Source organism: Cydia strobilella, chromosome 3, assembly GCF_947568885.1.
Source record: "Cydia strobilella chromosome 3, ilCydStro3.1, whole genome shotgun sequence".
In the NCBI taxonomy this organism is placed as follows: domain Eukaryota; kingdom Metazoa; phylum Arthropoda; class Insecta; order Lepidoptera; family Tortricidae; genus Cydia; species Cydia strobilella.
Window position 1 is genome coordinate 2,170,168 of NC_086043.1, and position 288,358 is coordinate 2,458,525.

A 288,358-nucleotide genomic window follows, 5' to 3' on the forward strand; every position below is an offset into this window, starting at 1 on the left:
ACATCTATATCGTTACTATAATACTAGATCTACCAACCCCTAGCGTATTTCATATACAATTCTTACATGTCTCATTATATTTTTAATATGTGGCAGCACCTTAGTATAAACAGGGCAAAGTATGTTATCTTCATACAAACCAAAGATAGATATAACTCCGTAATAGATGGATACAGTCTAAGGAAAAAACGTGCCTCGAAAATTAAGAAAATTTGATTCTCGTTCAGAGGGCGCTACTAGCTTTGGCCAACTGTCGTATAGATGGCGTTGACAGTTTCGTTTGTTATTTAACAATTTTAACGCATATCAGTGAAAGAACATGGGTGAAAATCATAAAAATAATTAATGCAAATAAAAAAAATCATTTATCCATATTTAAATACATTTTATCGTATTATTATAAATCTTCATTTTTAGTTTTAAAGTGTGTCGACAGATGGCAGTGAATTCACTGGGGTTACAAAATTTACTATGACAGTACCGCTCTAGTATAAGTTACTCTATGATACAAACGCACTGCGCGCGACTTGTATGTGTGCGCAACTTGTATCTATGGTCGCCGCACGCACACTCAAACAAAATCTCGACCCGCGTTTCTCAGTGCGCAGGTCGCGGGAGAAGATAACATACTTTGCCCTGTTGATATTATGGCAACACTATCAGTAATAACAAAAGAATACTTACAAAAGATGGTAGTTTAATATAGCTTGGGTACGGGCAAATTTTGCGATTTTGAGGTTATTAAGTTTAAAATATTATAATGCCCATTTTGCTCCCTTTTGTGGGTGTTACATAATTATGATAATCAATATGGTATACTTATAGTATTTTTCAAACAGCATGGGTAATGGGTACTATGACAGATACCATCTCAATACAATTTTGCGTTTTAAGGTTATAAATGGTATGAAGATGACATCTGTCGCCGTACCCATGCTGATTGCTGTTTAAATAAAATTGCAAAATGTGTCGTTTTCAAGCAAAAGGTACATTGTCGCATGCAGGTTATTCGTATAAGGATATAAGCAATTTTCGCCCTTATAGTAAGCGACAATGTGGTACCTTTTGCTTGAAAACGTCACATATATCAAACCATTGGTTACCAAGCCGGTATTTTTTTTGCAATTTAACAATTAATATTATTACTGACAATATCCACTCTATTATGGCACTTGCACAATATGAAGAGCCTTCGTAATACAAAATTTATGACTAAATGATATGAAACAGTCACAACATCTCGTAATTATTTTGTAAGGTAAGGTAAATGTGGAAAAGACCGTCTAAATGCTCTTTCGTCGCTTTTAACTTACGTTTGTATTGTACCCATACCACAGAATAAATAATAGTACTAGGTACACAAGATTCACTCTCTAATAAAACGCGTCTATTACGACAGATATGACCGCTAGATGGCGCAAACGCGAGCAGGCGTCCGTTCCGTAGCGGTGCGCGGCAACTACTATGGCTAGACACCAAAATCGGTGTGGGCCGCATGTACTTGTAGCGACGCGACAAAATCGCGGAGTGAGCCACGCCTACTCATACCCCACTTACAGAAGGTCGGTAGAACAGGAGCGAAACTCTTCCTCTCTAACTGTGTCAGAGCGACGTATACAAATACGAGAGTTGATGCCCTATGGACGGTCTTCCCAACCAAATATTTTACATGCCGGTCTTTTCCACATTGACCGATTAATCTTAATAGATTCGAAAAAGAAAGCATGACAAAAATATATGCATCTTTAGTTTTACAATTACTTAGATATTTGAAAATTTCAAATTTGTCCATATATGTGACGCTTTCAACCAAAAGGTACCACATTGTCGGTTGTCGATAAGGTTGATTTCAAATTTGAGCCATATGGAAATAGCACCTTATTGACAACCGACAATAAGTACCCTTTTGGTTGAGAACGGCACATATTATTGAATTAGTGCTTTCCCTACTAAAGTAAAGGCCAAAGAAAGACGCAGTGATGTTATAGAAAGAGATAGTAATATAACATTATAATTTAATGAAAAACTGCTTTCCTACAAATGGAATTTTTTTTAAAGGTTGATTTGAAGATTTACAAATTGAGACTTCCATCAAAAAATATCACATTAAAAATAGGGAATATTACGCGAAACTCTGCCTAGGTGGCGCCAGCGCCACTACCACAATCTGAGGGTCTATCGCGAAACCAAAAAATCTAAATTTCATTATATGACATCTCTGTCACTCTTGCATATTCGAGCGATAAAAAGGTAGATAGCGAAATTTAGGATTCGCGTTTCCCGGTAGGTCCTCTGTAAACAAACCGCCTTGATGCATCAATATCATATTTTATTATCTCTGAAAACTTGTCAAAAACCTGTTAAAGTATAATTAACTCTATTGTTTACTAAAAAGGCTAGTGCTGCACTCTGGTGGCAGAACATTGCAGTAATATCCCCTATTAACATTTTATTTTACGACATATTTTTTTCCATTTTTATAAGTCAATCTCTCTTGCACCATACATATCTATATTTTTAATGTCTTTATTAGTAATCTTACACGGAATTGTGAAGGCGTTGCTAAGGCAGTATTTTAATATAAGCGAGAAAAATTGAAATTATTTGAAATGAACTTATTTTACAATAAAAAAGTAACTTTTACAATCTAACCTTTTGGACGCCAATGACCGATATATACGTACCGTAGGCTCAACGCCAAAGACCGATTAATCGGTCATAGACCACAGAGCAACAACCTACATGCATATGCATAAAGTTTAATTTCAGTTTTGACACTTCGGTGAAGTGGCGTCTGGATGACTGCTTTTGTGTTTGACACGGCGTCGAAAAGGTTAAATTATGATACAGGGATTTCAGTGTAATACTAGCAAAAAAATTAATAATAATAGTAATTTAAATACTTATTTTTTATTTCAGTAGCGTAACTAAAAAATACGGAGAAAAGTCACAATCCATTCATACTTTTTTAACAAGTTCATCTCATATAATTTCATTAATAACGAAATGCTTTCACAAAGATTATTATATTTCTCAAGCTTCATTCTTCAGATATAAAAACCAAGTAGTCCTTTAACCTACTAGGCAACTCATCGCATGTTTAAAGTAGGTAGCAAAAACTTTAACTCAAACAGGTCTATCCCTACTTTTCCTTGATGGGGCGCGCGGCTTGCCGCCATTGCTCATTCTTTATTCTTGCGAGGCAACGAACGCACGTAAAATCATAATTTTGTTTCAAAGTCGTTTAAAATGCCTATACGTAGTGCACTTAGTGCAGACATTATACGATTTATACGAGATGTAAGCTGTGGGATTATTCGTTTCGTATTCGTTGTGCAATATAAAATATATTTGTTATTAAAATTGTTCATCATCCTGGAGGTTAGTCGAGAACTAACACGAAGGAATAAATCATCCTGGGGGTTGGTCGTGAATCAACACGAAGGAATAAATCATCCTGGGGGTTGGTCGTGAATCAACACGAAGGAAAAAATTATCTTGGGGGTTGGTCGTGAACCAACACGATGGAAAGTTTGTTCGTACTTCGAACACCGATTGCGCCCGGGGCTTGGTCGTGAACCAACCAAAGGTTTAATTAAGATCGGACATCGCGCAACGAAACAAAGGGCCCTAAATAATCATATTGTGTTGTGTTAAAGAGACGAGGGAGGCTTTCTTTTTATTTGGTTTTAGATGGCCCAACAGAAGAAACTCAAGCAAAATTGCCGAGTGATAATAGATTCTTCAGATCCTGAAGAAAAATCAGATACTTACTTAAGTGTAACTAATTTAACTATTTTTGTAAAAAACTTACACTTTGTGATCAAATACCTTGCATTTACTTTGTACCGCGCGGGCCGTGAGTCCACGACTGGTAACTATAAACCTGGGGGGCGGCCTAGAGTCGTCACGAAGATAGAACTTGCTTGGGGTTGGCCGTGAGTCAACACGATAGCAATGCATAACACAATTTAATAAATCTATAGCGGTTCTCGATCAAAACCATGCACATTTTAAAACACCAAGTTCAAGTTTTTCTATGTGCAATAAAGAATTATCTTTTAAGTTCAAGTTCAAATATACTTTATTCATGTAGGCCTATTTATGTAATCTAAAACCTTACGGGTTTTATTTTGAAAAACATTCGAAGTCTACCCTCGAATTAAAAATATTTCTTTTAAATTTTTTTTTTACCAGCGCTCCGCGGTTCAGTTTTGATTTGTGCGTGTCAGAGACACGTCGGTCTAGCTGCCGAAATGTTCGGTACAAGACTACATTGCCTTTTAAAATAAATCCTTACATATAAAATATATTTGGATTTTTAATATCCAATTATATGTGTGACAGAATAAATTTTACTCACACCTAACCCATAGTACGGTACTTTTATCCGCCCAGAGGTTGAATTTGAATAAACACGAGACTACCTCGTAAATTTATAATTGAAACAATACAATAGTACCTATATTGTTTTTATATTACCCACATAAGTATAACTTGTCTCTAAAAGTGGGAATTGTTAAATAGGTGTACCTACATCACGTCACGTGATGTGAATCTGATCGAAATTCCTAAACTTAAGCTGGATAAAATCTCTTTTACCACAAATGAAATGTAATAAACTAAGTGGTAATACCCTGCACAATGTATATATTTTGGTGACCATTTTTGAATGTTTATATATGCATATAACCATACAAATTATCGGGATACGTACGCCAATATTGTTATGGGATACATGAAAATATAAATATATTTATAATACCGTGATCGCTTAAAGGCATAGGCGATGTCAGTATCTAAGTACCTTGTGTCTGTTTAAAAATATGATTTTACTTTTTTAAGTGATATTGAATAATTAAATAATTTGAATCATCCAATTGTAACAAAGACACCTAACTGAATTGAATTACAGGAAAATGGGTTTATTCATCATTATCTATCTAATAAACCCAATGAAACAATTTGTGAGTACTGAATATGAAAGAAAGAAAGAAAATAACTTTATTTTGCATGAAATATGGTACAAAAGGTGGTCAGACAATATTATACATAAGTAACACATATTTCACCAGCATCTGGCATGCAAAAAACTAAACTTACAACTGAAGCTAAGAAACAAACGCAAACACGTTTTACGCTTATTTCTTCATAAATACAAGTTCATGCCGAAGCCTGACAAAGTGACCATTAGAGTACCATCTAACTGAGTTAATGATAAAGCGGTTTCGGTACAATTTGGCTAAATACACACACGAATATATTTGTTCGCATCTCTCACAGATATTTAATATTTATTTTTATGGTCGTAAATAATGGGTAACTAGGTAAATACCTATTAACCTGTATCAAAACTACAAAACGATTACCTTCCGATTATCTTTTAAAGGATCACCCTCAGATTATGCACATAAAAATATAAATACATAATTAAGAAGCTAATAGAAACCGTAAAAAATTAATAAATGACGAATGCACCTATGGTTCAACTCTCATGTGTCGGTCGCGATACTCTTTCAGCCATCATCAATACGATGATACCATGCAATACGTTTTTGCCAAGTTTAAAATATATGTACCTTGATATTATAAGTTTAGTAACTGTAGTTGGTGGGGACCCACCACTTGCAATACCGTTATGTCATTAATATAGCACATTCATGACATAAGTCATGGATTAAAATATTAAGATGAATCCACTTAATATAATATTTGTTTTCTGAACTCTCAATACAACCATAGTAGCAATACAGCAAAGGCAATTTTTTATTATTATTCCGGCTTTAATGTTTACATTTTATAAATATACAACATTACGTCGCACAGTCTTTCGTTCCTTGCAGAGCGAATACTTGAATGGAGGGCATAAGTTTTTAGATTTGATGCTTAATATCTGAATTCCTGTTGATTGATATTCATTTCATTTCATTGATTGCGTGATTGATTGCTGTGCTGTCCCATTCGCGCTGCGAGAATAGAAGCCGCTACACCAATATTTGTGAAAATATGGTCAATCGCGCCTTGCGGTCAATAATAGTAATTTAAATAAAATAAAAAAGGTTCATATCATTTATATATTCTATTTAAAGGTACTCGTCACATGCAGCCATTTATAAATGTATACTAAATTAATTCCTAATGATGTTTGTTAAACGCTGATTTTACCTACTCAGGTTTAACTGGATATTATTATGCATTTTAATAGCTCGAATATATGTATATTAGGTACGTATATATAATTAAATGATAAATAAATATTCTGTTACCATTAATGGACCTTGGCCCATTCATTATATGTAATATGAGCGCAATAATAAACATTTGAGTGTGAGTAAATTACAATCTTATTTGAAAGATTACTTCGAAAGCTGAGTAGACTGCTAGTCTTATAAATTATTTTTGTTTAGAATACCTTTGGTGATGCCACACATATGACATGCTTTATGCTTAATAACTGAACAGAAAGCATAATTTATGCACGTTCATATATTTTTTAGATTTCAGGAACGTGGTGGATTTTTTAATTTGATAAAAATCAAAATATAATTCTTGTTGGGTAAATCAAAGGACTTAAAAACGACGTTAGACATGTTTCGAGCAAATACATGTTTTTTGTTAAGTTAAAGCTCGAAAACGCGCTAGGCCGCGTGAGTCTTTGTCCATTGCACGTCGTGTCACTATTCGTTGATCAGGAGCTGCTGTAAGCCGATTTGCGCGTGCACGCGCCTAATAACTGAATTTTCTCATTGTCGTCGTCTGCTCAGAGATCATCGTAAACAGGATGAGTCGTCGTGAGACAGACATCACACGGCCTACGCGTCATAAGCGTCAAGACGCGGGAAAAGACATCACAGCCACAGCGTATCCCACCCTGTATGGAGGTAACGCTGGGTTGTATCGTTAGCCTAAATTACGTCTTATCTTCGTAGATAATTACACTTAGACGAGCCTGAATCTTGTCATCAATAGTGTACTGTTCTGAGCCTTCAAAAATTCCGTATCGCGGACAAGAACTGCTAGTGAATTTTAATACATTTCACAAAAGGACATATGTCTTATGAGTTTACTCGTATTAAACTTTTTCAAATCGAATTAAACTTAATGCAAAGTTGACCACAAATTGTATGGAATCTTAGTCAATTAGGTTTTATGAAGAACAAATTAGATTTTGTTTAAATATCCTAATACGTAAAAGTATATATATATATATATATATATATATATATACAACCTGGCTATACCTAATATATGTATACCTTTTTGAACCTGCATTGCTAAACTTTCCCGTGCTTCTTAACAATACCTTATAACTCAATTGGAACAGTAAACTTGTGTATAACATACACATATGTACATGGTAGATAATAATTCCTACAAATATGTTTTCAGAAATAAATATGCTATGATAATATTGATAATGGGAAAGAATGCAGCAAAACTTTCAACTCTTAACATCTACCTGGTTTTTATATCTGAAGAATGAAGCTTGAGAAATATAATACATGATCAAACGAACTTCAAAGTGAAGTTCGATCAGTATTATATGAGTAAGCTTCATTCGAAGATATAACTACCCTCCCTCCCCTATACCCAGAAAGAAAGTTTTGCTTTAGAAAGTAAAGTCTCTAAAAATAATGAGCAATGGCGGCAAGCCGCGCGCCCCATCAAGGAAAAGTAGGGATAGACCTGTTTGAGTTAAAGTTTTTGCTACCTACTTTAAACATGCGATGAGTTGCCTAGTAGGTTAAAGGACTACTTGGTTTTTATATCTTCGAATGAAGCTTACTCATATAATACTGATCGAACTTCACTTTGAAGTTCGTTTGATCATGTATTGTCGGGGACATATTCATTTTATTTACAAAACTATGAAAATGCGCTTAAAATATGGGCCATTCCCAAACGAAATCATAGCAAATAGAGAAAAGTAGGTGACTCTAAAGCAAAACCAAGAAAACAAGAGGTGTTGACGCATCGTCTACAGGTATTTTAAATTTTTTTGGAGAAAATAATATGTGTATTGTTTAGTTATCTCTTCTATAATTGTGTCATATCAAGTAAAAGGTACCACATTGTCGCTTGTCATAGGGACTCTTGACAGGTTTTTCGTATATAAGCAATTTTCGTCCTTATGGTAAGCGACAATGTGGTACCTTTTGATTGAAAACGTCACAATTATTCCTTAATAATTTGTTTAGTTGGTTTTGCTTTAGTTTTAGATGTGTGCATAAGCGCATTGGAAATGGCGTATTCAAATAAACCTATTTCTTCTAAGTCACTATGGCTAATCATAGGAACTAACGGCGATATGAAACAATCGTTTAAATGGGTCATAGAGTAAAGCCACTTAAAATTAAAGCCTGTCCAGAATGCTACGCGGATTTAAATTGTACGAAAGGTTCGAATTCGGATTTCATACTAGTTTGATCCGGATCGCAAATCCTTATCTTCCCTAAGGCCTGATTTCCTCCTACGCTGAGGTCGGTCGCTGACGTCGGTCGGAAGAAAAATCTGCCACGGACGTCAGCGTCGCTGTGCGGGGGCCCATAGAACATTGTTGATTCAGGCGCTCGACCGACGTCAGCGACCGACGTCAGCGTAGGAGGAAATCAAGTCTAATCGACACATTTAGATGTGAGCCTAAAAATATTAGGAATAATTTTAACGGTTATACTTTCGTTAACCGTTTTGCACAGCATATAACTCAAAAATTCGTTCAGCCGGGCTAGCACATGATTGACGCGAGAGTATCTCGCCGCGACATAGACTACCCGTCCCCCGTTAATTCATACAGTTAGTAAAAGACGGGTAGTCTATCTCGCGGCGAGATACTGTCGCGCCAATAATGTGCTCGGCCTACAGGAATTCATATTTTGAGCTAAAAACAATAAAACTATGATAAATCCTTTATTCACCAATAAAATTTGTATTCGGAGCGAATAAACAATATAGAACTTAACTATAGATATACTTGACCCGCCGGGTGACGAAAATAGGCACCCCACCCATGGTTGGCACCTCTAACCTTATGTAAAGGCAGCAGAGACTTTTCTACAAAAGTAGGTACATTTCAGTGCCAATTAACGGGTAGTTTACTCTACCTACTCGTGATGTCACGAAAAAGTGAAACATGATTTGGGTTAAAATTTTAAATGTATTTTTGATTATAGAGTGTTGTGGAGTAGTTTTTATACTTTAAATGAAAAACATATTTTATTTTATTTTATGTGATGCATTGTAATTTATATCCAAATAAATATTAGTAAATACCAACATCAGGACTTTATATTATACAATATGCTCCTGAGCGGAATGAAAAATACACAAGTATTTGGCTAAATTTCACAATTCAATTAAATAATAATTAAAACATAAACATACTCGTTATTGTATTTTGACATGGGCAATACACCTAACATAAAATAAAACTTAGAAAAAAGAAAATAAATCACATTTAACAATATAAACATGTTTCAGATTAAGTAAGCGTCGAAGTAATTACTAATTAAATAATATCTCAACAACACTCGATAATCTATGCCTAATATATCCCTAATAATTCTAACGCTTTAAAAAACACCAAGCACCAAGCGAATTCGCTCGACCATGCTGCCAGCGACGTCTATGCATTAAACAAAAATCGAAGTGTTGTCAACCCTACCACAGAATAAGTAATAGTACTAATACTACCGTACAGAAAGGACACTTCCTAAAAACCCGAAGTTTGACAGCGATTCAGGGTCGAATCATGCTTTTTCCAATGTATGGCACTATCCCTTTCCACTATTTAGAGTTGTCAAAATGAAAGTCATTATCTTATCTGTGGTCGTGCACGCAAAGGGACGTCAAGTTGTGCCAACCCTAATAATTGCTCGGAGCAATACTGAGCCGAACGGAGCCGAGATTGCCCGAAAGGAGTGTCTTCCCACTGACCCTACCGTTGTTTCGCCGGCGTGTGCGGTCAACGACCCGAGGATAAACCTTACCGCAAAGACATTTAGTCAAGCTTAGAATAAATTTAAAAGTGGAAAAATTTACTGTCTCGGGTGAGACTTGAACTCACGACACTGGATCGCTAGCCCATCGCTCTGCCATCTGAGCTACCAAGACCTCATACAAGGACGGCAAATATTTCCACCATACGGGCCTTTAGGGAGGCACCCTAGCGACATCTACAGTAAGTGTTACACTTAGACATCGTACACAGACATTTCTGCTTGATACAAAATTAATTCAGACCGTTGTCATTGTAAAGTGACCATTGTCACTAAGACTGAAGGTCCACCGATGTGTTGCTGCATGGCCTGCATGTTTAGTCGATGATGGAGATCTGCGCGTACCCGACCAGGCCCTTCTCGTCCGGCGGCTCGGCGGGCGCGGCGGCGAGGCGGAACGTGGCCGTGCGCAGCGGCCCGGACTCGCCCGGGGACAGCCAGTTGTCCACTAACCTACAAATTTCAATTTAAGCATGTTATTATTTTCAGTTTAAGCATGTTATCATGGACTCGCCCAGGGACAACCAGTTGTCCACTAACATACAAATTTCAATTTAAGCATGTAATTCATTCACAAACTTACTCGATGAATATGCAGAGAACACACATTCATAAAATTTATCGTATTTTTGTGCTTAACGAGTGATTACGATTAGTAACGAAAAGCCTTTGCAAAAGGGGCATTTCAGAAAAAGGTCTAATTGGTCGGGGACATGACGTGTATGGAAACTATCTTAATAATCTGCAGGAATCTGCATTACGAGTATATACCATTGAATTTAGTTTATAATTCAAGCCATATGTGGCAGATTTTCATATAATTTCGTACGTGAATTAGAGGGAGCGGCACCTGCTTAATGGCGTGAAGCGGACTGAGTTTTAGCTTTTGATTCCGACCGGTTCCGGAGCAATACCATAGCCAGAATGCTTCCCCAGAGCGAACTCAAATCAGATATCATTCAACTCATGCTTATCATTCCGGTTTATAAATGGAGGTTCAAAATTCAAAATTGTTTATTGCATATCACATTACATATTATTAGGTGGGAGCTTATAAGTAGGTGGGTTAACATGTGACACCCTGCAAGGGCACAGCAATATACTTAGAACTAACATGCATTTAAATTAACATTGTTAATCATGTTTATCGTTTAAAAAGGTTCTTTGGTACTAGTTTCTAGGGAGCCTATAGTGAAGCTTTCGGCACTGGTGATTGGTTCACTTTTTTTGCAATAATCCTTCCCTGGAAACTTAAACCGGATATCATTGAACTTAAGTCAGGAACTTACCTTTGTAAGTGCGCCGCTACAGCGCCAGCATCTCTCTGCTCCACCAACCCGGCACCGACCAGCTCCGTAGCAATACCATCCGCAGAATCCTTCCCCGGAGCGAACTCGAACCGGATATCATTCAGCTCATTCCTATCATTTCTCATCCGGAGCACCAGGTTGATGAGGGGGGGCTCGGTGCTGGTGCCGAGGGAGCCGATGGTGAAGCTCCCGGCCGCGGCGCCGGGCTCGTCCTCGTCCTCGGAGGAGGACGAGTCGGCGCGCGCGAGCGTGTTCATGGGGCGGTCGCGGACGGCGTTCTCTTCGTCGTCGTCGTTTTCGTCGTCGCTTTCCCATACCCATTCCCCTGGAAATCGTATACCGTAAAACGGGGTGAGTAGGAGCAAAACTGACATTCAAACCTCGTTAACATTTTATTTTTACATATGCAAACTGAATGGTGTATATAATGTGTTCCGGACGTTTGTATTTTAGTTTATTTTGGGTAGTTCCATTTCATAATTTTGACGATAAACAGGAAATCCCACCTCACCCCGTAGTCCCTCGTAATTGGGGTGAGATGGGTTTCATACAACGGTGATTTGGAAGATTGTTGGATCAATTTTTTTTTATTATGAGTATTACTATAGCTCTATTTTAAATTTGAATACATTATTTTTGTAGCAGTAGTGATAGTAATTTAGTGATAATCTGATGATGTGAACAAAGTCAAAGTCAGTCTTCCGTGACCACAGCTAGTGCAACCTAGTTGAAACGTCGGAAAAAAGGTAAAATTATAAAATTTAATCGCGTTAGACCCGGTAATGACATTAATTAGATGTGAACAAAGATTCGTTGCATTCATTTTATTGGGATGTGAAAAGTTTAAGAAAAAATTGTGCTACCGAGTTTGATATCTGATGTCGAACCGATCTCACAATACGACCATTTCTCCTAAATCACATTACTTTGAAAGTTCGAGGTCGATTTTGGTTCCACACCACACGTTTCATGTAACAATCTGTATTACAAAAACAAAAATATAGTAATGATAAAGTCTACCTGTTTCCATCCGATGCAGTCGTCCCGAAGCGCCCGGTTGCCGACGCGAAGCCTTATGTGCTCTCGTCTCCATACTGGGCCCCGTCGACACCAGCGTCTGCACCAAATACTTCCTGTCTTTAGCCTTCTTAAAGAACGCATGCTTCAACAACTCCGTCGACGACGGCCGCTTCGTCGGATCCTTTTGTAAACACTCGGAAATCATTTTCCTAAACGTCTTCCCATAGGCTTTATACTGGTCCTTTTCTTCGGCTCCCGTGTCAAGAGTTGGCGGCTCGTTTTGAAGAGTTAACATTAAAACTTTCATAGGAGGATACTTATGGTACGGCGCTGTGCCGGTAGCCATTTCTATAGCGGTTATTCCAAATGACCATATGTCTGCTTTGAAGTCGTAGCCGTGGTTTTGCTCCATGACTTCTGGTGCCATCCAGCATGGGGTGCCTACGAAAGTGTGGCGGACTTTCTGTCGAGACAAATCCCGACCTGTAGCAAGCCAAGCTGATACTCCGAAGTCGGCTATCTGTACCGCACCATCGTCACCTAGAAGTATATTCCCCGCTTTGATGTCTCGGTGGATCTGTCCGTTCTGATGGAAATATTCAAGGCCACGTAGAACTTCTTTAAGAACGGTCGCTATTGTTGCTTCATCGAAAACCCCGTGGCGGCAATTCGTCGCTCGGACTTTATGCTTTATTATATCGAGGAGCGAACCGCCTTCTAAAAGCCGTAGAACTAACCAAAGCTCCTCACGAACGACAAATGATGTGTAATATGTTACTACATTCTCGTGGTTACACGAGGACATAGCTTGGATTTCTTTTAAAAGCTCATCCATGGAAGTATTCCATTTGTCGAGGTTAATCCGCTTGATGGCACATTTCTCGTTTCTAGGTTTACACAAGGCCGCATGAACCACAGCCGTCGCACCAACACCAATTACTTCTAACAACTCATAGTTTTCTTGGCTATTAGGCCAAGCGCTCGCCATTTTGAATACTAAAGAGTTTACGTATAATACAAGTTATGCTACAGGGATGATTCGATCGCCCATATCTATATGGTTGTCAAGTTTGCAGTTTTTTATGATGAACTGCTTAGTGGTGCTTGCTTCGAAACGATGTATTATTTGACAGTTTTCTCTTATTTCTCTCACTGTCTTGTCTTTCTGTATGATTTGACCATCATTTAAGTAGTCTACATTTGATGGATAGAGCTCGTCACCTAAAAAAAATTTGGATTATACAGCTGCTTTCAATGACTGAAGAGTTTGAATATTGTATCAATATGTACCAATTTTAGCTTTATTTTATCAATTGTTGGAAATAGGAAAGAGTATTAAACGCCTAGGAACCATTTTCTTGAACTAGAATTTGTTAAAAAAAGATTTATTTAGTTCAAACTTTTATTCCATTCTAGTTCGAAATAAGATTAGATTTTTTTCCTTTTAAAAGGAGTTTTGGACTTAGAGGGATATATTATATTTATACCTGGTAACAAATGTAGCTGGCCATCGCTAGCCTGAAGGATCACGGGGTAAAGCAGGGCATTCCCCTCTGAACTTCGTTTCGCCGCGAACCGTATGAGTTTTTCGCAGTCCGGGGCGAGACGTAGGCGGTTCAACTCGTAGCTCTGTGGTGGGAAGAGTACCAGTTCGTTCTTGTGGTACTTTGCTAGGATATCGTCAGGGCTGGCCCACTGGAAAATAAAGAATTCAATCAGTCATTTATGCATGCAATGACCTTCTAAGTTACAAGAGAAACTAGGCTTTTTAAGGTTCCGTAACAAAAAGGTACAAAAGGAATCCTTATGGTGCGACTCTGTGTCTGGTTAAATGTGTACCTGTCTCCTTCAAAAAACTTAAAATGAATATGAAAGAAAGTAAGTAAATATCTAGAGATTTAAAGAGCACGAGAGAACTGCATATAAAGAACGCTAAATGCAAACTGAATTAAACTCTAGAGTTGACATCCAAATATGTACCGCCAGATGTACCTCCTCCAGACGTAATGATTTCACGGAATTTCTGTTGTTTTTGGGAAGCAGCCCGTTATAATTCCCCTAATAACGTCACAAATCATGAAGATTTTAACGGAAGAATTATATCAATTATATGAGTCAAATGTTGATGTTGAGTGAATCGCCCACTGAGGACAAAATGAAAAGTAGGACGAGTTTTGTCCATATAATTTCCTGCATCGCTTTTCGCGGACACAATCTCTACGAGTCATACACTCGTTTTTTTTTATAAAAAGGGACCTTATTGTCGATGGCGCTTAGCCGCTTACGCCATTATAAAAGATGCTCCGATGCGGCATTGTATTTATAATGCCGCGCGACGCTGTGCGGCGTAACGCCATCGACGATAAGGTCCCTTTTCATAGAAAATGCCCCATTTAAACTTTCACGATTTCTACAAATTATTAATTATAAAACGGGACTTTATCGCGTATTTATCGCCGTGGTTTCGCAGTCTTCTCCGAGACCACGGGGACAACGCCTTTCTCGAAACGTCGGAGGTAAATATCAACACTTAAATACGATTAAGTCCCGTTATACAATTTAATAATCTACGAGCCATAGATAAAATCCGGCCCAGTGCGTGTCGGACCATGCATAGCGGAGGGACTGTCCATCCGTCTATCGTATGTCACAGCCATTTTACTCAAAAACTAAAAGCTAATTTAAATGGAATATGGTACATAGGTGTATTTTGTGAGCCGCTAGTTAAAGTTAAAATTACATAATTTACAAATAACCAATTTCAGTGCACATACAAATTGGTACCTGCACATGCACCACTTCGTTGCTCGACTCCAAATCCTCAGGGCGTTCGTCTAAACTAGTGACGAAGAAGGCAGTGTCGAACCTCTTCGCGAAGTGTACCGGAGTCAGCCAGTTGCTCCAGTAGTGTAGGGACCAGATGTCAGGGTAACAGCCGAGTGTCTTACAAAGGGTTAGGAGCTCCTCGGGGTTTTTGCTTATCTGGGAATGTTTAAAATATGGGAATGTTAAATTATTCATTTATAAAACACACACAAATTTTAAATGCATCCCATCCCTTACTAGTTTTTAAACATTATTTTGATGATTTACATGGTTGCACTTAAACTATCGTGAGACATATTTCAAAATATTTATCAGTACGGTTTTTACTCACTATTATTTTTAGTCGCTTTTGGCGACATGTTTCGGATTCCCAAAGAATAAGCGACTAAAAATAATAGTGAGTAAAAACCGTACTGATAAATATTTACATGGTTTCTTAATGATTTATACTGATAAACGTAGTTCCAGGTACTTAGGTACGAAATATAATTTAATATTTAGGCTTGATTTCCTCCTACGCTGACATCGGTCGCTGACGTCGGTCGAGCGTACTGTCGGAAGAAAAATCTGCCGCGGACATCAGCGTCGCTGTGCGGGGGCAGCAACGCTGACGTCCACGGCAGATTTTTCTTCTGACAGTACGCTCGACCGACGTCAGCGACCGACTTCAGCGTAGGCGGAAATCAGGCCTTAGCAATTGAAAGCCTTGCTAAGATTTGTGGAGCTGGGGTGGTAAGAGTAGCGCTTTCCCGAAAAATAGGCAATAGGCACAATGGTTGTTGGTTTGTGGAAAATGCCGAGTAAAACTAAAACTAAGGACATATCATTACATATCCTACCTTGCTCTGCCAATGCTTAACATCAAGACCTGGCAGGACACTAGCTGAGAGGCTGCTCCTGTCTTTCTGATGTTCTGTACTGGCCAGGAGAAGGCCTAGCTCTTCAAACGTCTCCCGGATTGCAGTTATCCGCAATGCAATGTGTCTACAACAATAAAAATATGTGTGTGTGAAGGAAAACATCGTGAGGAAACCGGAATAATCCCAACAAGGCCTAGTTTCCGCTCTGGGTTGAAAGGTCAGATGGCAGTCGCTCTCGTAAAAACTAGTGCCTACGCCCATTCTTGGGATTGGTTGCCAAGCGGACCCCAGGCTCCCAAGAGCCGTGGCAAAAAAAATGCCGGGACAACGTGAGGAAGATGATGAGTCTGGTTGCTGATCAGTACCTATAAATTCTAATTTCTTTGGTACAAAATTGAGGCTGAAAACATGACCAACATTAGAAGCCAGGGGTACACAGAACATTTTTTAAGGTTACTGAAAATGTTACAAAAAAATGTTAATGTTTGCTGTGACATCAAATTGATTGGACTCAATACAAGTATGCTTAATTGTGATGTTATGATCACCGGTGCATGGTACTTATGGCAATGGCCAAATTTTAAAGTTTAAATTTAAAAAGCATACTACACGTACACTACATAAGTGCACAAAATGCAACGTGGTAGAATATAGGCTTGAGTTGGTCATGAACTAAGAACTGTTAAGAATGAAATCCCGTGAAGGACCGAAAGGAACTAAATCTTTCTGCGCGCTCTTAATTGGTCTTTAGGTCCTTTAGTTCAGTGGGATTGGAGAGCGCATGACTGAGTGAAACGGTAAATGGATGGAACGAAATGGTTGACACTGTCCCTGGCACGAGTGTGAAAGAGATGAATGAACGACGTGACACTCCTAAGCCCGTAAAATATGTAGGAAAATCAAATATTTTTATCATATTTGATTTTTTTGTATTGTGTTAAGGTGTTTTAATGTTTAATATCAACAAATCGTATCGTACAAGTTAAATTGTATTCAGTTACAAAATATTGGAAAAAATCCAATGAAAAACCTATTCCTATTCATTCCCGGCTCTCAACAACCGAACTGAACTAAAGGAACTAAAAGACCGAACTAGTTCGTTTGACCGATTGACCAAGAGCGGAGCGCTCTCTGTAGTGACCGAGCAGGTACAAGCCTAGTAGAATATCATCCTTAAAAAAACATACAAAACTTACCTCATTAGTATATACTTGTATACACAAAGGCTGTAAATATGTAAGTAATTTGTTTAATCATACTCTCAGATTGCATTGTGATTTAGCCAATAGGAGGTTCGGTATATTTTCTTAGGCACAGAATACATACAGATAATTGCGAAACCAAATATACCTAGATAAAAAAGTAGTTATAAAGGATTAGCTGTTTTAACAGTCCTTGAATTGCATTAATACTTCATTATCATCTGTAAAGTCCTACACTTTACTTTAAAGCAATGTTTACATTACCTTTTGACAGGGTTATCACGTAATATCGGTGTGACGGGAGCCCCGGGGCCGTGGAACGCCTCAAAGTGCCTCTGGCCGAAGCCGAAACTCCTAAACAACTTCAACCACTCGTCACTCGCGTCCGAGATCTCAGTAACACCCCCGGGGAACACCACGCTGTTTGCGAACGATGCGCTCGCCGTACGTGTCTGGAACAGTATGTCGTAGTTTACACCCTCACGCGGAACCATCACAGCCTTCTTACTGAGCACTATTAACGTCGCAGCGTCACGCCAACTGGTTCTAATGACATTATTCATAATAAGCACCCAATACTGCGCCGAAAACTTGGTAAATAACCAGTCTACAAGGTCTCATTATCTGTTACGTAGCAGTTGGCTTTCGGTACTTACCTACACAAATAGTACGTCAGCCTAACTAAAATTCTTATCATTAGTTTGTTTCTAAGATGGCATAGCGTAGAGACCAATACAAAAATAGCATACAATTGACATTCACTCACATTTTTATAATTCCAGAAACTTTTTATTTGTTTTATTCCACTTGCAAGAATCCCGTACTGGGTCCCGTATATAAATTGAAATAGACATGGAGAATTAGTTTTTAACGTAACGTAATACGCGCTATATTACAATGGCATAAAATCGGCTGTATTGAGTAGACAATGACGTAAATGACGACTGATATTATTGCTTTTTAGTCAATACAGAGGCACAGGCATTTCACGGTACAGCCAAGTGAATAAAACATTTAAGGCTCTCCAGACTATGTGCGTGAATCGCGGCGCGACTTCGCGGAGAGAAAACGTTGACGTATGACTCCACACTCGCAAACTCACGGCGATTTCGCAGTTTGGATCGCGCCGCATGGCGGAAAAGCATCAGCTGACGGAGTTTAACTGCTAGTTATGTTTTGGAATACTTTTTAAAGTGAAACTATCGCCTAAAACTATTTTCCTTTCGCCCCAAATTTTTTGGTCTGCCCGGTCTGTCTATTAGTATGTCGCATTACATAATTACAGTATTAGTAAAATTCTACTTTATTTCTAGTACTAAGAGTTCATAGTCTTTTGTCATTATTAGATCTAATATTATGTACATAGACATAGTATAGTAGTTATAAACATGAAACCGAGCGACCAGGGGTAAGAGAAAGACATATTCATGTATTGGCAGGTTAATGTATGGCAGCATAATCCTTTTTCTCTTTCACTCTTATAAATTTCTGTATTTCGCCATCACCTCCTACCTATGCTGCCATAACCCGACCATGAAAAAAAAACCCGGTCGGTGATAAGGACAAAGCATGGCACTATTTTCTCTTTCCTCTTATAGGAATCGCAATAAGACTATCTCTATCAAAGAGTGTCAGGCCCTTGATTATGTAGGACGAAATGAGGACGAAAGTACACGTACGGATGCATAATTATGTAGATGTGCACGCACACATATGTAGTTAGTTAGATAGTGCTTTCAAATGAGTTTCCATAAAATGCTTCAAGAGGGCTTTCTTTTTAGCTATTATACGAATGGCCGGGATACACGGGGCTAGTTTTTCAAGCCAGGATAGCAAGCTAGTGCATCTATCTTCGTGTATTCAAAACTAACTTTATTCCGGGCCAGTAAACTAGTGCTTCGCCAGGATAGTTTTTAATAGCTTGCCTTCTATTTTTGAGCTAGTAGCGCCCTCCAGCACTGATTTCGCTGGACGGCTTGTGTACCTGATGTGTACCAGCTTCGTGTGGCGGAGTTATAAGCTAGTATCCGTTCAGCTAGTCGTATTTGTCATGCTACTTCAGTCAACCTCAGTACTTTTTGTACCGAGACTGACTGAAATAGCAAGACACGTTTACATTTCCGTAAAAATACGATGGAAAATAATTATGCACTACATCTGTACATGCATTTTGTTGTTTGGCGTTGATGACACTCATACCCTAAGATACACCCCACACTAGCGTCTCCCGAGCGTCGGCGTCTAGTCAACTCTATGGCTGCTGCTCGACGCAACTATGGATGGTAATGGTATAGACAGGATGCCAATCTAAAGTGACCGCTTTCAGCTCAGCTTTAAATAATAGTTCCTAATGGGACATGAGTATAACATGAACCATATAAGGCAACAAATAACCCGACCAAATTAAGTAGTAAATCACTTTATTGTACAAAACAAAAATTGTTAACATGAAATTCATATAAATTTAGGTACAAAGGCGAGCTTATCCCTATAAGGGATTTCTTCCAGCTAACCTTAGAGTAAATGAGTGGAAAATTCGAATTAGATAGATAGACAAACTTACAGAACGTACAATAATATTTAAAAAGGAAAACTACAATATACGAATACGAATAACTAAAATACATCAATAGCATTATGCAATAAAATAAATATGTACTAGCATACATAAATATATAGTACTAAATAAATATTAAATAATAAAAAAAAAATATATATATAATATATAAATAAAATATATATATTAGCACTCAACCAAATCACAGTTCGTGGGAAAGCCAAAGCTTTTTCTGATTAACTTTGAGTGATGCTACAGACCGGGACCGTTTGAGCGACAGGGGCAACTCGTTCCACAACATCACCGCGCGCACTGTGAATGAATAACCCTAATTACTGTTTTTTGATGGACACTTTTCATAAATAGAGATTTGACTCCTTTATATAGTCTCCATGGACGCAACGTTGGCGCAACTGCGCAACGACGCCATTTTCCATAGCGCTGACTAGACGCCGACGCTCAAAAGACGCTAGTGTGGGGTGCCCTAAATTGAATAATTTTTCTAAAATTTTCAGTTAAATGCGTACGAAGCGTTTTCCCTAGTGAGTTATGAAGTTTCTAGTATTATATTTCATTTCTGTATCGCAAGTGTGATGAAAAACATTGTGTGTAACTCGGGGTGCAATAATAATAATATCTATCTTTTATTTAACTATCTGGCTGAAGGAAGTGATCACCGCTTACGTTCTAGTGCTAATCTTACGCTTGCTATCCCTTCGAATAAGTCTCGAACGTACGCAAATTCATTCACAGTGCGCGCGGTGAAGTTGTGGAACGAGTTGCCCCTGTCGCTCAAACGGTCCCGGTCTGTAGCATCACTCAAAGTTAATCTGAAAAAGCTTTGGCTTTCCCACGAACTGTGATTTGGTTGAGTGCTAATATATATATATTATTTATATATTATACATATATATATATTTATTTAATATTTATTTAGTACTATATATTTAATGTATGCTAGTACATATTTATTTTATTGCATAATGCAATTGATGTATTTTAGTTATTCGTAGACGTTAATATTGTAGTTTTCCTTTTCAAATATTATTGTACGTTCTGTAAGTTTGTCTATCAATCTAATTCGAATTTTCCACTCATTTACTCTAAGGTTAGCTGGAAGAAATCCCTTATAGGGATAAGCTCGCCTTTGTACCTAAATTTATATGAATTTCATGTTATCAATTTTTGTTTTGTACAATAAAGTGATTTACAACTACTACTACTACTAATAATATATATTGCAAACTCGAGTCTATAAATCGGTCCGGCAAGCCGTCGCAATGTAACTATACTCTCGTTTGCAATATTTAACATATGCCCTATGTAGCACAATGTACTATTTTATTCTGTGCATCGTGTCGCGATAAAAGATTATTACACAACGTGATGCAAAATGCCTTTATCATGGCAGTGAATCGCCAGCACGTATGTAACCAGTATGTTAAGCTATGGACTCTATTTAGGTTCTCTCAGGGTTGTGGGTCTCGACGCTGCTATCACAATACACGTCTGGCAGTTTCCAAGATATCTCCTAGTAGATAAAATATATGAAGCTAAAGAAAGATTGGGCGCCAGCACGCATAAAGCGTGCAAAAGAAAAGAGGATTAATATGAGATAAAATAAACTATTGTTTGAGCTCAGTTACACATTTAATCACAATCCTTAAATAAATAGATGACGGGCAGTAGGCCTGATACAGAATTTACATACTTATGGTAATTATGCTAGGGTGAACTATGCTATAATGAGACGTTAAACGTTAGAAAGTCTATGAAGTCCTGTTTTCACGCTTAGCACTTTGCACTTGAAATCAAATCTAAGAGGCCACTATTATATGTTCCTTGCTAGGTTAATTTAAGTCTTGAGAGATCACTAAAAGAAATTAGAGTTGACCACACCTGAGACACGTGTTGCTACAGAGGCAGCAGAACTGCGGCTACATGCCGCTCCAGTGGCGCGCAGCAGACGGCAGGAGTCGCGATGATACGCAGCGAGACCGTCGTTGCGTATCCAGCCAGCCGTTCTAACCGGTACACCACAGCCGCGATGAACAGCATGGAGTCACAAGAACAATACTGCAAGGGCAGGCTGCGCCAGCACGTTCCAGAAGACAAAGCCAGGTGTGCAGGGGCGAAAGGAAGGACCCGGGGAAAGGACCGGCTTTCAAGCCGGACTCTTGATGAAATTGTTGGTATCAACCTCTAACATGTTGACCCGAAGCCAAGTTAAAATCATTCACAAGGAATTGAAAAGAAAGGACACCATTGCCACGTTGTATGCTCGCTACGGGTTATAAGCTGCAAAGTGTATTTGCATTTTAGAGCTGCTCGCTCGACCAGAATTGACTCTCCATCGTCGATGTCTCGCGCTTCACGCCATGCCGAATTGAAAAGTGACGGAGCATCGTACGCCTTCCACGTCCCCACGTATTTAAGTTGCCATATCAAGAGGACAAAAAAAAAACTCACACTCAGCCATCGAAATTATCTTTATAGTCGGTCAAACCAATCTGTCAGTCAGTGACAACTGGAAAAATCATTCATCCCTTTCCTTCGGACGCCAGTACTAGTGCAAGACAAAGACGGCATGATTTTCTCTGTCTATGTTTGAAATGAGACAGACTAAAACCAACAACAAACAATTGACAAACTATGAGTCTAAAATAATTTGAGAAAGACGATGGAATATATGGGAAAATAATCCGTGTGCGCTATTTTCAATTATACTCCCAGAACAAGACCTTAAATAATGTGTCGAAGCATCTGAGAACACGCCTTGCAGTAAATGTTGCCAGGTTTATGCAAAGGTGTTATCAGACCTCGACAGATGGCGTTAAACGCCTTCGACCCGACTATCGTTTTAATCTGCTCAACGCTATTCATAATCTCGCTGCTAGATGTCGCCAGGAGTGTCGAAACGAGATTGGTTCCAAGTTACGATTTTGAACCGTAACACGTATTGCAATCTCACTATCGATAATTGATTGTATAAAATGATAGTTCCTAGCAGAGACAAGTACATAACACAGACTGTAATGTTAACACTAAATCACGGTTTTAAATTTTAGGATCATAATCTTTCTAGCATTGTCCCGGCATTTTTCCAAGGCTCATGGGGAACTGAGATCTGCTCTACAACTAATCCCAATAATTGGCACTAGTTTTTACAAGAGCGACTGCCATCTGAGTCATCTGACCTTCCAACGTTCCAACTCAGAGGGAAAACTAGGCCTTACTGGGATTAGTCCGCTCATTGGTATGAGCCAGACTTGAACTAGTCATCCCGATATTTTTTTGTTTGGCGTTTGTCGATGTACAGTCCACGTACAGTCGAAGGCAAAAATATCGATCCAGACAAATGGCTCAGAAATATGTGGACACAACTTTATTGTCTAAGGTATAAATTAAATTAAATAAATTAAAATTAAATATATCTTTATTTCAGACCCACAAGTCCATATATGGTTAGTTACATTAACTTAAAAGCTATGTTAGTTACCTACACTAATTATTTTTAATTACATTTTTTTTTTATATACACCTAGGTCACTTGATATAGGTCAAAGTAGACCTAACCTGCTCCATCCAGTGCCACATTATGGGGCAGCTAAATCTGTTAGCAATCACCTTCAGAATGCTGTTTCGACTTTCCCTTACGCGACCCATTAGCGACGTGATTTTTTTACGCATAATTGCGTGAAAATCGTCCGTGTGCGCTTGGGCGAACATTCCAGATGCACTGCACCACTTTGGAAGTCTCAGCAGCATTCTGAAAGCGTTGTTGTATTGAATGCGAAGGGCGTTGTAGGCTCGTTTCGTGTACCGAACCCAAAGACCGCTAGAGTAAAAAGACTGGCTATATGCTTTGAATAGTGTTATTTTAACTTCCACGGAACATCTAGCGAATCTTCGAGCCAGCATATTACTCCTCACCGACAACGCCCTTCGCTCCCTCTCGATATCACTATCATCACACAGATCATTTGTTATAATGTGGCCCAAGTATTTGAAACGTTCCACCACTCTAAGTACAACTCCGCCAAGCGATACTGGAGGGATAAAATATGGCTTTATTTTACCCGCCTTAAAAACCATCACTTCACTCTTGGCGGCGTTGTATACGAGTCCATGTGCGGCGGCGTACTTCTCGCACAGGGCCACTAACTGTCTAAGAGCCCCGATAGACGGACTTAGCAGCACCATGTCATCTGCGTAGCTTATATTGTTAACACAAGTGTTTTCAATATAGCATCCTGCATGCATGCTGCTAAGTTCGTCCATCAGGTCGTTCATATACAAGTTGAACAGTTTCGGAGACGTGAGCCCCCCCTGCCTGACACCACATTCAAGCCTATACTCAACGGACAGTGACTTGGCCCACCTGACCTGGTTTGTTTGATTTTGGTACCAAAACTTTAGCAAGTCTGTACAGTCGTCCGGAATACCTGCCTCCTCCATTTTCTTCCAAAGCATGTTATAATCAACCCTGTCAAATGCCTTGGAGAGGTCGAGGAAGCATGCATAAATTGGTGTTTTCCTGTCCGTGTAGTACCCGACAGTATGCTTGAGGCACATAATGGCACTTTCCGTAGATAACCCAGTTCTGAACCCAAACTGGGTGTCATGGATGCTTAGGTACTTATCGAATGTCGAGTTCAGCATACTGTCGAGCACCTTCGCGGCAGTGGTGGCAAGGGAGATTGGCCGGTAGTTCCCCGTGTCCGACAGGTCACCAGTCTTGTTTTTAATGATGGGGACCACAGTTGTCTTCATAAGAGCTGCAGGTAAGTATGAATGGCCTATGCATAAATTGAGGAACATAGAGAGCACCCTCGGCAGATGACTGCCCGCATACTTAAAGTGTTCAATACTAAGGCCATCATGCCCAGGCGACTTTCCTCTTTGCATTCTTTTAATCACGTCTGCAACCATTTTAGATGTGAAAAATGTCTTCCTGGGCCTGTCAATGGCCCCAGCATCACCCACGTCAGTCGCAAATGACGATGTATCCCTCAGCACGGACTTTACCGTAAAATGCTGCCGGAATAGTTCCGCGATGTCTCCATGTTCACTCTTATCGCCAACACTCACAGGCAGCCCAGACGTCACATTCATACGTTTGGTTAGCTTCCAGAAGTCACTAAATTTACCGCCGCTATGAGCAAGAGCGAGCTTGTCCATGGCCAACTGATCCTGCCGGTCTTGGCACCACTTCAATTTAGCCTTGAACTTTTTTCTGCTGTTGTTCATTTGCTCATATAAGAGCGTACACATATTTTTGAAACTTTGGGAATGATATATTAATGCCCTTGACTGTACGATACGTTTGCATGTTTGACTATGAATACGAAATAGAAGAAACGAGCAGTTCTCGGGTAGCTATAGAACGGGTAGCGTTGAAATAACCGGGAAAATTTCGGGAAAATTTCAAATCGGCTCGTGAAACAATGTATTTTTCAATATACTTAATTAGGAAATTAAACAGGTAGGTTAAGGTTGCATGTCTAATGTGTTTGTTTATGGCATTGACACTGTCATCACTCATCAGTGGCATTGTGTGTGACGTATTTAATTTTTCTGAATAGAACTGGAAAAAAACCGAAAAGAACGAAATTTTGTAAAAATCCCTATTCTCGGGTGAGTTGAGCGCACAGCGAGAGCGATACGTCTAGTGATATGCAGTGGATAATCCTTTCAACCCCACTTTACCTGGTTTAGCAACCTCAGAACTACGTGTATACTCTGATTGTATGAATATGCCATGGCATGCATATGGTTGAATAAATAAATATTATAGGACAGTTTTACACAGATCGCGCGAGTTCCACAGCAAGCTCATTATATAAGGCTTGTGTTGTGGGTATTAGACGATATATATAATATATAGCTATATATAAATACTTATGTGGGTACATAGAAAACATCCATAAGTCCATAATTCAGACAGGAACAAATATTTGTGATAAACACATAAATAAGTCCCAATTTAAAACCGGGACCCTGCTTCGTAAGGAGGGTCACTTCCAATATTTAGTAATAACTAAATAACCTAAATTCCACGAAATTCGTTTAGCTCATGTTCAGCAGTAGGTACCTACTTATCTTTTGGTATCTTTCAGTATCTCGATACGATGTAGGTACCTAGGTACCTATTTATCGCGAGTGAACCTTAGCGCCTTTTGTATTCAACAGCGAAGCGTAACACTTCACCAGTGTATTACGTCCTTAAGGTTTAATTGGACTCTTTGTCCGCAAGCACAAAGGACAAGGGCTTGAATTGAGCAATAAATTTGACGTTCATCTGTTGGGGTCGCCCTTAAAACCGCTACCTTACAGGCCTGCGATTAATGCTTTTTAGGCCAAAACATACTTACGAGAAGTGTACGGTAATACAAAAAAAAAATACATTTATTTCAGTTATGGTCCATATTTTGTTAGTACATCTTAATTAAAAATTATAGCTATGGTTAACTTAAAAATGAACTTAAATAACTATCTGGCCACTGTCCCATTTCTCAAGCCACAACCACAACGGCCAGGAGACTGTGGCGGCTGTCGCGCATCCTGCGGTGCGTCGAATACAGCAGTTTCAGTACGGCTCCAGCCTCCTATTAGGAGGCAAGCGAGCAGATGAATCGCCTGATGGTAAGCAATAATCGTCGCCCATGGACACCCGCAACACCAGAGGGGTTATAAAGGCGTTGCCGGCCTTTAAGTTAGGCGTAAGTACGCTCTTTAAGGTGCAAATAATTGGGTAGGTAAAGTTTTTTGAAGATAGGCAAATAATATTTTCATCCGATAGTATTCGTCATAACGATCACGGAAATGCAGCTCTTTTATTTTTATTTCGTATTATTTATTAAATATATTTTTTTAAGTGACCGAGATGACGTTTGTGAAATTTAATAGCAGATCAGGCACTAATGCCTGTGCACGTGATTTAATTAGAGAGATAGAAAAAAAAACGATGTCAACTGTCAGTGTCACTTAGCTGTCATTGCCGAAAAATAACAGACATAACGGCCAACCCGAGGCGAGGAAAACTGGTGGAGCACCCGTAAAAGTAAAATTCCATCTGATCAGCTGACTTATTTTAACCTTCTCGACGCCGTGTCAAACACAAAAGCTGTCACGAATGCACGTAGGTCTATGTTGCTCTGTGGTCTGTGACGGATTAATCGGTCTTTAGCGTTGGACCTACGCTGCCGATATATCCGTCATTGGCGTCCAAAAGGTTAAATCAACGGGCTCGTTAACCACCACTGATGGGATACAACTTTACTACGTGGTACGGCTCACTGCGTAGTATGATCGATAGCCTAAATAAACAGTATAAAGCGGAGTCTGAGAGTATTATTCAAAACAGGAAGACAAAGGACAAGGGTTAGAATGGAGCAATTAAGTTGCGGGGTTCATCTGTCGGGGTCGCCATTAAAACCACCGTTGCTGAGAATGAAACAGGTGACACGAATGATGCATTAAAGGAGTGCCTTTACATTTTATTTTAAAGTTAGACAAGAAAAGTGCCAGTGTTATTTATACGTCATAATTTCATTTCATAGAAGTTTAACGTTTAAAATTTAGTTATTATTCTGAGTTTAAAATAACACCTGCACTGCATGTGCTGTCAAAATCTCTGCAGACTTTTCTTTGTTTGATTCTAGACACTTTCCCTACATTGTAGTAACATACCTAGCTCTTAGATTTGTCAAAAAGCTGATTGACTTTATTGAATTTTTGCAGATTACGCGCCGAGGAATATCAAAATCCAGCTCTATCATCCAAATGTTTTATACGGCGTGGAAGAGAAAATGGATATAATGGGAATTTCGAAATTTAGAAACGGAAGTAAAAGTAACGTAAAAAGTTAAAATTATTTATTAATATTTTTAACCAAGGAGAATTGTACAGTATGCAGATTATCGAAATTGTAATGTATGTTGTGATTTGTGATTATTTGGATGAATGTTTAATTTTAATTTTGTACAACTGTACTTTTTTGACTTTCATAGGTGCGTTATGTTAATGCCTAAATTGAAATAAAGAAAATTGAATCGACGACTTCCACATTAGGCTATGCCTGTATCGTAAAAGTCAGCTACATGCGTAAATTACCAAGTACTAAACAGCGGGTTAAAAAAGTCAGATAAATAGTGCATGCAAACTTACAACTACTTACTACCTAAAGGTTAGTAAGGCAAATCTACTGATGTGTCGGAGAGTTTTCAAAAATGCGAAATTTCCACTTGGAAACATTTCTGAATCCTGTTAATAACGCAGTAAATAGTAGAAGTCTTAGTAGGAAAGATTTAATTTATAAGGTACCTAAGTACCTATATTCGTAGGAAGTTCGCCATATTGTTTTTGTTCATACATTTTCTTCTACTATTAAACGAGCTTAAAATAAACATCCTTTCTTTCTAAATGAAAATTCACGTCCATACCTAAGATATGAAATTAAAAGGTAAAACAGTGTTCAAAGACAAGATCTCTAAACCTATTTTCGCATTGAATGTCTGAGCCCGTATCAGTCGGAAACAGCGGGAAATATTCAATTAAGGGGCATGGCACACTGCATCCGATTCGCGCGTCCCTCAGAAGTTTGAGCGAGACAACGCTATGCGCGTAATATAGCCGTCGGACCGACGTGAGAATCGGACGTAGTGTGCCATGCCCTTAATTTCTATCCGTCTACAGCGGTATTCTGGTATTAAAATTGGTTAAAGTTTTCATATGGTTATGATACGACTTAATAGCCGTGCTGCCAATGCCCATATAAATGAAAAAAAAAAAAAAAAAAACTTACAGATTTTAAAACTAGAATACCGCTTTGTTTATTCTCACTTCGCTTCGCGTTTACGCCTGCGATATTTCGTATAAAAATGTTTACGGAGAAAATTGCCCTTTCTATTACTGAAATGCGAAAAGGTAGACGGTGTCTAATTTTGGTGTCAACTTTCATTGACACAAAATTACGGAAATTTCTCAAAACAGCAAATTATTATTTTTCATTTTTTTCAAAATATTAATATGAAACCGTCGTGTATTCCATAGTACCAACTAGGGGCCAATTACAATTTGGAATTTAATTCGTAAAAAAAATTTAAAAGTAAGTAAAGTAAGTAACTTTTATCAAAAGTTTTTATACAGTGGCCCAAAACTATGTTGATAAAGATTTTTTACTGTGCATATAGCTGATAATTGTAACAAACGTTTGCATTTCTTATCAAAGCCAATTGAGAATATTTTGAGTACCTTGTATTGATTTGTATTTAAGTACCTTTTGAATACATTATAATAGTTTTTACGTTGCTGGATTCGTCAATCGTTTTTTGTTTTGAGTTCTTAGATCGACAAATCCAGCAACATAAAAACTAGTTTGATGTATTCAAAAGGTACTTAAAAATACAAAATACAGTACGTAGCTGCCCCCTTTTTTAAATATCTATCGTTAAATTTAAATAATCACAATTATTAAGCAGTGGCGCTAGTGAGCAAGTTGATGGGCTCTTAAAGAACTTCAACTATACTATAAAGACTGAAACAAAATAACCGACACAAAAGTTCATACTACTAAGGTAGAGGTTAGGTTGGGGTGCTAAATAGTGCTAATGGCAGCGCGCAACAAGTGCGGCGCAGCGGGGTGGGGGGATGTGGTAGGGGGAGGGGGGGCTTCTCATTGATCAGGCGCCTGTTGCTGCCCCTGGGGCTGGACAGTGATTGCATGCCACAGTAAGTCAACTGGATTTACCCTTCCTTCATTTTAGATGTCGGTAAAGTATACGAATAGGTTCTGTGGGATGCGTAGTTCCGCATTAATATAGCTCACCAATCCGCTTACTTGATGTATGTGTTAGCTTCAGGAAGGCCTGTCTCACTCCGCGATTTCGTCGCGTCGCTACAAGTACCTGCGGCCGCCTCAATTTTGAGGTTTTGCCATAGTAATTGCCGCACACCGCTATGGAACGGACGCCTGCACGCGCTTGCGCCGCCTTGTGCGAAGTAGTTGCGTCTTGTTAGGGAGTGAATCTTCTGTACCTAGTACTATTATATATTCTGTGCTTCAGGCGTAGAAAGCAATTAATATTTTTAGTTAATTTAATTATTTATGTTTTTATATTTTTATGTTTAGTTAAGTTTAGTTTGTAAGATATTCATTTTAAGTATATGTTCGGTTACTTTGTATGTAACTTTGGTAGGAAGAGCGGGATCTCCTGCCACAAGTATAATTTTACTTACTTGGAGATTTCAACCATAATTTGCTGTACACAATATTGTAACCAATAAACGCGTTTTCATTTTTTTTTTCATTTTTCATGTTTGTTAGAAATAAAAAAGTTTTTTTTTGTTGATACCTGAATAAATAACATTTTTATTTAATTAATTAGCTGATTAGCGAACTAGACTCCACACTCGCGTTCGCGGCTTCGTACCGGGGCCCTTTAGAGTTGGTCAAAGACACCTAGTCTTAGTAAGATGGCATATAGTTGAGAAATTGGGACCGGTTCCGCCGTGGCGAGGTGGCTTAGGGGTTCAAGGCGTTAGCCCGTATTGCTAAAGACGCCGGTTCGAATCCGGCCTTAACCACTGGAGGGCTTCGTCACTTTTTCTTTAATGTCATCTATTTCAGTTTATGAGTTACTGTCGCTATATCTACTGTGGCCAAAGTAATACAACCGGAATACCTTGTCACATATGTCGCCAGCGTCCGCTACTATTGCGGACTTCGTGCAATTTCTTTTGCATCAACAAAGCGGTCGTTTGTAAAGCAAATGTTTTGCTTTTGTGCTCACGCAAATAGAGCTATTTTCGTTGCTATTTATTGAGGCAAGGTTTGTAAATTGTTTACATATGTTGTCGATGACATCTCTATCATTTTCTCTATAGATCAAAACCATAACAAATTGTTAAATTGGAATCGTGCTCGGGAATTTCAAAGATTCCGCCGAATAACATGACATACCTAATCTACAATAAATACATCATGCCTTTTACAGCCTGAATGACTTCTACAATATATAATTTAATTGACATCCAAAAAATAATTTAATGTAACAATACTAATTAATATGATAAAGCTCACAATTGTAAAATTAATTGACATATTTGTACCTACACTACCCAAAACTGTAAAATAATATAATCTGTCTCATGTAATTAAATTTTTGACGTGTAATATGTAATAAATTTATTAATGAGTATGAGTATGAGTATGAGTATGAGTATGAGGACAATTTACAATTTACGTTATAGCCGTTCCAAAATTGAAGAGTTACCTTGTGACAAATTGTACAAGCTGCGTTTAGTCGCACCTGGGCAAGCGAGAAATGTGCACGTGCTCACCAAAATAGAAAGAGACAAGCTCATGTTTAACAACGAGTATGACAAAGATGAATGGAATGCGAAAATTAATCAAAAATAACAGATTACTTTGTAGGTATAGAAATAAATGAAGAGTACACGGAAAGAACATGCCTAGTCACTTTGACAACATTTTGAGTTATTGCGGTTTGAAAGGAACGATGTAGGTAATTAACCATATTATTTTCGGGTATAGGTGTTTTTAAAGTGAGACAAAAAAGAGTTATATTTATAATTGCAGTGGTAACAGAAGTTGTAACTAATAGTTCATTAAGGGCTCTACATTTTGAGATTAAAATCTCATTTTCCAAAAAAAGTGACTAGACATATTCTTTCCGTGTACTTACCCTTTAAATATGGAAGAATTATTTATTCTCCTTATTTATGAGTATAACTAATCTCATCATCATTCGCTTGCCCTTGTCCCATTCACTTGGAGTCGGCGCAGCATGTCTTTTTCTTCCATACCTCTCTGTCACCCGTCATCTCATCATTCACTTGAGTTCGTTTTATATCATCTCTCACACAGTCCATCCGCCTTTTCCTCGGTTTTCTTCTCCTCGTACCTCCCTCCACATTAATTCTTAATACCTTTCTCGTCACATGACTTTCATCCCTCCGCATCACATGCCCGTACCACGCTAGGCGATTTGTCCTTACTTTTTCTGTTATGGGTGAGAGCAGAGGCGTAGCTAGAGGATATGGCGCCCGGGGCAGACCAAATTTGCGCCCCCTGACGACTGGCCAAAGTTTCCCTGCTGCTGCCTTTTGCCCATTTTGGCGCCCCCTCTTGGACGGTGCCCGGGGCACTTGCCCCCCCAACCCCCATCCCTAGCTACGCCACTGGGTGAGAGTGTAACCAATCTATGAATAGTTATATAATATCATTGTTTACAAGCAGACTGTTTGGACATACGCAATACCTACATAGTGTCACTTAGAATTTGCCTTCCACATAAAATTTTATGCGCATTTCTTCACACGCTCGTGATTTCGGTTGACGCCTATTTCCTTCTCTTTACATTTATTCATATCACTTCGATGTCACGTCGCACTTTGAAGTCTCTATTTTGGGAATTTATTTATTCTATAGAAGTGAGAAAAGCTTGATAAAACGATGCCTGAATACTTGAATAGGTACGCGTTGTTATTGATTATACGTATATTCAGTGGCGGATTAGCCCTAAGGCCCAGTACGCTCGGACCTAGGGCGGCAAGATATTAGGGGCGGCAAATTGTGACAGAAAATTCGCTGATGGTAACAAGAAATAACTCAAAATGTAGTCAATATGAGGGGTGCTGAGGGGCGGTTACAGGGCCTGAGGCCTAGGGCGGCAAAGACTGCAATTCCGCCACAGCGTATATTATAATGGTTGTTAAATTATTTTGAATCGAAAATGGTTTTGATATTATTAATTTTTTTTATTTATTTATTTAAGAAACAAACATCTTTAAATCTAATACAACACTTTTATTAATATAAAATATAAACGTCACTGAAAAGGTCTCCCCTCAGCTTGATGTCAAGCATATGTCAAGTTACCTTTCAGCGGGCGCAGCATAGTTTCATTTTTATCGCCTGTCACTATGCCCGTCACTTTCGCACTTACATACTTGTCAGAACGTGACAGACATGGTGACAAGCGATAAAAATGCGACCATGCTACTGCCGCACTTGACGCTGGTCTTCCGTTGAGACCTTATTAATTAAGTATTATAATAAAACACCTACTTGCAATGCCATACTAACATTTGTAAGGTTTTATATTTATACTAGCTTTTACCCGCGACTTCGTCTGCGTGGACTTAGTAACCGCAGCTAGAGTAAGAATAGCGCCTGTAAAAATTCTCATAGCAATCTAAATTTGTGCATATTATGTACACAAATTAGCAGGCACTTCGTTAATTATCTCAATTCCACCCCGCTTTTTACTTTCTTAAGGAATGATTGTCGGGATAAAAACTATCCTATGTCCTTCTCAGGGACTCAACCTATCTCTATGCCAAATTTCATCTAAATCGGTTCAGCGGTTCAAGCGTGAAGAGGGAACACACAGACAGAAAGACAGACAGACAGACAGACTTTCGCATTTATAATATTATAGTATATAGTATGGATTATACACTATTAAAAAAGTTAAGCTCTATTATATTACCCTCAAATATCTTTATTATTACATTGAGACTTTGTACTGCCCGTTTAATACCCTAACCCTTTGTCGCATTACGATAGTTTATCTCCATGAATACAATCTCCGTCCTCTTCCTAACAGGTAGGTGCAAGAGTGACAGCTGTTTTATCCACAGCGATAAAAGCCATAAACGCGGCCATAATAACCTGGAACATCGAGATTCGGTAAGCGTAGTGTCAATTTAGATACGTTGGTTACATAGACTATCTTCTCTAGATTCTGCATTAGGACTAGCTTTTTCTCGCCATTTCGTCTACGTAGACTAAAATGACATTTCATGTGGTACTAAGAAATGTCATGTCTTACACATGAAACGTCATTTTAGTCTAAGGAATAAAAAAACAGACCTTAGATACGATAAAAGTTTTATCCCATCAAAAACATTACATGTAAAAAGATGCGTCTCGCAACGCAGTTTTTCAACTACAAAAAAGTTTTGAGATGTAATGCGAAACCAAGTTGATTATTTTAGTCAGTGCCAGGGGGTGTTAAAACCGTAACAATATTAGATACCTTTATTTTTTAATACATATAATGACTTGGCATGGCGCAATGCTAATATTGAGCCGTATTTTATTTACCCCATTCTGAATGGAAAGCATCACGATCACCGGTCATCTGTCATAGAAAAGTAAGCGCCGGAAGCTCCGGCCCGGACCCGGCTCGGTCTTACATTAATCATCCTTAACAGTTCTCTGCAATCTTTATTAGATGGTGGACTGATGGTTTTTTTATGTGATAGTCAGCAAACGAGCAGACGAGGATGGTGGTCCTCCTCTTGGGGGCCTGCCGGGCTAGCACATGATTGGCGCGAGAGTATCTCGCATCGACATAGGCTACCCGTCCCTCTTTAATTCATACAGTTAGTAAAAGACGAGTAGTCCGCTCGCGGCGAGATACTGTCGCGCCAATCATGTGCTCGGCCTCCGCTTCGCAGGGTAATAATATCAGCTGTGTTAGCTTAAATATCTTGTAGGTTCCTATCTAGTGGGTGTGATCGGTGGCTGATGACCTTTCAGAGCCCTTCAGGCTGTATAGTTATAGCTTCGGTAATGTCAGTGGCTAGGGGTGAATACTTTGTGATATTTGGACGTGTCAATTTTATAAAAGTTAATACATTCGAGCACCTAAAATTTCTCGGGTGGAATCAGAGGAATGGGTTACATTTCATATTTCGGAACAGCACCCCTGTTTTCTATGTCTGCCTGGGTGTTCAAGACTTGTTAGGGTTCCGTAGCCAAATGGCAAAAAACGGAACCCTTATGGATTCGTCATATCCATCTCTGTCTGTCTGTCTGTCTGTCCGTCCGTATGGCACAGCCACTTTTTTCTGAAACTATAAAAACTATACTGTTGAAACTTGGTAAGTAGATGTATTCTGTGAACCGCATTAAGATTTTCACACAAAAATATAAAAAAAACAATTTTTTTTTTTCAATAAACCCATACGTGTACGTGTGGGGCGTATCTATATGTGTTCGTATCGATAGGTCTTCAAAAATGATATTGAGGTTTCTAATATCATTTTTTTCTAAACTGAATAGGTAGTTTGCGCGAGAGACACTTCCAAAGTGGTAAAATGTGTCCCCCCCCTGTAACTTCTAAAATAAGAGAATGATAAAACTAAAAAATATATGATGTATATTACCATGCAAACTTCCACCGAAAATTGATTTCAGAAATCAGAAATATTTATTTGCTTAGATACAGTAATGGGATGCTACATATTTATAAATGTACCGTGTATCTTGCCTGCATGCAAGCGTGCATGCGTGCATTTGAACGAGATCTAGTAAGTAGTTTTTTTTAATACGTCAAATCGTAAACCGCAATTTACCTTTCATTTCATTACCTCGAATATAATAATAAAAATAATAAAAAGTACGGAACCCTCGGTGCGCGAGTCCGACTCGCACTTGGCCGGTTTTTTTATTTTTATATTTAACACTAATACCAAAAATTTAGTTTTAAGCCTTTTCATCCCTTTTCACACGTGAAAGATTATAACAAAACTGTGTACCTACGTAAGTTTTAATCGGGAACAAATAGTAGACTGTACCATGTGGCTACCATCAGTTTGGCACTGAACGCTATCGAGAAAGTAACTTACTTTCTATGCATCTCGCTTGTACTCGCATATTAGTGCGAGCGAGATGTATAGAAAGTAAATTACGTAGACATTTTAGTAGGAAAGTAGTGTATCTTGTCGCTTATATAAATCTTGTTTCTTAGTATAAATAAAACATTAGATTGAGTAAGTTTATTACCGTTAAATTGTACAAAGGCGCCAAGGGGCCAATATGCAATAAATATCGTTCAATGCTATTACGGTAAATCGCACCGTTCGCCCCGACTCGCGACTAGAGGGCAATTCTATTTTAACAATTTGTTATGGTTTTGATTTTATTTTGATATGATACGAACTTGAGTCAGGTCAAAACTAAGTGTAAGGCCTGAGTGGACGCTCGAGTTGGGCGTGCAGGGAGCGGAGCGTGCGACATGCATGTTAAACAAATGCAAACGTATAGGAGCGGCCTTAGTGCACGCTGCTCAAATCCTTGGAGGATATAACCATAGAGTAACTTATACTAGAGCGGTACTGTCATAGTAAATTTTGTAACCCCAGTAAATTCACTGCCATCTGTCGACACACTTTAAAACTAAAAATAAATATTTATAAAAATACGATAAAATGTATTTAAATATGGATAAATGATTTTTTTATTTGCATTAATTTTTTTTTATGATTTTGACCCATGTTCTTTCACTGGTATGCGTTAAAATTATAAATAACAAACGAAACAGTCAACGCCCTCTATACGAGTGTAGGCCAAAACTAGTGGCGCCATCTGATTGAGAATCAAATTGTCGTGATTTTCGAGGCACGTTTTTTTCTTAGACTGTATCCATCTATTACGGAGTTATATCTCTATCTTTGATATAACCAAACGGAGATGCCTTGTCTGTACTTTGCTGTACAAAAAAAATCCGCCAATTTTTGCGGGGGAGGGGAACTTCAAATGTATACGTAACGTCAAAATAGCCATGTCAGATAAACGTCAGTCCATACATTGTGTATAACCATAGAGTAACTTATACTAGAGCGGTACTGTCATAGTAAATTTTGTAACCCCAGTAAATTCACTGCCATCTGTCGACACACTTTTAAACTAAAAATAAATATTTATAAAAATACGATAAAATGTATTTAAATATGGATAAATGATTTTTTTATTTGCATTAATTATTTTTATATGATTTTGACCCATGTTCTTTCACTGGTATGCGTTAAAATTATAAATAACAAACGAAACAGTCAACGCCCTCTATACGAGTGTAGGCCAAAACTAGTGGCGCCATCTGATCGAGAATCAAATTTTCGTGATTTTCGAGGCACGTTTTTTCCTTAGACTGTATCCATCTATTACGGAGTTATATCTATCTTTGGTATAACCATTGGCCGACTGTTTTCGACAAAGGGGAACGCCTGCTAATGGCTACTCAGTTTGGTTATAGCCAAATATTATCCAAATATAACGAAAAAAAAATTTTTCGTCAACAAAAGAAAATTGGCCCTTGTCTTTTCCCCTGTTCTTAGAAATAATGCTCTGGCTATTTTATTTATTATCAAAGCTAATCTTCAAAATATGGCAACATTAGATACACGTCTAAATCGCAATACCCTCATCTTATTACCCTTACACCTTATTTCTCCCCGCTTTCTTGCTTCAGTCGGTTTATTTGACAAAGTATCACACCTGAAAAGGAACTTTCCATTTTAAACTAAACCTTATTTTAATTTAAATATGGTTGATATTTAAGTGTAAGGGTGGGGGTTTGAGAGGCAAAGTAGATTGCGGTAGGTATAATTGATTAGGTGCCAGTCGGGTAGACACAAAGATTAATCGTGCCACGACTAAAGTTGATTTGCCAGTAGGCGTACATTATGGCAATATGCATTCGATTGTAGACTTTCTTGCAAGGACTTAAGATTTAAGATGTGTGCCTATAAATGTAATTGTTTATGTTTACTTTGATGGAGTTCGCGGAAAGAAAATTGATATTATTTCGCAATGACACCTCGTTTTCTTCCTTGTAACAAAATGTTCGTTTAGATATTATAAAGATTATTTGTTTAATAGATAAATAAAATAAAATAAAAAGCTTTTATTTCAGGCATTTACCCATATTGCGTACAAAATTAAATACATACATACATACAGTTTAGGTAAGTAATTGTCAGTTTTCTTTTGTGAAACTGCTGCAAGAAATTAAAAAAACCGGCCAAGTGCGAGTCGGACTCGCGCACGAAGGGTTCCGTACCATTACGGAAAAAAAAACAAAAAAATCACGTTTGTTGTATGGGAGATGGGAGCCCCATTTAAATATTTATATTATTCTGTTTTAGTATTTGTTGTTATAGCGGCAACAGAAATACATCATCTGTGAAAATTTCAACTGTCTAGCTATCACGGTTCATGAGATACAGCCTGGTGACAGACGGACAAACAGACGGACAGCGGAGTCTTAGTAATAGGGTCCCTTTTTTACCCTTTGGGTACGGAACCCTATAAAAACCTTTTTTCAGGTTGTCTTTGCCTCACCTTCTTTAAACCATGTTAACCCTTTCGGAATGGAATTTCCAAAACAAAAACTTAGTGGACATGACTACGAGTGGGTAGTGGGTAAATTTGAAATATGTTTCTCATTTCAAGACCCCTCTTTGCTTTACCTGTCACTATTTAAGTATCCCTAAAGACAAAAACATCAGACTATGGCAGATGACTGAGCAGAAACCCATAGGACGTGAAATCCTTGAAAGGAAGTGGCGTTGGATCGGACACGTACTCCGTAGGCCGGACAGCTATCTGGCCAAGCAGGGTCTCCGCTGGAATTCGGCTGGCAGTAGACGGTCGGGGAGGCCGTGTACTACATGGAGGCGATCAGTTGAGAAAGAGGCTGGCTCAACTGGACTCGACTGGAAAGAGCTGGAAGTAGCCGCTTAAGATCGTGACAAATGGAGGATTCTTCTGCGAGCCCTATGTCCCTAATGAGGGATAACAGGAAAACATCATCATCATCATCAAAGACAAAAAGGTACCTGCAGTTTACCGAAAGGAATTACTGCCAACCGGTAAAGTTGTTTATGTATTTTTCCTAAAAACATATTATGTTACAAGAAGAAGTTAATAAAGTAAATTAAGGTAAACGTAGTTCTCTTAAATGCTATAAAAAACCTTTGTTTGGACGGGCCAAAGGAGTATAATATATTAGGTTACCTAATTCGATGAAAGTCGGCCGGGGCAAAATGGCCGAATTACTAAGGATCCGCCTGTGAAAACAGATTATAGAACAATGTTAAAAATGTTTGCTGCATGCGTAAATATCAACACGTCTTGGATAATGTTTGAGTTTTGGAAACGATGGTGATAATTCGCAAATTGTGCACAATCACGCCATCTTTTGGTGGTTAGTCGGCAGGACAGCCCTAGACACATCCGTCTTAACCCTTAAATGCATAATGATGTATATATGCATCGTATATTTGATGGTCCGTGGCTCAATATGCAGCTATCCAAAATCACATTTATTACTTTTATACAGCATGACACATCTATTTCAATTTATTAAAAAGTTATACAAAAAATCATGCATTTAAGGGTTAAGGTATGCTCGCGAGGTCTACAGCTCACAGAGCTACTAGTTTATCACACTCTTGTTTTGGCCCATTACGGCCCGGCCACGACATCGCACGGCGGCGGCAGCAACGAGCGGCGGCCATAGGCTGGAGCGAGACACAGCGATCGGACCTTTCGTTCCCACCTATGGCCGCCGTTCGCCGCTGTCGCCGCCGCGCGATGTCGCGGCCGGGCCGTAGGTGCCCAAAGATGTGCCGAATTTGCAATGTAAGGTGCCGAAGCATTGATTTGGCTAAACAAGAAATTAAATAAATCATTGCCTCGTTTGTGCTTAAGTCTAAGTTGTCGTAACTCTTACACTTGTTTTTCTCTCTCCGTACCTAAATATAAGCTGTACGAACGTAATTTGTTTTGACCCAAATTAACACGCTACTCCTTTTGTTTCGTACGTGAGAAACGACAGGATGTCTATTTTGTGTTTTAACGTTGCTTCGTTGTTTTTCGCATTTTGTGTCTTTTATCTTAAGTGATATAACATTAGCTACGACTTCGTTTGCGTAAAAGGATGATGATTAATAAAAACTACTCTATGTCCTTGCCCGGGCCTTAGAGGTAAACTATCTCTTTACCAAGATTCATCTAAATCGGCTTAGCGGTTTAAGCGTGAAGAGGTAACATACAGTTACACACAAGACAGTCATACAGTTACAGAGTTGCTTTCGCATTTGTAATATTAGTATAGTGGGAATTTGTTCACGTTGGAACAAAATCGAAGTTGTGTGCTATACAGCTTCACAGAAAATCGCAATCTCTGATCTGTGATAGTCTAATATTATCTGACCAGTGACCAGCTAGCATAGTTGCGTTCTCGCGCGCGATTCGAAACGAAAGTCGTGCTAGATGTATGCAGTCGCACGCAAAAACGCAACTCATGCTAGCAGATCGGCATCTCTACACGATGGGCCATCATACTGACCCACTAAGATGGGCCAGCGTGTAGAATGGGTAGTAGTGTCAGATGGCTTATGGCGTGGCGGGATGGCGATGGGATGGCCACGGTGTCGGTTTTTCGTCCGCACATCAAAGGTAGTGGGCCATCGATGGTGCGTACGCATCTGCACGTGGCCCATTCCATGCTCTCAACCATCGCATGGCCATCTCGCTGGTGCAGCGCTGGGCCATCGTGTAGAAAAGCTGAAACCATCGCATGGCCATCTCGCTGGTGCAGCGCTGGGCCATCGTGTAGAAAAGCTGAAACCATCGCATGGCCATCTCGCTGGTCCAGCGCTGGGCCATCGTGTAGAGGAGCCATAACAGCAACACACTTAATTAACTAATCAGTGCTGCACCTTATCTCGTTGCATTAAGGATTACGACCGGTCAGTTTACGATCGTATACATTTTTCTCCGTGAAAATGAGAAAATCACACCCTTTGGCAGTGAAATAATCATATTGTTACGCAACTATCCACCTTATTCTAACGAGATACAGTTTAAAATGCTAAAATATCTGCGTCTAAATATAAGTGAACGAATAAATCAACAGGAATTATAAGATGGCTTCTTTGCAAAGCTCTGTAATTGCCTTCTCGATGGTTTTTATATACTACAATACTTATATACTTTTGCTTTATAAAATAATAAGTTATCGAAATCCCTACTTATACTATAAAATGTAAAAAATGCAAAAGAACTTTGTCCGTCTGTCAGTATGTAATCTTAACCGCTGAACCGATTTAAATGATATTTGTCATGGAAATAATTTGAGTCCTGGGAAAGGACATTGAAACTCTGAAATCATCCCTTAATTAAGGGGATGTAAAGGGGGAGGATTTTACTATGGAAGTGGGATATAGTACCTACTTATTCTATGCAGATGGAGTTGCGGGTAGAAGCTAGTATTAATAAAATTCGTATTCGAATTTTGTCAACAATGTCTCAGATTTCACCTGGCGGGTTATCGAGAGCTCTGTAAAATAAAATTAACAATGTAGCGACGAACGTGCACAGAATAAAACTTATTCCTGCGAGCAGATTGCTGGCTGAAGAGAGTTATAACTGTATAAATTTTACATTACGTGCGCCTTTTGTCTAGACTATGTAGGCAAAAAGGTCCTGAACATACCGAACCGAACCAGAGGACGAGGTAGACCCCCCGCTACTTGGTGGACCAAAATACAAAAAGAGATGAACCAGGACAGCCTAACTACGCAGACAACCCAGAACAGAGCTCTCTGGCGCAAACCTACAAGGAGACTCGACCCCAGATGAGCTGGGAGGGTTGGCCAAAGAAGAAGGAGAGGAGACGTGCGCCTTTTGTAGTTGCTTTTTAGGGTCGGTCTATCCCTCTCACAGATCAAGAATGTACTAGATTGCCTGTTAAATATCAATACTGCGACCAAAATCGGAATGATGTCAAGTATAATTGGAAGTATTGAATTCAGAAATAATATCATCATCATCATATCAGCCTAAAGACGTCCACTGATGGACATAGGCCTCTTCCAGGGATCTCCACAACGACCGGTCTTGCGCCGCTCTCATCCATCGGCTCCACGCGACCTTAACCAGATCGTCGGACCATCTTGTTGTGGGTAGAAATAATGTGTTGCGTAAATCATTTGCTTTTGTAATAGTTTCCAAGATTTAACCACCTACTTTTTTATCTCCTGAATACAGCTTTTCGTAGTTTCCAGTCCGCTATTCTTGTACCTTATCTTTTGGTCCATTGTTCCCGTCTTCATTCCGTTTAAGATATGAGCAACCACGGAAATCCCTTAATTTCCCGCAAAGGACACTAATCAAGATGATGGAAATCAACAGGTTGGGAGATTAGAGGGACAAATCAATCTGCCTGTATATTCTCCATGCCATCGCGAGAACGTGGCCCGGTTTTCAGGGCGTCCGCTATCTGACGCGGCTGCACTAGTATGAGCAACGCTAACTGCCGCGTCCTGTGGCGGATTTTACCTACAAAAGCACCCGCGTGCGTGCGCCTGCTTCATGCACGGGTACCAGCTAGCGAAGTAGCCCTGAGGGGCCAAAAACGTACCAGTGCTAGTGATTAATTAAATATCGACTCAATATCAGCGATAACGATAGGAATTAGGCAGCAATTTCGAAGTCATGATAACAAATGTGACTGTGAATAAATATCCTTAAATCGTTTTTGTAACAAGTTACCCAATAAGTCCCATTTTTAGTTTAAGTAGTAATAAAATATTGTGTAACTGTTATACGCCATCATACTGCCCACGCTTGTCATGCCATTGTACCTTACCATACCGTTGCAACCGATTTCCGATAAACGACCAGACTATCGGTAAATACAGGATCTTTATCGCTAGTAAGCAGATTAACTGGGCTTCGGCTCTTTTTATGAAGAGATCCCCGAGTAAAAAGGAAAAACTGCTTCATTTATCTACCTAGCCACCAGTGGCGGGGCGTGAAACGTACGCGTTGGGTAAGCCGCATCCTTTTGGCTGGGGTCCCAATCAAAAACTAAGTAACCCGGCTTGCGTTTTCACGCGCGAGTCCTTATATCTATATATAGCATACACCTGCCGTAGCGCGAAGAGTACAGGGATGGAAAGTAGAAGAAGAAGTGGAAACCCTATCGGACCATCTTTATATTCGATTTGCTGTCTCTCCTCCCTCTGTAACGACGACACCGACACCGAACAGAGGGCACAGCCAATTTGTACGCTGGGCATGCACGAAAATGGATCGGGAATTTGCGCGGGAAGCAGCACTCGTGCAGCGCTGGGCGACCCCTACTGCAATGATAGAGCGGTCCTCGGTAGATGAATTGGCCGATCACTTACGCGACTCTCTGGTTAAGATCTGTGATGCCGCCATGCCTCGGATTCGGCGACAACCACCCAGGCAACACGTTTATTGGTGGTCACCAGAGATCGGAAATTTACGAACGGAGTGCAATATGGCTCGCAGAGCATACGTGCGTTATCGGAGGCGATATGGTTTAGACCCTGTAATGGAAGAACACCTGCGAAGCCTTTACAGGGAAAAACGGAAAAAACTGCAGACGGCAATCAGTCAATCAAAAGCTAGGGCGAGAGAAGAAATTCTGGCCAGCCTAAGTCGAGACCCCTGGGGGCGCCCCTACAAAACTGCACGCAAGAAACTTATAGCGCAAGGTCCCCCTACAACCGAGACTTTATCACGGGAGGCTGTAGAAAGGGTCATGGAAGCTCTATTCCCGGTCTCCCTGGGACATCATCCTCCTATAATGGCGCCCCCCTCCCTCGATTCAACATATAACGAGACAGATGTTCCGCCAATAAGAGACGAAGAATTGACGAAAGCTTTATATCGGCTTCATAAGAGACGTACAGCCCCAGGACCAGATGGGGTGCCCGGCCGACTACTATTTATTGCCGCAGAGTCATGGGTGGACTGGATCCAGGACTTTTTCAACAAATGTCTTCGTACTGGACAATTCCCGAAGCGATGGAAGACAGGCAGGGTCTGCTTGATCCCCAAGCAGGGTCGCCTTAGTGGTCAACCGTCTGGGTACAGACCCATAGTGCTGCTGGACGAGGTGGGTAAATTGCTTGAGAAAATCTTAGCTGATCGCCTCGTCCGACACCTGGAAGAAGTGGGCCCAAACCTCTCGGACAAACAATTTGGCTTCCGTGCGGGACGATCGACAATTGACGCAATAGACCACCTGAAAACGCTCTCAAGAGAGGCTACAGATGGCGGAAATGTAATGCTGGCAGTCTCCTTGGATGTCAAGAACGCTTTTAACAGCCTCCCATTAGAAACGCTTAAGGAGGCACTTCGTTTCTTTAAAGTACCCACCTATTTGCAGCGACTGTTGAACAACTATCTGGAAGATCGTTACGTAACGTGGGAAGACGGAAATTGTCAGCTTCATCGGCGACCGGTTGAACTGGGGGTCCCTCAGGGTTCTGTCCTGGGGCCCACGTTATGGAATGTAGGGTTCGACTGGCTATTACGGGGCCCAGTCCTGCCTGGAATGAATGTGCTGGCCAATGCAGATGACACTCTTATCACGTGTCGGGGTTCCTCCTATGAAGATGCAGCGAGGAAGGTGACCATTGGGACCTCACTTGTGGTTGAACGAATCCACCAGCTGGGTCTCCAGGTGTCCCTTCCAAAGACGGAAGTTCTGCTCTTCCACGGTCCGAGGAGAGGACCCCCTCGTATTGCGAGCATTAGAGTGAATGGGGAGGTTGTGGCAGTTAAGGCCCAAATGAAATACCTTGGCCTCCTTTTAGATGGCCGTTGGCAATTTAAGGCGCACTTTGCCAGTCTTGCCCCTAGGCTGATATCTACAGCTGCAGCCCTCGGCCGGCTGCTTCCCAACGTGGGCGAGCCAAACTCTACATGTAGACTCCTTTACTCTCGTGTTCTGCGGAGTATGGCCCTATATGGCGCTCCCATATGGGTTGACGCCCTCTCTGCCGAAAATAGGGCTCTACTCCGCGGACCACAGAGGACAATATCTTTGAGAGCAGTGCGTGGGTATCGTACGATATCGTTCACAGCGGCAACGGTCCTGGCGGCAGACCCTCCCTGGGACCTTCAGGCTCACATTCTTGCGGAGGTTCACCGCTACAGAGCTGGAAGAAGAGCGGCGGCAGAGTTCCCAGATGGAGAAGAAGTCCGAAATATCCGGGCATCAGCGCAAATGGAAACACTTCGCCGATGGAGGGCAGAGCTCGACGATGCAAAATATGGGCTGATAACGGTAGACGCAGTACTGCCGCATCTGGAACGTTGGGTGGAAAGGAGGCATGGTACGCTAACTTTCCATATGGTGCAGATACTTACTGACCATGGATGCTTTGGTAAGTACCTGCGCCGCATAGAGAGGGAGGAATCCCCCATGTGCCATGAGTGTGGCGCACCGGTAGACACGGCGCGTCATACTCTCGAAGAATGCCCTGCATGGGGGCCCCAGCGGTCCATCCTTCAAACGAAAGTAGGAGCAGACCTTTCGTTGGCGAGCATTGTTAAGGCCATGCTCGACAGCGAGGAGGCATGGAAGGCGATGGCCTCCTTCACTGACGAAATTATGTCGCAGAAGGAGGCAGCGGAGCGTGCGCGTGAGAACGACCCTAACGCGCATCCACTCCGCCGACGACGGGCTGGGGGCAGAGCCAGGCGCTATGCGCGCCTGCTGCCTCCACCGTAGCGGGCTGCGCAGGGCTCCGGGGGAGTCCCTGCGGTTTTTCTAGCTCACAGGACGGGTCACTCACCAAGTGGCACCCAAAAATGCTCACGGCCTGCGGGCCGCCCGCCGGGGCGCTTGCGGTCGAATGCTTTTAGCGACCCTGCGGCACCCCATCTAAGGCGGATTCGGCACTCGTTGGTGGTTTTAGACGGTAGTCCTCTGGTCAGTCCGTCATCCCTCCTGGTTCCCCCGGACCAGGTGGCATGCGTAAACGCATTTCCCCAACGTTAAAAAAAAAAAATATCTATATATAGCGCGATTTCCCATATGCTACTCGTATAACTATTATATACTAAATAGTTGAGTTTTCGTGTGACGGTTAAAGGACTGGAGTCGATGCCAATGTCGCCGCATCTCTTTTGAGAGGTACAAAGCTCTAAACTGTATTGGAAAGAGGGGTGGAAATTGATATGAAAAATAAGTCCTCTTCCTCTGTTTTTCCACGTACGCCTGAACGTTTAAAAACATCATAGCAATCCTTATTTACCTAACTGCGTTTACGGAATACCTAATTAATGAGTGCTAAGTACAATTTATAAAATTTACCTATGAAATTTCAATACACTTTAGAAATCCGAATGCGTTACTGTTACTAACAATGAACAATGTTTGTATGTATATTTGAACATTGTTAACGTTCGTTACTCGGTTCTGTGACTGATTTCTGCTATGGAACTGTGTAAATATAAATGCCAAGCCTGTATAAATATATTCTCATTGTAAAACCAACCTTAGTCGAACACAAATACAGCTCACATTTCAAAATAACAGAGGCTTTGGTGTCTATCAAAAATTAGTTCACATTTTAAAATAGCATGAATAAAATGTGTTTGATTTACAGTTTTTTTCTGAAGGAATGCGATTTGTCAGTTACGCATATGACTGTTTGTTAACCTACCCTAAGAACCATACTATAATTTACATGAATATATTTTTAATATTATAAATGCGAAAGTGTGTCTGTCTGTCTGTTACCTCCTCACGCTTAAACTGCTGAACCGATTTAGTTGAAATTTGGCATAGAGATAGTTTGAGTCCCGAGATAGTTTTTATCTCGGAAATCATCCGTAAAGAGGGTGAAAGGGGGGGGGGGGGAATTGAGATAATTAATGAATTGCCGTTAATTGATGTAAGCATTAAGCATATGCTCAAATTGCCAGGTTCATTGTTGTTCTAAAAGGTGTGCAGAAAATGATACGTGTCTGCACTAGAGCATTTTACGTTCGAAGTACGTTTTTTTTTTACGATAAGCAATTGAAATTTAAGTTTAAATGGATTTGGTATACAATTTCCATTCTGATATTTGACTCTCCATTCCATAAATAACGATACCTTTGTCTGAATTGTTAACTGAAAGTACCCTTAAGAAATACTATGAAATTTATACTTGGTCATATTAAAAAAAAACACATGCATTTTACTTCCTTGTATTCGAAATGAAAAGTAGAGTGTTTAACTCGGGTGAAAGGCATAATTTCTGCCTCGGACTATTCGTGAGTTCCTTTCATCCCTTGGTTAACAATCTACTATATCCAGGCGCTATACTTACTCTAGCTGCTGTTACTAATTCCACGCAGACGAAGTCGCGGGCAAAAACTAGTTCTTTACAAATGTGATGAATAAATACCCACTCACGACACAACCTATTATAATAAAGATTCAACAGACTTAGAATTGCGTATGAATTCAAATTAAAACTTTTATATAGCAAGCTCCGAACCTAAATCACATCGCGTCACACGCAAAGTATTCTGAATGTCGCGGTAAATTCACGACTTCCAGATAACTCCCATATTCAAACTTTGAGGGCAATTCGAACTTACATGTTAATTCCAAAATTATGTCATTTTGTTATCATCCGCCCGTGCGTTGCGCTCACGCCAATACAATACCCTCGTAAGGTTCACTGTCCTACTTACTCGTATAGTACTTACTCAATTCGATGAAATATAAATATTTTTCAATCGGAATAGAGTACATTGGTTTTTTTTTTCTTAAAATTCACTCAAACTAAAATCAATTTAAATTTCACTCATTTTAATATTTGCAATTGTTTCTTATATGGCTGGGCCTTAAGTAGGAGGATACATGCAAGGACCAGCATGAGTAAAATTCACACGTGATGTCAAAATGATAACATGTTGATATCGGAATGGGGAACACCCAAATATTCCGAAATATGTTTTTCCGAATTTTATAAGCACGATTTTTTATAAGTCCGAAATATCAAAATTACGATTTTTAAAAACACGATGGAAGTAATCACGAATGTGCTATTTCCGAAAATTTTAAATCAGATTGTCATTTGACCGAAAGCTTAAAGTTCCGATTTAACACTTTTCCGAAAATATCCGAATTCTTAAATTCCGAAAAACCATTGTCCGATCGGAAATAAAATAATTCGGAATTCAGAAATTCGGTCTTTTGCAAGGTCGAAAAAATGAAATCCGTGATATTCAAATGAAGACACGTTTGGTTTTAGTAATTCAGTATTCAGAAATTCGGTCTTTTGTAAGGTCGGAAAAATGAAATTCGTGATATTCAAATGAAGACTCGCGTTTTAGTAATTATTACGACCCGCCTGTCGTGCCGCATCACGTTCAATTCGGCATAAATAAATTCGGCAGAACTGCGACCATCAAGATAACGAACTGTTGCCAGAAAAGTGGGTTACGTTAGGTTGAAACTGCGACCTCCAAGTAAACGAACTGTTGCCAGAAGTGGGTTAGGTTAGAACAGCGACCCCCCAGGAAAACGAACTGTTGCCAGAAACGTGCAGGGTTAGGTTAGGTTAGAACGGCGACCCCCACTGAAAAGAATTGTTTTTAGAAAAGTAGGTTTAGGTTCGTTTAGAACTGCAACCCCACACAGAAGGGACCTGCTTACAGAAAATGGGTGTGACAAAATGATATGGATTTGAAGGCTACCTTTAGTAATAAGGTTTATTATGTTTAAAGCGCATGTTGGCTAGACGGTTTGCGCGTTGTCCGAGTGAGGTAAAGGTGACCCTGTTCAAAGCCTTTTGCCAATGTTTTTATACTTGTCAGCTTTGGAACAGGTACACCAGGCACTCCTTCAACGCGCTGAGGGTACAGTACAACAACGCCTTTCGTATTCTGTTGAAACTACCGCGTTTCTGCAGTGCGAAGGGCATGTTTGCGGACGCGAGAGTCCCTGACTTTTTCGCCATTCTGAGAGCCAGGTCGGCTGCCTTCCGGGCGAGACTGCTAGCCTCTAACAATGAAATTCTGTCACTGGTAGCTAAAGACTACAGTGACGAATTTAACAAACATTGGCGTAAACTGCACCGGTCCGAGAACGGCCATCTTTAGACCATAAGTTTGTAAATGTTTTATTTCATCGTTTTAGGTTGTAAGTTTTAGTATTTTGCACTGTATTTTTTGTTTTTTTTTTTTTTTTGTAAATTGTAAAAATTGGGTTTCTTGCCTGCCAAATAAATTTATTATTATTATTATTATTATTATTATTATAATTGTGTAGAAAAATGGTGTTTGTGAGCGTCCATCTATTATATTATGTAAAATAGAAAATGTTAAAAAGCATTTCTGCTTACTTTAACGACGTAGGTACCTTCATGTATTTAACAATAAATTCGGAATATCGTTATTCGGAAATTTAATAATTGAGATATTTAAAATAGGAATAACGTCAATTCGGAATAAAAAAATTCGGAATAATGGCAATTCGGAATTCGTGATGTCAAAAATCGTTAATGTTAAATTCACGTTAAATTCGGCGTTTTTCGCTGTCGGAATTGTTATAATCGGAATTATGTGGTTCGGAATTTAAAATTTCGGAATAATGGCAATTCGGAATTCGTGATGTCAAAAATCGTAATTGTTAAATTCGGTGTTTGTCACCATCGGAATTATGTGGTTCGGAATTTAAAAAATTCGGCTTTTCGGCTATATAAATCTTCGTGATTTCCATTATTCGTAATTACGACAGTCGGAATTTTGATAGGTCGAACATTTAAAAATCGGAATAATAAAATTCGGCATTCTGAAATTCGGCATAACATTTTTCGGAGTTATGTAGTGTACCCATCGGAATGTGGTCGAATTGGCTTCTCGCTATCCTGTGTGAAACGATAAAAATGTCATTAAAAAACGTTATATTATAGGGAACTTTAGCCGTAGACTTAGGTGGGCCATTTTATTTATACATTTTCGGAATTTGGGAAGTTTTGTCTTATTACAAATCAAAATCTCGAGCTCTTTCGATACTAGTAGAAGATAAAAGTGTGCCTAAATTTCCATACATTTTCCGTTCCTTCCATTCTGTTGCCGTCATACAAAGTTAAGGCGGTTCCCTGAGCCAGAAGGCGAAAAATCTTATATGATCCTGTTTTCCTAAAAGGCGTTGATATTCGTAGACGTGGAAAAAATATATGTAGTTCTTGACTATATTATCTTTAATAACATGGAAAATGTAGACGGAATGGAAATAAAAATCTTGGGGCTCTTTTTATCTCTCATTATTGCATCGCTGCTAGCAATATGCGAAAGAGAATAATAAAAAAAATGCGAAGTGCCCATGAAGTGTTCTCGGTATTTTTTTCTGCGCGTTTATTGCCAAACTTTCTTGACTTTCTTCCAGTTAGTTTGGTTTAGGCGGAGTATGTCACATTCTTAGGAGTTCCGAGTTAGGTCACACTTTCTGAGTATGTCACATTCTGAGTTTGTCACTTTCTGAGTTCGTCACTACCTAAACCGTTTCGATTTCTAATGACACTTCAAATAAACGCCAATAGCTAGCCTTACACGCACGGATTTGCCCGTCGGATCTGCCTGAAAGATGTGTCTGGCGAACACATCCGTCAATGTGTGGCGAGAAATAGACACAGATGGGCAGCGGACGGGCATCCGGCGGACAAATTTGTGTCTATTTCTCGCCGTACATTCACGGATGTGTCCGCCAGACACATATCTTTCAGGCAGATCCGACGGGCAAATCCGTGCGTGTATGGCTAGCTAATGAGTGACGTAAAGATTTAATGAAATTGAAAAGTCGTCAACAGTTAAGGACATTGAGTAATAATCACATGAACGGAAGCTTTCTACTCGTAAGTGGAAACTTGGATAAGAATTTTCTCGTGAAAGTTTACAGAAATTCTCGGATATTATGACAATGTTCTTTAAGTTCTGCAACTTGCCCATTGCTAATCGCTGCAAGGAACCCGAGGTACATTCTGTTTTAATAATTTGATATGGTTTTCATAAAACATTTTTTATTAGCCTGTGTGTCCCACTGCTGGGCAAAGGCCTTCCCTCTCCCTTACCAATCCTCTCTGTGCTGAGCAAGATCCCGCCAATCCCGCTGGACTGCATCCAAATCGTCTAGCCATCTCTTTCTCGGTCTGCCTCTGCCACGTTATACGCTCTCTGCTGGTTTTCATAATATTTCTATAAAAATTAAATTAAATAATAGTCTTAAACAGTGTTGATTTTGTATTTAAAAACGTATTTAGGAGAACCTTAGAAAATGCGCTGACTAGACAAGAACATATGTATTTGCAAGACAAAATCCTAATGATTAGAGCATGATTAGAGACTACGACGAATAAATTAATAGTTGAGTATGGAAGAGAATATACATATATATAACACTTCTCTTTTCTTAAGTACATAAATAAAAAAAAGGTTTTTCGAATTTCCCATGGCATTTACTAAGTATTATTAAGGTTTTATTTGGACTAGCAATTGCACGTCAGTCAGTCCTCTGTTAGTCCGTGACTGACGTCAAGAAAAATAATTAGGCGAGGGAATGTCGGCAATTTCCCGAAAGAATTTTGATTAGTTTTTACCGTCGGGAGGTGAAGGCTCGTTAAAGACAATGTAGTTTTGTCGGAAAAAACATTTCTTTCTAGACTAGTGGGTCTGTGAGCTGTAGACCTCGGCAATCCCTATGACTTCGCTATTTTGAATAATTTCTAAAAAAATAATCTACAAAAAACCCGCATGATTATCAAACCAACACCCGAAATTTCACGAGAGTCGGTCGAGAATGTGATGGTAGAGGAGAACAGCCGGACAACCGGACATATAAAAAGCATTCTTGCCCCGGCTAAAATCAAGATTTGCTTTCGATCAATTTCATGTTTGTGTCAGTTGTGATCTCAGTACATTACCAATGGTGTTAGAGGATCTGTCATTATGAGCCCTTAATCGAAAGCTTAAACTTTCACGCTGTAACTGCTGATTGGCGTGAAGCGTCCCTGCTATTTATGCGAGCTTCCTTTTTTGTGATATAGTAGGCAAATTACGAATCGCCTGATGGTAAGCAATCACCATTGCCAATGGACCTGCAACAGGAGAGGGATTTTTGAAGACTAAAGACACTTTACGAGCTAGTCTGGTGAACATTCAACTTTTCTATTTACCTACCTGTCTTTAAAACCTAATTATTGTTAATGTAAATTACGCATTTATTACTGCAGCAATTGTTCCAAACACATAATCTTTGTCTGGAAAGTTTTCTAAAAACGTAAGGTGGCGACGCTTTTCAAGCGGCAATAACAATATTAATAATCATACAGACCTTTTACCTTTTTACAGCCGACGCGTAGACATAAAAAAGGAATAACTTCCTAAAGAAAGGCTCTCCTTACACTCGCTGCAAAATGTACCTTAAAACAAACGTGTAAAGTTAAATATGGATCAAAATGTTATTGTCAAGAAAAATAGCGATAATATAACATGGAACATTATACTATGACGATCACTTTCACTTTTTAAAAGGTTTGTGCTGGGAGAAGCAAATAACATGTAGAATTGTAGATACATATTTAACTGGGTAGAAATAATGTTACGTTGTGTGTGTTAGAAAGTAAGTAATGGATATATAAAAATTTTATTGTACGAATCAAGAATGTGTAACGAGTGGCTATTTGAACTTGCCAACGTACCCACGTAAGTACAATCAAATACACGAATATTCAAGATACTCACGTGTTCAAAATTGTACTAATCACAGGTCCAGAAACCCTAGTGTAAATTTCATTCGATAACGTGACGAGCGTTTAGCGATTGCGTTATGTCTATTTTTGTATAGGATTTTGAACAGCGCCAAGCGGGACGTTTTCCAATCCCATACAAAAGCAAACGCGTAGGCTTGATTTCCTCCTACGCTGACGTCGGTCGAGCGCCTGAATTAAGGCGGTTCCCTGAGCCAGAAGGCGAAAAATCTCCTTATATGATCATGTTTTTCTAAGAGGCGTTGATATTCGTAGACGTGAAAAAAATATATGTAATTCTTGACTATATTATCTTTAACAACATAGCTTCCGATACACGAATTATGACACTTTGCTCGATACAATTAATTCCCAAAGTAACCTCTAACTCGGACTTTTAATCCTACTTTACTCGGTTATTTATTATGTGATACTTTAAACAAAAAAAGAAGAAAAAACAATCTTAACATAAATAGTAATTTCATAGCTTTAGAATTTCGATGTTGTAAGGTAACGTTTTTAAAATAAATAAAAACCGACAAAATTCGATCAAAATTGACACTTGGCGCGTATGTTCTTTCCCGTTCTTTCTTGCGAAATCTGACAAAGACAGCGGAAAACCGATGGAACGGCCTTAACACAATGTTCTATGGGCCCCCGCACAGCGACGCTGACGTCCGCGGCAGATTTTTCTTCCGACGGTACGCTCGACCAACGTCAGCGACCGTAGGAGGAAATCAGGCCGTACGTCACGTCACGCAATTTACACTTTAAGATTTAAGAAGCGACAATATCAATGACATTTATGCGGCTACATACCTACATGTCTTCGATATTGATGATTCGATATCTATTGACTGTCCCTAAAATATTCTTGCAGCTGAATAAAGAAGTTATATCCTGCAGGTATTTCAATTTTCTAACAATTTAGAATTACGTCTTCCATATGAATCAGAATACAAATGTTGTGTTTTCTAATATAGGTATATGTTTGTATTTCTACAATATAATAGTTTTAGTTAGTGAAAATCTGATATGAATATGTTTAACAAGTAATCTTGGAAGATTTCTTTGTTTTATCACCGTCCCTATGGTCACCTCCGGTGTACATCATCAGAATCATCTCTCATAAATGTGCAAAATTTGAACAAGTGGTGAAAATATGTTTTGCATATTTTAAAACCACACTACTATCTACAAAACTAGTTACCTACAGGATACATCACGGATAAAATAAAAGCATACTAAAAGCATGTAAAAAGGCAGTTGCTATGTCTAGCGCCAATTTTAATATGTCACACGAAATTAGGAGCTGCCAAGACTTTATTCCTGGATGTCTCAGACTCAAAAGAGCGTTTGTACGCATGAAATATTAGGCAACATGTATTTTTAATAAGAGTGGAGACGTGCACGGAAGCTTTTTAAAGAGCTTCTGATGTTCGTAGAGTTTGCTTTGCTCGCTATACTGCTTTTGTTAGTAAGTAAACGCATCGTCATACGTGTAATCCAGTGTAAGGGATTTTATTAGAATTACCACTAGGGTCCCGTTTTTACCCTTTGGGTACGGAACCCTAAAAATAGCCGAGGGATCTGACGACCAATATTTTTTTGACCAAGGCAAGGAAACAAAAGTTGTAGAAGTAACACAACACACAATTGCAAAATCAGTTTGAAATTAGAATTTGCCGTGAGAGTGGACACGATAAACAATTGAATGAGCAGAAAAAACTCTTCCCTCACTTATTACACTCGCAAAGATCTGTTGGCCCGTGGCCGTCTTTCTTCCCAACTTGGTACTTTGACAGTCACGGAATAGCAATTCAACTTTTTTGCAAAGGCCCGCGGCAAGGCGTCGTGGTTTGTTATCTGAATTTCCTTAAACATGCGTGTTGCATCTCTTTTCTGTATACGGGGAACGAAAGTGAGGCAACCACATTATACAAACTAGAACAAAGAAATGAATTTCCGTGGTAATATAACGGTGAGTATTAAAGTAGCCATATTTTAGGGGATTCGTTTGAAATTCCTAATAGGCTTTTTGAACATTTTTACGTAGTTGGTATATTATCTTTTGTAATTTTCATGACATTTGATTGAAACGTAAAAATTCAAAATAAGTCTTTCTTAGAACATCACACGTAGAACCTAGGATACATAAATCACTCAGAATTAAGCTTTACATTTAAAACCTGTAGAAATATGCAGTTCACATTTTACATTCATATTTTATCTCCAGAAAGCGGTATTATTTGAGTTGAGAGCTGAATAAATAATATCTACTTTGCACTCGTCGCTATTGTATTCTTTTGCGTGAATAAATATACTGTTTTAAGTGTCGTTTTAATAGCTATCGTTTCCTTTTACGGCTTAATTTTACGACGAAGATTAAAACACTGTAGAAAGCCGTTTGGAATCCAGTGATTCTGCGTTATAAAACAAGTATGCGTAAAATTAATACCTAATAGGTACTGTAAAGGTTTGTACCTTTACAGCCTTTTTTATCAGTAACTGGCAACAGCCACCTTTTGAATTTAGAATCGTATCGCCCTGTCAAATTGAATGGGGGTGCGTGATCGCCATTCCCGAGGCAGTCATTCTGCATAGATGATTTGTAAATTAGCTAATCTGTAAGAAAAGTATATAAGTATAGATCAAAGAAGTGCATTTAAATATCTACCACATCATCCTCCTCGTTAAGGGGCCCACTGACTATCAGTCCGCCGGACGATATCGGCCTGTCAGTTAGAACAAAAATTTGACAGCTCCGAACAACTGACAGGCCGATATCGTCCGGCGGACTGATAGTCTGTGGGCCCCTTTAGGCGTATCCCCTTTACAGTACCTACCTAATGGGCCCTTCAGCGTGATATGATTGCCTTTAATATCTTATTAGAAAAAAACAAACAAAAAAAAAAAAACAAAAAAAAAACAAACAAACAATAATATAAGTCGCTCAATTTCCGCCACGGTCTGAATATGTCAGAGAATAGCACACACCGTCGTAGTCTAGGGCCACTAGATACACGACGTGTTTATATAGACCAAATGTTTCTGTATAAACTCTTAAATGGCCTTACTGATTCTTCCACTCTTCTTGAAAAAATTGTCTTTAAATTGCCTCGTATTCCCACGCGCCACCCCCAAACATTCCATATCGATTTTTGTAGATCTAATTTCGCCAAAAATACTTTTTTTAGACGAGCCTGTCATGATTACAATGTTAATTTCATAAATCTAGATATCTTCTCATTGTCTTTCGGTAAATATAGTAGTGGTCTGCGGAGCTTACTTTTTCCATAGCAGTCTTTGCTTTAAAAAAAAAAAAAAAATTGTAATTGTTCTATAGTCTTATGTAACGTATGTATGTTTGTAAGCATGTTTGATACTTAGGTACTTTATTAGTTGTGTATCCAATTGTTACTTCTGTGTATCTTCCTATTTATAGGCAGTGCCGAACAAGCCCTGTTTCTACTTGTTATCAATATCAGTATGTTATAATTAATGGAACTATAGGTCTTATTGTATATCTGCAAGTTTAAACTTATCTGTATGTGACTGTTTCCTAAAAAAAATAATAATAATAAAAAAAAAAAAAAAAAATATCTTATACAATGCAACCAATGGCAGATACTGTGGCGTCATGTTATTAAAGATGATCAATCCAATCACGTCGATGCCTGGTTTACTTATGTAAAGGAGAAACGCATGAGGCGCTACGAGCCGGCCTCCAACCAGTCGTCGCAGTTGAATGCTCACCGCGATCCTGCGCCGCCCCTTTAAAGGCGGAGGTGGCACTCGTTGGGTTTTTAGACGGTAGTAGGATCCTCGTCCTTTAGTCCGTCATACCCGTCTCGCTCCCCTCGAGACGGGAAGCGTGAAGGCATTTTCCCAACGTAAAAAAAGGCCTCCAACCAGTGGCGTAGCTAGGCGTGGGCGAATGGGGCCTTCGCCCACGGCCTCGCACATTGGGGGGGCCTCGCTAAACCAACCTTTTTATTACCTTGGGAAAACACATTGAGAATGGCCTCGCAAATGTGGTTTTCGCCCACGGCTACATTGGGTCTAGCTACGCCACTGCCTCCAACCCTCGCCCGCCTGGGGGAGCATACACCAGACCTGCCGCGTGTGTGGGCGAGGGATGCTCTCTCGCGTAGGGCTATGTAGCCACGAACAGTGGCGTAGCGTGAACTAATCTAGCCGTGGGCGAAATCGCATCAGCGAGGCCCTTTTCTTTCACTGTGCCCGAAGGGGCCTCGCGCGAGACCCCTCTTGGGGCGCGAGGACGTGGGCGACGGTCCACTTCGCCCACGCCTAGCTACGCCACTGACCACGAACGCAAGTGTCGTTACCAGGATGCTGCTGTTTAAAACATCAGACAGATGAAAACGCATAGTAAACTAATGGGCTCTTGGAAACAAGTTTGTTGTATGATTACATTGCCAGGTTTATGCTTAACCCTTGAAGTGGCAGGAACCGCCTCGCGGACAATTAACGTCATTTAAAGCCCTTGCTAGACGGTCGCCGACAAGCCCCTCGGACCGCGTGGCCTTGGTCTGGACGGACCGTGTAGACAGTTGTTTCCAACAAAATTTCATACAAACATTACCAAGGTCAGACCAAGGTCAGACGGTCTGAAGGCTTGTCAGCGACCGTCTAGCACACGCTTAAATTTGAAATTTGTGTAATTAAAATAAAATCGAAATTCCTTCAACTCGAAACTGACGTATGCCACTTAAAAGGTTAACCTTACATCAGATAAAACTGCGTGCAAAAGTTGACCTAACTTACCATAAATAGTAAAGTAAACAATTTAGCAGTTATTAAAGAAACTCCTGTGCATAACCAGACCAGCAGAATGACAAATGGCTCCTTCTCGTAAACCTAATTAATTCAGGATTTGTTTACGCCACAGACATCTCCTATAGACTCTGCACTATGATTGAATGAATCTTTATTTCAGGCTACTAATGGCCCATAAAACTAACATACATATTACAAAAGTATACTGTAAAACGGGGTGGCTTTCAAATGCAGGGGCGACTTTTATTTTAGTTTTTAAGCCACTAAATATTTTTATGTGAGATTTTTAACAGTAGGTGTACATCAATATAATAGACATCTAACTAGTTACACGAACAGTTCAATAAATAATGAATAATGGTAATTCTATGGCTGTTTTAAAACTATTAAAGTAACCCCAAATTTTCCTAAAGCCATCCCGTTTTACGGTATCTTAAACCAAAAAACACATTATGGCTGCGATGAGTTACGCAACCACGCAGTGTCAGAGAGCCGGTCGGGGAACCGCATCATGAAACATATGTACAAACATCGTTGGACCTTATGCCCTTTGTAATAAGGTTTACGAACTGTCAGTTAACAGTGTGGGCGATGGTACCGTCCGGATTCAGACTACACCAGCATTACTGCTGCAGTATTGCAGCGCGACGCGACGTTTCTGAAAATCGGTTTTTGTTGTCGGCCGAATTTCATCTTCCCATACAAACGGAGTTTCGTTCTCATTTTAAAACTACGTATTGGATTTTAATGAAACTTTGTATATACAACGAGGTATATCTATGTCTGTAATTAGTTTATATAGCTCCAGTTCATAAAACAAACGACATAGAGCAAAAACAAGTTTTGTATGAAAAACTTAAATTCGCTGTATTTTTTAACTATGATATCTGAAGCTGCATAAACTAATTACAGACCTAGATATACCCTATCCTATTGTAAGTACAAAATTTCAGAGCAATCTAGCTAGTCGTTTTAAAATGAGAGCGTAACTACATTTGTATGGAGAACCGAGCTTGCCGGGGACCTGTAAGCAGATTCTTGTCCCTGGGTTGAGAGCATAACGTCTTGTAGAACTGTTTGAAGTCATCCTGGTGGTTGATTCTAGTTTAACAATTTGTTATGGTTTTGATACTAGCTTGGCCATCCTCTTGATGATTGGAGCGCAACACACACCGTTTCGCATGGAACAATCAGCGTGAGCGATATTCAAGTTCGTATCAAAATAAGATCAAAACCGTGACATGTTGTTAAGTTTGAGTCGGGCTTCAGTATGTCACGTTACTTACGTACCTATGAGTGCGTGGCACGCGCTCAGACACAATGGCCACGCGCTCACATAAAATAAACAATGGCTTTTGTTTAACAGATTACGGTCTTAGGCGTAAAAATCATTTGAGAAGATTAATATTATACCTATGTAGCTCTCGGTGTAAACTAGAGACCAAGTCCTTATAGCTTCTGCCCCTGACTTCGTTTGCGTAGAATGATGATTTCCGTAATAAAAACTATCCTATTTCCTTCTTCGGGACTCAAATTATATCCATACCATATTTTATCTAAAGCGGTTAAACGGTTTAATCATAACGAGGTAACAGGTAGAGACATATAACCTACTTTCGCGGGTATCCATAATAGTAGAAATATGCACCATCTATTGCGTTAGCGATCTGTGGTGTACGCCAAGCTCGGGCTTAAGGCGACTTTGTTTACACCTGTAATATTGTAAACGTTGTCGTAGAAAACCGACGCTGTTTACCTTAGATTAGATTAGAGTAGATTAGATTAGATTAGATTCATTTATTTTTCATTGAAAATGTACATTATATTTTACATGTCAAAATAAAATGCATTCACAAAAAGATTGTCACAACACAATATCAAGAATAATTAAAAAAATAATCAAAATAATAATAATCAAAAGCAGACGCGTTTAAAAAAAAATATTTGTGAATTTTTTAACCGACTTCAAGATTTCAAAGGAGGAGGTTCTCAATTCGGTTGTATGTTTTTTTTTCTTTATGTTTGTTACTCTATAACTCCGTCATTTCTGGACCGATTTTGAAAATTCTTTTTTTGATTGTAAGTATATACATACAGATTGGTCCCGTTTTTGACAAAAAGCAGTTCTGATGATGGGATCCATGAGGAATCGAGGGAACTCCTCAAATGTTAAAGGCATACATATAGTGATTTTAGTTTTTTCATTAACAAATAAAGCACTTACATTTAAAAAAGTGACATTTGATGAAGTGGAACTGCTGATGATGATCAGAACGGAACTCTTCAATGACGCATAGTTCACGTTTGGCGATTTGTCCTCTTCGTTATGTTTGTTAAGCAAGTAAGATTTTAAAGAAACATTTTTGTCAAGCTCGAGTTCTGATGATGGGATCCATGAGAAATCGAGGGAACTCCTCAAATGTGAAAGGCATACATATAGTGATTGTTGTATTTTTATCAACAAATCCAGCATTTCCATTTTAAAAAGTGACATTTGATGAAGTGGAACTGCTGATGATGATCAGAATGGAACTCTTTAATGACGCATAGTGTACGTTTGGCGATTTGTCCTCTTCTTTATGTTTGTTAAGCTACTTAAGTTTTTAAGACATATTTTTGTCAAGCTCGAGTTCTGATGATGAGACCCACGAGGAACCGAGGGAACTCCTCAAATGTGAAAGGAATACATATAGTGATTTTTGTATTTACATCAACAAATCCAGCATTTACATTCAAAAAAGTGACATTTGGTGAAGTGGAACTGCTGATGATGATCAGAATGGAACTCTTCAATGACACATAGTTCACGTTTGGCGATTTGTTCTCTTCCTTATGGATCCAGACCCAAACTTGGATCCGGACTCGGACCCGGACCCGGGTCTGGACATGGACCCCAACTCGGACCCGGACCCGGACCGAACTCTGACCCAAACTTGGACCCGGACAGCCGGACACGGACCCGGACTCGGATCCGGACGCAGACCCGGACCCGGAAATGCTACTAGAAAAGTGGGTTAGGCGGGTGGGTGGGTTTTGAACTGCGATTCTCACAGAACAGAACTCTATTAGAAAAGTAGGTTAGGTTAGGTTAGAGCTGTGACCCTTACAGAAAAGAAATGCTATCAGAAAAGTAGGTTAGGTTAGAACTGCGACCCTTACAAAAACGAAATGCTACTAGAAAAGTTTGTGGTTTTACCCCCTGTTCTACATAATTAGGCAAAATATGCTGTCTTTTTCATTTCATTGTCTGGAATCTAAGAGTGCACGATCAACAATAAGTGAGCTTTCATCGGCATCCCCCATTGAAGTCGGTTTTTTTTTCTTAAAAATTATTTAATACCACGTCAGTGGCAAACAAGCAGCCTGATGGTAAGCAGTCACCGTAGCCTAATATGGACGCCTGCGACACCAGTGATATTACATGCGCGTTGCCGACCCGAGACGATACGAGAAAATTACAAAAATAAAGTTTTTCAAAATATATGTATAGTGTCACATATGAGCTCATCGTAAGAATATCAATTTTTTTTAAATAATTTTAGGATGAACAGTTTAGAAGTTATTCAAGAAAATAGGCAAAAATAATACCATTCGCCCCCCCCCTTTATCTCTGAAACTACTGGGTCTAAAATTTTGAAAAAAAAAATACTTCAAATAGTTCTTTGACAGGAAAACCTATTAAAAATGTGCAGTCAAGCGTGAGTTGGACTTATTAGTTAGTTTTTGATTCGACCCCTTCACAAAAAAATACATAAAATACATTGTGTAAATTGTGTAATGTACGGAACCCTTGTGAAACACGAGTCCGACTCGCACTTGGCCCGGTTTTTGGAAGTCTTTGACGTTTTAATCTTCCACCCACACAAATCCATAACGCAAAATTCAAGGCAAAAGCAATATTTGCGTAATCATTACGACCCTAAATGCTAACCAAATTAATAACACTTACCTTTTAGACGCTATAAGTGCTCAATTACACGGACGAGGGTAATTTGGGGTAATTAGCGAACACGGCAGTTAGTGGGCGGGACAAACAGAAACACGTCGGGGTGTCCTGGAGGCCAATTCAAATGTACATTTTGACATCAAAATGATATCTAAGGCCGCGGATTGTACGCGTGCGACCGGTGGCGGCGCGGCGAGCGACCAATCAAGGCCGTTCATATAACAGATAACTAAATTTGGACTTTAGATGTTCGAGGTACCGAGGTAGTTCTTCTATAGACTACTAAAGACTCCGCTTATACGGTCACAACACGTAGGCGATTTCGCGACGAAAAGGCGCCATCGTAGTCCGATTTTAAAATCTGTTAAGGACCAGGCAGCCGATTTTTGTAATTTCAACCGCTCGATTTCGTCACTCGACCGGGAACAGTGGAAAAGGCCGACAAGCAGAGCCGACCCCAGATAATGGGATAAGGCTTAGGACAAGAAGAAGAAGAAGATTTCGTCACTCGAAAATCGGTGGAAAACGGCGAAATGCAAATTTTTGAAATACTACGAGCGATAGAAATTGGGAATTTAGTGGTATTGACCACTCCTTTTCAATTCTATAAGTAGAATTTAAATGCCTAATAGTGGAGATATTTATGCTACAAAAACTTGGTCACGGTATTGATGTACTTTGTAAAAAAAATACTTGGTCACTGTACTCACTGTACCTTGTAAAACATAGACATCATTGTGTTCAAATTTCAGGAACAGGTTTTATATATTTTCTCGGCAAAGTAACACATTCAACTCCAACCGTTTTCCAAGAAGACGTTTTCATTCCGGCCATTGAAATGCTTTGTAGGACGCAGTAACAAAACTTACAAAGGCCGATTCAGTTCGCCGTCATAATCTGTTCCGGGATAATCAGGCTTTCCCCGCTGTCCGAGAACGAGCAGTTATTTTAATTCTCTGTAGCTAAGAAAGAGCTTTGTCATGCGTTTTAAACTGCTTATAACTATAGAAAATGGAATTAAAATTAATTCTTACTCGTATAAAAAATACTATTAGTATTTTATTTCGTTAAGCTTGTTTTAGGGTTCCGTATTAGTCAACTAGAAATACTTATAGTTTCGCCATGTCCGTCCGTCTGAATCTATTAAATTAGGGGTTCTACAAGGTAGCGTCTTAGGACCAACTTTATTTCTGATATACATTAATGAGCTCCCAAAAGTTGTTAATGAATTATGTGTTTTGTTTGCAGACGACGCAACAATACTGTTTTCAGGTGATAAATCAAACACTAAGCAATTGGAACAAAATATTAATAACATCCTTCACAAAGTGATTGCCTTGAAACTCGAAATCTAAAAGTTAACCTAACCAAAACGTATTAGTTTCAACTATAAAACACCTTCTCTATGTTTGAAGGTTGCAGAAAGTGGGACTTTGATTGAAGAAGTAAATATTACATCGTTTCTTGGCATTACTACATATACACTTTTTTGAATTGGAAGGCACATAATATATTACTAAAATAAATAAGACAATTTCCAGTCAGTGTTATGCCCTGTCAATACTTTCAGGAACTTGCTCTCAGGATGTTGCCAAAAAGTCATATTATGGTAATGTGTTTCCGCTGCTAACATACGGTGTTATTTTCTGGGGGAACTCGGAAGATATTCACAGTACATTTATCCTCCAAAAACGATGTTTACGTACAATATGCCGCATGCATACTGAACAATCCTTACGTAATGTGTTTAGAGAAAAGCGGTTTCTTACTCTTATTTACTGGAATATACCTATAGCTTTGACGCCTATTTTAGGAAAAAATCCTCGCAGAGATATTCTCAGATTTCTGCAGATTCTCTACACAACTCCATGTTCTATAGAAGTACATTCAATACTGCAATACGTGTTTTTTAACGTTCTGCCAGTTGAAATAAAAATGTTAGAGGGGGGAATCGTTTTAAATTTAAGTAAAAAAACTGGTTGATGTAAAATGTATTTTACAAACCTCAATGAGTTTTTTCTGGAATCACGAGTTTGATAATTATAAGTTAGTAAGCTAGTATAGTTAGTAGTTTTAAGATCATATTATATGCTCGAAATGGGGAACTGTTGGTTCGATATCACCTGTATATGTCATCTTATGTACACAGTTAACAATGAAAAAAATACTTTACTTTACTGTACTCTTAGTAAAAAGACGTACAAAGCGCTGCGAACTGACAGAATGGTAACTACGGAACCCTACACTGAGCATGGCCCGACATGCTCTTGGCAGATTTTTATTTTATTTAATATTTGATTTTAACAACTAAATACTTAAGCCTGTATTATAAACACGTTATAGACTTATAAACACACGCTTATTATTTATATTGAGACTAAAAACTATTTATTATAAGTAACAGAAGTAACAGGACGGTGTGTGTGCTAACCTGAGATTTAGTTTTTTATCTTTAATATATCAGGATTCACCTACATCACCGGATTTGAGTAGAAATGACTCAACATGCTATAGTTTTTTGCAACATAATAAAATAGAGGTACTTACAGGAAAGTAGGTACACATTGTTCAGAAAATTTCTCATTTTATTTTCAACAACACTGACACATATATGCTATAAAGGTTTATTAAAAACCGGCCAAGTGCGCGTCGGACTCGCGCACGAAGGGTTCCGTACCATTACGGAAAAAAACAGCAAAAAAATCACGTTTGTTGTATGGGAGCCCCATTTAAATATTTATATTATTCTGTTTTTAGTATTTGTTGTTATAGCGGCAACAGAAATACATCATCTGAGGTGAAAATTTCAACTGTCTAGCTATCACGGTTCATGAGATACAGCCTGGTGACAGACAGACAGACAGACGGACAGACGGACAGCGGAGTCTTAATAATAGGGTCCCGTTTTTACCCTTTGTGTACGGAACCCTAAAAATGACATAGCAGATTTATATGAAATCGTGCACACAGAAAATCGATGAGCACATTGTACTTTTCATCCCATTAAAATCTAGTCTTTACTAAAAGCCAGTGGTCCATAAAATGGAGTTTTCCAACCGTTTGGCCAATTTCAATAACTGAATTATGCGTACCCAATAAATGTTCAGCTATTGTGTGGGCGCAATTGTCTATGTTGCATTGTTGTCGCGCATCGTGACGTTAAAGCGGGTTGTTTGTTCAATTGTTCTACTTTAGATATGGACTCACATACTTCACATTATAGACGGAGAGCTGGTGGAAATTTGGAGTAGGTCCTTGAGGCAAGCTGAAAATTTGCCTGATGCTTCTCCTATCTTACCCTACCTCAGCACTACAAGTCTGGCTGCAGGGTAGCGGGTCTAAACCAACCTATAAATTTTTAAAGAATTTTTTTTTTGGTGCCCAAAAAAGGTTCTTGAGGCAATCTGTAATTTCTACAAGTGAAAATTGAATATCTAAATAGTCATAAAAAAATTATGCCAGACGATTTGGCCGGGTCTTTAACCTTGCCAGACGCGTGCAAAATATTTTTTCAAAAAATTCAAAAAAGGTTCTTGAGGCAATCTGTAATTTTTACAGGTTAAAGTTAAGTATCTAAATAGTCATAAAAAAAATAAGCCAGACGATTTGGTCGGGGCCTTCTACCTGCCAGACGATCTAGAAAGTTACGTATGGCACTTACTCGCACGCAAAATTAAGTTTGTTATCCTGTATAAATGTATGCTAATACAAAGTTAATTTTGTAGTGCAGAAAATTAAAGATAGAAAAGTACAAATTTGGATGTACGATGTGATTGTGAGTATATATTTATGATAATTATGGGTATGAATAGGGTGTGGGCATAGTACATATGAAATTAGCGACAATATGTCCAGCTGTATCTCTATTGTAGATACATGGGTAGTTCATTAGTTATGACGAAGGCCTAGGCCGGGAAATATTTTTATTTTATTTTAATGTAAACATGGCGTGCATGGCTGTGTTCATGATTTTTTTTTCATCTTTCATATATCATATAATATAATTAAATAATAAATAATTTATTAAATAATTAATTAATTATTTTAGGGGTTTAATATAATTTTAGTCTAATTTAATTTTAATTTTAATCTTAACTGTAATATAATAATTTTATGTAATGTTATAATGTAATGTATTATGATCCTAAGTTGATTGAAATAAATGAATAAATGAAATAAAATTAATTACATCACACGTTTAGGGGGGGAGGGGGTCAAGAAAATGTGACATGTTGTGAGGGAGTCACAAACTTTGTGACGTCACTATAAGTTATTTAAATTATTTTATTCGCTGTACAGTTAAATAACAAGTTTTTGGAACGATAATCGTTTTTAATCGTTTAATTTTCTTGACATGCAATGAAATATCGTCCTCATGTGCGTCAAAACAGCCTTCAAAGTATCACGTTTCGGGCAGAGCAACTCGAGAGAACTGTAAAGCGAGGTTTAGACTAGCAAGAACTTGCATGCAATTTACGTTACATTGCCGACTACTAAGGTAAACTGCATTCAAAATGTTTATCAGATACCGCAATGTAATGAAAATTGCATGCAAGTTATTGCTAGTCTAAACCTCGCTTAAAGGAATTTCATACGAAATTGAGTATTTATTTTTATTTTAATGTAAACATGGCATCTGTGTTCATGCGAACGGGCTAAACAGCTGAAATTTGTTTTAGTCGGAGCGCAAAAATAATCAAATTTTCTTTCCCGCGTAAGCAACCCTTAATTTATATTTAAAATAAACGCAAAAAAAAACAAAATCTTTATAGGGCTGTATCTGCTAAAGCATGCGTCGTAGCGCAAAAATAATAAAATTTTCGTTCCCCTCTAGGTAACCCTTAATTTATATTTGAAAAAAAAAAACCAAAAAGACAAAAAAATCTTTATAGGGCTGTATCTACTAAACCATGCGTCGTAGCGCAAAAATAATAAAATTTTCGTTTCCCTCTAGGTAACCCTTAATTTATATTTAAAAAAAAAAAACAAAAAAAAAATCTTCATAGGGCTGTATCTCCTAAACCATGCGTCGCCAAAAATAATAAAATTTTCGTTCCCCTCTAGATATGATCCTTAATTTATATTTGAAAAAAAAAAAAACAAAAGAAATATCTTTATAGGGCTGTATCTCCTAAGCCGTGCGTCGTAGCGTAAAATAAATAAAATTTTCGTTCCCCTTTAAAAAACCCATGTGATAAATAAAAAACACAATAATAATAAAAAACAACAAAAAAACGTTATAGGGCTGTATCTGCTAAACCGTGCGTCGTAGCGCAAAAATAATCAAAATTTTCCTCCCCTTTAGGAAAGCTTTAGGAGTTAATATAAAAAATTACCAAAAAGAAAAGAAAACAACTTTATAGGGCTGTATCTCCAAAACCGTGCGTCGTAGCACAAAAACAATCAAATTTTCGTTCCCTTTCAAGGAACCCATAAGTGATATAAAAAACACAATGATAAAATATAAAAAAAAAACGTTATAGGGCTGTAACTGCTAAACCGTGCGTCGTAGCGCAAAAATTATGAAATTTAAAAACAACGAAAAATAAATATATATATATATGGCTCTAGCTTCTAAACCGTGCGTAGTAGCGCAAAAATAATAAAATTCTCGCCCCCTTTTACCCCACACACTGAATAACCTATGAGTACATGAAACAATCACCATCATCATCATATTTGTATTATTATTTGTATTATTCAAGCATTAATAATAAAATAACAAATTCACACATTATAATAATTACAACACATTACTATTCTGTATTTAAATTGTACATGTATTTATTAAAATTACAATACATTCTTATAAATTCGGTCATATTACATTTACTATATCCCTACTAATACTCAGTGTACATAATTATCATAAATATACAAATATTCATAATCACAATCACATCGTACATCCTAATTTGTACCTTTTACCTTTAATTTACTGCACTACAAAAATAACTTTGTATTAGCATACATTTATACAGGATAACAAACTTAATTTTGCGTGCGAGTAAGTGCCATACGTAACTTTCTAGATCGTCTGGCAGGTAGAAGGCCCCGACCAAATCGTCTGGCTTATTTTTTTTATAACTATTTAGATATGAAATAAAACTATGAAAACGGATTATATCGCGTATATTGAATTTATAATTCATCCCGACGTTTCGAACTCTTTACAGCGTTCGTGGTCAACGGGTGACGGGGGATGAATTATAAATTCAATATACGCGATATAATCCGTTTTCATAGTTTTATTTCATGAGTAACTATCGCGGTAACCGAAGACAATATTAACTATTTAGATACTTAACTTTAACCTGTAAAAATTACAGATTGCCTCAAGAACCTTTTTTGAATTTAAAAAAAAATATTTTGCACGCGTTTGGCAAGGTTAAAGACCCGGCCAAATCGTCTGGCATAATTTTTTTATGACTATTTAGATATTCAATTTTCACTTGTAGAAATTACAGATTGCCTCAAGAACCTTTTTTGGGCACCAAAAAAAATTTTCTTTAAAAATTTATAGGTTGGTTTAGACCCGCTACCCTGCAGCCAGACTTGTAGTGCTGAGGTAGGGTAAGATAGGAGAAGCATCAAGTAAATTTTCAGCTTGCCTCAAGGACCTACTCCAAATTTCCACCAGCTCTCGGACCATTACAGAACCTTGATTAAGCGAACTGTTAATAGGGTTGTTTTCACATGTTGAATTTTATAACTAAATCTAATATTGTCTTCGGTTACCGCGATAGTTACTCATGAAATAAAACTATGAAAACTTTGTAATTTTTCCTCAGTCACCCGTTGACCACGAACGCTGTAAAGGGTTCGAAACGTCGGGATGTATTATAAATTCAATATACGCGATATAATCCGTTTTCATAGTTTTATTTCATAACTAAATCTAGTTAAATAGATAGAAAATGAGCAATTTATCACAATAAATTGGAAACTTAAAAAATATATGGGAATAATAAATAAATACAAGAGTTCAGTTTAAAAAAAAATTACTTCCAAATAGGAAAAAAATAATGGTACCATTCGATTCCTTACATTTTATAAAAAAATATATTGTACAGCAACAATACACATAACGCAATATTTCACCGACAAAATCGCACTTTGCTTGTTTTCCACGGCATCTAAGCAACAGCGGCGTTATATGCTGACGTCACGATGTAATGCCAATTTGTTAGAAGCGTTTTGTCAGTAAAGTGCGGGTGCCAGAATTTCACCATCATTTGTGACTTTTGTATTGCTTTAAGACAATGGGTCCCATACAGACATTTGATCCTCAAGACGAACCTGATCGACTAATACATTAATAAAAAATTGTGGAATACCCTATTAAGGATGACTTACGCTAGACCGGGCCAGGCCCGGGCCGAGGCGTCCGACATGTAATTTTCTATGACGTCTGATCGGTGATCACGTGGTGCTTTCCATAGAAAACGAAGCGCTGGAAGCTCCGGCCCGGCCCCGACACGGTTTAGCGTGACTAGCGTGAGTCATCCTTTATCCGAACGATGATTTAGTTTATCCGAACCCTCAACTATCCGAACGTTGTAGCCGTTCAATTAAAAAAACGATTTCATAAAAAAGTGTGAAAACGCATTTGTGTGAAAATTGTGAAATAAAGTGTGAAATTTCGTTATCTAACCTCTCTGTCACTCTTGCATAGTCAAGCGATAAAGAGGCAGATAGCAAAATTTCGGATTCGTGTTTCCCGGTGGGTCCTCTGTAAACAAACCGCCTTGATGCATCAATGTCATATTTAATTATCTTATCTCTGAAAACTTGTCAAAAAACTGTTAAAGGCACAGTATGTATAAGGTACTCTATGGTTTACTGAAGGGGCTAGTGCTGCACTCTGGTGGCAGAACATTGCAGTAATACCCCTTATTAGTTCGGATAATCGAGGTTACCCTATTATTAGCTGCATTACTCACTCAAGTATTAATTAACTACACTATTGTTTCTTTTTTTGTAGTTATTCAGACTAATGAAGAATGTTAAATTATTACAGAGTACCTATCATACGATACGACAATGCCTTATTATTTATTATTTTTATTTAATAAAATACAGAGTATTCTTAGTATAATCATAGCCCCGCAAAACTTAATAAAGAGTTTGACTGTGGGGTCATCAGTCTCTAGTTACATATCTACTTAACTTATTTAACTTAATTATATAGTAGTGCAATTACTACAAAATATTGAGGTAGTGTATTTTTAACATAGATTTAAATTTAGACTTCTTATTTTCACATCTTATGGCTTCAGGCAAACTATTAAGTAAGTATGGAATTCTTTTCCTAAGGGTTCTTTGGTCAAACTCTGCCAAATAAGTATAACACGCAAGGAGTCGCAAGTTGATACTTGCGTCACCTTGCGTGTTATACCAAGTCCAGTTGATCCTATTTCTAATTTTAGTTGCATGTCCTAAAAAAATATCTTATAACTTATATATGCCAAAAACTAAATACGCAATTTGATATCCCTAGAATTGTGGCCCTCTTCAGAAAATTGAAGAGTTCTGGACAATGAGGTACTTTCCCGCAAATAAAGGGTATTGTAGTCCCCATTGTGAGCTAATTTCTATTTCTTTCATTACAATTATATTATTCATTCGGAAATTATATTATAAGTAATTGATTGTGTACATACATAGTATCCATTAGAGCTTTAAAAAGTTTTAGACAAAGCATGTTTCTTATTCTATATTGATCAAAAGAAAAACTAATCAACGCCTTAAGACATTCTCTATCTACCAATCTTAGTTCGATCGCAAGATTCGAAGTATTATATATATATATATACAAAGGTATATACGGGGTCCAGCTAAATATAACCGTTTAAAATTGCATATACTCGTAAAAGTATAGAACCAACCCTATATCTGTAAATTTGTCCCGAACCTAACATAGCTCTTGCTTCACAAGACTAGAAAAACCGGCCAAGTGCGAGTCGGACTCGCGCACCGAGGGCACCGGCAACAGAAATACATCATCTGTGAAAATTTCAACTGTCTAGCTATCATGGTTCATGAGATACAGCCTGGTGACAGACAGACAGACGGACAGAAGGACAGACGGACAGCGGAGTCATAGTAATAGGGGTACCGTTTTTACCCTTTGGGTACGGAACCCTAAAAAGACTTGGAAAAGTAGTAGTTCTCAAGAAACTCCAGCAAAGTTAAGACAGATACAAACAAAGGATCACATTGTCCCCCCTGTCGGTGAGTACCGTCGTCAATGATGACAATTTGTATACTTATTGCAACGAGATAAAGGCCACAAGCGATCATTTAAGAGCGTTTTCACATAGTCCAATTCGATATGATGTCAGGTGACATTTGGAGATAGCTGCTAGAAACTGCTCTATGATGCCAAGTCCTTTTATTTTTGCATTAGCTCTTTGTTTTGAATAACAAATAATAATAAATACTTTATAAACTGAAATAAATAACATACACTAAAGAAAAAGTGACTAAGTCCACTGGTGGCCGAAGCGGGAATCTGACCATTAGACCACCCGGCCACGGCGGTACCCGTCCAAAACTCTGGTGTATGTTATCTTTGAAAGGCTAGGCGCCTTTGACCAACTCAAAGGGCGAGCAGTGTGCAGCACCATCTCTCTCGCTATACCGTAATCCAGTAAAGAATCGTATGGGAGGTGCAAGCACACACTGTTCGCCTAGCCTTTCAAAAATAGCATACACCAGAGAATTTGGGACGGATACCGCCGTGGCCGGGTGGTCTAGTGGTCAGGGCGTTAGCCGCGTAAGCTGCAGACGCGGCTTCGATTCCCGTCTTGGCCACCGGTGGACTTGGTCACTTTTTCTTTAGTGTACGTTATATATATTTAGTAAATGTTATGTATAACTTATATATAGTAGTGTGACTACCAAAACCGGCCAAGTGCGAGTCGGACTCGCGCAAAAAGGGTTCCGTACCATTACGCAAAATTCGGCAAAAAAATCACGTTTATTGTATGGGAGCCCCACATAAATATTTATATTATTCTGTTTTTAGTATTGGTTGTTATAGCGGCAACAGAAATACATCATCTGTGAAAATTTCAACTGTCTAGCTATCATGGTTCATGAGACACAGCCTGGTGACAGAAGGATAGGCAGACAGACAGACTTTTACTTTTTGACGCTCAAACGCTCTAAGATTACCCCCAATGTAACATACGAAAAAACTTTTAAAAAGCCCTGGGAAGAACTAGTTCTCAACTCAAGAAACTCTAACAAAGTTCTAAAGACAGATACGAACAAAGGGTCACATTGTCCCCCTGTCGGTGTGTACCGTCCTCCATCCTGCTGACAAGTTGTATACCTTATTGCAACGAGATAAAGTCCACGAGCGATCAGTTAGGAGTGCTGCTTTTAGTACCATATTGTTAAGAGGGGAATAACGCAAAATTGTAGTATTTATATCGAGTTTTTACACTTTGTAGTCAAGGGCAAACGCTATGAAAAAAATTACATGGAAACTATATCTCCAACGACAGATTCTAACTAAAACCTTAAAAAAAAGTGTATATCGTTTTTCTGCTTGCCATAGCAGTATAATTTTAGTATCAAATCACTATTTTATCACTATCAAAGATAGATATAACTCCGTAATAGATGGATACAGTCTAAGGAAAAAACGTGCTTCGAAAATCAAGAAAATTTGATTCTCGTTCAGAGGGCGCTACTAGCTTTGGCCAACTGTCGTATAGATGGCGTTGACGGTTTCGTTTGTTATTTAACAATTTTAACGCATATCAGTGAAAGAACATGGGTCAAAATCATAAAAATAATTAATGCAAATAAAAAAATCATTTCTCCATATCTAAATACATTTTATCGTATTTTTAAAAATATTTATTTTTAGTTTTAAAGTGTGTCGACAGATGGCAGTGAATTTACTGGGGTTACAAAATTTACTATGACAGTACCGCTCTAGTACAAGTTACTCTATGATCACTATACAGCCGAAGAATCAAGCGAGCAAAATTTTAAAACCGAAGTAGAGTAGGTAACTAATTGAGATAAAAGGTAAAAGCCCGCGTGATGGCCATTCTTTCCGTCGCATATATCGCGCGCCACATCTTTTGTCCCCTTCTAATTTTCTGCCATAAGAGGGGTATTAAGACTGTTGATAGTACAGTCAGCGCAGCGTCGTAAACAAGTTAGTAAACTTGTACATTAATCAGGGTAATAACTCCTGATCTCGGCGGTAACGGCTTTGTCCTCATATCGTACCGTAAAATGGGGTGAGTAGGAGCAAAACTAACATTCAAACCTCGATAACATTTTATTTTTACATCATCATCATGTCAGCCGATAGACGTCCACTGCTGGACATAGGCCTCCCCCAAGGCTCGCCACTCCGACCGATCCTGTGCCGCTCGCATCCGCCTCTATTTTTACATATGCAAACTGAATGGTGTATATAATAATAAGTGTTCCGGACGTTTGTATTTTAGTTTTTATTTTATTTTCGGTAGTTCCATTTCATAACTTTGACGATAAACAGGAAATCCCACCTCACCCCGTAGTCGCTCGTAATTGGGGTGAGATGGGTTTTCATACAAAGGTGATTTTGGAAGACTGTTGGATCGTTTTTTTTTATTATGAGTATCACTATAGCTCCATTTTAAATTGGAATACATTATTTTTGTAGCAGTAGCCTTAAAATCCCATCTCACCCCCCTTTCATCCCTTCTCTCCCCATTCATAATCCAACTCTCTCCGCGAACCCTACTCACCCCATTTTACGGTATCGTGTATTTGGGGTCATACACATGTTATAGCAAACTCGTTCGCGTCTTTCCTGTAGACATCGCAAATGCATGACTAAGAGTTGTTACTGTTAAACACCCTGAATATAAAACGTATGTAGGTAGACAATAACATCAAGAAAAATAAGAAAACTTTTTATCTACCCCAGTAAACAAGACGTCGCATTTGCGTCCAAAATGTGATAGCAAAAACAACTTTCAAACTTCGCAAGCATAGATAAAATAGAAAACGTAAAGGATAAAGGGAAATGAGCTTGAAAAACTTGAATGGTAGGTATATATTCGATTTTGTTTTTTAGCTCCTGATATTTTCCATATAAAATAAATTCCTAAAATTAATAATACTTACATAAAAAAATTCAGATCGACCATTTAGATTTTGAAATTTTCAGAATTTCACAGGGGTTAACTCCGAGTTAGTTGCTAACCCTAGATGCAAGTGTCCCTAAATGGCGGGCTAAGAAGCTAGCGACATAAGGCTAGGTTCACAAGGCGTTATTTTTTTCCGTATACCGTATACAAGATTTTATCGAATACCGTAGTGACGGCAAAATTTGTATGGCAACGTTCAAAATCGTTTACACGGCGTCTATGCGGGAAAGCCACGATTTTGAAACTTGCCATACAAGTTTTGTTGTCACTACGGTATTCGAAAAATCCCGTATACCCATTATATACCGTATACCCATACGGTATATAACTTAATAGTATAGGGAATGGTTCCATAACTATAGTCTGTCAAACTACTTTGTCAGTAGAAAAAGGCGCGATATTAAAATTTGTAATTAAAAAAAAAATTATAAAAAAAAAAAAATTAAAAGACAACACTAAGTTTTTAACACTTGAATGTACCTGACTTGTAAAATTGTATTTTATGAATAAAGTATTGAATTGAGTTGAATTGAAAGCTAACCTCAAAGGCAAATAAGCACTTTTTTCCAATCTCGTTAGATGCTGTTTACAAAACTGATTATGCAATCGGACTCTACTGATCACAGACAAATCTACATAGACGTCGCGTGTATTATTATGTATATTATTTATTTACGTGTATTCCGCGTTATTTCATTATTTACGAAAATTTTCACGAGGGGTTAAACAATAACTTTGCTCTCTTGTAAAACAAATAACTATTTCCGATATGCAGCTAATGAATGAAGTTACTACAAGCTACATAGTTAAAATACTGAAAAGGGAGCATTAGCTAGGTACCTAGAAGATTTTTTGATGAAAACAAGTTCCTTTAAGATCTAAAGGTAAGTTGATAAAATCGAATGAATCGAATGACTCGAAAACTCCTGGAGTCTTAGCACGCTTAGTACGCTTATCACCATGCCTGTCACGTTCTAACAAGTATGTGAGTGCGAAAGTGACGGACTTAGTGATAGGGGAAACCATGCTGCGCGGGCAGGTTGACTGGCTTAAACAATTGCAAATGAGGTTTTATAAGGAATTACTTAATTACCTACTTGAGGTACATTACAAAGGGGACAAAAACTTTTTTAGTTTATATTAAATACTTTTACGGTTTAGACACTTGTTTCAGTCACTCGCAGTTAGTATGTTAGTATGTCTCACAACAGTTAAGTGTAGGTACCTACGTTCAAATTGGCCTATATTATTGTATATGTCTGTGCTTATTATGTAATCAGAATCCCAGTCCGACTGTACAGTATAATTAAGTTTTCTTTGTTGATATCGAACTCCCTGAAGTATTTTAATTTAGTATTCATCACTCCAGAAATATGGGACAATGGAAATTTAGATCGCACCGGAGCGGCATTTTTATTTGATTGGTTTTGAATTTCTCGCTATTAGTCAGAGGTGTTTGAATGATATTAAGTGACAGCTTATTAAACAAGAAATATAAATGAGCGAAAGAAAAACAAGGTTTTTCGCAAACTTTCGATCTTTTAAGGCGTGTAAGACACTATAAAGCGCATGAAAAAAGTACGTATTAGTTATGAAAAACTTGTTATTTTAGGGCGAGATAATGAAGTAGTTTGTTTTGTGGTGAACTCTACAAAAAACAAAAAAAAATATTTCAGCGGTTTTTAAAATTCATCCCTAGTGGGTGATAAAAGGGGATACAATGTGTTTTTACACAGCCGTAACTGCGGCAGCTAGAAAGTTGAAATTACTTATGCTTCATAGAAAAATACATATAGGTAAAGTGTATAAGTAATAAGCGATTTGGCAAAATTCAGCCTCTAAGCGGGTCTAAAATGGGCTGTAAGTCATTAGGGATAGCATTAAATATCAAATGACGACTTTAATTTTGTATCGCAAGAAATATTAATATAGCAATGGAAATTTTGGTCGCACTCGGCGCGGAATCATTATTTGATTGGTTAAGAATTTCTCGCTTTTAGTGAGAGGAGTGTTTAAATTGTTTACTTTCCGCGATTAAGTAACAGGCGTAACAGCTTATTAAACAAAAAGTTAATTTGAGAATAATAGAAATCCGGCTGTAGATATAGCTTTGGAATTGCCAGCTAATTCAGAATGTCGGTAGATTTTCGATTTAAATTTTTAATAATTTATGAACGCGAAACGAGTGTGAGAGGGAGCTGCGGGGGCATGTTTCGTTTCGTAAGTGTTGTGAATGAGGGCTATCGTTTTTTTGCTCACCAGTTGGCGCCTCTGTTGATGGTGGTCCAAAAGACTAAAGAACAGCTGTCAGTCATTGAAGTGACAAGTGACATTTCGAACTATGGAAAAGACCACCATCTACACTACCGCCCCTAGCGGCCAATTCATACGCGTTAGCCCTCATTGAGTAGCGGAGCAGTAGGTTCAGCCAGCAGACATTTTGAAAAACCGGAGCGTTAAGATCACAATATCGATTGTCAAAAGAATAATTAGCAATCTTGAGGCCGTCCTCCAGTAACTTCATCGATTCGAAACCTGATTCTCGACTTTCACTAATAGAAAAAATCATGAACATAGGTCTAAAACGCGCTTTAAACATTTGTAACAATTTTTGAACATCCAAACTCTTTGTTGTGGACGTATCGATTACGGTCAGAATTAAATTTGAAAAAGCTGGAAAAGTAAAAAGCATTAGTTCGCAAACAATGCGAACGCTAAACCTACGTAAAGTAAATTACTTAACATATGTCACATAAATGCGCAGAGTATACCCAGTCATTATAGCGACCTACTAGACACTTTCACTTCTTGCAATGTTCATGCCATCCTCATTTCAGAATCCTGGCTCAAACCTAGTCTTCCCTCCACTTCTTACGGCCTTCCCGGCTACGTGTTACTGCGGAATGACCGTACAGGCAAAGGTGGCGGTGGTGTTGCCATCTACCTCCGCAGTGACATTCCCTGTAAAATTATTTCGTCATCCCCGTCTCATTATTCAGGTTCCTTAGAACATCTGTTCTTGGAAGTAAATGTCGGGGGTACTAAGGCAGCTCTCGGAGTTGTCTATTGTCCCCCTACCATTGATTACTTTGATGCCCTAGATACTGTTTTCTCTTCACTCAGCACTGAGTATACACATCAAATAATTATGGGCGACTTTAACACCGACCTTTTGAAGGACAACCGTAGGACACGTAGATTAAACTTGGTTTTGGAGGCGGCTGATCTAAAAGTGCTTCCTCTCAAACCAACTCATCACAATGTTGACGCGTCAGACTCCTGGCTGGATTTTATCTGTACCTCATCTGTTGAACATGTCAAACAATGCGGTCAATTACTGGCTCCGGGTTTTTCACGTCACGATCTAATCTTTTTGGGCTACCAGATCAAGCCTCAGAAACCACCTTGCACTTTTTTAAAACTTCGCAGCTTTGCGAGGCTTGACATAGAAGCTTTACGGGAAAGTGCGCGTGGAGAAGATTGGTCGGCGGTGCTGTCGGCACAGTCAGTGGACGAGGCGGTACTGTCTTTAAATAATAGTATCCTTAAATTATACGATGCTCATGCGCCCGTTCGTTCAGTAAGACTGAAGCGCCCATCCGCACCTTGGATTACGAATGGGGTTCGCATGGCCATGACTAAGCGGGATAGGGCATTCCGAAAATATAAGCGGGATTGTTCTGAAGAAAATTGGCACCTGTTTAAGATTGCAAGGAATCGGTGTAATCAGATGGTGAGAGCAGCTAAACGCAAACATATTTTCAATAACATCGTTCCATCATCGCCTAAGGAAACTTGGAAATTTTTGAATTCAATCGGTATTGGTAAAAAACAGAGTCCGAGCATGTCCTTCTCCACTTTCTCTTTAAATGACCTGAACTCTCACTTTTCTAAATCGACCATTTTAGATCCTGTCACTAAATCTCATAGTCTCTCTCTCATTTCCGCCCTGCCCTGCCCCTCTAGTACAACTTTCTCATTTACGTTGCCCACTGATGATGAGGTTGCTAAGGTTATTAGGTCTATTAAGTCTAATGCTGTTGGCCACGACGAGGTTAGTAGACTTATGTTAATATGCATCTTGGAATGCATACTCCCAATTATAACCCATGTTATAAACTTCTCACTTTCAACTGGGATTTTTCCGTCGTTGTGGCGTAAAGCACATGTCATTCCTTTACCAAAAGTTTCTAACCCCAGTACACTAAAAGATTTCCGTCCCATCTCTATTCTCCCTTTTTTGTCAAAAGTCTTGGAAGCTATTGTACACAAACAATTATCTGCTCATATCTACTCCAACCTTGTTCTCACTCCATTTCAATCAGGTTTTCGTCCAGGCCACAGCACTACCACGGCATTGCTTAAGATCGTTGAGGATGTGAGACTAGCTATGGAATCAACGCAGCTGACGGTTTAGGTGTTGATTGACTTTTCAAACGCATTCAATGCAGTCAATCATGAACTCTTGTTAGCTGCATTGAACCACTTAAATATAACATCATCAACGGCTAAATGGTTCGCCTCATATCTTCAAGATCGACGTCAGATGGTTCGTGTGGACAGTTCCTCTTTTTCCGACTGGTGTGACCTCACTTCCGGTGTTCCGCAGGGCGGCATACTCTCTCCACTTCTTTTTTCCGTTTTTATTAACTTAATTGCGTCTCACTTAGCATGCTCTTTCCATCTTTACGCCGATGACCTGCAATTGTACACCCACAGTAGCATTAGTGATCTGGATTGTGCCATAGCGAAGATTAACGAGGACTTGAATCGCATCTCTGTTTGGTCGCGTTGCTTCGGCATTTCTGTTAATCCGTCCAAATGCCAGGCTATTGTACTGGGAAGCCCCCGTTTACTCTCCGTAGCTGACCTTACTCACTTGTCTCCTATCGTGTACGAAGATATACCTGTGCCGCTGGCATCGCAAGTGAGAAACCTGGGGTTGATTCTTGACAATGGCCTGACTTGGGAACCGCAGGTATCTGACGTATGTCGCCGGGTCACTAACACACTAAGAGCCCTATACAGACTTAAACATTTCCTTCCGACTGGCACTAAAGTTCTCCTTGTTCAAGCTCTTGTATTACCTATTGTAGACTATGCTGATGTGTGTTACACGAATATCACAGAAGTCTCTCTGAGCAAACTAGATCGGCTTCTTAATAACAGCATCAGATTTATTTTCGGACTCCGTAAATATGACCACATATCTGCATATCGCCGCCGACTTAACTGGCTCCCTATTCGAGAACGGAGGTCCTTGCGTATTCTGTGCACACTATATTCCAGAGCCCATCGATCGACGCCCTTAGGATGCTAGTAAGTGTTTGTGAGCGGTATGCGGAGGCCCAGGGTCTCAAGTACAATGTCTCTAAAAGTGAGCTGCTAGTCTTCAGAGGAAGAACCGTCCAATTAGACGACCTAATGTTACCTCCAGTGAGACTGAATGGCACTCCACTTAAAGTCGTAAGAGAATTTAAGTACTTGGGACACTGGGTAACCTCATCGCTAAAAGATGACGTAGATGTGGAAAGGGAGCGTAGGGCGCTGGCAGTAAGAAGTAATATGTTGATTCGTAGGTTCGCAAGATGTACTAGCAACGTTAAAATCACCCTGTTTAAGGCGTACTGTCAGTCATTTTACACTTGCAGCCTATGGATCAACTTTACTCAAAAAACTTACAGCGCCCTACGCGTCCAATATAATAATGCTTTTAGGATGCTGTTGGGGCTGCCGCGCTATTGCAGCGCTAGTGGTATGTTCGCGGAGGCGCGCACCGACGGCTTCCACGCCATCATGCGCAAGCGGGTGGCGTCGCTGGTGCGGCGCGTGCGCGGCAGCACTAACAGCATCCTAGCCACAGTCGCAGACAGGATAGATGGCGCTTTCTGGAAGTACTGGAGTAGCCTACATGTTTATAATAGTTAAAGTATAGATAGATTACATACATAGATATTGTCACTAACATAGGTTAAGAGTTAATAGAATAAGTTACTAATATATTATGGAAATTGAATTTCTGAAATAAATAATTATTTAATTTAATTTAATTTAATATTCTATTTTATTTGATCGGAAAGCGCCCGGCTATCTTAGTTCGAAATTTAATTTTATAACCGCCCGATCAGGTTGCACCCTTCGTGAGTCCCGTAGTCTCAAGCTTACTGATCCTTCTCATCGCACCGGTTTTGTCTCTAACTCAGACCCTTCACGCGATCCGGCTTTGGAATGATCTCCCACTCAACATCAGACAGGCTCCAACCAAGCTCTCGTTTAAGCGCATGTTACGAAAGCATTTTTTCGACAAGCTCACTGGTTAGTTGTCCATCGTAGGCATAGTATTATTTGCACTGGGTACATAAAATGAAGTAATATATATGTAAGTTTATTTAATTATAGTATGTATAGTATGTATATGTAAGTTTATTTTCGGTAGTGTGTATTATTTATCGCTATATTTTTTGTTTTAAGTTACCTATTCTGCTTTTTTTTTGTTCAATGCCTGCACCTATCACTGTTTCTGTTTAGCCTGGTGGTTGACTGGTAGAGAATGCCTTTAGGCATTAAGTCCGCCATTTGTACTTTATTTGTTATATTGTGCAATAAAGTTTAAAATAAATAATAAATAAATAAATAAAGTAGCACTTTTAGAGCAACTGTAAAATAGTTTTAGGTTAATGTTTTATAGTTTGTCAAAGGACTGTCTCATTTCAAACATAAACAGAGAGCATCATACTATCTTTGTCTTACACTTGTACTAGCACCCAAAAGAAAAGGATGAGTATAGTTTATTTTGTTCTCATTTACTGACAATTTAGTTTGATCAACTATAGTTTCTTTTAAATCAAATTTTGAAATTGGTAGTGGAACGCCTCCCTTATATCGCTCCCTTATATCGGGTATAAGGGAGGCGTTTGCATACCTTGCGAGATGAATAGTAGATTGTGTCACAAGGGAGCAAAATGACATATTTACGGCGAGGGCGTACAAACTTGACATGCTCACAGACAGCAGACCTAGGTCGACGGTGCTTGACATCAGCTATGTGTTCCTTCACCCGAGTGGAAATGCTCCGTTTCGTCTGCCCGACATATAATAGGCCACACTCACAGTCCAGCCTGTACACTCCTGCAGTCTGTAGAGGGGTATTGCATTTTACAGGCCTCAGGAATTGTGACATCTTCTTCATTGGCTTGAAATATAGGTCTGCTGTCTGTGAGCATGTCATGGATAAAGCCAATCACTCAATCAAGTTTGATAAGCCTCTGGTTCTTGCCAAGTAGAAGCGTTACATACCCAGAATGCTGCGCGAGGCCATTGAGATTAAGAAATATCCAAACTTTAATAGGGAAGATGGCTTTTCTCTACCACCAGCTTGGGATCCTGTAGTCCATCTGATAAAGGAGCAAGCGAGACATAGACTGTGAGACCTTAGTGTTGGATGATGCTGGACATTCTGATGTTTTGAAAAGATGTGTCCCGCCGAGTTTGTTGCCGGTCCCATATTGGGATACCCTCCTACAATTTAGGAGGGAATTAAATCTTCTCGGGTCCGTGGTGTAGGGTTGGAGCCGGCGTAGTTTTTATCGCGTATATATATATATCTTTACTTGAAAATAATTGTAGTGTATAACTAGCCTTATGAACCGATTTTGCATGTACAGCCAGCCTTAAAGTTTGTAGTCTATGATTGTTCATTATTTTAGAATGTGAGTATTTTTGCACTTTGTAATTTTTCCTCAGTCACCCGTTGACCACGAACGCTGTAAAGAGTTCGAAACGTCGGGATGTATTATAAATTCAATATACGCGATATAATCCGTTTTCATAGTTTTATTTCAAAAATTAAATTATTAAACGAATGTTTTTTTACGTTTCTTTGTAAATATTACGCTAATTAATTAATTAACTTAATTTAAATATGCTATTAATTAATTTAAAAACAATTACAACAAATTAATAAAGAAATTGTAATCGATTATATGCATACTAATTTCATATGTCTTTGTGTCAATATTTCATACTGGCAACAAAATGTCCTTGAACAGAAAAGTGCCACTTTGATCCCTCCTAGTAGGGAAGAAAAGTTCCCTTTTCGAATAGGTGATGTGAAAAGAAAATTTAATAACCTACAACTTTAAAAGGAACTCTTATACATCAACTTTTCTTTGAGAATATAGTATTAAATCTGCTTGCAACCCTTGCAACGTAACGTGCCTTCAGCGTCATGCGAAAGTTACATTGTTTTTTGAGAAAATAAGCCGTAGCCGTACCTAGTTATTTTTATACTTAAGTATGTAATAATAGATCTATTATAGCATGATATGAAAGAATTTATTTCAGGCAAATGCCCATATAATTTGTTAGTAATACAATTAAATTAATCAACATGCTCATTCAAACTAACATGATTAATATGATCATTTACTAAGCTAAGTAAATATCGTACGGTCGTGTCGTGCGGTACCGCGTTTAAATAAAGTAAATTATGTGTGTAAATGATAGCATATCGTTTCGTTTTCTGTAGGGCATTGGGTGACTAGCCAAGCTAACATTTTCATTTAACGCTATAATTTTAGCTTTGAATATTACCTAATGAACTATAGCTATTGAAAAAAGTTGTGATTGGTTGCATATATTTTTGATTGTTAGTTTCCAACTGGCGTGAAGTGGCGCAGAACAGGCCGCGTAGCCAATACCATCGAAACGCAACTGTCACTGTCGCACTAATATGGAAGAGTGATAGAGACACAAAGCGTTTCGTTGTCGAAGCGATAGCGATTGTCACCTCGGCTGGGCCGGCTGGGCAGAGTGGCGTTCTCATGTCAGGCCAAGAAGGATCTTGGGCAAAAAAGATTTTGGGTCACTGAGCCAGTGAAGTAAGTATATTTTTTTGTGAAATAAGAATTGAGAACTCTTTCAGCGTATGCTCCGTTCCTGCAACGTCTGATTAGAGAATACTATATCCATTGAACCGAGCTGTAAACATTTTCCTTCCTAGGACTAGTAGGACCGCAATGTAAGTACGGCTTTTCTTTGGTGTGAACGTAATAAACGTAGTAACCGCCATCTGATGAAATAAACCGGCCAAGTGCGAGTCGGACTCGCGAACGAAGGGTTCCGTACCATTACGAAAAAAAACAGCAAAAAAAACACGTTTGTTGTATGGGAGTCCCATTTAAATATTTATATTATTCTGTTTTTAGTATTTGTTGTTATAGCGGCCACAGAAATACATCATCTGTGAAAATTTCAACTGTCTAGCTATCACGGTTCATGAGATACAGCCTGGTGACAGACGGACAGCGGAGTCTTAGTAATAGGGTCCCGTTTTTACCCTTTGGGTACGGAACAATAAAAAAATGCATTTTCGGAATCAGTGAATTTTTCTGCATCGAATGGTCTGGGTCCTATGGCTCTATGATGATTAGAACAAACTGGACAGCGTAGCAAAACGAATGTAATATGAAAGACATGAACATTCAAATAGCAAAAGGTATAATACTCGTACGTCCTGTACTAGTTTTCGTTGCTAGAAATTGTAATACAAAGAAATAAGCCTGTAGAAGATTAACATACAAAACTAATGAATTTTTAATAGGCCACATGCAAATGAAAATTATAATCCGATCCTGTTATTACACTCCGAATACGCTTCCCTGTCACAAAAACCACTGACATAGGCGCAACGAAGAGTTTTCGACTTATAATTGTATCTAAGTACTTAAATTCCTCGCAAGTGGCAATCATCCCCTCAAAAACCTTATTAGCAAATGTAGGTCTGACCAACTTTAGCTACAACTCTGAACTCACTAACAACGCTGAGTTGAATATTAGGACTTTTTGCAGTTGTAGGGCCCCGGTGTGCGGTTCTGTGTATAGTCACGGAATAAGCAGGGACATAATGAAACGCAGAAGGTTCTATGGATATTGATATTTCGCTAGGAGTTTAATTTAAAAAAAGATTTCTTAATAAGTACTTTTAACGAAGATGGTTTGTCAATCAATCAATATTTTATTTCAGACCAGGTCCATAGTGTACCTGATTAGTGTACCTGTAGTGTACCCGATTTAGGAGTAAGATGATCACTTGTCGGTTTTAATAATAACACTGCAACTGTGCGACTGTATAACTATGATGGTCTGCGTCGGTCAGACAATACATGTGGCTCCTGTTGAAGCTCCTCTTTATGGAGCGAACCATATTTTCAACTTAAGTATAAGACGTGAATGACCATAACAGTTTTTTAATACAACGTAATGAAATGATAGGTTTACAAAACCCATTTCTGTTTCATCCATACTAATATTATAAATGCGAATCTCTGTCTGTCTGTCTTTCTGTCTGTGTGTTCCCTCTTCACGCTTAAACCGCTGAATCGATTTAGATGATATTTGGCATAGAGATAGGTTAAGTCCCTGAGAAGGACATAGGATAGTTTTTATCCCGAAAATCATCCCTTAAGAAAGTAAAAAGCGGGGTGTAATTGAGATAATTAATGAAGTGCCTGCTAATTTGTGTGCATAATATGCTCAAATTGAATGATTGCTATGAGAATTTTTCCAGGCGCTATACTTACTTTAGCTGCTGTTACTAAGTCCACGCAGACGAAGTCGCGGGCTAAAGCTAGTTTTATAATAAACCCCATTTAAGCCTACCTCTAACTTAAAGTAAATATAGCAAATAGTTTGAAATGCAGTGTGCAGCGGTATCAGGACAAAGCCTAGTCGGAGTTGGGCTTACTTTGCGCATGTCAGGCGAGGCGGCCAGCGCAGGTCCTCCCGGCGTGACAGCGCGGCAGTCCGCGATCCGTCGCGCGGCGGAATCCACCTCGCGATCGGTTGCAGCCGTTACCACACCACTCTTTGGTACGTAAATAACACAACAACATCTTAAAACACACCTACATACTATAATCTATGGTATAGTTGAGCTGTCAAAGTTTTTTTTTAAATTAAAAATGGCCGCAAAGCTTCCCGCCTTTTTGCGCCTGTTGCGCGGCTGTTGCATCGTGTTTATGCGTAGGTACTCGATGCACGGTACTTGGAATGACGTGCTGTTTTAACGAGGTTCTGTAAATGTTGGTTCAGCGTTCGAAATTTGAAACGGGTTTTTAACCCTTAAATGCATGATTTTTTGTATAACTTTTTAATAAATTGAAATAGATGTGTCATGTTGTATAGATTGAGGGAATAATATTTTGGATAGCTGCATATTGAGCCACGGACTATCAAATATACGATGCATATATACATCATTATGCATTTAAGGGTTAAAAGGTATTCCACTTGTTGGATTTTATCGATTTGTAAGTTTAATTACATATTATTTTGCGGATTTTTCAACTATATGCGTCTTATAATTTGATTTAAATTTAAAAGAAGGCAGAAAAAAGTTTAATATTATACATATATAATATTGTCTTCGGTTACCGCGATACACATATACATATATTTACAGTCGAAATTCCTACCTTTTAATGTATGCACTAAATAAGTAGGTAGTTTATTGATGTGCACAAAAATATTGTTAAACGCGTTTTAAGTATACTCTAAATAATTATTTTTACAGCCGACTATTATAAAAACCTTTTTCTACTCGTCGACTGTAATTGCTGAATTAAGATTTCCAACTCAAGTATAATATTTATTTTAAAGCAGACCGCTTTAATGAAAAATCGACCATAATGAAACTGACCAATCACAGCTCGCCGCGGTCAAGAGGATGAAACAAAACGATAGCTCAAATTAATTACTTATTTTAGGTTGTACAGTAGAAACAATTGCTTCATAAGTCAGAAACGCGCATGTGACACCCTTAACATAGCAACATCCATAGACTACGAAGACCGCTTAGCGTTGCTTGTTAGTCTCCATAGGCTACGGTGGCCAAAATCGAGAAAAAAACTGTCAAAAAAATTAATTTAGCAAGGAGCAGGCTGCTCATGAGTTACGAGAAGGTGTCATTGACCAACCCGTCGGGGGCGCCTACGAGTATGAAGGCATCGCGGGCCGCGGTAGCTCGCGTATCTTAGCTGTATACTTTTAGTTTGTTTACCTATATGGTTCTACTAGTTTTAAGTATTATTTTTGTTGATTTGTAGAAAAAGTATTGTATACAAAAGTGATATATAATCAAGCTTTTCAATTTCTTACCCAATTAAGGCCACTCAGCAAGCTTCGTGGTCTTAACTCAGTACTCGACTGAAAAGCTCTTCATTATGTCACGATTGTATAAAATACTATTATTAAACAATAAACCCCCATGTCCTTTTTAAATCGCACCGTCAACACCTTTCCCAATACGCGAGCTCATTACCTATGCGTGTCATTCATCGCTACACGTTCATTACACCGTGCAAATGTACTTCACAGAGTACACGACGTGTCTATACTGAACACGTAGCGGCTGATGTGAATGTGTAATGAGGCCGTTTGAGCTAACGATCGACATTCGACATTGCAATAACCAGCTTCCTGCGTACAACTCGAAGTCCTAATGTGCTATAAATAGGACATATCACATACCTGGTTAAATGACGAATTTAACAACATTTACCCTAGAATCCAAGTTTTTGGAAATCGCTATTTGGAAAATGGGAAACGTTTGAACAAAATAGCGTATTTTAAAGAAAATAATGCGAATTGTGTTGCGAATAAAGATAATACAGTTAATATTTTCTCGTAAATAAAAAGTCTGAAGGTAATTGGAAGGGAAAAAGATCAAGATAACACAATTTATTCGCTTTGTAATCTGATTAAACAGAACCATTTTCAAATGATATAAACGGTTGCGCTCCCGTTATTTTTGTCCTATAAAAATGACAACATAAAATAAGAATCACTCAAACAACATACTATGTTATTTCAATTTGATATTTTGTCAGTCAATAAAAAGCCCGTTTGTGCCAGCCATCGAGAATATGGCTCCAAGAAATGATCAAAGCTGCGGGCTTAGCACGGTAGCATTTTTATCGCCTGTCACCATGCCTGTCACGTTCTAACAAGTTTGTAAGTGCGAAAGTGACAGGCATAGTGACAGGTGATAAAAATGCTACCGTGCTAAGCCCGCTGAACAGCATTAATTTTATATATTTTCTAGATCTACTTTACGTGATCAAATAAGTTTGTATTTATTTTTTAACGTTAATAAATATTACATAATTTTGAATACGAAACATTATCATTAATGTTTCTTACTAAGATCATGGTGATCAAAATATTTTTTTTTCTGTGATGTCACATAAGCTATTTAGGTGCCTTATTTCGAATTTGTCAAGAAACAAAACATTGTTGTTTTGAGTTGTAAAAGATGACTTTGTGCTTTATTTTGAACGTTATCAACTGATGAGATGAAATGATGTTTCTATGTTTATTATCCTCGGTTTATAAAACACTAACTAACTAAGACACCAGCGCGCTGATTTTCCACCTTCATCACCGGGCATAACATTCTCCTGCCCGCTATGCTGTCGCGACTGCCGCTCTCGCATTGGACTTACTAGTCATTTACATAAGTGCCGCAATGTTAGGGACGCTGTTTTAAACCATCATTTAACTAATATTGAAGGCGAATGATGATGATGATGATGATAATACACTGGAAATTCGTGTACAAACGAAATGATTTCGAAAGACATTTCCTTATGGCCCTCGTGTGCTAAAAATAGTACAACTTGTACAGTCCCTTCACCCTTCCCCTTCACCCTAACCCCTACCCTTCCCTTTTACTAGATTTAGGCGACCACTTGAGCTAAACTTAGCGTGACTTATGTCTGCTTAGCTATACTTTTAAATTGGCTATCATCATCTGTATTCTTTTTACAGGTTTGTCACCTACTTACCGTAGTTTGTTTTACTTCTGTATTTTAACTATAATTGAACTTCTGCAAAAGAAATCATTTTAAAAACACAAAGTCCCCGGCAAGCTCGGTTCTCCATACAAACGTAGTTACGCTCTTTTGCTCGAAACGAAATTTTGCTCTGAAACTTTGTACTTACAATAGGATAAGGTATAATATATCTATGTCTGTAATTAGTTTATTTAGCTTCAGATACCATAGTTAAAAAAATACAGCGAATTTAAGTTTTTCATACAATGCTTGTTAATGCTCTATTTCGTTTGTCTTATAATCTGGAGCTATATAAACTAATTACAGACCTAGATATACCTCATGTCATTGTATGTGCAAAGTTTCATTACAATCGAACACGTGGTTTTAAAATGAGAACGAAACTCCGTTTGTATGGCAAGGTAAAATTCGGCTGATCTTGCCGGGGACTTTTAAGTCTCAAGTACTGAAAAAACCGGCCAAGTGCGAGTCGGACTCGTGCACCGAGGGTTCCGTACTTTTTAGTATTTGTTGTTATAGCGGCAACAGAAATACATCATCTGTGAAAATTTCAACTGTCTAGCTATCACGGTTCATGAGATACAGCCTGGTGACAGACGGACAGACGGAAAGCGGAGTCTTAGTAATAGTGTCCCGTTTTTACCCTTTGGGTACGGAACCCTAAAAATGGATGTCCCCGCCCCACGGGTACGCCGCCATTCATGATGCAAGAACAAAAGGGAATGATTTATATTCAGTGCCTATTCCCATCTGGGACAAATGGGAATACACCGTAAAAAATAAAATCTGATAGGAAATACTACTCAACAACCACTGAAATAGTAAAACACTAATTACCTCGCAATACGGTTCCGCTAATTGGAATTAAAACGGAATAATTTTACTACTAATTAATGAACTAAGAGGATGGTTCATGCCAATTAAATTGTAGTGCTGTTTTGTTTCAGGGTTTTAATTGATACTTGTGAAACAATTAGGTATTAATAAATGTTAGATTTATATGAATTCATTTACTTTTATAACAAGATTAATAAATTTTTGTCTTTTTTCTAATGATAAAAAACAAGGTATAAATATATCGACTAGTCTAAAAGTATATTTTTACAACCAAAAGACATTCGATCACAATAAGTACAAAACCAAGTTGTTTTTTGCTTGCAAAAATCACAAACGAATACCCCACGGACAATTTCACCTAATTCACATCCTCCCAAATTTCCACCAACATTAATGACCCAATTGGACTGCAAATTTAACGAAATTGTGCCGCGGAGATTGTGAATCCCGGAGCCCTATTCTGTTCTAATCTGATCTGATGTTGTTTTCATATTGTTTTGATACGACTTAGAGTCAGCGTGCGCCACTGCATCAATCAGCGCGAGCCGCTTAGGCTGATAGGTATAGTCTGTCCAGCCATTTCCGTCAGTAGAAAAAAGCGGCAAATAAAAAAAAATGTAGACGCCTTTTTCGAATGACAAAGTTGTTTGACTGACTATATATTTACGAAATACAATGAGGATGATTGGCCGGTTGAAGTATTTTACAGATGGCACCAGCATAGGTCTTATTTGTCAATGCTACGGCCTGGATGCCAGCCTCCCTTTAAGCCAAGTCTTATAGAACAAAACTAGCGACAGGTAAAACGTATGCTAGCGTCATCTATAAAAACCTTTGATTGTTGCCAACATCTCATAAGGTATCTCGTGCCGTGTAAGGTGCTCGTAAGATGCCCGATCACTAGTCTGAAGGTTGTATCAAAATAAGACAAAAACCTTATCAGAGTGTAAAAACAGAATAGGCCGCCTCGTCCCGAGGGGATGGGATTAAGTATATTTACAAGCATTATTTAACTTTATGTTCAGAGTTGTTTTGGGATGAACAATATGGTCAACCTTTACTTGCACTAAAAATTCACAACAAGATATGAAACTTATTACTATACCTATAGTTTTAGTTATTCGTTTTAAACAAAAAAAATCTTGCAAATTTATGTTATAATTTAATCAATAGTTTATGAATATTTTTACATGTGTGATTGATAAGTTAAGTCTCCATGTTACAATTTCCCTTTCGGGAAAGTTTACTGGAGTGTATATTTGAGTAAGTCCAAGAAGTCATTAGAACGCAAACATATATAACCATTAAAGCTCCCAACATGTTTTGCTACCACCCCTTTTCGTTCAAATAATCGTTATTTGAAATGTCAGTGTTTACCCTCGAGTAGTGAACGGGTACGTGATCATGATCAATCATAAATCAAAAACATTCAACCCGGTCAACGTTCAAGCCCGAAATGTCGGATACAAAAGTTTTCTACCCCAGATTTATCCTCGCAAACCGTTTTTTACCCCAGTTGACCTTTTTAAAGTATATTAATATTTCGTAATTATACGAATTTATTACTCATGTAACTCAAGCTCGCGTGTTCAAAATTACGTTGGAACAAGGGCCTTTTGAAAACTGTTGAATAGCGTGGTTCAGTTCACTAATTCAAGAGAGCTCGATAGGCATCCAATGAACGCTGGAACAAAGAATGTATGCTTGAGTGCGGGAGTTTTTCTGTGTTAAGTAACAATAGGCTAGTAATAAGTTGTTCAGGAGTGGAGTTATGACTGTTATGAGCCCGAGGTCAATATTTCCATACTTTCTCGGAAGGAATACATCTCGGGATTGCGAGAATCCGCGAACTTCTGGGTTGATACAAGCTTCTGTTTTTCGTTCATATTTTTCCTTGAATCTGAATACGTTGTTTCAAAGTTATAATGAAGATAGAATAGGATTTATGTACAGTCAATATCAATAGCGGATGAGACTTCGTGGAAAGTAAATTCTATAATTGCTTTAAAAAATTGATAAGTTTGTTTTAGTTAAACAATTAGAGGATACTTTCGGCGCATTGTTCTTATCCTCCTATGATTGCTGACTGTATATATAAATCATTTATTTTGAAGGCATATTACTCAATTTTTTTTTGAAATAGATTAACAATTTACCAATCAGGGAAAAAAAAAATTCTTTTTGCATACCCCTTACTCTGTCTAACCGAATATTTTTTTCGGTTCTGCATGGATTCAAAATATCCAAAACTTTTTGGTTAGATAAATATTCTGAATTTATGGACATTTGGACCTTTATTTTATCGAAAATCTACCCCCACCCTATTTGGTTAAACTTGCATAGAATAATATATGACATCTATTACAGTTTTTTTAATTTATATATAGTAGTGTGACTACTTTAAAAAAAAACACAAATCATTTAATAAATTAATTTGATTTGTTCCCAAACTTGTTGTATAAAAAATTATGAAATTCAAATGTTGAAAATCCATATCCAATGAAATTCAAATAATCTCACTCGCTACCTACGCTTGTAAGTTGAATAGGTTTTTGTTCACTGGTTTATATCAACAAGTTAATTTACATAAATATTTAATGTAGGTACCAAATATCATCTGAATTGTTTTTTACCGACTTCAAAAAAGAAGATTTTTTTATTATTAATTAGGTAGAGCGTTTGCGGTTGAACAGTTTGTATGTATGTATGTATGTAAACACTTTATTGTACATAAGACAGATTACAAACGCAATAAAAGAACATAAATATATACAATGTACAAAGGCGGACTTATCCCTAGAAGGGATCTCTTCCAGTCAACCTTTGAGCAATTGAGAATGAAACAATAAACAGATCAAGATAGACAAACGAACACTATGAACAGTTTGAATGGTAATTTTCATAGTATGTGACCTGTTTCCGTTGCTCTTAAGTGTACACATATTGCGTTCATCTTAAATCGCCACCAAATTTTCATTTCTAAAGTTGTCTACCACGCTTTCAACCCTCCATGAGGTCAATTCTAATTTAACAATTTGTTATGGTTTTGACCTGGTCTTGATACAACTATAACGATCGTCTTGGTGATTTGCTGATTTCACGCACGAATTTCACACATCTCTCCCACCATGGGGCTTTAAACGCAGGGCTCGATTCTACTCGCTACACCGGGCTACTTTTACTAATATGGGACCGACTTCGAAATCGCGAAAAACATGTTCGCTATTGCATAGAAAACATCGACCTCTGATCAGCCAAAATGTATAAAAAATGCAATATTTTTTTCGCGATTTCGGGGTTGGTTCTATAATAAAATTAGCTCAGTTTAGCGAATAGAAACGAACCCTCTGTATAAAATCAAAACCGTAACAAATCTTCAAATAAGAATCTGGCTCCAATTAGGATACATGTCGGTAATCCTTAGCCGTCCCATTTGCACTCTCAAATTGGACTGGAAATCTTTATGACCAGTGACCGTAATTTGACAGGTCATCTAAGAAGGCTGTCAAGTACTCCGCCTTAAGACACCTTACCCTTGTTAAAAATTCATGTAGGCTTTGGGTTTCACATCTGTTTTATCTAATATCAAATTTGGAGTTGAAACTCTAGGTCCATGGGGTCCCAGCGCGCATAAGTTGTTTGCAGAAATCGCGAAGCGTCTGGTTGACGTAACTGGTGACCGAAGAGCTGGCGGCTTTCTCGCACAACGTATCAGCATTGCGATACAGCGGGGAAATGCCGCCAGCATCCTTGGTACAATGCCTCAAGGGCCTATTTTAGATTTAAGCTAGTTATTAATTTCGTTTACGTAGTACCACTGTATATATCTTGTATATCAAATCAATATCGAAATTAGATTTACCACCCTTTTCATAAAACCTCTGTTCAATGTCGTCCCTTTCTTACAAACTCAATTGTAAAATGACGAAAAGGGATTAAAGATTATCAAGGGTTTGTTAGATATCGGGGCGGTCGAGGTGCTCAAAAATATCTGAACACGCACTCTAACGCCGTGACAATATAGGCGTGTTCAGATATTTGTGAGCACCTTGGCCGCTCCGATATATCTGATGGCGACTGTACCTATTTAAGATTCGGGTGCCGTTTGGCGTATTTTTACATTAATTGTAGTTAAATATGTGAATTGACAAATAAACAGATAAAACATTAAAGTCGGATTATGTAACCCAACAGTGGGTAACTTTGGCCCACATGAAAACCGCATGGGTCACATAAAACTTAAAAAAACCGGCCAAGTGCGAGTCGGACTCGCGCACTGAGGGTTCCATACTTTTTAGTATTTGTTGTTATAGCGGCAACAGAAATACATCATCTGTGAAAATTTCAACTGTCTAGCTATCACAGTATTCACATGTGATTCACAGTTCATGAGATACAGCCTGGTCAGACAGACGGACAGACGGACAGCGGAGTCTTAGTAATAGGGTCCTGTTATTACCCTTTGGGCACGGAACCCTAAAAACGTGGTTGGTTAGCTAAAAGCAACTAGATAACAATGTGGCATATTTCCAATGTGATAATATACCCTGCACTGAAGTAATCCCAAAAGACTAAGTTACCTTCCAGCCAGGGACAATGTAACCCACCTTTACGGTACTAAAAGTAGATAATAAAAAACCGGCCAAGTGCGAGTCGGACTCGCGCACTGAGGGTTCCATACTTTTTAGTATTTGTTGTTATAGCGGCAACAGAAATACATCATCTGTGAAAATTTCAACTGTCTAGCTATCCCGGTTCATGAGATACAGCCTGGTGGCAGACAGACAGACAGACAGATGGACAGACAAACAATGGAGTCTTAGTAATAGGGTCACGTTTTTACCCTTTGGGTACGGAAAAATCCCTTTCGTTGAGTAGCACGATGTTTATTTATGAATCTGACAAAATAATATATATTGACAAAATAATGTTTGTCCTAAAATAATATTGTCGGGAATTGTTGACACTAAACTAGACAAATATATGCTTAATTGATTGAAGCAGACAAATTAAACTCTTTGTTAAACTGGATTTTCATCAGCTTTTGATTAATTATTCCAAAATATTGCGAAGTATTTAATCAGAAAGAGAAATACAAAAACATTATGATGAAAAACATTTAAAATATAATTTTATATTTGCAAACAAATTTGAAAACATTCTGAAGTGAAGATTCTCCATTTTACGGGTTTTCAACGCCTGTCACATTTTGGGAACTTACCTTACCCTTGTTACGGTGAAGTAATTAATTAATATATGAATTATATTTTCTGAAATATTTGGTTCTTGGTGCCTCTACTTAATTCACCAACAAATTCAAAAATGTATTTTTCAATGTGTGCTTTATCTTTATCTATGGGGCTACTTTTCTCTCAATTAGACTGTAGGTACCTCCTAGTACCTTCAGCATCAACAACTACGCAGAAAAAAGGTACCATAAAAATGTGAAATCACAACCAACAATCAGAAAAAAAAACCGCTTCATTAGAATAATTTTGACATATATACCTTCTGTTTAGCCGGATACTAATTATTATGAGGCCTTCGTATTGTACTTTTTACAGGTACTTTCGCTGAAAATAATTCATAAAAATCAAAACCAGATTTTGCTTCGTCCTATCTTTGGTGCTAGCGATAAAACGCATCAATAAGCTTATCTAATCTTTGAATATCGACTAAGTGTATTGTAGACCAAGGACAATAGGGTATTTATTACACTGTATTTAATAGTACATTATGATACAAGTGTGCTAAGTTGGTCATTACACACGAGGCGATATTGTGCGCGCGAGCTGTAAGCGAGCGCGCAATAAGAAAGCCGATGTGTGTAATGACCAATGCACACGCGTTTCATACGACGTTTTTCAACACACTTGCGAGAAAAAAAAGAAACTCATATTAATCAAATTTTAATAGTTAAAACAGTTAGTATTGTTTCATCTATCATACTCGTACTGCCGGCCGGCCCTCGCTCGCCCCGGCCGCGGGCGGCGCGGCGGGCGGGCCGGCCGGGCGGCGGCGTGCCCGCCAGTCTGACCAATTAAAGAAGGCTCCCTTTCCATGCATATTATTAGCAATCAGTTACCTTCTTAGTTCAGTCGGATAATATAATGAAAAAGGACGAGTGGAATAATACACTGAAAGAGCACGCGTGTTTAATATCTAGGATTATGAGCCAAAAATCGGTGGAATAAAAACGTCGTTTTGAGCAAGTGTGTTGAAAAATAAATTATTTCACACTATGCATGAAACAAAGCACCAGATAATTTGAAGAAAAACATAGATTGCAGTTTTTAAACACAATTTCTATTTAATCCATCGGATTGAAGTATAAAAAGTAGGGTACTTGACCGTGACGTCATTGTGTAATGTTTCATATACATTATATATTAGCAAATCGTTTTGACAGTTCTAAAAAAGAAACTGATTTGACTAGTAGGAGAATACCCTATTCCACACTGTACTTTCCTGTTAAATATATTAAATATGTACTTTCCTGTACTTATTGTGTGGAATTAATGTGAAATAATGTAATCAAAAAGTTGAGGTAATCGATATGACTAGGGGTAGGCACCCTGCACCATCATCAGCACTGAACCTTGACTAAAATGTTCCTTAAAAACCTTACGTATTTGCTTGACAAACTTAATGAAAAAGACAAATTGCCAATCTTGAAATACGCGTCAATGAAGAGTACCGTTCTGGTCTTCATCGGCAGTTCCACTTCATCAAATCTAACTTTTTAATACTGCTTAATTTGTTGATGAAAATGCAAAAATCACTATAAATTTGTCTGTAAGATTTAAGGAGTACTCTCAATTCCTCATGGAGCCCATCATTAGAACTGGATTTTGGCAATAATGGGACCATATTAAACATATTAATAAAGGGTCACTCACGTATTATTATGTTTAATATGTCTGTGTCTCACGGAAGTTTTGTTATTAAATTAAAGATGGGACTAATCTGGAATTACATAAAACCTGTGTTTTGATATTTTTTAACCGATTACATTATGTTTGTTACCTTATGTTAATGCACTGAAAGGTTGTATATGTAACTATGTATATACAATAAGAATGACACTGATTTAAACTTTCACGATTTTTGTTTACGCGATTAAGTCCCGTCGTTGTAAATAATAATGAATAAGAATGACTACCCAAAACAAAATCTTGTTAACACAATATACACGTAAAACACAAAGCATACCATCAGGCCAGGAACAAAGGAATTACGTTAGACGTCATAATGTTGCCATAGTAATTTGTGCATATGCGATGACTTGCCCTTATCGGTCATCTATCATCCCGACACGTTATGCTCAACCCTTTGTAGGGTACAGATATTTATTCAGATGGGCCATATAATAATACTAGTGGTCCTTGTAGGCTATAGGGCCGCAATTTATAAAATATTAAACAATTTTATTAGATTCCCTATGTTATAACGACAACAAGTTACGACAACTATACACTTAAACTCTGTTTTTGAAGTAAAACTTCTTTAAGCGCGACTAGAGGGTAACTCAGATTTTCTGACGGAAGTAACGCTCAGCGTAATCGCGTGTAAAGCGCACATACTTTTTTTGTAAGCGTAACTTATTTTTCATGATTTCTTTGCATACATTTTGGCGCAGTCGTGTGTGCTGTGATGTCACAGAGTGCGCGCTTTTTGTATGGGGCGTTTCTACTCGGGGTACGCGCGCCACAGTTGTTTTCGCAATTATGTAAATTTCTGGGGGACGTTCAATAAATAGCAGGTTTTGTAGAAACATTTGTAGCATCATTAGGCATCTTCCAAAAAACTCATGCATCTAGCTAATTCTGCAACACGGTAGTATTATTTCAGATAAAAAAAAATGATACCTACTCGTATCGAACTATCTCATTCACTATCCACTCGCACCAATATGAGTATTAGTTACAAGGCGCTTTGCGAATGATATCATATCATAATAAGTTCAGAATTTGATCGTTTTGTAATGTTTGAATAGTCCTCTAGATTTTATTTCATTTCGGTGAACATGCTCAAAGCCTGGCTTTACGCCCTTTGTTCTGGAATTAAACTGTTATAAATTCATAAGTACGGTTTTAATTGCTTTCTCGGACGCTGAGTTTGTAAGTGTTTCATCTAATTTTCAATGCTCCTGTAATTCTCGCTTGCAGTAAAGTAAACTTTGGTTTCATTTAAAAATATATACACCTGCATTCAACGGCATTAAATATGCATTGGAGTAAAGAATTCTTTAGAAATGAATATTTTCATTGCTGGCTTAACACATTTTTAAAATTGCTGCATTGTTAAAATGCACGTTATGCTGGTTAAATATTATACCCTTCTAATATTATACATGCGAAAGTAACTCCGTCCGTCTGTCAGTTATCTCTTCACGCTTAAACCGCTGAACCGACTTTGATAGGTATTCGGTATTTAAAAAAATAGTTACAAGTGGTTAAGCACTAATAATTTAAGATTTTTAGTAACAAACAGCAGACATAACCTATTTAAACATCCTAAATACCTCCCAGTAAACTTGAATTAGAATCTGGAGCGTTCCCGAACGTTATTACTCTTTATATTGGTGGTAAATTGAATAAAAGCGAGTACTTTTGCCTTTTCCCCGTTCCGGTCCGATCCAGTTTTGTTTGCGGATGCCGAATTTATAGTATGTAGTTATGTAGAAATCTGTTTTTGTTGTAGTTATACAGGAAGCGCCTTATATCCAGGCTTCAGAGGGGAAGAAAGAGAAAAAGAAAGGTATACACATCCGGTTTATTTCAGGTTATGAATGTCTCTCCGATTCAAAATGATTTTGACAAGCATTATGTATTCAGATTATCGGCGCTTCCTCTTATTCAGAAAAAACCCGTCTTCTCACCTCATCCGAACATGAATCGGGTTTTTGTCATGTCTACATGCGTTCCCTTCCAGCAATTGCCGCAACCTTGCTTGACAATAATTTGTTTAGACTGGCTGTCGGTCTCCGCCTGGGTGCCGATATAGTTGTTCCCCACTGCTGTCCCTGCGGTACTGAAGTTGACGGGTTGGGCTAGCACGACCTCTCCCGCCGTAGGAGCGCCGGCCGTCTGTCCCGTCATGATACTCTTAACGTCATTCGTCGGGCATTTACCAGCGTGGGTGAGCCGGCCGCGTTAGAACCACCTGGCCTGGCGCGCGGCGACGGTAAGAGGCCCGATGGAATGCCCCTATCCCATGGCATATGGGACGGCCACTTATCTGGGATGCTACATGTGTAGATACACTAGCGCCGTCCTATCTAGCCGCCGCGTCTCAGAGCCGGCGGGAAGCGGCAGCGGCTGAAACCCTGAAGCGCCGCAAATATGTCTTACAAACAACCACATATTTGCGGCATTATTATGAATTTGTCAGTTGACATTTGGGAGTGACACAACTGTTCGTGAGGCAATTGATCCATTTTTAAAACATGTGTAAGGCAAAGCACCGGAATTCAGGCTATGAATTCAGATGATGAATTCCGTTGCGAATCAGGCTGTGTAAGGCCAGCCAGCCTAAGACTTGATTGTACAATAAAAAACATATGGCGGAGAACTTAACGCTTAATATTATTCTAAGCAATTGAATCATAGGGCCTAATAAAGTTGCATGAAGTATCAAAAGAAACTAAAGTCACTTAGGGACTATTATTTCTTTCAATCTATTCCTTTCAGAGCAATATAGATTACCTTAAACAAAATCACACAAGGAAACTTATGAAGCAGTTATTAAGTTATTCGCTAGTTTATGCTAAACTTGATTATCTCTAAAGATAAGTGTTATCCACGAACAGACCATTTATTCTTATCGGTTACCGAACTTATGCGATCGTTTATTTAGACATCAATCGTAGCAGGGGCCGAGCCAAGATGACACGCGTTGAAAGAAAACGTCAATCATAACTAAAATAGTGCATGGACAAGGGCCTGACACTCTTTCATAGAGAAAGATAGGCTTATTGCGATTCCTATAAGAGGAAAGAGAAAAAAATGCCAAGCTTTGTCCTTATCACCGACCGGGTGGCATCATAGGTAGGAGACGATGGCGAAATATCGAAATTTGTAAGTGAAAGAGAAAAAATCCTATGCTGCCCAAACTTTATATGAATATTCTTTCTCTTACCCCTGGTCGCTCGGTGGCGCGTCTATAACTACTTGTATATACTATGTCTGTCTTTGGTACACAGATGGTTCCAAGAAAGGCAATGATGTAGGATGTGGGATCTATGGTGAAAGACCTAAGCTCAGAGCTAGCGTCAGCATGGGCACACAGGCCTCAATCTTCCAGGCAGAAGTCTTCGCCATCAACAAATGTGCGGAGATCAACCTGGATAAAAACCTAAGACACCAACATATCTACATCAACTCACAGCCAGGCTGCTCTGCTGGTACTAGATTCACTTGACTCAAACTCAAAACTAGTCCAGAACTGTAAAAAAAACCTAAATGCACTGGCTAACTCCAACAAAGTCATACTTAGATGGGTACCAGGGCACTCCGACATTAACGGAAACGAAGAAGCGGACGAACTTGCTAGAAAGGGCGCAGACACACCCCTGGTCGGCCCAGAACCGTTCTGTGGAACCACAAAACGGGATGCATATTCTCTGCTCAGCAACTTAGAAAAAACGAGAGCAATCGATTGGTGGAAGTTCCGGAGTTAAATTGTTATGGAGTACGATTGAGTACCCAAAGGATGCCATTATAATTTTATTTATTTCATTGCGTAAATGTTGTATAGCAGATATTCAATATTACAGGGCGTTCTATTTTAGCTGGTGTCTAACAGACCCACGTTCGCTAGCAATCGAAATGCCAACTTCTGGAGGTATATATTGTTTCATTGCGAAGTTTTTGGCCCGGTGGTCCCTGTGGACACTGCGTCGTACTTACTTATTAAGGGCTACCTATACTGGCACGTAACTTATCTGGATACTTATCGATTGCGTTGTTTCGATATGCTGTTGCGAACCATGGGGAATTTCCAATTTCGAATAGTTTTTGTATAAATGATGTGTTTGCCCTTATCGGTAGTTTAAAATAATTAAATACCCTTAGTATTTAATTTTTTTAAACTTTATTGCACATAAAAAAGGTACAAATGGTGGACTTAATGCCTCATGGCATTCTCTACCAGTCAACCATAGGGCCAAACAGAAAAATGTCAAGGGTGCAGTGAGAACTGTTTGTTTCGGGGAGTTCATTTCTGTGACGAGCATATATATACTTCTGAGTCGTGGATATTTTTTTTACAGAATAAAATCATGAAACATCGGTTCGATCGCGACGTCATCCATATTAATAAAAGTAGTCAAAGTATAATCAATATAGGTACAAAACTGCTTCTTCAACCATTGAAATGTGCGTTTCACCAGGGCCTAAAATTAATTTCAAGCGTAACCAAATACCAAACTATAATAAAACCCTTTATTTACCTCGTGTGAGCCATTAACGGAATTACAAGTTTACGATAACAAAATACAGGTTTTGATAAATCATAACGAAATAACCCGAGGTGTTTACCTAACACGCAAATCGAGTTATGGTGTTATGACGCAGTTGTCATAGCAGCGGGTCGTTTGAAATCTGAAAGACGTTTAAGGGCATTTTGTGGGCAATCATCTTAAATACTAGTAGTTCTGTGATTATAAACTTAAACCCCATTCTATGATTACGGGTTCATGATCCCGAATAATAAATAGGTAACTGGTTATTCTATGAACTTTCGTTGGGCTCTGACACATTGTGATTGTAGGTAATAACTGGATAAAATAGAACGCGGGCCAGTAACAAATTCAATGCCGGACGAACACGTAAAGTGCGGTTAAGGGCGATGTGTAATGAACCTTCGTAGACGTCAGCTGCCGCTCTGTTGGTGGTTTGAGGATCAGCAGCCAGTGCAGCCACCCAAACTAATAACAAAAAAAGATAGACACGCACCGAGCGTGCACGTTGACTGACGGGAGTCTACAATGGACTATATTAACACCTGAATAAAGACTATAATAAAACGAGTTGCTCAAAAGACTTATTTTAGTAGGAAAACATAATGCGTTACGCCCTTCTACCTTCCAATGCTCGACAACGGCTCAAAAAGCCTCGCCGAAGTAACGGTAGTAAAGTATTTATTTCCGTAAATATTTTCTGTATCACTCGAAAATCCCTTTAGCGGAAACTGTGCCACAGATAACATAATACCTGTGCCATAATAACTATGAGATACACCACTCGTAAAAATTTGGTGGCATAAGTTATGCCGCATAACTTCATAAATTTGCCATGACAATGCTAATTCGCTGTAAAATTTGGATCGATACTTAGAAACCTATTCAAACTATAGTTTTTTTTAAACTATGAAGTACTTTGCCCGTGGTAAATAGTATTATGGCACGTTAATTTTTTCTTGCATAGAAAATTAATGGCGTATACAGTTTTTACTAAATAATTTTGACATCACTTTTACATATATATATATATATATATTTTTATTGCAAAGAATAAGTAGTTAAAATAGTGTCTTAGGTGGTAAGTGACAATTGGTTGCTTATTGACCGGGATATGGACCGTGATTACCTTTTGTATTGTTTTTGAACTCCCGATATCGGGAATATCGGGAGCTCAAAAACAATACAAGTCCGCGCGGTCCGGTCAATATAAGTCTAGTGAAAGTAGTGAAACTAACCGTAAATCATTCAAAACTCTTGTCACTTTACTAGTATCAGTACATCTTGCACATACTTTTTTGAGTTTCGTAGTCAACTAACTTATAGTTTTACTATATGTAAAAAAATTAATCCCACTACACGTATACGAGAGATAAATAAATACTTAAATAAAAAAATAAAATTAAAATAAAAAAAGCCTCTTTATTTCCTTAATTTTTTAAACATGCATCATTTCATATTTCAGTTTGGTTTATAATATTATTATTCGAAGTTATATATCTAAGTAGTACTTAACAAGTTTGATAAGTTATACGAGAGATATATACATTCAATCCTATAGAAGGTGTAAAGTTTAATATCCGCTTCTGTTAAAGAGTGGCGTATCTGTGCTTTCTTTAATTATTCTACGGATGCCTACTGCTTGATAAATTGGCGTCAATCCAGTGTTACTATCGCCAAAAACTTGTGTGTTTTAGATGTAATAGGGAACAAATCAAATTACTTTATGAAATAAGCCTAATTTTATTGTTTTAGATATAGATATGTCAACTAGCGAGTTAGGGTGAGGCTCATGAATAAGGGAAATAGTTTGTTGGTTTTTAGCCGGATGATTTGGTAAATAATATCTCTAAAAAACTAGTGTGTTTTAGATACTTACAGATATGTCAACTGGGAGTTATCACGTGTGTCAAATAGTTTCATGTTTTGTTCCGGATGATTTGATAAAGAATATAACGAACATACTCTCTCCAAAAACTTGTGTGTTTTAGATATAGATATGTCAACTAGGCTAGGGAGTTAGTTTGAGGTTCATGAAGGGAGTCAGTTTGATGTTTTGAGTCGGATGCAAAGATAGATATCTCCGTAATAGATAGATACAGTCTAAGGAAAAAATGTGCCTCGAAAATCAAGAAAATTTGATTCTCGATCAGATGGCGCCACTAACTTTGGCCTACTCTCAAATAGATGGCGTTGACGGTTTCGTTTGTTATTTAACAATTTTAACGCATATCAGTGAAAGAACATGGGTCAAAATCATATAAAAATAATTAATGTAAGTAGTAAAAAAAAAACATTTATCCATATATACATTATTTGATATTTTTAGTTTTAATCGTGTGTCGAAAGATGGCAGTAAATTTACTGTGGCTACCAAATTTACTATGACATTACCGCTCTATCCTATTATATCCTCTTTGGTCGGATGATTTGGTAAACAATATAACGAACACACTCTCCAAAAAACTTGTGTCTTTTAGATATACATAGATATGTCAACTAAGGAGTTAGTGTGGGAGGCTTATGAATAACGGGAATAGGGTTGTCAAACAAGTATTGTAAGTGGGTCATACCCATATTATTGTGTGGTTAACTCGGTCGCGTCTTCCTGTAGACGTGCTGTAGACAAAATACGTGGGGTGCCTTTTAAGTTGTGTTGTTTGTATAATCTATAGACAATTTAAAGCTCAAGTACTATTTATTGTTTTTCTAGGAACTCGCCGTGATATTTAATACACTTTTTCATTCGGTCGATCCAGTTGTGAAAACGGGTTAATGGTTTAAATCGTTCCGTAAGAACGGAGAAAATCGATTTGACACTGGGTTAATGGTTTAACCGCTTAACCCCGGGTTAGTGGGTTGGTGCAAGTGGCCCTAAGTAATATAAAGTTTAAATAAAACCTAAGGAAAACAATTGCCACTCGCAACAATTCAAACGTGTCTTCCCCAAAACGGAATGTTTAATCAAGGCTCTTTTCAGCATAACAACATTCATAAAACGTTTTAACTTGTGAGTTTCTTTCAAACATAACTCGATCCCAAAGGCGGCATTAAAACTTTAGAAATTAGTAAAGAGTCCCCGGCAAGCTGGGCCGAATTTCACCTTTCCATACAAACGGAGTTACGTGCTCATTTTAAAACTACGTCTTGGATTGTAATGAATCTTTACAAATACAATGACATGAGCTATATCTAGGTCTGTAATTATTTTATGTAGATCTAGTATATAAATCAAACGAAATAGAGCAAAAAAATTTTTTGTGTATATTTTATCTGAACCTACATAAACTAATTACAGATATACCTTATCCTATTGTAAACGTACAACGTTTCAGAGCAATATAGCTAGTCGTTTTGAAATTAGAGCGTAACTACGTTTGTATGGAAACCGAGCTTGCCGGGGACTTAATAATAACTAAAGGAGCCCACTGACTATCAGTCCGCCGGACGATATCGGCTTGTCGGTTGTTCGGAATTGTCAAATTTTTGTTCTAACTGACAGGCCGATATCGTCCGGCGGACTGATAGTCAGTGGGCCCCTTAATATATGAATGAAGACGAGCGAGATTCGCGGGCAAGTGATGTCAAAATTAGATCAACTAGCGTCCGATTCAGGGTGTAGTGTAATATTGATATTTATCAGTGAATTAAATTCATAAGTAGGTAACTCAATTATATAGGGCGTGGCCAACGTCAAGGGTCCAGTATCCTCTAACAAGTTTCTTAGTAACTATTCAGGTAAAAGCTTTTTCTAGAAAACTTCGTCTTCAAGCGCAATTTAATAGAAGACTGGTCTCCAGAGCACAGATATAAGTGTTTGCGCGTGGCCCAAGTTTTCTTCTGGCTCCTTGAAAATTTGATGAAGTTCTAACTAATTTATATGGCAATGCCATTTGACAAAGATGAAAAGTCTGGAAGAATCCATTTTTTATTATTCTACACATTGAGTGCCGGGTACTTCATCTTCAAGCGCAATTTAATAGAAGACTGGTCTCCAGAGCACAGATATAAGTGTTTGCGCGTGGCCCAAGTTTTCTTCTGGCTCCTTGAAAATTTGATGAAGTTCTAACTAATTTATATGGCAATGCCATTTGACAAAGATGAAAAGTCTGGAAGAATCCATTTTTTATTATTCTACACATTGAGTGCCGGGTACTTCATCTTCAAGCGCAATTTAATAGAAGACTGGTCTCCAGAGCACAGATATAAGTGTTTGCGCGTGGCCCAAGTTTTCTTCTGGCTCCTTGAAAATTTGATGAAGTTCTAGCTAATTTATATGGCAATGCCATTTGACAAAGATGAAAAGTCTGGAAGAATCCATTTTTTTTTATTCTACACATTGAGTGCCGGGTACCCGCTCGGCGGGTTTTCTGTTCGTAGTCGCTTTTCTCTATAAAAACCGGCCAAGTGCGAGACGGACTCGCGCACGAAGTGTTCCGTACCATTACGCAAAAAACGGCAAAAATATCACGTTTGTTGTATTTATTTTATTCTGTTTTTAGTATTTTTTGTTATAGCGGCAACAGAAGTATATCATCTGTGAAAATTTCGACTGTCTAGCTATCACGGTTCATGAGATACAGCCTGGTGACAGACAGACAGACAGACGGGCAGAGGAGTCTTAGTAATAGGGTCCCGTGTTTGCCCTTTTGGGTACGGAACCCTTAAAACGAAAAAATGCAGGGATCGGCTACGAGCGTAGCGCTACGAAAACAGTGGCAGTGAATGTTTTAATATCGTCTTCACACTGCCCGATATAATATTCACAATATGTATTGAATGCACCTTGCCATAAGAAAGAAAAAAAATACTACATAAATAAGTTTATGGCAAAATAGTTATTTGTTATACAAGGGTGCAAAGTTGTATTTTACCCGCGAGTGTAGAATTGAAACACGAGCAAGGGAAAGGATTCTATAGGTGAACCACGAGCGAAGCGAGTGGTTCTAAAATAGAATCCTGAGCGTAGCGAGTGTTTCAACACACGAGAAGTAAAATACATTTGCGCTCGTGTGTAACACAAAACTTTTCACCTCACTATAGCGAGGAAAGTGCAACATCCACAGGCGTTAGATCATCTTCATCACTGGAATCACTCATTTCTTTACGATATTATAACAGAAAACTCTGGAAGTTGTGTATTTTTACGCGAGTCGGTGAGAAAAGGTTTTAAGTAAAGAATTTGTTGACAATGTTAACATTTCTGATGTATGTAACGATGCGTTTTGAAAATGCATCGACTCAACTTGTGCGTTCAGAATTATATTTTCCCCTCACTAGCTCGGAAAGCCGTCTTTTATCCTTTAAAACAAGCGGGGAAAAACGCATTTTATCCACTAGTGGGGAAAGTAATTTGACCTTGGATGGAGCGTGTTTAAGTAGCTTGACAGATAACAACACGTAAAACGCTCATAATAATGGTTCGTTCGATATTAATTAACATTAAATAAATGGTTTGAGAATCTAATAAAAAAATACCAAATTTAGCTTTATTTAATAATTTTAAGTCATAAACCTTAAAATTTCATAAGAAACGTTAGACTTTTTATAATGATGTTAAATATAATTCTGAACGCACAAGTTGAGTCGATGCAATTTCAAAACGCATCGTTGACATTTCATACGTCAGAACAGAAATGTCAACATTGTCAACAAAATTTTTACTGTTCTTCTCACCGACTCACGTAAAAATCAGAATTTCTAGTGTTTTCTGTTATAATATCGTAAAAAAATTAGTGATTCCATGCCTGTGGATGTTGCACTTTCCTCGCTATAGTGAGGGGAAAAGTTTTGTGTTACACACGGGTGCAAAGGTATTTTACTTCTCGTGTGTTGAAACACTCGCTACGCTCAGGATTCTATTTTAGAACCACTCGCTTCGCTCGTGGTTCAACTATAGAATCCTTTCGCTTGCTCTTATTTCAATTCCACACTCGCGGGTAAAATACAACTTTGCACCCTTGTATAACAAATAACTATTAACATCATTATAAAAAAAAACGTTTCTTATGGAATTTTAAGGTTTATGACTTAAAGTCATTAAATAAAGCTAAATTTGGTATTTTTTATTATATTCTCAAACCATTTATTTAATGATAATCAATATCGAACGAACCATTATCATGAGCGTTTTACGTTTTGTTATCTGTCAAGCTACTTAAACACGCTCCATCCAAGGTCAAATTACTTTCCCCACTAGTGGATAAAACGCGTTTTTCCCCGCTTGTATTGAAGGATAAACGACAACTTTCCGAGGTAGTGAGGGGAAAAAATCATTTTTGGTACAAGCTTTTATCGCTGACTGTACTTTTCTTTCCACAGGCAACTAATACTCATCGAGACAATTCTAAAAACCCCAGGTTGAGTTGTTTTATCACAAAGTTCCTACGGCCTCCTCCTCCCTATCATCAGATCAGCTCGATGGTACCATAATATTGCATTGCCACCTGACTTACATATGTATACTTTTCAGCTTCATCGGATATGAGGAAGTGGTTGAAAAATAGTTTGCAAGATTAAAAGTTAGTTACATCGAACATGTCTCGTTTATAAAAGCTTGTAAAACAATGGCAAGCATCAACTCAAAATAAGGACTACTTAACTTCAACATACCTATATGTATAGGTATACTACTAGCAAAGATAGATATAACTCCGTAATAGATGGATACAGTTTAAGAAAAAAACGTGCCTCGAAAACCAAGAAAATTTGATTCTCGTTCAGAGGGCGCTACTAGCTTTGGCCTACTGTCGTATAGATGGCGTTGACGGTTTCGTTTGTTATTTAACAATTTTAACGCATATCAGTGAAAGAACATGGGTCAAAATCATAAAAATAATTAATGCAAATAAAAAAAATCATTTATCCATATTTAAATACATTTTATCGTATTTTTATAAATATTTATTTTTAGTTTTAAAGTGTGTCGACAGATGGCAGTGAATTTACTGGGGTTACAAAATTTACTATGACAGTACCGCTCTAGTAGAAGTTACTCTATGCTACTAGCTTAACCTTACGATATATAAATGCAATACTTATGTAATCAAATCGCTAACCACCAATATAATTACCTGTATGATACAATTGCTAAGGGCCACTTGCACCATTTACTAACCCGTGGTTAACCGGTTAAACCTGGAGTTAGGTTACCAGTACAACCCCGGGTTAGTGGGTGCAAGTGGCGCTAAAACGAATAGGTACATCCATTGTTCATCCCCAAAATGTCCGCCCAAGCTTGAAGCGTACACAATAACATAAAGGTCAATTGTTTCAGCTTTATATTTAGCTGCTATTTCTGTACCGTAGTTAGTTATTTTAAGACTTAGAGCCAGGTAAAAATCTTGAAAGATGCTAATAAAACATAACGGACTTCAAGTGATCCTATTTCAAAGGAAGAAACGTGTCGTTTTTTCGTGAAAAAGGCAGGCAGGTACTTTGTCAATGGTCAAAGCGGCCCCTTGTCAAGAAATCACCCTTACAAACGACAAAGTGTTCCTCATACCCTTGAGGTAGACAAAAAAATGTTCTTAAATTAATAAACATTGTACTAGCAAAGATAGATATAACTCCGTAATAGATGGATACAGTCTAAGGAAAAAACGTGCCTCGAAAATCACGAAAATTTGATTCTCGATCAGATGGCGCCACTAGTTTTGGCCTACTCTCGTATAGAGGGCGTTGACTGTTTCGTTTGTTATTTATAATTTTAACGCATACCAGTGAAAGAACATGGGTCAAAATCATATAAAAATAATTAATGCAAATATTTTTTTTTTATCCATATTTAGATACATTTTAACGTATTTTTATAAATCTTCATTTTTAGTTTTAAAGTATGTCGATAGATGGCAGTAAATTTACAGTGGTTACAAAATTTACTATGACAGTACCGCTCTATCTTATTATATCCTCATTGGTACTAGTGATCCAAGTGGTCGTGGGTTCAAGTCCCACCTAAGACTGTGAATTTTTCCACTTAATTTATTTCTAAGCTAAGAGTGCCCGGCAAGCTCGGTTCTCCATACAAGCGTAGTTACGCTCTCATTTTAAAAGGGGACGTAGAGATACATGATCGCTTCTCCATACAAGGGTCTAATCAAAGAAAGGGGCATAGCTATGGTTAACATACAATAAATTGTGTCAATATATTTTCCATTGCATTATACAGAGGAAAATGGGGACTACATTTGTATAGATAAGCGGTCATCCAATACCTCTACCATCTTAACACATTTAGAGTTCGCACTTAAACTATCGTGAGACATATTTCAAAATATTTATCAGTACGGTTTTTACTCACTATTATGTTTAGTCGCTTTTGGCGACATGTTTCGGATTCTTTGGGAATCCATCCTCAGGCACGACTTGATGTGCCGCCGAGAAATTACGCACTTACCGTAATTCTCATTAGTGAAAATTACCGTAAATTACCGAGAATTTACGGTAACTTACCCATGAAGTATATTAAATTAGGATTGAATTTTGCTTACAAGTTTTGTGGTTTTAAAATAATTAAATGGTTTTTACGTTATTATTATTAAGTGTATTAATGTTTTCTGACACGTGGTTGATTGGTATAATTTATAGACTTGTTTCTCCTTATCTTAGTCCCAACTCTATTTGGGCTTCAATGTACAGCGGAGCCAAAGCGCTTTATCCTGGGTTACCATAGGTTCTACTTTCATCTCCCTCTTGATGGTGAACTACCATGTGTTGGGAGGTCTTCGTCTTCCCAGAAATCTTGTGAGGATATTGAATTGTATTGTAGCACAGGCAGGTTTCCGTAACTCGACGACAGGCGCCTAGTTTTCGTAACGGGGGGTGGGAGCTAGTCCAGCCAACCAACCCAACCCCTCAACAGGAAAGGTGACCTGCTGGATCCTGGAAGAGCGACTTCGTGAGTCTTTCATTGATGCCATGCATGGCCTGTCGGTCTCCAGCCTGGTTGTGCTGTGTTTGTAAGTTCCAGTAGCAGTGAGCGTATCTTGCTAAAGGGCATTGGGAAAATCGATTCCGCACCGTCGTTAGCTCAGGATCCACTGTGTCCCTTGATCCATTGCAGGGTGAGCTTCATATTATGAGATACAGGTTTGCCATATGCAGGTCTCCATTAGTCGTTCGTGGCATTCATGTATGAGTTTTGATGTAATTATATGGCTTAGGGCCATTAGAGTGCTCTACTGGCGGATAGTATATGGGTGGAGGGATCCTACTACCCTTCCTTGCAGTGATGGTAGCCGCCGCATTGATGATCCTCATGCACTCAGCTTGGAAAACTGAGAACCCGAACCACTGTCTGTTTTGGACCCATCAGATCTGAAGATACTCAGTTCATAGGTGCTGAATAAGTCCTTCGTGATTCGTCGTCCTCATATGATTTTATTTTGTCCTTTGTACGTTATGTATTGAAGTCTTCGTAAACCTTTTCCAGGCATATTGTGTGCCGAGCTCCCAGGTTAGACCATATGTTGAGGTCGTTGAGGTTTCGCAACCTTACCGCTTGGGGGGGGGGGGAGGGGCGGCTCTAGCTGTATGTGTAGGTGAAGCGGTAGAAGGTTTAGCATGACCTTCATGACTGCAGTATTTACCTCGTGGTTTGTGGGAATGTAAGACGGATTTAATGGCCGGACCATCTAAGCCTTCTTTTAGTTTTTCAGTAATAGGGACCACTCTGAAAGATCCTATCACGTGCTCATTGCGCTATCGAGACGAGTAACAGGACATAAAAAAGACGAGCGCTATGAATGCAGGATCTTGATTCTTGAGGGCCATCAGGAACCAATTTAATCCGTTAGTACCCAAACAGTACAGAAACTGCAGTTTCCACGAGTTTTTTTTACCTGCGGTAACTAGTGGTGGGACATTGCGAACCCAGTAGATAAGCGCTTACCTGTTCACAATACAACAGCCTAACGTAAAATAAACATGAGATGTAATAAAATATCGTCAAACACACTTGTTGTAATGTAAGCCATTACAAATCAAACTAGTTACACATCAAGCTTGCTTACGTATGACTTATTGAAATATTAATGGTTTTTAGATTACATCACTGTATATAATAAGTTTTAATTTTTTTTTCATAAAGAATAAATTTATTCATTATGAGATGGATTTTATTCAACTAAGCTGAAATAATAGAGAACTCACTTTATTTTTCGTTAGGCAAGTACCTACTTTCATTAAAAACACTTTAAATCGCACATCGAATGAAACTTATTAAACATTAGCAAAATAATTTAATATTTATTGTGTATTTCATCTCTAACATCAATTTATTTCATTGAATAAAGTTAAAATTTCTCTTAGAAAAATTACCCGAGAACATTCGCGGGGAAGATTCCCCGTAATTTACGCGGTAATTTACGGTAATTTTGGTAATAAACTAGTTCCTTTTGACAGATTTTTTTGAAAATTTCAGTACAGATTGTATTACCAAAATAAAAATAAATTCTGTAAAAAAAAGTAAAAAAATTAAAATTTAGACAACTTTCTCCATAATTACCCGTACGGAGAACGTTACCGCGTAATTTACCCGACGATTCTCTTTGTTCTCGTAATTTACGGTAACGGCACATTCCGGGAGTGTCCGCGGCGGTTGTACCAGCGCGTGCGCAACGAGCGACGAGGCGGGCGGCGCGGGCAGTGCACGACGTACAACCGCCGCGGACACTCGTGCCTGAGGATGGATTCCCAAAGAATCCGAAACGTCGCCAAAAGCGACTAAACATAATAGTGAGTAAAAACCGTACTGATAAATATTTTGACAATAGAGTTATCACCATTGACGAGTCTAATTTGTCTAACGTGAATTAAATACAGTTAGCAATACCTACAGAGTGGCCAAAAATGTGCATTCCCGTCGCCATGTTTTGGGATTATACAGCAACTTTTACTATGGGACCAACCACGAAATCGCGAAAAAATTTACCCTCCCATAGAAAATGGACCAGCCAAAATGTATGAAACAGACAAATTTTATTTCGCGGTATTATATTTATTTTAATTTTAATTTTAATTTGTTTTCTAATCTAATTGTAATTTAAATTTATTTTATGTATTATTAAGTTTAATTTGTAATTTTTATCTATGGATTTTTTTGCCTGAAATAAACATATTGATTGATTGATTGATAATCCCAAAATCTCCCTGGCAACGGGAATGCACATATTTTTTGGCCACCGTGTATATAGTGAATATTAAAGTGATACTTTACTTGCCTCGTAAGATAAATCAACCTTAAGGTTTCAACCTCTCAAAGTATCTTTCTTCTCGTAGGTATTTTTGGGAGCGCACCTTATCACGGAACACGAAAAAATCTCACTCGCCTGCTCAAAGCCTAATTGGAGGAGATTACTCGAAAGGATAAGTACGTCTTTGTGTCGTCGCGTTTCACTAGTTCCGATAAATTGAATGAAAAGGAAATAACCGGATCTAGATTTGTTGATCTAACTATATTTATGACTAAATCCAATTTAGTCCATTTATTTCAGGTCATAAAGGCCCATATAGTTTGTTAGTACTTAATTAATTACACCATATACTCATGGACAAATTTAGAGGAATGCAAAAAAAAAGGTTTAATTACTGGATTACAACACCAACAACAACAACACAAAATTAGTAATATATTTTTTTTGCGTTCCTTGTTTGTCCATGAGTGTAATAGTTATACATTAATATTAATCAAAAGAAAAATAAAAACAATATACACTAAATATTGGAATTAGAAATTAAAACGTAAATTAAACATTTAATTAAAATTAAATAAAGAATGGTTAAGAGTCCCCGGCAAGCTCGGCCGAATTTCACCTTCCCATACAAACGGAGTTTCGTTCTCATTTTAAAACTACGTGTTGGATTGTAATGAAACTTTGCACATACAATGACATGAGGTATATCTAGGTCTGTAATTAGTTTATATAGCTCTAGTATATAAAACAAACGAAATAGAGCAAAAACAATTTTTGTATAAAAAACTTAAATTCGCTGTATTTGTTTTAACTATTGTATCTGAACCTACATTAACTAATTATAGACCTAGATATACCTTATTGTAAATACAAAGTTACAGAGCAAACTGCTAGTCATTTTAAAATGAGAGCGTTACTACGTTTGTATGGAGAACCGAGCTTGCCGGGGACTTAAATGCACGGATTTTGCACTGACAGAATGTTGAAATGCTATTCTGAATTCCTTTGGAACTACAGATAATATAATAAAGAAAGCCTGAAAGTAATCATTTGAGCTATTTCTAATAACAGAAAGCTAATTCCCTGTCTTGAGACCTGGGATTCTCAGAAATTGTCGCTAAATACATATTAAACTTTACTACAAAAGCTTCAAAGGAAAATACACTATACATGTATGAGTTTCGTACATTCATAGTGCCATTTTCCTGTGCAGAGGCGGCAATTATCTGGCCTATGTCTGTGACATAGAATACATCGTATAGACTGCGCATTGGGTACGATAGGACGATAGTCTGCGTAATGTGTCCATACGCAGATTAGATGTTGCCACAAATTAGGTAAAGTAGGTACTCGTGAAGTACTATGCCGAAATATTTATACATAGGTACTACTAATATGTAATCTCTTGAAAAATTCTAAAAAGTGCTTTCTTATTTTCAAACTTGTATATGGTCAGAATTAACTACGTCACATCCGGGACAACTTTATTAAACGAAGCCCAAGCATATTTCTGAAAGTTATTGTTATAAAAGTTATTAACGAAAAACAATTTCCATACACATTTGTAAATGCTCCAAAATCTTATAAGCTACGGTCAATATATGTCATCAAATTGTGTCAAATCCTATCCAAATATGTTAATATCCAGAGAGGAAAATGGACTACGTTTGTATGGAAAAGCGGTTTCGGGGCGGTCGTCCACTTCTTAATTCAAGTTTTCGTGGTTTTACTATTTCTTTTTTTATATTTGTTATAAGCACCTTTTGTAAAATTAATTGCTGTGAAACAATGGTGTACTTTGGCGAGGATAAGTTATAAAACGCTGGACATTCATTTTTGTGTAACGATTGACTAGAAAAAGTTGCAGTTTTGAATGATTCACGGTTAGTTTCACTAGACTTATATTGACCGGGATATAGACCGTGATTACCTTTCGTATTGTTTCTTGTATTGTAATATCGGGAGCTCAAAAACAATACAGAAGGTAGGTCTATATCCCGGTCAATATAAGTCTAGAGTTTTGAATGATTTACGGTTAGTTTCACTAGACTTATATTGACCGGGATATAGACCGTGATTACCTTCACCCGTTCACCCGTGAACATGATGCATGTAACTGTGTCGAAATATCGGGAGTTCATAAATAATACAACAGGTAATCACGGTCTATATCCCGGTCAATATAAGTCTAATATAAGTCTAGAAAAAGTTGGTTCACCATAATACTCCATCTAGTGAGTAAGAGATCTACGGCCTTGTAATGAGCTCATTTGCTGGAGTAACCGAGTCACAACGCGAGGCGTGTACCTAACGTCTTTTACCAAGCCACATTTGAAGGCGGTTCCATGAGCCAGAAGGCGAAAAATCTCCTTATATGATCCTGTTTTTCTAAGAGGCGTTGATATTCGTAGACGTGGAAAAAATATATGTAGTTCTTGACTATATTATCTTTATTATCATAGCTTCCGATACACGAATTATGACACTTCGCTCGATACAATTAATTCCCAAAGTAACCTCTAACTCGGACTTTTAATCCAAATTTACTAGGTTATTTATTATGTGATACTATACACAAAAAAAAAGAAGAAAAAACAATCTTAACTTAAATAGTAATTTCATAGCTTTCGAATTTCGATATTGTAAGGTAACGTTTTTAAAATAAATAAAAATCGACAAAATTCGATCAAAATTGACACTTGGCGCGCATGATCTTTCCCGTTCTTTCTTGCGAAATGTGACAGAGACAGCGGCAAACCAATGGAACGGATCGCTAGCTGGCGCGGTTGCATTGAGCGGGTGAGCGGGTTAAGGCTGAGAACGCACTGCGATTATTTTTTTGCGGTTTCAGAACCGCAAAAAGTGTAACGTACGGCATGCTTCATAAGCGCACGCACTTAAAAGACTGAAACCGCAAGAAATTAACTAAAACCGCAAGAAATTAATCGCAGTGCGTTCTAAGCTTTAAGAGTCCCCGGCAAGCTCCCGAGCTCGGACGAATTTCACCTTCCCATACAAACGGAGTTTCGTTCTCATTTTAAAACTACGTGATGGATTGTAATAAAACTTAGCACATACAATGACATGAGGTATATATAGGTCTGTAACTAGTTTATATAGTTCTAGTATATAAAACAAACGAAACAGAGCAAAAACAAGTTTTGTAGGAAAACTTAAATTCGCTGTACTTTTATTATTGTATCTGAAGCTACATAAACTAATTACAGACCTAGATATACCTTATCCTATTGTAAGTACAAAGTTTCAGAGCAATCTAGCTAGTCGTTTTATAATGAGAGCGTAACTACGAGCTGGCCGGGGACTTAAAGAAAAATAAACGAACTAAAAGCAATGAAAAGTACTTACACTTCCGAAAGCTATTATCATATTATTATTATTAAAAACATAAAGTTTCAGATTAAGTTGGTTTAAACAGCTTAGAATTCAAGTTTTAGGTATAGGACTTTTAAAAACTCCGTTTTACTAGATTTTCTATGCTTTAAACTTAAACTGTTTCTAGTAGGAAATTAAGACCTTTTTTCTTGTAGCAAGTCGAGTATTTTTTGAGCGTATAGGATGACTCACGTTACTGTCTGACTGTCCGTTTGTCTGTCTGTCACCAGGCTGTATCTCATGAACCGTGATAGCTAGACAGTTGAAATTTTCACAGATGATGTATTTCTGTTGCCGCTATTACAACAAATACTAAAAAGTACGGAACCCTCGGTGGGCAAGTCCGACTCGCACTTGGCCGGTTTTTTATAGAAAACTAAAGTGTCGGACGCCTTGGCCCGGACACGGACCGAGTAGTACAAATGTTGAGACGACGTAGACTCGAAGCAAGATTAAAAACCATAATCTCTAATATTGAGTTGAGTCTTGTAAATGAGGACCAGGAGTTTTCACCAACACTAGTTACAGGTGGTATAGTTTTGGACAAAGCTAGTAATACTGATTCAACTGATTGTTGTACAACAATACCCTTAATTCCCTTTTGTCCGCGAGTAATATTATTCCGCGTACTATTGAATTTTCGTGTTCCGTGGTGATATTTCTAATTTTAGGACATGGCATTACGTAGTGTCTCTTTGTGTAAATGAAATACATTAATTATTGTTGGTATAAATGTCCATTTATACATTTTTTTTCTTAGGCCTGTAATAGTGTCCAATTGCTGGGCAAAGGCAACAATTTTTGAAGGATATTAAAATTGTTATGTAATTACATATACTTAATATTTTTATATTCCACTGACTTGTCAAGTTCTAATTCTAATCCCTACATATACATATGTACTAATACATAGGTAATATTATAGTTAAATGCGTAATAATTATCTCTGTCTGTTACATTTTTACGCTTAAACCCCTAAACCGATTTAGATGAAATTTGGTATGGGGATAGTTCGAGACCCAAGGAAGGACATGACTAGGAAAGTTTTTATTAATCATCATCATCATCCCACGCAGACAAAGTTGCGGGGAGACTCTAGAATTGATTATAAATGCGAAAGACTCTCTGTTACCTCTTCAAATCTTCACGTTTAAACCCGCGGAACCAATTTATATGCAATTTAGTCGTTTTTTCACGGACACAATTTTATTCCGCGTAGACAAAATCGAAGACAAAAACTACTTAGTTTTTTTTTTCAAAGTTATTTAGTCATGCAGAAACTATTCGCTACTATTCGCACTATTCCGCAACAAACTGTCTACAGTTTGGCGAAACTTTTATATACCTAGACATAAGTATATTTTTAGGGTTCCGTACCCAAAGGGTATAAACGGGACCCTATTACTAAGACTCCGCTGTCCGTCTGTCTGTCACCAGGCTGTATCGCATGAACCGTGATAGCTAGACAGTTGAAAATTTCACAGAATATGTATTTCTGTTGCTGCTATAACGACAAATACTAAAAAGTACGGAACCCTTCGTGCGCGAGTCCGACTCGCACTTGGCCGGTTTTTTTTAAATTTAATATGTTTAATTCACTTTATTCGTGCTCGTTCAAATACATAGTGATATGTCTGTAATGTCTGTAATAACAATGTTCAGGTAATAATTTTATGATTGACATGCGTCCATTACTGTTATCTTACTTATCGTCGCGTCCTATCTCTGCTTTATTATATTACGTTGGCTGTAATATACCACGAAATGGACTAATGACGGTAATAGGAGAGACGTACGTTTCTTTTTTTTTTTAGTAGGTTAGTAAGCATTAAATATAAAATTTATAAATAAATATAATTTGGAGCGATCTCTCGAACAAATTTTATTTTGCCAACTATATTTTTATAGGGTGTTAAATTAATATTAAAATCAAATAAACGACTGTTTAAAATTTTGGATGGCAAGATGATATCACCAAAATTGCCAGGCCAAATTGTATACAAGTGGCCAAGGATCGAGATACCCGGTTTTGGAGGAGGCCTTCAGCTGTGACGGTGTTCTTGAATAATTTATTTAAAAAACAAAAAAATCATAACGAAAAAATTTAAAATTCAATAAATTAATATAAGTAAGTAATTGTTTTTTCTTTTTACAGGTAAGTTCACCGGGAAAATTGGGGGTTGTAAGTAACCTTATTGCACATTTTTTAAATGGTCCTTTGTCCAGGCTCGGCACATTTCCACGAAGTCTATATTTAAGAATCACACGAACCTAGCTGCCGCCATACAATCAAAATAACGGTCTCATTTTAAAATTACATTCCTTCTAAAATAAAACGAAATTTCACATGAGCATTCTAGTAACATGTAAAATGTTTAAAATGAGAGCGTAACCTTGATTGTATGTAAGCGGCTTTTTGGCTGCGGGTTCGTGTCTGTCGTTCAAAGCTGTCAAAAACAACCTATAAAAACCCTTAATATATTACGTATTTATCACTCCCAAAAAAAAAGTATGAAAGAAAAATATAGTACCAACGGTAGGTCTAGTTTTTAAACTGTATAAAACGTCAAAATATTTATCAGTACGGTTTTTACTCACTATTATTTTTAGTCGCTTTTGGCGACATGTTTCGGATTCTTTGGGAATCCATCCTCAGGCACGCGTGTCCGCGGCGGTTGTACGTCATGCACTGCCCGCGCCACGCGTGCCTGAGGATGGATTCCCAAAGAATCCGAAACATGTCGCCAAAAGCGACTAAAAATAATAGTGAGTAAAAACCGTACTGATAAATATTTTGAAATATGTCTCACGATAGTTTAAGTGCGATTATTGTATAAAACGTGTTGTTTGGTAGGTATACATACTGCAATACAATGGAATATAATGATAAAAGCACAAGAATCCATTATAAACCCATTTAAATATCTAATGAAAGGTGATAAAAATAAACGCAATAATCGTAGAATCTAAATCTGAATCTATCAATCATTTTGCGTTTTCAGTTTCAAACCTATTTAGACTACAATGGAAATGGATTAGTGTTTATAAATTTAAGTAATAGCTTTTTCTGTTATATTTTATTATCAGATTTATTCTTTTTTTTGTGTAAAGCATTACAAGATTTTATTTGGCCCTGAAATATGTTATAACAATAATATGCGTACATTATGCGATTACTTATAGGTACAAAAAGTGTCAGTACCAGCACAGATAATATAATACTAGGTACCAAAGACTAAATCATTTCAATACATTGTTTATTGGAAGTACCAATGAGTTTTTCGGATTTATAATTTCAAATGCCTGTTACTTTTCCGTAAAACATCGTTAGGAAACCGAGCTTATCCCAATAAGGCCAGGCCAGACGGCAGTCGCTTTCGTATAAACTAGGACCTACGCAAATTCTTGAGATTAGTTGTCACGCGGATTCCAGGCTCCCATGAGCCATGGCAAAAAGGGATAACATGAGGAAGATGATGACTAAGGTGGAGGACTACTTAGACAGTCGTGAACACAGGTTATTTGACCGAGCGAAAGCGAAGGTTTCCGTATCGGCTTCTTCTTCTTCTTCATTTCCTGTTACCCCCTGCTGGGGTGTAGGGCTCGAATCTTGTTCTTCTTGTTCTTGTTGTTGTTTGTTGTTGTTGTTGTTTGTTGTTGTTGTTGTTTCAGCTTAGGTACCTAAAAAATATTTCGTATGTCCGGATGTTCTCTAAATGTCGTATTTCTCAACCTATTCTCATGAAATTTGGCGAGGAGGTTCGATAATTACATAGATTTTTTGGCCGATTCAGGTTTTGAGTTTTACTCGTATTCAAAATGGCGGAGCCATGGGGATTTGCGAGATCTACAGCTAACAGAGCCACTAGTATTTAAAACAGTACAGTTTGAGTTTTTCAATCAACCACATTATCAATCAGTCGAGCAGCTACAATTTAATCCAGTTTTAAAACAAGAATTTGTACTTAAAATATCCACAGATTATCATCTGTGCATTCAGAGCGAATCAGAAAATGTCTTGTGGCCCATTTGAAATAATCCTTTTTGGCCGTGACTCGGCTCTTTCCTTTTGAATATTAAATGGGGTGATCGCGATGAAAAACATCTGACGATCTATATTTGGATATTATAATTTCAAGGATGTCTGATGGAGTGTGATTAATACAGGATGTCATCTTAAATGTTAATATATTTTTCCTTTTTTATTGTGGGACGTACCACATTATTACAATCTATAAATTGTATATACAGCTGTCAATCACAATGAAAAAATCAACGATGATCAATCAGATCAACTCTGGTCAACGTGGGACTCGAACCCACATCCTTGGATTGCCGGTCCAATGCGTTACCAATTGCGCCAGCTGACCATCCGTCAATCAACGCGAATTTAATCATTGCAACTGTGACGACGTCACTAGCGACATCTGCTTATTAAGGTTCACAACCTTCATTCATCGGTCATCGTTGATTTTTTCATTGTGATTGACAGCTGTATATACAATTTATAGACAGGATGTCATTTTCAATGTGAAATTTTGTACTCGTTTAAGGTGCAGTACGTTTTTGAAAAAACGCAGGTAGGGTTTTTTTAGATTACAATACGGTTGCTAAAAATGTAAGTAGCAATCTTGACGCATTTCTCTAGTATCTTCATCGATTCGAAACCTAATTTCTTGACTTTTACTTGATAGAAAAAAATCACGAACACAGGGTCTAAAACGCACCTTAAAATTTATAACAATTTTTGCATAAAAAGTAAAAATATGAAAATTGCTTATAAAAATGCTCAATTTTATTTTTGTGGTCGGCTTACGCTCAATGAGGGTGTGAGAAGATCCTGAACCCACGTGGCCTTAATATAAAGTACACCCGTACTAACATTTATTCCAAATTATACTCCCTTAGGAGAAGATTCATAGATAAAGTAAATTTATATATTGATCCCGAATATACGCTAACTTATTATCTTCAAAGATATAATGACAATTATCAATTATCTATATGAAAATATTACATATTGATAACTATTTAGGAACGAAATTCTTCTAGATAGTGGAAGTTTAAGAGGAAAGTGGACGACGTTTTTTCATACAAACAAGACCCTATTTTCCTATTTGAATATTGACATCATGGAAAATGTTTTTACTAATTTTAATGTACATTACCACAGCTATACGTGAGCTTGTTTGGATTTTTTAGATTTTTAGGGTTCCGTACCCAAAGGGTAAAACGAGACCCTATTACTAAGACTCCGCTGTCCGTCTGTCCGTTTCCCGTCTGTCTGTCACCAGGCTGTATCTCATGAACCGTGATAGTTAGACAGTTGAAAGTTGCACAGATGATGTATTTCTGTTGCCGCTATAACAACAAATACTAAAAAGTACGGAACCCTCGGTGCGAGAGTCCGACTCGCACTTGGCCGGTTTTTATTTACTCCAGGGAAAAATTGCGAAAACAAAATGTGTAAGTTAAACAACAGCCTCAATTTTAGTTTACAGTTTACCTTTTCCCCCATAAAACGAAACTTGGGCCAAACCAAATAGGCCTCTCGGCCCCTGTTCGCAAAACTTTGAAACGTGTTATGGTTCCTCTTTGGTTTACCAAATCGAAATTAAATCAAAACTTGTTGACGACCGGTCTGGCTTAGTGGGTAGTAACCCTGCCTATGAAGCCGATGGTCCCTGGTTCGAATCCCGGTAAGTGCATTTATTTGTGTGATGAACACAGATATTTGTGCCCGAGTCATGGCTGTTTTCTATTGTAAATAAATACAGACTGGAAAAAATTAATGGGCCCTGCAGGGAGTGCCTTAAAATCTTAAGTTAGCTCATTTTACTTAACTTAAAGGAAACATTATTTTATTTTTAAAAAGAAACAAAACTGCATTTAGTTTTTTTTTCAATTTCACATGTTAAAAATATTTTTGTGTTGAATATTCGATTTTATGGATATTTTTACGACAGACGAGTGTAAGACCTAATGTTTCTTGGAGAAATGTTTTCATTAACATTAACTGTATCAACTATCAGAATAAAATAGTGTTTATTTTTTGGAATTTTTAGTCGGTTCGGTTCGGGAATCGAACCGACTAAAAATTCCAAAAAAATAAACACTATTTTATTCTGCTAGTTGATACAGTTAATGTTAATGAAAACATTTCTAATGAAGACAAACGAATTAAAAAAAAAGTATTTGAATGCAGATTTCTTAAAAAAAAAGAAAGTTTCCTATCCTTTTTAAGTAAAATGAGCTAACTAAAGCTTTTAAGGCACTTTCCCTCCAGGGCCTAGCCCGGGGTCCAGGGCCTAGCCCGGGGTCCAGGGGCTAGGTCGATCTGTGTAAAATTGTCCCCAAATATTTATTTATATTTTATTTATTTATTTAAATATTTATTACTTGGAATTTTAGATGTTAGTCTCTTAACAGTCGTTTGAAGAAGTTGAACCGAGAATTATTAAAAATACTGAAATTAATATTAAAAAAATTAGGTTACCGGTAACCGACCGAGCCGGCCCGGTTGGACCGGTGTTTCAATGGTCGCAGGTTCGAGTCCTGCCGGAGGTCTAAATTTTTTTCATTTTTCCTTTAATTTAAAAATTTGAACTAAAGGTAACTTTACTTTCTGGAATCTGATCGGTGATTTAAGCCTCAGACCTCAAATGTACCTACAACCAAAAATTAAGTACATACAATGGAATGGAAGGCCTTTTTATTTTTTTTTACTTAAATAAAAGAGCATTAAAAATCAAAACAACTATTCTCTTATGTTAATTTAATAATTTTGAAGAGATTTACAATATATACTTAGTTATTTTCTCCCCTTTTCCCTATTTAGGTATAAATATTATCTAAAATAACATAATACCGAACCAGATAAAAGATAAGGGTAGAAATCTTAACTATTCAGAATACTGGCAGCCGAATTTATTTAGAATCTTGCTTACAAAAAATATCGGTGATATTTTCAAGTATTTCGGCAAAATAGGTTGCGTCGGAAGTCAGTTGAGTGACGTGTGGTTGAATAGGTGTCGAGATATTTGTAAGAGACCTTTTAATTATCAGTTTATTATTATAATAAATAAAATTACAATATTATAAAATTAAAACTAACGTATTAAACCTAAACTAAACACTTAGTATATAAAAACTTATTAATCACAAACTAGTCCCGTCAAAAATTTCCTTTTAAGTCCCGAACTGTTCCCTACCTGGCCCAAATGTTCCAAATATGCCAGCTGCGTTGCCACGCTGAATGGCTAAGGATATTTGTTGGACCAGGTAAGATCCAGCACGGGGGTCACAGCCTCTGTCCCTCAACCGACGCCCGATCTCCCTGACCAGCTTTTTGGCCTCGGCGCACCATGGCCCAGCCGTTTCGACAGCAAATGACCGTAATACATCATGTAGACGTGCCTAATGTGGATAAGTTTGCCTTTGTACACTTTTAATTTGAATTAAAGCTAGAAAACTTCAACAGTCTTGGGACATTAAACAACACTTGTTTTAGTCACTCGCGCGACATGTTTCGGAGAGCCTAGGTCTCCCTGTGAAATTAGTTAATGTTAGTATGTCTTACAACAGTTTGAATTCGGACATTAAACAAAATAATAAATCAATATGTATATAAATAAATAATAAATAAATAAGTATTATAGGACATTCTTACACAGATTGACTAAGTCCCACGGTAAGCCCAAGGAGGCTTGTGTTATGAGTACTCAGACAACGATATACATAATATATAAATATTTAAATACATAGAAAACACCCATGACTCAGGAACAAATATCTGTGCTCATCACACAAATAATTGCCCTTACCGGGATTCGAACCCAGGACCATCGGCTTCACAGGCAGGGTCACTACCCACTAGGCCAGACCGGTCGTCAATATAAGGACAATCTTACACGAATCCCGAAGCTCAGGCTTGTGTTGTTGGTGCGTGGGTATACGACGATAACTATAACATTTATATGTAAGTAAAGAAAATAGAAAACATCCATGACTAAGGAACAAAATAAATATTTATGATAAACACTCAAATCCGGGACCTCCTACCTTCTTAGTAGGCAGGGTCACTACCGAATAGTCTAGTAGACCGTAATACATCATGTAGACTTGCCTAATGTGGATAAGTTCGCCTTTGTACACATTTACTGTATTCTCTCTGTGTTATGTACTTGTTTTGTGCAATAAAGTGTTTACTACTACTACTACTACTATTACTACTACTACTATTACTACTACTACTACTAGCCTAGTTTAGTTTTATTTAAAATTTGTTAAAAATTTCAACAGTTTAGCAGGTTATTTGATAAAATAAGTTTGTAATTGGAATAGGTTCAATAATAACGTCAGACGGTGGCGGTTTTAAAATAAAACCAGTGGTTCAGAAACCCCTGCTCGCAGCCATATTTACAAGTAAATGTATCTTTGTTAATTGTACGAACACCACAGTTAAGTAACTATTGTGGAGCAACACTGTGCAACATGTTAACATTAAGTAACTTACGTGGTTACTTAATGCTGTACAGTGTTACTCCACGGTTCTGCAAAAGTTAACTGCGGTGTGGATGCACCTTAACGTTTCCTAACGTGGAATCTGTGGGAGACAGTCGCTGTACCAAATCTAAACTAGACGCCGGCAAATTTGCTCCAATTTGAAGCCGGATCTGAGTTGCGCACCTGGCTCGGTCCATGTAGCTCTGGGGTTATACAGTGTGACGTATACATGTGGCCAGAACTACCTTTAGGGTCATATTATTAAAGCCTGTAAACTAAGTCGATTCACGGGAAGTTGTTGAGGTGCTGAGCCAACAATTTGCTCCAATTTGAGACCAAATCTGAGTTGTGCATCTGGCTTGTTCCATGTTGCTGTCGTATAAAAATGGGACTAGAATTACCTTAAGGCACAGAATAACTAATAGTACTACCTTAAGGGCCAACACCAAAGAATTTTGACTGATGTCATAGAGTAACTTATACTAGAGCGGTACTGTCATAGTAAATTTTGTAACCCCAGTAAATTCACTGCCATCTGTCGACACACTAAAACTAAAAATAGATATTTTTAAAAATACGATAAAATGTATTTAGATATGGATTATTTTTATGATTTTGACCCATGTTCTTTCACTGATATGCGTTAAAATTGTTAAATAACAAACGAAACCGTCAACGCCATCTATACGACAGTTGGCCAAAGCTAGTAGCGACCTCTGAACGAGAATCAAAATCAAATTTTCTTGATTTTCGAGGCACGTTTTTTCCTTAGACTGTTGTACTGTTTAGGTTTTTAAAGGGTCGGCAACGCGCGTGTAATATCTCCGGTGTTGCAGGCGTTCATAGGCTACGGTAACTGCTTACCATCAGGCGGGCCGTATGCTTGATTGCCACCGACGTGGTATAAAAAAACAAAAAAACATGTGTGTGTCACCATCTATTACGGAGTTATATCTATCTTTGCTGATGTGCTTACCATTAAAGTTGTTCTGGGTGGATCCTTGGGTCTTAGCGAAGATCAAGGCCCCAGGATCCACCCAGAACAATATTGCAGCCTCTTTTGTGAGACTATTGGAGCGCAATAGAAATGTCATCCCTATCAACGTTGGGTCCTGTATGTAACACGAACAAATTTAATGAAACGAATGATTTAAACCATCTCTGTTTACCCTAAAGTTCTGTATAGTGCTATAATTAAAGGATTAATATATTCAGTAACCCAATAGCAGCCGAAAACTTAAAGGGCAAATGTTTGATCACACGACAGTATAGTGGAAATCGCTGTAAGTACAACAAAAGTTTTCAGAAGTTCATCCAAGTTAAATATTGTGCGGGTTAGACTCTGACTTGGTTGCTATCTTCCTTTCCTGTATTCTTAGACGCAAAAGGGGCCTAACGCAAAATTTTAGGTACCTATTATTAAATTTTTACACGTTTTATTTAAATATCCACACCGAAACTTGATTATAATTAGGATAAAAAAAAGTTAAAGATCGACAGAAAAAAAATCAAGAAAACGTTTAATTTACATTTATTTTCAGTTGTATGTCGTTACTCTGCATGCCATGGTATATTTTTAGGAGTATAATTTTAGTAAAAAATAGCTATAAGTAGTGAAAAAACCGGCCAAGTGCGAGTCGGACTCGCGCGCGAAAGGTTCCGTACCATTACGGAAAAAAACCGCAAAAAAAATCACGTTTGTTGTATGGGAGCCCCATTTAAATATTTATATTATTCTGTTTTTAGTATTTGTTGTTATAGCGGTAACAGAATACATCATCTGTGAAAATTTCAACTGTCTAGCTATGACGGTTCATGAGATACAGTCTGGTGACAGAGAGACAGACGGACAGACGGACAGACGGACGGACAGACGGACAGACGGACAGACGGACAGACGGACAGCGGAGTCTTAGTAATAGGGTCCCGTTTTTACCCTTTGGGTACGGAACCCTAATAAACGGAAGTATATTTTCAGAGTATTTGAGACCACAGGTAAAACCCGTAGGGTAGCCACCCTACCCCTACCTCTTTAAAGATAAAGATAGTTTATTATTTAAGTAGGCATATTACAATGCGTTATGAACGTCAAATAAAGCTACGCCGGCCTAACCCTACACCTCTTCCCCAAGAAGATTTAAGTCCCCCCTCAATTGGAGCGCAATTTCGTCGCAAGTTCGCAGTATTTATCGTTTTATTCCTTCTAATATCTCGGCTTTACGCTCCCTAATGGAAGTTTTCTAAGAAATCTATAGTAAATAATTTAGACTTTACATCAAGGTAATTATATAAATTACGCAAGATACAATATACGCAATAAAAAAGAGCAAATGGGCCTGGGCTGGCCATATATGTCGAACAACGGATAACCGGTGGACTAAACGTGTCACAGAATGGTCACCAATAGGAATAGCGAGAAAACAAAAAATACCAAATAAAAGATGGAGAGACGAGCTAGTGACCTTCAACAGATACTGGTGGAGAACAGCACAGGATAGGAAGGAATGGGAAAAACTGGGGGAGGCCTTTTCCGCTCAAGCGACATGCAAATAATATACCAATAATAATTGAAATTTATGTAATTGTAAAAAAAAGAAACATGAAATAAAGGCTATTACTATTACTACTATTACTAATTATATAAATTATCTAAGTATTTATATATTTTATATATATTCTTTTTTTATACCACGTCGGTGGCAATCAAGCATACGGCCCGCCTGATGGTAAGCAGTTACCGTAGCCTATGGACACCTGCAACACCAGAGATATTACACGCGCGTTGCCGACCCTTTAAAAACCTGTACTCCTTTTTTGAAGAACCCCATACTGTAGCCCCTCGGGAAAACCTCGGCAGGGAGCTCATTCCACAGCCGAAGCGTACGCGGGAGGAAATTCCTCTTAAACCGCACAGTACGCGACCATTTAGGTGCTAGGGTGTGAGGATGAACACCCTGCCGATGGTGAGCGGTGCGGTGATAGAAAGCGGCCGTTGGCATCATGTCAAACAGTTCTTCAGAGCACAGCCCATTGCACAAGCGGTAGAACACGCATAAGGAGGCGAAGTCTCTCCTTAGACTTAAAGGTTCAATACCGCTTGTGAGTTTGGGATCGTCGATGATTCGTACAGCGCGCGATTCGTGCATGACAATGAAAACTCATGGAAACGAATTTTGTCAGGTTTCCTAGGTGTGTATTTGTAAAGGAGCTAATTTGGCTGATATCTCGCATAATATTTATATAATTCGTTGTTTATTTGCTGGCTCGTCGCTAGTCTGTACTCCTATAGGTATATAAATTATTCCGTGAAATCTCTCAAACAACAAAAACGTATCTTAAAATTATTATCCTCGAATTTAAACTGTTGTGAGACATACTAACATTAAATCATAGGCTAGGCTCTCCGAAACATGTCGCGCGAGTGACTAAAACAAGTGAGTCTAAACCGTAAAATGATTTAATTATTATCCTTTTATTTATTTAAAGCCATATGTTCTTTCTTTATAACATCTTCCTCGTGTTGTCCCGGCATTTTGCCACGGCTTCTCGGAGCCTGGGGTCCACTTGGCAACTAATCCCAAGAATTGTCGTAGGCACGAGTTTTTATGAAAGTGACTGCCATCTGACCTTCCAACCCAGAGGGCAAACTAGGCCTTATTGGAATAAGTCCGGTTTCCTCACGACGTTTTCCTTCACCGGATAGCAACTGGTAAATATGAAATTATATTTGGTACATAAGTTCCGAAAAACTCATGAATCCGTGACCTGAGGATTGCAAGTCGCACGCTCTTACCGCTAGGCCACCAGCGCTTCTTTAATGTTTTTTTATTATTCACCATAAATAGCAGTAGGTATACTTTTAGGATCAGAATAAAATGTAATCTAAAATTAAAATTATCTACAAAACTAAAACTTAAATGTTAAAACCTTGAGCCTCTTAGTTGTAGTTATCCAGTGATTCCATTAGGTTCAGGCCAGTGGCCACCAAGTCAAAGGCTGAATGCAGTCAGTCATATATGACTGCTCATCCTTTAAGCCAACCAACGGAGAAGCGTTTGTTAAACTAGCAATTGTGAAGACTAGAATGTCTTGTTGTTCTATCATTCTATAGGTTTTCTATCATTCTTAGCGATTTTATGCTCACAAGAAACAAGATTGATAAACACCATAAAGAAAGTTTCATCAATATTCATGCTTTACAACTCGATAAATAAAATTAACAATTATGTAATATTGCAATAAATTTATAACATTGATTATATTAAATATATTAATAACGGGTCACTCACGTATTTATGTTTTTCGACTTAAAATACGTGAGTGAATCGTTATTAATATATTTAATATGTCTGTGTCTCACGGAATATTTGTTATTAAAACATTGATTATATTGAAATATACTCACAAAAAACTGAAGCTCCAGTTAAAGATTAAATTTTAACTTGAAAAATTTAAATAGCCTTGACTCTTATTTCGGCACGCCATTTTGCCATCTTGATCCTATCCTAGAGGGCTTAGGAGTAGATCAGTCACTCTGTCGAACGTGACACGCGGGCTTACACTATCTGTGTCATACAGAGATTTAGCAGCTAATTTGTCTTCGTACCTAGTGTGTAATAGCCAAGCTCATTTAGCCCAGGGGTTTGATACTTAGGTAAAAAAATAAAATAAAAAATAAACGTTTATTCAAAGATCTTACTTACAACTAAATACAAATTTTCTTCTGCCAAACCACACAGTGGTTTGTTGGCAGACGAGGCTCCTTTGCGTTTGTGTTAGCGGTTGATATGTAACTTAACTTTATCTTAAACCTAAACTTACCTACTTAACCCGTTTACTGCATGCGCAGCCTTATATGGTTGTTATGTTTCGTGCTAAAGCATGGTGAATGTAACGAGATAGGGAATGTAAACAAACACGGATTACCTAATGTTTGTTTACATTCCCTATAGATCTCGTTACATAAAAAAATGTGTTGAATTCATTAAAATTCAACACAATTTTTTCACTTCATAAATTACTTTAAATTTTGTTGAGTTACATTTTAGGTAAATCTGTAAACTTTAAACTCAGTGTCCCACTTGTCTCGGCCGTCACTAGGACATAGATTAGTCAGTGAAGCTGAAGTGTCACGGAGTGACGGGTTGGACTATTCTCTAGCTGTCGTGGAGTCAGCAAATAAACTGCTACTGAAAGTCGCTCATTGAAATAGGTACTGATACTTGTAGCCGCCGTGCAGGTCTCGACGACAAATAAAAAGACTTCGATTTGAAGTAAACTTATAATTAAGAGGTGCCGTGTGATGTTTTCTTCAGTCAGAGGTTCTTGTGGGACTGACAGAAGAGAACGTCCAATAAGGAAATGAGAGGGCGATAGGTAGGTCAGATCAGATGGATCAGAAGATAAGGGAGTAAGGGGTCTAGAATTTAGAGTAGCTTCAATCTGAATCAGGCAACAATTTAATTCTTCATACGTTAAGTGTGTAAGAGATAGAATGCGTTTTAGATGATATTTTGTTGATTTTACTGCGGCTTCCCAAAGTCCGCCGAAGTGCGGTGAGTATAAAAATTAGCTAAATCACTCTTGCGTCAGCCTCCATACCATTACCACCACCTCTACTCCCTTTAACCGTTTTCGTCAACTGTACCTTGTTGTAACGTAACCAGCACCTATTAATTATAAGTTTACTTCAAATCGAAGTCTTTTTATTTGTCGTCGAGACCTGCACGGCGGCTACAATACTCATGATACCTACTTAATTGTGACACGGACTCATTCAGATATTATTGAAGGATATGAAAAACACAATAATTCAACACTCAGTGTCTCACTTTTCCCGTCACTAGAACATAGATTAGTTAGTAGTGTCACGTCGGCGTGAGCGTAAGGGGTTGGACTATTCTCAAGCGCCTGCCGTGGAGTCAGCTAGTTTAAGTTAGGTTACAAACTAAGGTTAAATTATTTTACCTGTAAATAATTTGTTCAAGGTGAAATAAACATCCATGCAGTATGATATTTTCAAAATTGGATCGTAAGCTTAAAACATTAACTTGTGGAGAATCATCATATCAGCTGAAAGACGTCCACTGCTGGACATACGCCTCCCCCAGGGATCTCCACAACGATCGGTCTTGCGCCGCTATCATCCATCAGCTCCCCGCGACTTTAACCAGATTGTCGGAACTTGTTGTGGGTCTTTTCCTGCTGCGTTTTCCGGTTCGCGGTCGCCACTCAAGAACCTTTGTGTTCCATCGGCCATCGGTTCTGCGAGTAATGTGGCCCGCCCACTGCCACTTAAGTCTGGCAATTCTCTGAGCTATATCGACAGATCAGTTTATTGCCCATACATTTAGTAATCCATGAATTAAACCTCGTAATATTGTGCCTTCCAGTAATCTCCTTATTCCACGGCGTCAACAGTCAAGTGTCACTAACAGCTCGTGTTACAGGTGACAGAGCAATTTAACTCGCTAATTGGTTCCAATCTCATTACAAATACGCTTTCATGAACGTATGGTGCTCATTTCAGAGGTTATAAAAATGTTGTTTTGTTTTTATTATTAATGCGTGAGCATAAAATAGGAGTCGGATTTAGATTTAAGGGTCCCCGGCAAGCTCTGTTCTCCATACAAACGTAGTTACGCTCCCATTTTAAAACGAGTAGTTAGTTTGCTCTGAAACTTTGTACTTACAATAGGATAAGGTATATCTATGTCTGTAATTGGTTTATGTAGCTTCAGATACCATTGTTAAAAAAATACACAAAAACTTGTTCTTGCTCTATTTCGTTTGTTTTATAAACTGGAGCCATATAAACTAATTACAGACCTAGATATTTATACCTCATGTCATTGTATGTACAAAGTTTCATCACGTAGTTTTAGCTAAAATGAGAACAAAACTCCTTTTACTATACCTTTCTAGAATACTATACCTGATTAGAGATTCACACATCAACTTACTAAATACATACATACATACATATACGCACACAAACGCTCACACACACACACACACACACACACACACACACACACACACACACACACACACACACACACACACACACACACACACACACACACACACACACACACAATTACTGGCTCTTTTACTCCTTTATTCCTTTATTTATTATTGCATGTCTAACAACCTATTATTATTCACCTAGTTCTATAAACAAATGTTATATATGATTTTAATTGTATACCTATGTTATATTACTTAAACTAGTACCTACTTGAAATTTTCGTGGACCAAATCTGTTAATTAAGGACGAGCGGTGTTGCCCAACACAGGCAAATTTTGCTTACCGGGCACTATCCCCTACTTATAAACACCTGTATATATTACAAAAAAAAAAAAAAAAAAATGTATGGGAAGGTGAAATTCGGCCGAGTTTGCCGGTGACTGTGGTTTCGAACTGGTCCTACAACCTTCACGATTGTTTTGGTGATTGGTGTGCATCTGTCGTGTGACGTCATTTCATTTAGCACGCACCAATCAGCGTGAGCGTTCTTCAAGGTCGTATCTACCCAGGTAGCAAAGTGACGTTAGCGACGTCATAATGACGTAATTACGGCATCATTATGACGTCGCTGACGTCATAATGACGTATAAATGCTGTTAGGGTAAATAAGATCAAAAAGTAAATAAATGATTTAACCTGAATCGTGCTCCAGGTTTTCTGGTAGGGACCATTTGACTAAATATACAAGCCTTTGTCTACTAAATTATTTTTCTGACAGGAAAACTTATCTTATGTAGTATTTATTGCTCAGTAGCAATAAAGAGCCTTGTGTTAATATTGTACTGGAACTGGTTTTTGTACATTTATAAGACATTTAGGGCCACTGTATTAAACGGTTAACTCCGAGTTATTTGGCTAACCTTAGAACGCGCAAGTGGCCCTTAGAAACCAGAACAGTCTATAAATTGTAAATACAGATGTCAATTTAACTTAACTAACTTAGCGGTTTCACCCACGTATTTTTAGTCACTCGCGCGACATGTTTCGGAGAGCCCAGGAGTCGTAGCACGGTACGCTTATCACCATGCCTGTCACGTTCTAACAAGTATGTGAGTTGTGAGTGCGAAAGTGACGGACTTAGTGATAGGGGAAACCATGCTGCGCGGGTAGGTCTCCATTTTCAAGCACTAACAGTAGCGGTCACGACGGGTGGGCGTCACGTACTGCGGCGCGCCGCGTCGCACATGTTGTTCATCGCTACAAGTGTTGGGTGACCCAAACCCGCCATCGCGCCCGCCTACAACAACAGGCCAAGACCTCTCTCAACCGGTTATATCATCGTCCCGTTTCTTCTCCAGAGCCAAAATAAAGTCTTGTGCAATTTAATTATGACTTCATTCTTCTTCATTATATATAAGTATCTACTCAAAGGTAGTTAACCTTTCCTTCAAAGTTTGCCTTTGTACTTAGCTTTTCTTAATAGGGAATATTACTGCAATGTTCTGCCGTCAGAGTGCAGCACTAGTGTTATCCTAAACCATAGAGTAACTTAAATACATACTATGCTTTAAACAGTTTTTTGACAAGTCTTCACTATGACATTGATGCATCAAGGCGGTTTGTTTACAGGTGGCCTACCGCGAAACGCGAAAATCGAAACGGTCAGGCAACGTTTATTTCCATAAATGCCCCCACCGGGGATTGATCCTATGCCCCTCGCAGTGTAAGTAGATTGCTGAACACGGAAACCATTTAGAGAACGAGGTACCAACAAACTCAATTTGATACTGATTTTGGGGTTCCTTAGTCAATAGTAATAATCGTTTTTAATGTACAATCGGAACAATTAAATAAAGAGCAAAAAGAAAAACTATAACAACTCATTTTTACAATGATTTATGGTTTCTTAATAGTTCTTCATAAATACCCTTTTACATTTTGCTATTTAAGAAATTATGATTGGATTATATCAACTATTGTCCTAATCAGGTCCCTACTTTTTCGTTTTATGTAAAAAGTCAATTGATTATCTATATTTTTTTCAACTTGCCTATTGAAGTATACATTTATGCAATCTAGGGCAATTTTTCTGCCGCGTAGCGTAACACTTAGACCTAAAGAGAACGAACAATTTTAAACTTTTATCCCGAAAAAGCATAGGTACATTTACAACTTTCACAATGTCCTCAATTATATGCAAATTTGTACCAGAAAATGCAAATTTCTAATAACTTCATAATTTTTTCTTCCGGACTCTTCAATGAAATGAAAAATATTTGCTGACGGTGACGACGGGCTTAACGCCAGAAATGACGCAAAACCGCCAAGATTGGCGAAAAAGTATCAGGAGGGCTGACCCCGAATAGGGAGAAAAGCCAGGGGATTGATTGATTGGACTCTTCAATGAAATCTAGTTGATTTTTTTGCTGCATACTGCACATAAAGATAACCATACAAATTTTAAAATTTTATTTCAAATCACACATTTACAACTTTCACATTGTAAAGTAGACCCTTGAAACCACTGCTAAGATACTTTATGCAACCCATTATACCCATTTATTAAATAAAGTACATACCCCACGGAGATTAAACGATGTTAGCCCTTTATTCATTTAACCGGTGGAGATACGCCTAACTGAATTCATTAGCGCCTGATGAAGTTTCGACCCGCCGTAACTAAGAAGACTGTTGTGTAACTAGATAACCCGTTTTAGAATGGCTAGACCGATATGACACTGAGGAAATTGTGCTCAGAACTCAGTAGAAGATAAATTATAAAATATAATTATAGTGTCGGACAAAGCTACACTCAGGGACACTGGCGGTGAACCACTTCAGAATTTCTGTACCTCGATCCTTACGAGCGAGCTAAACTCCGCCTCCCATAGAGATAACTAATTACGATGCATTTAGGATTCTTTATCTTAGTAATAAAAAGGATAAAAACAGGTAATGAGACAAACAATAGGTAGTAAGGACAGTTTATTAGTTGTTTTTATTTAGGCTAAGCTTCGCCGACCGCACCAAAATATTAATTAGAATGCATTTTGGATTCCTTATCTTAGTTTGCAAATGCCGACCGTCACAAAGACAATGGACGGCAATAAACTTTACCTGAGCTAAGCTGTTTTTTCAACACCCACATTTTTAAGTGCCATGCTATTCGTCATCACTTTTATGATATCGCCTGACCGTCTGCAAGAGGTTTAAACGATTTTTGCCGTAAAGGTGGTTCACCGCGAATGTCCCCGATTGTACTAGGCGACGATATACAAACTTATATAGATAAATATATACGTGCTATTTGTAATTTAGCCCCCTACAAAACATGCAAACCATCGTTCAAAAAACTTAGGATTTTACCGCTACCATGCTTATACATTTTGGAAATCTGCATGTTTGTAAAGAGGCATATGTATTTATTTACTACAGCTGAAAGCGCCTCTACTAGAAATCAACGGGATCCTGGAAGGCTGGTTCATGACTGTGTTCCCAGGACAGCATTATACACTAATCACTGCTTTGTTATGTGCATGAAACTTTTTAACAAACTACCTAAAACTATAAGAGAACTACCTGTACATAGATTTAGAAATAAATTGATGAAGCTATTGACTGATAAAAGCTATTACAATGTAAAAAATTTCCTTTCTCAAGATATACAGCCAGATTTGTAGTAGTTTCTAGTTTTAAGATTTTTGCATGCTAGTACAACCTGTATAGTACAAATAGCAGAATAAGCAACCAATTGTCACTTACCACCTAAGACACTATTGTACCTACTTATTCTTTGCAAATAAATACTTACTTACTTACTTACTTACTTAGATACATAGTTACATAACGTCCATAAGTCAGGAACAAATATTCGTGATAAACATACAAATAAATGCCCTTACCGGGATTCGAACCCGGGACCACCTGCTTCGTGGGCAGGGTCACTTCACTGCCGACTAAGCTAAGTGTGTATGTGTGTGTAAATGTGTGCGTTAACTTCTGTCTAGTTATAATCACGTGCTCATAATATTTTTCACCTCAGCAGCTCGAACAAGCCTACTTTCGTCACTCCCTGGAGTGAGGAAAGTGCGACTTTCCTCACTCCAGGGAGTGAAACAATGTAGCTTTTTAATTTAGTGAAGGCCATGAACTTCATATTACGGTACGGTACGGTACGGTGCAGTGCGGTGCGGTGCGGTACGGTGCGGTGCGGTACGGTACGGTACGGTCCGGTACGATACGGTCCGGTCTCGTATCGTATCTTATCGTATCGTACATGTATGTTATAATACTTTTTTTTACTGTTTATTCTGTGTAATTCGAAATACATTTTAACCTTTAATATGTTCTCACTACTGAGGTGAAAAATTATGTGTGCAACACGAGAGGAAAGTTATTTTACATCTCGTGTTTTTGAGTCCCTCGCTACGCTCAAGATTCTACCTTAGAATCACTCGCTTCGCTCGTGATTCAATTGTAGGATCTTTCGCTTTCACGGGACTCAAAATAAACACTCGCAAGAAAAACCAACTTTCCTCTCTTGTTGCACAAATAACTATTGCTGACCGACGTGAATAGTATAAGATTTATAACGCGATTTTTTTACAAAATACATGCTGAAAACTGTACTCTTTCTAATTTTAAATACGAGTTTATAAGGTAATTTCAAAAATACGTTAGAAAATGTTTGCTATCTTCACTTTTGTTTATATTTTTGTTTCATTACTTTGGGTTTGTCAAAATTTAAGGAGCTACTTGATGCCACTTTATTTTAGCTAAACAATACACAATTTATTTATACCGTTTATACCTACTACGACGTTGAAGTTTCTACGTCAGACCGTAGACAAAATAAATTAAGGCCGTTCCCTGAGCCAGAAGGCGAAAAATCTCCTTATATGATCATATTCTTCTAAGAGACGTTGATATTCGTAGACGTGGAAAAAATATATGTAGTTCTTGATTATATTATGTTTAATTTATAAGCTTCTGATACACGAATTATGACACTTCGCTCGATACAATCAATTCTCAAAGTAACCTCTAACTAGGACTTTTAATGCAACTTTACTCGGTTATTTAAATATAAAAAAGAAGAAAAAACAATCTTAAGTTAAATAGTAATTTGACCGCTTTCGAATTTCGATATTGTAAGGCAACGTTTTTAAAATAAATAAAAATCGACAAAATTTCGATCAAAATTGACACTTGGCGCGCATGGTCTTTCCCGTTCTTTCTTGCGAAATGTGACAGTGATAGCGGCAAACCGATGGAACGGCCTTAAAATATTGGGACGTATTACTTAAAATATTGGGAAGAAATCATACATTTATTTTCTCGGCAAATTGTCTGTTGGAAATTAAGAAAAAAACAATATATAACGAAAATGAATTTTAAGGAAAGAAATACTTTCAAAAGCAATTTTCTATAAAAACGTCTGTCTATATTGATTTTTACTTTAATATCTTTTTAACATGCCTGTGGCAGGGCAGAGCGAAACTTAGGGCACTTTACGGACACTTGTTAAAAGGGGCCCACTGACTATCAGTCCGCCGGACGATATCGGCCTGTCAGTTGTTCGGAACTGTCAAATTTTTGTTCTAACTGACAGGCCGATATCGTCCGGCGGACTGATAGTCAGTGGACCCCTTAAAAGCCATTGAAATCGAAAATGTACGTTCGTCCTTTAGATAGGCTAGTTAATAAAGCTTTTGACATCGATAATAATTCTCCCATTAGCACGATATCGGTTTTTTTTTTAATATTATAGGACAATTTTATACAGATCGACCTAGTTCACAGTAAGCTTAAGGGTCCCCGGCATGCTCGGTTCTCCATACAAACGTAGTTACGCTCTCATTTTAAAACGAGTAGCTAGATTGCTCTGAAACTTTGTACTTACAATAGGATAAGGTATAGGTATCTATGTTTGTAATTAGTTTATGTAGCTTCTGATACCAAAGTAAAAAAATACAGCGAATTTAAGTTTTTATACAAATTTTGTTTTTGCTCTATTTCGTTTGTTTTATGAACTGGAGTTGTATAAACTAATTTCAGACCTAGATATACCTTATGTCATTGTATGTACAAAGTTTCGTTACAATCCAACACGTAGTTTTAAAATGAGAACGAAACTCCGTTTGTATGGGAAGGTGAAATTCGGCCGAGCTTGCCGGGGCTCTTAAGGCGCTTCGCGCAGTTTTTGGCCAAAAACTGTTACTTTTTAGAGCTTATAACTTCTAAATGAGTCAACCAAAAATTATGAAAAAAAAATATATGCATCTTCACTCTATGGACAACAATCGCAACATTTGCATTTCTTCCTGAAATTTGTAGTTTCACCGAAAAAAAAATAACACGACAGGCCGTTTTGCGGCTAACATTGCTTATAACTTCTAAACGGCTTAATCGATTAAAATTATTTTTAAACTAACAAAAATGTTTTAACAGGTTCTACAAATGCAACATAGCTTTTCTTAATCAAAAAATATTTTCTTAAGAAATCGAACGTTTTTCCACATTTCATGCGTATGCAGCCTGAAAATGGCGTGGCCGGCAGTCGTGTGCCAGCTTTGAGACGAGGAGGCTGTGTCGCTCGTCGCTCCGTGCCTTCCTTGCACTATGTTCGCTTATGCACAAGCAAAGTGCTATAATATCGGAGTTATTGTGGCCAAAGAATAAATAACTGCAGAGCGCTGATTTGGTTGCGACGCGCATTAGCGAGCGCAACACGGTATTTTGCGGTCTATTACAATGAATGTAATGATAATATCCGCATATATTATACTATATTATACGTATCTTTGAGAAAACTTCATTTGAAATAAATAAATAAATGTTTTCTAACCGACATATTATAATGTCATTCAAGTTTTACGTTTTGAATAATGTTCCATTCCATCTCGAAACAATAAATAATAGATCATAAGCTACCTATTACATTGTATGTATGAATAGTACCTGTTAAAAAACATTGTTTTTGTAATTTAAAAATAATTTTAATCGAATAAGAACTAGCAATCGTATTTTTATTTACGGAATTTACAGAAAAACTTACTATTAAGTTTATTGTAGGTTTAAAATTAATTTGTTTACGTTACATGTCCGTCTTTGGGTCACAAACTTACATATATACACCAAATTTCAACTTAATTGGTTCAGTCGTTTCCGAGAAAATAGGCTGTAACAGACGGACAGACAGACGCACGAGTGATCCTATAAGGGTTCCGTTTTTTCCTTTTGAGGTACGGAACCCTAATAATGATGATATTCCCACGTAATGATTGAGAAAACTTCGAATTTCGAAAAATAACACATTTGTAGTAGTATATGAAGCTAGTAGGTACTTTAATTTTATAAGTTAACTATTAATGGCATTATTTATATTTATTTATTACGGATAAAAAAAAACTGTATAAAATAAACGCACTGTACTCCTCAATTTAGTACATACCAAGCTTTAGCTATAAATCTTAATCCGTCGATTTGACTTAGGTATTTATTTGTAAGAAACAGATAAAACACAAATTAACTAATTGAGGCTTGTAAAGTATAATGCATAAGGGAATATATTTTTATTATAATTTACGACCTCTACACGCATGTACTACTCATACTCAAACAACAAAATATCTGCAAAAGATACACAAATGCGAGGTATAGCGCCAAATGCCGCGCGCCTCTGGGCTGTAGGTTATTCTTTGAACCTCGTTCCGCCGCAGTCGCCGCACCGAGACGAAATTCACGTACGATCGCAGTGAGCGGGGTGCGGGTACAGAGACGCTGAGACGCTCAAGGCCAAATCAGCGAGAATCGTCTTAATAAGGCTTGTGTTGTGGGTACTAAACTAAATGTTATCATATATATTTATATATAAATAAATATATATAAAAAATCCATCCATCCAGAAAACATCCATAACTAAAGTTTCAATAAAACTCGTATCTTGTTCTGTCATTCAAAAGAAAAATGTTGTAACTATATATGGGATGCATACAGACTTACTGCCTTTTAACTTTAAGTAGCAATGTCAGATACGAGATTTTTTTTTCAAAGGCCGATATCTTTCTTTGAAGGTATATTTATTATGGCGATTTCTAAGACGCAACACGAATGATTGAAATCGGTATCATATTTTACGTTATTGAATAAGCCTCAGAATTTTATGTACTTTTTATAATGTAACAGGGGACTGGCCTAACGGAAATGTTCCTCAATGAATGGACTAAAAGGTTCCTATTGAAATTGGAAATATACCGGGCTTTGGAGACTCGGGACGAATTCTAAAACGAATAGCTGGGGATTTGGGACCATCGCATTTGTGCGAGCACGGGTGTTCTAAACACCTGCCGACTTTACCGAGACAACGCTGAACCATTTTAACTTTTCGATAACATTAGGCACTTTCAGGCTCACGTGCGCGTTCCAGAGTTAGCCAACTAACTCGGAGTTATCCGCTTAAACTGAGGTGACAGTACAGTTTAACCCTGTATAAACAGTTAACTCGAGTTACTTGGCTAACCCTGGAGCGCGAATGTGGCCCCTATAATACAAAGAAAACAAAAGAAGGTGAAAACTAACTTAAAATTTAACCTTAAAGGCTTAACTAGTAGTTAGACACACTAAATTAGTATTTAGAGATTTTTTAAGGTGCTTCCACATCTCACTAATCGTGCGGCCTATCTGTGTAAAACTACTTAATTAGACGCATACATTATGTTAATACAGTAGGATCTCGCTAATCTGGACAGGCCAAACCGGCCGTTGATGGACTACAGAGGTTTCCGGTTATTAAAATCATTTAATTTGCAAATAAATGTGTCTTATGTAGTGTAGGTATTAACATTTAGGTAGTTACTATGATGAAACCAAAAAAAAAAGCTAAGAATTCTCTTCTGCTTTACGTTTTCGCGCTTTATTTCGAAGATATACCTAAGTGTATAGTGTTTGAACGTTTCGCGAATAGTGAGCTAGTAAATATGGATGATTTAAACTATATGAGCGACTGAGCGTATTCTAAAACTACTTATGTATGAGTATATACTGGTTGTTCTTACATTCCGCTTGCGCTCTGAAAGCAAATAGAATACCATCCCTTGTTTGTGATCCATTTATTTAAGCAAACACCAGCTCTGCATGATCTGCAGTTTGTTTATTGTGGAAATTGAAAAATGTTCCAGTTGTAGAATGTTGCCATTCAAAACAGAACGTGCTCTTTGAGACAACTGGATTTTATGAGGTTCAAAGCTTACGTTCGGAAATTCTAGCTTTGAAATACGCGACAAGTTTTGAATCTATGCTAGTCATTCGTTTGTTTTAATTTACATACCTGCTGGCGCAACAAGTTGCTGTTCAGTGAACACTTTTACATTAGGTACTGCTTATTTCGCCTTTCACATAGTCTGCCCTTTTCCATGTACTTTTATTAGTATATATAATAGCCGTAACACATCATCGCACCGCACCAAGGTCATAAAAAAAAATTGTTTATTGCATTCAAAAACTTTACAAATATTACAGTGGCTGGTATCTCCTTTTAAGTTATTTACAAAATTACCTGTGCTAGGAGGCACCGTTGTTCCATATCTAATTACAATTATTTAGTATTATACTATTCTTAAAACTATGTTTCTTTATTAATTGTGTGTGTGTGTCATTGTGCGACGCACCCATAAGTAAGAGCGAGAAAGAGATATCGCTTTCTTGCTCTTACTTATGGATGCGTCGCACAATGACCTTGGTGCGGTGCGACGGTGTGTTACGACCTTAAGAAAAATCCAGTACTTATAGTGTTTACAGACGGCCGCACCGGACCGCGACATTGGTGCGCACGTTCGATCGTGTGTAAGGTGATTCGCCGTACGTCCATTAAGGACGCAGACGCAGCTATAAGTAAGAGCGAAAAAGAGATATTTTAACCGCACCGAGGTCGCGGTCCGCTGCAGCTGTCTGTAAACACCATTAATATTAAGAAACATAAGAAGCATTCAAGCGAAACATGGGCAATATCAAAAAAATCGCCTGGCGTTCGTTGGGTGGACGACATTCGGAAGATTGCAGATGACTTTTAGATGAGATTAGCTTAGAACTAAGACAAGTGGCGTACTTGAAGAGAGACCCTATGCCTATGCTCAGCAGTGGGCGATAAAAGGCTAATATATGATGATCAAAAAGTACACAGGAGTAAAATAATAAATATAGGTATTAATTCGCTATTCGCACCACCAGTTTCGCAGGCAGGGTCACTAGCAGCTAGACTAGGCTTAAAATGTTCCTAAACAAACTATGTGAAAGGAAAACTTTATAAGCTAATCCTAGTTTGCTTCAAAAGTACATAGCGGCCCAAAACCAACTAAGTCAACGAGAAACCACACTTAACAATGTTTTTACACTACTTTCAGCCTTAACTCCTTAATATAAGGACCAAGTATATACATACAAATCAACCCCGAAATCGCGAAAAAAAATCTGTCGTCTCTTACTTTTCCGTGAATCAGTCAATGTTTTCCATAGAACAACTTTTTTATCGCGATTTCGGGGTTGGCCGCATAGTAAAAGTTGTTCAGATGACCTACATATTCACCCCTCAGTTTGGTCAGAGATAACAAAAGCAGCCTGTATTATTAATTTATTAGCAATGCCTGATGCCCGGGATCGTAAAATGTCCGGTTGCGATATCCCGGTTTGATAAAACACTTCGGCTGGCAACTTTATAAAAATACCTACCTATATTTTATGCCTGAGTGCAATAAATTTGGGTAAACGAGTACAGTCACTATCTAGTAGCGTATGAAACAACGCGCATAAAGTATCTGCCACCCTCGAATACTTTTCCAATAGGGGATATTACTGCAATGTTCTGCCACCAGAGTGCAGCACTAGCCTTTTTAGTAAACCATAGATTAACTTATACATACTGTACCTTCAACAGGATTTTGACACGTTTCAGAGATAATAAAATATGACATTGATGCATCAAGGCGGTTTGTTTACAGAGGACCTACAGGGAAACGCGAATTCGAAATTTCGCTATCTGCCTCTTTATCGCTCGATAAATTTCGATTCTTTATTTTTATTTTTTTATACCACGACGGTGGCAAACAAGCATACGCGCCTGATGGTAAGCAGTCACCGTAGCCTATTTATTTAATCGTATGGCTGATAATAACCGGGTCGCATATATAATAATTAATTGCTTATTACTAAGTAGGTACTACAATTTAACATCTAGCTTCTTCACCCATCGGGCTGCGTTCACATCAGGGCAGAGCAGATCCAGGGTAACTCCGGTATATTTCCTCTTGGGGCAGTCATAGATTATGTGTTTAATAGACTGCACTGGAGCTCCGCAATCACACGCCGGTGAGTTTCGCCAGCCACACTTAAACATGTAGTCTCCGCAAAGTCCATGTTCGGTTCTGAGCCTATTCAGATGGACGTAGCCTATGGACGCCTGCAACACCAGAGATATTACATGCGCGTTGCCGACCCTTTAAAAACCTGTACACTCCTTGTTTGAAGAACCTCATACTGTAGCCCCTCGGAAAAACCTCGGCAGGGAGCTCATTCCACAGCCGAAGCGTCCGCGGGAGGAAATTTTTCTTGTTGTGGAATTAAAAATGCTTTGCATAAAATGTCTTAGTTATCCGTACAATATATTGTTGTGTTACTTGTGTTACTCAAAAAACCACGATGACCGTCTCAGTAGATTGAGTTTTGAGGAAAGCAGGCAAATTGGCGTTTTATGGCGTATTATGGCGGAGCGTAGGGCGCTCGCAGTAAGAAGCAATATGTTGATTCGTAGGTTTGCAAGGTGTACTAAAGAAGCTAAGGTTACCCTTTTTAAGGCGTTTTCTCAATCATTTTACACCTGCAGCCTATGGATCAACTACACACAACGGGCTCTGAGCGCCCTACGCGTCCAATATAATAATAGCTTTAGGATGCTGTTGGGGCTGCCGCGCCATTGCAGTGCATCGGGGATGTTTTGCGAGAGACGTACAGATGGCTTTCATGCTATAATGCGCAAGCGCGTTGCATCCTTGGTGAGGCGCCTGCGTGGCAGCCCGAATAGCCTCCTTCAGACGGTGGCAGAGCGCCTAGACGGCCCTTTCCAGCTTCACTGGGATAAGCTGCACAGGGCGTCTAACTGAATCGTTAGTTTTATGATATTAGTGTTAATTTTAGTTTTTATTGATTTGAATTTTAATGTTTTCTTTTTTTTTCTAATTATATTGATGATTGTTGTTTGTGTAAATATAGTTGTAATTATGGATCATGTATCTGAAATAAATGAATTTATTTATTTATTTATTTATTATTTATCGTGCTGAACGCTAAAACTCATGAAATTCACGCAGCTTTTGGTGGGTAAAATAAAGTTCTTGTTCTAGAGCTTTATTCCGATTTTAGAATCTGTTCAGGTTTTGATATTGATAACAATACGATTGCTGATTTAAACTTTCACTATTATATTACTGCAAAGATAGATATAATTCCGTAATAGATGGATACAGTCTAAGGAAAAAACGTGCCTCGAAAATCAAGAAAATTTGATTCTCGTTCAGAGGGCGCTACTAGTTTTGGCCTACAGTCGTATAGATGGCGTTGACGGTTTCGTTTGTTATTTAACAATTTTAATGCATATCAGTGAAAGAACATGGGTCAAAATCATCAAAATAATTAATGCAAATAAAAAAAATCATTTATCTATATTTAAATACATTTTATCGTATTTTTACACATCTTCAATTTTAGTTTTAAAGTGTGTCGACAGATGGCAGTGAATTTACTGGGGTTACAAAATTTACTATGACAGTACCGCTCTAGTATAAGTTACTCTATGATTACTGTAAAAACTACCATGGAAATAATTAAAGCAGCAAAAGCAACTAAGTAGCACTTTTTGAATACAGTAATTAAACTGCTCGGTAAATTTTCAAAAAATAATTACGGGGTCATAATTAAGTGTAACTTAAAAAAAACTGCTTATTAATAATTACTCATACTCATACTCGTTTATTTATAAAGTAATTTTACACGTAAAGCAAGAAAAATATAATAGTAACACTAGGACTAATCAGAAAAATAATATTAAGAGGTACACATTATTAATTTATAGTTAAAATTACTTATTTAATTATTACAGTTAAAAATTACACGTATAAATTATATATCTGGTTTAATTTATCGCCCTTATTGGATTTATACACTGTAACTATAGTAATTTGGGGCATTTTCTATGAAAAGGGACCTTATTGTCGATGGCGCTTACGCCGCACAGGGTCGCGCGGCATTGTATTTATATCGGAGCATCGTTTATAATGGCGTAAGCGCCATCGACAATAAGGTACCCTTTTTATAGAAAATATCACATTTATAATTTACAGTATCAACCCAATACCAGTAATTTATCATCGTTACGTCTGAGATTTTCTATTAAACCACCTACTACTTATATTTTTAGTATTAGTAATACTTATTAATATTCATCAAGCGCTAGGGATTTGTCCGATATAGAAGGCTTTATATTTCCTGTGATTATTAATATACTTATATGGTATTTGACTGTACTTCAAATAAATTATTTTACACCATGCACAGCACTGCAAGAAACTGATTTGACTAGTTTTCCTTAAGAGGGGGCCAACGCAAAATCGTATTTTTATACTTAATTTTTACACGTTTTAAAAGGGAAAATGCCATAAAAAAATCTAACCACAATATTATTTGCTAGGGCAGATTCCAACTAAAACTTTAAAAGTTTTTTGGCTTAATAAATCCAGGAAATTAGAAAAGAACAAAATATATAAAGGCGCCGCGCGAAACATGCGGCAGAAGATACGAGTACGACCGTCGCGCGGGTTTATACCTTTTAATTATTCTGAAGATATAATTCTGTTTAAAGTTTTGCTCGTCAGATCCCTCAGCTGTATCACTAGCTGTTTTATACAAAAATAATACTGCTATCAATGCAGGTAACGATAGGTACCTATGTACCTAATTGAAAGTTATAATGAAAATAACCTACATGTTTTCGTGTTTTATTTGTATCATGCGCGCATTTCGCGCCTTATTTTTTGTTACCTTCTAGTTTTAAACTGAAATAAATGTCATATACGAAAGAAAAACATAAGTTAAAATATTTTCATTAAAATATGTAATTTAATTTGTGTCTCAGCAAGTACTCCTTTTAATTTCCCGGCTTTAAGATCACCTTTTTATTTTTCATTGTTAAACCCTATAGATACTGAATTTGCTTTCATCTTCAATTTATTACTATTAAGGGGTCCACTGACTATCAGTCCGCCGGACGATATCGGCCTGTCAGTTAGAACAAAAATTTGACAGTTCCGAACAACTGACAGGCCGATATCGTCCGGGGACTGATAGTCAGTGGGCCTCTTTAGACCTTTCTTTTCAGTTTATACAAATGTAATGACATTAAAATTGGTCCTTGAGTATACATAATTCATCTCCAGGACTGGAGATACGGACAAAATATTGCCACCATAATTTCTATAATATCTCTAATACCTTTGGGTATTTGTATTCATGAAAAAACCACCCGAGGGCACGTTATTAATAATATAGTCAATCCCCTGCGGCTGCGCCGTTCTACATTGTCTTTGATAGCTGGTACCATAGAAAAGCTTGCGATATCATACTTATAAAGGGCATAAAAATGTCAAAAATAAAAACTATAACATGAAATACAACAAAAGAGGGAAAACATTCACTTTGGTTCAGTGCATAATAGGCTTAAAACAAAAAAAAATCTCTAGACGACTTCGTCGTTTTGAAGATCAACTAATAATCCCATAATCAGACAGTTTTTAGGGTTCCGTACCCAAAGGGTAAAATAGGAACCCTATTACTAAGACTCCGCTGTCCGTCTGTCCGTCTGTCTGTCACCAGGCTGTATCTCATGAACCGTGATAGCTAGATAGATACAGTTGAAATTTTCACAGGTGATGTATTTCTGTTGCCGCTATAACAACAAATACGGAACCCTCGGTGCGTGAGTCCGACGTAGCCGGTTTTTTTTATTATTGAATCGTTTTTGGAAGTAATGTTGCATTTCCTTCTTAATCACTTTGGGACATCGAGTCAGTACTTAAGGGCGACGTTCTGAATAACCAGTATGCATTTTTATTTAGTACTTTTACATCCAAATTAAGGCCGTTTTACACGGAATATTCACGAAAAAATTACGTAATATAATCTCCTAAAAAGGTCGAACATTGGTCATAAAAACAAAGGACCCTTTCAAAACGTCAATATGGCGGATGAAAAATTATAAATTGCTTTGTTCTTTTAGCCAATAAAACCGTCGATATAGGGATTGAGGATGCGTGACGTATTTTTCAGCCGGGAATTAATTCAGCCGGGAAATAATGAGCGGGAATTAATTTCCCAGCAGGAAATTAAATCGACAGGTAGCGGATTAGGGCCGTGTCCATTACGGCCGGCCCAGAGGCCAATTTAATCTTACATTTTCGTATCTAAATGATATTATGATATTTGTTCCTGAGTCATGGGTGTTTTATATGTATTTAAGTATGTGTATATTATATAATATCGTTGTCTGAGTACCAACAACACAAGCCTTCTTGAGCTTACTGTGGGTCTTAGTTATTTTGTGTAAGAATAGAATGTCCTATAATATTTATATATTTATTTATGATGTCATTTTGTTATCAGTAGCCCGCGAGTCTCGCTCGCGCCAATACCGAATAAGTATGAGCAAATTCTAGTATATCAATTGGATGTCAAAAATTCAAAATGTACTTTCGAAATGGCCACCCAGTTTGGTCCAGAGGTTATTTAAAACTTGAGTCTGAAATAAACATTTATTTACATACAAGATATATACAGTGGTACTACGTAAACGAAATTAATACCAAGGATGCTGGCGGCATTTCCCCGCTGTATCGCAATGCTGATACGTTGTGCGAGAAAGCCGCCAGCTCTTCGGTCACCAGTTACGTCAACCAGACGCTTCGCGATTTCTGCAAACAACTTATGCGCGCTGGGACCCCATGGACCTAGAGTTTCAAAACTTGAGTCTTAAATGTTGGGCAGGAATAAGGGAATTTTTGTTTACATGAAAAGTTGATTAAAGGATGGCTTTAAATAAAGTGAGGGTTAAAATAAAGTTAATTATTATGCACATAAATGTGGATGTTGAGTGCAGTCATCATCCAAAGTAGCGTATCAGGCTATGCGTCAAAAGTATCTACCATTCTCTGATATTTTAACAAAAAGAGATATGTCTATATAATTACGAGTATGTACCTATTTAGAAAAATTGAATTGTTACAGGTACTTTTGAACGCAAACTGTCGAGATGTATGGATCAAAATTATTTTCGCTACATACATCGAATTTGAAAGAATAACCAAAATAGTGTGGTTTTAATCACTTTCATAAATATTTTGATCACTTAATTACAGCAGTTTACCCATGTTCATTTAAATAAAATATGTACTTAATAAAATGAACATTTGAGTCCATCCATACAGGCGATTTCACTAAATGTATATTAAGTGCGGTTTAGCTCACATAGTTTAAATATATTCGAGTACCATGTTCCGCTGGGTGACGCTCGCGCGTTGCAATTTCCGTGCCGTCCATCCGTGAAATGTCACTTGTAGCCATTTCCTCTATCAATCTTGGAAAAACAACAGGAAAAGCAAAATAGTTTCAGTATTCACTTTTGTTTTTAACAGAGGTATTGTATTAATAAAAAAAAATCTAAATATTGTTATCTTGTAACTTTTGATCATTTTAATATTTTTAATTGACCTATTTGTTTTTATAGTCTGATGATATTATATCCATTTTACCAGAACAAGTAAAAATACATGTTTAATTAATTTATGTTGTATGCTAACAATAATATACGTTATTTAAGTGAATGTGTATAATGTGTAGCGTAGCGCACATACGCAGTTTTATTCCACTTTATTATTGCAGTGTATACATGTAGCTTGGATAGCCATGTAAACAGAATGTGTAATAATTGTATTCATCTCTATTGAATGTAGGTAAATGTGTAGCGTAGCGCACATACGCTGTTTTATTCCACTTTATTATTGCAGTGTATACAGCTTAGATAGCCATGAAAACAGAATGTGTAATAATTGTATTCATCTCTATTGAATGTAGGTAATGTATAGCGTAGCGCACATACGCAGTTTTATTCCACTTTATTATTGCAGTGTATACAGCTTAGATAGCCATGAAAGCAGAATGTGTAATAATTGTATTCATCTCTATTGAATGTAGGTAATGTATAGCGTAGCGCACATACGCAGTTTTATTCCACTTTATTATTGCAGTGTATACAGCTCAGATAGCCATGTAAACAGAATGTGTAATAATTGTATTCATCTCTATTGAATGTAGGTAAATGTGTAGCGCACATAAAATGTTTTGCTGGCTGCCGCTCGCGCATTGCAATTTCCGTGCAGTCCACCAATGAAATGTCACTTGTAGCCATTTCCCCTATTAGCCTGGGAATTTGCCGTTAACCAGCTGACAGTTCACGTAGCTAACACGATAAGCGAACATAGCTAATTGATGTGAGAATTGTGTTAAAGCATATCGAAATTGCTTAAGTCCACATAAAGCGATCGATGGAATCGATTTGTGACAGAATATAATAAATTTCAAATACGTGTATGAAATGTTTAGTACTTTGGTATGTTTTTATATGCAATACGAAAAACTAGAACTATAAAATTAGGATACGAAGGATGGTCTAAAGATCAAATTTATGCTATAATTTTTTTAGATATTCAGAAATAATTTGATGCCAGTAAAAAGCAACGCTACCTAGTTTACCTTATTAGTAGTTTACCTAATTTGAATTTAGATATTATGAAAAAAAAAAAAGAAATTTTAATAAAATGTCTAAGTTTTAATATCTAAGTGCAAGTTATTCTCTCATGCGCGGATGAACTGTACCCATTTTCATTGATCATGATTACAATCGATTTAAATGATAATAACAATTCCAAAGAAGTCAATAATAAAGAATGAATATTGGGTGGGACCATAAGTATGTAGTAGTGGCCTAAAATGACTTTTGTTTATATAAGTACACAAACAACTTATACCTATTCCCTTCTTTTTCCGAAAAAATCACACACAAAAAAATATTTAAAAAATATAAAACGGCTTTAAATAGATCAGAAATGTCCTGTACAGCAGGTGATATAGTTCTCGTCGTTTTCACAATTAGTCTAAGCCCTTTCTAATTATACCAGACCTACAAATACCTATAGATAATTATATAAAATATTTCAGTGTTAAGAATATTTAGCCGCCTAATTGTATAATGATTAACATAAAATACCTTAGCTTACTGCTTTTCGGGCTGCAGAGAAAACCTTAAAAATAAAGAAAATCCGTTAGATATCAAATATATGTCTAAAACTGTACATTAACAAGTCTAGTGAATTCCAAAAATAGCAATTAATAGTTCTTTCAGAGTGATCTTAAAATCAATTAAGATATCAATATTAGAGCGTTTTCACATTGTTCGATCCGATAATGGATATCGGAAGGAAGTAAAAGATATATGAGTTCTGTATTTATTTCTGCATTTAATCAAATATTATTGCTAAAAACGATAAATAACGCAAAAAGGCGGACTTAATTCCATTGGCACTCTCCCGCAGTTTTTTATGTCATAGGCCCCTCCCGACATCCGACATCGGAAAAGCATTCCCGACAAGACTGTTAAAAGTTCCTGTCAGGAATTTGACCCGTATTTTGGGCTATGACAACGTACGGTTTCGTATCTCTGTTATAAAAATAGATTTTGTTATCAATCAATACCAAATTGTATGTGCATAAATAAACATGCCTATGCATATTTATTTATGATATAGATTGAACAGGTCACGAAGGGCACACTTAAAAAAGTATGGTTGATACTATTATCAACCATACTTTTTAAAGAGTGTGCCTCCCGTGACCCATATTTTAATGTTCCGTGCAAAACTTTGTTTTGTCAAACGGCACTTCGGACTTGCAAATCAGTTATTTATTTATCGAAGTTGTTCTAGTTATGGTAACAATCCAATTATTGTTACTTAAATTGTACTGAAGTCCACGTAGATATCATATTATTGAAGATATTGTATTCGTTTTCAAATAAAACTCCAGAAACATTACAAACAGACAGGCCATAACCATTTTTTACTTGACCTTTAAGCCAAGTCTTTATTATAGTTGATCAAACAAATCTTGTCAGTAGAAAAAGGCGCGAAATTCAAATTTTCTATGGAACGATATCCCTTCGCGCCTACGTTTTTAGAATTTGCCACCTTTTTCTACTGACAAGATTTGCTTGATCACAGAATCTTGAAAAATCGGACGTCAAAGCTTCGAAATATTTTTGCAGCGCGCGGTAATCCGTGGTTACGGCGTAGCGCTTTTACAAGTATAACACATTCGTAGCACGCGCGGCGTAGCACTCGGCCACTCGTAGCGGATTGCAGAGTGATGACGTAGTTCGTAGATATGTGAATCGCCAATTTTTACTTACACGTTGGAATTTTGAAGTAAGTTTTTGAGTTTACAGTGTAATCTAGTATGACAATTTATTATCGTTTTGGACTGATTTTGATTCAAGGAAAACTGTACAATTGTGCGTTGTGTGTTTCAAGGAGTGTATAGGTTTTTAAAGGGTCGGCAACGCGCATGTCTCTGGTGTTGCAGGCGTTCATAGGCTACGGTGACTGCTTACCATCAGGCATGCCGTATGCTTGTTTACCACCGACGTGGTATAAAAAAAACTATAACAAACCTGATCGGTTAAGCCATTTTTGAGTTTTTGCAAAAAGTTTATTTTGCTAGGCGGGTAACTACGGAAGCCAAGCTTACACTAAGCAATCTGAGCATGGCCCGACATCCTCTTGGCTGGTATTTTTTATTTTTGATCAGCAGGTAACTAAACTTGCTTATTCTAAACTTAAAATTTGAATTATGATGAATAAGTACGAACAAAACGACGTTTTCTTAAATCGTCTATTTTTTATCTCTTTGTTAACTTAAACAGCCTGTAGCTCCTAAAGTGTTGATCGTAGAGTAAAAATAAATATGACCTAATTTCTAGAATTTTTTTTGTAGAAACTTTTGTCCGAAGTAATTATAATGCTATTCGTACAGATATTCGAGATATGAGCAAAATCCGAAAAAGGTACCTTTAACCCCCCTACACCCTCAGCACACCCCCCACCCTCGAGGACTTTTAGTATGTTCATCTGGAAACCACAAGGCATAACTGTACCAATTTACAAAACTACACCACTTAACTATTTCTCCTGATTTTATAAATTTTCTTGAACTAAAGTTGACCAGCATTTTTATCACCTGTCAGCCTGTCACCATGCCTGTCACGACTGTCACGTTCTAACAAGTATGTAAGTGCGAAAGTGACAGGCATAGTGACAGGCGATTAAAATGGAACCATGCTGCCACCGCTGAAACCTCATGTCTGTGATATAATATTTTGTCAACACATCAATTTTATTAATAATGCTCTTTTTCTTTTTCAGGTAAGGGATTATACTGATACGTGGATAATTTGGTAAGGTTATTCTTTTTTGTCATGACGCTATGACTTCGCAAATTTTCAATTTAATCCCACTATTTACTTATTAAGTAAAGGAGAAGTCTTTTTTTTTCTAAGTAAAAAGTCATTTATTTACATACAAGATATTTATAAACAGTGGTACTACTAAACGAAATGAATAACTAGCTTAAATCTAAAATAGGCCCTTGAGGCATTGTACCAAGGATGCTGGCGGCATTTCCTCGCTGTATCGCAATGCTGATACGTTGTGCGAGGAAGCCGCCAGCTCTTCGGTCACCAGTTACGTCAACCAGACGCTTCGCGATTTCTGCAAACAACTTGTGCGCGCTGGGACCCCATGGACCTAGTTTCAACTCCAAATGGTACAGAATGGTACTCTCTACCGAGGCACTTATATTTATCACGTTTTATAATTTCGGCGCTTTCCGCCGCTCCGCCCGCTTTTACATTATTCCGTTGGAGGTGGGACGGTGAGACTTTTTGTTTAGTTTTAAATAATATTACATTATATCCAAGAGGACGTCGCTGCAGTTACAATAATTTCAATTAATTTCACAAGCTTTTCTTTTGTGACTATTATACTTGTGTGTGTAGTTTGAAATAATTGTCTAAGTTCGTAATAATTATCAATATTAAAACATTGTTTATAGGAATTGTATACTAAATTATGAGCCGATTAATATTCTGAAATATTCAATAAACACCTGTCGATTTTTTATAAATTACAGCAAGGATTCAGTGCAGTATTTTTATATATATTTAATGTACGTCTGTATCAAACAGGCGAATTTGAACGTCCACTGATATCAGAATGATACTTGTGCGTACAGTCATGTATTGGCGCATGCTTATAAAAAATAAAAATAAAACATATAACATGATTCAAATATTATTCTGATGTCACGTGTATAAACGTGTCACGTTCGGATTGGCCTGAAATTTAACCGGACTTCACAAACATCCCGCCAATCACGCCTGACCACATCCCAATTTAAATACAGACCATTTGTTCAAAGGTCGAAACTTGCTACATTTACTGTAACGACATGTTGTTTTGACAAGGCTACGGAAATGGATTTATGTTGCTTCATTAGAGAGGTAAATTGAACAGTGGAGCCATTGCTGGTCCTATTTAGTATAAACGTATGGTTGGGTAGATAATTGTCGGGTGAAATCAACGGGGTCCCTTTGTTTGACATAATTATTGAGTCAGAATGTAATGATTGTCAGATTATCATTAATCAATTCTGAAACCGTTAACTTTTCAGAATGTTCGTAAGGTTATCCTATAGATAGGTTAGGTTAGGTTTGTTTTATGGCAATCCTGAAAAGTTACGCGTTTCTGAGAAAAACCAAATTATGGCTAACGAAAATGTGGACAAACAATACATTATGACTTAAAACTGTATGGGAAACAATCGAGACCCGAAATCAACATATATAAGATGCATTGTGAGTAGTGTCATAACAAAATCAAAACTTTAACGAATAGTTTTATCAAAATCGGCATCAAGGCGCGCGTTTTTTTGAGACAAGATTTTTTGACGCGTTTATTTTTTATTTGAAGGTTGGCCTATTCGGACGATATTCCCATCCACAAACATATTCTTCTCTATTTTTTCCTAATCACAATACGACATCTTTTATGGCCTTGGGATCTCCACTATTTTTATACCTATTTTGTTGTTAAAAAAACTACCTACCCCACCCATAGGAAAAAGTCTCCGCTACTCATTGCGCTGTGTATGACAAGCTTAAGTTTAAGAAAATTGCTATTCATACCGTCGCTAGGATAATGGCTGAAATATGCGGGTTCCCGTGAGAATGCTCTATTTGCCCTCCTGCCGGCGCATAAATGAATAACTAAACATTTTTCAATTCAATTACGCCGATCGATTGTTTAAGAATGATGCAATAAATTAAACTACTGAACGGTTCATAAACTTATGCAAATAACCCTTGTGCAGATTCAGTCTAAGCTAACTTTGCAACGTGAGGGAGTGTCATTATAAAAATTGCCCGAAATGTCATTAAATTATCCGTTGGATAAAGGCTTGCTTATTCTTTAAAAAATAATTGCTGCAGCATAAGCTGCTTAGGCATCTTGGATAGGCAAGCCGGCGAAATCGGGTTTTTGCTCGCTTCACAAGTGGTAAATAGGTTTATAGGTATAATCGATATACCTATTTACCGAGTTTAAAAGGATTAGGTAATCTAGGTATAGGTACTAGCTATTATCCGCTTTAAGACGTCAAAGGATTTTTGTAATCACTACTAATACTAATAAGTAGTGATCCTTTGACGTCTTATAAATGCAAAAGTAATTCTGTCTATCTGTGCCGCGTGTCTCTTTGTTATCTATTCTCTATTTACCACTTAACCCACTAAACTGGTTTATTTTGCATTTGAGATAGAAAAAAGAAGAAAATAAATGATTAAATGTGCCATTTTCAACCAAAAAGGGTACTTATTGTCGCTTGTCAGTAAGGCGCTATTTCCATATAGCTTCAATTAGAAATCAACCTTATCAACAAGCGACAATGTGGTACCTTTTGGTTGAAAACGTCACAAATAATATGTAAGATGCCCTACATCACTGAGTTACGTTACGGAACAATCTGTTTAACTACATCTCTATACTAAATTTCATCTTAATCGGTTTAGCAGCTCAAGCATAAAGAGGTTACAGAGAGACATAGTTAAATACTTTCGCATTTATAATATTAGTATGGATTATTGCTAATTCATAAAAAGGGTTTTACATAAAAGTTGTTATAAATTCTTAAGACGCCGGTGTCGATTTTAGTCGCAAAAATGTAAAATTGATAGATTTAATCGGTGAAATTGTACACCTTTTGTTACCTAATTGAAATAACAAGTACGGGTTTCTATTAGCGCATCTTCTTATCTTACCTTTTATCAGATCAATTTGTTGAAAACAGATTCACTAAATTAGTAATGTTTGCTTTTCTGATGGACGTTTAGGTAAACGCGCGTAAAGCACTGATTTTGTCGCTCTTATTTGTAAATTTCGTAAAGTTTGGACTGCTAAACATGGTAATTTTGTATTACACATATCCTGTACTTGACGTTTATCAGACTACATTTTTATTATTATGACTTTGAAGTAGTGTAAATGAAAGTTAGACGAAATCAATTTTCTTCAGAAATTACTTCAAAACAAGTGACAATTTCTCTGAAAATCGACTTAATTTCAACGTAATTTTGATACTTAAACAATCTACAATATTTGTTGAAACTATTCTTATACATCAATTTGTATAATTTACCACCATAAGTTTTTGATGAATTTTTAAAAACTGCCCCTTCTTTTCATATATTACCGGTGACGCACGCTTGCGACTTCATTATTAAAAGGCAAGATGAGAAGACGTGCTAATAGAAACCAGTACTTGTTATTTAGATATTACGCAACAAAACGTGTATAATTTCAACGACTAAATCTATCAATTTAAAAATTTTGCTCCAAAATCGACTACGGCCTCTTAATACAATTTTGAAGTAAAAATTCTTTAGGCGCGACTAGAGGGTAACTCAGATTTTTTTCTGACGGAAGTAACGCTCAGTAGTGACACACGCACAATAGGACACACGTCAAAGTGCCAACATAGTGATAAACGTCATCGTCAAAGAAATTTTACTTCAATCGCGCGTAAAGATTACACGCACACACTTTTTCATAATTTTTTGTTGCTATTTTAGAATATTCCTGGATTCGATCAATGCGTAGTAGACAATTTTTAGCTGAGATAATTTTGCTTCGTCCCTAAGACTCCTTAGGGCATAGCAAGCCGAACTCACAGAGTTTTCTATTGCATGCAGTTCTTTTTTCCAGTTTAGGTTTTCCTCTATATTAACACCAAGAAATTTAACTGATTCAACTTGGTGGATAGCAGTTCCGTTAGTAAAATTATTGTAAAAGGTCGTAATATCAGTATAATGTTTTATCTTTGAATATTAATAATGTGTACAAACGCAAAGTTTCTGTGAAAACAAAAGGAAAGATACGAAAATCTGCGGCGAGGCACGACTCGCACGTCTCAACTTTCAAAGTAAATTGCTAATACATTATTCACTTTACGCCTTAGTCAAAGGGGTGAAAGTTGTATAAATGCGTATTGGAATTCATCAAACGATCAAAGTAAAAAGCTCTTTGAAATCAGCTGATATTGAGAATATTTGTCGCTTAACTTCAGACTCGGGTAAATCCATTCGACCCTCTCAGCAAATATCTACCCTATTACCTTTTCTTAATACCAAAATCGCATAATCCGACAGACGGATTAACCCGAGTTTATTGAAGTTAAGCGACTTATTTTAAAAGTTTGTATTTCACTTGCAATATTTGTTCGTGATATGTGCAAGGTATGGAATGATAATATTATTATCGCTATTTTTCGAACGTCGTCGTCGGAAATAAATAATTATTCTTGAAATTTAAATCAAACAATTAACGTTATTCCTTTCTTTTAAGATACTGTGTTACTTAAGAATATTTTTTTTGTCCATTCTTTCGATTGGCATCATAAAAATACGGGTGATTTTCTTTTCACATTTAAGTCGGTTCGATTGCGATTCCAAGACGAAGCAAGTAAAATTTAGAAAATCTTTGAATTCAGTATTATAAACTATTAAAAATAACATAAAGTCTTCTTTCAGCAAAATATCCTATCTACGATATTTAAGGTACTTTCCCTTCATGTCGCATAGTCTTGGGACGCCCGTATAACATGTATTCCAATTTATAAAGAAATTCCGCCCTAAAACAAGTTTTAAGTAAAAGATAATTTGCGGATAGGAAAATAAACATTAAAACTTTATTAATTGGGCTACACAAATTTATAACTCTGCCCTCAATTTAGATTTTAAATACTAAATAAACATAAGACTCTTCGAGATTGTTAAATTACAATTATTATTGTGTTTAATTTCAGTTATAGATAGGCCGCTTTTGTATTTTCAGTCTGAATAACTTTATTTATTTAAACTTTATTGAACGATATAAAATTGTACAAATGGCGGACTTAGTGCCTTAAGGCATTCTCTACCAGTCAACCAGTGGGTCAAACAGAAACTTGTATTAGTTAGTGCAGGAGGAACTTTGAAAAACCTCAAAAACGATAATTATGTTACTGGTTCTAGAGTAAAACCCACGAAAATAATAATGTATATATTCTCTCTTCTTTTTCTATCTATTTCTACTCGTCTCCCAAAAACTATTTTCCGTCTAAATTTTGCCAATATTTATTTTCACCGATCGACAGGAAACAAAATTCGATTTTACTCTCCATCGCTTCCATTTTCACCAACCCACCATTTCCTTCCAACGAAATTACTTCCTCAATACTAAAAGCAAAGATTTATGTATGTACATACAAAAACACCAATTTACAGAACACCATATATCACAGCATGTCTATTATTTGTACCACTTCAATACTTTGATATATGGAAAATGGACTCTATGGTGATAAGAATAGAGTTCAATTTTGTTGTATTTATTATAGTATCTTTTATCGAATTAGTGATCTGTCAGAGCAACAGGTTGTGTTTTATTTGTCCGTTCGAGCATCAATCGACTGCCTGCTGAGGGGCTTAGTCGTCTATAGGGCAAGGAAAGTTTAAATTTCCGATTTCACGTGTTGCTACTGAGACATAGGTAATTAATATCTATTGTATGTAGCATATGAAACCCTTCTTTTTACTAAAAGCTTGGTTTTTTTAAGTTTTTGATCCTAAGTATAAAGGGAATCGATCGGCATTAAACAATTTCTTTGTGTAATGTAATTCTCTGAAATCTGTAAATACTATTCATAGTTAATTTAAATGTAAGAGAAAGTCTCACAAGACTATATTCACGTAACAGCAAGGGACCAGAGGGGCTACCGCGAAAACCGAAATTCGCAAATTGCGGGGATCTTTCTCTTTTACTCTAATGAAGGCGTAATTAGAGTGACAAAGAAAAATGCCCGCACTTGCGAACTTCGATTTTCGCGGTTATACATATTTCCAAAACAATTTAGGAAGACACGATCATAACTATCGCGATATCTTATCTAGATTTATGTATGTATTGTGAACGCAACCTTGTTTCGTGCGTGATAAAGTACATATTTGGGAAATGGTGCAATGATTTTTGTGAGGTTATAGAATATTGGGAGAAGGTCACGTGCGATGTTGGGTTAATAATGTAGGTTTTGTGGGTACGCCTTAATGCGTAGTCTTAATTGGGGAAGGGGTAGCTCGTAAGTATGTAATGGTGGCGCAAATAACAATCGCAGGGAACTGTTTGATATGGTGTTACTTATTGTAAACATTAAGAATAAATACATGTAGGGCGCCTTCACCACTGGAGGGCTTCGTCAATGACATATATTACAGTTTATAATTCATATATATATAACTAGTAGTGTGACTACTTAAAAACACAAATCTAAATATTTAATAAAATAATTTGATTTGTTTCCAAACTTGTTCATAGATGGCAGCACAAGTCTATCTCGCTATAACATAATTCCGTAAGGAATTCGTTTAGGAGGTGCAAGTACGCACTGCTTGCCCTTAGATCTGGTCAAAGACGCCTAGTCTTACTAAGATGGCATATAGTCGAGAAATTGGGACGGGTACCGCCGTGGCGAGGTGGCCTAGGGGTTCATGGCGTCAGCCGCGATAGCTAAAGACGCCGGTTCGAATCCGGCCTTCACCACTGGAGGGCTTCGTCACTTTTTTCTTTAATATATGACATTTATTACAGTTTATAAATACATGTAAGCTGAATTGTAAGACGGGGTAGATAATCATTATCACTTTTAGACCTATTTATAAATGGGTAACTGAGGGCAGCTACCAGATCCCGTGCTGCTTCTCCAAAATGTGTTTAGGAGGCCTCCCTTTACTTTTTAATAACGAATTTGAACATTAACAGATTTTGAAAAATAAGCGGTTTTGACTTATTTACAATATTAGTGGTGGTAATTGCTATAACTGTTTCAAATTTTAGGTATCTATGTCAAACGGTCTCTGAGAGAAACGCATGTAACTGATTTGCAAGACCGAAGTGATCCCATAAGTGTTCCGTTTGTCAAAACAAAGTTTAAGACGGAACACTAAAATTCGCGAGAAAATCGTCCTTTTTTTTCTTCATGATTTAACTCTCTTGTTAGTGCTTAAAAAAGGAGACCTAGGAGTGACTACAAACACGTGAGTTAAACTGTAAAATTAGTTTAAAAATATTTTTTTATGCCAATGGATTCCATTTCTATCCAGGATCAAAAGCTTCTTCGAGACCAACCTAAGTTAGGGCACTAGAAAAGCCACAAATGAAAGAAAATGTTTTTCATACAGCAATATATATATATATATATGTAGGTATAGGCAAAGCTAACTGTTTACGATAAAAGTACATCGATGCTTATATAAATTTTATATTGTTGAAACCCTTCTCCGCGGTATCCGTTACATAGATCTTGAAGCCCTATAGGGCTTCAAGATCTATATTATGTAACGGATACAGCCAACCCCTTTAATGTTGAATTTATTTTACAGAACATCCTTTAACAATTATTATGCACAACGACAGGACCTAATCGCGTAATAGTACATTGTGATACAAGTGTGCTATGTTGGTCATTACACACGAGGCGATATTGTGCGCGCGAGCTGTAAGCGAGCGCGCAATAAGAAAGCCGATGTGTGTAATGACCAATGCACACTCGTTTCATACGACGTTTTTCAACACACTTGCGAGAAAAAAAAAAAGTTTCATATTTAGTCAAATTTTAATTGTTAAAACAGTTAGAAAGTCTGAAATCTGTCATACTGCCGGCCCCCCAGGCGCGGCAGGCGGTCGGGCGCGCCGGTGCCCGCCAGTCCGACCAATTAAAGAAGGCTCCGTTTCCATGCATATTATTAGCAATCAGTTACCTTCTTAACTCAGTCGGATAATATAATGAGGAAGCACGAGTGTATAAAATATACTGAAAGAGCACGCGTGTTTAATATCTAGGATTATGAGCCTAAAATCGGTGGAATAAAAACGTCGTTTTGAGCAAGTGTGTTGAAAAATAAGTTTTATATTAAGAGAAACAATACAAAGGATAATCACGGTCTATATCCCGGTCAATATAAGTTAAGTTTTATATTTACCTCCGACGTTTCGAGGACGGCGTTGTTGTGAATATAAAACTTATTTTACGCGATTAAGTCGCGTCGTTGTGAATAATAATGAGTAAAAATCGTGAAAGTTTAAATCAGTAGGTATCCTTTAACAATGTTCTAAGATATACCGTATATATATCATATATAAGTATATATATCAAATAACACAAAATGCTAGGAATTTCCGCGTTTTTTTCTCCTTACTTGTAGGCACTTGGTAGTACAATAAAGCATTTTGGCACGAACATTTTCTAAGTGACAACGGAGATTCCCTCGAGAAAAAAATGTAAATACGTAGGAATATCAAATAATGTACTACTAAACAGGAAATCATGGGTTTCTATATACAAAAAGAGATTTTCATGTTGGTATTTTATTTATATATATGCCGTTTGAAACGCATTCGACCTAGTATTTTTATTTGTGTATTCATATTCAATTATAATTGAAAACTATGTGGGGACATTATATACTAAATAAATTAAAACTAATAAAATAAAACATACCCACCTATGAAGTCCCCCGGGTCAGTCCTCTGCGGAAAGGTGCCCATAAGGCTGGCTACATTGTACTGGCGATGCCAGTTCTTTGGGCTAGAAATGTGCCAACCCTAGCACTCGTCATCTCAAGGAGTCTTTTTAGGCCCTGTAAGAGGTTATGGATGACGTGACTTCACAGCCCTCTAGGGTTCTCTACCGCAAACGCCGCAAATATGTATTTGATTGAGATGCCAGCATAACTGAGGTGCTTTATTTATTTTTATTAGCGGGTTCAGCCGCCCTGCCAGCCCCAGTGACGTAGCGGCTAAATGGGACGGCGCTAGGGTATCCAAACAAGTGGCATCCCAGATAAGTGGCCGTCTCATTTCCCAAATAAAGGTATTTTTGGTGATCAAGGTTAAGATGGATCTTTTATTAAATTACTCGTTTTAGGGAGATGTTCACTGGTTTTTAACAAATGTACTCGAGATACACTCAGCATACTGCAGGTACAGTAATGTTTATAAATATTTCGTTGAAATTCCTGGAGGTCCTCCCGCCATCCTAACATTCACGAATCTCACGATAAGTGTTAGACTTATAAAAATGTATGAAAAGGGATTCCATTTGAACATAATTATGACTATTGTTTCCAATGTTGACACTTACATGTACGCTAAAACACAATAACGTCATACCCACTATCCCTAGACGTATACAAAAATACAAAATACAAAATATCTTTATTCAGTAATCCCATAATTGTGCCATTAATAAACATGCCCCCTTATTAATAGAAATGATCTCATCGTGTTAGAAACAGCTTCCATTTCAGTGCGCACCATTAAGATTTAAAGACATCGTTAAAGTTAATCACATCATTATTACCAGCGCCTTAAGGGTCACAGTCGTATGTTGCTAAAATCCATTGGAAACGAGCTCGTATATTGTATTTATGTTTTATTTGAGAATAAACTTTACTTCCTTGGGACAGAGTCGTATTTATATCACATGATTTGGTAAGATAGGAGTTTTCGTGAGTTAGTTTTGTAAAGACAATTTGTATCGAGTATAGCATTATTTGATGTGTCAGCTAAGCCATTATCATTATGATAGTGGAAGTTTGTTTAGTCTGTTGATTTATTGGGTACGATGAGGATATAATAATCTCCTAATACGTATCGGAGGGATTTGAGATATGAAGAAAATAATTGGGTCGGCCGTGATTACATATGTTCATTTAGTTACTAAATAGGATGATAATATTTAGTAATAATTTCTGCCTGCCACTTCGTCTGCGTGTGTGTGTGGAATGATATTGATAAATATTAATAATTATTATTAATCGCACTTAAACTATCGTGAGACATATTTCAAAATATTTATCAGTACGGTTTTTACTCACTATTATTTTTAGTCGCTTTTGGCGACATGTTTCGGATTCTTTGGGAATCCATCCTCAGGCACGAAAAAATAATAATAATAATAGTGAGTAAAAACCGTACTGATAAATATTTTGAATAATTATTATTATCAAAATAACTATAACTATCCAATATCAAATTTTATCTAAATCGATTCAGCGGTTTATTTCAGGTTTATTTAATTGATTAACATTTTCCTATGCCTTTCCTCGGACCTTAAACTATCCCGTAGTCCATACCAAGTTTCATTTAAATAGATTCAGGGATCTAAGCTTGAGAGGTAAATTGATATTGTATGTGGAGACCGTTTAAGTTTACATGGGCTTCATGTTACGTTATAACAAATAGGATATAATATTATAGAGCGGTACTGTCAAATTAAATTTTGTAACCACAGTAAATTTTAAAATTTAAATACATTAAAAAAAAAAAGATTTATAAAAATGTATTTAAATATGGATAAATTATTTTTTTATTTGCATTAACTATTTTTATTATTTTGACCCATGTTCTTTCACTGATATGCGTTAAAATTGTTAAATAACAAACGAAACCGTCAACGCCCTCTATACGAGAGTAGGCCAAAGATAGTAGGACATCTGATCGAGAATAAAATTTTCGTGATTTTCGAGGCACGTTTTTTCCTTAGACTGTATCCATCTATTACAGTGTTATATCTTTGCGATAACTGATTGCCTGAATATTGCTCCAGCCAGTTTAATTTTCGTAACATCCAAAGTGTCCTTATCTAGAGGAACGTTATTAGTTTATTAGAGTCGCCTTTTTGACGCTTTAGGTTACGAAGATGAGAATAGGGTAGTTGACGATTTTTTTAAATATTATCAGTCGATCAGGTTTGTTTTGAGGATCAAATGTCTGTATAGGACCCATTACAGCAATACAATAGTCACAAATGATGGTCAAATTCTGGCATCGCCACTTTACTGGGTAAACGCTCTAAGAACATAAATGGCAACACATCGTGACATCACTGTGTCACTTTGCTTAGAAGCATAGATGTAGGTTTCATCATCATCATCATCATCATATCAGCCCTTTATCGCCCACTGCTGAGCATAGGCCTCTCTTCCAGTACGCCACTTGTCCCGGTCCTGAGCTAATCTCATCCAGAAGTGACCCGCAACCTTCCGGATGTCGTCCACCCAACGAGCTGATGGACGCCAGGGGCTTCTTTCATTCGAAAGCGGCCACCATTCCGTTAACATTTTAGTCCACCTGCCATCATGTAGGTTTAGAAGTCGTTTTGTTTAGAGTTTAGAAGCCGTTTCGGTGAAATATTGCATTTATGTATATTTTTGATATACGCTATTTCTTAAATAAAATGTAAGGAATCGAATGGTGCCGTTTTTTTTTCCTATTTGAAAGTTAAAAAAAAGTTTGTTTCGAAACTTTGAGGTCTTGTATTTTTTTATTATTCCCATATATTTTTAAAGTTTCCAATTTATTGTGATAAATTGCTCATTTTCTATCTATTTAACTAGATCTAGTTATAAAATTCAACATGTGTTAACTACCCTATTGTGTCCATAATAAGTATTTACTGTCCAACTATGTTTACCACTACATTTTTGCAAATAAATATATCTTTAACTCTTATCTCTATCTTTAACAAGTTTAACAGGTAGGTGGAGATCGATTCTTGGTATAACAATTTGTTATGGCTTTGAACTGGTTTTGATACGGCTTTGACAATCGTCTTAGGGATTGGCGCGCATCACACGCACGACTTTCACTTCATGTCACATGCACAAATCATCATGAGCATCTTCAAGGTCAAAATAAGATTAAAACCGTAAAAAATCCGATTCCGGCTTCTTCATTCCTTTCCTTTCGGATCACGATAACTGATTACCTGAATATTGCTTCAGCCAGTTTAATTTTCGTAACATTCAAAGTGTCCTTATCTGGAGAAAGATCACTTCACTTAGATTACAAAAGGGGAAAATTGTGTCAATAACAGGGAGCGAAAGTTCGATTATAATTTAACAGTTAGTTTCACTAGACTTATATTTACCGGGATATAGACCGTGATTACCTTTTGTATTGTTTTTTAAACTCAATTCAATATCGGGAGCTCAAAAACAATACAAAAGGTAATCACGGTCCATATCCCGGTCAATATAAGTCCCGATTCTAATTTGTAAATTATTTTGATACAACCTTGAAGATCACGCTGGTTGGTAGATGCAGATATGAAGTTAAAGTCCTGCATGAGATGCACGCCGATCATCACAAATTCATAACAAATTGTTAAATTAGATTCGACCTCCGATATACTGATTCTACGATTTGACAAAGTTTTGTTACGCGAGTTTGATATATTTAATACGCGCAAATCAATAATAAACCCTCCAGATAACATTAGTTTCTTTCGATTTAGACACAAATATGAATTAACAGTATCGAATGATTCACGGTTAGTTTCATTAGATTAGAATAGAATAGAATAGAATTGTTTTATTGCATATCACATTACAAACATGGATGGAATAGAACATAAAGGTATACATGTGACACCCTGCAAGGGCACAGCAATATAAGAGGGCTACAAGTAGGTAGGTGATTTGATTACAATTATTATTATTATTAATTATGATTTTACAATTTTTACAATTTCATTAAATTAAGAGTACACATACATTCACACATTATTACATTATTTCCTTACATAAACAAAGCACGGTAATATTTTCACCTATTGACTTGATCAAAATATTCATTAATAGTATAAAAACATCCACTAATCAAAAATATTTTCAGCCGTTTTTTAAATTTGCCTAGATTTTCCAGATCTTTTATAGAGTTTGGAAGGTGATTGTAGATTTTTATAGTCATATAATGGGGGCTACATGCGACAAGTTTTAATTTCGAAAAAGGCACTTTTAGTTGATTAGCATTACGATTATTTCTTTTAATTTGAGTTGTGTCTTTGAGTGAATATAAGTTTAAGTGTTTCTTAACGAATTTACATGATTCAAACATGTACATGTATGCAACGGTAATTGTTTCATGTTTGATAAAATAGGGTTTACACGACTCCATTTGATCTATATTTACTAGAATTCTGATGCATTTTTTTGTGGAATAAATATTTTTATTCAGATTTATTTATTTATTATATTTGTTCAGATTAGAATACCGGGAGCTCGAAAACAATACAAAAGGTAGAGTTTTAAATGATTCACGGTTAGTTTCACTACATTTATATTGACCGGGATATAGACCGTGATTACCTGGTAATTACGGTCTATATCCCGGTCAATATAAGTCTAGTGACAAATATACATTCTTAAATATTACTTCACCCAGTTCCATTTTGTTCATATTTAGTGTTCTTAATCTGTGAGACGTCCTTTCAGTGCCGGTTTGACACTTATTACAGAGCAGAGAGAACCCGAGAGACACTTGCATTGTGTTCATGACCGGAATGCCGAGTGTGCTAAAGGAGAATTTATATCAGATTAAATGTAACGGTTCAGGAAACTCGAGTTCGAGCGAGAAGTCTAATATTAGAATTTTAAAATTTTGATATTGACATCACTTGCAATTCATAGTAAGTACTCAATAATCGACCACTTGATTGCATAGACATAGTATAGTAGTTATAGACATGAAACTGAGCGACCAGGGGTAAGAGAAAGAGATATTCATGTATTGACAGGTTAATGTATGGCAGCATAATCCTTTTTCTCTTTCACTCTTATAAATTTCGGTATTTCGCCATCGCCTTCAGCCTATGCTACCATAACCCGACCATGAAAAAAAAACCCGGTAGGTGATAAGGACAAAGCATGGCACTATTTTCTCTTTCCTCTTATAGGAATCGCAATAAGACTCTTTCTCTATCAAAGAGTGTCAGGCCCTTGACTTGATTGTGATATCAATAAGATTTTAAAAGTACACATGACGTTCCTGTCTCACATTAAATTTCCCATTTTTGCGAATGTGATTGTTCACAAATTTTAAAACTAAATCGAAATAAAATAACATGACATGTTTTAAAGGCTACCGAGATAAACGGCACGTGCTAAGAATCATATGCCAAAAAGTGACGAAAAATCCAATTTATTGTACAATTCACCCTTGTACAATTTATTGTACGAGTCTCGACGACTTTATTAAATGGCAGTAAAATCTGAGTTCAATACGTACTTTCAGTGCATTTAACTCGTACCAATCAACGTCAGTATCGTAATCGTACAGAACAATGTCATAACCGTAGCAATATTGTTATTGAATTGGTCTCTAAATGTTTCTAAGTCTGTATATGGGTCATTTGAAACTTCCACACGTTAACACTGTCGTAGCGCCCATCACAATCATTGACGTCAATGAATTAGTAACTAGTACCCAAGCGGTTGAACTAGAATGTATAATTTGGAACTAGTTCGACAGGGCAGAGTTAATGTTGTCACTGTACGAGTATGTCGATTGAGTACAGTCCGTGCCCAGGGCTATAACCGCGAAAATCGAAGTTCGCAAATTGCGGACATATTTCTCTGTCACTCTAATTACGCCTACATTGGAGTAAAAGAGAAATATCCCCGCGATTTGCGAATTTTAGTTTTCCTTGTAGTTAATTTATATAAAATTCTTGGCTTACTTAATTTTCTTAGGTACTACCTACAAGTAAAATGCTTGACTGTACAGTCTGGATTTTTCGTTTAAAAAGGCATTATGTTAATGCGGGAAAATAAATTCCGAAAGCGTTGTCGGGACCATAACAAAGGAGGCTAATTTCTTAAAGTTACCTTTAAAATTTGGATTTTATTCAGAACTAGCTTTTCTTCGCGAGTGTCGGTGTACAGTATTTATAAGTATAATATAGGTGCAATTTCGCCATATCTCCTGAAAAATCTTCCCCCGAGTTACCAAAATGTACCCGTATGTAATTTTCACAACTCAGTTAAAAACTAATACATTTTTTGTGTCAAATTAGGAATACGTGTTTATGAATGAGGAGCTCTCCCAACTTATCAAATCTTATCAAATTAGATAAGAAAATCGACCACAAAATAAAACTAAACTTCCGTGAGACATAGACATATGCGGAGGGCTGCGGCCCGCAGTCTGCCCCGGTCCGTTGCCGTCAACGCAAGCTCCTGATGATAGTCCTCGGTACGGAGTGAAACATGTCGAGCGTTCTTCGACTTTAAATACGTGAGTGACCCGTTATTATTATATTTAATAAATATAGTAGTATTACTTCTTAATGCATATTTTCTGGTAAACAGATAATGGGACATCTAAAATATTACGTTAACAGTAACAATGGTATTTCGTACATCCAAACAAAAGTCACATTAAATTAGCTGCCATGTAACATACAACTGTACTACAATGTGAATAAGGTTCAAAGTTGTAGAAAAGCTCTTAGATCCGCAGAATTTTCAAGTGTAATTTATAGAAGGTATTGAACTGAGCTTTTACTCTGCCATTTGTTAAAAATCGTCGAGCGAACATAAGGACTTGTACGGTAAATTGGATTGTTCGTCTCTTTTCGGCGTGTGATTCTGAGCACGTGCCGACTCTTTCGGTTTATTGCCTTTGAAACATCTGTCAAGTTATCGCCTTTCGATTTCGGTTTAAGGTTTTTGAACAATCTTATTCGCAAAAATGGGAAATCGGAGCAAATTGTAAATGCATTCGAAGTTTAAAATTCTGATATTGATGTCGCAGTTGTATTGAAGAGTTAGAATTCCACATTCAGGACGGAATAAATACTAAATATCCCAAAAAAATGTATGTTTTTTTTTCCGTTGAGTTACGAAAATACTAGGGATGTAACGATACCGATACACTAAACGGCAGGCCGATATATCGGCATCGCCGATAGTTTGCAAAAACTCAAAAACGGCTAAACCGATCATGTTCGCTATAGTTTTCCTTGAAATTCTTTACTAAGCTTTACTTTAACGATTTTATTTATATTTTTTGCTTCACAAGTTAGAGGGGGAGATACAGTTTTTTTTCTTTCATAGCGATTATTTCCGAAAATATTTATATCAAAAATGGTACACCCCATACTGTAGGGTTAAAGCGAAAAAATCTCCACTTTCCTTGTAGGCAAAGATAGATATAACTCCGTAATAGATGGATACAGTCTAAGGAAAAAACGTGCCTCGAAAATCAAGAAAATTTGATTCTCGATCAGATGGCGCCACTACCTTTGGTCTACTCTCGAATAGATGGACTTGACGGTTTCGTTTCTTACTGAACAATTTTAACGCATACGCATAAGTGAAAGAGCATAGGTCAAATCATATAAAAATAATTAATGTAAATTAAAAAAAACATTTATCCATATATAAATACATTTTACGATATTTTTATACATCGAATTTAAACTGTTGTGAGACATACTAACATTAAACATCCGAAACATGTCGCGCGAGTGACTAAAACAAGTGAGTCTAAACCGTAAAATGATTTAATTTTCATACATCTTAATTTTTAGGTTTTATCGTGTGTCGATAGATGGCAGTGAATTTATTGTGGCTACAAAATTACTATGACAGTACCGCTCTATCCTATTATATCCTCTTTGGTGTAGGAGAGCTACCCTAATATTTTTTTAGTTTTTTAGGCCTCCGTACCCGAAGGTTAAAAATGGGACCCTATTACTAAGACTCCTCTGTCCGTGTGTCTGCCCGTCTGTCTGTCTGTCACCGGCTGTATCTCATGAACCGTAATAGCTAGACAGTTGAAATTTTCACAGATGTATTTCTGTTGCCGCTATAACAACATATACAAAAAAGTACGGAACCCTCGGTGCGCGAGTCCGACTCGCACTTGGCCGGTTTTTTTTTTACAACTTTGTCGGCGTAACTGATTTGTATATCAATGTCATATTTCAGCTTTCTAGCAGTAACGATTACGGAGCAAAGCCGCGGACGGACAGACAGACAGACGGACATGGCGAAGTTAACTACGGAACCCTTAAAATCGGCCCATAATTACAAAAAAAGTTATAGTTCGAATCGGTTTCCTGATGACATGAATAATGACCTACACGTGACATGTTTCGGGGTAAATGCACGCAATAGAGACATTTATCATGTTCAATCGATTTCAGTCGGATTGATGGAAAAGCAATTTTAATTTGTATAATTATGTATACTTATGATGGCTATAATCACAAATAATGGTTAAAGTGAATTGAATATAGGCCCATTTGTAGTATTTATAAATCGATTTTCTTTTGAACTTGATGTTAATAATTTATTTACTTTATTTTAAACTGTCCTAATTTGACTTGAAATTGGTAAACTGAAAAAAATTTCATATAAGAAAAAAATACCAGTCAAGTGCGAGTGGGACTCGCCCACCGAGGGTTCCGTACTTTTTAGTATTTGTTGTTATAGCGGCAACAGAAATACATCATCTGTAAAAATTGCAATCACGATTCATGAGATACAGGCTGGTGACAGACAGACAGACGGACAGCGGAGTCTTAGTAAAAGGGTCCCGTTTTTACACTTTGGGTACGGAACCCTAAAAAGTGACCAAGGCCTCCTGTGTCCAAGGCTGGAATTTGGTAATCGTAAAAAACACACCAAAAAAATTAAAGCTCATATTTCAGCCAAACGTTACTTATAACCATCATAAACAAAAAGCCAAGCTAAATAAAAACAACTTTGGCACTGGCAACAAAATTTGTCACATTCTGTATAGCCATCCAATCATGAACACGCCTTTTAAACCTCTTTGTGCTTGACGGGAAGCGAAAAAACTTTTCTTTTGAAATTTGAACTAATCAAAATATAATTGAAAACAGAAACTCCAAAGGATCGCGTTTGAGGTCAAATTGGAAAACACGCCGCATCTCAACGCCCATTAGATTAAGGGTTATTAGGGTAATAAAAATAAAGTATTTATGGTTCGGTTCATTACGGTTCATGAGATACAGCCTGGTGATAGACAGACAGACGGACAGACACACGGACAGAGGAGTCTTAGTAATAGGGTCCCGTTTTTACCCTTCGGGTACGGAGCCCTAAAAAGAACGATAAGTCAGTTCTATAGTTCACATATACCTACTTCTTACTGTAGTTGAGTTAAAAAGAGACAGGACGCTGCTCGACGCAGCTAGGTGTGACAATAAGTCAGTTCTATCATAGTTCACATATACCTACTTCTTACTGTAATTGAGTTTAAAAGAGACAGGACGCTGCTCAACGCAGCTAGCTGTGACAATAAGTCAGTTCTATCATAGTTCACATATACCTACTTCTTACTGTAATTGAGTTTAAAAGATACAGGACGCTGCTCGACGCAGCTAGCTTCGACAATAAGTCAGTTCTATCATAGTTCACATATACCTACTTATACTGTAGTTGAGTTAAAAAGAGACAAGACGCTGCTCGACGCAGCTAGGTGTGACAATAAGTCAGTTCTATCATAGTTCACATATACCTACTTCTTACTGTGATTGAGTTTAAAAGAGACAGGACGCTGCTCGACGCAGCTAGCTGTGACAATAAGTCAGTTCTATCATAGTTCACATATACCTACTTATACTGTAGTTGAGTTAAAAAGAGACAAGACGCTGCTCGACGCAGCTAGGTGTGACAATAAGTCAGTTCTATCATAGTTCACATATACCCACTTATTACTGTAGTTGAGTTAAAAAGAGACAGGACGCTGCTCGACGCAGCTAGGTGTGACAATAAGTCAGTTCTATCATAGTTCACATATACCTACTTATTACTGTAGTTGAGTTAAAAAGAGACAGGACGCTGCTCGACGCAGCTAGGTGTGACAATAAGTCAGTTCTATCATAGTTCACATATACCTACTTATTACTGTAGTTGAGTTAAAAAGAGAGAAGACGCTGCTCGACGCAGCTAGGTGTTTTGCCAGTACTGTTTTTGTAATTTTAGCAATACCCCGTTTACTGAATAACCCGAATACACCTAACGGTAAAAAAAGTCTCCGTATTTTCAGTGTTTCATGTTAAAAGCCAAAAAAACGCCTCAATTTGCACCGTCCCGATTGAGACCCTGAGCGCGGTTCTTCCATAAACACTACTTCAAAAAGGGTAAATGCACCTTTAACCTCCGTACACTTAGGCTTTTTTTTATATTGTGTTTTGATGCGCGGCTCCGACGTTTGTATCGTAAAACGAAAATGAATGAAGGTACGCACAAGGCCAAATTCGGGACGAATCGGAGGCCGATTCTGGTATTAATTTGATATGGTATAAATTAAAAAAAAAAAATTATTATACCACGTCGGTGGCAATCAAGCACACAGTCCGCCTGATGGTAAGTAGTTACCGTAGCCTATGGACGCCTGCAACACCAGAGATATTACACGGGCGTTGCTGACCCTTTAAAAACCTGTACACCTTTTTTGAAGAACCCCATACTGTAGCCCCTCGAGAGAATGTCGTTCGTATACTAAGGAAAAATTGACCAAGCCCTCAAGTATGTGAGATAGGGTAATTGGGGACCCACAATTTCTCTGCAAATCTGCCAATCCACTGATTTTCAAACATTTTACGTACCAAATCGATGCGCACTTGAACAGGGATATGAGGTAGTGCATCATCATGCTGGTACCAGGTCTCGACGTTTTGAGCCAGAAGCAAATAGGTATTCACAGTAAACATTAAAGACGATTGTAGTTAGTCGTAGTAATATTTGGTCACGTCAAATATATAAGTTATATATTTGACGTGACCAAGACGTGACACTCAACCATGGAGACTATATAAAGGAGCCAAATCTCTATGTATGAAAAGTGTCCATCAAAAAACAGTAATTAGGCGGCGCCACCATACACCGAAATACTACCAAAACCAACCTACTTAATTTGGTCGGTTTATTTGTTGCCTTATATGGTTCATGTTATACTTATGTCCCAGAGCCTAACTAGCGCCACCGGAGAGATTAGGAACTATTATTTAAAGCTGAAAGCGCTCACTTATGCAACAATTCTGCCATAAGTGATTGCGATCCTTTCTATACCATCCATATACTCAACTTTAAAGTTTAGGTTTAAGTTTGAGGTTTTATCAAGGAAAGTAATTTATGGGCCTCTTTACAAGCATAAAAAAGTTTTTTTATTACCTACTTACTTGTCATAATTACAGTGACAAATTCTAGATGTCATAGATGTTTATTATTACGAAATATATAAATAAAATGTATTATTTACAAATAGGTAGGCGCGTAGAATTAAACGCGGTTATGATTTAAAATGGATGAATAGAGAATTTAACGCCATCATAGTTGAAATGTGATAATTTGTGCGTTGTGGTGATTTGTTCATTATCTTCTTCTTCTTTTAAAATTATGGCTTCAGCCCAGTGGGACTATTTCGCCAGTATCAAGGTATTGAGAGGTTTACAAACGACAAAAATTGTACGGTTGTACAAGACAGTGTACGGTGATTTGTTAGCTCTTGTAAATCGATAGCTAGTCTTTACAAGAAGCACGTGGACTACCGGCCGTTGACTCCAAGATGGTGGTTAAACGCGCTTCAAAATTAATTCTCCATTCACTGCACACTACCACATTAGTTTACTGTATAATAAGCTATCGATATTACACTTTAAACAATATTAATAAGCAAAAAACAAAGTAATTAATCACGACGCTAACTATCAAGATGGCGCTCGAACCGGAAGTCCATTTGTTCATTATGTTTACGATAAGAAAATGACGTTTGAACAGCTTCACATGATGTTGCAAAATAATTTTAACCGATTGCAAATAGCATGTAAGTAACTAAAATTTTAAATTATTTTAATTTTAAAAACTGCTGCAAAGGTAATAAAAACCATGCCATTACGCTATAATCCATTAAGACGTTAGCCAGTTAAAAGCTTTGCTTCACGATCAGTGATCAGTCTACTTAAAAAAGCAAATAAAAAATATTTAATAAAAATAATTTGATTTGTTCCCGAGTTGTATTTGATATGGTTTTCATCTCTTATTCAATCAGGCGCACGCTGGTCGGTGATCTGAAATCAGCTCTCGTCTCATTAGGCATCTCGCTCGCACCTTTTGATGCGCGTGAGATGCCTGTCACCCGACTCAAGGTCTTATCTAAACAAGATTTAGTTGTGAAATAAGTCTTTATAAACGGATTATATCGCGTATATTGAATTTATAATACATATTTATAATATACGCGATATAATCCGTTTTCATAGTTAGTTTTATTTCACGAGTAACTATCGCGGTAACCGAAGACAATATTAAGATATAGTTGCTCAAACCAAATTGTCAGTAAATAGGAACAAAACAACCTATACTCATCCTTTTCTTTTGGTTGCTAGTACTAGTGTAAGACAAAGATAGTATGATTCTATCTGTCTATGTTTGAAATAAAATAATCCTTTGACAATCTATAAAAACCGGCCAAGTGCGAGTCAGACTCGCGCACCGAGGGTTCCGTACTTTTTAGTATTTGTTGTTATAGCGGCAACAGAAATACATCATCTGTGAAAATTTCAACTGCCTAGCTATCACGGTTCATGAGATACAGCCTGGTGACAGACAGACGGACAGACGGATAGAAGGACAGACGGACAGAAGGACAGACGGACAGACGGACAGCGGAGTCTTAGTAATAGGGTCCCGTTTTTACCCTTTGGGTACACGGAACCCTAAAAACCATATCAAATTCTTAAAGCACTATTGGCCCAGAAAGGGTTCTCGGCCGGCGTTTGACCGCCATTTTGTTTGTGCCTTTTAACCCTCCATGGCATTTTTATTCAATTGAGGATACATTTGATGTTAAAGATATTTGTTTGTGAACATGTTTTGCAGATGTTATTGGTGATGCTCAAAGGAAATATGTAGGTACCTAATAGGATGATGGATTGGACAGGTATGAAATAATATAATATCGAGAGTCCCATATTGGGATACCCTCCTACAATTTAGGAGGGAATTAAATCTTCTCGGGTCCGTGGTGTAGGGTTGGAGCCGGCGTAGTTTTTATCGCGTATATATATATATATATATATATATATATATATATATATATATATATATATAAGACACTCACTAAAACTCCAAATTAGTTTACAATAGATTATTTATTTTGAGTTTTCTATAATTAAAGCAATACAAATCTCTTATCCAACAACTTGCGTTTTTCTCTCTGTTTTAACTTAATCCCCTGTCAATGTCATTATTGTCCAAAACCGCGGCAAACCATCTGTCACTTGTCAGATATTTAAAAATAAAACTAAAAGACCGTTTGAGATATCCTCAACATCTAACATTCGGCCATCCTGACAATCTAGGAGTTTGTCCTCAAACTCACTCTAGGATTTAACTTTTAACAACCTTCTTGTCCAATGTACCACACGACTCTTATTACATTTCAATATTAACTTATTTTAACATTTTTACTTATCACAGATTAGTCTAGTCTCGTAAAGAATTTGTTTCATTAGCCTTATTTACATTACGTGACATGTCGACCTTTACCACACTAGTCTCTAATGCGACAAATATTCACCTGATGTGACATTTCACTCCGCACCACATTAGGCTCTATTTGCGGCCGTGGGAACCTACCCACTCAGTCCATAACATTTAAAATAATAGCCTGAAGTGACATTTCACTCCGTACCACATTAGTCTCTACTTGCGGTCGTGTGAACCTACCCACTCAGTCTTAAACATTAAGAATATTCACCCGATGTGACATTCCACTCCGTACCACATCAGTCTCTAATGCGGCCGTGTGAACCTACCCACTCGGTCTAGAAAATTATTAACATTCACCTGATGTGACATTCCACTACGCACCACATTAGTCTCTACTTGCGGCCGTGGGAACCTACCCACTCAGTCCATAACATTTAAAATAATAGCCTGATGTGACATTTCACTCCGTACCACATTAGTCTCTACTTGCGGCCGTGTGAACCTACCCACTCAGTCTTAAACATTAAGAATATTCACCCGATGTGACATTCCACTCCGTACCACATTAGCCTCCAATGCGGCCGTGCGAACCTACCCACTCGGTCTAGAACATTATTAACATTCACCTGATGTGACATTCCACTCCGTACCATATTAGTCTCTACTTGCGGCCGTGTGAACCTACCCACTCAGTCTATACCTAACATCAACAATTATAGCCTGATGTGACATTTCACTCCGTACCACATTAGTCTCTACTTGCGGCCGTGTGAACCTACCCACTCAGTCTTGAATATTAAGAATATTCACCCGATGAGACATTCCACTCCGTACCACATTAGCCTCCAATGCGGCCGTGTGAACCTACACACTCGGTCTAGAACATTATCAACATTCACCTGATGTGACATTCCACTCCGTACCATATTAGTCTCTACTTGTGGCCGTGTGAACCTACCCACTCAGTCTATACCTAACATCAAAAATTATAGCCTGATGTGACATTTCACTCCGTACCACATTAGTCTCTACTTGCGGCCGTGTGAACCTACCCACTCAGTCTTGAATATTCAAAATATTCACCCGATGTGACATTCCACTCCGTACCACATTAGCCTCCAATGCGGCCGTGTGAACCTACCCACTCGGTCTAGAACATTATTAACATTCACCTGATGTGGCATTCCACTCCGTACCATATTAGTCTCTACTTGCGGCCGTGTGAACCTACCCACTCAGTCTATACCTAACATCAACAATTATAGCCTGATGTGACATTTCACTCCGTACCACATTAGTCTCTACTTGCGGCCGTGTGAACCTACCCACTCAGTCTTGAATATTAAGAATATTCACCCGATGTGACATTCCACTCCGTACCACATTAGCCTCCAATGCGGCCGTGTGAACCTACACACTCGGTCTAGAACATTATCAACATTCACCTGATGTGACATTCCACTCCGTACCATGTTAGTCTCTACTTGTGGCCGTGTGAACCTACCCACTCAGTCTATACCTAACATCAAAAATTATAGCCTGATGTGACATTTCACTCCGTACCACATTAGTCTCTACTTGCGGCCGTGTGAACCTACCCACTCAGTCTTGAATATTGAAAATATTTACCCGATGTGACATTCCACTCCGTACCACATTAGCCTCCAATGCGGCCGTGTGAACCTACCCACTCGGTCTAGAACATTATTAACATTCACCTGATGTGGCATTCCACTCCGTACCATATTAGTCTCTACTTGCGGCCGTGTGAACCTACCCACTCAGTCTATACCTAACATTAAAAATTATAGCCTGATGTGACATTTCACTCCGTACCACATTAGTCTCTACTTGCGGCCGTGTGAACCTACCCACTCAGTCTTGAATATTAAGAATATTCACCCGATGTGACATTCCACTCCGTACCACATTAGCCTCCAATGCGGCCGTGTGAACCTACCCACTCGGTCTAAAACATTATTAATATTCACCTGATGTGACATTCCACTCCGTACCATATTAGTCTCTACTTGCGGCAGTGCGAACCTAGCCACTCAGTTTATAACATTAAAAATATGCACCTGAAGTGACATTTCACTCCGCACCACACTAGGGCCGGGTGAACCTGGTCACTCAGTCTAAACATTAACAATATTCACCTGAGGTGCCATTTCACTCCGCACCACACTAGGGCCGGGTGAACCTGGTCACTCAGTCTAAACATTAACTGATTAACAATATTCACCTGAGGTGACATTTCACTCCGCACCACACTAGGGCCGGATGAACCTGGTCACTCAGTCTAAAACATTAACAGTATTCACCTGAGAAGGCATTTTGCTCTGCACCACACCACTCACCAGTGTGGCTGGGTGAACCTGCTCATTTGTTTAGTATACTTATCCATATTTGCAACAAATAACAATCTCAGCGGCAAAAAGGCAACATTATAACCTTTAGTATTCATCTAAAGGCAGTAAGCATTATCATAATTAAATATATGTTCACATATATAAACATGACTTTCATAAACAATCATTTTCTTTGACTTTCATTTTTCCTTACTATTTACATCACGTTACTTAGGTGGAATAGCTTCTTTCTCACCCAAATAATTCTATTTTACTAATTATTCTCTTTTCGCTATCTGTTACTTTGTTTCAGATATCCTAATACCATAATATCGTACAATTCATAATATTTCATGTAAAAGTCAATCATATTTTAATGAATCTACCGAACCTGAATCATCAACATATCATATCAATCATCTCAATCTTGTACTATTGACATGCATGACTGTATACAATTATTAACCTAGACATTTTTTTTTCTGAGATGTCACAAGCGTTTAGTAGTGTTAAAGAAGAAACACCATACATGTATCATTAAATAACGGATTAACCATTAGATATTATATTATATTAGGATAAGCATTAGTTTAGGTAGACCACATAATGACGCCAGCAATGATGGGCAATGCTCTGGCCACAACAGTATATAGTGATCAGACCATCTGCAACATTGAACATAGGGCTGCACTGCACTCGAGCAAGCGTCATAATCAGTTATCAGTTCGACCTCATGATGAAAAGCCTTCGCCCAATAAGGTCAGCAAGCAGCACTTCAGAACCTCTACACCTCGTGCGCCTTCTAAATCGCATCAGGAGATTTGCGACGTAGCTAAGTTGGTCCTCAGCGACTCCACTGACCCCGATGACTGTGCACTGCTTAGGCCTGCAGACTCGCACCGCCACACAGGCGCACACACTCGCACCGCCGCTTAGACGTATAGCCTAGCACTTCCGCTCAAGTATGCAGACTCGCACCTCCGCTCAAGTGCGCAGACTCGCACCGCCGCTCAAGTGCGCAGACTCTTGCCAGTACATTCTGCAATCATAATTCAGGGCAATAACTATATTCGTCATGTTAAAGCATGTTTGGATTCAACATTTCAAATTTCGGTTAAACTATTCTTGAGTCACTAACATTTTTCTAATAATTTATCAAAATAATGTTTGATCAGAAGGATTAAATATGACCTTGCGGAGAAGACCTGTGCCCAGCACTGGGACATCATCTGTTATTAATGATGAAGGCTTCAATTACATCAACAATATCAACATGCACTAAGATGTACACTTACAAAACAAGTCAAATACTCTATTGAGGTTCTTGATTAGGTAACTCTATCCCTCATATTATAAAAAAATTTGGCAAATATTTCATTTTTGGTTCAAGCTTTTATCGCTGACTGTACTTTTCTTTTCACAGACAACTAATACTTAGACAATTCCAATAATCCCAAACACGGTTTGGTTTGCAAATTAGGTTGCCTTGTTTTATCACCGTGTTCCTATGGACACCTCCTGTTTCTATCATCAGATCAGCTGGATGGTACCATAATATTGCATTGTCACGCAACTTACTTATTCAAATTCAAATTATTTCGGAAACAATGTCCATAGTTGTTAGTAAAAAAAAAAAGTTTACTTAGAGCTAGTATTAGTAGGCACCTTAAATTAATATATACATAATAACACACTCAAGAACAATCATACATAACCTAGCGAGCAATGCAAAAGGTTCCAGTGCTTCTGGAAGCGCCCCTCACATCGCTCTGCAATGGTGTTCAGTATGCTGTTTGGGCTGCCCCGCAACCTCTTCACTAAGGATGCCACTCTTTTGCGCAAAATAGCTGCAAAGCTGTCCAACTTGTTGTGGCACTTAAGTGTGCCAATTTTTAGCTTCATCGGAAACCAGAAAGTGGGTCCAATTTAGCTTGCAAGATTTGACCCGTGCAAACATACATAGTTATATAGATACATTGCAAGTAAATAAAAAATAAAAAACTTGTAAAAATAAGTTTTATAAGCATTCAGTAATATCAATAAAACATGTGATCAAAATATTGATCTAAGGTGTAGGTCCAATACTGTAACCTGTGCTATAGTTTTTGTACCACGTGTTTACGAAGCGTTACACTATCAACCTTCATACTATTTCTGGCACATAACATTCTAAATTCCCTTTTCTTAGTTTTAATTTTGAGTTTAATACAAAATTTTGATCAGTAAATATCAACATTTTCTTACATAGTTTTCTAAGTCTATATTTTATATTGTGATGTGATCCAAATAGTAAATCCATTAAGAACATACATATGACCTCTTGTAACCAGTCCACCTCTAAATATCCTTGTTCCTGGTTCCTGCCTTTAACAACACCCTGTTGAGTGAGGCTCCATCTATCTCTCCCCTCACACTGGCACCAACATGCTCAAACCCGGACCAAGACCAGAGACCAGCCCTAAGCCACTGCGCAGCCCGTTCTTGACAACTAGTACCTGCTCCTCTACCTAACACTCCACTACTCCGGCCCCTCCTCCAATGTTCCTGTTCTTAATCAAGATTTTTTTAATATTGTCTTCGGTTACCGCGATAGTTAGATAAGATTTTTTTTTTTAATTCTAATGGATTGTAGTAGACCTTACCCAAATTACGGAATAATTGCTCGGTCTAATATCATATTATTATTTTTTACCTTTTAACCAACTATTTTATCTAACCCTCGACTTTTGATCAAAAACTCAACCTCTAAATTTACTCCCTTCTTAAATAACTATAAATCGCCCATTTACCATCCTCATATACTAATCTGTCTTATTTTATTTCTCTTGTATGCCAGCATCCTACACTTTTCATAACACCTCTATACACAACACTTAACCCAGTGATAACTCACACATATATCTCATACAGTTACACGATCCACGATTTCCACTGAAGTCTCACAAATTGGTCTCAACCTTAAGTGTCTGACACTGAAATGTGAGCCAATACTGACTTATGACAGTACTGTTGGAGAACTTCAAATAGCATACTATCTTGCATCTTTATTGCAAACCGAATAGTAAAGGCTTGGAACAAATTACCCTCTGAAGTTGTGAACTCTACAAGTGTGAATCAATTTAAAAATAGACTAGACAAACTATCAAAACTGTGAAATCATGCTAAGTGAACTATGATTTAGACGTACCAGCATTAGCTGCCTGTCTAAAACAAAATAATAATAATATCCTTCACCTGATTAGATAAGTATACCCTTAAGCCAACAGCCAACACACAAAGAACTTGTGTAGAGAATACTTAACTTTTGTCATAGTAGCAAATGCAGTATCCACTTGGTAACTTTTGACATAATAGTTAGCTGCAGTCATCTCTCACCTCTCATTTTCTTTTGCCAATGCTCTTTGCTTTCGCTGAAAAAAAAAAACCTTGTGCACAATTTGGTGAAGATTCCCATCAAGCAGCTGCAGTGATCATTGGGAAAGATTTTGACATTTTCATTCAATCTTATATGGCTGATTATATTTCATAAACCTTTTATATATGGCGATATAGCACATTGCAATAATTCATTATAATTCTTCAACAATTAGGCCTTTGTGGATATCCAAACACCCAAACTATCATCATCTGTGCATGTAGTTCTCAATCTCGTTACTTTTCATCTTAGAATAGTTAAAATATTTATCAACATGAAGCAATTACTCAACATTATATAAATAACCAAACTTTTATTATACACATTTCTTTTCATGTTTTAAGGTTAGCATAACCTTGTCACTAAGGTTGTCATTGTTGTTGAGTTGTTGACATGCGTATATGCCATCATAGCTAAGAATGTAGGCTGTAAAATGTTTGCATATGTGCAATACTCAATATTCAAGATTTTGCACTAAAGCATTCAGTTTGCTCAGTCAGTAGGTTTCGCTTTTATATCATTTGTTCTTTGACATTTAAGGCCCATTCTTCAACGTTCTTGCCACTTCTGATATAAGACACTCACTAAAACTCCAAATTAGTTTACAATAGATTATTTATTTTGAGTTTTCTATAATTAAAGCAATACAAATCTCTTATCCAACAACTTGCGTTTTTCTCTCTGTTTTAACTTAATCCCCTGTCAATGTCATTATTGTCCAAAACCGCGGCAAACCATCTGTCACTTGTCAGATATTTAAAAATAAAACTAAAAGACCGTTTGAGATATCCTCAACATCTAACATATATCTTTACTTGAAAATAATTGTAGTGTATAACTAGCCTTATGAACCGATTTTGCATGTACAACCAGCCTTAAAGTTTACAACCTGTTCAAAAATAGTCTTATGGTTTGAACATTGAGTTAAACATGTTACTGTTGGAAATGTTCCAATATTAGGTAGTTCAGTTTAGTTAGAACTAAACCTTTTAGATTAATCTAAAGCAAATAAGCATTTTCGTACAGTCACCAGCAATAATATGTTACTCTTCGAAGGCCGCATAAATATATGACACACTTTTATGGCTCTATAAATAAGATCTTGTCAGATATTTTTGCGGCCCTCATTTTGTAACTTATTATTGCAGGTGTACGATTCCTTACTCTCTTTAAATTATACTAATAAAATTTAACTGTGCAAAATATTCCGTGCATCATGTAGAAAACTACGGCTGCGCTTAAATTAAGGCGCCGTGAGTGTAGGTTTTTTTTCTCACTCTCAATGAGCGTGAGCGAGACGGCTGTGCGTGACTGAGATCGCGGATATAATTGTTTTAAATAGTTATTTTTAGTTTTTCCCATAATCTTTAGAAGCATATTTCATGGTATTAACTTTTGTGCAAAAAATATTACAAATTTTTAATGGTGCATTTTAGACCTATGTTCGTAATTTTTATCTATCGAAAATTGTTTAGTACGTAACCTTACCATTATCACGAGATCACGACTGCCTTATCTGTATCAAACTGTCATATTCACTGACGTCGGTGTAACTTACTTTCTATACATCTCGCTCGCACTAACATGCGAGTCCGAGCGAAATGCATAGAAAATAAGGCGGTTCCCTGAGCCAGAAGGCGAAAAATCTCCTTATATGATCCTGTTTTTCTAAGAGGCGTTGATATTCGTAGACGTGGAAAAAATATATGTAGTTCTTGACTATATTATCTTTAATATCATAGCTTCCGATACACGAATTATGACACTTCGCTCGATACAATTAATTCCCAAAGTAACCTCTAACTCGGACTTTTAATCCAACTTTACTCGGTTATTTATTATGTGATACTATAAACAAATAAAGAAGAAAAAACAATCTTAACTTAAATAGTAATTTCATAGCTTTCGAATTTCGATATAGCAGGGTAACGTTTTTAAAATAAATAAAAATCGACAAAATTCGATCAAAATTGACACTTGGCGCGCATGATCTTTCCCGTTCTTTCTTGCGAAATGTGACAGAGACAGCGGCAAACCGATGGAACGGCCATAAGTTACGCACACGCTAGCCAATAAGTCAGTGTCAAACTGGTGGTAGCCCTACAGGTTTCGAATCAATGAAGTTACTAGAGAACTAAGAGCCTCAATAACGCTATAATTATTATATATTTTTTTAAGACTGCGGTAATGTAAAAAACTGGCCAAGTGCGAGTCGGACTCGCGCACCGAGGGTTCCGTACTTTTTAGTATTTGTTGTTATAGCGGCAACAGAAATACATCATCTGTGAAAATTTCAACTGTCTAGCTATCACGGTTCATGAGATACAGCCTGGTGACAGACAGACGGACAGACGGACAGACGGACAGCGGAGTCTTAGTAATAGGGTCCCGTTTTTACCCTTTGGGTACGGAACCCTAAATAGCGCTACTATTTTTCAAAAACTGCTGGCTGAACTTACGGCACCTTAATATGACGCCGGGAAATATTAAATTTCCGCGCAGGCGGAAAACCACAGCGCGCCGGGAAATGCGGGAGCGAAATAAAATTAATTACACGCGTGTTTAAGGAGAGGAGACAGCAAGTTGCGATGCTGTGCTGTGACCTTTCCAAGGCATTCGATGTGGCCGACCACAGCATCATCGCCGCCAAGTTGCTACACTACGGCATACGTGGCAAAGCTCATAGCCTCCTCACAGATGCGTTGCGTAGCCGATCCCAAGTTGTGGTGGGAGATGGAGGATTAGCTAAGTCCGATCCGCTAACTACATCTATGGGAGTGGCCCAGGGATCGTCGGTTTCGAATATTCTGTTTTCCCTGCTACTGAATGATCTGCCCGAAGCAATGACAACAGCCGACATCCTAATGTATGCAGATGATGTTGCAGGTGTTATAACGGCGCCAAATGTGGATCACTTGGAGACCTGTCTCAACGACGCCGCGAACCAGTTATCTCGGTGGTTTAGCTTAAACGGCCTAGCGCTCAATTTAACCAAGACTCATTTTATCCATTTTCAAGTCGGTGGCCGCACACCGAGACCTCTAAAGGTTCGCGCTGGCGGCGTATGTTTGCAGCAGGTAAAGTCGACCACATTCTTGGGTTTCGAAATCGACCGAAAGCTGTCCTGGGCTTCCCATATAGATAAGCTATGTGGGAAGCTAGGGGGTGCATGCTTCGCACTGCACCGCCTCGCTCGAGTCGTGCCGAGACATGTGGTGCGGACGTGCTACTTTGCAACCATCCACTCGCAACTGCAGTACGGCACAGAGCTGTGGGGGCGCGCCGCGGACTGGCTGCGCGCGTTCCGACTCCAAAAAAGAGCCGTGCGCGCGGTGATGCAGCTGTCCCAAGATACCTCTGTAAGGCCCTACTTCAAGGAACTTGGTATACTAACCTTGCCGTCCCTAAGAATATTACAGATTGCCACGTACGCCTACAAAAATATGTGCCATTTTAAAAAACGCTCCGACTCAGCCCGCGTGCTTCGTCACCCGAACAGGCTGTTGCCGGTAAAGCGCCGACTAGCGAGATCGGAGAAGATAACTCACGTGATGTGCCCGACTGTATATAACAGGTTGCCAGTGTCAATCACCTCGGCTCCTTCTCTAGCTTGTTTTAAAAAGAAATTAAAAAAATGGCTTCTCGAGCACACATTTTACAGTTTCGACGAATTTTTAAAAGTTTAAATTATGAGTTATACCTAGTGTATAATTATTATAATTAATTATATTAATGATTATTGCCTATATTATTAATCAACTTTTATATTCAATATTTTTTGTAAATAACTGACATGTAATATTAATATTATACAATAAATGATTATGATTATGATTATGATTAAGTTTTTTTTTATGACTTAGTTCGAATATTTTGAAATTGTATAAACTTACGCTTACTTTTATTTTAGTTCTTTTTAGCAGGTATATGTATAATTTTATATACAGCATTTGCCAGAAAATCGTGTGCTATTTATGTATTTTCCTTTTAAAATATCTTACGCATAATCGTTTATGCTCGAGCTTTTCTGATAAAAAAAAATACTCAGCTATTTTGATAAGGTAAAGAAAATATATCATTCTATTATTATTTTTGTAATTACTGAAATTGATGCCTATTTGGTATGCTTTTAAACAAAACGACGAATGAATTATAAATAAATTATAAAGTCAAAACAAACAAAAAAACTGAGTAAACTAATCAACTAACTCCATCCATCAGCCTAAAACTAATAAAAACCTCGAAACTAAAACTAATTATAATGTTCTTCGGACAGGTACGCACACAGGCGCGATTACCTTCGTTCATCAAGACCACAGACCATGGATTGAAATAGATCCTCTCAACTAATCCTTGTTTGTATTGAAAAGGTAATCATGTCCGGACCCGGTGTGATGTAAGTCACAACAATAAAGAACGCCGTAAATCCTCCCAACTATCGTCCATAATCTCCCGAGTGGACTATGGTCCAAAACGGACTCTAATATCTTCGTTTAGGTTTGATTAATATTATTTGAATGGCTGAGGCAAAACATTTTTAGAAATAGCTAACAAAACTATAAAACCACATTGGCATCCATATTTAATTACGCTTTGAAATTTTGGACCATAATTTTATTGTAGTATTAAACTATAATTAGGACGTTTTACCACAGATTATATAACAGTTCATACGAACAGATACTTATCTCTCCAAGAAAACGTAAATACCTACCGTTTTGATACCTACACAAAAATACAAGAGTGACCTGAAGCGCGCACCGGCACAACGCTAGGGTTGCCGACGCTTCTTTCAAATACTTAGGTGTCTTAGGTAGATATCTAGCTATAAATGTGTCGTAAAAACATTACCTACATTTTTAAAACAAATTAATAGTACCTACGTAGCTTGTAACTATCGTAAAAATAATAACAGTAGGTATATTGAGAATGTCTACTTACTTTTCCTCATCCGTCGAAAGAGGAAAAAACTTTTTTTTTTGTTTTGTTGTTTCTGCATCCATCCACACTACAAGCTGTGTTATTTGTTCGTGACGAAGACATTTCTTTGGCATAACGCGCGGTTACGTGCGTGCGTGAGCGCGTGTGGCAACCAACTGGCTAGCTTGAGTCCCGCCGGCGGGAAGGGAGTCGTAGGTATAAATCCGAGCTCGTGCGGAGAGTTCCATAGGCCTGGTTTTACGGCACTTAATTTTCGGGTAGATAGTAGTGATATTTTTTGGTTATATGTATGATCCGTTCGATTGCACCTCTAAAAATGAACTTCGAAGTACGAGCACTTGCTGCGTCTCGATTAATATATGGTCTGTGATTATGACATGCCCGAGTTTCACAACAGCTTTCTATATAAAATAAAGAGGAACCGATCATACTAGAGATGCAACGGATAGTAGTTTGACCGGATACCGGATACCGGATCTTCGGCGAATATTTGGCCGGCGGAACTATACCTACATTTCGGTTTTTCAGGTGCGCATTGTGCAGGTTTTGACCTGTTTCGTAGTGAACGTTCGCGCGGACTCATTTCTGTGTGGAATGTTTAAATTGTTTTAAAATAATAAACGAATACGATTATGACCGTAAGTGTTTCTTAAATCCAATTTGTGTACTCCGAAATCAAGCAAAGTTACTATCCGGTAACCGGCCGGATAGTAGGTCACTATCCGGTATCCGGCCGGATGTTAAAAAAGGGCCGAATACGCCAGATTCAATATACGCTATATAATCCGTTTTCATAATTTTATTTCATGAGTAAATCGCGGTAACCGAAGAAAGACAATATTAACTTTCGATATAAATTAAAGCGGAACAACCGATTAAACTCTGGCATCATTAGTGTTGAAACTCGATCGCTATCGCTTTCGGTCGGGTTTTGGAGTGAAGCCCGAAGACGGAGCAATAATATATTCTGTGGCTCTAGTGAAAAAGGGTACAATGTCTCATGAAGCTTAGATGTAAAAGGGCATACGTGTTACGTGGAATTTACGCCCTTTTAGAAATGCGCTGCCCGAGACTTGTACCCTTTCTCAATAGGGCCACAGTAATATACCGTAACATACCGAAATATACCGACAGATACCTTATAGTATAGCCATAGAGTAACTTATACTAGAGCGGTACTGTCATAGTAAATTTTGTAACCCCAGTCAATTCACTGCCATCTGTCGACACACTTTAAAACTAAAAATAAATATTTATAAAAATACGATAAAATGTATTTAAATATGGATAAATGATTTTTTTATTTGCATTAATTATTTTTATATGATTTTGACCCATGTTCTTTCACTGGTATGCGTTAAAATTATAAATAACAAACGAAACAGTCAACGCCCTCTATACGAGTGTAGGCCAAAACTAGTGGCGCCATCTGATCGAGAATCAAATTTTCGTGATTTTCGAGGCACGTTTTTTCCTTAGACTATATCCATCTATTACGGAGTTCTATCTATCTTTGGTATAGCTAAGCACCACACACGCCAACGATACCAAAATATATGTCGCTCTTTGTCTAGCTATAGGTACATTGTGAGAGAGATGAAACATACCAAAATATATCGTACTATACCGAACTATAACCGGGGTTTGCATGAGTGTTTTCTATGTATCTAAGTATGTATTTATCTATAGAAGTATGTATATCGTTACCTAGTACAAGCCTAGTCGCCTCGTATGTATGTATGTAAACACTTTATTGTACATAAGACAGATTACAAACACAATAAAATAACATAAATATATACAATGTACAAAGGCGGACTTATCCCTATAAGGGATCTCTTCCAGTCAACCTTTGAGCAATTGAGAATGAAACAATAAACAGATCAAGATAGACAAACGAACACTATGAACAGAAAGTAAAGGCCTAGTTTAGGCCATAGTAAGCTTTTTTATACAATTGCGGTGTTTGACGATCCCTTTGTGAATTATTATTATGAAGTTTGACATATCTATAATAATTCAATGTTTTTAAGAATAAATAGGTAATAATAACTGCATCAATAAATTGCTCTGATATTTAGATTAAGGTAATATTTAAAACTTGACAATTTATAAGTGCTTGTTGCTAGGCCTATTTGAATAAAGAATATATTGACTTTGCTAAGTTTGGGGCTAGGTTGATCTGTGTAAATTTGTCTCCAAAAATATTTAAATATATTCATCCAGAATCGGCTTCCAAAATAATTTCACCAATTGTTGGTTTCTACTTTACTATAGGGTACACCCACTACTAAAAGAGATGCTGTTTATATTGTTTGACATCAGCGGCGTTAGCATGGTCGCGTTTTTATAGTCAGTCGTGTCGTGTCACTTTCGCACTATATACTTGTTAAAACGTGACAGGTGTGGTGACAAACGATACAAACGCGACCATGCTACCATTACATTAAAAATTCCGGTCCGGCGTATCGAGAACCACCTTTTTTAGGCAGGTTAAAATGAAGGTGCTACGAAACTAGCCACTATTCACTTGATAACTACGCCGTAGCAATGTTGTCTACGAGCGCTACGAAACACGCAACGTAGCATTTAGGGAGAACGCCATTCATTCTTTAGTTCTTTTATATTAAAGACAATGCTCAAAGACATTATTCATTATAATCTAACGTACACTGGTATCAGAATAATAACTAAATGATGTCATTCAGATATCGCGCATGTAGCTCGTACAGTCGAAGGCAAAAATATCGATCCAGACAAATGGCTCAAAAATATGTGAACACGTCTTTATTGTCTAATGTGTAAGAGCGTACACATATTTTTGAAACTAGGAATGTATATATATTTATACCCTTGACTGTACATGTGTTGTCGCGGGCAAGACGCACGATAACTAAATGACATCATTCTGATGTCATTGTACGTTCGAATAGGCCTGATAGTTTTATAGAAGTTGATTTGATTAATGTAGTTTATTTTTAAAAACTTAAATAAATTGAAATATTTTTGACTGAGGACTGAGTAATAACAGTTTTTCGTCAGTAAGCTTCATTCTGTTTAATTTATGAATTTAGATTAGTTAGTTATTTGTTTTTCCTATTTTGGTATACGTTAAAAAAATCATCTATTGTGACAGTAGATACGGATTTATACATTGAGCATGGCACCACACAGTTTTATTTTGCGTTAGTAATATGGATTTGTGGTTAGCAAAATTTGATATCATGTAATTAACTAATACTAATTCTAAGTTTTTAATTTGCAGAGCTGAATAGGTAACAACTATGGTTACTGTTACTAATTAAACCATTAATAATAAAGTGGGCAATTACCTGTTTTTATCACATTAATCTTAATCTTATCTCAGACTTAAAACATCAAGTCCTTGAGAATAAACAAGTGACTACTTGACTAGAGTAGTCAAGTAGTCACTTGTTTATTCTGCGAGAGAAAAATAAGGGTAACTCCGAGCTAATGGCCTATTTACACTGATTCGAGTGAGCACTTCTAAATAATAACAGGCACCTTCTGCGAACGATCGTAGCGAAAAAAGAAAAGTAGGTTTACACTAAACGTTTTTAATAGGGAATATTACGCGAAACTGCGTAGGGGGCGCCAGGGCTCCACTACCACAATCTGAGGGTCTATCGTGAAACAAGAAAATTTCTTTATCTAACATCTCTGTCACTTGCATATTCGAGCGATAAAGAGGCAGATAGCGAATTTTCGGATTCGCGTTTCCTGGTAGGTCCTCTGTAAGCGAACCGCCTTCATGCATCAACGTCATAGTGAAAACTTGTCACAAAACTGTTTAAGGCACAGTATTAGGCCAGGAAACGAATGCTCAAAAAAGTTATAGAGGGAAATGCTTGGAACACAATTCTTAACTTCGTAGCTTTGTTTGGACTAGTTATTAGGAGGTGAACATAATATCAAAAGTTCCCGCCCGTAACCCTGGTGTCGGAGGGGAGAGGGGGGTTTGAAGGTTCCACTTTTCGGCTATGTATAAGTTTGTTAAAAAATTTGTAAAATTTTTCCTATGTGTATAACTTACTCTATGGTTTTCGATAGGTGCTAGTGCTCCACTCGGCGGCAGAATTTTGCAGTAATACTCCCTATTGAAATAGACAGTCTGTCATTATGACGCTGTTACGTAGACAAGCGCGATCACCAGCGGTAGCAGCATGGTTCCATTTTTATCGCCTGTCACATTCTAACAAATTATGTAAGTGCGTAAGTGACAGGCATAGTGATAGGCGATAAAAATGGAACCATGCTGCTCTGATTCATACTGATAGTTAAACCAATGCTCACACTGTTCGTAATGTATTCGCTGCGAATGACCCTCGTATCTATTGTGTGTGTGATACAACTACGAGTATAACAGTTGTGTTTTACGGCGCCGCCGTCTCTAATTACTCGCGCCCGCAGGCTTAGAGCGATTACTGCTTTACTGCCTACTCTGACACTTAATACATTTAATGTACCACACATGATAAACAGAGGTCGTTGATTTTGAGATATTTTATGACGTATTGAAATAGACAGTCTGTCATTATGACGCTGTTACGTAGACAAGCACGATCACCAGCGGCTGTCACCATGCCTGTCACATTCTAACAAATTATGTAAGTGCGTAAGTGACAGGCGATAAAAATGGAACCATGCTGCTACCGCTGATTCATACTGATAATGAGGGCTATCGTTTTTTTGCTCACCAGTTGGCGCCTCTGTTGATGGTGGTCCAAAAGACTAAAGAACAGCTGTCAGTCATTGAAGTGACAAGTGACATTTGACATTTCGAACTATGGAAAAGACCACCATCTACATAGCGCCCCTAGCGGCGAATTCATACGCGTTAGCCCTCATTAAACCAATGCTCACACTGTTCGTAATGTATTCGCTGCGACTGACCTACGTATCTATTGTGTGTGTGATACAACTACGAGTATAACAGTTGTGTTTTACGGCGTCGTCGTCCCTAATTACTCGCGCCCGCAGGCTTAGAGCGATTACTGCTTTACTGCCTACTCTGACACTTAATACATTTAATGTACCACACATGATAAACAGAGGACGTAGATTTTTGGTATATTAATGACATAGATTTGTGCGACAGGAATATATAATAATACCTACTATACTGACACTAACTCAAATAACATAATTATAGGCTGATTATTAATCTTATTTTTATTTTTGTTTATCCGGAAGAATGCATGAAATTTATTATATAAATATATTTCTTATATAAGTAAGAAAAAAAAAGAAGTAGAAACATCTTATCTAGTAAATATTTTCCCCTTTTCCCCCACTTTTTTGTCCCATTTTGCAGTTTTTCATTGTTTCTATAAAAACGTTTGAAGTTACAAAAAAATAAGGCACCCGGTCTTGTATGTCGAATCTCTAACTTCTAGACTGATATTACCTATACTCGTACAAACAGCAACACTTAACTGTCCATCGTTGGACCTTATGCGTTTGTAATAAGATTTACGAACAGTCAGTTAACAGTGTGGGCGACGGTAGGTACCCAAACTAGGCGTGGATCACTCCGCGATTTCGTCGCGTCACTACAAGTACATGCGGCCCACACCAATTTTGGTGTCTAGCCATAGTAGTTGCCGCGCACCGCTACGGAACGGACGCCTTTTTTTTATACCACGTCGGTGGCAATCAAGCATACGGCCCGCCTGATGGTAAGCAGTTACCGTAGCCTATGGACGCCTGCAACACTGGAGATATTACACGCGCGTTGCCGACTCTAACACTCCTCTCCCTCGTTGAGCTCTGGCAACCTTACTTACCGGCAGAAACACAACACTATGAGTAGGGTCTAGTGTTATTTGGCTGCGGTTTTCTGTAAGGTGGAGGTACTTCCCCAGTTGGGCTCTGCTCTAGATCTGGAATGACATCCGCTGTCCTGTGCCCTACCACACAAAGCGAGATGTCATTCACAGTGCCCATACCTCTCTTTTGGACGTAGTTTAAGGACATATCCGGGTCCGGACGCAGTTTAAGGACATACCTGCTCGCGCTTGCGCTATCTAGCGGTCATATCTCTCGTAATAGACGTGTTTCGTTTAAGTGAACCTTCTGTACCTAGTTATATTATTTATTCTGTGTCCAAACACCAAATTATCTTAACAGTCACAAAACAACTTCCAACTTTCTTTAACAACTTTTGATCGTGTTTAACACTTCTCAGAGAGAAACACAATGACGAACTCTTTTGTTCGCGACATCTTTGAAACCGCCAAAAACAGACATTGTCTATGGACTCAAAGGGCGTAAACGCTACAAGCGCTAAAAGCGTTTTCACATCGTCCAATCCGATATCGGATAGAAGTAAAATGTATAACGCACCGGTTTCAGCCACGCACACTATATAGGTAGAAACATTATGCCTACGCATATAGCTACGCACAAAAACAAAATTTGTCAGTCCGATGGCGACATGGCTGAAATTATTAAATTGTAAAACGGGACTTAACATACATACATACACATACATACACTTACACATTTTACTTCTATCCGATATCCGATCGGACAATGTGAAAACGCTCTATTGGCGCTTACGCCTTTGCCTTTAAGCGTTTCCTGTGGTAACTCAAGCCTTTTCTGAAACTTTCCTCATTTTAATTTCGGCGTATTCTTCCCAGCGAATCTGTAATTTTATTTCAATGAACCGAATTTTCGTAACCTCTTATAACCGGACGTCAGTTTTAATTTAAACCGTATTGTTTGCGTTATAAGGTTGGTTTTTGAAATGAATCGTTACACATACGAAGTTGCAAAAGATAACTATTTTCTAATTTTAATTGAAACGCTCTGGTTGGTGTAACTACGCCAGTGGTTGTAAACCTTTTGTTGCCTTAGGACATTTTTAAGTGTTCATTAAATGTTCATTGAATTTTTAAAAGGAGTTTCGCCAAATTTTTTGGCTAGGCATTTTATCAAGGCAAACTAGCCAAACGCTTTTTTTGACCGTCGTGGTGTAAAATGGTGAATTAACCTTATTTTGTCACCCGTTAGTTAAGGTCTCCTGGGTCACTCTTTGAACCCTGGTTTAACGGCATTTTTGTGGTAGTTATAAGCCCTTCTCACAATGGCCCGACCAAGCACGAAAATATAACTTGGTACAAGAGTTCTTCTAAAAAATGTGTTACTATTATCGCCCGGCAGATAGAACAGAATAACAACAAGAAATAGTTGATTCACCAAAAATATACAGCTTGTCCGTAATAGGGTATTTGACTGAATTTAAAATAAATTATTTTACATCATTCATGAAATAAAGCACCAAAGGATTAATAGAGAAACGTCGACAGCAGTTATTTTTAGACACAATTTCTATTTTAAAACCCGTATAAAACTATAAATAGTAGTTAATTTAATTGTGACGTCACATGCTAGTGCATAAATTCCAGAGTAGCAAAATCGTTTTGACAGTTCGAAAAGAGACTAGTCGTCACTATTACACTAATGCTCTGTGGTTAGCGGACCACCGTTTGAGAACCACTGGGCCACGGCATAATTTAGAGAGTTAATTACGCTGCCCGCTTGCCCGTTGATAGCTGGTTAAAATTCAGCACATTCGGCAGCGTATGCAAATCGTAGCTTATTTAGCAACCGGAGAGAACACGCACTCGGGTGCCATTGTGGGGTAAAATCCGTCTCACGCGTCAATTCAATTCAATACTCTATTCATAAAATACAATTTTACAAGTCAAGTACATGCTAAATACTTAGTGTTAAGTCTTATTAATTATTTTGTTATTTGCATAGTTTAAGAGGCAAGGCTGAGAGAGCGAACCAGTTTTTTTTATATATATATTCTTCAATAATAATCCGCGCGCCAGGAAAGGGATTTTCCCCTCTGGATATTGACATTATGGAAAATATTTTTACACATGTATGGATGTATATTAATCATAGCTATGCCCGTACGTTTGACTTTTTCGATCTTTTGATTATGGTAAAAATTAGGAGCGGAAAACAGATTACATACAAATTTTTAAATACTAACATCTTCTTCTTCTCTTCTTCTTTTCCTTTTACCCCCTGCTGGGGTGTAGGGCTCGAATCTTGTTTTTCCATGACGGTCTTGGGCAGCTTGGGTAACCTCCTCCCACCCCATCCCCAATACACCCAGCTCTTGCTCCACAGAACGACGCCAAGTGGATTTAGGGCGACCATGTTTCCGCTTGCCGGGCATCTTCCAGGTCAGGGCAACTTTCGATAGGTGGGTGTCAGGTTTCCTGAGGATATGTCCAATCCAATGCCAACTTATAATAATTAAAAAATCGAAAAAAACGTAGGGGCATAGCTGTGGTTGATATGGAATAAATTGTGTCAAAATATTTTCAATAATGTTAATATCCAGAGAGGAAAATGAGGATTACGTTTGTATGAAAAGGTGATTTCGCACGGGTCCTCCACTTTTGTCTTAGTGACTACACACGAGCGCTTTTTCATATCGCGCGTTAAAAAAGCGCTTGAATCTGCCCGCACGCTAAATTCGATTTAAAGACCAAGGCTAAAAGTTGAAAATCCAACAACGCTTGATAAAAAGCGCTACCGCCATCGTGTGAATAAATACACCGTTCCATTTGTGTCATTCAAACGGTTTTTTAACGCGCGTTGAAAAAGCGTTCGTGAGAATGAGGCCGCGTTGCTCATACTATTTCTCTAACCCGCTCACCCGCTCCGTGCAGCTGCGCCACCTGGTGAACGCCCTTAGAAAGTTAATTACGCACTACGCTACCCGCTTTGCCGTTGATTGCTTGAGCCGTGGTTAAAAATTAAGCATATTCCGTGGTATGCAAATCGCAGCTTATTTCACCTGAAATAGTCACAGGGACATTTCACAGACAAAATTAAAAATTCTTGGTGTTGCAAGTGTTATCCAATAGAGTTCGTCTACTTCGTCTAATCTAACTTTGCATCGACTTCAATAGAACAAAGTAACAGTAGGGAATATCATCCATACTAATATTATAAATACGAAAGTGTGTCTGTCTGTTACCTCTTCAAGCTTAAACCGCTGAACCGATTTTGTTGAAATTTGGTATAGAGACAGTTTGAGTCCCGGGGAAGGACATAGGGTAGTTTTAATCCCAGAAATCATCCTTTATGGGGGTGAAATGGGGGGTGGAAGTTTGTATGGGGAATCGATAAAAAGCAGATTGGATAAAAAATAAGCTACCTAAATTACTAACTCCACGCAGATGAAGTCGCGGGCAAAAGTTAGTTGTAAATAAGCGTCATTGTATGCATTATTTTATGTACACAGATAGGTATCATAATAAACCGGCCAAGTGCGAGTCGGACTCGCGCACGAAGGGTTCCGTACCATTACGGAAAAAAAACAGCAAAAAAATCACGTTTGTTGTATGGGAGCCCCATTTAAATTTTTATATTATTCTGTTTTTAGTATTTGTTGTTATAGCGGCAACAGAAATACATCATCTGTGAAAATTTCAACTGTCTAGCTATCACGGTTCATGAGATACAGCCTGATGACAGACAGACAGACGGACAGACGGACGGACAGACGGACAGCAGAGTCTTAGCAATAGGGTCCCGTTTTTACCCGTTGGGTACGGAACCCTAAAAACTATGATATGTTCAAAAACCTCAAATTACGGCCATACCTGTTTTGTTGAAATTCTTCTGCGAAAATATTCTTTTTGAGGAATAATAACGTCAAAATTCAAACAAGTAGGGTTAACGTCCACATTCTCACCTGCCACACAGTTGACGGCCGTATTAAAGTGTTTTATGTTCCTCCAAAGTACAATGAAACTAAAAATAAAATAAACTTAACGTCTTGCAAGAATAATGGACTCTTCGTCAGACCTCTCGAGTTGTTTTACACAGGTGACGCCACATATTATAACTGTCATATTAATGGACTCTTCATCAGACCTCTCGAGTTGTTTTACACAGGTGACGCCACATATTATAACTGTCATATTAATGGACTCTTCATCAGACCTCTCGAGTTGTTTTACACAGGTGACGCCACATATTATAACTGTCATATTAATGGACTCTTCATCAGACCTCTCGAGTTGTTTTACACAGGTGACGCCACATATTATAACTGTCATATTAATGGACTCTTCATCAGACCTCTCGAGTTGTTTTACACAGGTGACGCCACATATTATAACTGTCATATTAATGGACTCTTCATCAGACCTCTCGAGTTGTTTTACACAGGTGACGCCACATATTATAACTGTCATATTAAAAGCGTTTTATTTTCTTTTTTCGACAGATTTTGATATTTTTTGTGCATAGATAGTTCCTTTTTCTGGACAATATAAATGAAAATTCACCATATGCATTAAAACATCTTCCCTTGAGTTATGAAAAAGTACTTGTGGTGTTTTTGTAACTCAACGTAAAATTACGTATATTATTTTTTGTTCCTCGTGTAATTAACAAAAATACAATATATATACAGTGGTACTTCTTCTTCTTCTTCAAGTGCCATCTCCGTCCAGGAGGTCGGCGACCATATGTCTATATGTCTCTCTATGTTCAGTCATGCGAATTAGTCTATCTATGCTCTTCACTTTTAACCAGTCTCTTATATTTCCAGTCCATGATGTGCGCCTTTTACCGCTACCACGCTTCCCTTCAATTTTTCCTTCAATTATTAATTTCAGTAAATTGTATTTATTGTTTCTATATATATATGTCCAAAATATGCTGCTTACAGTGGTACAGTGCTACAGTGGTACTTCTAAGTTGTCTTTTGTTCCTTATTGGGGATTTCGTATTTATTCCGCCCTCTATGCTTAACCTTAATTTAGCTTACAAAATTTTATCAAAAACTGACGAAATTATCTACCTCAAGCAAGGTTTAGATTAGCAAGAACTTGTATGCAATTTTAAGTTTTTTAAATTGCATTTTTTTAAATAATATTTTCATTATATTACGGTATCTGAACAAACTTTTGAATGCAGTTTACCTTAGTAATAATAGGCAATGTAACGTACATTTTATGCAAGTTCTTGCTAGTCTATGCCTCCCTTTATACTTATTTTATTTTTAAGGCGCGTATTGTTAACATTTGTTGTACCTTCAATCAATTAGATATAGGAGACTCTTAGTCAAATTAGTTTCTTTATTCGAACTGTCAAAATGATTTTGCTACTATAATTTATATGAAACACTGGCATGTGACGTCACAATCAAATTACCTACTCTTTATAGTTTTATACGGGTTTTAAAATAGAAATTGTGTCTAAAAATAACGGCTATATACGTTTCTCTATTAATCTTCTGGTGCTTTATTTCATGCATGGTGTAAAATAATTTATTTTAAAAACAATCAAATACCCTATTGGGGACAACGGGGACACAAATTCATGGTTTTCATTTCAACATTATATTAAACAAAGAAAGTAAAAGGATGCGACATGTTTTACATACACAATATACAAAACTTCAAAACAAATCGTTCAAAGCAGATTGCTTCCCGCAATTTCACCATTTATCAGTGACAAACTCCAGCGCAGTGTCGCGTTTAAAATGAAAAAAAAGTATCGAGATTCTGTCGAGAAAATAAGGAAAACGGGGCGCAGCCGGGTACAGGGAAATAAAAAGCATCTGCGACACGCGTAGCTTGTAGCACAAGCTGTACTGGGGGCCTAACCAAAATGTCCATCGTTCGCGCTGCGACAACGAAACGCTCATTATTATTCACAACGACGCGTAAAATAAGTTTTTTTATCTCCGACGAAACGCTTTCTGTCTCTCACTCTTACATATTAGTGAGATAGAGAAACAGATAGAGTTGCAATATAACATTTAACTTTCGCGTTTTGAACACATGTTAAATCACATTTAGAATCAACAAGACACAATGAGGGCTATCGTGTTTTTGCTCACCAGTTGGCGCCTCTGTTGATGGTGGTCGAAAAGACTAAAGAACAGCTGTCAGTCATTGAAGTGACAAGTGACATTTGACATTTCGAACTATAGAAAAGACCACTATCTACACTAGCGCCCCTAGCGGCGAATTCATACGCGTTAGCCCTCATTTGACAAGAAACATTACGGCTTACCACAGATACTTAGTTTATTTTCATCTCTATGGTGACTTACATTTATCTGTTAGGTAAGGGCTCGACAGACCTTGCAATAAATCGCACGCGATTTTCGATCCATTGCCGACTACTATTTAGGTGCAACAAATTCAATCGGTCTATATAATTCCTGGAAAACCGCGAGTTCTCAGTTCGGGGCGAACTAAGATGAGTTAGACTGTATCGTCTGTAACAGATACTTTTGAACGCAAACTGTAAAGATTTATCTGTATTTTACAAGTTATCCACCCTGGTTCACGCTGGGTCTCTATATATAGAACAGATGTGAATTGGCAAAACTAGCTCTTCGTCTAAATTTAATGTTATATGGCAGTCGCATCCGCAAAAACAGGTTCCTAAACTATTACAGGAAATATGTCCGTCTATTACGGATTTAACGGGCTACCCCACTTAGGTATAATCCTCAGAAACGGGATACAGCCAGAAGGATTATACACTAAAGAGGCGATAGAAAATTAGAAATGGGTATGGGAAATGGAGATTTTCACACAAAATTACCTGTTTTAATTTATACTGTCAAGTATTACACTGTAAATTACACTGTGACGGTTACCTGGAAGTGATTCCTTATAAGGATAAGTTCGTGATTACTACTAGTGTATAAGTAGTTTTTTTAATGTCCAAATGTTCTTATAACTTAAAAAACCTAACTATACATAATTATACTCTGTCAAACCCACTTTATCATCAGAAAAAGGCGCGAAATTCAAATTTTCTGCGGGCCCACATTTTTTAAAATTGTCGCCTTTGTTCTACTAACAAACTAGGTTTGGCAGAGTACATATGACAGAGTATAGGCACCTACCATAATTCCCTCAACATTACGTACCATACCAAACCTTAGATAGATTTATTTTCGCCATATACCTGTTTGGTAAACCCATGCCACAATTTTTTCAAGCCCCCAATGTTTTGCGTAGTAGACAATATTAGCGGTATACTCCAGTTTTCATATTTATGCCCACAAATAATACGGAAAGTAGATTTTTCCATATTTTTCGTCATTCGGCACGAACAATGCGATTGAGCAATTATTGATTTGACTAAATCCAAGAAGGGTAGTACTAGTAGGTATTTAAGTTACTATTTAATTTTTAGGATGAAACACGAGTCTCCTTCTTCTACCTAGCGTTATCCCGGGTTTTGCCAGGGTCCGCTTTCCTGCTAGCCTTTCTCGACTTTGCGCTATCCTGGACGTCCTCTCGTGTGAGCCCGTGCTAGGATGAAATACGAGTAAATAAGTATAATATAATATAGTGGGAAACGCAGCTTCGGTGCAAACTATATTTTAAAGATAAAGATAAAAGATATTTATTCGTGACGATCACAACACAAGTACGAACATGTACAGACAACAACAGCAAGAAAAGAAGAAATCATCAAGTGTGCATCACGAAATGGACCCAACTCAGCATTTTATTTCAGTGAATTCTGTCAGTCAGTTAAGGTGGGTTCCCACGGCCCGTTGTTTCATAGATCTGACCGCGCCTCAGATCGTGGGAACGGTCGCATCCAACGAGGCCTGTGGTCGCCTGTCCTCACCCACTCCCGACGGATAGTCGCACAGGCATCCACAGGCGTGCCTGACCTGTAATAACACGGGCCGTGGGAACCCACCTTAAAGGGGACAGGTGCAACTGCATTGCAGCCAACATGTTAAAAACAATGTTTTTAATTTTTTCTTCATGTTTTTCACAGTCCATGATTGATTTTATTTTTTATGATTATGTTAAATAGCAAGATAATAAATATATTAAAAAACCAAGTGCGAGTCGGACTCGCCCACCGAGGGTTCCGTACTTTTTAGTATTTGTTGTTGTAGCGGCAACAGAAATACATTATCTGTGAAAATTTCACGGTTCACGAGACACAGCCTGGTGTCAGACAGACGGACAGACGGACAGATGGACAGAAGGACAGAAGGACAGACGGACAGACGGACAGCGGAGTCTTAGTAACAGGGTCCCGTTTTTACCCTTTGTGTACGGAACCCTTAAAACAAATGATTTTAAAGCAAATAACGGTGTTTTCTTGAATATACGAGTATATCGCATTAGCTATACTAAAGTACAAATTCTTATTGCTAGTCTTACAGAATATTATTACTGGATAGGTATTTGATGTTTTTTTTAATTATTTACTGCTGATTGGTTTCGGGTTTTAAATCAACAATCAGCGTTTATTATTTCTTGTATTTGCTTTCAATTCAATTTCTATCAGGCATCCGATATTGATCTGTTCCTAAGCGCCAACACAACAAGCCCACAATCCCCAGTGGCCGGCCTCGGCCAGGAATTAACATGTTCCGCAAACTCCAAGTGTTTGCGAGGCGAAATGCCGGGGGCGACATTCTAATTTCACAAACTCAGCTGGATTCGATCTTATTTTGACCTCATTTGCATCTTGTTGATGCTAAACTTACAAGTTAACTTTGCACCAACTTGAACCGAATAAAGTGTCATATCACTAACATCTTATAAAACAAAGTCCGCGGCGTCTGTCCGTCTGTATGTTCGAGACAAACTTAAAAAAGCCGGCCAAGTGCGAGTCGGACTCGCGCACGAAGGGTACCGTACCGTTATGCAAAAAACGGCAAAAAAGTCACGTTTCTTGTATAGGAGCCCCACTTAAATATTTATTTCATTCTGTTTTTAGTATTTGTTTTTATAGCTGCAACATACACATGTACATCATCTGTGAAATTTTCAACTGTCTAGCTATCACGTTTCATGAGATACAGCCTGGTGACAGACGGACGGACAGCGGTCTTAGTAATAAGGGTCCCGTTTTAACCCTTTGGGTACGGATTTTCATGCGGCTAGAGTGATTCTTGAGGAAGGATTAAGTGTGTAATTTGTTATGTGTTTTCCCCGTGCAAAGCCGGGGTGGGTCGATAGTTATCATATAAATTTGAAATTAATGGTTACACATACTTTGTACACATGCCATGTCGAGTTGGCTTAATGTTAATGTTAGCTCACGTTTAAATGTAACGATTAGTGAATGTGCAGATATTCCATTTTATTTGAGGTTTTACTCTTAGTTAGAGTTGTGCCATTCCCGGTAACATTCCCCATTTTGTATGGGGAAATTTCTTTCTCGGTAACATTCCCCATACAAAATGGGTAATGTTACCGGGAACGGCACAACTCTTCTTAGTACATTGCTTATTAAGGTATTTTTTTTTAACAAATTATTAATATTTAAGTAGTATGAGGAGTCTTTTCAAAAGGGTTTATTTCTCTATGAAAAACCATACAAAAATAAGCTTTGTGTGTCTTTTCACAAGGCTTATTTTTGTATGGTTTTTCATAGAGAAATAAACCCTTTTGAAAAGACACTCCTGATTTCATCGCCCTATCTAGGTTCATGTATCATAGACATCATAGTAATTCCTATGAATATGAACTTATATAAATATGAAATCAAACTTGTATTGAATATGAATAATATCTATTTATTTATGGCGTTTTTAATAAACACTTGTCAATTCTAATAGGCCCTTGCTAGTCGTTTGTCCTTATCCGTTGTGTTTGTTAGAAAGGGACCATTAACAAAAAATTGCAAAATTAATATTTTTATACAAAATGAAACCTGAACTTGTAATAAAATAGGCATTCTCAGTCCACCTTAATTATATCATAGGGAGCACCTCTAAAACAATAAATAACTAGCAGGCTTCAGTTTCCATCAAACTTTTCGAACCGTTCACATTCTGATCAAATTTTCAGCGAATCAATTCCGGTCAACGGCCAGGAATTCAGTAAAATAATTTTATATTTCAGCTTTCGAATCGTGTATGAAATGTTGTTAACCAAAGAGGCTCCAATGCCTCCAATTATTTATTTATTTTACAAGGGTAATTATGTTATGTCTAACCGTACTTTGATGGTTTAATCAACAGTTCCATATATACTAAACTAAACTAAACTAAGTACATGTAATTCGACGAAATTTATGAACATACATCGGAATTTAGGGGCCAAATTTAATTAATTTATTAATTTAAACTTTATTGCACAATAAGAAAAAGTACAAATGGCGGACTTAATGCCTTAGCATTTTCTACCAGTCAACCATAGGGCAAAACAGAAATTCTCGAATGTGGGTGCATTGAGAAAAGTAATTCGGAAAACATAACAACATTATTTACAACTAGCTTTTTCCCGCGACTTCGTCTGCGTGGACTTAGTAACCGCAGCTAGAATAAGAATAGCGCCTGGAAAAATTCTCATAGCAATCTAAATTTAAGCATATTATGCACACAAATTAGCAGGCACTTCGTTAATTATCTCAATTCCACCCCGCTTTTTACTTTCTTAACGGATGATTTTCGGGATAAAAACTATCCTATGTCCTTCTCAGGGACTCAACCTATCTCTATGCCAAATTTCATCTAAATCGATTCAGCGGTTTAAGCGTGTAGAGGGAACACACAGACAGACAGACAGACAGACAAGACTTTCGCATTTATAATATTAGTATAGATTTAATGACAGCTAAAAGTACATATACTTGTGATTGCTCCAAGTTTGTGATAGATCACAAAACAAATACACACAACACAAAACAAACATTAAGCTAATTTTACAATTTAACTCACGTGTTGTCTGTCGTTAATCGCGCGACATGTTTCAGAGAGCCTATCGTGAACGCTACTCATGTATTGTTAGTGCTTGAATAAAGAATAGTAGATTCTTAACCAAGGGATGAAATGATGCCTTTCACCCGAGTTAAACACTCTACTTTTCATTTCGAATACGGGGAAAGTAAAATGCATGTATTTTCTTTAAAACATGACCAAGTATACATTTTTATAGTATTTCTTAAGAGTACTTTCAGTTAACATTATTTATGGAATGGACAGTCAAATATCAGAATGGAAATTGTATAACAAATCCGTTTAAACTTAAATTTCAATTGCTTATCGTAAAAAAAATACATTGTACAACGTATAATGCTCTAGTGCAGACTGTATCATTTTCTGCACACCTTTTAGAACAACAATGACCCTCTTTCAGAGCATGAGAAATGAAAACATATTAGGCTCTCCAATACATGTGACTGAAAACACGCGAGTTAAACCGTAAAATTAGCTTAATGTTAGTACAACTCACTTCAGTTTCAATCACAAAACTAGAACCCAGTTTAAACCCCTTTCGCCCGAGGGTCACTTGCGGGACAGTAGTGTTGGCCGAACGTTAATTGCAATTAACTATTGACCAGTACAAATTGAACCGTAAACCGTAACGGACGGTTATGTTACGGAGTTTGTACTGGTTAATGGTTAATTGCATTAACGTTTCGGCCAACACTGCGTGACACCAGCATAGTGACAGCCTCTCAATTTTCCGGGTTAAAAATAAAAATGACATTTTCCGGCCTATAAACTATCTCTATGCAAATATCGCGTCGCTTCACTGCTCTGATGCCGTTTGAAAAATAACGAAAAATAAACGACAGGCTTTTGTTTTTATTTATTATTAAAGGCCGAAACACACCGAATGCGAAATACATACAGTACGTTGGTGCAATGCTACAAATGTTATATCAGCTGGCATATCACCTGCGTTGTGTACGGGCGTGTGCAACCTCGTAGCTACGTAGGGAGTTGGGAATTTTGCTGCATATGAAATTAGTGTGAATAACAAAGTAATACAGTCATAAGGTATGTATGTTAGTTTTAAGGTATTTATCTATGGGCCAATAGTTGCCTGAAAATAAAGAATTTCATTAATTTCATTTTATAAGTAATATTTGGTAACTTACCTAGGTACTTATTGTTGCACAGTGTTGCTCCAGCTCCACAGATGCCGACAAAAATCCACTGCGGTGTGGATAATGACCTTGGTCATTGTCATTATCTGATAAATATACCTACTTTAACCTCCTATATTACACCTAGCAGAAGCACAGTAATAAATTAAGCACTCCAAGTGTCCTAAGTGATGAGTGGGGCTCCGTTCGACTTCACTGTCCGTTTCTCTGTCACCAGGCTGTACCTATCTCATAAACCGTGATAGCTAGACAGTTGAAATTTTCACCATGTATATCTGTTGCCGCTATAACAAGAAATACTAAAAACAAAAGAAAATAAATATTTAAGTGGGGCTGCCATACAACGAACGTGGTTTTTTTGCCGTTTTTTGCGTAATGGTACGGAACCCTTCGTGCGCGAGTCCGACTCGCACTTGGCCTGTTTTTAAAACCCACGTACAAAGGTACCTTATGGCGGCTGGCGCTTACGTCGTACCGTGGGACGTCACATATATATACCTATATGTTACGGTAAAAACCCGTTTTTAGTGAAAACGTGTTTTCTCTAGTTAAAAATAGTTTTCCGTATGGCCTCAGCAAATTATAATATCGGTGATAATCACACAAATAAATGCCGTTACCAGGATTCGAACCCGGGACTTCCTGCTTCGTAGGGTCACTACCAATTCCCACATCCCACTCCGTCAAAAAAAAAAGAAAAAAAAAACAAAAAGAAAAAAAAAACAAAAACAAAAAAAAAGGGTCACTACCAATTAGGCTAGGAGGTCGTTTCTTTAGATGACTTAAACTACGATTACACGTTGACATACGGTTTAATGCACCTCACATTATATTGCAACCATGGCCTTTAAAAATATACCTACAGAAGAGTAGCCGCGCGATAGTCGCACCACGTATATAAAGTATTCAAACACTTACGTATATCAGTATCACAAATCCGCACTGTCACAAACTGTCAAAAATAATCCCGAATGGCAACCACGGCTTTACGACTTAGTGAGACGATCATAGACAACTTTTATTTTTGTTGGAGCGTTCCCGGCGGCTCCCCGGATTTCCCGTGAGCGTGAGACCCTAATATTTTATTAGGATAACCTCGGACAAAGCAAGACGACCTATTTTTGGGCTTTCTGTTAAACCCACTACTTAATTCCATTTTCTCTGTTCCATCTTCAAAAATCTACGTCGTCAAAGTAAATGTATCGTTATTCGTTAGGTAACTCGTCAAATACTATTTTATCACAAGAATGAAAAGATTTGCCTGATAAATGACCATAGTGTCGTGTGTTACTGACTAAATACAGGTAAGTAACACTATCCATACTAATATTATAAATGGGAAAGTCTGTCTGTTTGTGTGTTACCTCTTCACGATTAAACCGCTGAACCGATTTAGTTGAAACTTGGTATAGAGATCGTTTGAGTCCCGGAGAAGGACATAGGATAATTTTTATCCCTAAAATTATCCCGTAAGAGGGTAATAATTGGGATGGAATACGAGATAATTAATGAAATGCCTGATAATTTGTGTAAACAATTAAGCATATGCTCAAATTGAATGATTGCTATTAGACTTTACTCTAGCTGCGGTTACTGAGTCCACAGACGAAGTCGCGGGCAAAAGCTAGTGGAATTATATAATGTTAGTCCATGTATAATATAAAAAGTAGGATTTACTGATTTTGTTAGCTACTCTAAAGCTGCTTAAAACGGAAGAATTAAAACTTTAACAGTATACTGATTGAAGAATAATTAGACATGCTTTTAATTATAATTACGTATATTTGCCTCCAACATAATTCGTGTATAGTAATAGCAAAATCAGTGATCCATTTTGTCTATACGTCGGACGTGTTGACATTGCCTATTACCTTGATAATTAATGGCACATTATGGCGTTTACCTGACATTAATTAGATCGTAGTTAATTGCTTATGATTTTGACAAATTGATATGACAAACAATGGATAATGTAGATGACATAGTGGCGTACAGGACAAGAATAATTTAATATTACTAACGAACATGCAATTGGACACTAATTACAGTTTAGCTAAAACAATTCAACGGTAGAATTTTTTTTTTGCAAATGAATTATTGTTGTTTTTGACTGAAAGACTGAACGTTTACATTTTAATAACATGAGTCGTAGGTTCGATAGTTTTTCGAAACTACGCGCAAACTTAGGTGCATTAGGGGATAACTTAAAAGTAGGGTAATGTTGAAATATTGCTAATATCCACTAAAACAGAAGCCCTTTCCAATGTAGCAACAGTAAGCAAGATAACATGATAAGCGTTGTAGTACTGTACTGTCTAATATAAGTGTTACTGTAGTAGCAGTAGATATTAGCCATTTCCAATATAATCTCGCTTTGCAAGTTACCCCAATGTACCTTTCCTAAATGCAATAACCGATAAGCCGGCTTCTTAGGTACGGTTGTCGATATGAAGGTTGGAAAGTTGGAGAGTTATAACTTGGGCCGATACTTATGCAATTTACTATATGTTACAAGTGTTATCTGTAATATTAGTAATTAGGTTAAATAAAATTACATTAGGAAGAAAAAGAGAACATACCTAGAGTCCCAAGCTTACTCTGCATGACATTTGCAATAACAAAGTGTGGTAAGGATGTACTACTTACTACCTACTAATAAAAAGTTTAGTAGGGTAGATCGAGGTAAATTGGATCACAGGGCAAATCTGATCAGGCCAAGAAATCTGTCGATGGTATTGAACATATTCCTTATGAGGGCGTCGTACGCTAAGAGAAGATTCGTACGGACGTTGCAATTTTAGTGCGGAATCGATGCAGTTTTTTAAATATCGACAGATTTTTCATCTTGATCCGATTCGCCTCGGTCTACCCTATGTATTCAAGTATTTACTCGGTGCTTAAACGATAAGTATGATTAAACGGAACTAACGAACCATATACTTTAACTGACAATAGCGAACGAGCGCTTTTACTGTAGTTCACTGAACGGCCGTCATATACTGCAGAGTGATTCCAAAGCTTTACTACATACAAGTCGAACTACGCAATATAGGATAATAATTAGTACCGTAAAATGGGGTGAGTAGGATTCGCGGGGAGAGTTGGGTTATGAATGGGGAGAGAAGGAGTGAAAGGGGTGTGAGATGGGTTTTTAAGGCTACTGCTTCAAAAAGAATGTATTCCAATATTTCCAATTTAAAATGGAGCTATAGTAATACTCATAGTAAAAAAAACGATCCAACAATCTTCCAAAATCACCTTTGTATAAAAATCCATCTCACCCCAATTACGAGGGAACACGGGGTGAGGTGGGATTTCCTGTTTATCGTCAAAGTTATGAAATGGAACTACCCAAAATAAAAATAAAACTAAAATAGGTACAAACGTCCGGAACACTTATAATATACACCATTCAGTTTTCATATCTAAAATAAAATGTTATCGAGGTTTGAATGTCAGTTTTCTTCCTACCCACCCCACAAAACTTCCGTGAGTCACATATATTAAATATGTTTATCTACATCAATATCATAATAACCTCCCTATATTATGTTCAGAAACGATAAACTAACGACCTATATTACCAAACCTATATCTGTGGGTGCATCGTAATTTCAACTTTACGTTATCGATAACCGATAGGTACCTTAATTACATTCAAAATTAGGCATTAAAATGGGGCATTTTCTACGAAAAGGGACCTTATTGTCGATGGTGCTTACGCCGCACAGCGTCGCGCGGCATTGCATTTGTATCGGAGCATCGTTTATAATGGCGTAAGCGCCATCGACAATAAGGTCCCTTTTAATACTCGTGAGATCCTTTTATGAAATGCCTTTCATTATGTACCAGTCGCATAAACTACTATAAAACGGGTCATTCACGTATTTTGAACGATAAGTATGATTAAACGGGACTAACGAATCATGCACTAATAACTTCATAGACATATTAGTATATACTTACATGTAGTTATAGACGCGCTACCAAGCGACCGGGGGTAAGAGAAAGAATATTCGTATAAAATTTGGGCAGCATAGGATTTTTTCTCTTTCACTTATAAATTTCGGTATTTCGCCATCGCCTCTTCTACCTATGATGCCACCCGGTCGGTAATAAGGACAAAGCATGGCACTATTTTCTCTTATAGGAATCGCAATAAGACTATCTTTCTCTATCAAAGAGTGTCAGGCCCTTGACTAACTTACAACGGCGAACGAGCGCTTTAATGGCGCGCTAGTTAGTTCACCGTCATTCTGAAGAGCGATTCACAAAGCTTCATTACAACTAGCTACGCTATCATATAGGATAATAATAAAATTAGTACGTTACGTTTTATTAACAAAACGTTTTAATATATTTAATATGTGTGTCTCAAAAAATAATTTGATTTGTAAATGGGAGCATCTCTCTCGTTATACCGTAATCTAGTAAAGGATTCGTGCAAGTGCAAGCACACACTGCTCGCCCTTAGAGTTAGTCAAAGGCGCCTAGCATTTCAAAGATAGCATACACCAGAGAATTTGGGACGGGTACCGCCGTGGCGGGGTGGTCTAGTAGTCAGGACGTTAGCCGCGTAAGCTAAAGACGCGGGTTCGATTCCCGCCTCGGCCACCGGTGGACTTAGATCCATTTCACTTTATAACACAATAGGAATAAAAATTAGTCAGACCTATTTTATAAAACTTAAGTGTCCTAAAGGAAAGCCATTACGTAGAATCGTAGATGAATAAACGTGACTACTTTTAAGCTTTATACAATGATATTTTAATTAGATAAGTTATAGTCATACATGAGGAGAACAAAAATACTTCCATATTTATTTATACGTCTACGAAGAAATCCGTTATATTTTTTTGCACTCCATTTATCTTTGTCATACTCGTTGTTAAACATGAGCTTGTCTCTATCTCTTTCGGTGAGCGGGAGCTCGTTAGTACGTGCACATTTCTCGCTTGCCCAGGTGCCACTAAACGCAACTATCTTTGTCATACTCGTTGTTAAATATGAGCTTGTCTCTATCTCTTTCGGTGAGCGGGAGCTCGTTAGTACGTGCACATTTGTCGCTTGCCCAGGTGCCACTAAACGCAACTATCTTTGTCATACTCGTTGTTAAATATGAGCTTGTCTCTATCTCTTTAGGTGAGCGGGAGCTCGTTAGTACGTGCACATTTGTCGCTTGCCCAGGTGCCAATAAACGCAACTATCTTTGTCATACTCGTTGTTAAATATGAGCTTGTCTCTATCTCTTTAGGTGAGCGGGAGCTCGTTAGTACGTGCACATTTCTCGCTTGCCCAGGTGCCACTAAACGCAACTATCTTTGTCATACTCGTTGTTAAACATGAGCTTGTCTCTTTCTCTTTAGGTTAGCGGGAGCTCGTTAGCGCGTGCACATTTCTCGCTTGCCCAGGTGCGACTAAACGCAACTTGTACAATTTGTCACAAGGTAAGCGCTTCAATTTAAGAACGCCTATAGCATATCTTGAGTTATAATAAATCGTTGGCTTTATAGCGGCCGCTAGCGGTCGCCTGAATATACCAAAACACATATTTATTAATAAAACACAATTATTATTTCTGAATTCAGCCCTTTCAAAGACACTTGACATCATTCCGATTCGGATCGCATATTTTGATATTTGACAAGCAATTTTGTACAATGGTTCTCGTAAGCTTTGCAGTCGCTTCAGCTGGCTGAACGACTGAAAATATACAAGCCTAAAGCCAAAAGACCTTCTGTCCCTACAATATATGTATGCAGCTATGACCTTTTGTTTCGTAATGTAGCTTTATACTAATAATGTCTGCAAACAATTGACTTAAGGGTCCCCGGCAAGCTCGGTTCTCCATACAAACGTAGTTACGCTCTCATTTTTAAACGAGTAGCTAGTTTTCTCTGAAACTTTGTACTTACAATAGGATAAGGTATGTCTATGTCTGTAATTAGTTTATGTAGCTTCAGAAACCATAGTTAAAAAAATACAGCGAATTGAAGTTTTTCATACAAAACTTGTTTTTGCTCTAAACTAATTACAGACTTAGATATACCTCATGTCATTGTATGTGGAAAGTTTCATTACAATCCAACACGTAGTTTTAAAATAAAAACGAAACTCCGTTTTTATGGGAAAGTGAAATTCGGCCGAGGTTGCCGGGGACTTAAACAATAAAGTGGGATTTATCTTTATTTCGTCTGGATTATTCAACAGGCTGTTGCGCAGTTAATGACTTTAATGTCTAAATTCGTTTTTCAATGTGTGGTGTGTGGTGTTTTATGAGTTCATGTCATAAGTAATAAATATTATAGGACATTATTTACACAGATTGACTAAGTCCCACGGTAAGCTCAAGAAGGCTTGTGTTGTGGGTAACACTTAAGTAACTCTTTTTGTCATGAATTTATGAGAATTCCTTCGCTATCCAGTCATGCTGTCCTTGGAATTAACGTTTTCTCATTATAAGACAGGCCCAAAGCTTCAAGCTGTTCGCAAGTTTGCTTTCAGGACTTGCTGAAATTGTATTATAATATCTACCTGTCCTATACTGGTACGGAATTACGATATAGCGAGAGAGACTGGTGCTGCCATCTATTTATTACTTACCTAGTTCAAAATGCGTTTTACTATTATGCCTTATTTCTATAGCCAAGATGAAATGGGAGTCTAATAGACAAGATTACAATAGTTTGAAAACGAAACGCTTTCTGGCTAGGCCCGCAGATGCGACGAGAGGGCACGTGATCATTTCCATCCATTACCTAAATATCGTCTGGCGTTTTCTATCTACGAATATACACTAAAACTAGTGCCTACGCCAATTCCAGGGATAAGTTGTCAAGCGGACCCCAGGCTCCCACGAGCCGTGGCAAAAAGCCGGGATAACGCAAGGAAGGTGATGATGTTTTTTATCAACGAATTTCACTTTGCTACCCACGCCTAACATCTGACGCTTTTTGAATAGCTGTTTCAATTAATTGTACATTTCCTCTTAAAACCAATTCATGCGCGTAATATTTGAATTGCAAATATGCTTGCGGCCAGCTCGACTATAAACCAATTAAACGAATTGCCCCGAATAAGTTGTTTCTAGTTAAAACAGCGTTATTTCACGTTTATTCCTCGTATTCCCTCGTTGGTAACGATACCGATACAATTAATCGACTCAACTCATTCGGAATCGTTCCGAATTCGATATTTATTCGACCTATTCGGTCGGTAGCTGTTGTTCCTAACGTAGAGTAGGGTACAAGCGTAGTAGTGAAGCGCATTATTTGATTAATATCTTTTGCCCGCGACTTCGTCTGCGCGAAGTTAGTAATTTGGTAGCTTATTTTTTATCTCTATTGTTTCCCATAATTGGGTTTTTCTCAGAAACGCGTAACTTTTCAGGATTGCCATAAAACAAACCTTTTTTTTTTGACCCAGGGGAAATCCGTTATGGATCCCACCCGGCCCGGGAGAAGCCGAGTGGGTATGTCCGACTCACACGGACTAAAACCCCTGGGGTGTTCCACCGCTCGCTTTTGGACGGGGTTTCGGGAACGCGGCTGCCAACTTCCGATACCCCGTCAGCGTTGCCTATTGGGGCCCATTCTGTGGTGGCTGCTCATGCAGCTTCCTCCGCTGAAGGCGCCTCGGAACACTGGAGGGCCCTCCAGCTCAGAACCTCTTCAGGCGGGTGATGGAACTCCCGATCCATCACCCGCAGGTTCCCGTTAAGGCGGCAGCAGTAGCGGCAGCACTCTGGCTGCGAAGGCTCTTCGCCGCCTTGCCATAAAACAAACCTAACCTAACCTAACCTATCTATAGGATAACCTTACGAAAATCCTGAAAAGTTAACGGTTTCAGAATTATGACTAATGATAATCTGATAATCATTACTTTATGACATTCAATAATTATGTCAAACAAAGGGATCCCTATTTTTTATCCAATCGGCTTTTTACCGATTCCCCGTACAAACTTCTACTCCCCCCTTTTCACCCCCTTAAAGGATGACTTCTGGGATAAAAACTACCCTATGTCATTCCCCGGGACTCAAACTATCTCTTATACCAAATTTCAACTAAATCGGTTCAGCGGTTTAAGCGTGAAGAGGTACAGACGGACAGACAGACAGACACACTTTCGCATTATAATATTATTATGGACTCGATCAGAATGCATAATTATACTGTAGCTGGACTTCTGTTCCTTGTAGTGGTGTTCCTAGGCTTCAAGAAACCCTGTGTAGGCAGGCTGAAAAGTGGCTTCGTTAGCCACCCCAGCCCCTTGAATTTCCCCCTAACATATCTTATACATTCGCCGTCAATAAATCATACCTTTTCCCAAATCAAATTGAAGTGACTCTATTTAGCTCTTAACGTAATTGTACGACCTAATTGACGTTTAAGGGTCAACGGCAAGCTCGGTTCTCCATACAAACGTAATACAATACAATACAAATCTTCTTTATTGCTCACCAATATAAAAAGGACATGACATACAAATTAAGCACTTAAACTATGGTAGGCAACAGGCGGTCTTATCGCTAAAGAGCGCTAAGCGCTAATAGTTCCGCTCTCATTTTAAAACGACTAGCTAGATTGCTCTGAAACTTTGTACTTACAATAGGATAAGGTATATATGCCTTTAATTACTTAATTAGTTTATGTAGCTTCAGATACCATAGTTAAAAAAATACAGCGCATTTAAGTTTTTCACACAAAACTTGTTTTTGCTCTATTTCGTTTGTTTTATAAACTGCTCCAGCATATAAACTAATTACAGACCTCGATATACCTCATGTCATTGTATGTGCAAAGTTTCATTACCATCCAACACGTAGTTTTAAAATGAGAGCGGAACTACGTTTGTGTGGAGAACCGAGCTTGCCAGAGACACTTAACATTAGAACAGAAATAAAATAAAATAATATAAAATAAATAAATAAAACAATGTCACAAAAAAAATTGTTTATGTAAGTTTACATAGTTAGGGCCAACCTAGGTATTGTCGAATGTCAAGAACAAGAAAAAACAAAAAACAAAACTATAAAAAAAAACTACGTTATAAAAATCAAACATAAAATAAAAATATATTAAATGTCAATGATCTTAATAGGTAACTAAAAAGATTAATGGCAATGTCAATTCATATCAAATTAAATTAAATGTCACAATAATAAAATAGGTATAAAATCAATAAAAAATTATAACATTATAACAATAAATTATTCTTCGCTAACTGCGCAGTTAACTGAATATAGCGACTTATTAGGCCAAGCCTGAAAAATTATCACACTATTGCCATAGACATAGTATATTATAGACATGAAACCGAGCGACCAGGGGTAAGACAAAGACATATTCATGTATTGACAGTTTCGTGTATGGCAGCATAATCCTTTTTCTCTTTCACTCTTATAAATTTTGGTATTTCGCCATCGCCTCCTTGCCATGATGCCATAACCCGAACATGAAAAAATGCCCGGTCGGTAATAAAGACAAAGCATGGCACTATTTTCTCTTTCCTCTTATAGAAATCGCAATAAGACTATCTTTCTCTATCAAAGAGTGTCAGTAGGCCGAGCACATGATTGACGCGACAGTATCTCGCCGCGAGATAGACTACCCGTCTTTTACTAACTGTATGAATTAAAGGGGGACGGGTAGTCTATGTCGCGGCGAGATACTCTCGCGCCAATCATGTGCTAGCCCGGCAGGCCCTACAATTGCAGTTTTTACGAATGAAGGTCATACTTTACTGGTTCTCTAAGCGAGTGCTCGTTTATCGATGATACAAGCGCCTGTGGATACCGCACAGCAATATATCGAGTGGTTACTAACCTCACATCTTACTTAACACCAACATTCGAAATAAGACATTCGCTCCCAAAAAATAAAGTCTAAATTCGAGCCGTACTTACATAAGAGCTTCCGAAAGTAAATGTTCAATATTGAGCCTGAATTCTTGCACGCAGGTTAGCACCTCCGACTCCGAGAGGCGTCGAATATGCTTGCATTTCGGATTGCCTGGCATCCGAGTTATTAGAGCTATGTCACTTGAATCCGAAGATTCTAGAACATTCGAGAACGTTTCCACGGACCGCATGTTGATAGAAGCGAGTGCAGATACGAAAGGAAAGTGTAATGGGTGAATTTGGGAGATGAGTTTGCGCCGTTTAGGAGGTATAGATGGATATTTTTCCGACTTTTCCGTTGAGCCGTAGCCGTATTTTGATGTGAGGATAAGCTGATGCTGGACTAGGATCTACATTCAATCTACTAAATGTAGATATTGGTTCCTACTTGCTTTTAAAAATTGAAATTCGATCTTCAGCAGCATTTGGATTTGATTTGTAATGTTTTATACTTAAGTAGTCCTATGCGTATGCGTGGTGAAAAGAAATTGTACCCTATTGCACTCGGTAGCAAAGTTTGTTCAACATTCGTGTCTTGAAACCCTCGTAACAAAAGGTGGAATCTTGGGCGTTACGAGGGTTTCAAGACACTGGCTACGTTCGTGGTGCAATTTTGAAATTTCGCTTGCCGGGTATCAAAATTAGCACGAGGGGTTGTAAGTGCGTTATTGGCATTTAATATGGAAGTTCGCTTTTTCTTGAAGGTTTGAAGGTCGTATCGAGACCGAGGTGAGTTGTGACAGAGGAAAGTTGTGACATTGTCAATTTTTTGGAATCTCTTAACTGTTAGCGAGCTTGCAACAGTGCGCGTTTGTTAGCTAGTAATTTGAACTAACAAACGCGCGCTATTGCGAGCTCGTTATTAGTTAATACATTCCAAAAATCGACGATGTCACAACTCTCCTCTGTCACAACTCACCTCGGTCTCCCCTACCGCTGGCGACAGCTCATTCACAGTTTAGTTGTGCGAGGCAGGAAGATGTAATCGAAACACTTGTTTCCGAAAAGAATTGGCTGCATATATCAATAAATTTTGTTTGTTAAAGTTGATTATTTTTCCCACTGAGCAAATTCCAATCAAGGGCATAGCCGTGCGGTGTCAACCGCAATTAATACCGAACAGTCTACCTCGAATATTCCGGAATTTGCTATATTGCGGTGGGCTGGCGACGAATATTCACCACGGACCACAATTTAATGTTTATCTTAGCTACCTAAACTATAGGGAGCGTGCATAAACTGTAGGGGGCAGCACAGGACAGGAGACGTCAGATTTTTGGCGCGAGGCGTAAATGTGTAGTTTATGCTTCCAAAGTAGCCCACAAGATGGCAGCACTTGCTTTGGCGTGAAGTGTCAATTTACATGTGATGTACATGTTTATGGTTCCGATTCAGGCCACAAGATGGCAGACCCTGCAACGCGCACGGTCCCTATACCCAAAAAACGATGGAAGGATTGTGTGAAAATGGATATGAGAAAGAAAGGAGTGTGCTGAGGTGACGAAAGATAGAGGAGAATGGTAGAGAAAAACATGTTGTACCGACCCCATAACGTGGGATAGAAAGAAGAAGAAGAGCTACCTAAACTATAAACTGAAATCATAGTCATATACGAAAGTAGAAGTGACTAAGGGCATCCGCTAACTGGTGCGGGTGCACGGAGCGGGCGCACGCGCGCGGGTTCCATTGTAGGTATTGTCAGCATCTTCTCAAATGAGGTTTTCGCCAAAGACCCTAATTTGTTAAACAAAAGCCTTTGTTCCTTTGCGTGCGCGTGCCCATTGTTGGTGAGCACGTGACCATTGTGTATCAGCGAGTGACATGCGCTCACCAACAAACCAACAAACAACACCACAGCTCCTTGTGTTAGTGTCCAGGCTTCGAAATGAAATAATAGAAATGGAATAAATTCCCGCTTTCCAATTTCATTTGTACCGCTCCCCTTGCAATCATGATATGTCTACATGCTGGGAGCCGGAGATGACTGACACCCGTCATAAACAGCCTTCCATGTTTACCTCAGTTACAAGTATGGGTTAGGTACGATATTATCATTTGTAATGTTATTACCGTAAAATGGGGTGAGTAGGGACAAAACTGACATTTAAACCTCGATAACATTTTATTTTTACATATGTAAACTGAATGGTGTATATAATAAGTGTTCCGAACGTTTGTATTTTTTTAGTTTTTATTTTATTTTGGGTAGTTCCATTACGATAAAACAGGAAATCTCACCTCACCCCGTAGTCCCTCGTAATTGGGGTGAGATGGGATTTCATACAAAGGGGATTTTATTCCACTTAAATGTTATTTCACTCTAACAATCAGTTTTATATAAAGACTAGCTGTGCCCGCGGCTTCGCCTGCGTGGAATTCGGTCTGTGTCAGTAAGCGGCTAATTCACCCCTAATTTATCTCCCTGTCCCCTGGAGACAGAGCTTAAAGTAAAGTTGACAGATGGATACGCTAGAGGACTAGTCCAGATAAAATATTTTACAATTAGGTACCACCAAAGATAGATATAACTCCGTAATAGATGGATACAGTCTAAGGAAAAAACGTGCCTCGAAAATCACGAAAATTTGATTCCCGATCAGATGCCGCTACTACCTTTTGCCTACTCTCGTATAGAGGGCGTTGACGGTTTCGTTTGTTATTATTTAACAATTTTAACGCATATCAGTGAAAGAACATGGGTCAAAATAATAAAAATAATTAATGCAAATAAAAAAGATCATTTATCCATATTTAAATACATTTTATCGTATTTTATCTTCATTTTTAGTTTTAAAGTGTGTCGATAGATGGCAGTGAATTTACTGTGGTTACAAAATTTACTATGACAGTACCGCTCTATAATATTATATCCTCTTTGCTACCACTAAATAAAATTACACTCCAAAATGAATATTTTTTTGCCCTTATTCAAATTTTTGACGTGATTTAAACGGCATAGAGTAATAGGTGTATATCGAACGATACAGTACCATTTTTGTATTTTTACGTCCTTGACTGTACCTATGCAAATCGGGTACACTACATAATTCCGAAATTTTTTATTCCGAATTTTAAAATGTCGAATTTTATCATTCCGATTTTTAAATGCTCGACCCATCAAAATTCCGACTGTCATAATTACGAATGATGAAAATCACGAAGATTTATATTTCCGAAAACCCAAAAAGCTGAATATTATAAATTCCGAACTACATAATTCCGACTATAACAATTCCGATGGTGGCAAACACCGAATTTAACATTTACGATTTTCAAAATCACGAATTCGGAATTGCCCTTATTCCGAATTAACGTGATTCCTATTTTAAATATCCCAATTTTTAAATTTCCACTTTTCTGGCAACAGTTCGTTTTCTTGGGGGTCGCAGTTCTAACCTAACCTAACCCACTTTTCTGGCAACAGTTCGTTTTCTTGGGGGTCGCAATTCTAACCTTACCTAACCCACTTCTGGCAATAGTTCGTTTTCTTGGGGGTCGCAGTTCTAACCTAACCCACTTCTAGCAAAAGTTCGGGTTCGCAGGTTCGCAGTTCTGTCTAATTTTTTTATGCCAAAAATATTTTATGCCGAATTTAACATGATGCGGCACGACAGGTACCCGTAATAATTACTAAAACGTGAGTCTTCATTTGAATATCACGGATTTCATTTTTCCGATCTTGTAAAAAACCGAATTTCTGAATACCGAATTATTTTATCTCCGATCGGACAATGATTTTTCGGAATTTAGGAATTCGGAAAAAAAAATATTTTCGAAAAAGTGTAAAATCGGAACTTTAAGCTTTCTGTCAAGTGACAATCGGATTTTAAGTTTTCGGAAATAGCACATTCGTGATTTTATTCCATCGTGTTTTTAAAAATCGTAATTTTGATATTTCGGACTTATAAATAATCGGGATTATGAAAGTTGTGGTTATAAAAATCGGAAAAACGTATTTCGGAATATTTGGGTGTTCCCATTAAAATCATGTCATCCAAATCGGTCCTCCAGTCAAATCAGTCTAAGCATGACGCCGGCGGCGGGCAGCATCTGCCCCTACGACTTGTTGATGGTCATAGCGAAGCAGACGCTCACGGGGACCTGTACGCGCTTGAAGCGGAACGGGAAGTTGCTCGGAATGAGGGGGATACGCGGGATGAACACGGCTTTTCCGGCGCCACACTCCGTCAGGATCTGCGCCTACATATGTATTACGTACGTACGTACGTATCACAATCGAACTCGCGCTGGCTTGCCGTTTCAGCCGAAAGCGAAGCGACCTGCCTGGCTAGAGCGCCACTGAGTCTCTCACCGTGGTTTTTCTTAGACTCCTGAGACCGTGCCCCTTGTGGCCGCAATGCATTGCGAGACATTCGCGAAAGATTCGATTTTTTTCGGAAAGGCATGGTATCGCGTTTAAGTCCCAAATCGTTTGACATTTACTGAAAAATGTTTTTTTTTAAAGTACCCACCTTCGTGACCATTATTAAGAGGAAAGGGCATGGCCGCTTCTCCATGCAAACGCAGTCTCCATTTTTTTGGTTAAAAACTACCCTATGTTCTTCCACGGGACTCAAACTATTTCTATACCAAATTTTATCTAAATCGGTTTAGCGGTTTAAGCGTAAAGAGAAATTAAAAAAGGTTTTTTCATATTTTTTGTGTTTTCATTCGGGAATGGTGTCATTTTGATATCATAAATGAATTCGGCATACCCGATTTATACAAAAACGATACCTAACTTGGCCTAGTAGCTAAAATGATATAGTTGTCAAGATAAAGTTTTTAACCCCTTTTTCACCACCATGGGGGATGAATTTTTAAAAACGCTGAAAAAGTAGTTTTCTTGCTTTTTAATATAATAACGTTTTGCAAAGTTTTAAGTTCCTAGCTTAAAATAAAATTTGCACCCCATACAAACTTTCATCCCCTTTTCAACCCCCTGAGGGGTTAAATTTCCAAAAACGTCAAAATTAGTTTTTTTTTATCGTCTATCATACCTTTCTAAGAAGTTTCAAAGCATTTGTAATGAATTCAAACTTTCAACCCCCTTTTAACCCTGTTAGGGGACGAATTCTTGAAAACGCTAAAATCACTTTTCCTGTATTATAATAATATGCCCATTATACAAAGTTTCAAGTAACGCATTAAAAAAAAATTGATCTTCATACAAACTTTCAACCTCTATTTCACCTCCTTAGGGGATGAATTTTCAAAAACGCTGAAATTAGTTTTCTTGTATTTCAATAATATATCTTCTTACGAAGTTTCAAATTGCTAGCTTAAAATAAATCTTGAACCCCATACAAACTTTCATCCCCTTTTTAACCCCCTTAGGGGTAAAATTTCTCAAATTTTTATAGCCTATAACCTGGCCGTGGATTTTTTCGACAGATTAGTAAAGTTTGCATCAAAATCCGTTCAGCCGTTTTCATTAGTTGCGCGGTCAAATAAACAGACAAACAGATAAACAGACAAACAGATAAACAGACAAAAATTCTAAAAACTGTTGGAATGTGTTCTGTTATCGATTCTAAGTATCCCCAGCCAATTTTTTTTCGAATATCTTCCATGTACAGACTTTCGACTCTCTTCCGCTTTATTATATGTATAGATTACTACAGCTCCATTTTAAATTGGAATACGTTATTTTTGTAGCAGTAGCCTTAAAATCCCATCTCACCCCCATTTCATCCCTTCTCTCCCCATTCATAACCCAACTTTCCCCGCAAACCCTACTCACCCCATTTTACGGTACTGTATCATTTTCCATTTTAAATGGGTATTAGTTTTGTACATTCAGTAAGGTTTCGAGAATGCTCATAGTTAGCTGAAAAGCCTACATTTTGTTTATTTTAAACACACAGAAAATCCGTGTACAGTCAACGTCAATACTACCGGATCAGACTACTCGGATCGTCAACAGTACCTATCTACTAGATTTCTCTAATAGATTAACTAAAAGTCCTATACGTAAGTCCCCGTCCGGTTCTCGCTCTGATAAACAGATAGCCAATGCCTAAAAACATGACTATTTGGGTTTTCACTTATCGTCCTTAGAATTTAGTTTTTGGAGCTTTTAATAGCTTCCCAAAAGGAGGCTACGACGGGTTGCAGAAAATTTCCAAAAAGTTGGTAAAGTTCTTCGATAATTCATTTTTTTTACAGGAAACAAAGTTAACTTCCATTTTGGAAAAAAAAAACAATTTCTATATAAAATTATGAGAATATACCTAAGTGTTTCCAATTCTCATATTCAATATCTTCGCAATTTCAGTAACTTTCCAATGGTACATCACATCAAATATAATTTACTTAAAAAAATAGAATGGCGATAGCTAATCAGCAGTAATCAGTGAACTTCCAAATCGCGGAAGAACTCCTCTTTTACGACCCGGGCACCCGTTAAATTCCACCTTTCACGACGTATTCCCGTTATTAGCTTTGAACACGTAGGTTACTGATCGGTCTTTGGGGTAATAAAGTGCGTTAATAGCTATCGATCACATTTGGGGCAATTTCTGTGAAAAGGGACCTTATTGTCGATGGCGCTTACGCCGCACAGCGTCGCGCGGCATTGTATTTATATCGGAGCATAGTTTATAATGGCGTAAGCGCCATCGACAATAAGGTCCCTTTTTATAGAAAATACCACGTTTTATGGTGCGGAAGCTCAAGGGATGACGGAAAAACGTTAATCTATTTGTTGACCACATAAAACACACTAAGAGGTCAACACTGGAAAAGAAAAACTGTTAGTTTTTACGAAGCTACTGTCATTTTTGTCCTTTCGGTTTCGTCGCGACATTTTTGACTGAAAAGCGACTGGTAAATATCAAATGATATTTTCTGCTTTAATTTAAAGACATCGGTACGAGCCGGGGTTCGAACACAAGATCTCGAGGAAGGTTCGAGCAGATTTTCGGATAATATATGTAATTTTTTTTTCATGTCAAAAATACCCCATGGTATCTGCATAAGGTACCCTTTGTTATAGTATCTAGCAAAAGCTGAAGCATGTTTGCTAAAAATCGGAACGTTATGTATATTATACGTATACCCATCGTAAGCAGTACTCATAACCATAGAGAAAAAAGTAAGCTTACTTTATTTATCTATGCCATAACACAATCTTTATTGAGCTGCTGCTGTGAGGATTAGGTCGACGCTCGAGTAAGTTACTCGGAGTAACTACACATTTAGCATCGCCGGCTCCCCTCCTATGTGTAAGATTGTTCTGTGCCACAATATTTAATTAATTTTCTCCTTGCAGGCAGGCGGGGCCGGCGCGCGTGAAGCGGCGGGGCGCGTCGGCCGTATGGCGCTGCTGTACCGCGCCACGCGCCTGCGCGACCGCGGCGACACGCACGTGTTCACCTTTGTGGTCACGCGCAGTGCCACCAGAGAACCAGACCGTGATGTGACGAGTAAAGACTTCGGGTGCGCGCATCAGAGATGGGCGGTCGCTTTCAATCGCTCCGCTGACGCTTCACTGGGTAAGAAGGGACAAAGCAGGGCCAAGTGGTGACAGGATGTGTTCACGTTCGTGGGCCCACGCAGAGCCACCAGAGATCCAGACCGTGACTTCATTAGTAATAGACTTCGGATGTGTGCATCAGAGATGGGCGGTCGCTTTCAATCGCTATTAGATAAGACTGCAGGATAATGTTGATACCAATGACGAAGCAAGGTTAAAAGTTAAGAGGTTTAGGGCGTGTTCACGTTCGTGATAACGCGCACAAGAAAGAAAGAGAAAGTTCTTACTAGATCTCGATTCCATAGTTTACATTTTGATAAGGTATGATGATGATGATTGGAGCCCTTACGTGTCCCACTGCTGGGCAAAGGCCTCCCCCCATTTTCTCCACAGACCTTATTCCAATTGTGTGTCTGGCCACTCCTTCAAAAAGGAGTCTAGTTCATCCCGCCATCGCCGGCGGGGTCTGCCAAGTCCCCGATTTGAGTTTTCGGGCTCCCACTCTGTGGCGATTTTGCCCCACAACTCATTCGGCAGACGTGACGCAGTCCCATTTTAGCTTGGCCGCCTTCCGAGCTACATCGACGATTTGGGTTTTGGAGCGCAGCGTGGTGTTCCGGACTCGATCCACCAATTTGACACCTAATATGCTACGCTCCATGGCTCGTTGGCAAACCTCGAGTTTGGACTTCAAAGACCAAGTATGTGCACCGTAGGTTAGAACTGGGAGTATGCACCATTAAAATTACTGTTAGGTCGTTTTCCTACGAATATTACCGTTCAGTTTATGGAAGGTAGAGGTAAGGAAATGAATCTTCATGTATCAAAAAGTGACCGTAAAAACAGTAAATAGGCGGCGCCACCATACACTGAAGTACCTAGACCATACACCTAGTATTTTATACAGATGTGCACCCGTGCGACCGTGAGGGACATAACATACGCAATGTGACAAAATTAAAAACACGTTTTAACATTCCTGACAACATACCAGAAACAACCTACGTAATTTGGTCGGGTTATTTGCTGCCCTTCCCCCATTTCATCTTTACATTATTATACCTCTGTCATAGAGTGTTCTATATGTTACAATACTCTTTGGTTTGCAGAGCCTACCTAGCGCCACCGGAGAGATTAGGAACTATTATTTAGAGCTGAAAGCTGGTCATTTTTGCAACAATTCTGCCATAAGAGATTGACATCCTTTCTATACCATCCATAGTTCAGTTGAAGCACCCATTTGACACTCAATTTATGGCACTTACATGAGATGACATTAAAGTGAAACGCCTATTAAAATTTACTGAGTTGTCGTAGTGTCCATATAACTTAGTAGTCTTAGTACCGGGTTGTTTCCGGGTGAATGGCATCTTATTGCATAAAGTGCTGTTAAATTAAATTGCTCGATACTTAAAGTGTCATTTTGTATGAGGTTTCCAAAATGTCCCGCTTGGCGCGCTGTTCAAATTCCCATACATAGTATTTGTTGTTATAGCGGCAACATATGTACATCATCTGTGAAAATTTCAACTTTCTAGCTATCACGGTTCATGAGATGCAGCCTGGTGAGAGACAGACAGACGGACAGTGGAGTCTTAGTAATAGGGTCCCGTTTTTACCCTTTGGGTACGGAACCCTAAAAAGCATGTAAAAATGCCTATAAAGATTTCTAAGTCGAACCAGTCTATACAGAGTTTGAATTGACAAAGTATGGTGTGTTACCGTAAACGTGAAACTATGGAAATATGTGACTTTTTTGTGACACGATTTATCACATCAAAGTCGATGCAGAGTTAGCTTAGTTGTGACACTTCCACGCTTTATCACGTCAAAAGTCGGTGCAGAGTTAGCTTAGTTGTGACACTCCACGCTTTATCACGTCAAAGTCGCTGCAGTTAGCTTAGACGGACTCTAAGCACTTGTTTTCATTTCAAGAATTTAACTGCTAATTTGCGCTAAGTTAGATTAAAAAAGTATAATGAGACTGATAAAAAGAAAATTCCTACTTATGATAAGGCAGTATGGCTTAGAGCTTTAGCCTGTCGTGATGGACGAAAAAAAAAGTGCAGAAATAACTACCAATCTCTTGAGGACCAAAGACAAACGTAGTTTAGGTACGTCAAAGAATTAGAAATTATAATGCAAACGCAAACCGTTCGCGGTCCGCTAACTTGGCAAACTCTATTCCCGGGAGGGAGTAATATTTGTCTAAAAAGCCATCCGAGCCACCAGACTACGAGTATTGCCTTCGTAATATGAATTAACGACTTCATTACGAACTTGATCAAACTTGGCTGGAAAGATAGTTGCTTTAAATGGTTGGCTGGTTTGCTTGTTATGAGCATTTTGCACCGCAGTTGACTTTCATTGAAGGGACAACTTACAAGATGATAAATAAATGGCAAACATTTAGAAGGCATCCAGATATTATAAAACACACCTGGAGGCCAATTCAAACTGGCATTTTGATTAATATCAATATATAATTCTATATGACGTCATTTGGTTATCATTCGCGAGTGCATTTATTTTGTAGGTAGGTACCTAAGTATACTCTGTCTAGCAATTTCCGTCAGTAGAAAAGAGCGGCAAATTTAAAAAATGTGGGGTTAGCGTCCCATGGAATTTTGCATTACCAATAATAGGTACCTAAAGTGAACCCACGAATCTATTAATCCATTTTGATTCATCTAAATACTTAGCACATCCTCGTCATATGTATTTTTCTTCAACAGGCGTATACCTGGTATGGCGCGGCGCATGCGAGGGCATGCGCGTCTACGTCGACTTCACCTTTACACTCCTCAGTCGCGACCACTTCACCGCGAATGAGAGCTTCTCGGGCAAGCAGGTCCGCTTCAGCTCCGGCTGCGCGGCGCAAGGCCGCGGCCGCTGCGTCACCCTCGCCGAACTTAACTCGAAATTCGCGGACGCTCGTGGCGAGTTCCAACTTGAACTCTGCATGTCGCGCGTCCGCACCTTCTACTCTTGCGAACTCAGGGCGCCGCGCATCGACACTCCGCCTATCGCCTTCGCTGGATTCGATTGGACCGTCGCCGTGAACGGTTGGAGCAAGGAACCTCTGACACTCAGACTAGTGCGACTCTCAGGAGAAGGACAGCAATGCCGCGTGAGATACGCGCTGGCTCTAGGCGAGGGCGAAAGAAGAGTACAATCAGGCGTTCTAGAAAGCGTCTGTGATGCTGAAGGAAGGACACCGCCTTGGACGCCGCGTCCTCCACCTCGCCCTGTACACAAAGGCCTGCGGTTGACTGTGGAGCTGATTCACGCCCGCGCTTTGGCTGATCTTTCAGTAGCGGCGGCAGGCCGAGCAGTAACATGCTATGACCGCGACAAGCAAGCATGGGCGCTCCGCTGCGACACGCACTCTGACACTGTGCGGCTTCACATGCTCTATCGAGACGTGCACAATGTCCCACGCAATCATTTGCGCTACGTGAGCTGGTCTGCGTGGTTGGTGCGCGCGAACCCAGCAGCTGGGGAGTCAGACGCTGAGGAACTCCCCGGGGCTCCCTTCTCTCACTACTACGCCCAGGACAGTGCCGACGAAGGCCTAATGATGGAGACGGCGCTCCGTGTTGAGGAGATCTCGCGTCCTGGGTGTCCTTTCTTGCACGCGGGCGGCGAGCTGCGCGTCCGGCTCGAGTGGGGCGAGACGTATCTACTGTTTCAGGCTACTTACCATATCTATGATGATCTTTGCCGTCTTCAGGCGCATCAGATGAGGTGAGTTACTGTTTACTGTTTGTTATATTTGTTCTTCTTTTCGTTACTGTTAATTTGTAGAACGATAAAGTGCTCAGTGAAATGTACAAGTCAAATTACCAGATGAATTGAATAATAAGTGAATACCTTTACGGAACATGGAGCTTAGATAAACATTAATCACAACAATTCAAATAAAAACTTTAATGATTATGTATGTAGTAGTGAATGTAAGATTGAGTTAAAAACTTCCTTACGCGTTTACTAAAAGCCCACTGTAGGTACCTTCTCTTTCTTCAACCTTTGAATTGAGAACTACTTAGCTCAAATTTCATTTTCTTTACCCACAGACGCGAAATCACTGCTCTTCAAGCGGAGAACTACTCTCTAGAGCGGCAGCTGTTCAGTTACCAGAAGAGCTTGGCGTATGCCCAGGCGCAGGCAGGCGCGGAGGGCGTGCCCCCGCCCGAAGGCGAGGGGCGCCGCTCCCCCGCCGAGCGCTCCCTCTCCACCGACACCGAGTACGCGTGAACACCGCTAGATGGCGTCGCTCTTTGTACCGAGTACGCGTTAACACCGCTAAATGGCGTCGCTCGTTGTCGCTTCTCCGCCTGCTCTGCTCTCTATCCTTTTCGACTGACTCTGACGTTTTTGAGCGATTTATCTATTTTTCTAGACGTTTTAAGGCGGGGTGCGTCCTCGTCCGCACCGCTTCTCGCCGGTCGCCTGCACTCTCGCCGCTCGATCTATCGATAGCCAATTATTATACTCGACTACTTTTCTATTTGTCTGTACATAAAATATATTTAGATATTATATATTATGTATATTTCTTAACTTGAAACTTGAATTCATATACTGCAACAGTCGATTAAGAGTAAAAGTCTATGAAAGTGTTGTTGTCATTTCATTTCTTATCCCTGTAAGCCCTGCTCACTTGGTGGTGTATCAATGCAGCAAACTTCCGTTTGCCTTCCGGCAAAAGTGCTGATTATAAGTAGCCATAATTGTATAAAATCAGGTAAATAGCAATTTGCACATTGCACCCACTCTGCACCACCAAGTCAGAGGTGCTAGCTTCATTTCTCCTAGTTATTAAATACTTAATCATGATGATCCTTCCGGCCGATTTCGGCTAGTTTGCTCAGCGCTCGTGCGCCCTAAGATGGCACATTGAGGGCACGTGAGGACACCAGCCACGTGTAGTGGTAGTGAATAGAAGCAAGCTGGCGTGTTTTCAGCTCGTCGCGTTTAGTATTAAACACTATATGCAAATTGCATAGAACTAATAAAAGGATCAAAACCTAACAACCGATCAACCACAACCAATCTACAGTCAGCGTCAATAGTATCGTATGAAATAACGCGCCATTAGTATCTGCAAAGATAGATATAAGTTACTCTATGGTATCTGCCACCCTGGAATACTTTTTCAATATCTCTACAGTTCCTGTTCAAATATAGGTATCTGCCACAGACTAATTAATTGCTCTTCATAGACATATCTCTTTTTGTCAAGTTATTAGAGAAGAGTAGATACTACTTTTGACGCATTGTCTGATCCGCTTCTTTTGATGCTGACCGAACCGATTCACGAGCATCTGGAATATCTGGGTGACGAGTGTATGGTGCCTATTATTGAATAATAGTATAATGGCAACAATAGAACCTACTTGTAAGAAATAGGCGACCGATGATACAAAATATTCTATCTGACCTTCCAAAAGTCTTTCAACCCAGAGGACCTACCACGAAAATCGAAATTTCGCGGTAGACCCTCAGAGAAAGAAGGAGTAAAAGGAACTATGCCTTATTAGGAGTACCTAGTCCAGTAGTGTTTAGCTACAATGTTTACATTCGATCGAACTTACTTAATAAAAAGCAGTTCAAGAGTAATTTTGCAAAAAAAGAACTGATACGTTAAAGCGCCTGACAAATGTTGAAGAGCAAATGTTTCTATCTATGTTATGCAAGAAGCCGAAGCCGTCGTGCTGCATATGTACTGTCCGCGCGCCAAATCCCTGCATTCGGAGGTCGAGGAAGTGGGAGGGTGTGCGCCGCGCCCGTACGTACAAAATGACACTACTCTGTCATTGTCAATTTGTCATGACGCCCAACATTCCTAACATTCCTCAGCCGTGCACGGAATTCGCGCGCGGACAGTATAATTATGGTTTGTATTAGCTTTATTATTGGTGTGGTGAATAAAAATACAAAATATAGTTTAGCAAGCCATTTCCGTCAGTAGAAAAAGGCGGCACATTAAAAAAATGTGGGCGCGAAGGGTTGTCTTTCCATAGAAAATTTGAATTCCGCGCTTTTTTTTTACTGACAAAGTGGGTTGCCAAAGTATAGTAGGATCACTGAGAAATTACTGAACAAAACATATATTATTGGGATAAGCCATAGCCCTTTGCCTTTTCTTTGGGGTTTGGGGTAGCTAAAGGACTAGCTCCAGGATAAAATACCAGTACAGTCCCACGAGAAATTTATGAGGGAGCCACTGAGCTCGCTGGGCGCACAGGAAACACATGATGAAATTTTTCTATAAAATTATTGTCCTTTTTCTTGAGCTTCGCTGGAACGTTAACATGAGCGTTTTTAAATATATTTCGAACAGACTCACCATGCTCCTCTCATTTCCGAACGAAACGCAACTGTCAAAGTCATGAAACGAAACGTCAATGTCAAACAAACGTCAAATGCACGTTTCTCAAAACGCGCTTCTGTAAGCAAATTATTTACGTCGCATTAACTTAAATTGAAACCGAAAACCGAAATGGCTCAAGGCAAGCTAAAAGTAAAAAGCAAGCTGCCAGCGGGTGCGAAAAACAAGAAAGCGAAAGGCAGAGCCGTGACCAAGCGTCCTAACGCTCCAGTTAAAAGCAAGGCGGCGGCTCTGGAGAGGAACAAAATGAAGGCGAATGTTACGAAGATGGTGAACGCCGTGGCCGAGAAACAGTTGCGGTCGTTGGCTACGGACACGCCGCAGCTGTCGGCGGCCCAGCAGCGGGCAGCTGCAGCACCCACGGCCCCGGTGCCTGCGAAGTAATAGCAAGTGATTTTACGTTATTATATCCTAGATACAAAAATGAGTAAAAATTACTGTTTAATTGCCTCGAATGGTACAATTTATTACTAAATTCCTACAAAACCAAGTGTAGATACACATTCAATCTATAATGTTAATTTAAAGGTTAATATGGGTGTGGTGTGTGGGGTTCCACATCAATCTATAATGTTAGTAAGGTCAATATGGGTGTTCCTGCGGGATAAGTAAACTGGCCTTCACATTGGGGCTGTTTAGACATTGACTAGTGTTTATTGTGAGCTCATTTGCTACTTGTACTGGCACATGTCTGAACCCGCACTAAACTATTCAATGTCTAAACAGGCCCACTTATGAAGGCTGGTTATACTTATCCCGCGGCCACACTTACCCATATTGACCTTATCTGGGTTATAAAACGAGAGCTTAGGGTTAAAGGACTCATGTGCACAGTTTCATAAGTTCTATGGTTACTGCGTAAAGGTAATTTAATAAGTGTTAAAATGATTGTTAATGACTACTTTTTGTATTAAATATGTTGGACCAACATTGTTGGTTAATATTGAGCTTAACTCAGTAGTAGACTTAGTCTACTACTGAGTTAAGCTCAATTAGACTAACCCGTAAACAGACTAAGACTACTTCGCGTTTAACTATTCTTGTACTAACAAAAACCGGCCAAGTGTTCCGTCCCATTACGCAAACAACAACAAAAAAATCACGTTTGTTGTATGGGAGCCCCACTTAAATATTTATTTTATTCTGTTTTTAATATTTGCTGTTATAGCGACAACAGAAATACATCATCTGTTATAATTTCAACTCTCTAGCTATCACGGTTCATGAGATTACAGCCTGGTGACAGACAGAGAGACAGACGGACAGAGGAGTCTTAGTAATAGGGTCACGTTTTTACCCTTTGGGTACGGAACCCTAAAAAGAACTTCAAGAAAAGAGTGTACTCCCATCTTAAAGGCCGCCAACACATTGCAAGTATTACAACCCCCTCTGGTGTTGCAGGGTCCATGGATGGTAATTGCTTACCATCAGGCAAATTGCCTGCTAGTCTGTTTCCTATATTTAAAAAAAAAACATGCCTTAACATCAGCCACCTTCTAAAGTTCAAGAAAAATAAATTTCTGGTATTTGGAAGCCGGGGATGTTAATGTATGAACTTTCAAACTTTGTATTAAAACAAAACCATTATGTGGTTAGATTGTAAATATGTTATACCTAAATTATGAGCAATGGCAAAGTAACATTAATATGTTCTTTAATTAAAGTTGCTAAATATTTAAAATTATTGTTTTTTTACAGAATTTCTAAAAAAAAGCTATTCTAAAGTGAAATATCTATGAGTCATAGGCTGTGACAAAAGTCATTAAAACATTGTTCAATTTACAAATCCAAGGATCATTTCAGAGACCATCAGTGGTCTGCGCATCACCACAGATTATATAATAGTTCTTATGAAGCATCACTGAGTAAGAACCACTCATTTAGGAAAAGCCATTCACTCATTTAGCTATTGCTTTCACTATCTTAGTTTGGTTGTGTTTACACAGACAGATACACTGTTACACTGTGTGTTGTAGATACACTGTGTAACTCAAGTGGTTGGTGAATGGTGATAAGTTTTTATGTTTTCCTATGGTATTGTCAATAAGGTTCGGTAAAGTGAAATTTATTACTAGATTAAGTTTAGAAGGTATTAGAAACTTTGTCAGGGTTTCACAACCTTTTTATGTTGTGTCCGATCATCCCCATTACCTAGCAACAAAAAAAGTTTTTTTCTGTGGTAAAAAAAGTTTTCTGGCTACTCTAGTTTTTTGAATTGTCAAGAACATTCATTGCTGCGTTTTTTTGTCCACTAACATACCTAACTAAAGCACTAACTAACTGGTTACTTGAAATGTCCTTGTGATGTGCCAAAGTCATGTGTAGTTACAATAAGATAGATATAATAAGATAGAGCGGTACTGTCATAGTAAATTTTGTAACAATAGAAAATTCACTGCCATCTATCGGTACACTTTATAACTAAAAATGAAGATTTATAAAAACACGATAAAATGTATTTAAATATAGATAAATGATTTTTTTATTTGCATTAATTATTTTTATATGATTTGACCCATGTCCTTTCACTGATATGCGTTAAAATTGTTAAATAACAAACGAAACCGTCAACGCCCTCTATACGAGAGTAGGCCAAAGGTAGTGGCGCCATCTGATCGAATATCAAATTTTCGTGATTTTCGTGGCATGTTTTTCCTTAAACTGTATCCATCTATTACGGAGTTATATCTATCTTTGGTAGTTAGATGGGACATTACGATGAGTCATAATGTGCATATTGTCAAAATAGCTTAAGTTTGCACAAAATGATAACCGAATTTGATTTTTGAAAGAACGGAATAGGTGTCAATTTAGATTATAGAGTATCATGAGGACTGGTAATATTGATACGAGTCAACACATGTCACAGCACTGGTAAAGAATACAGATTTGACCTTGTCTTTCAGATTGAGACTGTTCATTTGTATTTAGGAAGTACAGTCACGTCAGCATCAAAAGTAACGGATCAAACTACGGGGCAAAAATATCTACCATTCCCTTATAGCATAACAAAAAGATAGGAGTCCCTGTATGTAGAACAATTAGACTGTGACAGATACTTCAGAACGTGAACTGTAGAGGTATTAAGAGATTTAAGAGACGCTCCCAGGCAAGCTCGGCCAAATTGCACCTTCCCATACAAACGTAGTTCCGCTCTCATTTTAAAACTACGTGTTGGATTGTAATGAAACTGCACATACAATGACATGAGGTATATCTGGGTCTGTAATTAGTTTATATAGCTCCAGTTTATAAAGCAAACGAAATAGAGCAAAAACAAGTCTTATGAAAGTATGAAAAACTTTAATTCGCTAGGTATATTTTTTGCTACATAAACTAATTACAGACATAGATATACCTTATCTTATTAAATCACATTTAAAATCGGGTCTATCGCGAATTTATTTCACATCAGTTAGCCGCGACCACGACCAGTGAAACCTGTGTCGAAACGTCGCGTCGGTAAATAAAGGTAACAAAATAAATTCGCGATAGACCCGATTTTAAATGTGATTTAATGTGTTCAAAACGCGAGTTTTAAATAACCTTATCTTATTGTAAGTACAAAGTTTCAGAGCAATCTAGCTAGTCGTTTTAAAATGAGAGCTGAACTACGTTTGTATGGAGAACCGAGTTTGCCGGGCCTTATCTCTATTTAGAAAAGAATTCCAGAATGGCAGAATAGGTATATAAGTACCTACTTTTGGAGCGTTGTTTTATCCGCTACTGTTGATGAAGTCAGCATCAACAGTATTTAACTATGAAAATTGGCAAGTAATTTCATCTTACACTACAAGTGCAGGGAAAAATCAGAAAACTATAAATATGTAAAAAAAAGTTAGTACAGAACCCTCGGTGGGCGAGTCCGACTCGTACTTATCCGGTATTTTTTCTTTTGACCACTAATTAAAAAAGGCCCCAGAAAAAAACCATAAAGGGGACTCACCGCTCAAAAGGTTGGAAACCCCTGGGTGCCCACCTCCGACTTCAAAAATTGCAAATCGTGTAGTTATGGTATTTTCCATCTGAAATTTGCAAGAGCGACAGAGACGAAATAGGTCATCTATATGCGCTAGACAGGGAAGAATAACTACGTCCACAATTGTGGTCCAATGCATTGCGTTTCCAATAGAAGCTTGAAGTAGGTAAGTATTACAGCTTGATACGAGTTTCGATAGGCAACTTATTAGGTCGCTAAACATAGGTCTTCCTGCTTTGAGATAAGGTTGAAATTGGCGTCTTATTACACCGTAACATTTATCCAAGGTAATGTCACACGGTGAGTGAACGTCCTGTCACAGTGTACTGAATTAAACAGTAAGTTAAGACTAATGTTGAGTGAGTTGTCATGCCGCGGCGGACGCAAGCCCATTGTGTGCCATTAACACGCGCCAACACACAAAGGCCGACCGCTCGCACAAAAGAGACAATGGCTTTTGTTTAACAGATTGCCGTCTTAAGCGTAAAAATCATTTTAGAAGATGCAGACTATACCGGAAGACGCAGCGTGGGAAGGCCCTAGACTAGATGGACCAATGTAGTGGCGTAACTAGGGGGGGGGCAGAGGGGGCAAGTGCCCCGGGCGCCATCCAAGGGGGGGGGGGGGGGGGGCAAAAGGCAGCAGCAGGGAAACTTGTCTGTCGTCAGGGGGCGCAAATTTGGTGACTGCTCCGGGCGCCATATCCTCTAGCTGCGCCCCTGGACCAACGATCTGGTTAAAGTCTCGGGAAACGGTTGAAATGGTACATACTGTTATAAAACTACCTATGTTATACAGAAGCAGGCGATGCGATTTCTGCGAATAAGATTAATAATAATAAATGCACGGCGGGTAATGACACGCGGCGTTTTTATCGCGACTCCGAAACAAACTGGTCGGTGCGGTCTCTGGGAGCATTCGAATTATAAAAATGTGATTTCGTTTAGATACCGTACAGGTGTTCGGATATCAACTGAAGCTGCATTACTGTTGCCGCCGCTAAATCTGCCAATTTATTTGATAAATTGAGTGACGCGCATCGGAACGTGCCCGAGTCTGTGTTTCCGCATGAGTACAATCTGGGGCTCTTCAAGGCAAGAACAAGAAGTTATAGGTATCTCATAGGTATGCGTGCTCCACCGTAGACCGCATCATCACTTACCATCAGGTGGGATCGTGGTCAAACGCCTGCCTATTCATCATAAAAAAAAACCTTAAAACCACCCAATTTTTGTTCAAAACCAAACCTACATAACGTACTATGAGCCAAAGCGAATTCGGATATCTGGGTTATTTCCACTAGTTACCACCAAGTTGTTACCAAAACCGAGATGGTGGTAACTACTGGGATTTTTTCCCCAGTAGTTACCAGTGGTAAAAGGTGGGGAAAAAAATCCCAGCAGTTTTTTTATTAAAGTTGTTTAGAAACATTAAATAAATCGCAGTTCCATGTTTCTTAACTGCTAAGCCAGAAATGTCTTGTTTTCAACCAGAAGTCGGAATTATTCCACTAATGTTATAATATTCCACACACCACTGGTACAGTCGGCATCAGATATATCGGAGCGGTCGAAGTGCTCAAAATATCTGAACACGCACTCTAACGCCTTGACAATAGAGGCGTGTTCAGATATTTGTGAGCGCTTCGGCCGCTCCGATATATCTGATGGCGACTGTAAGTACATAGTGGGAATAAACCGGATATCTTCGTTACAGTGTCAAAATTATTTTAATGTGGCAGTTTCCAGACAAAAAATATCATCAATGGAAAAAAATAGAGAACGCCAAAAAGAAAATCGGTCCCTGGATAAATAATAATAAATAAACATAAATACCCTGAAACGACCATCAGAACCTATGAACACTTAAGAGTAGGTAGTCCTCATTTTCCTCTCTGGATATTGACATTATGGAAAATAAACTGTAATAGATGTCATATAATAGTGGTGAAGGCCGGATTCGAACCGGTCTCTTTAGCTATCGCGGCTAACGCCATGAACCCCTAGGCCTAGGTGGCGAGGTGGCCTTTATATTATAAATTTTGGGCTATAGTTAGTTAGTAGGGGTGTTTTACGGTACAGCTGAATATTTCGAGATCACAATCCGACACGTCCTAACGACTAAGTCCCTTTTTACACGGAGCGACACAAGTTTAGCGAATAGGCAGACAAGTTGGCTCGAGATGATAGAGGTTCTTGCGGCGACATGTCGCGACGTGTTTGCGAACCACGTCCTACAAGTCTAGCATGATTCACAGCGTTTATTCAGTTTGTCTACCCTGATAAACCAATTAGCGGTATATCAAATGAAAATGGAATGCAACCGGTTTACTGATGTTTCGGCGAAAATTAGTTGACAAACTTTCAGTCCCCAAACTATTTATCCCATATTTTTAGTTGGGCGAAATTTCATTTCGCAACTTTACATAATCCAACCTAACCCAACCAAGTACGTCATTTTCATTTCGCAACTATGGGGTTGGGAAATGAAATGGTTGCGAAGTAAGGTTACGCCAACGATTGGTTTGTCAAATGAAACTTTGGCGAAAAGTTGGTTGCCAAGTGAAATTCGACGAAATAAATTTCGCCAAAAAGGGAGTACACCAATGCAACCATGTAGGTAGAGGTACCTTAGCTTTATTTATTTGTGGCATCAACAGCAATACAGCAGCAGCAGCTGGTTATGAGCTTTGCAGCTTGAAATAAATGTTTTTATTTTTATTTAATACAAAACGTAATACATAGCATAGTGAACACAAAAAATAGCCAAAAACAGATGTCCACATAAGTACAACTAACTGGAAACAAGAGATTACAAAAAAAAGAAGGGAGTAAAAATGCACCGAGGGTTCCGTACTTTTTAGTATTTGTTGTTAAGTGTTTCCTGATCCAAAAGGTGTATTGTAAGTTGTATCACTCCTAACGTATTGGAACGGGGTATGATTATTTTATTTACAATTGAATTGTTATTATTATTTTTTGTTATTATTGTTATTCTAATGTTTAATGAAACCCAATTTTAATTGCACATATTTCTGACATATCTATTGTAAATAATAATATTAATAATGTAAATTACGCATCCATGACAATGTATGATTAATACTAATAAAAAATATGAATATGAATATCATGAATCTAGTATAACTGGATCGGTCATGAGGAGTGGGGGAAAATGACCGAACGGGATAGTCTTATGTATCTTTCAGTAGGAGTAGCAGAGAAAGCGCTGTTATTGTTTGTCCTTGTCATAGTTTCACTTTTCCACCGCTGCCACAACCGAGGTTGTGGCAAACAAATAAGTACGTGACATGTCATGTTTGTTCGTTGCTTGTTTAATTATCGTTGTTTGGTATGAAATTGTGCTTTCTCTTATGAAATATAGTGATGGTTAGCGTTTTGAATGCTTGAACTTTGATAAAATACTGGTGAATTGTTCTGTAATCGGCTGTAATAGCCGCTCTGAGCAAAAATATGAGATCATAACCTTTCACACGTAAGTACGGTATTTTACACCTTCCTCTTAACGCAATATGTGAGAATAACATCGTAAAATTACGTTACACTCAAAGCAATGTAGAATCAAACGATTTCAATAAAAATATCACAATTATTTACGCAAATTAACAAAACATTATTTGTAAAATTATCCGCCCAAATTACGTAGGTAGGTAGGAGTCTGAAGTCAGCCATTTTTAAACTTCTTCTTAATTTAGCTGCATAACAATCATGTTAGGGATACCAGATGAAAATATCATAATTTTATGGGTAATTTTGACCTCGAAGTTTTTTCGTGCTTCTAATTCCAAAAAATAAATAAACAAATGTTGTGAAGATTAAATGTGGTGTACATTAATTGGTGTGATTGCGATTTGTGATTTCTTTAAATTAAAACCCATAATACATTTTATTTTACGTTTAATTTACTAAACATGTTTAGTTTTGTACCACCTGCGCGAATTATAGGAGGTATTTCATTGTTCATACGCCTAAAAAGAACGGCCCATTGACATTTTATTTAACAATTTTTTAATACCGTCAAACAAGCTAACTTTGCCTCCAGGGTAATCGCCCCAACGTGATATCAAATATTGGGGTAATTTTTACCAATATGGTATCCCCACGTTTATGACGTCATCTATGTCTATCCCTTACGGGCGCACGCGTATAGCTGGTCTATGTAATGCTAGGTCTATGATGAATATGAATATAGCGGCAACAGAAATATACATCTGTGAAAATTTCAACTGTCACGGTTCATGAGATACAGCCTGGTGACAGACAGTGGAGTCCCGTTTTTAGCCTTTGGGTACGGAACCCTAAAAAGGGTAATGTACAGCTTTCAATAAATTGGCCCAATTTTTATTGATTAAGCTAATTACACGTCCAGAGTACATAAAATAAAATTACATTTCACTAAATGTAAACATAATCACTTCAATTGTTTAAACTTGTTGAAAATGCAACTCAAACATCCCTCGATGACACATGTCAAAATTGCCTATATGTATATTGTATCTGTGGAACCTTTTTTTCTTCTTCCACCATGACTTGATAAACTAAAAGTAGCTCTGTACGATTTAATTATTAATACAAATAAAAGAAAGTGTTGTGTATTAAATCATCTTTAATTTAATAGAAAAACCTGCGCCCCATATCATATTTCATCAAAACTTAAAAACAAATCAAAGCATACATGTACCTTAAAGCGAAAAAACGGATAAACAATCATGTCATGTCAATCGAAATTATGGGTCTCTATTGTTTGACATAATTATTGAAAGTCATAATGTACTTATTAATGATTGTCATATTATCAGTCATAATTTGGTTTTTCTCAGAAACGAGTAACTTTTCAGGATTGCCATAAAATAAAACAAACCTAACCAAACCTATCTATAAGATAACCCGAGTAAAATCCTGAAAAGTTAACGGTTTCGGAATTATGACTAATGATAATATGACAGTCATTACATTATGACTTTCAATAATTATGTCAAACAAAGGGACCCCGAAATTATAAATTAAAATAATTCAAATTTTTCTCGGCTGTAAGTACTGGTAGCATGCTAGGGAGCTCCGTGAAGGATGCAAGACTGGTTGGTCAGGTCCTGTGACGCATGTACACTCAACTAATGAATAAATATAATTAACTCCGTGTCCACCCGCGACTTTTTTTGCTAACGCGGTGTGCGAGAGAGACAATTTTACGTAACTAGCTAAGTCGCTACAAAACTTTTTCTCGCTCTAATTTCTTTGAATAGCAATGAAAACTACTAGTCATAGATATATAGTTGGTCAAACCAAATCGTCAGTAAATAAGAACAAAAAAAGTGTGTGCGTGTAATCTTTACGCGCGATTGATGTACTTATTAAAGCTTCTTTGACGATGACGTGTATCGCTATGTTGGCACTTTGACGTGTGTCCTATTGCGCGTGTGTCACTACTGAGCGTTACTTCCGTCAGAAAAAAAATCTGAGTTACCCTCTATCAAAGATAGATATAACTCCGTAATAGATAGATACAACATGGATCAAAATAGTATAAAAATAATCAATGCAAATATTGCGAATAAAAAAATAATTTATCCATATATAAATACATTTTTTGATATTTTTAGTTTTAATCGTGTGTCGATAGGTGGCAGTGAATTTACTGTGGCTACAAAATTTACTATGACAGTATCGCTCTATCATATTATATCCACTTTGCTATAAATAAAAGAAAACGACACAGACAAAACCGAAAATAACACTTTTATTAATACTTAATACGTATTGGACCAGAGTTGTTACTAGCGACCCGCCCCGGCTTCGCACGGGTTACACAAAACCTTAACCTTCCTCAAGAATCACTCTATTGATAGGTGAAAACCCGCATGAAAATCCGTTCAGTAGTTTTTGAGTTTGCGAGCATACATGGTATACATACACACAGAGAGACGCTGCGGGGGACTGTTTTATTGCTGGACACTTTTCATACATAGAGATTTGGCTCCTTTATATAGTCTCCATGGTGATACTGGGAGCCTTGCCAAGTTGACAGTTGACAATCATAACATCGACGGTATGCCAAACGAATAAATCGGGAAAAAGCATCGGGACGACAGTTGCTTCGAAAAGTCACGTGACTATTTCCATACATTATCTAACTTTCGATTGTCGTTTTCTGTCAACGATTCTCATCTTAACAAGGCTTCCTGGAGTAGTTTTACGGCTTAAACTTTGAATTCATTTCGCATGAATACTAAACAACTAAACAATTGAATGAGTTCCCGAACGTCACTTACGACTTATGCGTGACCCAGGCTCAGGCCATCTCTCCAACTATTTATAACCAGAGACCCCACCACAAACATAGAAAACCAAAGTGTCGTTATCTAGCTCTCTGTCGCTCTTGCATATTCGAGCGATAGAGACGAACGAACGAACGAAGTGGTCCGAACTAGTAGGCCCTTAGAACTTTAAACAATAGCTCGTTTGCGCCGGCTATGAAAATCTTTGCTTTGATTTGGCACGCACTTCACTTACTGAGAAACCAGGTACATAATTGCCTTGTACAGTTAGCTGCAGAAATGTCCTGTATGCTTTTTTAGGGTTCCGTACCCAAAGGGTAAAAACGGGACCCTATTACTAAGACTCCGCTGTCCGTCTGTCTGTCACCAAGCTGTTTCTCATGAACCGTGATAGCTAGACAGTTGAAATTTTCACAGATGATGGTATTTCTGTAGCCGCTATAACAACAAATACTAACTAACAAGTACGGCACCCTCGGTGGGCGATTCCGACTAGCACTTGTCCGGTTTTCTTATGATATAGGAGACACAAGCAGTCGAATCGCCTAATGGTAAGCTATTACCGCTGCCATGGTCACCTGCAACACCAAAGACGCTCTTTCTTTGAAGCTCGGTCATAGTGTATGTCTATTGTCTGTGTGTTTACGAATAAAAACTATTCTATTCTATAATTATGGGAATACTTAGAGTTTTTAAGGGTCTACCCGAGGTTTTCATAGATTTTTGACAAGTTTTGAATCGTATCTCCTACTTTTGCACAACACATAGAATTATAAGACAAATGGATTTCGGTTCTTAAATCTTTTATCTCCATTTTTGTCTACAGGAGTTTCAAGGAGATTAATATATACTTATTTATTTATGATTTTTTTAAACATTGTCTAAATAAACACTTTTTTCGTATCTCGATTCCTGTGAAAGGAATCTTCATATTTGGGTTCGTCTTTGACGTCTCTAAAAACTTGTCTAAGGTTTTAATTTTAAACTAATTAACACAAAAGTTATGGCCAGAAAACCAGTTTTTTAGCCTAAAATTATTCAACTCATGTCAAGTATCTCGAAAACAATGAACTTTGAAGTAAATATGGGATACTATATTGCTTAAAGCTGTTGCTGTTTATATGATAAGGTACAAAAAATATTAGATAACTAGTAAGGGATCCAGATCGAAGGTCATGGAGCATGGGATGGGATGGGAACAAATCAAGAAGAAAACTATCCTGAGTTACATAGACTCCATTTTTAGGGTTGCGTAGCCTAAATGGCAAACACTGAACCCTTATACTTACTTACTGAATGGCGCAGCGACCCAAAATGAGTCTTGGCCTCCGACACGAGTAAACGCCAGTTGTCTCGATCCTACGCAATCTCCCGCCAGTTATCGGCTTGAAGATCGCGCAAGTCCGCTTCAACCACATCTCCCCAGCGATACCTAGGACGCCCGGCCGGCCTTCGCCCTACCGAGCGTCCCAGATATACCCTTTTAACGCCGCGATCCTCATCCATTCTTAAGCGAGGTTTAGACTAGCAATAACTTGCATGCAATTTACGTTACATTGCCGACTACTAAGATAAACTGCATTCAAAAGTTTGATCAGATACCGGAATGTAACGTAAATTGCATGCAAGTTCTTGCTAGTCTAAACCTCGCTTTAGTACGTGGCCAAGCCAGCGGAGGCGGTGGGCTTTTGTCTCGCCGATAATATTGGGCGCAGCCACAAGATCTTCGATCTCGGCGTTTTTACGGACCCTGAAACTGCCATCTGCTCTCCTTACAGGGCCCAGGATCTTTCTGAGGATTCTCCTTTTTGCCACCAGGAGTTTATTTTCTTCTTTAAGTGTTAGTGGCCAAGTCTCACAACCGTACATGAGTATCGGCCGTATGACCGTCTTATACATATATATACGTAGTTTTGTGTTGCTCAGGAGCTTGGACACTTAACACTTTATGAAGGGCGGCACTACATCGCAAGGCATTTTGGGTGCGGATGTCAATTCCCTCCTCCCGAGTGTTGGTGTCGGTGATGGTGCAGCCTAAGTACCTAAATTTGGCCGCCCCTTTATATATGACAAACCCTTATACATTGTTTAACATATCCATCTGTCCGTTTGTATGACACAGCTATTTTACTTGGAAAGTGTAAAATGAATATATATTGGTGAAATTGGGAAAATGGGTGTAATTTTAAACCGCTGCGTTAATTAAATGTTTAAAAAGAAAATCTAATTTCACCAGCCTCTGTCTTAACCGGAGAGCATACGCTACAAATGCCCTTTTTTATTTTTAAGGGAGATTTGTACAATAACTAAGTAGTATATATCTACCTATTATTTAAAACGGGATATATACCATGTACCTAATACCAATATTTCACCACAGTATTAAAAAAAAGTACCTATAAAAAATAAGAAGTTTCACTTCAAAAAACACAAAAAATACAGCACATGCATGTGTTTCGTAAAAACTATCCTTTGGCCTTCTTCGGGCCTCAAACTATCTCCATACGAAATTTGATCTAAATCGGTTCTATACACGGTTACGTGAAGAGGTAACAGACAGACAGACAGTGTTACTTTCCCATTTATATTATTAGTAGGATTTTCGCCGGACTAGTACCGTGTAAAGGCGTCTTTAGATTTTCTTTTGTTTGGCGTATAATTGCACGTCAGTTACCCATTATAATTTGCCTGGTTTACACCTTAACTGTACAATTTTGTGGCGAGCAGTAACTAGAAGGCTTCCAGACAGTTTGGCGTTACTGGGGAAACGAACACACGTACATTTTAACTGCTTCATGCGAATAATAGCTTCCTGACTAATAAACTTAGATTATTAAAGTTAAGAGTTACCAAGAAATAAGTGAAATTTTACTTATTTCTTTATTTAGGGTATCATATATTATCATATCAGTGCCTACGAGTAACATGCATAGCAAATGCACGATTTGATAAATAATTCTACTTTATTATTTAATTCAAGAAAATACAGTAATTAAATGAGTTTTCGAATGTGACTTACGGCTTTTATGCACGCATCTAGTGATCAATTTTCAAGAGCTATTAGCTAGGCTTTTCCACAAAAATAAATTACTCGTACATTATCGTTGTATATTCCATTCTGATTTGATATTTTAAGGAAAATATCATATAGATACCTATGGGAAATTCGTTTCAACCAAAAGTGCTCCTTATCGATCTTAGCGTATCGATGGGCAGATGTGGTGGACGCTGACCTGCGCGAGCTCCAGGTTCAAGACTGGCGAAAAACAGCACAGGACCGGTATCAGTGGCGAGCAGTCGTGTTGAAGGCCAAGACACACTGGGTCGCTGCGCCAGAGTAGTAAAAGTGCTCCTTAGACGTTCAAGTGCAAAACTGCACAAAATAAACTCAAAACTAAACACAAATTTAGAGAATAAGACCGTATGTAATGAACACCTAACAAGCTGTTACTTTTTAGGGTTCCGTACCCAAAGGGTAAAAACGGAACCCTATTACTAAGACTCCGCTGTCCGTCTGTCGGTCACCAGGCTGTATCTCATGAACATCATCATATCTCTGTAGCTAGACAGTTGAAATTTTCACAGATGATGTATTTCTGTTGCCGCTATAACAACAAATACTAGAAAGTACGGAACCCTCGGTGCGCGAGTCCGACTCGCACTTGGCCGGTTTTTCTCTTGACTGTACATGGACATTGCCCAATGTACATTATAATGCACACCGGTCTTCGTTTTTGTCGTCGATAAACTTAATCAACTCATGCGACCAACAAGTTATGTCAATTTTCAACTTTTTCTACCGGAGAAGCAGGATCAATCATAATTGGTTCTCTTTGGGGTTGTTCCGGACTTAGACATCAACTCTAAAGGTCATAATTTTAATTTCACTCACTAGCTTGTAATGATTCTCTTTATTTTTGAAAAACTAATCAAGAAAGTTGCGTTTTATCCACAACTAGTGACCCGAACCGGCTTCGCACGGGTAGTTTAACTAATTGACACAAAACCTTTACAAATTATACATATAAACCTTCCTCTTGAATCACTCTATCTACTAAAAAAAACCGCATCAAAATCCGGTGCGTAGTTTTAAAGATCTAAGCATACATAGGGACAGACGGACAGACAGAGGAAAGCGACTAATTTTATTTTACAACATTGTGCTATAGTAGCCCTATAGTATAACAGATTATAGCATTTTTGTGTCGTCTGCATCTGGACTAATCACTCACCTTTGTTTTACTTAGATAAAACACTTATAACAAAACGTGTACCGTAAAATGGGGCGAGTAGGAACAAAACTGACATTCAAACCAAACCTCGATAACATTTTATTTTTACATATGCAAACTGAATGGTGTATATTATAAGGTGATTATAAGTGTTCCGGACGTTTGTATTTTATTTTATTTTGGGTAGTTCCATTTCATAACTTTGACGATAAACAGGAAATCCCACCTCACCTCGTGTTGTGGGTACTAGTTGGTACTAGGCAACGATATATATATATATATATATTATAGATAGATACACTCAAATACATAGAAAACATCCATAAAACAGGAACAAATATCTGTGATAGAATTGGACACACTAATAAATACTTACCAGGATTTAAACATTATTTCGGGATCAAATTAATTTTGGACAAGATAGGGATTTGGGGACAACTCATATTATAGGACAAATGGCGGCCTTTGGGTCACGAAAAAGTATATGGAATATCTTTTGTAGGAAATTTTATGTTACTTAGATTAGTTATGTATATGCATATTATTTGCCATGGGCCAGTATTTACGAGACATTTACGAAAAACTAAAAAACCGGCCAAGTGCGAGCAACGGCAAACGGCAAAAAAATCACGTTGGTTGTATGGGAGCCCCACTTAAATATTTATTTAATTCTGTTTTTAGTATTTGTTGTTATAGCGACAACAGAAATACATCATCTGTGAAAATTTCAACTGCCACTATTCATGAGATACGAGATATCACGGTTCATGAGATACAGCCTGGTGACAGACGGACAGACAGCCACGGACGGACAGTTTTTTTACCCTTTGGGTACGGAACCCTAAAAAGAGACCTTTACACTCGAGTAACGCAACAGGAACAACCCTTGCGATTTCGAGACCCGTCGCTCGCTGCGTGGACGCACCGGCGCAGGCGCAGACGCGGGGGTGCGGGGGTGTCACTGTGCAAATGCACTCGTAAACCCGCCGGGGTCAACGCCCCTACGGACCGCTAAGATATTTATTTTACTATGCTAGAGCGTTTTGGTTAATGTAGATCATGGTAGACTTTGGTAATGCATATTATTTCGCAATTTATTCATGTTTACTTTGAGCCGAAATCAAAATTTCTCAATTCGTCGGAATCTTTCTTTTCTTTTTTAAATTCCTCGATTTCTACAAAGACCGATTTGAAAAAAAAAATTTTTTTGTTTAGTTCCATTGTCGTCAAGTCATAATCTGACCATGAGATCCTTAAACAATCGAGAGAACATTTTTAGTGTTACACAGACAGACACATATAGTCGGTCAAGCAAATCTTGTCAGTAGAAAAAGGCAAAATTCGAATTTTATATGAGACGATATCCCTCTGCGCCTACATTTTTTAATTTTGCCGCCTTTTTCTATAATATATTTTTCACCACACCAGCGGACGGTGGGATGCGTCTAAAGATACCTAGTTTTTCCAGCTTCATAACAGTTATAGATGGTTCAAACCTACCTCTGTTTTAACTTACCTCGGTCTCCCCTACTCAACATAAGTTACTACATTCACCCTTGTATCGTTCCGGTAAGAAACTTTTTTCATTTCTCATGCTCTGAACCACTTTCAGAGTATGAGAAATGAAAAAAGTCATTGTTGTTCTATGGAGTGTGCAGAAAGTGATACGTTTCTGCACTAGCATTTTACATTCCAAGTATTTTTTATTTGTTATTTTTTACGATAAGCAATTAAAATGGTTTTAAATGGATGTTGGACAATTTCCATTCTGAATTTAACTCGCCATTCCTTAAAATTACGATACTTTTACCTAAATTGTTAATTGAAAGTACCCTTAAGTACTATGTATACTTAGTCATGGTTTTTTTTTAAATATCCATGTATTAAAGTATTCGAAATTAAAAAGTAGAGTAGTTAACTCGGGTGAAAGGCACTATTTCAGTCTCGGACTATTGGCGCCAAACTATCTCGACAGAATTCAGTGCCTTTCATCCCTTGGAAAATAATCTACTATTTAAATTCTCGAACCATAAGAAGTGAATCTTGCACCATTGGCGCCCGACATATAATAATTTACCCCGAAGTACTCATAAAAGAAACTTTTTACTACTTCCTTCAAGATTTCTAATAACGATAGTTAGGTTAAACCTTCATATCCGGTGCATGGACCAATTATCCAACTTATCTTTTATCTTATCTTTTATTATTAATTTGAAACGAATAGAGTTAGACCAAGATAAACCTGCAACGATTTTGATAGCACACGCAGTGCTAGTGAGTAGTGTTATTTCAAACGCCGTTTTGCATAATAAACTACAACGAATATTACAAGCGGAACTCCTTTTCTAATAAGTGAAATTAGAATAAGAGTTCCGCTTGTAATATTAGTTGTAGTCACAGAACTATATCAAGATAGAAGTAAAGAGCTCGGCAAATTGTAGGGAGACCGAGCGTGTAACATTTTGCGTAGGTACTTTGACGTCACGAGCGTAATTTAGTGATGAGAAACATAAGCCGCGCGAAACGATTTAAAAGCATCGATTCACAGATCGATTAGAACACGGCATCGATTCTAAAATATCGATAAGAACCGACAGTAGAAATGATAATTATTTTCGACAGAGGAAATGATAATTCACGTTGACGATTCAACGGAGCCACGACGTTCTATTGCCAATCCTTGACTGTCTCTTCGTCTCAGTAGCTCAACCAGATATGTAAAATATAAATGTCTTCTGAGGGTAAATCCTATCTGACGATATCTATGATGTATTGCAAATAGAGCTTTAATATAGACGAATCAAGGTTGGTTTTACAATTGTAGAATCGTATGGAATACGAGGTTAAAGTGATATAATCTGATCATAGATTACCACTTACAGATAACGCTTTATGAACGTTGTAGGACTTGTAGGTATCAGCATTTACAAAGGCTGTTAGAGTATTTTTCAAACGGTACAGTGATCGATGTCTCAATACAACTTTGCGAGATTTTGCGTTTTTAGATTATAAATTGTATTGAGATGATCTAAAAATAGAAAATTCTGCACATTTACTTGTAAAAGTCTAGCTGAACTACTCATTTGCATCCTACTCCATTTTGTAGGTACTACAATAACCCATATCATTCTATCTTTATTGACAGCTAACGGAAGGGGTCGGGTTTTTGGTATGAGTAGATAATATAAGTGCAGTGCAGTCAAGATGGGCCTGTAATATGAGCAAAAATTAAGAGAAGTTGTAATTTAATTTCATTTAATTTTGTGAGTCTCTCACTATACAGTTAACTACTGATGTGCCGTTGGAAAGTATTTTCAAATGGAGTAATTTCGGAAACTATATGTACACTAACATTTTTGTATGAGAATAGTACTTTTCCATTTCCAAAATAAAAGTTTCCTTGGTTTCCTGTGATATTTTCCCGAAATTTTCGAAAACTTTCCTCAAGTTTGTGGACGATGTTATCACGACACTTTTAAACGTCGTTTTGTTGGGACGTCAGTCTTCCGTGACCACAGCTAGTGCAACCTAGTTGAAACGTCGGAGAAAAAAGGTAAAATAATGAGACTCGGTAATGACATTAATTAAATGTGATCATGCTCCGTCTAATGGGCTAGTAATCTGTGACTGTGACAAACCAAGCTAACGCGAATCAGCGTAGATTATCATTGATCACTAACGGGCTATGGAAATTAGTGATGCATAAAACATTAGTTTTATAACATAATTAGCCGCGGCCGTTGACTTATTATTGATAAGACTCAATCACATCTAGTATTGGAGTATGGTAATCTAGCTCCTCTTCCTGAGAGCTAGAGAAATCTATGTAGCTAGAAATATATTTTTCCCCTCACTAGCTCGGAAAGTTGTCTTTTATCATTTAAAACAAGCGGGGAAAAACGCATTTTATCCACTAGTGGGGAAAGTAATTTGACCTTGGATGGAGCATGTTTAAGTAGCTTGACAGATAACAAAACGTAAAACGCTCATAATAATGATTCGTTTGATATTAATTATCATTAAACAAATGGTTTGAGAATCTAATAAAAAATACCTTTAGCTTTATTTAATGATTTTATGTCATAAACCTTAAAGTTATATAAGAAACGTTTGTTTTTTAATAATGATGTTAAACATAATTCTGAACGCACAAGTTGAGTCGATGCAATTTCAAAACGCATCATTGACATTTCATACGTCACTACGTCAGAAATGTCAACATTGTCAACAAAATTTTTACTTAAACACCTCACGTAAAAATACAGAATTTCCAGAGTTTTTTGTTATAATATCGTAAAAAAATGAGTTATTTCAATGATGAAGATGATCTAACGCCTGTGGATGTTGCACTTTCCTCACTATAGTAAGGGGAAAAGTTTTGTGTTATACACGGGTGCAAATGTATTTTACTTCTCGTGTGTTGAAGCACTTGCTACGCTCAGGATTCTATTTTAGAACCACTCGCTTCGCTCGTGGTTCAACTATAGAATCCTTTCGCTTGCTCGTGTTTCAATTCCACACTCGCGGCTAAAATACAACTTTGCACCCTTGTATAACAAATAACTACTTATATGTATATAGTATATGTTTAGGTGTCGACTGTCGGTATGTTCTAGGTAACAAGTTCAGACATCTCGAAGTCATGAATGATCTCGTCGAATTTGAAAACTTAAAAAACTTCTAAACTTAAAGCTACAGTTTCCCGTTTCGAAAACTCCCCTTTCAAATTACTGAGAACTTTGCATACCTAAGTAGTTTGTTTCCTAACTTTAAAAAAGAGTATTCTTGATGCATTTCTAGGTAGCAATTTTATTTATAGGTAGGTATATATGTTTTATTTGATGCAAACCCCTTTCTTCCATCTTCGATACCATCTTGGGGTCCTCTGTTTTAACGTTTGATCCATACTTACCAAAAGCGACACAGTGAAAGTTTAAAATGTTTATTGATCATTCGGATATATAAATATTCGATTTTTTTCTTTATAATGCAAAAATAACTGAACAGATTTGGTTAAAATTTGGCTTAACCTGGATTTATACCTAGGGTACCTTTTATCTTTTTAAAAGGGGGAGGGGATATCTATTAAAACGGAAATACGGTAGGTACGTACTAATGGGAGGGGTGCAGCCTAACTAATGACTTTTACGTAAACAAAGTCGCGGGAAGTGGCTAGTATATATACAAATAGGTATAATGTTAGTGTATTAGTGTTGTATACCTATTCGGGTGCAGTTCATTGGGTGAGTGCACAGGTGGACGGTCTGAGACAACAATGGCGGCGGGACAGTAGGGCTGGCACTACTCTAGGGCATGAATACCGAAATACCGGAATGTCGGGTCGATTTATAAGATATTGCAATACCAGAATTGGAGAGGACCAATAACTAATATAAGGCTGAGGTCCTATCCGCTCGCCCACGTCGTCTGTTCACGTCAGGGACATATTGAATCGGAAGATACTGGTACCTATCCTGTTTTATTGTTATTTAGTTAATTAAATAGGTGTCGCTGAGTATATATTGAAATTAATGCTACCTAGTTTATTAATGGGTACTATGGGAAGCACAGGAATAATAGTACTGGCGTATTTAACTCACTATATACCTATATAATAAAGTGAGTTAAATACTGACTACCTATGAAGAGAACACTATAAATCTACTTACATTATCTTTGCCGTTACAATAGAGATTTTTTTATGGACAGCGTCAGTATATAGTCCGCATCTTCTCAGATGACTTTTTCGCCTAAGACGGTAATCTGTTAAACAAAAGCCATTGTTCCTTTTGTGCGAGCGGTCGCTCATTGTGTACCATTGTCTCTGACAATGGCACGCGCTGTAGCACGCACTCAGAGTCAAGGGTACACAATGGGCGACCGCTCGCAGAAAAGGAACAATGGATGTTGTTTAACAGATAGATTACTGTCTTAGGCGAAAAAGTCATTTAAGAAAATGCAGACTATACCCACTAGTACCTAGATTGTTATTGCTGCGGTTTTCCAAACTGTTTTTAGTTTAGTGTAACATATTTCTAGTACCTACCAGGTAAACCGTTATTCAGAAACTATTTAAGGTTTAAAATACACCGACCAAAATGATAAAAAGTGCCAGCCCTGCTGCGTCGTGTGTGTTTGGTGCTTGCGAGGCAGCGCCGCGCCGGTCCCAAACATACCCGCTGCGGTAGTGTTACCAGATACAAATTTTGAACATCCTGACAAAATTCCTGATTTGCGAATATTTTTCCTGACGCCCATATTGGTGAGGTGACGACGGGGGGGAGGGGGGGGGGCGTAAGCGATATCTATGTATAGTATGCTTGAGTTAAGATATGTTAATTAATATTAACCAAGTTAAATCAAGTTGACCTTATTGTATTTTTTTTATAATGTATATTTATAGGTGTATTATTAAAAAGTGTTAATTCATTAAAATTCCTGACATTTTCATATTCCGGCCGCATTCCTGACAAACGGCCAAAATTCCTGACGTCTGGGAACCCTATCAACGCTACACTACACTACCGATTTTTTGGAGATCGCGGGGTAGCGCCATCTTACCTAACAATCGGACGAAACGGACGTGAGTATAAGGTTGCCAGAGGCATGGGCAACGCGCATGTAACACCTCTGGAATTGCAGGTGTCCTAAGGCTACAGCGGTGAGCGTTTACCATCAGACTAAACGTTTACCCATCCGTTTGCCGTATGCTTTTTTACCTCCGATAAAAAAATAGGAGTAAACAAGAAACAAAACGGACCCCCTGATTTTTTGTCTTTTTCAGTAATAAGTAAGTCTTTACCCATCAACCCATCACGGAACATAGTGTTTCGGACATTTGAGAGTCGTGCGCGGAGCCGAAGCCACGTAAACACGTAGTGGCCCTTTTGACACTAATGAAATGTAAGGGGTACACCGACCGAATGCCCTTGCCCATGTCATGGGACGCACGAGAGAGGCAGCACCCGCCAGGATGTTAGGACTAATGAAAGTTTATGAAATCTAAAATGTATGACTATTAGACTAGGCTATTGGATGAAAGCGATGGACTTAAATGGGCCTAACTAAAGGCAGGGACACACTTATCCCACGTACGTAACGTATGCAATGCATTATGACAATCTAAACCCTGTCTTGCGTTCTCTTCTCTTCTCTTCTCTTGGCTATCATCGTATCACTACTACTACTAAATTCCTCATGCTCTACAAAGACTACAAAATTATTTAAAAATCCAGCTATGGCGCCACTGTGCTGTGATTACTAAATAACAAAATTAAAAATAAGCAAATTATTTAGTTCACATTCTTGGCACCAGATCAATTAAATTTGCATATTTTCGATTTTTTAGGAAAATTATCATGTCCGTTAGTGTGAAATTCGTAGTGCAATTTAATAGAACGCTATGACTAATTGGAAGTGATTGATTTTAATGATCTGTAATTAGAATAAGACGTCGTTCTGAAAATTTTGAAGTATGAAGCTGGTTTTGAAATAAGCACATTTAGTATAGCTTGCTGATTATACCTACCGTTTTGATAATTTTCGAAGTTGTGTGACTCACACGTTGTGAGTAATTTTCTTAGGTCTCTGACCGTAGTATACTCTACTAAATATGTACTTATGCATTTTTTTTGCATTACACTTCATTTTAAACATATTAAACATATTAATAACGGGTCACTCACGTATGTTTAATATGTCTGTGTCAAATTACACTTCATTTTCTATAGGAAGCATCACATGATCCCCGGTCGCCTGTGATAGAAAATGAAGTATCTAGCGAAGGTCATCCTTTAAGGCGAAGAAATGTATAGTTAGGTACATATTATTTATTTAACTCGACTGTACCTTAAACTACTGGGTATTTTTCAACCTTAGCCATATTCTCCGAGGTGAATTTGTGCCTAAGTACAGTTAGGCCAGGATTACACTTGTAAGTTTTACTTACGTAAGTAGGGACAAAGCTATTTGCTAGAATGAGATAACGATATTCATATCTCATTCTGTAGTATAGCTGTGTCCCTACTTACGTAAGTAAAACTTACAAGTGTAATCCTGGCCTTAGCATCAATAGTCGCGAATGAATCAACACACCAAAGGTATCTATAACTTTTTTTAAACAGCCTGTATTACTTACTGTAGCATTCATTAAAGTACCGTAAAATGGGGTGAGTAGGAGCAAAACTGAAATTCAAACCTCGATAACATTTTTTTACATATGCAAACTGAATGGTGTATATAATAAGTGTTCCGGACGTTTGTATTTTAGTTTTTGTTCTATTTTGGGTAGTTCCATTTCATAACTTTAAAGAGAAACAGGAAATCCCACCTCACCCCGTAGTCCCTCGTAATTGGGGTGAGATGGGTTTTCATACAAAGGTAATTTTGAAAGATTGTTGGATCGATTTTTTTTAATTATGAGTATTACTGTAGCTGCATTTTAAATTGGAATATATTATTTTTGTAACAGTAGCCTTAAAAACCCATCCCTTCATCCCTTCTCTCCCCATTCATAACCCAACTCTCCCCGCGAACCTTACTCACCCCATTTTACGGTATTTTATCCGATTCTGCACGTGTTATGTCAGTTATGTGCAATAGTCATCAGATACCGTTGAAATATACAAATTGGGCGAAAGTGGAACGATTTCACGCAATAACTTTATATCGATCCTAACAGAAACTTTCGTTAAATATCAGCCACGGCTTTTAACCCATTACTCGTACCTAACGGTATAATAAAACTCAACAGTTTTACATTAAAATAAAAACTTTTTGGCAAACAATTCATTTTTAGTACAAGCTTTTATCGCTGACTCTACTTTTCTTTTCACATGCAACTAATACCCATCGAGACAATTCTAACAACCCCAAACACTATTAGTTTGCGACTTGCGTTGTTTTATCACAGAGTTCCCACGGCCACATTTGTTTAACCTTCGTGCCTTGAAACCCTCGCAACGCTCAAGATTCCATTTTTCGAACCAATTTTAGATTGGAATCTATCGCTTACTCGGGTATCAATATTAGCACGAGAGCTTAAACAACAACTTTGCCCCCTTGTAAAACAAATAACTAATACATTATATGACATTTATTAAACCACTATGCCCCTTCGGTTGAGTTTTTTCCATTTTTTGATTATTATAAGAATTAGGAACGAAGAACAAATTCCATACAAATTTTTACATGCTATTATAATAGACTTATATTGACCGGGATATAGACCGTGATTATATTTAAATCATTTAATATCGGGTGCTCAAAAACAATACAAAACGTAATCACGGTCTATATCCCGGTCAATATAAGTCTAGTGAAACTAACCTTGAAAAATCTTATTGCTATTATTATAATTAAAAATTTGAAAAAAATTTAACGAAGGGGGCAAAGCCGTGGTTGATATTACATCAAACTGTCTCAAAATAATATATTTTCAATAATGTTAATATCCAGGGAGGAAAATGAGGACTTCGTTTGTATGGAAAGACGAAGTCGCGCGGCCGTCCACTTTCGTCTGAAGCGAACGGAATAAGCCCAGTTTGATTTAGAAGCAGCGTGTGCGCAAACAACTGGTTTGGCATGAAAGTGCGACCGACCCTTATTCAGCTCAGTACCGAAAGGAAACAAGTGCATATGGAATACCGACATTAGCGGCATTATTACGATGTTTCGGCACTCGATGTGTACAGTACAGCTTAGAACTAAAAGGTAACTGTTAAGGTAGGATTCCACCAGTGTGCGGCACTGTGTGGCACAAGTATTTTTGTACTGAATATGCTTGTGCCACACAGTGCCGCACACTGGTGGAATCCCGCCTTTAGGCTAACATGATTTATATATACTTAGGTATTACTTCTTTTAAGTCCCGACAATTTTGTACGAAATAATTAATTATAAATCTTGGCGAGTACAGAATTACTTACCGAATAAGTAGACTGGTTCTAAAAACTCCTTCTCGAGCGTCCACTGCTTGCGGCACACACTTATTGACCGAGCGTCAGCGAAGGTGTCCGTTTCAGTTTCGGTAAAAATGCTTTTCGTATGTCAGGATGTTCTCTACAGATCTCGATTGCCGCCGGCTAATTTTCAGACGGTTGTGTGTTTCAAGTTCACTTGTTTTGAGTTTTTCTACAGATGAAGATGAATTTAAACGACCTCATCGTATTTCGTAGTGAAGGTATCATACAGATACCTACTTCATTAAGGTGCAGTGGGTTTAGTTCGGCCACAAGTTTTTGAAATATCGTAACGGTTTTTCAGAGGCAGAGGCTCATAGGCCTTTCTCTAGTAACTTATAGCCCAATTTGAACATGCAACTGATATCAATCCGATCTTCTTCTCTTCTTCTTTTCCTGTTACCCCCTGCTGGGGCTCGAATCTTATTCTTCCATTGACTTCGGTAACCTCCACCCCATTCCCAAAACACCCAGCTCTTGCTCCACAGAACGGCGCCAAGTAGATTTAGGGCGACCATGTCTCCGCTTGCCGGGCATCTTCCAGGTCAGGGCCACTTTGGATAGGTGGGTGTCAGGTTTCCTGAGGATATGCCCAATGCCATTTCCGCGTCTGGATCTACGGGTGTTTGTCCGGTTATTCTCCATAAGTGAACTTTTGTGATCCAGTTAGCCCAAAAGATACGAAAGATTTGCCTAAGCATTTGTTCACAAACACTTGGTGTGTCGTCATTAGATCTTTGCGGACAAATCAGGTTCAAACATGAATCCGATAATTGAATTATATTCTAGCTGTCATTCGCGCGTTCATTTCGCTCGGACTTGTCCGTACACGATTTGATGTCAGGTGCACGTTCGAATTGGCCTGTTAATCGATTCGAAACCTGATTAAACAACTTTCACTCGTTAGAAAAAAATCACCAACATCGGTATAAAACGCACCATTAAAAACTTCTATTTTATCACAAAAGATACTAACTTAACATGAATATTGCGTGTAAAAAAAAGTGTTTTAATTTTATTTTCGATAGAACCAATCGATTACTTTTTTTGTTAAAACTAACAAAAAATAACAATTCTGCGATCCTGGCACGCACGGCCATCCGCTCAGTGTTCAGCGAGCCGCATTCGGAGGACCTGAACTCATGGCGCCTTAACTGCAACACTCCTGCGCAGGTTCCGGAGTTGTTTGTCCTGTATGCGGCACAATTAAGGCGACATGTCGAAAGAGCCAGTTCCACACGGACAATGATGAGGCGCCGCAGAGGATACAATCTGCAGTATCTTACGGGCCATTTGCTACTTTATTTAAAGTTATTTTTATTGAGAATTTTTATGTTCTTTCTGCTCAAAATCACTAACTCTTTCGATCCTAATACACTTGCGGACAAAGAATACGGGTCAGTACGAAAAACTAGTATATCTCCTAAAATACGGTTATTTTGACGGTCTTCCCAACAAAATAATTTACATGTCGGTCTTATAGGTTAAATTTGATCAGCGTGTCCGAGTCGCGTCTGTACATGCGTCCTCTGCTACCGTCTCACGTCGGCGTTGTTCAAATAAACGGCGAGCAAAAAGCGAGGCCAAGAAAAATGCATCCGCTCACGAATCGTACTCTGTGCTCACTGTAAACTGCCTGCAACCCCGCACCACACATATATCATAAGTGCATGACAACAACGCTGATGTTTTAGTACTACAAGAAATTGTAGAAAATCATTGAGGGCGCCAATGCCTACGTAACTGTCACATGTTTGACATGAAATCAGTTTTCCGTTCACTGAATAAAATGCTTAAACTTGGCAGCAACTTAGTATGGAATTTTTTTAGTTCCATATTATTTAATTTCTACTATTCTATGTCGCAATATAGTTTTGTATCTACAGGCACATACGCCGCGTACAATGAGCGACTGTTCTGGGCGCAAAGTCATCGCAAACCACCACTTAAACCTGCAGGAGCGTCTAGTGATGTTGTGTGCCTGAGCAGGGCGTCATGGACTGACATTATTTAATTATTTAACACCTATTTATTTTATATACATGATTTTACAACGAATAAATAAAATGAAATGATTAAAAATATGTGATTGGATGACTCACGGAGAATCCGGCGCTTACTTTTCTATGAACAGATGACCGGTGATCACGTAGTGATGCTTTCCGTGCTTTCCATAGAAAACGAAGCTCCGGCCCGGACCCGGCTTGAACTAACGTGAGTCATCCTTAAACCCGTTAAATTATGTTTTATCATATTGACTTCGCAGGTATGAGATTCATCAGAGGTTGTCGCGTCTGTGCACATGCCTCCTCTAATGTCGTCGCACGTCGGCGTTGTTCAAATAAACGGCGAGCAAAAAGCGGGGACGAGAAAAATGCGCCCGCTCCCGAATTGTACTTCTTGCTGCCTCTTGTTGCCATCGCTTTATCAAAATTAAGCCTTTTACTTGAACCCTTTAACGGACCAGATTACAAGAAATCCTTCAAACCTTATTGCCACTTTATAAATTCCGGAAAAAAGGGATATGAAGGGTTAAAGTAAAGCAAAGGTGACAACCGCGTTGTTAGAGGGCTAAATGACTTAACCCTTAACTTATTATCAAGCTTCGCTTTCAAATTATGGTCTTCTTACTCTTATGTACAAAGTGTAGTCTTTTAATAGCTAAGGGGACAGTGTTGGTAGGTACATTTTCAAACCTTTAGAAACATTAGATGGTTGGCGGTCCTCAAGTGTGCGTTTCTCCAAAAACTTCCTGACTCGTATAGCAAAACTGTGTAATGAACTGTCGCCCGCGGTGTTTCCTGACCGATAAGACCTTCAAAACTTCAAGAAAAGAGCGTACTCACTCCCATAATAAAGGCTTACGCTGCGTCTTACGTAGGCGAAGCGAAGCGGCGCGGCGCGGCGCGGCAGGCCCAAGGCGTTCGCGTTGAGAATGTTGAGATCGCCCACGTAGGACACTTCTATAGGTATGAAAGGATTGATTCACTTCGCTCCGCGCCGCGCCGCTTCGCGTTCGCGTGTTGTTCGCCTACGTAGTACGCTGCGTTACTTGCAACTCAGAGGTTGGAGGTTGCAGAAGTCCATAGGCTACGGTAATAGCTTACCATCAGCCGATTCCTCTGCTTGTTTGCCTCCTATATCATAAAAAAAGTTCGACAAGTTTGCATTTACAATGGTTTGTAAAAGGCGAACACACATAGCGATTATAACAACAGTTCTTCTTACATCGGTCACTGCCGGCGCAAATTAAATGCATATGACAAAAACAACCCAAAATCTTCAATGTAAATTTTAAAAAGGGAACCAGTTACTGGACGCAAAAAGTCCCGATTTAAATGGCTATCATATGTTTATTGGAATCTTTTCGTTGAACTCTGTTCGTATTTAACTTGGTAATAACTCTGTACATTTCCGCGAATGTGAGATTTATCCCCATATTTATTGTGAAAATGGTCCTAAAAAGTCGAGCACATTAAGGATGACTCACGTTAGACCTTCGTTTTCTATGGAAGGCATCACGTGATCACCTGTTATGACTTATGTCATAGAAAAGTAAGCGCCGGAAGCTCCGGCCCGGACACGGCCCGGTCTAACGTGAAACGTGAGTCATCCTTTAGTCACATCCCTCTATAACACCAGTCACAATTAACATCAAACAGAAGCAAATCTGAAGGTTGAATTAATGGTCCTGGGTTCGAATCCCGGTAAGGGCATTTATTTGTGTGATGAGCACAGATATTTGTTCCTGAGTCATGGGTGTTTTCTATGTATTTAAGTATTTATATATTATATATATCGTTGCCTGAGTACCAATAACACAAGCCTCCTTAGGCTTACCGTGGGACTTAGTCAATCTGTGTAAGAATGTGCTATAATATCTATATTTAATATTTTATAATTATTTATTCGCACATAAAAAGGGTTTTACATAGATATTATAAAAGTTAAATGGTCTAGCCTTTAATAAGAAGGTAACAATCGGATTGAGACTGCCCGTCGGCCCCACTGAGGGAATTCGCGCGAATATGTAGTTTGTCAAGCAAATCTTGTCAGTAAAAAAAAAAGCGCTAAATTCAAATTTTCTATAGGACGATAACCCTTCGCGCCTACATTTTTAAAATTTGCCGCCTTTTTCTACTGACAAGATTTGCTTGACCAACTATATTACTCGTGTCGTGACTGATACGTTGCGATGCGTTGCGTCGCGTTGTTTCGTCGCCGGCCGGGCGGTGTCCGGGCCGGAGCTTCCGGCGCTTACTTTTCTATGACATGACAGGTGATCACGTGATGCTTTCCATAGAAAACAAAGTGCCCTTAACGCAGCAGTGGCACCCCTCGCCTAAGCCTAAAGAAAGACGAAACCATAAGGCTCGCACTGTCAAAAAGATATCAGATCTCTTGTAGAGCCAAGCTTGCCAAGCTTGCTTGCAACTCTACAAGCCCTATATAATATCATACTTGTGAACGGGTGCTGTTTGTGGAGACCGGTCTGTTTAAGTTTACACGGGCTTCATTTTACCTATGTAACTTTACTTTTGAGTGGCATTAACGTGATGCACTTCATTCGGTTCTTGTCTGTTTGTCTGATTTAATATCTTGTCTTTTTATTAATTATATAACAATTCAAGGATATGCAATTGGAGACCCTTTACATCTCTGGATAATTTGATGATCTTTTTTATTATTATATACATTTTATCTCTGACACCTAGAGACTTTTACATCTCTAAACAATGTTAGTACTTCTGTTGTTTGTATATTTTTTATTAGCTTTTTTTGTGTAATTTGACATTTATATTTATGTAATTGTTTTTTTTATGTAATTTTGGGTTAATTTTATTGTTTGTACAAATTGACATGTAAAAGTGCCCCTGTGGCCTATTTGCTGAATAAATGTTTGATGTTTGATGTAGCTTCTCAAATTCTACACCTTAGTCAAAATACACCACATACACCACATAACACCTCTGTAACACGGTTGTACAATAAAGAAATATCTTATCTTATCTTATCTTATCTAATATGTGGCTTGGCCGTTTCCCTATCAGATCTCATTTTATTTGAAAGTCAATTGATACTTAAAGGTAATGTGGATTATATATTATTAAAATAAGCTAGACCTAATAAATTAAGCCTTTAAAACGTCTGGATCATAAAATAGGGGTTCATTAATGCATGCACGTACTTAATAAGCTTTAAGTGCCCTTAATAAGCATTTAATGTAAGCATTTGTGTCCATTTCTACGATGTTTCCATAATTTGCTACGTATATGTCTATTACCCGTGTTTTTGACCGAGCGAATAAGCGAAGGTGTCCGTTTCAGCTTCACTAGCTCTATCACACCACAGTATAATAAAGAGTATTACCGATCACACTAAGTATTTCAGGGCCTGATAGAACCTTGTCAGATTTTACATTACTTGAGGCTGGTTTTTATAAAAGGGATGTTAGGAACGCATCAAATCTTTCTCCGTTAGGGTCAATTAGACTAATGTGTAGTTATTTTTAGTATTTAGCAGCCACATACCCGAGGAGGTCATTATATTGAAGATTGTCCGCCTTTACAGTCAATTTTGTTTCATTTTACACCTTTTTTTTAGAACTACTTATCCCTGTTACTGTCAAAGAAATTAAGTCACTTGTGTTAGCATTCGGAAAAGAAACAAGATGCGACATGCAGGTTCTGCCAGGAGTCAGAGGAGAGTGCAATGTACATTCTCTGTTCCTGTGGAATACAGAATACAGAACTTTATTGGTAAAAGCAAATGGACCACTTACTTTCTTGTATTAGGCTCCGCGAACGCCGTAACTGTGGGATTCAATTGCTGACGCCGCGCCACGCTACAGCAGCTTTTCTGAGGGCGTTTAAATATGCTGCGTCCAAAGTTTGGAATAATATACCTCCTCCCTTGAGAAACCTGCAAAGTATTCATAGTTTTAAGTCAAACCTTAAACAGTATTTACTTGACCACCAACTTAACCAGGAACCCTACAGACTTGATACGAGTTGTCTGTAGTTTGTACTTTTACTTATGCTTACCACAAGTGTTTTGTTCCTTTGGCCTTGCTAGGGTTTATCATTCCTGACACGCCATACTTATTAGAGTATTATTATGTTAGTATTCGTCTTCCTCTGATGCTGTCTTGTTAATAAATAAATAATTAATTAATTAATTAATTTTATATGTATTATTTATTTATTAATTAATTAATTTCATGAACGCTTGATATCGATTTGGCTTGACAGACGTCATTGTCTTTTTTTTTAGTTCGTGTAGCTACCGTTGGCGCTAGTTGCTTATGTAGCTGTAATGTTCAGCCAAGGTATGGTTGGACCGGACCGATACAGTGACTTATGTTATTAGTGTTATGTTACAAGTACGATGCTTGTTTTATATAAATAATTTTTAATTTAATCGTTATTAAATTAAATTAAATATTCATTTATTGCAGATCATAACAATCCATCCATAGATTTTGTTAGTTTGTCTTAAGCTAAGTACCTAATACTAGTGTTAGTAATTAAATAAGTTATTCTACAACTAAAAAGAACTAAACACCATACAGGTCAACATACAGGTCGCCCAGTTAAGACCACCAGGTGCCTCCATATTCGACAGTTGTACCTGTCGGATAATACTTTCAGAAAGCTGTTGGGACTGCTTCTTGCTCTTTGCATTAAGGAGGCTGAGCGCTTACGCAAGATAGCATGGAAACCGTCTGTGCGCGTCTCTGCAAACATCGTCGAGGCGCTGCAGAACCTTATGTTATGTTGTATCTTCTTTTTTTTGTCAGGGAAATAATTTTATTTGTAGAAAAAGGGTGTGTGTATAAGTGTCTTAAAATAAACCTACGAAAAAGTAAAACTAAATGACAACAAATACAATATTACCCCCCACTCTGATTCCCCCAATTATGGATGGTATAGAAAGGATGCCAATCTCTTATGGCAGAATTGTTGCAAAAGTGACCGCTTTCAGCTTTAAATAATAGTTCCTAATCTCTCCGGTGGCGCTAGTTAGGCTCTGGGACATGAGTATAACATGAACCAACAAATAACCCGACCAAATTACGTAGGTTGTTTTTGGTAGTATTTCGGTGTACGGTGGCGCCGCCTAATTACTGTTTTTTGATGGACACTTTTGATACATAGAGATTTGGCTCCTTTATATAGTCTCCATGCCCCCAATAATAATAGCATTCGGGAAGCGGCATCCAGTATCTATCAGTATCTACTTATCCGTAATTAAGAAATAAAACCGTACCGACTATAAATAGTACCTAGTACCAACTTGCTCAATCAAGGAAGCCAGCTTTACGATGGCCAGTAACACAGAATAACCCTATGAATATGAGGAAGCCAACGTGAAGTTTTATTATTTATATATATATATTACGTTACGTTTCAATCAAGGTCAAAGGCCATGAAAATTTCTCACTACGTTCGTTTCATAAACCCACACTCGAGTTTTAATGCCTTTCATTATGTAGCAGTCACATAAACTACTATTATCTAACATCTTTGTCACTCTTGCATATTCGAGCGATAAAGAGGCAGCGAATATTCGGATTCGCGTTTCCCGGTAGGTCCTTTGTAAACAAACCGCCTTGGTGCATCAATGTCATATTTTATTATCTCTGAAAACTTATCAAAAACCTGTTAAAGGTACAGTATGTATAAGTTACTCTATGGTTTACTAAAAAGGCTAGTCCTGCACTCTGGTGGCAGAACATTGCAGTAATATCCCCAATTCTCTCTTCTGGTTTGAGTAATTGGTGGCGCCTATAACGACTCGGCCAATTTAGTAAGTAATAATAGGCCGATCGTGATAGTGAGCATAGGGTACATCGTACATCATTATGTGACTGCGTCATGGTTCTGAATCCTCAGTGCGCGAATCCTTCTCGCATTTTGCCAGTGTTTAACCAAAGGTAAGGAATAAGCATGAGTCTCATACGAAAACTCGCAATTTAAAAAACTACTGTGAAGCACCTCACCAAATAAAGTGCATATCTTGCTAACTTTGACAGTCGCATCACAGCCACTAGAATCCCAACTCTACCACACTGTCTTAAGGTATTTTTTGCAATATCTGTCGGTAATGCAAAGGAATATATTAAGGAACATGTTTCGAAAACCGAATTCGGCTACCGTCGCTATCAAGCTCGTCAAATTATCGGCGCGGTTCAACGAACTCTCACAAAACATAACTAGTTTCCAGTATAATTTGGTCCCGTCAGTCGTGATATTTGTATGTGGTTGGGTGTCAGGGTTTTAGTGGTTTTTGAGATGGAGGGATGTGAATGTTGGTTTTCTGAGCGTGGGAGCGCTGCTGTTTTTGCAACCCTGCTTGCTGTTAAGGCGACTTGTGTTTTCAAATCATTAAATTAAATAATAAAATTTGGGAACCATCTTACACAGATCGACGTAACTCCAAACTAAGCTGAGCTTGCACTGTAAGTAAATACTAGACAACGATTATACGTACAGGACTAACACAATTAAATGCCATTACGGGATTCAAACCCGGGACCGGGATTCAAACAACATACAAATTTAAAAAAAAAATTGTCCGGCAAGGTAGACCAGTGAGTGCTCATCACTGTTCCAGTCTCAGCGGAACTATACTATAGAGGTCACAAGCATGGAGACTATATAAAGGAGCCAAATCTCTATGTATCAAAAGTGTCCATCAAAAAACAGTAATTAGGCGGCGCCACCGTACACCGAAATACTACCAAAAACAACCTACGTAATTTGGTCGGGTTATTTGTTGGTTCATGTTATACTCATGTCCCAGAGCCTAACTAGCGCCACCGGAGAGATTAGGAACTATTATTTAAAGCTGAAAGCGGTCACTTTTGCAACAATTCTGCCATAAGAGATTGGCATCCTTTCTATACCATCCATAGTCACAAGGGAGAGATGACACAACGAGATAGCATTATTTATGGAACTTTCAGTAGAAATAGCAGAGAAAGCGCTATTTGTTTGTCCTTGTCAGTCTCACTTTTCATTCTGCGTACTTTTAAAAAGACCTAATTATGTGCCACGTCAAAACGGTGCCTACTGGTAGACGTATTGTTGTTTGTTACCCACCAAAAGTGGGCGACATCCCTTATTATCGCAAAATAAAATTGATTGATTGATTGATTTCACTCGGAATATGAATGACAGACTGAGAGGACATTCTCTGAAGCTGGCACGGACGCAGAGTAGTAGCAACCCAAGACGAAACTTCCTGAAACTGGAACAGTTTGCCCGAATCCGTAATCAGTGCGCCTTCAGTGAACTCCTTTAAAAACAGACTCGACAAACATTTTACGAATGGACAAAACACAAGTGCAGGACATTGATATGCACGTATCAGCTATTTTAAGCTGCCTGTGCATTCGTATATAATAATATTTATAATAATGAAATTTAATTTCATAGCATTACGTATCTTCTGTCCCTCAAGGGCGCACGCATGTGGCAACTCTATAGTAGTACATGTCATCTTCAACTTTACGTCCATTTTACGTCATTAGCAATAGAAGTATGGATGGTATAGAAAGGATGCCAATCTCTTATGGCAGAATTGTTGCAAAAGTGACCGCTTTCAGCTTTAAATAATAGTTCCTAATCTCTCCGGTGGCGCTAGTTAGGCTCTGGGACCATATAATGATATAAGGCAACAAATAACCCGACCAAATTACGTAGGTTGTTTTTGGTAGTATTTCGGTGTATGGTGGCGCCGCCTAATTACTGTTTTTTGATGGCCACTTTTCATACATGAGATTTGGCTCCTTTATACAGTCTCCATGTCGGCATCCTTTCTATACCATCCATAGTCATTAGCAATAGAAGTGACAGCAAGTTGTCATCTTTTGGACATTAATATCATGTCGAGCACTGGGACGTTTTACCTTATTTTTTTTAGGATCTGGGGTCCAAATTTTGAGATTTGCCGAAAATAATCGCGTACGACAAATTTTCACGACTATTTTCGCATGAAAATAATACACTATATGTATACGCTATATTATTTTTAAAGTTTTGTGGGGGAAGGTCGCGCAGTCTGAAGGGCGTACTCTGGAGTACCAAGTGGCAGAAGACCGTCTGGACGCCCTAGGTACCGCTGGAGAAACGAAGTGCAGAAAGACCTCGGCGAACTCGGCGCCGTCGACTGGACAGAAACGGCTTTGGACAGAGTAGCATGGCGGTCTTTGGTGTCGGAGGCCAAGATCCACTTCGGGTCGTTGCGCCACAGAAGTAAGTAAGTATTTTCGCATGAACTTTATTAACAAGTACGTATTTTTATCTTCACACGGAAAACACAGTATTTTATCAAGAAAACTGACAGATACCCCAACAGTAATGCAGATGCAGACTACAGTTGACATCCGAACGTCGCATTTACCGTCAAACGACGAGCTGTTCAATTCTTTACACACATTACGTTTCGTTTTACACATCTAAGCAGCTTTCTTGGTGGTCCAAACCTTTGATGACGAACACGTTTGAATTCGTGCGTTCCTCATAAGTCTCATAACGTCTAATTCCAGTAACTTGTGTGATCAGCTGCGCACGCGCCAAATATTTACACAGCTGCGCGGGACAAAAGGACGTAAGTGATGAGGTCTTTGGAATGTTTTGATGCGTTTCTGCTTTGAATGTTTGTAGTGCTTACCAACTGCATAGGGTGTAGAGTATGTATGTAAGAAAAATAAGCAGTATTTTGACATTACAACACCTACATAAATACGTAAAAAAAAAAAACTTACGGTATTTGCCGATATATTATCGCTCCGTCTGTTACGGTCTCAAATGAAAGGAAATCTATCAATTCCTAATATTTATGTTCATCGTGCCGTACTACGCTAAATAAACTCCCTTTCTCAATTTTAATGTCCATGCCAAGTTTCATATAATTTCGAAGTTTAGTCGGAGTCGGAAGTATAGAAAGTATTGCCCCGGACAAGGGTAGCAGGCTAATTCGAACGTACACTGATATCAGAATGACATTTGACTAACGTCAATCTAATGTCAGCGTACGTTCGAATTAGCCTGAAGTACGAGCGCAATGCACGATAACTAAATAACATGATTCAAATATCATTCTGATGCCAATCTACGCTCGATTTGGCCTGTTAGTTATAATACTGTCTGTGTATCTTAACTGTTCCCTATTGCTACCGGCTCCAATACGCACCTGCTTTACGTTTATATTTCCTGCACTACACATTTTCTTAGAAATTGCCGTTCGTTTGCCTTTTAGACGTTATGGTTCAAATTTCCAAGCAATATCGTATTTATCTACCGAACGAAGTGAGATTTAAAGTTTAACAAGGTGTTTGGCCACATTTTCGGTAGTCATAATTTGGTTTTTCTCAGAAACGCGTAACTTTTCAGGATTGCCATAAAACAAACCTAACCTAACCTATCTATAGGATAACCCGAGGAAAATCCTGAAAAGTTAACGGTTTCAGAATTATGACTAATGATAATATGACAATCATTACATTATGACTTTCAATAATTATGTCAAACAAAGGCACCGAGGTTTTTACTTAGGCATTATCCTTTCTAGGATTTTACTAATGATCGTTTACAGTTGGTTCTGCTTGTCACAAATTCGAGTCCAGAAGATCACAGAATCAGAAATTCTAAACCTTTTCTCTGAAGTTGTAGAGCATACAACATAGATTCAAAATTTCAATACAACGCTAACATACAACTAAAGACAATAAATTGTAGATAGTCGCAGTAATACATCAAGCATATAACATCGAACATTGTTGACCTCTGCCTTCCTATTTAAACCTAAACTACAAGTTGAATATAACATTGTATTAACGGTTTACAAAGTATGACCTGAAAGTCGCTAAAATGATTAATGTCTAAATTGAGTGGAAATATCTTCTTCTTTGATATTTTATTTTCGTCTCTTGAATTAATGTGTCCTGCCCACCATGACATACGGTGCCGAGACATGGACGCTCACTAAGGAGGCTGTGCATAAAATACGAGTAGCAGAGAGCCATCCAGCGCGCCATCATGCTCGGCATCAAACTTCAAGACTGAGTGAGGAATGTCGAGATCCGACGCCGCACCAAGGTGCGAGATGTGGGAGACGTCATTACCAAGCTTAAGGCCGTTCCATCGGTTAGCCACTGTCTTTGTCACATTTCGCAAGAAAGAACGGGAAAGAACATACGCGCCAAGTGTCAATTTTGATCGAATTTTGTCGGTTTTTATTTATTTTAAAAACGTTACCTTACAATATCGAAATTCTAAAGCTATGAAATTACTATTTATGTTAAGATTGTTTTTTCTTCTTTTTTTGTTTATAGTATCACATAATAAATAACCGAGTAAAGTAGGATTAAAAGTCCGAGTTAGAGGTTACTTTGGGAATTAATTGTATCGAGCGAAGTGTCATAATTCGTGTATCCGAAGCTATGTTGTTAAAGATAATATAGTCAAGAACTACATATATTTTTTCCACGTGTACGAATATCAACGCCTCTTAGAAAAACATGATCATATAAGGAGATTTTTCGCCTTCCGGCTCAGGGAACCGCCTTAAATGGAGTTGGGCGGGACATGTTTCCAGCAGAGTGATGGCAGGTGGACCAAAATGTTGACGGATTGGTGGCCGCTTTCAGATGAAAGAAGCGCCTGGCGTCCGTTGGCTCGTTGGGTGGATGACGTTCGAAAAATCGCGGGGCACTTTTAGATGAGACTAGCCCAGGACCGGGATAAGTGGCGTACACGAAGAGAGGCCTATGCTCAGCAGTGGGCGACTGAAGGCTAGAATGATGATTTTATTTAGAACTAGGTTTGGAACGTAATAATTGGTGGCTGTTACTTATTATATTTCCTTCTGTTTGTAGTTCCTATCTGAAATAGAGTTATATAAATGCTGTGTAAGGTAACTACGAGTAAGTAGGTAGGTACAAAAATTCAGTCTTGGTAATAACTGTTTCAAAGGACCAAATTTCGGTACATTCTCACTGCCTACAGTACCTACCGATACAATCATACATTCGGAGACACGGGTTCCGTTTTGTATTGTCCCATGCATATCAAATACAGCAATAAATCATACACAAGTGAGACCGCAAAGCTATTTGAAATAAACGTTTCGCCCGCTACGTTTTATATTAACTTTTGAATACAATAAACTGTTGTGAATCTAAATGAAAATCGTATAATTTACCTCTACTAAAGGCGTCTACAGATATGCGATAATAGATATTTGCCGGCTAATCATAAGTAGGAGCGTCACAATATATAGCAGCAAATCGCATGCGATTATCGGTGGTGTTTGTAGAGGCCATGACCAAGTACTCAGGGACTTTCCACCATTCCCCCACCCACCCTGTTTTAATTTTTCTAAGAATTCTAAGAAAGCAATTTTCATTCTGCCCAAAGTAGCTAATCGTCAGACCAAAAATCGGATCCTATCGTTTTTAGAAGTGGGCATTTATATTGTACCCATAAATTTATTGCTTGTTCATTTTGGTCGTAAAGGGTTGTCCTGAAACATAACCAAGTGTAATTTTTTCTCGGTAAAGATGGATAGAGCTCGTGATTCTGAATCGAAACAACATGAAAATTCCCAATTTAACACAATGGTTGGTGATACAACTTTAAAAATAGAAATACCTAAGTATTAGCTTACATCGGACTCAGTAAAATGTCGCTTCATTTTTAAGCCTACAGGAGTGTTCAAGTGAACTAGTAACAGGATAGCTCTTAGCTCACAAGTATCTAATAGGAATGGGTCCCATTAGAGTTCCTCTTGAGTCGGGCGCAGCTGCCCGATATGGGTTCGGCAAACCTTGAGCTGTTATTACTAGATAGGGGAGATGCGGATAAGACGGGGACACGAGGTAAGACGGGGCCACCCACACATAGACGAAACTATACGTCACACTAACGCATCGTAATGGCCGACGGGACGCCCCTCCCGCGCGGCCATCAGTCCGATGTCGGCAGCGAGTGAGAGTGCGTGCGTTTGTTCAGTGCAGGTCAAAACGTGTTTACCGATTTCATCGCTCTATTATTTGGGAGCTCAATAACTTGTTATAAAACCGTAAGTAATAGAGCCTGATTAACGTGGATTTTTTAACGCATTTGAGATTGTATTAATTATCGTGTGGCGTAACTCAAAATGCTTGAAGTTTGGTGTGTTTTTTTTTACTAATATTTTTGGTAAACAATGGTGGCGAAGGCAAGACGGGGCAAATTATGCGAGGCATGATGGGGCTTAATAATTCCTACCTAAAATCGTCGGAAAACTGCGTTGGGTGTCAGCAGTGTGGACGATGGGCCCACACAGCTTGTGCTGGAGTCGACGACGAAGATTTGGAAGATGTCTTGATATGTATTTCTGTCAAGAGAATTAAGTCCCCATCTTACCCTTTGTCCCTATATTGTCCCTTTTTTTAGTATCCCGTCTTGTCCCACATGTGGGGTAAGATGGTGTATTTGCCATTTTTGTTAATTGATTTTTTTTTAATTTTGTATGATTAGTTAGCAAGTCCAAAGCTGTGCCAAATAAAACTATAATAAGTAATGAATGTTTGATTAATAAATAACTCAGATATTATTTTTAAATACCCTGATTTTTTACTTCTTTACCTTAGCGTCCCCGTCTTATCCGCATCTCCCCTACGGTTTGCATTTCACCTAACTACCATAAATAATAACATTCATCAATATTATATTTATAGTATGAATGTATCTATTATACATATTTATAGTGTGTAATGTGTATGTATCTATGTTTGTATTTATGTACCACTCGTATATTAGTTTGCTTTTCTTTTAATTCACTCATGGCTCGCGACCCGCAAAAAGCATTCGTGTCCCTTCATTAAAAAAATATGTCTGTACACCTAAACCTAAGTAAGGTCCCCCCGCAATTCAAGCCCGTCCCTAAGGACAATCCTAGATCAGCAAACTGGTACCTAACTATGTATTCTTCTATTAAAACTATTCTCTATCAACGTATTAAAACTGCGCTAAGATAACGCTTCCATTACTAATATATCACTGACCATGTGTATTATCACGTACTGTCACTTACTTTCCTTTATCTGACCGCAAAAAAGAAATAGAAGTTCCAAATGGCACTGGCGCCATATTGTAGTTTCACTTTTTAGTACTTTGTCAAAGTATTTAAATCTTGCGCTTTACCTGTCTGATCTTGTTATTTATTGGGAAGTCGATCACTAAGGCGCTCATCACATTGGCCTTATTCAGCCACGGCCAGTACGGCCAGTGTCAAGACCCGAAAAAATTACAAAATCGATTAGACCGGGTATCGAACTATCGGACCTCGTTGCAGCTGTGTTACCGTAGTCACAATATTTCTCCATGCTCAGACATTTTAAGGTAAAAGGAAGAGGTGGGAGAAATAAAACAATAATCAGTCTTACACTACATATACTATACTTAAATAACAATTTAGCGGCGTGGCGGCGAATATTTTCCAAGATCAAGACCTGTTGTCCAGTTAATTCAACTCCAATCTTGTGCAATAACTTAATTTTAAAGCAGAAATTAACAAATAGGCCTTAAATTAGGTATTGTTATATTCTTATGTAAGTACCTAAGCTAAATATTCTACTGTTTGACATCATAAAGGTGTGTCCAGATTAAGCTAATGCGACGCAAGAGCGTACGCATATTTTAATGTAGATTGCGCGCCTTAGCCTTGCCTGATTTGCGTTAATCATGCGCGCCATCTGAAGCAAAGATGCGGCGCATACACTAAATCTAGGCGCACCTTATCACTAACCCTGCTTGTTTGTCACCTCTGTTTCTAAAAATAAAATTGAGGGTGTTAACTATTTATTGGAAAACTTCAAAGAGCCGGACATTACTGGACAACAGTTCTAGACATAGATTTGAGATCACTGTGGCTGCTGCGGCGGGGCGAGACGAGCGGCGAGGGTTAAAATATCGCGTTTCTCCTTCGGGAAGCGTAGTTCGCGAGCGGCGAGCCTTGCGGAGCGGAGTTCGCGCTCAGCTCGCGTGAGCTCCGCGCGAATAACCCCACCGGCGCCCGCTTCGCGCTCTCGCGCGGCCCATTCGCGCGCCATTTGCTCGCGCATCGCGTCATCAAGAGCTCGCGCGGAGTAGTGAGCCACCACCTAGGAAAAATAATCAATTTAGAGACGCGACGTACTGATCAACGTCACTCAGCAGAGGACTTTGAAAGTTTCCAATAACATTTATTTTACCAAACAGCTAAGAGAGCCAACAACACCTGGAAGTGCTGGAACTGCTTACCTCCTGGCGTGAGCACTGGCGCTCCCGCATGGCACGCAATGAGCCGTTCCAGTGGAGCAGCTGGAACACGGTCATCAGCTCCTGGAACTCCAGCATTGTGCGCCCTTTGTTCGCTTCCAACATGAACCTGCAACACATCCTCAGTTACACAACGAGAAAACCATGACCTTAACTATGTCTTGGACTCGAGGCATCAAGGCTAGAATTTTAGTTAAAACAGTCACAACATTTAAACAATTTTTAAACCATCAAAAATACGCTTCACTTATATATATATACAATACATATACGATGATAAAAAGTAACCGACTCCGGCTGAAAAGCCGGACGCAATTATAATGAGATTTACGAATGTATTTAGAGCGGCAAGTTCATCGCGTTGGTCTGATAAGATGATGGCGGTGATGTGATGTGAAATGCGCCTAATTTTCTACTGGAGCTCACCTGAAGGCAGCAATGCCAGCACTCGGGTCCTGATGGGCGGCAGCATCTCCCGCGAAGCTGGCTCGAGCCTCAGCCACTGCCTTTTCAATAAAATGCTCCGAAATACGGCGCGACTCGTGCTCGTTGAACACGCTGTTCATGAGCGCGATTTTAGCCGCGCTGCGTCTCGCTTCGGCCTTCGTCGGGCAATTCTGGAAGGAAAGTAGTTTTTAGAATACTGAGAAAATAAAACATGAAAATTTAACGCCTTTTCTTCAGCTTTGTAGCTTACATTTCAGTCATACGAAGTTGTGGACATCTATCTTAAGAGTCTTAGTGCTACGAGATTTACACACATACGATGGCGACGAGTGCGCGTAATTCAATAGGTATTCGTGCTACAAACAACACCTGCTACGCAGCTGGGAGCTACCGAAACAAGCGCCCCCCGGAAACGTCACAGCAAACATACGGCGATTGGCCGGCCGGCACGGACTCGTAGACCCGACGCTGTGCTACAAACTACACCTGCAAGCTACAAGTGCTACGCACCTGGAAGCTACCGAATCAAGCGCCCCCAGCAGCGTCACGTAGCATTCATACGGCGGCTGGGCGGCAGGCACGGGTTCGCACTATCGCGCCGCTTTCACCTGCCAGAACTACAGTGCTACGAACTGCAGACACAGAATCGTAGACCCTACGAGGGCTACAAACTACACCTGCTACGCACCTGGAAGCTACCGAAGCAAGCGCCCCCAGGCAGCGTCACATAGCACACATACGGCGGGTGGGCGGCAGGCACGGACTCATAGATCACGAGCGCGCCCGCGCTGCCCCCTCGCGCCGCCTTCACCTGCCAGAACTCCTGCAGAGCCTCCACCACGTTCACGGTTGACAGCACGCCGTCAGCTACAACAGAAAAAGATACTTGAGTATATTTTATGATTACTTATGGATTAAAGTTGATTTCTACGCAAACGGGTAAAAGCTGTTAAAAAGTCCAGAGCATTTCTGGCTGTGAATTATTAACGGCGTTTAGAATTTCTGACAGTTTTGCCGGTTTAAAAATATACGCGTTGATATCCTAAATATTGGCCGTTATTTTTAAATATCGTGCTACTTTCATAGGGAATATCGAACGTAAATGGTAAACACGAATCAAATTACACAGTTACAATTTTTATTAAAATCTCCAAATTAATATTTAAATAAGAACAAGATCAACGAGACTTTAATATTAAAACTACTAAAAACAAAAGTTTCAGTTTCTAACATTATTCATTAACAAACGTTATAAATCAAACCAATTCATTTCAATTAACGAACCAAAATCAGTTCACCAATTTGTTACAAAAGTATACATTGTGAGAGGCAGGAAAGCCCCGGATTTGCATCTGCTACCGGGATAACCGGGATTATGGGATGCAATCCCGGAGTCCGGGCAAACATCCATTATAACTCGAACAGTGTTACTCGTACAGTCAGTGGAAGTATCTAATCGGGCGAGGTGTTCAAAATTATTTACACATTCTATAAGTAGTTGCAAAATTTCCAAGGCTTCCAAATGTCTCTTAAGAGTTCTTCTTAAAATTCAGGCAAATCAAAAAAAACTATAATCTTAGTAATAAAATTGTGTACAGTAAGCACGAAATTTAATGGATCAGACTAAGAGTCAAAAGTATCATTATCTCATGGAATAAAGAAAGAGCGCGCCGCGCCCTATATTATCTAATAGCTTAACAAAAAGATATAGGTCACTGTAGGTATGTAAAACAATAAAGGGGCCCACTGACTATCAGTCCGCCGGACGATATCGGCCTGTCAGTTAGAACAAAAATTTAACAGTTCCGAACAACTGACAGGCTCATATCGTCCGGCGGACTGATAGTCAGTGGGCCCCTTAAGACTGTGATAATTTAAGATTTAAGGGGCCCACTGACTATCAATACGCCGGACGATATCGGCCTGTCAGTTAGAACAAAAATTGGACAGTTCCGAACAACTGACAGGCCGATATCGTCCGGCGGACCGATAGTCAGTGGGCCCCTTTAGAACGCGAACAGAAGAGATAATATCTAAATGGAAAATTATTCCAGCATAGCAGATGTTTTGGGGCATTGTTTTATCATCTACTATTCATGCTGACTTTACCTACACTTTTTGGACATCTCCCCACTTAGCTACTTATGCCTGACTGTACGAACTTGGCTACTTATGTAGATGCTAAGTTTAGCAACTTTTAAAAACACTTAGCACCCAAATTTGCTACCTAGTCTACAACCGTTATTTCGTTAGGATCGCAAAGCTATCCTTCCCTCTTAATCCTCGTAGTTTATCAACCTAACTCATTCTGAGACCCACATTTTCATCAAATGTGTTTATAATCTGTTTACTTAGGTAAATTGCTCTTTAAGTTCGACACCTATTTATGATTGTTAAGACCGTTTAACTTTAAACATCCATACTAATATTATAAATGCGAAAGTCTGTCTGTCTGTCTGTCTGTGTGTTCCCTCTTCACGCTTAAACCGCTGAATCGATTTAGATGAAATTTGGCATAGAGATAGGTTGAGTCCCTGAGAAGGACATAGGATAGTTTTTATCCCGAAAATCATCCCTTAAGAAAGTAAAAAGCGGGGTAGAATTGAGATAATTAATGAAGTGCCTGCTAATTTGTGTGCATAATATGCTCAAATTGAATTTGCTATGAGAATTTTTCCAGGCGCTATACTTACTTTAGCTGCTGTTACTAAGTCCACGCAGACGAAGTCGCGGGCAAAAGCTAGTAATTTACTAAAACTGTTACTTTTACATACATTATTAAATTTCACGTTAAGGGGAAAGATCAATCGACATTAGCACTAAATTTAATAGCAAATTAATTGAATGGCAAATTAATTTACCTATTTTACGGCTCGCGGGCTTGGCGTTTACGTTCATTACTAGAGATAGATAATGACTAGCTAGCCTAAAGGGGCACACTGACTATCAGTCCGCCGGACGATATCGGCCTGGCAGTTAGAACAAAATTTTGACAGTTCCAAACAACTGACAGGCCGATATCGTCCGAAGTATCCACGCAAATATGCTTTTGTCATGTATCTAACAGCACGTCTAGGTTTAGGATAAATATATATTATACCTACGGCAAATTGTGGAAGTAATTTAGTTTAGTTATTTAGAAACAATAAGTACAATTTACTGAAATTAATAATTGAAGGAAAAATTGAAGGGAAGCGTGGTAGCGGTAAAAGGCGCACATCATGGACTGGAAATATAAGAGACTGGTTAAAAGTGAAGAGCATAGATAGACTAATTCGCATGACTGAACATAGAGAGACATATAGACATATGGTCGCCGACCTCCTGGACGGAGATGGTACGTAAAGAAGAAGAAGAATTTAGTTGCAATAATTCGTTTGGACGGTTTCCCAAAATCACCCCAAAATACCTACTCGTATTAAGCCTGTAACATTTTCCTACATTATATTCGGTTAAGTTAAATTTTGTAAACTTAGAATAATAGTCACTTTAGTTGAAATAATGTAGTTTGTGTTTAGGCGGCTAATCCTTAAAGTTTTTATGATAATGATTAAGTTTCAACTATGATTAAAATAAACTTGTATTATACACTTATCCACTTCTATTAATAGGTAGTTAGAAACGTGTCTCCCGCGATACTGCACAATTCTAAGAGAGAGCCGTTTTACCACGAGAAAGCTAACGATAACGGTGACTGTGAGAAAAGTGATCAGTCTATAGAAATCTTGGGAACCGATGGGTAATAGGTTAGGTCAACGTTTAAGACTTTCCAAGAAGTCATAAAAATGTTTTATGATAGTGATTAAAGGATGACTCCCGTTAGACCGGGCCGTGTCCGGGACGGAGCTTCCGGCGCTTCGTTTTCTATGGAAAGCATCACGTGATCACCTGTCATGTCATAGAAAAGTAAGCGCCGGACGCTCCGGTCCGGACACGGCCCGGTCTAACGTGACCGTAACGTGACGTGACGGTGTAACGTGACGTGTAACGTGAGTCATCCTTTATTAGATGGAGATCAGTCAAGTCATACAGTAAGCATACAGTAAGGTAAACATTAAGTGCAAAACACATTAATACCTAATATTTGACATTTGTCAGGTTTATCGAGAAATGAGTAATGACGTTTTATATATGACATGTTGTTGTCGTCAATAGAACTTGCAAATAATGTCAACAAATCATTTTACCTTCATTACTTCGTAATCTCGCTCTTTAAAAGGACAACCATGATCTTATCAACAGTCTATATACTTAAATATTTTATTTATATACATTTTTAATTGAACTAAATTTATATTAATATTTCAGGGAAAATAATCTTCGTAAAAATGTTAGGTTATGTGTCAAACGCTAACAAAATCTGTAATTTTTTTACATTATTTGCAAGTTCTATTGACTACGACTTTTTAATGGGATAGTGACTTGCACCCGGACGTCCACGAATGTATAACATTACTTAGATATTGTTCCAATAGATAAGTATTTTACTGACAAAGTTCCAATGGTAAGTAGGTATTACACTGATAAAAATTGTTTTACATATCATTATTTCCATCAGTTAAATTACGCGACGGAGTTATAACATAAGTAAACATACAATTCATTGTCTTCAACTTCATTAGAAGTTCTACTTCACCAAATGGTGCTTTCTGAAATATATTCGTTTAAAATTCTGCCTGATAATAAAGTCAATACGGCCAAATTCGTCTACGGCAAATTCCATGCGGCGCTTGTAGAATAAGAACACGATTGTTAACTTCATCGACAAAGCAGCGATTGCTTTTAGTTTCAGCCGTCAAAAGCAGATGGGCTCTATTTCCTATTCCTACGGTTGAAAGGAAAAAACAAAAATAATCTCGTGTCCGGAATTTCTTTTAGACGGATGCGGCCGCATTGACTTTATTCTTTCTCCAGGTTGCCAATTATGGGACCAACTGTGACAGCAGTCTCCGTGAAATCGTGAATTAATACAATAAAATAAAAAAACCGGCCAAGTGCGAGTCGGGCTCGCGCACGAAGGGTTACGTACCGTTACGCAAAAAAACCGCAAAAAAATCACGTGTGTTGTATGGGAGCCCCACTTAAATATTTATTTTATTCTGTTATTAGTATTTGTTGTTATAGCGGCAAGAGAAATACATCATCTGTAAACATTTCAACTGTCTAGCTATCACGGTTCGTGAGATATAGCCTGGTGACAGACGGACAGACAGACAGCGGAGTCTTAGTAATAGGGTCCCGTTTTTACCCTTTGGGTACGGAACCCTAACAAAGGTCCTGACAAATTGAGAACCTTCTCCTTTTTGTCGTCGGCTAAAAAGCAATCGACAAAGTAGCACGCGCTATCAACTTTTGGACATAAATCGCATATTTCGACGTAACATTTACAAAATGTTCAGCCTTTTGGATACAACGTATCGCTAGTACAGTCACCATCAGATATATCGGAGCGGCCGAGGTGTTCACAATATCTGAACACGCACTCTAACGCCTTGACAATAGAGGCGTGTTCAGATATTTGTGAGAGCCTTGACCGCTCAGATATATCTGATGGCGACTGTACCTATAGAACTCCACACATGGTTAATTAGAAAATAAGTACATTCTAGCAACAAGGCAAATAAGGACATGGAATGTAATTACTATTTAACAAACGTATTGGCTCACTCGCTAACAGGCATTTTATTACTTAGTTTTATAGTAAAGTAGCATTTAATCCGATCATAATAAGGTGGATTATGTCTGTGCCAATGTGGACAACATCGTTAGGTTTTCGCTTTTAGACAAATAATTAACGGTAGCCACCTACGGGCGACCTACGCATGTTTTAAGATTGTATTTCAATCAATCAATCTTTAGGTAGTATGGCTACATCGATACTGTCGATGATTTCGCCAACGTCAAAGTGGGATCCACGTGGGATCGAATTAATATTTCAGCCAGTGTACGGTAAATAATAAAATAATGGGCCTCTAGGGCTCTAGCCAGACACGGTTAGAGGTAGAAATACCAAATGCTCTTAGAGCACGACGTTGTTCGGTAGTTATTATTTGTAGTTGACTCGTAAAACCGATAGCTGGATTTTACGAGAAGCACGTGGACTACCGGCCGTTGACTCCAAAATGGTGGTTAAACACGCTTTGAGATTAATTCTCCATTCACTGCACACTACTACATTAGATTACTGTATAATAAAGCTATCGATATTACACTTTAAACAATATTAATGAGCAAAAAACAAAGTAATTAATCACGAGGCTACTATCAAGATGGCGTTCGAACCGGAAGTCCAGATTGTATTTTATTGATAGAATATTGAACATCGTGTCATCCAACTCATCGATAAAAGACAACTCTCACCGATAAGAATAACGTTTTGGAAAAATGTTTTCTCCATAGTTAAACATTTTCTTTTTCAAGTTAAGCATTCTTCGAATGAATAAAATTGTAAGGTAAATGTGCTCGACATGCTAATGCCCAATTGATGACACCCTGCTGCAACCCCCTATTGACAGTGACTTAAGGGTCCCCGGCAAGCTCGGTTCTCCATACAAACGTAGTTACGCTCTCGTTTTAGAACGAGTAGCTAGTTTGCTCTGAAACTTTGTACTTACAATGGGATAAGGTATATCTATGTCTATAATTAGTTTACAGTACATATGGTGCTACTTTCTCGCCCTAGTGCGTCAAATAGCACTTTTCGTGCATATGTCGTAAGTTTAAAGGGCCATATGTACTGTAAAACGTTGTACGATACACGTGCGAATAGGTAATTCGCAACTCGTGTCGATTTAAAACACTCCCTGCAGTCGTGTTTTAATTTATCGCCACTCGTTTCGAATTTCCTCTTTTCCGCACTTGTATCGTAAATAACTATATGTAGTTTCAGATACCATAGTTAAAAAAATACATTAAATTTAAGTTTTTCATACAAAACTTGTTTTAATTCTATTTCGTTTAATATTGTCTTCGGTTACCGCGATAGTTACTCATGAAATAAAACTATGAAAACGGATTATATCGCGTATATTGAATTTATAATACATCCCGACGTTTCGAACTCTTTACAGCGTTCGTGGTCAACGGGTGACTGAGGAAAAATTACAAAATGCAAAAATACCCACATACTAAAATAATGAACAATCATAGACTACAAATAAATATGTATTATAAATTCAATATACGCGATATAATCCGTTTTCATAGTTTTATTTCTATTTCGTTTGTTTTAAAAACTAATTACAGACCTAGATATACCTCATGTCATGGTATGTGCAAAGTTTCATTACAATCGAACACGTAGTTAATGAGAACGAAACTCCGTTTGTATGGGAAGGTTGATTTCGGCCCTTCCCAATGGTAATCATCATATTCGCAAATTTTTGTTAAAATATTTTTTTCTGTTTTAATAAAGTAACTCGTTCGCTAACGGCACTTAAACATCATCATCTTCCCAAAATGCCAACGTGCAACTAAATTAATTTATGATATACTAGTGACCCGCCCCGGCTTCGCACGGGTTCGGGTTGCACAAAACCTTTCCAAATTATACACTAAAACCTTCCTCAAAGATTACTTTATTGATAGGTAAAACCCATATACATATAGGGACAGACAGACAGCGGAAAGCGACTTTGTTTAATACTATGTATGTTAGGGACAGACAGACAGCGGAAAGCGACTTTGTTTAATACTATGTAAGTTAGGGACAAACAGACAGCGGAAAGCGACTTTGTTTAATACTATGTAAGTTAGGGACAGACAGACAGCGGAAAGCGACTTTGTTTAATACTATGTAAGTTAGGGACAGACAGACAGCGGAAAGCGACTTTGTTTAATACTATGTAAGTTAGGGACAAACAGACAGCGGAAAGCAACTTTGTTTAATACTATGTAAGTTAGGGACAGACAGACAGCGGAAAGCGACTTTGTTTAATACTATGTAAGTTAGGGACAGACAGACAGCGGAAAGCGACTTTGTTTAATACTATGTAAGTGAAGACTGTAGCCTAATTTCATCTCATCAGTGTTAGCCCGACGTAGGTACATAGTTTTGCTCAAACAGCCTGTGTCAACCAGCTGATTGGATAGGTTATGTTGAAACCAGAGCCAGAGTAGTTTGATTCTAAGTAGTCCACCTAAAAAAAACATCGATGTTAGCCCGGAGTATCTACACAGCTTGGGTCAAACAGCCTGTGTCCACCAGCTAATTGGATTAGTTATGTTGAAACCAGTATTGAGTACTTCAATCCTTTTTTATAAAATATATACGTGCAGGCTGCGTGATAAACAATAACATGAATAATAATTTGTAATCATAGAAAGCTCAATAAGGCTTGTATTTTGGGGCATGTGTTGTGGAAAATAAACGATGATATAAATAATAGCTAAATATAAACTAAATATAATAGCTATATATGATTTAATATTAGTATGTCTCACAACAGTTTAAATTCGATTAAATATAAACAATTAAATGTAAGACTTCCATAACCGGAAAATAATATCCGTGGTCATCAACTCATGATGAAAATAGATCTTACGTGATTTGAACCGCCAGCGTTGAAGGGTCCCTAACAACTAGACTAAAGTTGCCGTTATGTTCAAATGCTAGCCTTCCATTCCTGAACAGCTTTTGTATGAATTACTCTGGGGAGATTTGATTGTCAAAATTGTGTTCCTAAATATTTGGAGATAACTTACTGTCACATACCTATAACTTTGGTAATTGTTTGCTAGCTACAAAATTAGGTAATAATTACTTACTAAATTAATAACATGCACTAAGTTGAATTCGTGCAGACTGACTGCAATTTATAATGTATTATGTATAAATAAATTAATCTAAATCAGTTATAACCGACTTTCATGAGCGACATGCTACTCGGGGCTTTAAGCTTTCAAATAATTAAAAAAACATTTTGTATTTAGTTATTAATGCGGTAAGTAAAAAAACATCTAATATTATTGTAACCAAACATACAATATTACAAAGAAAATTGTTAAAATTGTTTTCTTAATATGCGTTGCTGTATACATATTATGTAGGCACTAGGCAGATATTTTAATTATCTTTAATTAGCACATTTTTAATAGAAATCAATCGTAACAAGCACTTTCACGTATCAATTTAAGTAACAGTCAAACACTTATGACACAAATACTCTACTAATACTCCAATTAACAAGGCATTTACAAACTTATAAGTTACCTCCCATCCATTTATATATAAAAAAGTATACCATATACAACAGTGGTCCCACGAAAATTAATTAGGTAGGTACATATATGTATAGTAATAGAATTATAATTGAGTAAGGTAAAGTAATGTAAATTTATGTATCAATCAAACTACTGTCATTTTACTATTTATTTACTGTAAATAATTACTCCATAACTGTACGGCCCTCACATTCATCACCATCATAATCCATCATAATACAACATCATTCATTCATAATAAAACATCATCCTAGTGTCACATAATATATGAGAGCTATAAAAAATCCCACAGACCTTACGGATACCTGTAAACCAATGCAAGGGGAAAAAATTTAATGCGAGAAAAAAATTACGGCCCAAAAGTACTCGTTGATTGGACTAGTGCGAAGTTCAAGAGGCTTGATCTAAAGTGTCCAAACCGCGTATTAAGTACCTGACCTCGTTCCAAGGTAAACAGATTACGGTGTGCCTAATATAACTTTAATGGAGCCATTATATTATATGTGATTGATTTAATCATAATAGTGTAAGTCATAATGAGAAAAATATTAAACTATAACCCAATTACGTTTTGGGTACCCAACAAATACTAAAAAGTACGGGCGCGGCGCGCGAGTCCGACTCGCACTTGGCCGGTTTTTTTTTGCGTAATGGTACGGAACCCTTCGTGCACGAGTCCGACTCGCACTTGGCCGGTTTTAATTGTTGTTTTTACTATGATATCTGAAGCTACATAATCTAATTACAGACATACCTACCTTATACTAATGTAAGTACAAAGTTTCAGAGCAATCTAGCTAGTCGTTTAAAATGAGAGCGGAACTACGTTTGTATTAAGAACCGAGCTTGCCGGGGACCCTTAAATCTTGTCATTTGAAATACAATCGTCATTTACCTTTCATAGAATCAAATCATTATTATCTCATTTACGACCAAGATTAAATTTAATATAAACAAGCGAATGCGGTCGCGCGACAAAAAAAAATGTCTAAAGGACTATAAATTTATTCCATAAAACGGGTTTCACAGTTATTCTTACTTTATTCATTGATTGCCTATAGGCTGAGCTGGTCTTGAGATCATTAGGCTTTGGCTAGGCATCTAGAAATGTTTTAAACCTAGGTTTGATTGAATGTAGTCTGCGGGTTGCGGGACTTGCGGGCAAATTTTGTACAGGAGGGGAGGTCTAAAAGTTTGCGGAATGGAGAGGATAGGGGTGGGGGTGAGCATAACTTCTAGTACAGTACTATTTGGGAACTCAAGAATATATAACTATACCAATTATTAGCCTAATGTGATTGAACTTTGTAAGCATGGAGTAAATCGTCAAAAATATTTTTTTCTAGTACAATTTTGCAAGATTTCACGTTATAAATTGTATGGAAAATTGGAAATGACCCAAGGTATGTATTTGTTTAAGTATTACAGAATCGCCAATATTTTTTTAACCGCCTGAGAAAAGTGATACTTAAGGTTTTTTTTTTTTTTTATTCATTACATTTCACACACACACACACACACATTACAGGTATATAAAAATACATAAAGTAAGATTTTTCCTCACTACGTTATTAAGAAAAACTCCGTCGACACAAGCTTGTGAGCTAATTCATCTCTCTGTCAAATTACCCTCTTCTGAGATTGATTATTTGATAATTGAGTCAAATAAAAATTTCCGATGTTTTCACTTAAGAGCGTATTTTTAGAAACTAGGCGCAGGCCTCCTTCACTCGCTCAAGGCCACGCGCTATATGCCTACCGCTCGGCGTATCGTCGACGATTCAATCGACAGAGGGCCGCCGAACGCCCGCCTGAGCGCTCGCACCGCGCGTTTCCCGCGCCTACGCTTCGAAATGCCGAAACCACGAAATTATTGTGCAGTAGATGGGTGTAAAAGTCAAAAAACAAAGGAAAATTTGTCGTATTTACCGAGTAGTATTTTAAATCTATCTTTATGAATTTTGTCACCATTTATTTCTTTGAACATAAGTAGGTAAATCGTAAATGAAGGAGTTTTTTGAGTCAGGTAATATAATTGTTGTTTTTAAATATTTGATTGACTAATAAAAAATATGGTTGATTCGCAACATTTGTTTTATTACAATAATAACATAAGTAACAGTACAACCCTAGCGCATTCTTACGATGACGCGTTGGCACGTGACTCGCACGGCGAGCAAGGCAGTCTCGACTCTTTGTTCGCGTACTTATGGTACATTTCTTCTCGTCCTGAGCAGCAGGTATTATTATTAAGATTTTGTAGGCTATTATAGCGTAGGTATTTTCGCTTTTGTATGGGAATGATGTATCTGTTACGTAGTAACTATTTATTAATCTGTGCTAGGCGGCACTTGCACCATTCACTAATCCGGGGTTAACTGGTTAAACCTGGAGTTGCCATGGTTATCAGTACAATTTGACATTGGGTTAACGGTTAACCGGTTAAACCCGGGTTAGTGGGATGGTGCAACTGGCGCTTATTAAAGTTCTTAAAGTAATATTTTACGTCCAATTACGGAATCCTAAAAATAAGTACATAAATCTGAAGCTGCGTCGCAAAGCTAATTCGTCCATAATTGAGCATGAGAGCACATTTGAGCTTCGGCTTAATAGCTTTGCAAATTGAACGTCTCTAGGAAGCAGAGCTTTGTGGAACTTTTACGAGTCTATAAACTGGTCTGGTCGAGTGGATATGACGTCCGACTTTCAACCCGGACTATACGGAGGTCTCGGCTTCAAATCCTGGCTCGTACCAAGGATTTTTTCGGAACTTATGTACGGCATATCATTTTATATTTACCACCAGCTTTTCGGTGAAGGAAAACATCGTGAGGTAATCCGCATACATCTGCGAAGAAAGGTGTATGTGAAGTCCTTAATCCGCATTGGGCTAGCGTGGGGACTATACCCACATACCTATATAGACCCACAAGCGTTGCCGGCCTTTTAGATGGGAGTACGCTCTTTTCTTGAAGGTTTTAAGGTTCGTATCGGTCCGGAAATACCGCGGGCGACAGTTTATATCTCGGCCACATACTCGACGAGTGGCATGGAAAATAGCGAGGGAAATAGGTAGAGACGTAGTGTGTCCGCGCTACTCGTCATCGGCCGCCATTGCCCTGCATACTTAACTGTGTGGTCGGGGTATTAGCTGTGCGAGGCAGGAAGTTTCTGGGGAAACGCACAGTTGAGGACTGCCAGCCATTGACATTTCGTTATCTGCCTCATCACCACTCCCCACCACCACTTACTCTTGTATATTCAGATAACAAAATTCAGATTTTTGCATACCGACTAGTAATACCTTCTGAATTAGCATGATCCTAGCTTACAGAAACAGGACTGACATATGTGGTAGAATGAGACGGTTGTATGTATCTGCCTGACCACCTATATCACCTACTCGAAAAAAGGCTTTTTCTTCCCTGCTAAGAGGGATCAGAGTGCCACTTTTCTGTTCTACACTATAAATTAGTTTTTTTTGCTTAATGAAAATGAAAACATAAATTAAATATCCTCATAGGTGATGTGAAAAGCAGTATGTGTCACATGGTAGGAAAATTATTTCCACCTTGGGCGTTAACACTTGAATCCCTCACTACGCTCTGGATTCTATTTTAGAATCCTTCGTTTCGTTCAGGGTGCGATGTACGCCTTCGACGTAAATATGTAATTTTGCTCCCTTGTGACACAATCTACTATTGTCAACATATAGTTTAACTTACGAATTTAGGTTTTAGAAATTTCTTTTTAGTTACCTACGAATTTTTTAACGGATCCATACATCTCAGATGCGGTACTTTGGCCTTTAAACAGAGGTTAATTTACCTCTGTTATTCCGGTATTGTTTGCCTTTACGGCACTCTACCAATTACCATATTTTGGGATTCTAAGTAGCGGCGAGTTTAAAGCACCCATAAGCACAACATGGCAAACAGAAGCGGGTGACATGGCACTTTCGAGAATTTAATAGTTAGTGCATGTTTACAAATTTAAGTGTAATAGTGTAAATTATTGTTTTAATACATGTATTATTAAGCTATAATCGATACGGTAGGATAGTTTAAATTCAAATCTACTATGTCTAATCATTAATCGTGTTTAAAAAAATAAAAACCAAAGCCGTTTTGTCGCCTAAATAGTGTATGCTTTTAAGTTTATAAAATATGTAGACTATAAGGTATCAGTAATATGGGACTTGTTCTTGGTAAGGGCGTTAAAAAAATAAGGTGCTTTGGGGTAACTCCAAACAGAATAATATAGAAATATTTAAACTATAGATAGTCCTCTAATAAGGCATGAAGTGTTTCTAATCTATTAGATTAATTAGATAATAAACTTTTTTAGTATATAAATACTTATAATCAAACTAAACTTGGGTCGACAGGATAAATACCTAGCATAAAATGTGCCAATCAAGTTTACATTGTACTTACCAAAAAAATACCGATTAATTTTCCTTCCCAAACTTCAAATGTTTTAATTCTTCTAAACTCTACAAGTTGAATGAAATGTTGCAAAAATGGGCAAGAACTAAACTGGTAGGTATCAAAGCTTTTGAAGCTTTCTACATAAAGCTTTATCTACAAACTGAAATAAAAAGCTTGGAGCTCGCCTATAATGATTATATTTTTTACAATTAAAATACATAGGTACGTACAAATAATGCTTTCTAATTTAATGTTGAATTTATAGGTCTACCTTTATTTATAAAAGCTTTTTGAGGGAGAACACATGTCACTTAAAGCATAGAGTAACTTATACTAGAGCGGTACTGTCATAGTAAATTTTGTAACCCCAGTAAATTCACTGCCATCTGTCGACACACTTTAAAACTAAAAATGAAGATTTATAAAAATACGATAAAATGTATTTAAATATGGATAAATGATTTTTTTATTTGCATTAATTATTTTTATGATTTTGACCCATGTTCTTTCACAGATATGCGTTAAAATTGTTAAATAACAAACGAAACCGTCAACGCCATCTATACGACAGTAGGCCAAAGCTAGTAGCGCCCTCTGAACGAGAATCAAGTTTTCTTGATTTTCGAGGCACGTTTTTTCCTTAGACTGTATCCATCTATTACGGAGTTATATCTATCTTTGCTTAAAGTGACTAATATAGGCATAAAACTTGCATTAAACTCTGTTCATAAACTAATATTAAATTTTCATTTCATACAAATAAAATACCAAATGGTATTTAAATTACACTTATCACTTTGAAAAACTTGACTCTACGTAATTGACATAACATTGCTTTTAAAAATATGAATACACTACAATAGCAAATTAAACACCTCAAATAGAAACTTGACTTACAACTAACGAGCTTTTTACAAAGCTTTTTAACTACCAGCTGATACGAAAGCTCCTAATACGTAAAAAATCTTTACCACAATAACAAAGCACCTTGATATAAAAACTGTTGAGCTTTTTTGCAAAGCTAACATCAGCTGATACAAAAGCTCAACCTACCTATAGCGCTATAAAGTTAGCAAAACAAACCTAATAAGAACAAACCTAACCTAAACCAGTTGGGCTTTAAGCCAGTGACTCAGCCCGTGCGTTTGCGAATATGTAACTGAATCATGACTTTACCTTTATACAGAGCTTTTTATTATTTACAACGACAAGACTTAATCGCGTAAAATGGTTTTAATTTTACGCGATTAAGTCCCGTCGTTGTAAATAATAATGAGTAAAAATCGTGAAAGTTTAAATCAGTATACAGAGCTTTTGTTTAAATGCACTTTCAAATAGTCATTTTAACCTATGAAATATATTCTAATCCATTGGAATTAAAGGTTTTTTTATTGAAATATGTTTTTTTATACAAAGCATATTTTCAAAACCAAAACATTATTTTTGTTTTCATACGAATTTTAGTTGTAAGCTGAAAGTTCCTTTTAAGAAAGTGCGATGTTAAGTTTCTCTCAGTATAAACGAAGACATATGTAACTAAAGTCTAAGGAAAAAACCTTTGGCCTATAGGTACTCGGCTAGATGGCGTTGACACCGTTTGATATTTAACAATTTGAACACATATCAGTGAAAGACCATGGGTCAAAGTCATATGGCATTCTAAAAAAAAAAGCCTAGCCGTAAGCGATATCTAATACATTGTTTAAATTTGATTTGTTTTAGATTTGTTTGGATTACATAAGTAAGTCAATTTGAAATGGTTGCAGTGTTACAGTGGCTTAGGTTTATATACAACTAACCGGAACGTATTTTTGGTAAGGAGTGTAGGTGCATAGGATTAACTTCGAAAGCGGAATAATTTTGAAAATCGCTAATATACTAAACCAGGAAGCATTTCATGATTTGGCAACAATTATACTAGGTACTGCAATGCTTACCGAGGCATCTTGCTTACTGTTGCTATAGCAGAAAGTACATCTATTCGCAATTATCAAAATTACCCCACTTTCGAATTTACCCCAATGCACCTTACCAAGCTAAGCCTTTAAATCCACAGGCTCGAAACCAAAGTTTAGCATATACAAATACACATAAGACAGTTACAGATATACAAATCAACCGGTAGGATGTATTTACTGTACCAAGCAAATCTACAGCCTTAAACGCAAGGAGCTCCACAGACTTAAAAGTTTTAGCACATAAATATTTAAAGTTTAATTTAAACTGCGGTTTTAGCACAGACTAAATACACATAAAGACAAAGATTCACCTCGGTAGACGTCATCATAGAGGGGGGCTAACGCGTCCGCTCCCCAGCGCGAGTCGGGGTATACCATGGCGACATGGACGTACGTGCGGCGCCGGCGGCGAGCGCGCGCTGACTGGCTGCGCGGGCGGCGGTGCAGAGGAGAACAGCGGGCGCTGTGCGCTGAAAACGCGGTGATGCAGCGGGTTGATTCGCGAGGATTCGCGCCACACGATGCCGAGGCCACACTAACGGGCAACGCCGTTTTTCATACGGCCACACTGGGATTATCGCGATAATCAACGGCGTTTCCCATCAGAGTGGCCCCGGCAAGATTTTAAGGATCATGGCAGGGACAAACTCTGAACTCGTATCGTATTCAATGCGTTATGATAAGCTCAACCCTGATTTTTTTTTGCTTGGAAACATACTCGTCATGCATTACGTTGCGTATGAGAAGGTATGTTTCCATGGGCTCAGTTTATCCCTGCCTTAAGGGTTAAGGATGACTCACGTTAGACCGGACCGTGTCCGGGCCGGAGCTACCGGCGCTTACTTTTCTATGACATGACAGGTGATCACGTGATGCTTTCCATAGAAAACGAAGCGCCGGAAGCTCCGGCCCCCAGTTCACTTTGGTGATAACTACTGAATGTTTTTCTGCGAGATGCGCGTCATGTCACGGTAAATCTATTTGAAATTTTTAAAATCTGAATGCCGCTCCCATATTGTATGAAATAATGTAGAAATTATATGCTTTGCTCGTGTCAGTCTGCAACTGCATTATTGCGGAGTCAATATTGTAGAATCGCAATGAATCGATAGGATTAATAACCAGATTTAACCAAAATTCGATTCTTTCAAGACGAGAACACTACTTAAATATCAACTTACCTAAAAAAATTTTTAATAAGTCTTTATTTTCATATATTGTTACTGCATATTTACTCGTGACTATAGCACCATATGGCGCTTATTTATTAATAAAATAATAAATTGTGTCCGTTCTCCGTTGCCAACTTTTTCAACTTCGTAACTCTAACATAGTTACTGTGGTCGTGGCCAATGTTTGCCTTGGTCTCCCGCCGTCCTAAGCACACAAGGACTGGTTGGTAGGTGTTAACTCCTGTTTTTTAACATTTCTCTTAACCATTCACTTGTTTGTAAATATACATACTTGGATTTATGGTATTATAGAGTTAACGCAGATAAAAAACCGGTCAAGTGCGAGTCGGACTCGCGCGCCGAGGGTTCCGTACTTTTTAGTATTTGTTGTTATAGCGGCAACAGAAATACATCATCTGTGAAAATTTCAACTGTCTAGCTATCACGGTTCATGAGATACAGCCTGGTGACAGTCAGACAGACGGACAGACGGACAGCGGAGTCTTAGTAATAGGGTCCCGTTTTTACCCTTTGGGTACGGAACCCTAAAAAGCAGAAATGAATACTATTAAGTATGAATTTCCCCAAAGAAACGTCTGGTTCTACATATTAAAAACTCTTTTGGTGCCCTTTCTTTTTTATTACTTAAAAAAAAAATCTTTATTTGGGTAGGTAATAGTAGGTATCGGACATATTAGGGAAGTGCTTAGCGATTTCTAAGTAGCGCAATCTTTTGCAGCTAAAATTCTAACCCTTAGTTTGTAGTCTATTATTGAGACCCAGAATAAACTCTTCTGTATTTTTTTGCGGATTAAATCCACTACATTTGTCAAAATTTTGAAAAAAAACAAATCGTCTATATCGAGATCTCCGTCCAATATTTTGTGTTATACGTACGGACATTACCAGTCTTGATACTCTTGATACCTGAAGTCGAAAAGCAGCTTCATCGGCATCAAAATACGTATTAAACTGTATATACGGTACGGTACGGTAATCTCCGGCCTCGGTAGATAGAGGGGTGTTTTTTGACAGTTTGTAGACGACATATTTAAAAAAAAAGTGCTAGTCAATCAGGCAACGGAATTTCCGTTACCGGATTGGATGCCAGACGGACGGACGTTAACATCCACAGAGAAAGGTGAAATACGTGTTGGGTTTTTTGCTTTTGGTGGTGGTTTTGTTACATTTATTTGCGTATTAATTATCGCGGTGGGAAGTTTGAAAAATGAATTGCATTTAAAAAAATACGCAAGGTTATAGATATAGAATTAGCGTAGAATAAAATTTCATTTAAATCAAGTAGGATTTTACAATCTCTTTTGGATCGTATAACGGGTTAGCACAGATTGACAAGCATGTTATCATTTCGCGGATTAGCAAAGTATTAATTATAATAAATATAAAGTAAGAATTATTTCTTATTGTAAAGTTAGTAGCAGTCAACCACAAAGCCGTAAGTAAACTATGGTTTCGCGAATGTTATACAGAGTTTGGGCAAGTTGTTAAGTACATGTTGAGTAAGTTTGTTTTGGCAGCTAGTATACTGAGACTTGTGCATTATGGGTTGAAGCATTTCAAACATGGATAGTTGCCGATAAGTTATGTAACTAGGCTTCGTTAATACATATAGTTGGTCAATCCAATTTGTCAGTCAGTAACAACCACGAAAATAATACTTATCCCTTTCTTTTGGGCGCTAGTAATACTGTAAGACAATGATAGTGTGATTCTCTCTGTCTATGTTTGAAATGAGGCAGTCCTTTGACAAACTATATATTAGATTTTGTCTAGGTATTTAAATTTAAATTCTGATATAAAAATCAAAATACTTCTAGGAGACTTAAGATCTTCTTTTCTTCTTCTTCTTCGTTCTTGGATATTTAAGTTTTAAAAGTTTAATTATAGTATCTAATGTTACATGGTACAGAGGTTTCAGCGAGTACTTACCCTTTCTGTGTTAATTGCAGCGCTGCACCATTTATTCTCTTTTTTGAACAAAGACATTCAACTTGCTTTCATAAATAATAGTGCTGAAATTTTTGATCCTTGGTCCAGTTAATCACCTTTTACTTTCGCATTTAAATCGCATGTTAAGAATAAGTAGAATAGAATAGACACATTTTTATTCGTAAAAACAAACAAAACAAAATACATACAATAAAAACGTACAAAGAAGAAAGTGCCACGAATGACGAAGCCATTAGCTATTTCATTTCATTTTATTTATTTCCCACATATAAGCTAACAGTATTTCACCAAAACGCTTATACGGTATACAATAAAAAAAACTTAAAACTAAACAGTTGTGTGTAACAGGTTATTACAAAACTGTCGACAAAATTATTACTACTGTTAAGTAATTAAGTCACCGATACCAATTATTACACACTATTGCGTTACACGCGCAGATATTTTGTTTCGCTAGCGATACGACCGTGAACGCTTACCGCGTCTATAAATCTTTGCGTTCGCATCGTCCCGGCGGTTCGAGCGCGTTTTTCGCGTGTGCCCCCGATGTTTTCGCCTCACTTTCGCACGGCGCGACACTACTTTAACTGCAGCGTTGCACAACCCGTACATATTTTCGCGTCGACATCGTTGGCAATTCGCGCGCGTTTTTCTCAAGTGCTCCCGCTGTTTTCGCCTCACTTTCGCACGGCGCGACACAACTTTAATTGCAGCGCTGCACAAACCGGATTGATTGTCTTCTGACGCGCGAGTTCGCGCGAACGCTGCCCTCTATACGCCGATATCGGTCGGATGAGCTTTTGAATGCATTTAATGCACTACTGTTGAGGGCGATATTTATATGTTATACAAATTTTAGTATTCGAAGATCTTATTGTGGAATTCTTATTATTAAAAGTTGACAACTCTATAATCAATAAGAGTTTTGAATGATTCACGGTTAGTTTCACTAGACTTATATTGACCGGGATATAAGCCATGATTACATTTTGTATTGTATTTATGAGCTCCCGATATTTCTACGCAGTTGCATGCATCTTCTTCGCGTATAAACAATACAAAAGGTAATCACGGTCTATATCCCGGTCAATATAAGTCTAGTGATCTCTATAATCAATTAATCACTCAATATTTTTAAGAACAATAATAATTGCATCAATAAACTAGTCTGATTTTTAGACTAAGATGATATTTGTATAAGTAGGTACTGAGAACTTTGGCGAAATGTTAAGATTAAATAAATGCGCATGCAGTATTATGTATTTTATTTTTGTTGAATAAAATATTAAAAATTACTATTAGGTTGCGTTGGGGTAAGATTGAACGGGTTTTTGCCGAAGTATTACGGGCGACTTCTCATCTTACCTCGCATGAAAAACCCGTTCAATCTTATCCCAACGCACCTTACTATTTTTTGCGTATAAATGGAAATTGAGCGAAAAATAACTTTAGGTGGAAGGTGGAAGCTTGAATGTCGATATAAATAATTATATTTATGCTTTTTAACACCATCATCATATACTTAAGAGCAAGTCTCTTGTCGGTGGAGCAATTTCCATGTTTCGCGGTCCTCTGCCTTCTCTTTGACAGCCTGATACGACACGACGTTGAGTTTTTCCTTTATTTGATGCATGTACGCTCTCCTTGGTCTTCCCTCCTTCCTCTTTGCTTCAACTTTCCCTTCTATGATGTTTTTGATAAATTCGTCGTGTCGTATCAGGTGCCCAAGCATCTTTCCTCTTCTATTATCTATAGTTCTTAACAAAGTCCTCTTTTCTCCTACTATATAGGTACGTAAAACCTCTTCGTTGGTTTTTTTTAGTCCAACTGATCTTAGCCATTCGACGCCAGCACCACATCTCAAAAGCCTCCAGCCTCTTCCTATCACGTTGCCTCATTGTCCACATTTCGCTTTAACACCAGAGGAGTGTTATAAGTTCGACCGCTATGTATGTGTGTCTGTTTATGGCACCGGCGTAGCTTTTTAACTGGTGAACCGATTTAGATGCGGGTTTTTTTTTTAAATCTAAAAGCAGGTTTTTAGACATGTTTTATCAAAATAGGCTCATCTGTTTATGTGTGAGGATTGTTATTTATAATTTTATTGTTTTTTTATATTCTTTGTTATACTTAAAAGTTTGTATGAGAATGAAATTACCGTGTTCTACGCGGACGAAGTGAACAAAAGTTAATAGCAAGTAATATTTTTTTTTTATGATGAATAGGCAGGCGTTTGACCACGATCCCACCTGATGGTAAGTGATGATGTGGTCTACGGTGGAGCACGCTTACCTATGAGATTCCTATTTACTTTTGCCTTGAAATAAAATAATAATATATAATAAAATAAAAAGTACTGAATATTAGCAATATGCAAGTTGCAGAACTTAAAGAACATGCTCTAAATTTCCGAGAAGTTTCATGAGTTTCTCATGCAAGTTTTTACTTATAGAAAGTTCCCGTTCAGATTAGGGATGACAACTTAATGTCCTGTCACTCATTGCCGTCTATTTCAAGTGTCATAGAAATCGAACTGTAAGAATGTTTAGCAATAAACGTGCAGAAAAAACCGGCCAAGTGCGTGTCGGACTCAACGGACAAAAAACGACAAAATCACGTTTGTTGTATGGCAGCCCCACTTAAATATTAATTTTATTCTGTTTTTAATATTTGTTGCTATAGCGGCTACAGAAATACATCATCTATGAAAATTTCAACTGTCACGGTTCATGAGATACAGTCTGGTGACAGACAGACGGACAGACAGACAGACAGACGGACAGTGGAGTCTTAGTAATAGGGTCCCGTTTTTACTCTTTGAGTACGGAACCCTAAAACATACCGAGATTTCCTGGGGACTGCAATTTTTGAAAATTTTCTTTGGCACATTGCTACTAAGTATATAGTAGTATCAAAGATAGATATAACTCCGTAATAGATGGATACAGTCTAAGGAAAAAACGTGCCTCGAAAATCACGATTCTCGATCAGATGGCGCCACTAGCTTTTGCCTACTCTCGTATAGAGGGCGTTGACCTTTTCGTTTGTTATTCATAATTTTAACGCATATTCGTTAAAGAACATGGGTCAAAATCATATAAAAATAATTAATGCAAATAAAAAAATCATTTATCAATATTTAAATACATTTTAACGTATTTTTATAAATCTTCATTTTAATTTTTAAAGTATGTCGATAGATGGCAGTGAATTTACAGTGGTTACAAAATTTACTATGACAGTACCGCTCTATATTATTATATACTCATTGGTAGTATTTATACTAGTGCTCTCTGAAACGCGTTGAAGTCTTCTGCAACTAATATTAATAAGTACTATTGTTTTGGTAAAACTTGAGTCTTACATGGGTCAAAAACGTTCGGGAAAACCGGCGTCTTTTCTGTAGACATTACGAAAATTAACGATTTAGGTACAATTTTCCAAAATGTTCCTCCTAGTTGGATATATTATGTTCGTATCTTATGTTCTACCGTAGGTACCACGCTTGTAAATACTTGAATTATCCACTCTCGCATTTTGTACACATAATTAATGTCATTACCGGGTTTTACGACAGAAAAAAGGTAAAATAATGAAATTTAATCGCGTT

At 38.0% G+C, this 288,358-nt stretch overlaps 5 protein-coding genes and 2 non-coding genes across 7 annotated transcripts; 2 read left to right on the plus strand and 5 right to left on the minus strand.

The window, feature by feature from the left end:
• Positions 1 to 10,034: 10,034 nt before the first annotated feature.
• Positions 10,035 to 13,313, minus strand: LOC134755654 (STE20/SPS1-related proline-alanine-rich protein kinase). Its single transcript, XM_063692184.1, has 3 exons — positions 12,326 to 13,313; positions 11,285 to 11,630; positions 10,035 to 10,448 (listed from the first exon to the last, which is right to left on the minus strand). Exons 1-3 carry the CDS (start codon positions 13,311 to 13,313, stop codon positions 10,313 to 10,315), a joined length of 1,470 nt encoding a protein of 489 aa, XP_063548254.1. The 3' UTR covers positions 10,035 to 10,312.
• Trnaa-agc (transfer RNA alanine (anticodon AGC)) lies at positions 10,039 to 10,110 on the minus strand. Its single transcript has one exon. It is a non-coding gene; the product is annotated as a tRNA-Ala (tRNA).
• A 33-nt stretch (positions 13,314 to 13,346) lies between the features above and the next one.
• LOC134755670 (acyl-coenzyme A diphosphatase NUDT19-like) lies at positions 13,347 to 17,847 on the minus strand. Its single transcript, XM_063692208.1, has 5 exons — positions 17,478 to 17,847; positions 15,991 to 16,135; positions 15,110 to 15,307; positions 13,813 to 14,020; positions 13,347 to 13,546 (listed from the first exon to the last, which is right to left on the minus strand). The coding sequence occupies exons 1-5, from the start codon at positions 17,774 to 17,776 to the stop codon at positions 13,347 to 13,349; spliced, it is 1,050 nt and encodes a 349-aa protein (XP_063548278.1). The 5' UTR covers positions 17,777 to 17,847.
• Positions 17,848 to 83,823: 65,976 nt separating this feature from the next.
• LOC134755655 (uncharacterized) lies at positions 83,824 to 223,002 on the plus strand. The gene is made up of 4 exons (XM_063692186.1): positions 83,824 to 83,940; positions 218,176 to 218,398; positions 221,115 to 222,126; positions 222,456 to 223,002. Exons 2-4 carry the CDS (start codon positions 218,221 to 218,223, stop codon positions 222,634 to 222,636), a joined length of 1,371 nt encoding a protein of 456 aa, XP_063548256.1. The 5' UTR covers positions 83,824 to 83,940; positions 218,176 to 218,220; the 3' UTR covers positions 222,637 to 223,002.
• Positions 118,109 to 118,180, minus strand: Trnaa-ggc (transfer RNA alanine (anticodon GGC)). Its single transcript has one exon. It is a non-coding gene; the product is annotated as a tRNA-Ala (tRNA).
• A 1,811-nt stretch (positions 223,003 to 224,813) lies between the features above and the next one.
• LOC134756255 (uncharacterized) lies at positions 224,814 to 225,207 on the plus strand. The gene has a single exon (XM_063693082.1). It carries the CDS (start codon positions 224,885 to 224,887, stop codon positions 225,155 to 225,157), a length of 273 nt encoding a protein of 90 aa, XP_063549152.1. The 5' UTR covers positions 224,814 to 224,884; the 3' UTR covers positions 225,158 to 225,207.
• A 39,457-nt stretch (positions 225,208 to 264,664) lies between these two features.
• On the minus strand, positions 264,665 to 282,058 carry LOC134755603 (protein limb expression 1 homolog). The gene is made up of 5 exons (XM_063692089.1): positions 281,917 to 282,058; positions 266,684 to 266,862; positions 265,975 to 266,165; positions 265,531 to 265,657; positions 264,665 to 265,391 (listed from the first exon to the last, which is right to left on the minus strand). Exons 1-5 carry the CDS (start codon positions 281,981 to 281,983, stop codon positions 265,152 to 265,154), a joined length of 804 nt encoding a protein of 267 aa, XP_063548159.1. The 5' UTR covers positions 281,984 to 282,058; the 3' UTR covers positions 264,665 to 265,151.
• Between the last annotated feature and the right edge of the window lie 6,300 nt (positions 282,059 to 288,358).

Bases quoted from the DNA above. Each gene is read 5' to 3' on its own strand.
- LOC134755654 (XM_063692184.1), bottom strand. From the start codon at position 13,313: ATGGCGAGCGCTTGGCCTAATAGCCAAGAAAACTATGAGTTGTTAGAA. The intron at 11,631-12,325 runs GTAGACTTTATC...TACGATTTCCAG, and splicing joins ACTGCATCGGATGGAAACAG to GGGAATGGGTATGGGAAAGC. The intron at 10,449-11,284 runs GTAAGTTCCTGA...TGAAATTTGTAG, and splicing joins GTAGCGGCGCACTTACAAAG to GTTAGTGGACAACTGGCTGT.
- LOC134755670 (XM_063692208.1), bottom strand. From the start codon at position 17,776: ATGAATAATGTCATTAGAACCAGTTGGCGTGACGCTGCGACGTTAATA. The intron at 16,136-17,477 runs GTAATGTAAACA...TTATTGTTGTAG, and splicing joins CGTGATAACCCTGTCAAAAG to ACACATTGCATTGCGGATAA. The intron at 15,308-15,990 runs GTAGGATATGTA...AAACATTCCCAG, and splicing joins TTAAGCATTGGCAGAGCAAG to ATAAGCAAAAACCCCGAGGA.
- LOC134755655 (XM_063692186.1), top strand. From the start codon at position 218,221: ATGGCGCTGCTGTACCGCGCCACGCGCCTGCGCGACCGCGGCGACACG. The intron at 218,399-221,114 runs GTAAGAAGGGAC...TTTCTTCAACAG, and splicing joins CTCCGCTGACGCTTCACTGG to GCGTATACCTGGTATGGCGC. The intron at 222,127-222,455 runs GTGAGTTACTGT...CTTTACCCACAG, and splicing joins CTTCAGGCGCATCAGATGAG to ACGCGAAATCACTGCTCTTC.
- LOC134756255 (XM_063693082.1), top strand. From the start codon at position 224,885: ATGGCTCAAGGCAAGCTAAAAGTAAAAAGCAAGCTGCCAGCGGGTGCG.
- LOC134755603 (XM_063692089.1), bottom strand. From the start codon at position 281,983: ATGGTATACCCCGACTCGCGCTGGGGAGCGGACGCGTTAGCCCCCCTC. The intron at 266,863-281,916 runs GTGAATCTTTGT...TTTCTGTTGTAG, and splicing joins CTATGATGACGTCTACCGAG to CTGACGGCGTGCTGTCAACC. The intron at 265,392-265,530 runs GTAAGCAGTTCC...TATTTTTCCTAG, and splicing joins GCCAGTGCTCACGCCAGGAG to GTGGTGGCTCACTACTCCGC.